This window comes from Condylostylus longicornis, unplaced genomic scaffold (assembly GCF_029603195.1).
Source record: "Condylostylus longicornis isolate FDR11 unplaced genomic scaffold, ASM2960319v2 ptg000075l, whole genome shotgun sequence".
In the NCBI taxonomy this organism is placed as follows: Eukaryota; Metazoa; Arthropoda; class Insecta; order Diptera; family Dolichopodidae; genus Condylostylus; species Condylostylus longicornis.
Window position 1 is genome coordinate 3,405,721 of NW_026578043.1, and position 288,358 is coordinate 3,694,078.

Below are 288,358 nucleotides of genomic sequence, written 5' to 3' on the forward strand. Positions count from 1 at the left end.
GCACATAAAAAAACGCAAAAAAACTTAAAAAATTAATAATCCCTTGCATTAGCAATCAGAGCTGCAATTCATGATACTAGCGTGAAACAGTACTGAGATTCAAGACATTAATCTAGTGTTTCCAAGTGTTTTTTCTTTTTTTTTAGCGACACCCAAATATTATAAAATGAGGTTTTATCCATTACACCTTATTCTTTGTTTTTATTAAATTTTAAATAAAATATGTAAAGAATCTTGACGTAGAACTACAGTCTGATATAAATATTTTTTCTTCAGTGTTCTAAGGAACTAAAACGCACCATATCTTCAAAACTTCTTTCTTTTCTAAAACAAACATTCACAATTGAATGTAAGAATAAATTTTTATTTAAATAAAATTAAATATTAAGTATAAAATTTTTTAATGCATTGGTAATTTATATGCAATAATATAAAAAACATAACAAAAACTTAAAATTATTTTAAATTTTATTTTATATAAAATTTATTGCAAATTATGCCACGCAACAATAGGTTTATTTGGTTTTATAAGAATTTCATCACTTAAATTGTATACCATACTTGCTAATATAATTTTTCTACCAACTTTTCCTTTAGTTGCTATCTGAGATTTGATTCGCATTCGATTTAAACAGCTAATGTTTGGAAATGGCACTTCTAATCTAGTAAATTTTGGATCCCAACGTGATGATAATGATGGTGCAAAATGATTACTTTTCCATGAGCATAATGGTATATCACCATCATAAACAATAGTTTTAATATAAATTTGTTGACCAGCTGATTCAAATTCATCTTTTACTTTAATCGAACAACGAAATTTCGTTGTAGTTACTTTAAGAATGTAACCTTTTATTGTTGGTTTTGATTTTCGAACTGAAAGTTTTCTCTTTATATCCGATATCCATGGTTTTTTAGATAAACTGACAGTTGAATCAGTGGTCGTCTCCAATTCCGAGGAATTTCTTTTATCTTTGGTTTTTGAATTTTCAACTGGTGATGGTGGTGGTATTTCAGTACTTTCTAAATCGCAATATTCTATAGTGATTTCCAACTGGCCTTTTCCTGCATTCATACTTAACTACAAAAGTAATTTATGGAAAGAATTAAATACATAAATAATTAAGCTACCGTGTCATTAGAAATTTTAGTCATTTAGAATTTTACTAATTTAATTACCGTTGGTTTAGGTTGTGCAGCTGGAATCTGTGATACTGTTAAATCTTTAATGGCATACCAAAATTCATCGGTCAAATACTGATTATTATTTCTAGAGTTTTTTTTAAAAATTTTTGATTCTAAATAGCATGTTACGGTTCCTATATTTCTTTTTGCTTCACTTTTTGCCATTTTAGACTCTTCCTTTTCATTATCTTTTTCTTTATTTTTTGAATCATTTTGCTCTTTCACATTTGTTTCTTTTGTCTTAGGATTTTTAGCGGAAGAATTCGAATTTTGTTCAGCAATTCTTTGAACAATTGAAGCACTTCGCTCCTTGAGAGATCTATAGGTTTTATTTAATCGGTTGAAATTCTAAAATCAATAAATATCTCGATATAAACCATATTTTAATTTGTTTTTGTAATTTTAAAATTTATTACAGCAGGCGGTAGTTCCAATAGTGCATAAACTGTTAATACAACAAATTGTCCATGGAAAAATTTATCAATTTCATTGCTAGAACTGTCGGAAGTGGATTTTATTGGACTGTTTTTAAAAGAAGACCTAAAATATGAATACAAATTGTTAACATCTTATATTTAAAAGCATATACATATGTATGTATGTGTTTAACATAGATTTTATTGTATTGTTCTTTTCAAATAAAAAGTGTGAAATATTAAAAGTACATACATACATATGTATTTATTTAAAAATAGTTTACTTTCTATCAGGTTCCAGGGAAAATTTAAAGTTTTCATTAAATTTTGGCCACGAATTCGTTTGAATACAACTGTCATACTTAGTAGTCCCTGGAAATAATTTTACCTAAACAAAAAAAATTTACTGAAAACAACCCACTTTTATAATTTAATATAAATATATGTATGTAATTTTAAATATGATGAAAAAAAAATTTCAAAACCTTCATTAGCTTAAATTTGAAGTTTAAGGTAATTATGTTTTTTTATATCTAGGGTTTTCTGTCAGAACATAATATCTACATTTTTGACACAAAAAAGTTCTGGTTGCAGTATTATTTAAATATTTAAGTACTTTCTATTGCAAGAAAAAAACTTTTTCTAATAGTTTTAAAAAATTCCTTGTAAAACATTATAACTAACCAATTGTTCCGAAATATTTTCTTACAAAATTAGATATCAACAGTTATTCACTTCTCGAGATCATAAAATTTTCTAAGAACGCGTTAAAATATAGATAATGAAAATGTATTCTAGTTTTTTTAATGTTTCGTTTCAAGTTTAAAATGAAACATCTACACATATTAATTTCTACATTTCATATTTAAATGTTCATGTCGTTTATTATGATATAAATGAAACGCGCGTTTAAAAACATTTAAAACTAGATATATGAACTTATTCAGTTCTGACTGATACTAATTGCAATTGGGAAGTGTATATCTTATTTGATATAGAAGAATAATTTAAAACTTTAATATTATGTAACATTTGTATAGTTCATGTGTTAGTAAAACAAAAATAACACGAAAAAAATTTCAATGGTGTTTTACTCGAAATGATGAAAATGCAGATATCATGATCTGACAGAAAAGCCTAGATATTTTCTAAACAGTATAAATGCAATACATAATACAAAAATATAATGTCATTATTATAAATCAAAAAAATCAAGAGCCTTTGCTAAATTTTACCTTCACAACATAACCTTGCACAGATTTAAGTCCAAAAAGTGTTGGTAGATGTCGCGCACCTATTAAATTAACATTCAACTGTGGCTGAATTTTTCGCTGACTTTGGGCTTGGTTTGTGCCATCGCTATTTGGTGATAAATCAATTAATAATTGAAATCCAAGCTCTGGTTCTAAATTCGCTGAATTACGATTTAATACTAAATTTGCGCTTGCATTCGGAAAAAACGATCGAATTTTATTCATATTTATATTTGAATTTGCTTTTTCCAATTCAGCTACAAAAACTAAAAAGAAAGAAAAAAAGAGCTTAATATTATTTTTTGAATACCGAAAAATTTTTTTCAATTTACAATACCGTTAAAAATTTGTTTATTACCGTTTCTATGAATGTGTAAGTGATATTTTAATTAACTTTATTTTGAATATATACAGCGAACGCTTTAGTGATGTTCATTTGTTCTCATATGAGCAAATGTGTGTACATATTATGTGTGTATATAATTTCAACTTTTGTTTTTAAAAACAACTTTTCGGAATTGCAATGAAACCAACAGAATAGTATTGATTGATTAATGATGATTATATAACCTCATCTCATCTTACTTAAGTTTTTTAGCAATCTTGTTTTGTTTCTTCTCCATCCACTTATTGATATTTTGATATTAAATCATCGTTTCGATTTTCTGTAAAGAAAGGAAAGAATCGTGAGTAATATTAATTTAATACAAAATAAAATGTTAATTTATGAATGTCAGAATGTCGTCAATACTTTAATTATAATAATTATCAAACGAAACTGTGACTTCCACGGTTATTGAAATTTTTATTATGACTGAATTACACAAAAATGAAATGTATATCAAATGTGGTTTATCGCGAAGTTAAAGAAGGAAAATAGAAGAGCGAATGATCTTAAATAAGAGCATAAAAACAAGTTGTTATGATTTTGCGCGCATTGCACAGTGTTATCATGAGGGTATTTTACATTGCAACCTTAAATTTATAGAATTGAATATGAATATTGCAGTACTATTGCATACTATCAATTCAATTTTATTGAATATCGTATATTAATAAATTTACGCGAGTCACTCATTTACGCATACATAATTATAAATAAAATTAAAAAATATCTAATCAAACAATTTTTCAATCAAGATACATATATTTCCCATCCATACATAATTATGTAAAATTCTAAATATGTATGTATGTATTTAAAATTACATTAAAAAACATAGAAAAGAAAATTTAATAAAAATCATTGATTTAAAACAATAAATCCTAAAGCAAGAAAAATTTTTATTTAACTATAATGACATTCAGTACAACAAAATTCGCATAAAAATGACGCACGTTAGTACGCGGCTGTCAAACTTTGTATAACTAGCACCAGCCTGTTTAAGTAATATCGACTTCCTTCTAAACTTTACATTTTCAATCAAGTGAGCTTTGAACATCAAACTCAGGTTTACTTGCCATTATTTTCTTATATGTAGATACATATGTACATTATATGTCTGAAGTAAAACAAAATTTTAATGTTTCGCACGTGAATTGATTTCTTTAATATATGTTACACTTGTCAATAATATTGTATAAATGAGCTTACTCAATAACTATATTCTCGTCTCAGGGTATAAAATTTACTCTCCTTGAATTTAAAAAAAAAACCAATTTGCATATTTTTCAAGAATACAATTTTCAAACTTTATTTAAGCTAGACATAAATTCTTAAATTTATTCAAACGTGCGCTATTAATAATAGAGATAGAGTGTTAACTATTAAATACACTATTATTCGGGCCCAACCCTCGTGAATTTAGCTTTAAAATCTTGTATTATTAAAAAAATATAAAAATTCGTATTCAGAAATTTTTTTTCAATATTTTCAAATCGTACTGACAAATTGTATTTTTGACGACAAAAAAATTTGGGAAAGTTTGAATGCAAACTTCTGAGATTCAAACTTCTAAAAACCATCGTACTCCATTATGGAAAATTTTATATAAGTATGCACTATTTGATCAAACTTTAGCGTATGTTTTATAATAGCACTACTGTTATGTTTCGATTTACCATGTTTTTCCATAATTTAGTATATAAGTACTACATTATAATACAGTCAAGCACAGGCTAAATAAAATTTTATTATATTATACCCAATTCGTATATTTCCGTAAAGTACTAAACTATATTATACGAAGCTAAAAACACTCGAACTAAAAGTTAAAGTTTCATACTTAATTATTTAAATTAATTTCGTAATTATTATAATTCCAGCGCATTTTAGTCTAAAATCCGTGCGCTACCCGCAAATTCAAAAAAAAAAAAAACAAAATATTTTGTACTTAATATGGAACAATGAAACATTTTTTCATTCTTTTGTTATAATTTTCAATTAGGGCTTGCAATAATAATAATTTCAATATAAGTAATAAAATAATTTATTCAATTTTGATGTGAACGTTTTTATGAAAATAAAATTTTCTTTTATAATACGAACGAATAAACGATCTTTAAACTAATTTTATTGAATGAATTGAAAACAATGACTAATCATACAAAAAATAAAGATATTGTGGATTTTCGCCTTTACTAAAAACAGGTAGGGATTTTTCAACTGATACGAGTATTTGCGAGTACTCGTATTTAAATTAATACATAAAAAAACGAAATAAACTTTCAATTATACAATCAATCAGTTAGAAAGAAAGTTATTGCAAAACGAAAACTAAAGAAACACTTTACTCAAAAAAATTTTCATAAATTATAATTTTTCTAATTTCTTAGCACTACTTTTACGGTATTCTATTTGTAAATATTGAAAATTTCTTTTAATTGTTGAATTTTTGGTACATTTCCAAAAAAATATTGGAAAAAATTTATCATTGTTTCACGCTATCCCTTCATCTGTCCGTCCGTTACAATACTTGAAAGAGAGAATAAACTTACAAAGAGAAAATAATGAAATTTTGTACACAAATATCTTAACGAGGGTACGATACATTTAAAAAGTTGTAAAAAATACATATTTTTGACAACGAAGTGTATAAACCAAGTTTAAGCTCTGTAAACGCAGACAGGATTGGAGTTAATTTTTGTATCTTTAAAATAACCGTTACCTAAAACAAAGTTCCTCCAATTCCCGATGAAATTTTTCTCTTACGCAACCATTTAAATTCGTCGGTAAATTATTTTGTAGCTTCTCAAATTTGCGAATTTCATTCCCCTCAAAATTTATTTACGTCTAATTCTAACATATGATTTATACAATTATTTATTATATTTACAGGGGAATTATTATAAAAAATTGTTTTTATTTTTTAAAACTAAACTTAAACCAATAATGTAGATACTGCAAACTAGACAGACTCAAATTGTTCAAGAGAAATGTGCTAATTTATGAACCATTTATCGACTACATAAATTTCAAATAGCCGATAGAAAATTTTGAATTTTTGTAATTGCAGTGACTCATAAAAATACCTCAATTTTAACACCAAATATGATACCACACCCACTGTAAAGGTAACAAAATAAAAAATATTATATTATTTTTGAATTTGAATAAAATTTTATATTTTGAAGTAATATAATATTTATATGTGTTTTTACTTTATTTAGTTTTTGTTACTATTTCTCATTAAATTAAATTATTAATTAAAATACGGAAACCTCAAAACTTGTGTTTCTTTTTTGACGGAAATTCATCATGTATACCTTAAATAAATAAAGCCTAAAATATCAATGAAATGAACTATATTTACCGCTTGTCATCTATTTAAATGCTAATTAGAAATGATCAGAACAATTTCTATAAATAGGAAATTCTATAAACGTCTCAAAAATTAAGAAAATTAAAAGTATAGATCGTATCCTTTCATTTTTGATTTTTTTATTATACTTTTAAAAGAAACCTTCTAGTGAACAATTTTTTATTAATTAAAGATATTCACTCATTGATGTAGTGGTTAAGAAACATTGTCAATTAAAATTCAATAACATATTTTGAAAAAAAAATGCTTATTAGTTTCCGTCCGTCCATCCGTGGACATTTTTACAAAACTTCTGCCTTCAAACCCTTGAAAATTTATTTCTAAAAACTTATTTCCGTTAAAGAAAATTTTTACCTATCTCCCCCCTCTAAAAATGCCATTTTTTGACTATTCATTGTAAGAAAACAATAAACATTTTTCAAATTTTACAAATCACATTTTTAGCATATTTGAATATTATCTAAAATCCGTTTTTTCCATTCCAAATTTTCGATATTGTTCTTCTTCTACACCTCAGGTTGTAGATATCTAAAATTTTATCAGCTTTTAATGCCATGCCATTAAAAAATATAATAATTATTTCTCTTAATTACGCAATTGACCCTTAAATTCGAACATTATCTTAAAGCCTCTTTAAATTTTTCTTTTGCTTTATTTCAAAGATTGCATACATTGCCTGTCCTAAATTGCACACATTGGCTATCCTAAACGTGTACAATCTTTAAAATTTATTCGTATATGAATAAAAGTGCTACATTGCAAACCACTACTTCGACCCAACTTCATTAAAATTTTGTTCAAAAAAATAATATTATACTCGTACACTATGTTACGTTCATGTGGAGCAAATTTGTTTAATGAAGTTTTGATCTCATATTAAATGCATCGATACGCTACTTTTACAATAAAAAAAACACAAATTTTTCATCAGAAGGCTAAGTACTTCAAATACACTTAAAAGTATTCTAAATTCTCAAAAATATGCTAATACGTTATTTGTAATAAATAATAAAATGAAGTCACAATTTTATTTGTTCAAAATTTATTCAATAAACATTATAAATTTTGCAAAAATTATAATGCAAACGATTTTTATTTAGATATTATGGGTTGTTACAGGTACGATTTCCTTCGTTTTCCTTTAACCAAATTTTCAGTTCAAATTTTACTTTTTAGGAATTTCCTTATTAGGGTTGGAGAAAGTTTTAAAATAAATTTGAATATTAAAATTAAAATGAAACCTATTCTGACTCTTTATTTCTTTAAGGTCAATTTCTAAGACACAATATAATTAAATGATCACGATTTAATTAGTATGTCATCCATTATATTCGTTATTTATAACAAAAACTTGTTAAAATGCTAATTCTTACCCTTTATATTGAAAAATATTTAAGAATTCAAACTTGAAATTAAAATTTATTTAACCTACATATATACATATATCACAATTACGCTATGCATATTGATGCTAACAAACTGAAAATAAAAGCGAATCTAAAGTGCTCATAAACCATTTTGAAAATCATATTTCGACTTTGCAAATAAAATATTTGACCACTCGTAATATTTTTTCCCAAAGTAGAAGCAATTTTTACCATTATATAACAAACATATTTCAATATTTCTTAAATTAAAACGCACTAAGATTAGTTAAATTAGCAATTTCATTTATAATCCAATTCTGATATGTGATTGTTGTAACAAAAGTACATATATAAATACTTCTTTCGGCAATAGCCCTTTTGTGTTTTTTAGAATAAAATGTAGTTGAATAAAAAAATGTTTGATGGACACAAGTTTATCGGTGTTCAAATTATTATAGCCCATTCAGAAATTTCTTTTGTTCCAAACAAAAAATTTATTTTCATAAACGACTACAAAGGAAAACTAATTTGAAAACAGTATATTTATAAAATTGTTTTGAATTATATTCGAAATAAAAATAAAGAGGTATGAATTAAATTTTTGTGAAAATTAGCTAAAAAGTACGGCTGCCGAGATTTCGGACATAGTTGGTTTCTGTTTTCTTTAAAATAGATAGAATTTTTCCCAGTGAGTACAGTAGAACTTTTATGAGGCGAATCCCTCTAAAGAATCACAAGAACAAGTTCGAATTATAGTTAAAAGAAATATACTTAATCACAATATGTTTGACAGCCTTAAGTCAATAAAGTTGAGTTAAATTTAAAGAAAAATTCAAGTTACAAATTAGGTTTAGTAATTTAAATTAGACATTTTTAATCAAAAAATATATGTACGTATATACATTATGAGAGCATAATTATGCTTAAAATTTATGCGAATGGAAAATTTCTAAATTTAATTAAAAATGGCAATTAAAATTAAATTTTCAAACAAAATCTTCACATTTTTAATCTTTTGTCCTAAAACTAAAACTATTAAATTTAATATTAACTGAATAACTTTATATATTAACTGAAAAAAGCATAATTTCAATAAATTAAAATAGCAAATTGAAGACTGCATACTATTTGGGAATTGATTAGGTTTTTTCAATAGAATTAATTAGCATTTTATAAAACTTTTTAATTAGCAACTTAGAAAATTTTTTAAACCCTACGTAATCAACTTAATATAAAAAACAAAAGCAAAATAAGAAATAAATCTTTAATAAATTGCTTCTCAGTTGCATAACCATTATTTATCTTTATTGTAATCTAAATCTATTTCTGCGTGGGATAATCAATATATATACCACATTTTAAATATTCCATTGTAGAAATATTGATAATGTGTGGACGGAAATCTATTGATTTAGTTCCAGTTTTCAAATAAGTTCTTATTCGTTATTATAATAAATATATGTGTATATAGGTATGTGAATTTGAAATATGTTAAAACATTTATTATAGTAATTATTTACATAAGTATATGTATTTTTTATGATAAAAATTGTAAAAATCGGATCTCTTTCAATTATTATTTTTGCCACTGTCTCTTATAGGAGCTTCGTAATTATTTATACCTATATGTTTTCATTACTTAATTTTTATTATTACTCGTATATACTTATCCCAATTCGATTTTCATAAAAAAATTTCCATCTTTTTCAATCACATATTATTAAAAGCTTTTATATTTACTACATTAATATTATAGTTATATAAAATGGAAAAAAAAATTAATCATTAAATATTTTTTGAATCACGCTTAAATATTTTTATTATGACACTTTACGAGCATCAATAATGAAGTTTTTTTGATTAGTTTGAATTAAAAAAAAATAACTTTGTGAATAAATGGTAAAAAAGAAATTAAAAGTTGGAATTGATAATGTCAAACGCCGGTCGATAACAATTGCACTAACGGTAACAAAACTGCAATCAACAATTTATGCCAAAAAGAACTTTTGTATATAACTTTTGCATGCAACAGGTTAACAATTGCTTTAACAACAAATTATTTTTGCTAGTTTGAATTTGACATTTTACTTATTTTCGATATTAAATTTTTTTTTTTTTAATTTGACTATGTACAGTTTAAAAGTTGATATTACTCAATTTAAAATTTGTCAAGGAAATTTCTATAACTAAATTATCATCTTCAAAATTAGCAATTTGAAGAACAAAAAGCAAAATCAGCAATCGAAATTTTTTTATTACAAAAATGCCAAAATGACTGGCAATTGACATTATTAATTACGTGACATTTCTTTTTTGCATTATCGGTTACACTATATACAAATGTAGACATCTTTTGACAATATTGTAAGTTACAATGCTTTTGCTAACTGCAATAGAGATTAAGATGCACGTGAATTATAACCGTTTATTTTACATAATCGATTTACACCTAAAGACTTAAATATTTTTAATTTCTTTTAATATTATATAATTTTTATTTAATGCTTTTATTTTTCAATTTTTTTTTATTCAACTATTTACAATCTTCTGACATCATATTGCTATTATAGTAATTTGAAAAAATAAAAAATCACTGTTCCATTTTAAAATAAAAAATATTTAACTAAATTAAATGTTAATTATTATTATTTAGCATAATTTTTTTGTTTTGTTTTTCAATTAACTCCACTTGTTATATACAACATTGTATATACATATATGTATACAAAGGTCAATAAATTCTAATTATATATGGTACATGTGGATTTTACAAATAAACTTTATATTATTTGTGTACATCGCACATATGTCTTTATACATAAATACTTAGGTTTAGACACATGTTTAAATTAAATCTCAATTTCAATTTGTTATCATTTAAGTTTGTTATGTATGTATGTGCTTGTAAAATTCCGTAAGCATGCATTATATTTGTATTATTTTATTAACGTTATACATAGGTTTATAAAGTATGTATATTTATGAAATTATTCAAAATTATTATTGTACATAATATTAATTACCCAAAATAACTATTACACACCACGTTCTTAACTCAAATATTAAATTTATATGTATAAAGTGTCTCCAATATGGAATTGATCAGAATTTTCTTCCTAGTATGTAAGTAAGTTCGATCCTAAAATCCTAAAATTTTGATTAATTGAGGTATTACACACTTCCAATAAGTCAGAATAAGGTATATAGGTGAGCTCTCATGTACACACACACTTATACATATTTTAAATAGTATGTTATATCAATTGACGGTAAAACTACAAATTAGAAAAATATGTTTGCGAATTTATTACCCCATTTGGATTCCTATAGTCAAATATTTTTTTAGGTTATACTTAACCTATACAGTCTGAATATTTCGTACCAATAAATAGCACATTTTAGTTATACATATATGTATGTGTATATATATTTAATAAGAAATTATTTTTAAAATAAATAAAACAATAATAGTCTTATTACTCAGTCACCTTATCAATAAAGAAAAAATGAAAAAAAACTTATCAGTATAATAAAGATTAAGTGTACTCGTAGATGTCCCCAAGCAAATTTTAGTTTTGCCGACACAACTGAACTTGGAATTAATTTTATGATTTTTAACACGTACACTTTAATTATTTTTTATTAACTTTATGATTTTATAAGTTTATTATAATTTAAATAATATAAAGAACTTTTTTAAATTCATTTACTCGTTTAAGATTGAACCACTAACTATCATTAGAAATGGATGTGGAATAAGTATGTTTTTAGATTTTTTATGAATGAATATGCATACATATATACATACATAATTCTTTACACAATAATATTTGCCTATACTATACATATAAAGGAATAATATTCAGTTTGTAACTAATGAATGTTAATTACAATATGACATACTTTATCGCTTCTAAATTTCACAATGATTATTGTAAACGCACATAATATGCACGTACATACGTGCAAATTTTTCTATTTTAAGTATAAAATTTTTATAATAAAAATAAGGTATAGAATGAAATTATTATTATAATAATTATAATAATTTTTATATACATATATGTATTTTGTTCTTTTGATTCACTTTACGTTTTTCTCTACACAACCAATAACAACGACTCGCTACAGCTTAACGTCAAAAATAATTTAAATGCGCGCGCTACAATAATAAAAATGATATTGTTGATTGTTAAGCTTTAGTTTTGAGACTAACTTGAAATACAAATTCTTACATATGTATTAATTTTAAACAGTTGTATTAACTTTTTTTTTGTCCAGAAAAAGCTAAGAGCTTTTTAAATTTTTTTCAGTTTGCAAAAAAAAAATTATTTATTTTTGGTATTTTTGTTTTGAAGTATTAAGTTTTGAGCACTACAGCAATTCTTTATTAAATATTCGCTATATACATACACTTGCTTTATTATTATTACATTTATATATTATATATATGTATATACAAATATTTTATATTAAATTGGTATAATTCTAATTTCTAATTAAAATCATTAACAATAATAATTTATAAACTTAATTTTTTTATTCTTCAATTACGTAAACACTTAAGCATGTGCTGCTTGAATTCGCTTCAATTTAAGACTGAACACATTTGTGAGACAAAAAATGAGCAAGTATAAATTTATATATATTATAATTTTCTGTGGTTTGAGGAAAAAACTGCCTAAGCGAAAAAAAATTAGCTTTGAGTAGGTATAAGTTAGTGGTTCACCTGATTTTGTATTTATACCTTCACTGGGTGAAAAGAAAGTGAAAATTTAAAGAAAATTAAAACAATTTCCAAGAATTTGCTTGGAACAACAAAATACGTAAGGTAAATTATCGAAATATTGAAACATTATATCTAAACTTTTAAAACTTGATAAGTGAACTTATTCAGTTCTGATTGATACTAATTGCAGTTGGGAAAAGGGTAATCTTATTTAATATAGAAAAATTTGTTTAAATTTCAATACTATGTAATATGTAGTAGCAACATTTCAAAATGCTAGCTTTTAAACCATCTTTACTAAATTTTCATAAGTTATTGTTTTTTAAAACAAAAATAACACAAAAAAAAATTTAATGGTGTTTTACTCGAAATGAAAAAAATGTACATTTCATGTTCTGAGAGAAAACCCTAGATATACACATTTTCTTTGAACCACTATTATTAAAATAAAGTAATTAATTTAAATGCAAACTTTGGTATTTGTTCTTTATGATACCACAGAATTAATATCTCTGTAGATAAGTCGAATGTGAGTACATATAGAGAAAATATGAAAAATAAATTTTTTTGTGCAGCTTTTAAGTTTACTGATGATTCTTACATTTATTTACCTACGATTTAAAAACAAATGCAAAAGACAAAAAAAAAAACATCTAATTTATGTTTTCTATGGGGCAATCCCAATATTTGTGTATAGGCGTGAAATGTATATAAATATGTAAATTTAAAAAGAAAAAATGATAAGATAACGTTGGTTATACATAACGTTGCTTTAAAGAAGAATATAACGATTACTCTTTTGTAAAAGTGACGATGATCTAGAATAGTGAATTAAAGAACTTGAAGCTATTAAAAATTTGAACTTTAAATTTTAGCTTAAAAATTCGTAAACATTGTTTGATTTAAATTCGAAGCTTCTTGGTTTTGATATTGAAACCCAATTTTTTTACTAAATAAACATCCTCTTTCGAGATCCTCATTCCCTTAAAAAAGTTCTGTTTTAATTTTTTTTATAAAAAATACAAAATTTTCTAAATGTTAGTTATTTTTCAATATACTCGTACACATGTACTTAACAGAAATTGAAATTTCTCTTTGAGCAAATCTATTAATATTTTCTTCGAGTTTGTCAAATCAAGGCAACTGTAACTCTTTGATAGAATCCTCAAATCGAAAATTACCACAAATCTTAATTTTAGCGTATTCGATTAATTTGTACTTGAGATACAGAAGTCACAGACCGACAAACATTTAATTAAAAAAAGCTATGTAGCAGTGCTTTACAACGGTAAAGTACATTTCCGAAAAGAAATCCATAATCGGATAATTTGATCGTGTCAAGCTTTAAATCCCGATACATAAATGGCCTACCATATGATTTCGTATTCGCTTGAAATTATTTCATAAGAATGAAATAATTTGTATAAAATATAAAAATTTGTAATTTAACAAATATGTACATTAAAAATATTTTACTTCACTTTTGAAACTTTTCAAGAAAATATTCAAAGACCTTTAAATTAAAATGCTGGTTAAACCGGGTTAATTTACATAATTGGAGGATTCTTTATTTTTAACCATGTGAAGAGATCTAACTTCTTGCATTTTATTAAATTACATATAGACTTTGGAACTGTTTCATAATCTATGCATTTATTTTTTTTTAATTTGTACTTACTATCGTTTTACTTGAATCGCAGTCACTGAAAGAATACTTTACATAGCCACACACATACATATAATACGTACAAATATGATATAAACAAGTACACAAAAACAAATATAACAAATTTTTATTACTTTATATTTTCGATTAAGAACCCTTACATTACAAATTTTCAATGAATGTAATAATATTTATATTTCTAAAATTCTAATGAAATGATAAGGCAGAATATCAAAGATACAATTATAGGTAATAAATGTAAAGTAACATTTAAAGCTCCATGATATATAAAGCCATTATGAGATAGCTATACTATTATATCGGATAGATACGTCTACATACATATAGATAAGATAATTAACAATGTCAACTGGTTTCAGTATATGCTTTTGCAAATTTATCTCATAATTGTATAAAAATAATATTTTTAATAATCGTATATCGTTGGTTAACTTCCATAACGCGCTAATTTAAAAAAAAAATTAATTTTGAATAAAAACACATTTAAAATTTTGAAGTTAAAAAAATTCGAAATTTTCTTTAAGATCTAAACCTACTATAAAAATAAAAATTTGAGTTTTTATGTATACGTTCAAAACTTTACGTTTTTAAATAAATAGGCTAAAAAATAAGCATAGTTGTTTACTACATTAAAAAACTAGTTCAGAACTTTTGACTTTTTTTGAATTAATATGCCTTTTAATTTAATTTTTTTTTAATTCAAAATTAACTTTTCTTAATATTTCTGTATTGAATTCCAAGACCTTCCGCTTTGAACACGATCAAGAATGTGAAACCTAACATTAAAAATATAAATTTCAAAAATAGATTTCTTTTAAATATTAAAATCAAGCGAATCTTCCTAATATTTCATTATGTGCTAGATGTATTTTAGGATAGTACATTTTAAGGTAGCAATGATGAGATTTAGATCTATTCACAGGACTACGAAAAACAGCAGACCAGCATACTGAAATTTTTCAATTCCATTCTTAATAGTATTGACTTTGCAGTGTAAATTATTGCAACATTTATTTTGGCATATAAAATGATCTTAAAAATATTTAAACGTAAAATATTTTACAAAGTTGTAATTAAATTCGACGCCATTTCTCTCTTTATTTGTTTCTTTAATATCCGTTATAAATTAATAATTTTAAGTTTATATATGTATGTAAATATATATATATATATATATATATATATATATGCAAAACATAAATATAAATATGCGTATAATAATATGAAATAATTCTAATAATTTATAATCTTTCAGAACTTATATCACTATTTTGACTGCCCCTTCTATCTTCAATTTCAATTCGTTCTACTAATTCATTAAATTTAACCACTGATTTTCTTCTTTCACCACCGATATCACCATTTGGTATCGTTCCTTCTTCATCACATTCAAAATTTTCATTACCAGAATTATTTTCATAATTATCATCATTTTCTTTGTGATTTCGATCATTTAATAATTCTAACATTCTTGTTTGATAATCAGATGTTTCTTGTGTTGTCGTTCCAGCAATTTTCATTGTATCTCGTTTTACATTATTCGAACTTTGTGTAGATGAATCTTTCTCAGGTTCAGTTGAATTAGTTTCTAAACTAGCTGCAAAAGACGAAACTTCTGAACGACTAGTTGAAGATGTTTTCTCATATAAAGCTTTTCGGAAATACACAACCCATGAGATAAAACCTTAAAAATAGAAAAGAATTAAGTTTTTTATGTTTAACAGTCAGTAAGTTTTAAACTGTACTTATACATATGTATTTCATATTACATATAAATTTCAAAAAGGATTCTAATATAAATGTTAAGTTTAATTATAAGAATATGCAAAAACTATCAAGTTTATCAAAGTCACACAAATTTATAATCTTGTATAAATAGTCTAAGCTAATACTATACTTCATTACTCTAATCAAAATAGTATTAGTTTAGTAATACTTTGTTATTGGATATGTGGATAAAGTTTTGTAAATAGCCCTATAATTATAAATTCATTATAAATAAATAAATAAAAATTTATTTTGTGATCTTCAATTCATTAAGACATTTGAAACTTAACTATTTGGTTATAATTCAATAAAATAGTTGTTAAAATATCGCGGGCAATCTTCGTATAAGCGTCGAAGCTTCAAGGTGCTTTGAATAAGACTTCATCAAGCATTTTGAATTTTCCATTTGCTTTGGAATGAGATTCATTATATTTACGAGTACAAAAAGTACATTTTCCAGAATGCTAAAGTGCAATCTATGAGTTTATAAAAAGAGTTTTTAAAAATAATTTTGTGTATAAAAATAAATAACTAGTACTATATGTTGGAAATAACCTTTAAACATATTAAATTACACAACCACCCATTTAATTATTCGAAAGTTACTCACCTAAGCATCCTATACAAATTACTGATAAAATTACAATTCCAACTATAAAAGCAGTTACATCACGACTCGCGTCAGCATATTTTACTGTATCTTCATAAGATGCAGCTATAACATCAGAACTTCCAGAAAGCTTCCTATTTAATAGAAAACAAAAGTATTAATAACTACTTTAATTTAAAATTTAAATTAAAGTCTAAATAATGTATGTCACAACAATTAAAAACATATGTACATGCATATGAAAATATTTACTCTATAATCTTATCACTTTTCACGAAATCAGCATTTTCATTAATGGCATATGTCCAAACTTTTAATGTTGTTTTTTGACTATAAGCTGGTCCGAAAATCCTATGTATTCTGGCTATCATTTGATGTAATAGAGATTGTTTATTTGTAGCTGTTAAATTAGGGACAGTGGCCCATTTCAACGGTATTAAATCAAATCCCTTATTTTTACTCATTTCATTTAATAATTCGTCAACATTTTCCATTTGATTTCCTTGAAATTCTAATAGAATCAATTGATATGAATGAATTTTTTTTACAATAATTTTCACAGAACTATTTAAGCTTCCTTCCATTTCTCCATTACGATCCACAGCATACACAGTTAAGCTGATTTCATTTGAATTTTCCATAGCACCTGAATATGGATATATAATGCCGGTCTCTTCATCGATTCCAAAATCTGGATTATCTAATTTATAACGTATCAAAGCATTTAAACCGATATCTAAATCGGTTGCATTAACTTTTATTAAATATTGCGGAAGGATATTATTCGATACTTCTACATCAGGATAACCAATAACAAATTTTGTATCAGGTGGTGGATATTCAAATATTGGTTTATTATCATTAATGTCTTCGATTATAACTGTTAAAACGGTTTCAACCAACGAACTTTTTATATTTTCGGTTAAAACATAAGATTTTCCATCGTTAAATTGTCCTACTTGTCTAAATTGAGGACGCCCCAAAAGACTGTTGGAGAAGCTTTTGTAATAACTTTGTGTTCTAAATTTTATATTATCTGGTTTGCTATCCATTTGTGTAACCGATTCAAAAGTAAACTGATTATTGTCAGCGGAACTTATAAATATATCTGTAGTGGTTTCGTCAATAAATTCAGTATTTTCAATATTTACTTCTGTACTTGTTTGTGAAATATTTTCACTACTGTTTGATTGCTCAGATGTTGATTTTGTTACCTGCTCGGAAGTTAATTCCATCTTTTCTGTAGTATTTAATACCACTTGTTGTTGATGGGTTGATTCAAAATTTTCAGTTGCATTTAATTTTATAGGATCTGTACTAATGATCGTTGAAGTACTTATGGGTATTGTAGTTGTTGCTTCAGAAAATTTTGAAGTATATTTTATATTTTTAGTAGTTTCAATAATTAATTTAGTTATATCTTCAATTTTTTCAATTTCCGTAGTTGTATCAAAAGTTGGAATTATATTTTCAGTGATAGATTCAGAACTGTTTATTTCTGTATCTGATTCAGTTGTTAAACTTTCTTTTATTGGTATTGAACTATCAAATAATATTAATTTTACTTGAATTTGTGCTATTAACATATCTGAAAATATTGGATCTTCCCTATCAACTGATATTAAATCCAAATCGTTATCATTTATTTTAAAGTATTCTAAAATATAAAATTTTAAAATTAATATCATTATTATGAGTTCTTTGTTATTTAGCTTTAAATGTTGCTCACCTTTGTCATTTGGACTAATACTCATTATTTTATAATGGCAATTTCCTATTACAGCTTTTATTATGCCTTTGTGAGCTCTTTCTTCTTCTAAACGTTTAATTAAGAGCGCATTTTCTACTTTTGCTCCTTCATCACCACAAACTTTTATCGGTGATATATCAAGTATAACAAATGTATTTACATATTTTCGATTGCCGATAACATTTGCCCTTACTTCAAAAACATAAGTTCCTGGAGGTGTTGTGGAACTTACTCCTAAACGACCATCATCATACAAAAGCAATCTAGTTTTAAGTTCATCTAAAATAAATTAAAATCAAATATTTTTGTTCTCTTATCAGAAATAAAATTGTGCTTCGACACATTTGCTTTTGATCGCATCAGTTTATAGTTTTATGTTAGGTAACAGGTTGAGACCTTATAAAACTTCATCCACTTTTTCCTGAAAATCAATAGAGATAACTTCCTCCCTTCAATAAGACAGAGGGGGAAAGTTTGTAATTAAGGGTATTAGGGATTAACTTTTAGAATGGCAACATATCAAAAGTCGTTTAACTAAGATATAACGTAGTTGACTAATTTCTAAATATTTTTTCTGTTTGGTTTAATACTCAAATACTAACCGTCTACATTAGCTGTTGAATATTCAATTATTGTTGAAGATTCCTCTTCAAGTAATGCTTTGACCGATCCAAAAATTCCAACAAAATCTGCTTTTATTGAAAACCTATATGTACTTTTCTCGAACTTTGGTACGTTTTCAGGTTCCGGATTTTCTGTAGTAGTAGTAGTAGCAGCAGTAGAACCGTCAGTTGTTGATGTGGTTGTTGGTTTTGAAGTTGATGTTTCGGGTGGTAATTTTAAAGGTGGTGTTGATAAAATAATAGTTGTTGAACTTTTACCACCATCGATCTCATCAAAAATTGCTGTTAAAGTTAATGCAATGTAATTTAATTGTAAATCCTCATCACTTAGTTCACCAGCTAACATAATTTTAATAATACCATCACGTTGATCAATTGTAAAACTATTATGACCAGATAAACCAAATCTTGATCCTAAATTATGTACAGGAATTTCTAGTTCCTCAATTTCTTTTTTTGATATGATTTTTCCTTTATATAATATCTCAGGAAATTGTGGCAATTGTAATTTATTTGGTAAATTTACCAAAATGCCACAGTAAATTGCATCATAACTGTGCTTACGTGCTTCAATTTGAAATGATAAAAATTTTTTTTTAGACCATTCTGCTGGTAATTCAGATTCTTTTAATTTCAGTTCAGCAAAATTTTCAAAAATTTCTATTGTAAAATATTTTGAATTTTCGCCTAATATTTGAAAAAAAATTTCATTTAAATTCTCATTGTCGACAAATTTAATTTGAAGTTTTTCCAATTGATTTGTTTGATTTATTTGACCTTCAAATAATGGTTTCTCGAATCTGAAATCTTAAAAGAAAATATTTATGGAATATTTATATGGAACTATAATATAACTTTTAGTGCTCCAATAATATTGCCATTATCACTTTAAATTAGCATAAATATCACATTTGTTGTATCGCTTTAATTGAGTACAAAACTTTAAGTTACCAGCATATAGAAAAGTGAAAGAATAACAAAAAAACAATAAAGTTAGTTAAAGCAAGTTTAACTTCAAAACTTGCAACTTGCAATTCAAAGGAACAATATTGAAGAAGCATTAATAGAGTGAAAAAGTTTTTAAACCAACCTTTTTTATTAACTGGCACATCAATTATAACATTTGTGGATGATTTTACAATTTCATTCATTTTGGCTAATATACTGATATGGAGGTAATATTTACCATCCCAATTTGCATCATCTTTTAAAATTAACTTTAATTCATTCATAATCACCAATTTATATTCAAACAATTTCATATCATCACCCTGTATTTCAAAACTATATTGAATATTTTCAGTATTTGCTTCATCTATTAATTTTATAAATTCAATTTCTAATTCATTGTCTGCATTAATTTCTCCTCTGTAAAGATCTTTTTCAAAATATATTTTTTTTATATCTTCCGCATTTTTTGGTATTCCAACAACAATGGCTGTTTGTCCTGGAATTTGTAATTTGGGATTGTGTGCGTTAAGTATGAAAGATAAATATGATCTTTCTTTAACATATTCATCATCGACTTTATTATCTTTTAATCGAATATTTATTTTGTTAGACTCTCTATTAATAGTAAAAAGCTCAGAGTCACGATCAGTAACATTAAATACAATTGCTTCATCATATGTAGTTAAATCTAATTCAGCATTAATTTGTAATTCTTCTGGTTTCGTTAGATTTGCTTCATAAATTGCATTCGTAAAACGTGGTTGCATTGGTAAACTTTTTTGTTTGTCAGCAATTAATTTTAATTTAGTTTTTGATGACAACGGGGGATTGCCATTATCCTACAATTATAAAAAGAAAAAACCACGTAAATAAACGAAAACAAAAACTTAATTAATCATATGGGTATCGATTTGGCTTTTTGAACAATTTAATATTTTTCATTCACTTATTTTTAAAAACCTTCCTGACATATCCGGGTGCTATACAACATCGCAGAACCAATTTTCAAAAATAACCAAAACGCTTTTTTTAAGTTTTTCATTAGTAACATCTATTAGCACTAGGGACAAAGTTAGTAACATCTATTAGCACTAGGGACAAAGGGACAAAGGCCTTTGCACCCCGTTTTAAGCTAAAGGAAAAAACAATTTTGCCAGATTTGATGTTATAAATATTATTTTAATTATGGATACATATATTGAGAACTTTATATATGTAAGTCGCTGCTAACTAAGGGCAAAATTTGTTAACAATGTTTGTTTAACAGTTAACAATGCAGCCAAGTGTATATGGGGTCAATTATAGTGCAATTACAATAGAAAATATTAACGTGGACTCACAAGCTTCAAAAATTACAAACTTACCTTTGCTTCAATTTCTATGACAAATGTTTCATTAATTTCTGTAATAGCTTTTTTTATACTGATTGCAGCAAAATATGTATGACCATTATCAGCCGTTTCCACTTCTGTGCCTACTTCCAAATATTCATTATCTGACGAGAACGTGATTTTATTATATTTAATATCATGATCAGTTGCTTTTACAACCTAAAACAGAAATAAGTATACATGCATTCTTTCAATAATACGAGTATTAAATAGCAGTAATAAACACGAAATATGTATTTGATGTTTGTGCGCATATTCCATTCATACCTTCGAAAAAATGCAACCAAAACCTTTGATTAATGGTAAAGAAATTTGTTTTTCATATTCCTCTTGTGAAAATTGCGGCGGAAAAAGATTTGTTTGGCTAATTTTTACATTGAACGTCTACAAAGATTTAATAAAAATGTTAATTGATATTAATTTTCATTTAAAATTCTGTATTTTTACATATATTGACTCAAATGCAATTCCATTCCCGTCACACATAAAATAAGCTTTTAATGAAAAATCTGTTTGTGTTTCAGTCAGCGTATAGTTCTTATAAGCATCTGTTGTAAACAATTTGAATTCCTTTTTATCGTCATCATACAATCCATTTACATACAACTTGTTGTTATTATTTAAGCCTATTGTGAGAATCTTTTTCAAACTCATAAAGTTATTCATTTTAAATGCTATTATGTCGCCATCCTTATCGAGTGGGACTTCATCTGGTAGCTGACAAAATTTGACTTTCTGTGAAATATCACATTCTAACCCTTCTCTTGGACAAATTTCTAAAAAGACAAAATTTTTCAAACTATTAATAGCAATCTGTGGTGTAAATAACAATCTGGAGTTTGGAGTGTAAAAAACAAACCGATTTTAGTTTGTAATTTTAATTTTTTATAATAATAAATTGAATCTATATATTATTATAAGCTTTTTTTTTAAAACCTATTTGCTTGCGAAAATCGGAATACAAATTATTTTTCTAGTCCCAACTAAAGGGCATATACAAAAACTCTTATTATACTTCAAAGCAGAACAAAGTTCATAGAAAGCAATGTTTCAAATTCAAAAGAGTGCAAAATTCAAATAACCCTTGTAAGTTTTGTGATGATTCAAGAATAGATCAGAACTTTAGAACCACATTTTAAGGCACAATTTTTAAAATGTTCAACATTTCAAACAATTAGTTTTTTAAATAAACGAAATACTGAACAGGCTAAAATTTAGAAAGAGTGCAAATTTGTATGTATAAGTACAGAGGAAGTTTTTCATCTCCATCTCTGGTGAATATTTTTCATACTCATAGGCATGTTCTCATACTCATACTAAATCTTTGTGTACTATGTATTATTTTTGTATATAATTTAGCTGAAATACGTAATGCGACAAATTTAAGACAATAATAGGTAATTGTTAAAAATTACGATCTATTATTAGATTTGACGTAATAAAAGAGTAGCTGTTTTAGATAACAATTAATTTTTGTTCTCATATCGAAGTTTTCTTTTAAATTTCTTATCTTTCAATATATCTTATCGGTCACATATACGAACACATACATACATATACAAACTCACGTATATTTAATCACAAAAGATATACTTCACTAATTGCATAAATTTTGCAAAAAGGAGCGGCAATTAAATTTTTTTTTATTTTTTTCTTCCAATTATTTATTACAATTAAACCTAATGACAGCCTACCTTGCAATTTTTTTATCACTTTTCATGGTGTGTTGGCTAGACATTCAGTGACATCCCCCAAGGAAATATTCTTTTTATTTTAGGTTAGATGGACTTGTTATCACATCAAGAGACCTAGCTCTTTTCAGCCCCTTACGTGTCGCCTCAGGATTGTCGAGAAGTTGCAGCATTTCTTTCAACATTTTCATGATCTTCAATTCTGTATCTATGTTTCTGTATCTATGTACATAGTCAGATCTGGGCGATATAGACACACTGGTTTTATAATCTGCAGTAACATGTTTAATTCCTGTTTTTTCTTCTTAACATGTACCTTCCACCTAAGTTTAGCAGCCAGATACATGTCTTAATACTTGGCTTCATTAGCATATCGTGCTTGTTGATTATTTAAATAAATATTATTGGACGCACTTATTTTTTTATGCGTGAAATCCACTTGGACAGATTTTGCCTCATTCAGTTTGATCCTCCATCTATTTGTCCAGCTGTTAATCAAGTCTATTGATCTTTGTAGTTTCTCATTACATTCTACTACGCTATGTCCTTCAGATAAAATGGCAGTATCATCTGAAAAGGTTGCCATGGTTGTTCCACCATTTACGGGTATGCCACTTGTATATAGCAATTCCTTTAGTTCTGAGTATTCACTTTAATTTTGACTCGAAAAAATCTGCCAGTCAGGTAGGAGCTTAACAGCTTATCGAACGTGTTTGGTATGTATATATCTTTTGATTTTATAAATTAGGCCTTCGTGCCAAACTTTATCAAACATACATGCAATACATGTATTGATACATCTAAAAACACCGCTGAAAATATTTGTTTTTCCTTCAAAGATTTCTCAATAACGTTGGTTATTCTATAAACTTGATCTGTAGTAGAATTTCTGCATCTGAAACCGAACTGATGATTTGGGATCATTTTTTTCTCTTCAAATATTGGTTCTAGTTTATGTAACAGCAATCTTGTATAAAGTTTTGACATTATTGTCAAAAAATTTGCAAAGAAATGGGCTGATTTTTCGAGTTTTTCTCTTATCCTTTATCAGGTTTCTGATTTCAATTAGATAAATCAAGTAGTAATCTTGCTTATTTGTTGTTTTCCCTTTTGCACTGGCCCAGACAGTTTCTTGTATATTCTCAATATAGGTCTGGACCTGGTGCTACAGCTCGTACGGAGACCTTAAAGACGTGCGCAGATCTATTGAGTTTGTCAAGAGTCTTTTGAACCATTTCCAGTTCATATTGTTGCCAACTAATCTAGGTGAAGTTTGTTTCCGTATGTTATGATGATGTCACGACTCACTAAATATCATGATGACCGGGGAGTGTTCGAAATTAAAATCAAAACCTTCGCTCATATGTATATAATTATCAGAAACTCATTTTGTAATGAAAAAATCCAATAAATCAAGAGCTCTGTTAGAATCTAAAGGCCTGTAGGTTGGTTTTCACGTTTAATGAAACGAGTTCAGTTGCAGCTTTATAAAGAGCCTTACCTTTAGAAGACGTGATTCTTGAACCCCAAAACATACTTTTTAGCACTTTTCCAAAAAATTTTTGAAAAAAAGTGCCTATTAGTTTCACTCTGTCCGTCCGTCCGTCCGTCTGTCCGTGTGCCTGTTTACAAAACTTCTACACCCTTGAAGATAGAAAACTGAAATTTCATACATACATAGATCGTTCCTAGAAACTTATTTCCGTAGAACATAATTTTTACCTATCTCCCCCCCTCTAGAAGTTATACCCCCCCAAAACTCTAAAAATGCCATACCTATTTAGTGCAGTGAAACCATAAGCACTTTCAAATTTTGCAAAAGCAGAAAGGCAGTGGCTTGCTTCCCCTAGCGCGGTATACTATAGTTAAACTTTAGAAAAACAAAATGGCCGTTTAAATTTACCGTTATATAAAATCCGTTTTTTCCAAATTTTTGATGTAATTTTTCTTCTAGACCCCAGGTTTTAGGACCGTGAAATTTCAGCAGCTTTTAGACACTAATAAATACTTTATTTCGTTAGAAGAAAATTTTTTTCCATCTCCACCCCCTCTCAAGTTATCGCCTGTTGAAATTTATAAAATTTGAATTTTTGACGCGTTATATTTCCGAAACCGCAAGCTTTTTCACATTTTTATAAACGCAAAAAGCTAACGGTAAATTCCATGACATTAAAAAATATAATTTTTTTTTTCTTAACTCACACAATTAACCCTTAAAATCGAGCATTATGTTAACCCCTCTTTATATTAATTTTTGCTTTATTTCAAAGACTGCATAAATCGTTCATCCTAAATATATGCAATCCTAGAAATAGTTTCATATATGAATGAAAATAATTTTAATAGTGTGGTGGACATACATAGACTGTTTTTAAAAGCAGTATTTTCACTTGTTGAAAGGAAAAGTGCTACAATACAAACCATTGGTTTGACCCAACTTTATAGGTTTAAAGTCTCCACCCATAATAAAGTTGTTTCCAGTTTCTTTTAGTAACCTACTATATTCTTCACATTAGATTTGAAGATTCGGTGAGCAATAGATTGCAAAAATTCTGAATTCTTTGCTTTACATTTTAATTTTCATTGTGACAACTTGCAGGCGTTTTCCCTCAATATTTTTCTCTTTTTGATAGTCTATGATTAATTTGATAATCTAAAGTAGATCCACCCTTCGAGTTGTTTTCCAGGCGATTTGCTTTATCACATCTGTATCCCTGAATTTTAAAAAACTAAGTCCTGTTGAAATGTGTTTCTGTATTTAAACAGATGTCAATTTTAACAGGCTTTAAAAGGCTTTATTTTATTAAATTAGTGATGTTCATGATAAAAATTAAGAATATAATCAATCAGATCTTAAATTTTGATAATGCTTAACTCTTGTTTAAAAAAATTAATTTAACTTAACTAATTATAATGAACGTCCTTCATTTAAATATAACAAAGGACATAATCACAAACACTAATTTATTTTTTTCTTTCTATTTTCTATTATTTTAAATAAAATAATTTAGAGATACAGAATCGTGTTTGTAGTAAAATCAAATATTTATCAATATTTAAACAGATATGGGATATTTAAGTTTCCATGTAGGAGAAAAGTTACTCCGAAAATTATAGAAATAATGGTTAGTTTGAAGTTTCAATTCAATAGTTTGACATTTCTTTGTATTTTTTTTTGCGTTTACTTAATTTATAAATTAACCTTGGCTTAAACATAATAGTTTGCCAAAAACTTACAAAACTTTTGTTTCTATTTTAAATGGTATAAATCAGAGGTTCCCAAACTTTCCCCCCTCGTAGACCCCTTGTCATGTTTTTGAATTTTTCTCAATTTTTTTTCCCAAAAAAAATTTAGCTTCTATCAATGTCTTTTTCTATTATTATTAAGAATTACATCGGAACCTCATTTCCGGAGTATTTTTTTCAAAAATAAGGGAAATTTTCTAACTGGTGCACTCTGTCCTTTTTGAGACAATAAAATCAATCAATTATGCGCACGAATTCTTAAACTTTGCGAATTTCAATAATGACACATTTTGGAAATTATTAAAATTATAAGTTGTTTAAGTAAGATTAACGATAGAAATCGAAATTAGATATAAAAAAAAAATTAATAAATAACTAAAAAATTGGTTGAAAAATTTGAAATGAAAATTAAAAATGTGAACATGTGCTTTGTTCAAATTAAATATAAATGATTTGATTCGAGTTTTTATTTAGGGGCTAAAAAAGTTTGACTTGAGGTCTGTTATTTTAAAAATTGACGTAAAGTTAAATCGATTTTCACGCTTCATGTAAGGCTGAACAACTCTTTAATTTAATAGTAACAACTATAACCTAAAAACTAAATATCAAGGAATTGTCATTTAATTTCCACATAAAAAATATAAAGCCATCTATCTTCTAACAAATGTGTATGATTGCTTATGAACTTGAAATGTCCCTAAAAAGGACCGCAAACATTACGCACTTACATAGCCAATTCAAAGTAAAAAAATTTACAAATTTAAAACGCAATTTCTTTATTTATTATTTTCTCTTAATTTGCAGAAACGTATAATAAATACCTTGAGGTGTCACATTTTTAATCCTTATTAATAAAATTTGTAGCAATAGAAGTACTATAAGTTTTAAGATTTGCGTTGATTTCATGAATATTTTCTTTCGTAACTAAAGATCTTCTTCAAAAAATTTTTAATCAAATAATGCTCCAACAAAGAAATTTAAAGTACAACCCGATAACGAATTCGTTACTTTATGTGTAATATTTCGGATAAAAGTAAAAATAATGAATAATTATACGTTAATAATAGTTCGATATCGCGTTAATTACTAAAGAAATTCAAAAAATAAAAAATTGATTTCTTAAAAATTCGATAAAAAATTTTAAACAATTGAAAGAAAAAACAATAAAAAGTATTTTTACCGACCAAATTACTTAAAATAAGGACGGCATTGTTTTCATATCGAATTTCACTGTTTCGAAAATTACTCTGTGGGTTATATCAGTTTGTTCGTTGTTCTTCGATCACTCCAATCCTGTTTTTCAGATTAAAGACAAAAGTGACGTTTAACTGACGCAGTGATATTTTAATTTTGTTGGATAATAAAATAAATTAACAAAATCGATGAGAGCACATCTATTTGACAAAAAACAAACAATTTTCACGAATAAATCTAGAAATCAACCCGCAAGGTTTAAAATGGCTAAAACACCTCAGAAGTATCTCGTGGAGAACTAAAACAACAGAGTTACCAACGCTAAACTTGATTTAAAAAAGAAACAAAAATAACGTACATATAGAACGTAACGAAATCCAAATTTTCTGGCGTTTTCTACAATAAAGTCGAAATGTATGCTATTCTGTTCGGTTCTAATTTTTAATTTTATCAAAGTAGTTTTATCAAACATTTTTCCACTTCAATATCAAAATTACAAGATATTTTATTTTTTCCGATAATTATCTACATATTATATATACATACATATTCATGCAATCATACGAACTTATACACATATATTTATATATATATGTATGCAGCACATACTCGTATGTGTGCATGTAGATACATTTAGTAATTTTTATTACTTTCTTATAATATTCTCTTGCATTCTTTTTGCAATTGATTTTAAAACTTGTAATTAAGTGCATAACTTTTTTGAAATTTCTTAAATTATGTTAAATTTCATTAATGTTTGTCGCTGTTTGAAATATGTAGGTAATGTAGAATTTTAATAAACAAATGACTTCTATCTCTTCTCCTAGACATTTTTGTAAGACAAAAAATTCATACATATTTGCAATACATAAAATTATCCACTTTTGTTGTTTGTAGAATTAGAAATATAAACGTTAACTGTACATTTCATTCTGCTCTACGAATTGAAGGAAACACAGAACTACATTTTTATAGTATGTATATAGAATAAGAAAATTAAGTCGAAGAATTTCGTATTCAAATTTTTTATGAAATTTTCATATTTCTATAGTAACATGACTGTACTTATAAAAAGATATTATACAGGATGATTCAGAAAGGTATACAACAATATAAACCATTGGTTGGAAGGTCGAATATGGGCAAAACTTTTACAGGGATTTCAACAAATTTTCAAGAAATTTCTGCTGGTCCAAGTTTTTTTACTTGCAAAAAACCCTGTGTTTGAAAAAATTAGAATTTTTAAAGGAAATTGATTAAAATTTCTAAAATAAGGACTAACTTTATTATCGTATATTATTATATTCTTTAGAATTAATTATTCTGTTAAAGTACTAAAATAAAATTATTCATGCAACAGAAATTAATTATACAATTAAAATTTTCTTTCAAACTATGAAAAAAAGAAATTAAGCAGGGTAAACTTGTAAGTAATTGGTGACTTTGTGAAAAATTTGTTTTTTTTTACCAAATGACACACTGTTTTAAATAATGTACTAATTTTCGGCTTTCGATTGCAAACCAATTGTTTTAAATTGGTTAATAATTATGGAAGTTAGCCATTTAAGTCAACACAACTTTTTCTTTTGCACTTTGAATATTCATTTGTGGCCCCTCCTCCTCACCGGAAGCAATTTTTTTTATGAAATTGTCCCAACTTTCTGGCCCCGAGATATTTTACTACTAAGATGTCACCCTGTAGAGGTACACATTGTGAAATTAATTTCCAAATGCTTACTTTACATATATGGCAGATCCGACGCTGTATATATGAACTTTAAATATTTTCATAATTGAATATTTAAATTCAATTATGCAGATATCAATTACATGATAGTAGCAAAACATTATATTTTTTAAGTTTAATCAACTATTTTTAAGTAGGTTTCGATTCTCTAAATAAAATTCGATAAGTTACTGCAGCATACCAGGTATACAAAGTACACCAGCAAAAGTTCCTGAAAGAAAATATTCGCTTCAAAACTGTTGTTTCCTTTCTTTTCTTACAGATAGAAAATTGAATATAAAAAAGCTTTCGCCCGCTATTATTTTGTTTGCCATTGAAATTCAGTACAGCACTTTTTTCATATCTCATATTGTCCTATCGATCAAATCAATTTATACGTCATAAATTTTAGTATACATCCGGACCAATTAATTTATACGTTACCAGTAATTGCCAATCCTCTTATTTTTTATTATTGTCAAATAAAAAACTTATCTTGCAAATTTTTGTGTTAAAAAAAGATTTTTTTACTTTATCATCATATTTTTATAATTCAAGTTCAATGAAAGGAAAGTAAAAATTTAAAGTGCATTAATTATATGGTTATTGTTTGAGAAATACTTGTAGACCACTAGATGACAACTGAAAAAAGTGGTTATTAGTTTCACTTCGCTCGTCCGCCGACCGTCCATCCGTGGACATGTTTACAAAACTTCTACACCCCTAATTTAAAGTTCAAATTTCATATGTATACTGACCTTTACTAGAAACTTATTCCAAAATCCTGAAAAATGCCATATTTTGACCATTTATTTCAAAGAAACCATAAATTTTTCAAGCGCAAAAAATTGTTGGCTGGTTTCTTCCACCGCAGCACAATATGTATAATTGAATTTTAAAAAGACAAATTTTTTATATCGTTTTTCTTCCACACAATAAATTAAAGGAATCTGGAATTTACCAGCTTTTACATATTAATAAAAAACTTAGTTCGTAAGAAGAAAATTTTTTTCCATTTCCATCCCATCTCAAGTTATCCCCTCTCGAAATCAGCAAAATTTCAATTCTTGGCACCCTATATTTCCAAAACTGCAAGTTTTTCCAAATTCCAACAAATGCAGAAAGCTAACCGGAAAGCATGACATAAAAAACAAAATTTTCTTAACTCACACTATTACTCTTTCAATTCGGGCTTTATGTTAACACTTTTTCAATTATTATTTTTTGAATCAACCTAAATATATGCATTCTTTAAAATTTTTCGATGTATGAATGGAAGTAATTTCAATAATGTAGGATGTTGTTTTTAAAAGCAATTTTTTTACTTGTTCAAGGCAAAATTGCTACTTTACAAACAATTGATTTGACCTAGCTTTATTTAAGAGAAACTAGATCATTCAGCAAATGAAAAAGAAATTAAAATTATAAAGTACCTATGTTATGCTTTTGCAGAAATTAAGCAATTGCGTTCCATATTTTTTTGTTTGCCAATGACACGGTCTTTTTCGGTATAAGTGTACCATAACTTTAATTTTTTTGTCATTACCACTTCTAAATCTTATAAATTTTTGTTTTTTTGTTGCTTGTCAATATAATAAAAAGAAGTGTATATCAAATATTAATTCAATATACAAATTATATAAATATTAATTCAATGTCAAAATAACTCCGAACGCACACGATCCAAATTTTGTTGTAAATTAAAAATACTATTTTCATCTGTCTGAATAAAATAACGTAACTGCATTGATCATCTACGACTCTACGAGTCTGTGCGAGGTGTAGTCGTGCTCAATTTTTGCTACTGAGTAGCTTGAACAGGGTAGATAAAACGCAGAAATAGTAAAGCATTTAAATGAAAAGTGAAATATATGAGTATATGACGATTTTTTTTTTAAAACATTTATTCCCACACAACAACATGTTGACCAACTTTTCCTTTTTGCATGAAAAGAAAATATTGCTATATAATTGGGAGGTTGATTTCACTTGACATTAATGTATCAAAACATCAACACTTAATTTACTTAATAATATTTTTTAGCTGAACGTATACAAGGACGATTCTTTATGTATAAGGGTACTCCAGCACCAGAAGTCATCAATATTATTTTAGTACCTTCACCATCTCCAGCGCCAAGTCCGCCAGCTACAACATCACCAACTGGAACACCACCGTCACCAACAACGACAGCTACGACGTCACCTACATCACCACCACCACCCACAGTGTGACCACCAGTTCGGCCTCTGGTACCACCACCAGTTCCGCCACCAGCTCCTCCTCCATCTCCACCCCCACCTCCACCTCCTCCTCCACCACCACCGCCACCTACACTTAATTACTATTGAAAGTATCAAAACATCAACACTTAATTTACAAGAAAATTTTTTAAAAAATTGTATTTAAAAAGTTTTATACTAATGCTTTTTAATAAAGTGGTATTTGGTAACCCTAACGTTAGTAAATATGTGATATTTGAAAAATTGAATAAAAATCATGTGCGTTATGTACGTAAAAAAATATTTTTTATGTTTTTAGAGAAAACTGAGCTTAAAATTTCTTTTAGTTAAACCTTTAAACTAAACCCAAAATTATCTAAAAGATCTTACATCTGCGATTAAAGTGTAACGTTAAAACATTACGTGTAAACATTTTTGAATTGAATGCTTCAATATTTACCAGATGAATATGCCGAATGATTCATAGCAACAAATACTCGTAGGAATGTACAAAATACATTTCATCATTACAACTGCCTATTTTTCGGATTATTGTATACTTTGTCTATATTTACAAAATTTATGACCAATTCCCCAAAGATTTCAAATGTATTATGGGTTTCTCAAACAAATACCTACTTTTACCAATGGTATTTGGTTAAAGAATTGCGAAGAAGCTAAACTAAATTAATTTTTGCTAAATTAGTTTCAGTTTCGAAAAGTTTGAAGAATAAGAAATTTAACAATAAAAATTCCTAATACTCGTAAATTAAATAGCTATTGGTTAACTTTGACTACATTATTATAAAACTAACATAATTTTTTCAATAAATTAATCCATATATACGTTAGTTCTAAAGCAATTTTTTTACAATTGCAATTTTCTGTGTTAATGCGCTAATCAATTAAACTTTTTCAAGCACCTACACTCCATGCTTTATTTTGCAGTATAATTTTTTTTCTCTTTATTGCAACAGGTTTAATTTTATTATTTTGTTTTTTTTATAAAATTTGTACGATGCGAATATTTCAATTAAATCTGGTCAATGAATGTACCTACATATAAAACAATAAAAGAGTTTTACCCTCTTGACTCTCGTTTTCATTTATAAAATAAAGATCAAGGTCGCATTCCCTTTTCGTAATCCAATTTTTTAATAAGAGAAAAATAAACCGACAAGTGCACGCTATTCAAATTCAATCAGATCTTTCAAATATTATAACAAAATGTAGAACAACATAATATACATATATGAGTATTATTTAAAAAGAGAAGAGAAGAGATAACCAAGTTCATGAGTTCATTCTGGGTTACCTAGAACTCAATTTTAATAATACATCATGAGTATACGCACACCTTACGTACAAATAACAAGAGTTTTGCTACTTCTCATAGAATTTAAGCTTGGTTGGCGCAAAATGTTATGTGAAATATAACAATGTTTTAAAAATCTATTTAGTAACCAACTGAGTTTTAATAAGGATGTATCATAGCAATTGCAACCAAAGCTTTTATAAGGCAGAAAAAAGACACGTACAATAAATCTAGTATATGCAATAATAATAATTTTTTAATTTCATTCTATAATTTTAAAATTTGTTTTAGTTGAATTTTTATATTGAAACATAAAACAACTAATAAATAAAATAATAAAATTTTCAATTTTTACTTTAAAAATAATAAGGAGAAAAAATATGCAAATATGTTTAAAATAATTTTAATAACTACCCTTTTACATATTTTTGTCAATAAATCTTTGATTAATTGTGAAGATATTGATTTATATAAGAAAAAACATCCACTACCACGAATATTGGCTGATACGGAAAATTGTCCAATAAATGCATGTGAAGCTATTAAAGTTATGTCACAATATTTTTTATTGACAAAATCTGGACAAAAATTACGTCCACAAGACTCAACACCGAGTCCAACACCAACAACAAGTTATTTAGGAAAAATTGATCCATTTACATTAGAATTTGAATTACAAAAGAAAGTTCGCCAAATTGAAAGTCGTTTAAGAGCAGTTGAACAACCTGTTTGGAAATTAACAACTGGCAGTCAAGAAGAATGGAATCATTGTACAGCTGGTGTATGCCGTTGTAATCCAGATACAAAAACATTCACTTGTTGGAATTTAAATTTAATTTCAGTACCAATAACACAAGTAATACCAATGAATATGGTTTATATGTAAGTTCAATTTATACTTAAAAAAAACAGATTATTTCTTAAATTAGAAAATAATTAATGTAGTTAAAATTCAATGAAAATGCTACTAAAAATCTTAACTATATTAAAAATTAAAATTTATAATAATTTATAGTGATTTATCAAGGAATTTATTATCAACATTACATAAGGACACATTCCGTGGCTTAACTTTGCTTTTAGAGTTACATTTATCTAATAATAATTTGGATTTTTTACCATTTGATTTATTCAGAGACTTGGACAGTCTTGTTCAATTGTAAGTAAAAACTAAAATATCATTTTGATAAAACAAATTTCATTAATTGTTTGATATTGCTCTATTTCTAAAAATGTTTTTATATCCAATATAATTTACTGAATTAAATTCAAATTCTATTTTACGCTTACGTTTAGTCGTTAATAACACATAAACCTTTTGCTCCTAATTCCTTATTGAACTTGTTTTCCATACAAAATCTAAATATACAATTAAAATTTAAAATATTGTTCTTTTGGGGAAGATTAAATTTATTCTTCCAATCCCCTACATAAAAATTTCTCATATTAAATTTGATTAAGAATTAATTCAAATATAGTTATCAAGGATAATTCCATTTTGCATAGTTCCATTCAGATAACGTTTAATTGTAATTAAAGTAACTAGAAAATTCAATGTTTTTTTGCTCGTTTAATTTGTTTAAAAATTTTATATGCAATTTTAACATGTGTTTTAAATTTAAATATTTTAATTGAATATATTTTAACTAAATTTTTGTAATTTTCGACATTTTCATATATAATATTGCTATTAATTTTCCAAAAACTTAATTTGTTTTAATAAGCTTAGCTAGCAAATATAAGTCAACGCACAAAGTTAATCAACTCAAAAATGTAAAACTATTTTTCTTACGAAAGAATTTAAACTCCTTTTCTCACGAAAATTTTTATCAGCCAAAGTTTGTATTAGTTGAAAACCGTAAAAACCGTAAGGGCTTAGTTTTAGACCTTAATTTTTTTCAAATTTGACGAATTTCTATTCTATCTTTTGTTTATTTTTTATGTAAAATTATTTGGAGTAAGCTTTCCTTGAGGGTCAAGTCAAAATCTACTTCCGAAATAATTTATTGTACATATGAAATTTGTTTGAATTCTAGTTTTGTATGAAATTTACCGCATGAATACGAAGGGAAAGTTAAGAAATAACGATATCATTCTTAATAATTTAACTTCTTTGCGGCAACAATAATTCTGCACAATAAGGACAAAATCGAGGTGTTATAATAGTTTATAAATTTTATGAACTATAGGTTACAATTATAGCAATTTCATTTTTTCCAAAAATTACATTAAATCTTCTACCTAAATTTAAGCGAAATTACTAAGTACCACCAATTTTATACTAAACTAGATAGCTTTTGGCACATTTTAATTAAAGCTGTCTTTTGAATTCCAAATAATATTACGATCACAATACGAGTACAACTAACAGTCATTAATATTGTTATATGTGGCGTATTTTATTATCTTTTCTAGAACTATATGTTAATTAGAAATAGCTAATACGATGTAAATAAATTTTTCACATTTTTTATATTTTTTATAAACTATATTTAGAACGTTTTTGAATTTCTAATGCACTCACAATATTATAATCAGTTTTATAATATCAACTGTTTAATTTAATCTATAAATTTTTGAAATACACAACTTACACGTAAATTTTGGAAATCCTTACATCAATATTAAAATGTACTTGAAAGTTAAAAATGTTATAGAAAACTATCAAAAAAATTAAATACATGAAACTTAAGCTAGAGTATAGAATTCTGTTTTTCACGTTCAACAAAAAAGTAATATGATATGAACTTAAATGTTAACTTTATTTAGCGTCTACTCATCTAAAATAAATTACATGGATTATAAGTGCAAAAAAATAATTTCTACAAAAACTATTTATGAAATTTTCACTAAAACTACAATTAAAAACAAAGTGGACTATTTAAATTTTGTATTTTTTCTCAATACAAATCCTGGTGTATTGTCTTCACTATCATCATCACCAATTATAATCACATCATTTTCATTCGCTGAATCATATTTGGTATTATTCTCTGATTCATTTTTATTTTCATCATTGTTGGATATAGTTCCAATACTATTCGATATAATTAATTCTGATTCATCAGCATTAGATTCTTGTAATGATGTTGTAGGTGCTTCATCTCCTATTATAATGTCATCTTCTGCCACTGATATAGGATTTGGTTTAGCAGTCGAAGTTATAATGTTGTTCGTTGATGGCATTGTTACTGCTGTTGTCGGTTGTATAGGTTTAGCACTTAAAGCATTAACTAGAGCATTTCCAGGTCGACTATTATCTGGAAATCTATAAACTGAAAAATATGATTGTACACGTTGTAAAACAATTTCTAAAAATGGTGGAAATTTTAATTCTGTTCCTGGCCCATAAATTTTTACTGGATATTGTATTGGATTTTGATTTAAATTATTGAATTTTATTAAATTTTGTGGTGAATTAATTAAATTTTGTGAAAATTGTTGTGATCTATTTATTAAACTAAACATTGGAATTTCTTTTGCTATTACCGTTGGTAAATGTACTGTTTTTGTCGTTGGTAAATTTCTTTCATTACGTGTTAACTCTAATCCCATTGGATACAGGATACAAATAACAAATTTGCAAATTGATGGTAATTCTAACATATTTAAATTATTAAATTAATTAATATCAAATTAATTATAATCAAAATTATAATTAAAATTATTATTATCAAATTAATTATAAATTTTCTCTTATGTCCTTGTTTCAGAATATTCGAACGTTTCTCTTACTTTCTAACAAATTAAAAAATGAGTTGTTTATACACGAACGGTTGCTTTTGAACTAAGGTTAACACAATAGATTTGACGCGTGTTTAAATCGTGTATGTGAATATACATAATATATAAGTGTGAATATTTGTGAAAGAAACAGTTGAGTGAAATTTTTTATTCGAACATTACATTTCTTTGTTTTTGCCTTTATTATTATTATTATTGACATTTCTTACTGGTTTATCATAACAAACTTACAGGTGAATATATGTAGACAAAATGAAAGTACATTATGTGCTTCATGGTAATAAAATGAAAAAAAAAACACGCAAACCAAAGGAAAAGAACTGAATGACGCACTTAACTTTAATTGATGCTTTAAAGACGAACAATTTATAAATTGCTTATAAACATTACACTGAATAAATATGGTTAATAACCGGACCACATCTTTATGAATTTTTTTTGTTTGATGCTTTAAGAGTGTCTTATGATGTCCATTCATATAAATTTAGTACAATCGTTTATAAATAATTATGCTATGCAACAATAAGGTGATGCAGTGAAAATATTCTAAAACGAAAAATTTGCACCTGCCTTAATATGTTATTCCAAATAACAATTTTTTTTTCATCATGAAAAATATAAATAACTGCTTAATCCCTTACAACTTACAAGTGGAACTTTTGCGCAATGAATTTCATGTTTCACTCAAAATTACTAATTCCATAATCTGCCATAATTCATTCATCATCCGCTCAAGTTCTGTATCAGTTTTTAAGTGATTTATAGAATATCATTTTGAGTTTTTGAGTAATTTTTGAAGTTTTTTTAACATTCTGAAGATCCAGCTACCAGTGTTTTAAATGTTCTGTCTTTTCTAATAAATTACCACCAATTTTGCTTTAATTAACAGGCGATATAATAAACTTATGCCACAATTGGATTTGCTGGAAGATTGACTGTGGCAAAATAGCACTAAAATAAGAAAACGATTTAATTGTATCTTAAATAATTCTCAGTAACATTTAATTAGATTAATTGGTTTGCAAATGAATGTGCTATGAAGAATTCAATGCAATTATTTGGCACAATCTATACACGAACATTTCTATACGAGAACAATAAAATCTAAAAATTCTTTAATAACTAAAGTTTTTATTATGGAATAAAATTTGTTATAAATAGTTAATCAAATTCATAACGCCATGCCTAAGAGCATACATGTAATTTTTATTGACCAATCGAATGTAATTATAAGTGTTTGCACTTAAATATACACAGGTACCTTTATTATTTACATACCTACATACAAGTACTTTGAACATATGCTTGAATCAAAGCAAATTAAATTTTATTATTTTTTTATTATTATTCGGGTTCAACTTGAAGTGAAAAACATGAATAGAATTTCTTTTAAAGTAAAATAAATGAAAACTACATTTTTTGACTTTTTTTTACTTTGCATAACTTTTTTTAACTTCTGTTTTGCATCTTAAATTTTTGGTAAACTACTTACATAACTAAATAAATAGAAATAGTAGTGTCCAAAAATAATTTGTTTAAAAAACAATTGAAATTTCTTCTTTAGAAATTGCTATAATTTTAAAATAAATGGTTTTTATTATAAGTAACAGAACTCACGCTTTGTAATGCAAGTTATAGAGGGTGGTCCTAAATTGATGTTAAAGCTCTCGTGGGTTGATTCTTTTTTAGGAAAAAAATTATTCGTGTAGGGGGGTGTTTCGGTTAATTCGAAACTCTAGTGGTAGTTTTGAAGGTTTAAGAAAATCAGATTAAAAAAATTCTGAATGCCACATATCCTTAACAACGTCTAAGTTTTTGATTAAGACTTCGTTCTCAAGTAAGTTGCTTAAACATGAAATTTTGAAAAATAAAAAACTGAAAATTTTTCAAAAAAAACGTTAAATATTTCAAGTGTTCGCAATTTTTTTTGTTTAATTTTTCACTTTGCACTTCAGCATCTTCTACAACCTTGTTCATACATCGTTTTCATGTCACATATATCGTCTGTCTGATATTTTTTCCTAAAACATGGAATCACCCCCGACATCTTTATCTTGCAGTTGCAGACCACTCTATATAAGTAAATATAGTAATTTTCATCTAATAAAACATATTATATTGTTTTAAACTAGAGAATAATTAAGAAGTAGTTTTAAAAAATATAGAGAGGTACTGATGAAATCGATGTTATAATTTTTTTTTATTGTATTTGAATATCTCCGACAAAGGTTTTCAGAGATATTCATATACAATATGACTCAACATTAGATAGCACTTTTTTGAAAAAAATAACTTTTTGTTTGTTTTACATGTTTCTTAGTTTCGGTCCGTTAGTGCACTATTGAGTTTCTTTACTAAACTCATAAACCATTTAGAATAGAATACTTTACATACAAACAGATCTTTGAAATTAAACATATTTCACTGGAAGAAAATTTCTTTTTACATCTTAACCCTCTTAAATTTATCCAAACCCATTACAAATTAAAATAATACTTATACCATACAAGCATTTTTCAAATTTCACAAACGCATAAAAAAATAGGGACTTACTTGTTCAAATGAAAAATTGGGTAGACAGATGACTCCGTCTGTCTTAAAATTTTTAACAGCATTTAGCAGAATATCAGTTTATTCAGTAAACCTTTTTTTTTGAAACTATGCTATTATTATTATCTTAGATCTAACTTTATTGTGCTATAATCAAAATATATATGAAATAAGACATATTACAATAATATCCTTTAAATTTAAGAAGGAAGGACATACTTACTTAGAATATTTGAAGGGAAGGTTGGTTCTTTTATTTAAAATTTCTTAAGCAGGTAGATAACTTACCTGCACACATCAAGATACCAACGTAAAAATACCGCGGCTTGTAGTAGAGTTACAGCTAAATGTCCTGTTTTATTTTACTCGTTTTATTTAACTTTATCTGTAGTTTCTTCTTTTTTTTTGTTACTTTTTAGACGATTACAAAGCAACCATTTGGAAGATATTGATCCTAGAACTTTTTGGAAATTAAGAAATCTTAACCTGTTAGATTTGAGCAAAAATATTTTGAGAGAACTACCAGAACAGGTTTTTAATAATATGCAAAGACTACGTGTTATTAATTTGTCAGACAATCGAATCAAAAGATTTCCAATTGGATTGTTAAATGATCAGAAACAATTAGAAGAATTGGATTTGTCACGTAATGAAATTCAGTTTCTAGAAAGTGGAAGTTTCTACCATCAACAAGAGTTAAAAGTTTTAGATTTTGCTGAAAATCAAATCTGTAAGTGAAAACAAGAAAATGTTTGGTAGTAGCATATAAAAAAGAAATATTGTAAATTAATTTTGAAGCAATTTGATTTCATTAAAAACAACCAAGGTTATTAGGCAGAAATACATATAATTAGACTTACTCTAAACCCTTTGCTCATGCAATGTTGTATATTAAAACAAATTAAAATTATTCTAGAGAACGAAATAGACGTATTGGAAAATTTTATTTAAGTATAAATAAGGCAGCTTTTTTTGCTTTTACATATAGTACATAATACAGATACTCACAGTCCCTTCCAGAAAAAGCAAAAGGGAGTTTCGACCAATTTTGTAAAAACAAATATGGTAAAATTACCATTATTTTCCGTAACTTATGTTAACTGCATAGTATCAAAATGCAACTCCACAAAGTATATTACTGGGACTATAACCTGAGCAAGTTGCTTAGCTCCTTGTGGTAGATGTCAAACAACTTCAAAAGATATTTGGTCAAATATTATAAAAACTATTGAAAATTCAGTGCTAAAATTCTGTAAATAGCAATACACATATGAAAACACGTAAGAAACAAGTTTGCAATTATCGCCACGCAATATACACCGTCAACGTTACCTATATTTCCGTTTTTTATTCATATTGTTAAGTTAAAAATATTGTATGTGCATAATGTCTTACTGTCAAACAACCTTATTCCACCTACTACTATTATTATTACTATACTATTATACTGATAAGTCTAATTATTTGCAGACAATATTAAAGACGATGTATTCTCAAATTTGATATCATTAAGATCATTAACGCTTCATAATAACCGTTTAACTGTAATAACAAAAGAATTATTTGAATATATGGAAAATTTACTTTCTCTGGATTTAACATTGAATAGAATAACGAGGGTAGTCTAAATAATAATAATATTTAATTAAAATGAAATTATTTTTTAAAACATTTTTACATTTTAGATTCATGGTGAAGCATTTTCTCATCTAAAGCAACTTAGAGAGCTTTATTTGGGTCAAAATACAATATCGACTATTTCAGAAGGACTTTTTCTCAATTTAGAAAATTTATCACGTTTAATGCTATTCTCAAATAATTTAACATCGTTATATAGTAATAATTTCTTGGGTTTAAGGTCGCTAAGAAACCTGATGCTTAATAATAACATCCTTAAAAAATTTGATTTTGATACATTTCAGCCTTTAATTAAATTGGAAAAACTGTGCGTTAAAAAAATTCTCAAATATTAAAAATTTTCTTTTTATATTATTTAAAATTTTGTTAATTTTATTTTTCATAAATTTTCATTTTAGCCGTATTGATTCTAATAAGTTACAATATCTTCCACAAGGAACTTTAGATAATTTACCAAGTTTGTTAGCTGTAAAATTGGACAAAAATCCATGGCATTGTGATTGCCGTGCATTATATTTAGCAAGATGGATACGAGAACATGTTACAAAACTATGGGATTGTCAGCCAATGTGCCGTGGTCCTGGTGATTTAGGCGGAAATGAAGTTGGTCTATTACGTTACGATGATCTATGTGATGGACAATGGGCAAGTATGTTATCATTATCGCCGAGACTACCAGTACGAAAACATCAAATACTAAATCCAAAAAATTTTTCCGATTATGTTCAAATGTACAATTTAAAATATTATTCAACATTAAATCCTCAAGATGTTGAATCAACAACTCCTCGGTGGTTAGATGAATCGTAAAAGTCAATAAAATAATTAATCTTTTTAAATTGTTGTATGTAATCATAATTTTAAAAAAAATATGTAAGTTTGATTTGTACGAATTTGTATTTTACACTCCAATATCATTTATTTTTTATATTTATTTCTAAAGTTGTAATAACATAATAAATGTTAGAACTTTCAATGTACGTACTTATGTTATCATAAAATTTTTTATCAAGTTTCTAATTATGTAGGCACTTCTGCACAACAACTTCGACAACCACTTTAATCAATTGTTTACGACTACACTGTTATTTATTCAATATCATTAAGGAAAAATGCTGCATCAAACTATACCGGCAAGTATTTCAAGACAACATTCAAATTGCTAACACCATAATAGAATATAACACTTTATTGTAAACTTTTATAGATGTTGGGCTTGCTGAAAAGCAAGTCGGACTAAATTATTTCTTATGATTAAGTAAAAACACTCTTTAACACTCTTTGAAAAATATATATGAAGAAATTGCATTCAATTTATTTGTGTTTCAATAAAAAATTTACAGCTACGTTTGCTTGTGTTCACCCTAGCAGTGGAGTCAGACACAGACAGTTCGTTATAGCAGTTTATGAGTCAGAGCACAAATATACGTACATACATATATGTATGTATGTGTGGGAGATAAAATCTTAAATTAAAGATTTCAAAATTTAATAATAAAACCATATTTACTATTTTTTAGAAAAATATATTTTGCGTCTAAATTATACATACATATGTAAGTATATGTAATAAGTCTTTCCTTAATATAATTTGGTTTTGGGATTTTTTTTTAAATTAGCCAAATTTTTGAGGGAGACATACATACATACATACATATTTCAATTGATTGAAAAGGAAATGTATATTAAGCAAAATACACAACTATATGTTATATTGTATTCGTGTATTCTACTGTTTAAAGATTTATTGTTCAATTGAACTGCTTTTAAAAATTTATTATGCTCTAGTCTACTCGAAACTTCAATATGGCATAACGAGCTGGGGAGGTACCTATTATAATACGCTGGAGCCAGTTTTTTTGGCGCAAAAAAGTATACTGAAGATCATTCATGGAAAATCAAGACTTTTTCATTGCTGGCCTTTATTTCAAGCGCAAGCAATATTACCCTTAAGACATCTTTTTGCGTATAAGTGCTTAATTAAATTTTATAAAAGTAAAAATCGCTTACCTTCGCGCTTTTGTAATTCTTATAGACTAAGGATAAATAGTCAAAACTTAGTTCGTGTTCCTTTAAGCAGAGTAACCCACTTTCAAAAATCTTATGATTTTCTAGCTCCGAAATATTACAATAATTTACCGCAGGAAATTAAGGAAGCTAGCACATTAAATAAATTTTCAAAATTGTGTAGAAACTGGTTATTGACATTTGATTATAAAGATTTAGAAATTTCATTGCATTAATGAAAAAAAAAAAAAAATTTTGCCTCACTGGTCTCCTTTCATTGGAAAGAAGTGCTAAGCGAGGATTTGCTCCAAAATTCTTAAAACTCGTAAATGTTCTTTTCTGCTCTTACTCGTTTGTTAAAGCAATCGATAATAAGTGCGGAAAAGGAAGACATTTGCAAAATTTTTATTTTTTTTTAGTTAAAATGAATAATTAAACGTATTTTTTTTTTTTAACTTTTAGAATTGAATGTCTTGGAGAATTTTAACAAATATTCCCCAAATTGTTCTGGTGATGTTACTGTGGTTTACGATAAGAATTACATAAAGTCAATATATATTCATGGTAGGTCTGTAATAAATGTACGCCCTGACATGGATCCCGAAAAAATACTAGTTTTTTGTACCTCTCTCTTCCGTATAAAATCGTGCTGCGAATTGCTAAATCTACTTATCAATGCAGATGATTTACAATTAACTATGCTAAAATATGTAGATGTTCCTTCACAGTGTTTCGTGAATAAAAGCTATAATACAGTTTTTTTTAACTATAAAGAAGAATTTACTATAAATGAAATAAATGACTTTAAATGGGTAATTTGGTCGGACATTTATAATAAGATAAATCCCTCTATGTTACAAATACGAGTACCAAAGTTCGTTATTGATATGCATATTTCAAGAATTGATAATAAAGAAGGTATCGAAATTTTCAAAGATTACATAACAAAAAAATATTTCAATTGTAGTTATAAAGAGTTTTATAAAAATAAGGTGTCTAAAATAATACTAGATTATTTATGTTGCTCGGTTTACCCTTTTTGTACTTGCACAATTAGAAAACTTTAAAATAGTAAATTAATTAAATTCAAATAAAAAAAAAAAAAAAAATAAAATATAGAATATCGTCAAAATAAAATATCAATATATATAATAAAAACAATTAATATTTATTTTAAGTAAATAAATGTAAATGTAATTTTAAAAAACAAGTAATATACCCCACCCCACAAAATTTGTATTAATAATAAGTAATATGTGGTAGTATCGGTGCATAATACTATACATCACTAGTGTTTATTTACACTACTGTATAGTTTATCATCAATTTGCATACATAGTTATAAAATAAATAGTTGTATTGCATTAATCTTAAGATTTTATATGTATATTTGTGAATTGATACTAAAATAAATAAATAAATTGTAATAAAAAAAAAAAAAAAAAAAAAAAAAAAAAAAAAAAATATTAATGCAAAAATCTTATCAAATTTAATTTAAAGAAATTTGGAAATACGAATTAGGTGCTACTTAAAAATTCATTTCTTATGTTATGATTTTAATTACCTAGACACAAATTTATGTGTTTAGCGTTGCCCCGATAATTTGTTGCAATTATTATGTTAGAAATAAACATGTAGCTGACACTAATTTAATACATTTAATTTAAGTATCTTAAAGTTTTATATACACTTATTTCTAAATAATTGAAGTTACACAATAAATGTTGTATAGCTTACATATTATGACATATGTACATATGTATATGCAATTTCTTTCTTTATTAACTCAGTAACAAGGAAAAAAATTCCGTAAAATTTGTTTTGTTATTGGAACGTATTTTATAATTATTATACTTCTATTTAAACTTAAAACAAAAAAGATTAATAAACAATAATAATGCATATGTATGTATCTAAAGTAACCAAATACAACATACATCATTTTTAACAGTCTAGACTCTAGTTATTCAAATGTTGAGCTTTGCATGTTCATTCAAACTACAATGCAACTGCCATAATTATAGTGGGCTGTATAATTGTAAATTGTAATTAGTAAATTTTGATCAAATGAATATTTTTTTTGTTATCAATCATGAACTCTCAGATCATAAGCTTTAAATTATAATCTCAAAAGCTTAAAGCTCTTATTGCTATAAAAACAAATTAAATTAAAAAACTTACACCTCAGTCTGATCTATAAATTGCAGAGAAAATTTACTTGCGTTCTTTCAAATTTTTCATTTTTGAATTAAACTAATTTTAATAAATTTTTTATTTATTTGTTTGATTAAAAAAAATTTACATCTTATTGGTTTTATATGTATTTTTTTAAATAAAAATGGTAAAGGCATGGTATATGGATGATTCTACGGAAGACCAAAGATTGGAACACTACGCAAATCCTGATAAACCAGAATTTATAAATCTTGAAGAACTATATAAAAAAACTGGTGTAGAACATTTTATTGTAAGTATAGCAATGAAAAAAAAAACCAAACTCTAATTAGAAATTTAAGAACTAAAAAATTACAAATGAAATTTGTAATTATTTTACATTTACGACAATAAAAATAAAGATTTCAACATTTTCCGTGAATGTCAAAAATGCATTTTTATATTCTGTCATTTGATAGCAAATTATGAGCGCAATCTTGTGAGCGTTTTAAGAAATTGATCAGAACATTTTTCAAAAATTTCGTATTTCAGTTAGATGCTAAAAAATACAAGGAAGATGGAAAATTGGACAAAATACGGAAGGAACGTGGGTACTCTTACGAAGATGAAGTAATTATTCCGAAAATTTCATATTACATATGTATAATTATCCTTTGTATTGTATATTTTTAGTTGACATGCTCTAAAGAATGCTTACCTGATTATGAAAATAAACTGAAACATTTTTTTACCGAACATTTGCATACTGATGAGGAAATCCGTTTTGTATTAGAAGGCTCTGGTTATTTTGATGTCAGAGAGTAAAAAATATATTGTTTTGTTGTGCGTATTACAATATTAATTTTTGTTTTTCTAGTCAAGATGATAAATGGATTAGAATTTTTGTTACCCCAGGCGACTTGATTGTTATTCCAGCAGGGATTTATCATCGTTTTACTCTTGATACAAATGTAATATGTTTGTTGATACATATGACATAATTATGTATATGAATACCTGAATGAAATATTTTTATGTTTTAGAATTTCATTAAAGCAAAGAGATATTTTGTTGGAGAACCGGTTTGGTTGCCTTATAACAGACCAGCAGATAATATGAGTTGCAGGCAGGCTTATTTAGAAAACATGAAAAAAATTCAAAACAACATCTAATGTAGTTTCGATTGTGATAAAATACATATATTATGTACATATAAAGAGTTAAATCTAAAATAATGGATGTTTAAAAATATATTATAATACTAACGAAAAAAAAATGAATAATAACAATTTTACTCAAATCGGAGAATATAAATTGGCTTGGTTTATTTATATTATGAATGTAAAACTTCAGTTAAGGGATAACTTTGAAAATTGATAAAGAAATTACATTAATTAAAACATTTAACTTAATTTGTTTAATTATACTTAACCGAGGAACATTACAAATTAACAGTAATGTAGTGACCACAGCTACACATTTTGTTCTGTAAAGGACAAATCAACAAATCCAGTAATAAATTAAATGAAGTCAAAAAAAAATTAAACAGTAGGTTCATTATTCAGAAAGAAATAAATTTAAATTCAGTTATTTTATTAAAAAATAAGCTACGTCTAATGAACCTGTTTTAACAAAAATTATTTAATTTTTTGACAAGTCGTATGGATAACATGTACTTTGATGTCAAAAACTAACTCCAATTAATCCTTTTAATCCAATTATTTTAAAATAAGCCCCTGGGTTTATCACTTTTTAATAAATGGTTTATTTGACATTCGTTCTTTTGTTTCTTTTGGATGAAAATGTAGCAAATCATGGGATATTGCAATTCTTTTTGTATACAAAATGAAGCATCCACAGCTTTAAAAAGAACGAAATGGAAACTCGGCTGACTGTCAGGAATTAGAATCTAAAAAAATAATTTTTTGGACGTAGTTTATGAATTGAATTATTAAAACATGCCAATCAATTGCACTGAAGGAAATTACAATTACAAATCGTCAATATGAATTCTCATAATATTAATTTTCTATGTAAATCATGTGAATGACAACGAAAACAGAAAAAGCTTAGTTGTCATTGATTTGTCAAAAAATATATGACTTTGACATATACTTTACAAACCATCTTTATTTCTCATCCCATTTTGTTTTTCTATTGATTTCAATTAAATTAAAACATTTAAATTTTCTACATTAAAATCGTAAAATATAATATAAAACAATTTTACTAAAATGGCTAAAATGGCTTTTCAACACAAGGCTGGTACAGCAATGGAATGTTTAAGCGTAAGAAAATCAATTCAAAGGCGGTGCCATGTTAATGTTTTTTTTGGAAATTTTTAGATTCCTATAACACTGCACAAGGAGAAAGATGTTGATGAAGAAGGTCGAGAAGTACTGAAGTGTGGATTTAAGATTGGTGGAGGTAGCTAAATTTCCAAAAATAAATTATTTTATTTATTAAAATGTATTTCATACAGGAATTGATCAAGATTATAAAAAATCGCCTCAGGGTTATACTGACTACGTAAGCATGTTCAAAATTAAATATTTTCATCATCAATTCTGAAATATTTGAAAGGTAATAAAGTTACTATTTTCAGGGTATATATGTCACTGAAGTGCACGAAGACAGTCCAGCAGCCAGATCTGGTTTAAGAATTCATGATAAAATATTGCAATGCAATGGTTACGATTTTACAATGGTAACCCATAAAAAAGCAGTAAGTTACATACGAAAAAATCCCGTACTAAACTTGCTTGTTGCTAGAAAAGGTGTAACGTCTACATAAAATAATACTGATTTTCTTATAAAATCAGTAAAAATTTCTTAAAATTAAATTCCTATATAATTGAAAAAAAACAAAAGTATAAACTCGTCAGTATCATAATATTAAGATAGTAATAATAGTAGGACAGCTTATTTTACGTAAATTGTAGAAGAACTTTACTATTATAGTTTATTTTGATCCTTGAATTTTCTTTTTTTTTCTTTTTTTTTAGAGGTTTGGTTGTTATGTTGGGGTTTAGTTAAAATTTGTATAATATTCATTCAATTTTAAGTAACGGTTATGCATATTTCTGTAAATATTAGAACAATATTTATTAAATAAAATATCAATATTTTTAATATATTATTTACAAAATTTTGTATTGAATTTGAAAGTTGGAAAAAAGAAACTACAATTTACGTTTTATTACTTAAAAATCCCTTAAAATATGCGATACTCATTGTATAAAGTTAAAAGTTAGCCGCTTTAAATGTAAGTTTAAAAATTTATGAACATTATACATAATATGAAATAAGAAAAAGAAAAGATTAATAATTAACACATATTTATAATAAATACATATTTAAGTTGCGAAGAGTATGCTTTTTATAGACGTAATAATTGTAAAAAGTAGAAATGAACAACTGCCAAAAAAAGCATTTTTTATAAAAGTTTACATCTTTATATCAAAACAGTTATATTAAAATTTATTAAGATGAAATGAAAATTTTTTAAAATTTTATTAAAATATAAATAGCATGCATTTGTAATAGCAATATCATTCCAAATATATTTCATAGATTTTTATTATGTGATAAGAGGATATCAATTTTTTGTTAATTTTACATGACAACTTTTTTTTAAATATGTAAATGTTTTCATTAATAAAAACGAAAAAAAAAAGAAATTTCTTTTACTTATGTGACCAACTTTTAACATTTTTACAAAGTTTAAAGGCCGACAGGCCCACTTTTATAGATAAGATCTAATATATACATATAGATTGCCCACTTTTATAGATAAGATCTAATATATATACGTTGGAAACCTTAAAAATTAAACACATTTACTAGCTATAGTCCAATTAAATTTTACATTTATTGCTACGTAATTTGAATAACTTCAAAATACCGGAAATGAGGAATCTCAGTACAAGTATGTTGCACTTCATACCGAAAAATAAAATAAATATTTCTTCGCCTTAACATATTTACTCACTAAAATGCAATTTTTTAGTTGTTCCTTAACCTCGATTACCAGATCGATGACAGTACAAAATTTTAAAAATTAAATGTGTAAACTAAAATATTACATAAATGGCTACTTACCATAATTTGCTTTATAAAATAATTAAAAGTGGCTGAAGTGTTTGTTTTGAACTTTTGTAGAATATAAATACTTTTCGTATTTAAAATTGAATCTTATCAACATTCAAATGGAGGAATTTTTTTAAAAATTCAGAACCGTTAGGTTATTTCAGTTATTTGTTTTCAAACTTCAAAACTATTGCGATTGCATATTTTTATAGAACAAACAGTTCAAGGCATAGATTATATAATATACAACTGGTTCAGAGGTTGTAACAAAAAATAATTTTTTTTTTAAATTAATATGAAATATATGTACATACATATATTCTGACTTTGTTACATGTAGATGGAGTTACTGCGTACGTAATAAAAAATTACGATACATACATACTTATAATTGATGGAAAAAATTTTAATGCTAAACAATGATTAAAGAATTAAAATTTTAAAAAAATTAAAAATTTTTTAAAAGTTTTACAATTTCATGTTTTCAAAGAAATACATAAAATTGTAAAAGTGAAAATAAGTGTCAGAAGTTAGTAAAATTTGCAACAAATATTTCGTAAAAATGTTGAATGTTATAAAATGCTTACTCCTTTGTTAAATTTATTAATATTAATGCTCCAACCTTTGTCAAAAAAATATTTTGTATAAAAACAACTAAAAATATTTTATATATACAACCTGTTTTTCCTTTTTTTCAACTTTCAAACAAATATTTAATTACATACGCATAAATATTTTGAATAATGGTCCTGTCAAAATATTTAAAACAAACAATATCATAATATTTTCAATCACGCAGAAAATAATGGTGTCATGTATATTTGAGTATATTTGATGCCAATTGTACTGCTCAGCTCAAACCCTTTGATTTTCTACAAAATACTTACAGCCAAGTACAGGTATCCCTCGTATAACACGGTTAATTGGTTCCGTGTTATATCGAAACCGTGGTATACGAGGTTTTTAAAAAGATAACAAATTATGTACATAATATTGTTAGGTACAATAAATAACGTAATTACATCAATTCAAGAAAATTTTTTTGTCCGTGTAATATCGAGACCGTGTTATATAAAAACCGTGTTGTATCGAAACCGTGTTAAACGAGACTGTAAAACTAATGTATTTTCCGTGTAATATCGAAAACATGCTCCGTGTTATATCGAGAGGTAAATTTTAGAAAATCTGAAATTTCATAAAAAAATTAATGAAAAACTTATTAACTTTATTTTTTTAATATAAATAAATAATAAATTCAATCATAAGTAATAACGAACAAAAATAAAAATATAAATTCATAATGTATAAATCGTAATGAAACAATTTCATTAGATTAATTTGAATCATCGCTGTCATCAAAAATGACCCGTGACTTAGTATTAATTTTTTTCATATTTGCTTGAAAATCCTCGTCACTAGTTATTTCTTCATCAGATGAAGCAGCTACAAAATCAGATTGCAACTGGGCCAAAACTTCTCTATAAGGACCCAAGCAACTTCTGAGATCTCTTTTAAATTACGACATTTATATCTCGCTTTCTGCTCACACGTTTTGCACCTTGCGAGCAACCAGCGGCCACATTTTGTCTGATTTGACTTTCATTTTTTAAAATAGTTCTAATAGTAGATTCGTTCAAATTTAAGGATTTCGCAATTGTTGCGTTTTTTTCTCCAGACTGTTTACGATTCAAAATTTCTATTTTCGTATCGAGGGAAATAAATTTTCGTTTAAATATTTGTTTCTTGATTTTGCCAGACATTATCTAAATTTAAGGTTAAATAAAATATAGATTAAGTGCGAATTGTGACATTTAAGCTTGAATAATATTACCTTGAATTGAAATTATTATAAATTGTTTTATACAAAGACAAGCACTCTAGAGAAAGTTATTTTATTATTCACTTTGTATGTATACTTTAACAAAACATAAAGAATTAACGTTATTCTATTTATTTAATTTTTTATAAATACCACTTTTAATTATGTAGATAAGAATTAATTAAAATATTTGACATTAATATTTTCCTTTAGTTAGTTGAAACTTGAACGATCTTTCTTTATCAAAGTGAAAAACACAAGTGGCTTGACAGAGAATATAAATTATTCAAGTACATATTACGAAATGTATTTTGTATGTTTAAGTATTTGTTATTATTTTTAGGGGAAATCCCATTTTTGTTGTGTTGAATATCAAAATTTAAAAAAAAATTTCCGTGTAATATCGAAAATCGTGTTAAAAAAGTCGCAAATTTTATACCGTGTAATATCGAAAACGTGTTATACAAGTGCCGTGTTATACGAGGGATACCTGTACATGATCGGAGGGTACATGCCACAACATTCTTCTTTTCTTAAAATGTGAATACACTTTTCTAATTTTGACATAATAAATGTTTATAAACATTTTGTACAAAAAACTGCGTTATTCAAATTGATTTGAAATGACAGACATTGTCTACAGTCATTTAGAGATACATGACAAGAAAGCTTGTGCTATTTCCTATTCAAAAAATAACTAAATTTCAATATATTTTAATCAAAATAAATAAAAATAAATTGTAAATAAACAATATATAATATATAATAAATAAAAGAACATTAAATTTAAGTGATTTAGATAAATATTATATGAAATATTTGTGATTTAAAAGTGACTTACTAAAACCAATCATAAAACAAAAAAAAGAAAAAAAAATGAAAATTTGTACGACAATAGAGCTGAGTCTGTTCCATTAATGAAACCATGCGATGCGATAATCGATTGCGACGTTTTGTCGGTTTGCGTTGAAGTTATAACCGTGCCGCCGTGTAGTTTATATTACAGAATATTATGTGGATAATCTATAGGAAAAAATAAATGTGAAAACAAATAGGATAGAGAGATATATCTTTCTCTACATAAATATATATAAAATTTTAAAACAACAACAATAATATTGTGTCGCGTTTTCATTTAAACCACAAACATACACACTTATACGATACCTAACACAGATTTCTTTCTGACAGCCCAATGATAATTTTTGCGATTATAGGTTGGAGGCGCGATAGCATAAACATTTTATGATCCACAAATATAATTATACAAATAGAGTAATTTACGTGTTTGGATACATATATACATATGTCTATAAAAAAAATCTATAGAAGAAAAAAAAATAATTTGACAAGTTTTTTTTTTATATTTCGGAAATAAAATCTCGTGTTTCTAAATTTTTATAAACAAAACAATTTTTTTGTGTGTTTCTACATGTGATATAAAAAAATATGTATAATGAATACATTTTTATAATGAATATATATACATATTTATATACATATGTGAACATATAAGTATGTCTAATTAAATTTGAGTTTTGTTTTTATTTTCACTTTGTTTCATTTTATTAGAAGAAAAAAATTAATAAAAAATTCATTGATTTAATTTATTCAGACTTTCCTAAAATATAAATAATTATTTTAAATTTCCATTGTATCCTAAACGAATACTAGTGCTTATACTAATTGTATGTATGTATATGGAACGCGTATATTAAATTGGAATAAATTTGTTAAGTGCAATTTGAACAAAAAATTTTAATAATACGTAAAAAAAAACAAAGCTCAGTAGGCTAATATAAATAAAAAAAATTTATTTGAAATTTTCAAAATTTTCACATAATTTAAAGTTTAGTATTCAATTGAAAATTTAAAGAAAATAAAAGTTGGTACAATTTCCAAAATATCAGAAAATAAAAATTAATAAAATTTCTATGTACCTATCTACATGTATGTAGATAATATAATACAGTGTGTTTTTCATATACAACACATACGATGTGTATATAATATAATATAGTATATATGTATTAATAAATATATAAGATGGTATTCATCTAATATTAAATGCGAATGCCTCTTCTAAGTTTTTAAAACAAAAAAGTGCGAAAGAGCTAGCAAGTGTTTTAAAAAAATTTTCTTTTTGTATATTTTCTTTGTGTTTTCTTTTTACTTCGTGTTTTTTTTATGTTTCTTGTTTAAAAAAATATTATTTTAAATTTTTGTTTTTTTTTCTTCAAATCAACAAAAGTTGTTTCCAATTGTGGATTCCAATTTTCAATATCTACACAAATATAGATGATCAAGATAATGATTTAAGGTAAAGTGCACAACATTTATACTAACTAATATTATTAAATTACATTATTTTTAAAAAGATTGCATAATATAAATAAAAAGTATTTTATTTTCTTAAATTGCTTATGGTATTATTTACCTAAGTACTTTAAAATTTTATAATAAAAGATTTTCAATTTGAATTATGAAATGAAATTTAGTATAAATTTCTATTACTTATAGTATTTGATTATAATTTATTTGCTATGAATTTTACAAAGAAGATAAGAAGCGTGTTTAGTTATAACAAAATCAATAAATAATATAGACAATATTCATACTTACTTATACATATGCGTGGATATTGACATAATAAGTTAATTCGTGAAGTATTTTTTTACTCTTAAAATTTATATTTTGTATTGTAATAATAATAATTATATTATGAATAAATTTTCTAATATAATATAACTACCTAACATACATACATAATTATTAAAGAACATAATAAAGTAGTTACAAACTATTGGCTTAAGTATATTAAAATTCCACTTTAATTTACCTTCACCAATAAAAAACTTGCGGAATGTAAATAAGTATCTTAATTATTTTCTTAACTAATAGCTAGAGTATAATTATGTAGATAGAGGGTAAATATGCATATTGGAACATTCTTATGAACATTCGTAATAAAGAGTAAATCTAAATTTTTGAATAAACCTAAAATTTTAAAATATTTTTGCTCCAAAGTCCTACTACATTTAAAAATATATAAAAGTATGTTAAAATGGTTTCTATAACAACAATTTAGTCAAAATTGTTTCTTTAACATATTAAAATATAAAAGTAAAGCTGGTAAAATATTATACATTGATAGATTGTAGGTTGGGATTTAAAATTAATACTCGTATTCACTATGAATGACGTATAAGTATTTATTGTTTTTTTTAAGCTATAATTAGTTCCTTTCAATTATAAAATTTCCAAAATGCATTAACAACATTATTTGTTTTATAAGTTTATATTAGATTATAAGTTCATTTAGATACAATAAAATTGACTAGCAAAATTTATAGGAATTCATACTTACTTAATAAAAAAGCAGAATAATTTGAGTCAACTGTTGAATACTTCTATTTTAAAACAATTAAAACAAGTTTATCCAATGTAATAAATTAGGTTTATTTTATTTTAATATTATGATCTGTTAATATTTAATTCTGTTTAAAGTTCATAATAATCCAAATTTCTATTCCATATAAAGAAACTTTATATTGACCTTTAAAATTTATCTCATTTGTATTCACAATATAATACATATTAATAATATAGTCTAATAGTTTAAAAACTATAGCTTATACTCTTAATGAACGATAACGTTAATACGAATGGGATAACTTGCATATTGTACTCTATTTCGTTTTAAGTTTAAGTATGTATTTGTTTTTCATAATGAAAATTAGCATACTAAAGAAATTTTTATTTTTAAAACTAGAAAAACTTTATTTCGAATTTTTAAGGTTTTTGCTTAGAAATTAATAGTCGATCTACTTAATATTGTAATTTCTTATTAAAATCATCAGTAGGTTTTTAAAATACATATTTTTATTTCCAAGTTCATTTTAAAAAGATGAATTTCAGTTAAAATGTACATACATATATGAATTTCGAAGTGTGTGATTAAATTAAAGAAGTAATTTTAATTTTTTAATGCATGCTTTAATAAAATGTTAATGTTATATAAAACATAAGCAAATACATACAATGAAACAGTTTCCAACGACATTCATATGATTTCTACATTAAAAAACATACATTCCGACGTATGTGTGTACATATCAAATGATTATGAATATATTTTGTTGTAACCACTAACTTTATAGGTACGTATGTACGTACGTATCTATGAATAGTTACAGATATAATTTTACTACTGTAACTATAATGAAATTCTTATACATAATAACATGTGTAGTCGGAATTTTTTTTAAATTTATTTTACCGGCTTCACTTTATTACTTATTGTTTTAATGTCTGTAAGTAATAATATGATAATTTTACCTTTACAAATATTTTCAAGGGTTCTGATTTCCTTACTGTGTCGAAAAATGTTTTATTTCATCTGACAAATAAATATATAGAGAGTGTAATACTATTTGAAGTTTAAATGGGTCAGAGCAAGAAAGTCTGCATGCAGAATTAATATGTTGTTATATATTGTATTTAGTTGCAGCTAAAACATTAAATTTTAAACTTAAATTTTTGAAGTTGTTAAATTAATAGATTTAAACTACATGCAGCATATGTATATATACATATAAATATATTGAAATTTGGCAATCACACCTGAAAAAAGATTTTTTCCAAATTTTCTATCCTATGATATATAGTTATTGTTCTATACCTTTCTTAATTACCTTGTACATTTATATATGTACACTCAATTGCTATTACTGCGCTAAGAAAATTATGCATATACTAAATTTTTGAACGAGAAATATTTAACAACATAAGTGCATACATACATATCCGTGTGTATGTCCCATAATAATTTATGAAAAGTGTAAAGTTTTAGAAAATACTTAGAAAATGGGGTTTTCGTCAACCTGTTGACTCTGTCAATTAAAATTAAAATTTTCCAACATTCTGTTTTACTAAACTAAATTTATGACATCTTAATTTATTATGAGTAGTTTTTTTATAGTTTTACAAGATTCTACTGTATTTTTTTAATCTATTGGAATACGAAATAAAGTATGTATGATTGTGTCCATACTAAAGTGTTCACATGAACGCAATTAATACATTAAAACAGGAAAAATGTATGTATGTACGTGTGTATGAATCTATTACACTATTATGAATTATATATTATTGTTATAATATACATTTATATTCATAATTTTATATCTGCATACATACATATGTATATATATATATATATATATATAAATATATATATATATATATATATATAAATATATATATGTATATATGATACGTTTTTATTACGAAATGCAAAACTAATTTTTTCATTCATTTTATATGAACTCTTTTTTTGTATAAGTACATACATACATATATTCAATATACATAAGTACATATGTATGTACATACGCCCATATGTAGATACATAATATTTATTAAAGTATTTTACAAAGAGTTCCACACTTCAATAAAAAACAAATAATTATTACGGTAAAAATTACCTAAATAAAAAAAAAACAATTAATTAAAAAATAAATAGTTATACTTAGATTGTTAAATATATATGTACATATGTATGTAGTTATATTGTATATAATATGTAAATATATATAATATGTAAATAATATGTAAATATATATATATATATATATATTTACATATATATATATATATATATATATATAATTTTTTTATGTTAATCATATCTTATATACAAATATTTATTATTTCTAATTTCGTACACAAAATTACTTTATTTGTACATACATACATATGTACATATGTAACTATTTGTTTATACATGTACTTATGCATAAATTATTAAAAATAAAATATTTTATATTTTACAATAATTTGTGAAATAAAAAATCGAAAAAAAAATATAACAACAGCAATAAATGATAAAATAGGAAAAAAAATTAAGAAAACGACGTCACAACCAACAATAAAAATAATAAAACAAAGCAACAAACAAAAACAATAGCTGCATAAATAACGCTACTAAACAACATCCACAATACAACAAAAAAAGTAATAAAGAAATATATGAACATATCCATAAATATACATACACATATCAAAAACTACAAAGTATTAAACAACAAAAACAGCAACACTACCACCCAACAACAACAAAACTGTACAATAAAAACTAAAAAAGAAAATAAAGCACAATCAAGATTCAATATCCAGAAACAGCAACAATACAATCAGTGTTGTCGTCACAAAAGAAAAAAAATTTGGTGATATCGAAAATTCTCTAAATTCGTATAATTTTAAAAGCAGAAAATTTCCTAAAATCCATTACAAATCCTAGATTTATATATGTATTTCATTTTAAAAAAGAACACAATATTGAATTCATAATATTGGTTGATATATTAGAAATAAAATTATTCAAATATAAAGAAATTACATACATAATATGTAATATGTATGCAAACATAAATTGCTTTTTGAAAGCAAAGAACGAAAAATCCATAAGTATTAACATCAAAGTATGATATTAATTTTTATTGTTTTTATTATGTTATAGTATTTGTATGACATTGCATTTCCTATAATACAACAAAAAAGAACGCAACAAAAAGAAGGAACGATAATGAATAAAAAATAAAATTTGTCAAAAAAGTCAAAAATAGCTCAATTATTCATTCTTCTTTTTTTATCTTAAATTATTATTAAGAAGAAATGTCGCTGCAAATCATTATTTTCTTTTATTCAATTTCCTATTATTTTTTGTTGTTTAAGTGTTATTAAAATTCCTATAGCTAAAGTGGTAAAATCAGTGAAACGGCATCACTGATTAATTAAAAACGTCTAATCTTCTATGTGTATAAATACACATAAACCCATATATTTAGTACGTAACATCATAACCATAAATGTATTTTAATGAAAATATTTGATAATGTGAACATACATATACAGGGTGAATCAGAAAAGTAAAGAAGATCGAAAATAGGTAGAAGTTTTGTTCCGGACTGGGTGCCAAATCTCAAGGGCTTCCGAGTTCCAGGAATTTTAACGAATTTTCACGAAACTTTTACTTATTCGAGTTTTTTTTTTATTATAACTTATATTCTGAAAGGAACTTTGAACAAACAGTGTAGTAAAGGGCTAATTTATTTGTATTTTATGTATTTATACCAAGCATTCGAACTTTAAGGAAAATCAAATTTTTCCCTTGTTTTTTTTTTTGCTCAGTTTTTTTAACTTTTCATTTTAAATTTTAATTTCGTTTTAAATTTTTTAAAATCTTGAATTTTTTTTTATAGAATTTTTCCCAGCTGCTTAAGTTTTAATTTTAGCCCTCAAACATTAATTTTTTTTTATGGTACAAAAGATATAGCACAAGAACCAAAAATATTGCAACAAATTCAATTAAAATCAAATAAGATGTTAATAAAACTAAAATTAAATTCAATTTAATTTTCCTTTTTCAAAAAATTTGGAAAGATAAGAATTACTTATTCAAAAAATTTACAAATTTCTTAAAACAAACACTAAATTCTCCCAGGAAATTTACCTAATTCGTCAAAAATTTATGATTTGCTTCTTTCAAATCTATTTGATCTAATTCTATTCAATCGCATATTTTAAATTAATTGCTTTACTAGAATTCCTCTAATTACCAATATTAGTTTTTAAAAAATTTGTTGAAAATTTACTAATTACTTAAAATTATTTATTAATTATTTTTTAGTAATTATTTATTAGTAATAATGTAAATACCATATCATTTACAAACTCCAGTTTTTGCAAAAAAAAATTTTTCTATTAAAATAAAGGTCAAAATTTATATGGCATGTCTTCAAAAATTCACTCCAGATGGATAATTTTAATAACTTCAGATGCCAAATGGTGTCTAGATTTCGAAAGTATCTTTTTAAATTTTTAAATTGCACCCAATGTGAGAAAAATGCATTTAAAAATTTCAAACCATATAGGTACCATTTCTTGTAAAAACTGGCAAAAATTAAAAACCTATCAATTTTCTTTACCAAGAAAAGTTTCGAAAAAAATTTTTTGATTACTAGATTGCTTTTTTTGTTCTTCCTAATACAAAATTCTAGTTTTTCTTTTTAAAAATTTCAAACTTTGTAAAATCATTTTTTGTTTCGTTCTAATTTTATTATTACTTGTTACATTTCAATAAAAACATTAAAATTCAGATTTTTTATCAAAATAACGGCTCTTCAAAATGTAAAATGTTCCGAGTGACTCTGTTCATCCAAAATTAATGATAGTTGATAATTACAGCGCTTAAAATGACTAAAACTTGGATAAGTAAAAATTTCAGTTCGAAACAAAAGTTTTACCCATTCTCGATCCTCTAACCAACGGTATAAGTTGTTGTATACCTTTCTGATTCACCCTGTATACAAAAATGTTCACATACATTGATATCTATTTATTCAACATTGTATGAATGTATGTATGTATGTATATAAATGTATTTATATCCAAATTATAAAAAAATTATAAAATATATTATAGCATATATTTGTAGATATATGTATGTATGTATGTATATATGAAGATAAACTTCAAAAAATAATAATTATATAAAAATGAATGAGCATGAGTACATACATACACACTTATATCTACATACATATATCCATATGTACGAGCAACATTTATTCGCGTTTTGTTTGGGGGAAATCTTGGAAATTATTGACCCCACGTCAGGTACAAACCGCCACACAGCACAACACACACATTTTACTTTTGCTTGATATTTTCATATTATAATTTTTATAATGTAGAAAAATTTTGTTTGCATTATATTTGTACTTATGGATGTATGAATATATACGTGTTGTATGTACACATGTAAATATGTAAATATGTATGGTCAAATGCTTTACCGAATCAAAATAAAATTGAATTGTAGCAAAAATACTGTATGGAAGTAAATTTCTATATCCATAGTGTAAATACATGTGTATTATACATATACATATATCTATATGTATAAAACAACATAATAGTTATAAATACATACATATATATAAAATATTGTGTCGCTATCGTATATATGTACATATGTATAAATGTGTGCAATATTTATTCTACTATAAACAAAAGTATTTAATATCAATATATGTAAGAATGTATATCAACATTGGTGTATAATTTAAATAAATTAATATTTAAGTAGGAAGGTATACACGACATTTCTGATTTTGGTGTTTTTTTCTGTTGTGCTGTTGCTTCTCGTTTCATTTTATACATTTTTTGTTATCTTTTGTCTTTTTCTTTCTTTTATTAGTGGAATGTGTTGTTTTTGTGTTTTTTTTGACTATCAATTAAAAAGCTAATAAGTTTTTATATTTTTTTGTGCTTTTATTTATTTATTTATTTATTAGTTTAAGTAAAAATTTTATAATACATATGTGTTTTGTTTTTGTTGTTGTTATTTTATTACAGAAAAAAATATGTTTTCCTATGTTCATACAAAAGTGGAGATAGGCATATTACAGTTTCATCGCGTACTTTCCAATGCAGACTAAAAGTTTCGCATATATTAATGTGATAATTTCTTTTCTTTTAAATATTGTTCTGTCATTCGTCCTCATTTTTACAATTTAAAAACTTTGATATTATTGTTTTCAGGTTCAGTTTTTAAATTTAGTTTCTCTTAACTTCTCTTACACAATAATAGCATTGTATATGTAGGTACGCTTTTCAAAAATTACCTACATAGGTACGATTTTATAATCCAAACGAGATCCAAATTTCGATTTCGAAAGTATTCATCAGCAATTGAATAAGTCTGCATTTCATTAGTAAGTAAATGGATTAATTTGAAAAAACTTTCAATATTTTGGTCCTTTTTTGCAAATGCGAAATTATGGTAACTCAGCATTTTATTATTTTTTATAGTTTTGGAAATTTTAATCTTTTTATGGTCAAATTAAAGATTTACGTTCTTTTTAAGTTCAAATTAAAACAAGTCAAATTTATACTACATTATTAACTGCATACGTATATACATACATGTATGTATATGAATGCATAAGTATATACTTTTTATTTTATTTTGCTATTAAATATGTAGACATACAAGGTTATGAAATAGCGCATAACTATAATTTTCAGAAAGGTATATAAAATCAAAAGATCTGCTCGAATCAATCAATGAAAGAGATAAGGTGCTATTTTTGAGTTTGTAATTGTTTGTTTATTTCAGATTTTAATATTTTTTTGTTAATAAATTGTTTAACTTGACGAGATTATAGAAAATAATTTCAATTATCAAAATGAAAATGTACTTTCTTTTTTTTTTGTTTTTTGGATGAACCTTTGATTGGCCACATTACTTGTATAAGAACTGTTTTATACACACAAATAATGGTTCTTTATTATTTTAGATTCAAAGCTTAAGTGATAAACTTTTTCGCAATATTTTTTGTTCATTTTTAATTGACCGATAATATAATATCATAAACTACTAACAAGTTAATGGCTGTTTTTCAGAGCAATCGATATAAACAAAAGATCTCCGTATATTAATGAAAATAATCTTGACACATGTAAATGTATCTTCGTGTCAATTAAAAATTTAAAATTAATTAAATATAATTGAGGGGCGAAGTGCTTTTTGTGCTTCAATCCCTTAATTGTGAAAAAAAACACCCTAAATTAAGTTGACTAATCTTTGAAAAATGTAACGAATTACAAGAAAAATGCCCAAAATGGCTACTCGAAAAATTGAGCAACAACAAAATCACTCTTTAATTTGTAAAGCAGTGACAATAAATTCATACTATCTTTATTAGTTTTGTTTTTTACTTTTTAACAATACATAACTTAATTACTAGGTAATATTATATTATTATTGAATGGTAAAAGTAGATTTGTAAATTTATCTACATATATATATTTTATAATATTCTGTATACCGCTGACTACATACAGAAGTGTTTGTTACATTTTTATGATGAAAGCCAATGTAAATTAAGGGTTATCAAGTTTAATACAAGTACATACACACATACACATGCAATTATAAATGATCAAATTTTAAATGATCGTATATAAAATATGACACTTCTTAATTTTATTGTCAACTCAATATATTTAAGTATATAACTGAAGGTCGAGGAATATTAGACGGGCGACTCAAATTATGTTTTGTCTACACATATACATACATACATAGCTAGTTTTACATATCAATGGATATAAAATTTTGTATGTCAATTAGTCGATTAAAATTAAAAACTCTTCAACGATTAAGTTAAGTTTTATCTCTAAAATTTAAAAATGTTAAATTAATTCGTTATAGGTATTATCTTTGTTCCCATTTAGTTAAATGATACCTTCTTTTTCCAACAAATGCTTATCAAAAATAAATATGAAAATTATATTGAAATCTTTAGGATACACTTTAGAAATTGATTTGAAGTAACAACCTCAAAAGTATGTTTTTGTCATTATTTAAAATTATCATTAGTACATACCTAAAACTTATTTTTTTCTTTTTATTTCTACAGCACCCCAAATATTTAAATTTCATATTTTTACAAACATGTACAATTACTTTAAACTAATGTTTGTATACCCATGCATTTGAAAATTATAGAAAGAAATAAAAAACCACCCAATCTAAAAAAAAAACAAAAACAGAAACATTTCAACCCATTGATGCCATTAAATTTTGTGGCGGTTGTAAGATGCTGAGATACAGAAATTCGGAAACGACGCGGCGGCTGCTTCTACTTCTATTGATATTTTACTACTGCTATTTGATTGTATTGCTGTTTATTTTTTTTAGTACTAAAATTAATGTTGTTTTGTTGGCTGATTTAAAAAAAAAATTTTTTTAATACTTAAATTTTTCTCAAATTCTCACAGTTAGTCGCTATGTTAGCCATTTTGTTTTTTTTTTTGTTCTGTTTTTTTCATTTTATTTTTTATAAGTATATAAATGAACGTTTGTCGTGTTGTATTTTTTATACACATTTTCTTTTTTTATTTCACATTGCCTTTTGTTTTTCTGTTGTTTTTTTTTATTATTCTTGCTTTTTTTTTAAATCACATTAAAAAATCTTTTCTTTCTTAAAAAGGTAGGAAAAAAAAGTTAATTGAGATTAGAATGTGACCAGATGCTTAGAATTTTCACTACTTCAAACAGTTTCTTTTTGCCTATATTCAAAGAATATGCGATACATAGTCCTTATTTGTAAACTTATAAATTAAGAAAAAAAAAATTAATTACAGAATTGAATTACTTTAATAGGGGTTTCTAGCGCACCAATTTTGTTAAAATGTGATTGAAACTGAACTAGTTGGAAGCATTCGATGGAAAAATGTAGTTGACCACACTTTCAATTGTTCTGCTTTCCAAATCATTCAAAAAGCAAAAACAATTTTCATATGTCAACTTCAGTTGTTAGCAATAGAATCCAAGTTTTAAAGTTAACTAATTCCTTCTGATTCAGCTTTTTTGGTTTTAAATGGTAAGTAAGGAGTTCCTTCCAAAAATTTGATAAGGGTTTTAACAAATTTGAATGAAAATTTAAAAGAATACTGATAGTGCAAATTATTTTAATTGAAAACAGAAATTAAAATATAGTAATACGTATGTATGTATGTATCCCAGTTATGTGCCCCAAATATTATACCTTGCCAACTTGAAATGTTATACATACTTATGTACATATTAGAAGTTGCGTCAGGAAGAATAACTCTGGCATTTTTTATATAAAATGATGGTCATTCCACAAAAATTGAAAATTCGGTAACATCTCATTGCCTATTAAAAACAAGTGAAATAATTGTCATACGATTTAAATGACACGACAAAATTGTCAAAATCTTTTGATGTTTTCAAAAAATACTTGTATTAAAAATTAAAGAGAAGTTTTTATGTAAAATTATGTACACATTCTCAAACTCAATATCTGATAATTCTATTTACAGCCCATAACTTTAGAACATAAGTAAACTGGTAACTCTGACCAAAATATCTTACGATGTATTTAAATGCCTATTGAAAAGATATCACAAAATTTTATTTTTGATTGTTTTAAATTAATAAAATTTTTAAAGATTAAATTAATACTTATATAATTAACTTAATAATATTTTATATTAAACATACATATCTACACTTATACCTTCAGATTTAAAATACATACATACATTCATTTATATGTGCATATGTATGTATGTATAAAACTCAAATTTTCTATTTCAATTTCAGAAAAGAAATCTTAATTTTTCAATGTTATCTACAATACATTCTGATAAAATTATTTAGTTTTATTGACCTATGAACTTACACATATACCAAAGTATTATGTTATGTGAATGTGAAGCAATGATTATTGTTTTGTTATGAAAATTATTATAATGACTTTTAGAATAAATAGATACTTGAATCTAGACATTAAGCTACATTTAAAAAAAAAAATTTTTAAGTGTTTTTCTGCAAAGGTAGTTTTCTTACTCGTTGTAAATAACAATTGGAAAAATTAAAAGCTGAAATTTCATAAGTACATAGATCTTTAATAAGAACTTATTTCCGTTGAAAAATTTTTATCTATCTCTCCCCCTCTAAATGTTATAGCTCCCCAAAGACCTAAAAATGCCATTTTTCGACAAATTATTTTATGGAAACTATAAACATTTTTCCAATTTTGTAAACACAGGAAAGTAGTGCAGGGCTTTTTCTGCCTCGGAATAGTAAAATTAAATATTGAAAAAATAAATATGCTACTAAAATTAACCGTTATCCTAAGCCCGGCGTTTCGAATTTTTAATATTGTTTTTTTTCTGAACCGTACGTTGTTCAGAAAGCTTTTAAATATTGACAAATAGTTTATTTCATTAGAAGAAATTTTTTTTACACCTCCAACCTCCTCAAGTTATCCGCCTTCTGAAATTTGGAAAATTTGAATTTTTGGAACCTTATATTTCCGAAACTGTAAGCTTTTTCAAATTTCTATAAATACAGAAATCTAACGGTAAAAGCCTTGCCATCAAAAAATATAATTATTTTTCTTAGTTCACGTAATTAAATTCGAGAATTATGTTAACGTCTTTTTCAATTTTTTTTTTGTTTTATTTCAAAGATTACATTGCTGATGCTAAAGTAATTTTAATAATTTAGTACCTAGATAGATTGTTTTTAAAAGCAGTATTTTCAATTGTTGAAGGGAGAAGTGCTACAATACAAACCATTGATTTGATTCAACTTTGTTTCATAAATAGAGAATGAAAATTTGTCTCTTTTCAACAATTCCATTTTATTTTAAATAATTTTTGCTATTATTTTAGTTCAAGTACAAGTAAAATAAGTTATTTTTCACCTTGACCCATGAAATTTTTTTTTTAACCAATTAGTTGAAATATGGGATCACTTCGTACATCTTTTTCTGCTCAATGTATGAATAATTTTAAAATGCAATGAAAAAAAAATATCACTTGCATATACTTAAACACTTACGTTTATATATTGTAATTAACTTTAAGATTGCACTGCCGTCCATTCGAGAATGAAATTTGTTGTAAGTAATAAAATTGTTATCCCAATTCATTTGCGTTCTTCATTTTGAATTATAACTTATTTCAAAACAAAATTTTGTTGCCGTATGAGGTTCTCCGTCCATTCGAGAATGAAATTTGTTGTAAGTAATAAAATTGTTATCCCAATTCATTTGCGTTCTTCATTTTGAATTATAACTTATTTCAAAACAAAATTTTGTTGCCGTATGAGGTTCTTTTATATGAATATATTCTTTGGCATATATAAAAAAATTGAAGGCTTCTTAAACTTTAATTGTAACAAATTGAAAAGGGTCGATATTTAGGTTTTGTACTTAAATATAGAAACAGATAGACAGACAAAGTGAAGAAATATAGCTCATGTTATTATAAACTAATATTGAAAATTTATTAAAAATATCAAAGAATAAAAATTCTGTAAAAAATTAGGTATTTTAACAATATAAAGAATTCTATCTACAGTTTAGCTAGACTAAGGAATAACATGTTTTAAATATTTTAAAAATAAATATTTTAATTAAGAAGTGTCTGAATTTATAAATAGTAAAATTGTATATATGAAAATAAAAAATCACAAAAAACTTAGAAGGAAATTGTTGTGTTCATGTTATTAAACTTAATAATTATGTCCATTATAAAAAATTCAAAGATTTTTAATAAAAATACACATTTACAAGCATAAGAAAGGATTTTGTAATTATAAGTTTGCATAATATAGGATAAATCTTCATAAATTTACCGAAAAAAATTAATCTTCCCCCTTTAATATTGATCAAAACTAATCGATTGTTTTTGTATCTTCTCAAAAATGTGTAACTATCCGATTTTAATCTTTTTTTCAAAAATTTTTCTCTACATTAAAATTTCTACATTAATTCATCAGTTTCTCAAGGTAGAAAGTTTATAAACAAAAACTTTTTGCTTACTTATTTTATCATTTTATTTTACTTTCCCTATAATATGTATTTGACTTTCATTTGTTAGATGTTCAATAAAAAAAAAAAAAACACTTTTAAAACTTTCTCGTATCCATTTAATAATTCCTCGTTTATAATTTGCACTTCATTCACTCTGGATGTGATGGCCTGACATTATTTATTAAAATTTAAATTTGATGAAACTGCCTTGAAATTAAATCAATTTATTGTAATTTAAATATTCCGTGGGTATTTTTGTGTTTCTAAGCTACATTTATTCTAACACACATTTAAAAACCCAATTAGAAGTTATTAATTAAACACCTAGATATTAATCAGTGCAATTTAGCATCAAATTTTTACCCATAACTTTTGTTAAATAAAGCAGCTACTTCTAAGTCATAAATAAATAAGTACTTCAGCTTAGTAACCAGCTAACCAGTATAAATATAGATTCATCATTATGAAAGTAAAGTCCTTATCAAAGATCTTTCTGAATGTTTAATTCAATTGTTGTACAATAGTTTTGAAATGAAAGTAAACTCTAAAAATAAAATATTTGTCATGATTAAGGACTGATAAGATAAGAATATTATTATATTAATTACATATATAAATTTATTAAAAAAAATAATCATATTTTATTCTAGTAATGAATTACTCATCTGCCAAATACTTTTATAATTTACAATTTAATTATTTTATACTTTTATAGTTGCATTTTTGAGATTTAAGAATTTTTCTCAATTTTGATTAACAATAATATTAAAAATTAATTAACTAAAAATCTACCAAATTAACCAAATTTATCAAAATAGACTCTGGCGGGTAGCTTGTGTAGAAAATAAATATAAAATCCCAGAAGTTTAATTTCATAGGTTAAGTATAGCATTTACTGTGTTCAAAGGAACGAAATTAGAAGTAAAAGTTCGTTCTTGACAAACAAAAACCACATGAAGTAAATAAAAAAAATCTGATGTGGTCAGCACATAACCGACCGCATTGTATATTGTCTAGGTAAGTGAAAGAGTTACAGAATATTATAAAAATGTCTTTTAAATATTTCTTTCCAATTTTTAGGACATTAGTAAGCTTATAGTTAACATACCTAGAAAAATGTAAATTTGGCTCTTAGTAGAGTTTCGCTTTGTGCTACCCGAATTCCCAGAAATGCTCGCCAGTTGACCAGAACTCAAATATTAAATTTCAAGAAATTGCATCAATTCGTTCCGTAAATATGGTGAAAAATATAAAATCGGCCCGCAAATCAGTTTTCGAGCCCTGATCTTTCCAAAAAATTTATATGTTCATTGCTTTAATACGAGGAATTCATATATTAAATTTTAATGAAATCGGTCAATTATTTCTCTTTATATACACAAAAATGTATATTTGGCCCGTAGTAAACGTCCAGTTGCTGATGCCTGATTCCTTCCAAAAGCTAGGAATTCTTGCGGACGGTCGAGAAAAGCTTATATATGAAATTTCAAGTTAAATCGGTTGAATACTTTCTTAAAAATGTTCAAAAATGTAAAACAGGCCCGCAAAAAAGTGCAGTTCCCGAGGCCTGATATATCCGAAAAGTTGATCAATCCGTGCCATGGTGGAAATAAACTTACATATAAAATTTCATCAAAATCGGTTCAGCAGAACTTGAGATACATGCGTGCACACACAGACCGACAGACCGACAGACCGACGGACCGACAGGTTGCTAGAAATAGTTTACTTACACTTCCCTACTATGGAGAAGTGCATTCCCACCGAAAACTCGATATGCAAAATGTGTTGCCATCACATAACCTACCTATTGTTTACACAATACGGTCGGTAAAAATTGCTTAATGTTGGCAATGTTGACGTTCAAACTTTAATACATGTCGGTCGCAGCTTTCTTTTGAATTTTTTAATTTTTGTTCCATTATTAAATTTTTAGATATTTGATTGATAATCAGCTGTTACAAAGTTAGCTGATTTTATTCCGAAGTAAAATCATTTTATTAATTGTTAAAGAAAATGCCTGAATCTTAAATATTTTAAAAAATATATTGAAAAATAATTTATTACTCATTACCATTGTAAGTTTTCCTTTCGTAAATTCAAACAGAAGACAACATATGTTTTATATGGATTTCTGACAATTTTTATGTTTTTTGGCATTTGTTTTTATTTTGACATAGCATTAAGCTTTAGATTTTTCTCTTGCATAAGAGTACTGCACAAGATTGTTCAGAGTGCTCGAAGTTCAAAGTTTTTTATAAATGTTACAATGAAAGCATCCATTAACTGTCAACTAAATCGATTCATTGATGTTAAATAAAATATCTCGTAAATCAGTGTTTATGCACACACATACATTATACATAATATTATCTAAATACCCTAAAGTTGCAATGATCTAAACTTTGAACAGCCTTTTACGTAATATTATTATGACTTACACTTCCCTTTACATATTTTTGCTTATTTTAATTTTATTGAAAGTTTTAAAATATTTTTTTTTTATTTGAAACAAAAAAAGTTTTATTTTTTTTCTTCTCTGTTTTATTTGTGCTTAATACCTTAACATAATTTATATAGAAATCATAGACTTATAGAAAAAGAAAGAAATATTCTTCATTTCACTTTTATAGTTCTAATTTTGTTGTAACACATAAGGAAATCAGATGTAATTTTATGCATACGTTGTACGTACGTATGTACGTATGTATACACAAAAATGTATGAGAAAAGAAATATGTATTGAAATATTTTTATACATTTTGTTTTGTATATATGAATACATGAAAGAATATCGGGAATATTGAACACACATGAGCGTATGCAAGTTTATTATGTTTGAGGGAAAAAAACCTATCAATAGGTTTTATATACATATTTTATATTAAATTGCACAATCTAAACTTGTCGCCCTTCTTATTTTTATTGAAAATTGTTTTGACGCAACAAATTTTTTTTGTTTATAACAAAAGAAAAATGAAATATTTTTTATTTTTAGATTCTTTTTTTTTAATTTGCTTGATTGTTTTTCTTATTCAAATAAATTAATCGAAAATTACAATTTTATTTAAATTAGAAACTAGCTATTAGTAAGTTAGACTATAAATATTACAACTGTTAATGCATTGATATTAAGATATAGTAAAATAACTACATTTATTGTTTTTTGAAAAATCGATTTTTTCATAATCGTGTCGTTTGGATGTAGTAATGTCATGCCAAACAATTGTTAAATGGTAGACAAAACATTTTGGTATACATAAATGAATGTCTTATTTCTAATTTTCTTTAAACTGCTAAATAACAGTAAAAATTCATAAGAGACGTTTTCCTATATAAGGTAAAGCTTCCTAATAGTGACATTGACGGTAAAACTGACATATATGAGATTTTTAATTCAAATTGTCGCAATGCTTTCTTTTGTTCAGTTTTAGAATAAGATATATTATTTATATTCATCGTTTAAATTTTAATTTTATCCATTTTCCAATTTTTTTTTCAAACAGGACGAAATACTCGTATCCGTAGAAATTTAAATTAGCATGTCATTTTATTATCATATCAATTTAACAATTTTTCATTAATCAATCATAAAATCATTATCATTTTAACAATTTTTAATCATTTATATAGTACATGGAATTACAGTATTTATTAGGAACACAAACTTTCAGTAATAGACGCAAACATTTACACATAGCCCAATAACATATACATTTTTTTATTTAATCTAAAAATCATGAATTAAAATGTATTTTGATTTTGATTAAGTAAAAGCCTTATTGCTAAATATTTAAATTATTTAAAAAATCCGGAACACGAATACTTGTTGTGCCACACAAATAAAATATCTAATGACAGAGTTGGATTCGTTACGAAATATGTCAGTATTAGGGATATTTCCCTTAATTGACATTATTAACATTAAGTATCGTAGAATATAAAGTGGCCGTATCCTTCCGAATAAAATTAACAAAAAAAAACAATTGTAATATTCTTGCATAAAATGATTGACAAAAGAGGAAATTTAAGGTAATCATGCCAAATTTAATTGTAAGAGTTTAAGGTTAAATTGATATTATTTCTTACTTTAAACAATAGGAAATTTATGTAACTGTGCATTATTTAACAAAATTTCGTATTTAAATACTAAAATGTCAAATGCCAAAAATCACAACTAAAATAACTTTCAAGTTGTATTCAAAGGTAGCTAGATATTTTTAAGTATCTAATTGAAATTCCACAAATTATTTTAAATTTCAATTCCACTTTACGAAAAAATAAATTTGTTGTAAATTACGTCGTGCGAAAACCGTAAGATCTTTTTTTTTATCTTTATTTTAATCATGAAAAAAATGACAGTCTTTAAACAGCATTCTTTCTCTTTTTCACAATATTATTTTATGTGTTCTCTTTTTAGTTTACTTTAAAATTGAACAACCAAACCTGAAATAAAAAGAAAATGTGAGATAAAACAGTGAGAAAATGAAACAGAAAAAAATTAAAGAAAGAAAAATCTCTAAAAAGAAAAACAAAAACCGTGCGGTCTCATGTAGAAAAAAAAAGTTCTTATTAAGGGGGAAAATAATTTTCTTTTTCACGTTTTTTTCTTGTTCTTGTTGTCATTGTTTTATTTTTTTAATATTTAATTTGAAATTAATTTAGTTGAGAAGAAATCGTTATGGAAAATTGAAAAAATAGAAACTAGTTCAATGTACCCAAGGTCTTGTTATTTTCTATTTTATAATAAGAATTGAACGTTGGTTTAGTTTTTCGGTTTTGCATGAAAATGAAAAATTAAAAAATTTAATTCATATTTAAATCAAAAGAAAACGAAAAAAAATTACTTAAACGTTGTTAAATTGAGAAACCTTTAATTTTTTAACAATTTAAATTAGAAATAATTTTCGAAAACATTTTGAATCACCAAAATTATTACATTTACAGAAAAATAATATTTAGTTAAGCAAACTATACAGTGCATTTTGGATCTCTATCATTTATTGATATTTCGATAGTAAATGCAAAAATTTCTTAACACATAAACCTAAAAATTATTAAGTTAAAAGAAATTATTAAAAAATTATTATGTATAAGCAATTTTGGTAATTAAAATCTTTTTGCTTATATTTGTTAGCATAGTTAAGTCTATTTTTAGTCTTTTCTGAAATTTATGGTTTTTTCGTGAAGCTCTACGGAATCCCATTGCTTGACCATATTTAAATAACTTTATAGAATCAACAAATTATATATTTTATTGAATTTTACCAAGAAACTGTGTCTTACAAAATGATTTTTTTTATAATTCTTTTTTCAATTTTTTTAATGTTATTTTTTTTCCATATGAGTTTTGTTAGTAATTGAATGAACCTTAAAAAGTCTTCTCATTACTAAAAATATAATATCAAGAGTTAAACAAAAAAAAGTTTCTAGTGAGCAGTTTTTTTGACACTCACTGTATGTATATAAGTCATTTGACTAATTTGCAATTAAGTATTTGGCTGATTTCAATTATATAGGAAGATACTAATATAAAGGGCATACAGTCATGTTAATAGTGAAGCAACTGATACAAGAACTTTTTTTCAAGTAGCATCTAATTTGACATTTCGTTAAAAAGGTATCGATGAATTAAGTATATAGCAAAAGTCATAAAAACACAAAGAAATCTAAAATAATTAATTTTCCGGCCTAACGGATGAAAACTAATTTTCCTCTTAGGCGTGTCAACAAATTCAAACCTATATTCAAACCTTTTTGGTAATAGTAAAATGAGAATAAAAATGCTTAATTGCTTACAAATTTTAAGTAAATAATTTGAATTTTAAAAAACTTAATTTTAACCAATTTTTCAAGAAATACAATGCATAAAGTATTCGAGCATGCATTTCTAAATTTTAATCAAAAAAAGGTTTTGCTTTGGTAAAGAAATTTTAGACAACATGTACGTATAATATGTGGGGTTATATGATTCATACATTATTAATTAAATTTAATATAAATTACATTTTAATATTTAGTTACGTATACCTATTTTGATTTGTTTATAACTATTTAAAACATTTTATTATATAATATCTAATTATTATTATAATTATTAAATTCACATATGTATATATACTTAATAATAGATAATGTGCAACATACAGAATTATATAATTATATTTATACATAAAAACATATAATATACTTGTATAGTTATAATTATACCGTTATATTTATGTACATGTATACTTACACAATAGTGCGTATATGCATAATGCATCTCTTGTCCATGAAATAATTGTGTGCGTTGTACATCCATATGTATATAAACTTATAAGTTGTTATACATATTATTATACATACATATATACATATATTTATTATAATGGTACTTATTCAAGTTATGAATATTTTAATTTACTCTCTAAAATTTCTATTATTACCAATTCAATTTATATATTGTACTCGTATTTTATAGTTTAGGTATAAAAGAAACAACACAAAAAAAACCTTATTTGAACTCTGACTAAAAGATTAAAATTATAATAAAAATAAATAATAGCAAGGAATTTTCTGTATAGTACGAGATATGAGTACAATAATAAAATATAAACGGATAACAAACTATACTTGCATAAAAAAGTAGAAAACTATCCCACTATACAGTTTCATCTATGCTGCACATAAGCATTCATATAAGTTTATAATACACATGCATATGTATACATATGCAATACGTATATCAGTTAGTATAAATTATATTTAAATGCATTTTCCAGGATTTTCTAACTAATATTTTAGCAATGATAAAAAATAATGAGAAAAAGAAAAAATATAAATAAAAATGTTTAGAGGAATATGAAAATTTTAATGCGTACGCAAAAAAAAAAAAATAATTTGCATTCGGGAATTTAATGTTATCAAATACATAACTAAATATATTATGTATAAATAAATAAATATATATAAGTATATATACATATATTTCTTCTTCTAATTTTATCTTAATATTATTTGACTGGACTCTTTACATTCTATATATTTTTAGGAATGTAACTAAGTACATAATATATACTTATTCGCATATACTTACGTATATAAACTTCAATTATAAGAATTATAATTAAAAGCAATATAAGAATAAATTTATATAGGTAGATATTGCATGTATAAAAGTATAAAAGTTTAAATTTATAAAGATGTATATATATACATATTTATATTCGTTTATGCGTAACTAAGTAACAGCAGTTACATATTTAATTACATACATATATTTATATAAAATTTACATTCATATATTTAATCTAATTTTATATATTCAAAATAAATGATAAGAGATATTTGTACATATAATAAATTCACATATTTATTTAAGTATGTATAAGTGTTAATATTAAAATAGATAAATTTTCATTTAAATCTTTGTCAACGAAATATTATTGACTCACGATATTAATTAAAAATTAATAATTTATATTACGATAATATTTAACATATAATGTATGTGTGTACTTTTTAATTGTAATTATTTTGTTTTATCACAAAAATAAAAGTCAGAGAAATTAGAAAAAATGTTTTCTTTTTTTTGACAAAAATATACAAAATATTTATTGATTAAATATTTTAAATATAAGTATTCTAAATACTCATATTAGTTCTTTGATAAGTCGAAGATTAGCTACACACTTCTAATAAATATTAAAATGTTAAATAAATAAACTTACACTTATATGTCTAGGAGAAAACCAAATGGATCGGTAAAACTTAATTAATATATAGGTATATTTGATCCACATTCTCTTAGGCGCACTACTTGAAATAATAAAATATCACAATAAAATCAGTTCCAAAATTTCAAATTCTATATAATGAAAACCTCAATGCTTTTGAATAAGTAATTTTGATAACTTAATGAATCTAAAAAAATTTGATTAGAGCATTATTTGTGGATCATAGTTATTCTTTTAAAATCATAAAAAAATTATTATCTGTGACTTAAAATCGGCAATTTGTACTTTACTTAATGAATTTTATTCGAGAATTTATAAAAATATAATTTGAATACTAAATAATTAAAATATTATAGGCTTATATCAACGGCTTCAATAACTAAAAATTTTAGTCGTCTTTTGCCAATAAGTTTCATCTAATGCTAATAAATTACCAAATTTCGAATTGTGAAATAGAATCTATGTATACACGTATTGGCCTTTAGAAATATTCAAAATTAATTTTCAATTAGGAAGAAAATAATTTTTTCCTTAAGTATTGCAATTTTTTATTTTAAGTTCAAAGTATTTTGAATTATTTAATTAAGTAAAAAGGACACATTCGAAATTATTGACTTAAGTTAAAAGATTTGTGACAATTAACAGATACTTATGGGAATTTAAACTATAAATTCTGAAATTAAATCAAAAATTTGATGATTCAATGAAAAGCAAAAAATTTGTCGTACGTTTCAAATGGTTTACTTTAAAAATATCGGTTAATTGAAAATAAAATTTTGTAGAGAAATCAAATATCAGATAATTCTAAATCACATTTAACTTAATGGAAACTTCATGCAACTGCAGAACAGATGGATGACGTAATCAAAGGAACGAGTTAAAGGCAGAAAAATTAATTAAAAAATTTTTCTCCTCGAACTGGACTTGAACCAGTGACATACCGCTTTCTAGGCGAAAGCTCTACCAACTGAGCTATAGAGGCATGAAGAAATTGCCGACGAAATGTTCTCTAGATTGCTTTATACTGTAATCCACATGATTACTAAGTATTTGTTTACATTGACTGCTACATACAACCTACTATTGAAACACACAGTAACAAGAACATATATATTTATAGCTATTGTGCCTATTACACTAATTATATTATGAATTTTTACTAATACAACATCATAATTGTGAAATTAATAAGTAATGTTCTTATTAAATCACATATTTTTTTTTTAAACACTTAAGTTTAGTGAAAAGAGAGTGGTTTCAAGTATCAAAGTTAATTATATAAATATAGCAACGAAATTCAGTTAGTTTTTACGTGACGTTATTACATAGTCATTATTTTGTTTTAAAATGTTACAATTTTATTTAAATATTTTCAAATTTTCATTTGTATATGAAAAATCTAATCTGAAAATTTAATTCTGAAGAAAAATTTGAGAGGTATTTGACAATAAATTCAAGTTCTTGTTAACGTTTTAATTTGAATTTTGGCGACATATTTTAATGATCCAAAAATTATTAAAAAATAATTTCTAAAAAATTAACAATTGCAACAAAAATAATTGCAAATCGTTTATAATAAATATTATGTAATTTTATAATTAATATTATTGATTGTAATAGCATTTATGTTAGACTTATTATCAAGGATTATAGTCGTAATATCATGATAATAATAATAACCATATTTGGAAACCACATATTATAAGGATTTATGTGTGTGTACCAAATATATAAATATTTTACACTGCATATTATAATATAAAAATTATTTACAAATTTTATATACTTATATTATACATAATAATTAAAATAAATTTTAATTTATAAATTATATACTTAAAATATATTATATACATACATGCACATAATCTATATAATTATCCCTAGATAACATTTATAAATAAGTATAAATGTTGTTTTACTTATAAATTTATATATGTGCAAGTATAAATGTAGAAAGATTTTCATTCGCATCTCTCTATTTTGTGTTTTTTGCTACTTTTCATTATGATTATGTCTGACATTTTCAATCAATACATCCAACATACATACATATGAATATAAAAAACATAAAATAATAAAATAACGGGAGAAATGAAAATCCTTTTCATCCTTCTTTTTTCATTTTATTTTACTCGGTTTGTTTTTTTGTTGATATCTTTTTTGCCTATATATTTTTGTTGCCATTTTATAAATTTTTTGTTTTTATTATTTATTGTTTTTTTTTCCGGATAATAAGCAAAGCAGCAGCAAGTTTGCTTAAATTTTTCTCTTCCTTTGCATTCATATTATTATATGCAGGTGGCTTTCATACTAAATTTTAGTATTATACAGTTATAATTCAGTTTATGCACCTACATATATAGTAAATGTATGTATATATGTATATAATGAAATCGAAATATGCTGTAAACAGCATATGAAATATTCTCTTAAACAGGTTAAACAACTTTATGGCTATAAGCACATATTTCATTACATATGCATATAAACCAACTTGTTTCTAAATATATACAAGCCTTTATAAATAATTTCTATAGATATGTATAAATTTATTTACATACATATATGACATAAAACTAGAAATGTACTAAAGTGCGAATAGTTTTTGAATTTTTGATTAAAATAAACAATATAACAGCAAAACATTTGTATATACATACATATACACCTACATTCTTAGATACACAATTATATATGCGTATACTTTTGCATATGTAGTTAGGAATTTTCACATATAACACGAAAAAGAAAATAACACGAAAAAAAACAAAAGAAAAAGAGAAAAACTAATAGAAAAGAACAAGAAAATAAAATAAAAAAAAAGGATAATGCAAAAATTTACGCACTTTTCTTTATGTGTGTGTATGTGTGCGTTTGTGTTGGAACATAAAAAACATAAAAGAGGCATGATAAAATTTTAAGTTTCTAAAAGCTAATTAAAGTTAGGAATTTAATTTAGATAAAATTTTTAGCTAGAAAAAAAAACTAACACCGCCTTGTTTATAAAATAAAAAAATAAAAAAAAAAATCAAAGTCTGCGACAACTAACAATGCAATAAAGTTAAGAGAAAAATTATTAAATAAATAAATTTTTCTTTTCTTCAATTATCCTACTATTCAATTTTGGTTATTAGTTTAATTTAATTAAAAATGAACTTTAGTTAGACAAGAAAAATAAATATGGCACTTGGCATATACCTAAAAATATTAAAAATTTATCAAAAAAGTTGCATTTAAGGCTGTTTAGATAAATTGCATATTTATAGGTTTCGTCCTTTCTTTTGTCTACAAAATCAAGCACACTGGAAACTTTTATTTCCTTATCTGACATTTTTAAAATGTGTTCATCAATTTTATTGCTCGGTTACCACATTTCCAACAAAATTTATTTAATTAACTTCACAATATTCGTTCGCGACTGTTAGATTTTTGTTATAAAAATCTGAACGTCGAAATTACCCGTTCTTTTAAATCAGTGTTTGATTCAATTTATAATATAAGTCTTGTCGCAGACGAGAAGTTTCAAAAGCCTGAAATTGAAAACTTTTCATTTAATTAATTCAAAATTTAATTTATCTTCTTTTTTCCTTTTGCATAACCTTTGGGAGGAGAAAGCTGCAAAAATTCAGGTAGCTCCTATAAGCTCCTCTTAAAACAAAAGAAGATAAGCAAATGTCTCTCTATAAAGGAAATAAAATTATTTTAATTTAAATAATCTAATAAGTCGTTTCGTCAACTCTTTGATTCCAGCATTTATTACTTCTTATGTTTATTTTTTCCTAGAATTATGCAATTTTAAAATATATTAATCTATGGTTGCAAATAAAATATTAAAAGAATGGTTGCAAAAAAAACTTTGTTGAAACACAGAAGTTTTAAAACTTAAATTATTTTTAGAAATTTGATTTTTTAGTAACAATTGGTTTGGTCCGAGCTTATAGTTCCCAAGTTTCGTACAAATATCAAGCTGAAATGAATTGTTCATCTGTACTTATTTGCTTATATATGCTAAGAAATAATGGTCTGAGATATGAACAAGAGTGTATGTTTTTGATCAGCGTTGAATTCTGGGTTGATTTCACCATGTCTGTCGGTCCGAAAGCGATAACTGAAAAATAATTAAGTCAAACTCACCAAATTTTCACAAATGATTTGTAATAGATTTGTATGATCGAGGTACTGTTTCGGGTAGCTGCAATACTACTTCAAAATTTATTTGGCTATATCTAAGAAATTATAGAAGCTGTAGTATTGAAATTTCGCAAAAGCGAATATATTATTAGGGCTATTGCGTTTAAAAAAATAAGTAAAATTTTTCGACTGCTTGTCGTAGCTGCAATACAACTTCATAAGCTGTTTACTCATAGCCCAGAAACTATTAAGGCTTCAAAGCTGAAATGCTGAAAAAAGGAATTTGGTTGGGTGGCCATCATTTTCAGTAAAACTCTTTTAGATTGTATGGGTTTATATGGCAATTACCTATAGAACACTAGACATATAAAAAGCAAGAGGTAGTACGCAAGTGTATGCCAATTATCTCCGATATTTAAAATCATTTATTCGGATGGGTATCACAGAGTTGACATGGTCAACTATATCAATTCTCTTTTTATTTGAAAATTTCTCATGAAAATATAAAATGAAAACTCCTTGACACAGCTGCAGAACATATTTATGACAATTTTTTCGTACCTTTGCAGCTCCGTTGATAGTTCAAGAGAAATATTTTTAATTTTTCTACCTTGGTTCATTGCTGTGGTTACGTAATTAATCTGTTCTGCAATCTACTTTCTGCAATTAGATTTTATTGAAAATTTCAATGACCAGATCATATATTCAATAGTTTTAATGTTTGCCTTCCCCATATTTCTATTTGCATTGAGCAATTACATATTTTGCTTTTATAATTAATATTTCCGATTGATTTAATTATTATTAATTTAATAAATTGTCATAATTCGAAAGGAATTGATGCATACAATGTACTTACTTATTTTTCATTAATTGAAGTTGAAAATAAGAATCAAAAATGTTATTGAACTATTTATAAAAATTTTATGGGTTTCAGAAGTAAAACTTTTTGTTTATTGTAAAAGAAAAAAATTTTGTACATAGTTTTTTTTAAATATAAATTTCCTCCATTAAAAATTTTGTAATATGATATTGAGATTTCTTAAAATCTTTCATATAAATTTATTTTAAATTTTAATTATTATAATAATTGTTATATTGTGAAATATTTTTTAAGAATAAAATGAATTTAAATGTATAGAATGAATATATTTTGGTACTTTAATTTCAGTTATATTATTAAATATATTCTATGTTTTATAACAAATTTATATTTTATAACAAATATTGTACAAAAATACTTTCCTACATATTAGCTTATGCATTATTAAGAATAAAACAACAAATTTTTTTTTTACACCATTTTGATGGACTTACGCATTTTATAATAACTGTTATATTGTACGAGTATATCATATAAGATATGTTGGTATTTATAAAATATGCATATATGTCGATATTAATTATTTATCACTATTTTTACTTACATATTGTATGCGTTTATATACATACAATATATGTGTAAGTATGTACATCTTTTCGGATGAAAACTACGATAAAATATGGGAATTTTTTGGTTACATATTGGATGTTGTACATAATATTTTTAGGCTTTTCTCATTTTTCGTTTTCCTTTGTTGTTTTTGTTTTTTTTTGTCCCTACATAAGATTTTAATCAACATAAAAAATAAATTTTGTATTTTGTTGTGTTCTTATTTTTGTGATTATTATTTTATATTTATTTTAAAACTTATATCATTGAGAGTATAAACATAATGTGCGTATATATATCTTTGTATGTACATACATGCATATATGTACTTATGTAGGAGCATATTATAGTAAAACAACACCCTCACCTATACTTATTATTATTTTTATATTTATGTATATCATGTATTTAATATTATATAATTCTACTTAAGTATTTATATATATACATATATATACATATATTTATATTTTTTATGTATATATGTGTATATAATCATTCTATATATATATATATATATATATAAATGTATATGAAATAATGTTTTGTTAACAGCTTTTTGCGCAATAATCATGAAAATTCCTTCCTTGCATCTGCCTTTTGTGTTTGTTGCCTTTTTATAATATTCCCTAATGAATATCATATAACATAATATGAATAAGTATATATATTTATGTGTATATGAATGTATTTCATATGCAAAAGTTCAATACTTACATATCTCTATACTATATTTGATATTATAATATGTACTTATTTATATTATCATGTACAATATTATGTACATGTATATGTACAAGTATATTGTAAATATATTTTAGATAACATAACGTACATTCATTCATATTATAAGACCGCATAATATTTTCAGTATACCTACCATATTCTCAAAATTGTTACCTAAATGGATACATATAACTGCATATACACATATACTTGCATACATAAACTTATTCTACAGTACCTACAATACATATATCTTATATAGGTATTTATATACATATAAGTATGTACGTATGTATATAAGAATGATAAATATTTTGCATCTATAATGTTGCCCCCTAGAAATTTTAAACCAGAAAAAAAAGTGTATAGAAATGAATAAGTAAAACAAAAAATAAAAAAAAAATAATAATAAAAACATAATATTAAAAAAAAAATAACAAAATAAGACCAAAAAAAATCTTTTTTAGTTTTTTATCTAGAGGCATGAAAAATATTTTCCTAATAAATGATGATCACGATGTGGTGGCTGGTGCCAATGTTATGTTGCTTTTCTCTTGTGTATGAGAAAAAGGAAATAAGTTCAATATATGCAGGCGTACTACATACATTTATAACAACGTGTAATTTATGTGGTTAATAGAGTCCCCCAAAAAAACCAAAAAAAAGATGGTTGATTGTGTCGATGGAAGGGGAAAAAAGGGGGGAAAAGAGATGACAGGAAGATTACCGTGAGCCTAAACAATATTAATAACTGGCGATAGAGTTGACGATAAAGTTTAGTTTATTTTATATGAAAATTATTGCTTTTTTTTTTTTTTTTTGAAAGAAGAAAACTATTTTTGATTATTTGTTTTTCCTAATAACATGCACTTAATTTTTATAGTATGAATGTATGTTCAATAATTAATATTATATAATGGCACATATATACATATGTACATATCAAGTTTCATTCATTAAAAAATTCTATAGGATTGCTTTACAGTTACATGAAAAAAATGAGACTAATATTTGTGTACAACTACCAACTAACTATGAATAAATAATTATTTCGGCAGAAAATGCATTTAATTTCTATAAAATCAAATATGCATTGTTTTTTATACTGTGTAGGCATATTTATATTCACGCATGCATATACATGTATACTAATGTGTACATGTAATTGTTGTACACAATATTTATAGCAGGTGCAAGCAAAGTGCTTTATGCAGTGCATTCTCTATTTCATTGTATATTTTTAGGCGCTTCGTTTTTTTTTTATTTTCTATTTTACTTCCTTTTCCATTAATTTTTTTTATGTTTCCTTTTCTGTTTTTGCTTTTTATTTTTTGCATTAAACTATTTACTCCTTTTCAATTCTCCAAAATATTTTTGTTAAAAAGAAAATATCTAGGCTGAATTTTCATATTGAATTTAATGTTCTTTTATGCTCAAATAATATGACCAAATATTAAAAAATTGTTTATATTATTTTTTTATTATTTTTTTTTCTTTATGTTCCTGTATAGAAATTTCAACCATTTCAGCCTATATAAATGTATTAATGCATGTTATCTGCATATGCATGCGAGCATGTATAGCTTTAGGGAGTAATATAAGAAAAATATTAATGTTATAATGTATGTATGCAAAGTTTTATAATATTCATTCAAATATACTTATATATGTATGTATGGATATAAAATGTATAATATGTAATTTGCCAAAATTTTGCAAATATAGGCATTCTAAGTAATATATTGTAGGTATATTTTAATTTTGTTGTTCTTATTCGCCTACCAGTATACGTAGTTTTCTGCTTAAATATTTTTGTATGCATATACACACGTATGTACATATGTTCATTTACATAATATGCAATGTATGTATATTTTAGGATTCAAGTTTCTATATATAATATATATAAGTATATAGTATACGTGCACTTATTAGAAAATCACAAAAAAAAAAAAAAAAAATTATTTTGAAATAATTTTAGTCTCTGTACTTTAATATTATGCCAAACCTTTTAATTAATTTGTTCAGAAAGAAAGCAAAAAAAAATAGTAATACCAAAAAAAAAGGAAACTGAGACAAATTTCATACAATAATAATGGAACCTAGCTGTTAGTAAGTATAAGTACTTGTATTTTAATGTAAAATATGTATAAGTATGTAATGTTGATATTTTAATATTTTCATATTGAATTCTTTGTTTTAATTTAACAATATATGTATATGTACATTTGTATGTACCTAGAACCAACCAAATTATATATTATAAAACAATTGTTTAACGAGTCTTTTTTTATATACACACATGTGCATACACATTATTGTAAGTATATATACAAAATTATTGTATTTTGTATTACACATGTATAGTAGCTATCTTTATAGTTCCAATGAGCTAATGAGCCTGTCTGTTATACAAAATAGAATTTTCTTTTAAAGAAAAAAAATCATTAAATCTTTTTTTTTTTAAATTAACTAAAAAATTACAAATTTTATAATAAATATTAACAGTTTTCAGTTATTAAAAATGTTTGACTCGATTTTACAAATTGGCAGTAAATCATGCTTATTTTACTTAAATCAAATACTAAAAGTCTATTAATGTACTTATATATAATTTTTAAGAAATCTTTAAGATCCAAATTTAGTGGGGCTTCATGTTATTGCCGAATATTGAAATATTTAAAAGAAATTCAATTTTATTCTCCGAATATGAAGCAAACAAAACAAAACGCAAATAAAAAAGAGTTTAATAGTGCTCAATTCAATGATAAAAATTTTCAAGAAATTTTTTAAAAGGGATTGCCCAGGGTTGAAGGAAAGTTTAAAAGACACGAAAAAAGTGTTCAAATACACTCATGCAGCGTATTTTTTTTGACATATTCAAAAAACTGTGCTGAGTCCCAATTCACGAAAAATTAATACGAGTATTGACAATAATATTCATTTTCGAAAGTTTATATTTTGTTAGCTTTGTTCTTGTTAAAGAGTAACAGATTAAAACTCGATCATTTTATTGCAAATAAATAAATTAAAAAGTTCAGGATAAGAAAGGATATAATATAACAGTAAGAATTACAAAATTCTGTAAATTTTATTTTATTATTTGAATCCAAGAATATGTTAAAGTTTTTTTGTTAATTCACCATTTTCGTCATCAAAAAATGTTCTTACTTACACTTGTTCATTTCATTATATTCGGCCTTATTGCATGTTTCTTTGTAAAACATTTGTGAACTTTAAAACATAACTTTTTTTAATCACAAGATTTCTTGAAATTCTAATGTTGTTAAAATCAATTTACCTTTTCTTTTATACGGCATTTTTCTTTTGATTCGAGGCTTCTTTGATTCTGCTTGACAGTCATATTTTTCCAAAATTAGGTCAGAATTATTAATTTATTACTTTGTAGCCTTCAAATTGTTTTATTGATCGTTTATTACTTAAAATTTAATTTATAATTCAGTTGATTGTTAAATACTTTCCTACAATAGCAATGAGTAACGCTTCTGTTTAAGAGTGCTTGAGTCTTAAAAAAATGGACCCTTTGTGTCGTCACAATCAGGAAATGAATATCTATTATTGCATTTATGGCGCGAATAAAACACAAAATTTCATGTAATTTCTAAACTCTCATGCGTCTGTTAAATTATTGATAACTTGTAAGGGCAACTGAAGATCAAATGAAAAAGGAAAAATTTGGTTTTTCGTGTGAATTATTTGCGATTAATTTGAAATTTGCAATAAAAAAGTATTGTAATACATTTCAGCTTACAAGTTGTAATTGATAAATTTTTTCAAAATACTACTAGTATGGCGTACTAATACTAAAGTATAAACTGAAATTTTTAACTTTTCTAAACAATCCCCGTTTGATATTATGTAGAAGCTTAGCGTTTAACTAAAAACACAACATTAAAATTTGATTATTTACTAGGAGTTGTTAATTGCAGTCATCTAAATAATGCTAATTTGCCGTAACTTGATGAAATTTCAAAACCGAAACATTCTAATTTTTTTTTCTCAGGTAAGTAAGTTATAAAAACATTTATTGCGAATTTCTTCAAATATTCAAGAACAAAATAATAAATTAGAAAATTAATTGTTTTTTAAATTATGAGCACTATAAAACATTCTTTTTTTAATTGATAATGAAAAATCTATAACTTTTTCCAATAAAATATGAAATTTCTCTTATCTTATCAGTTTTCTCTATCAAACTTACATTACAATTATTTCTAATTGAGGCCAGTAGTCATTAAATATAAAAAGTTTTTTGTATTTATACTAAGTTAATAATATGAAAAAAATGGGGTTAAACACTAGTTATAAATTTGTGTGTGTATGTACATTCAATGGGTAACAAATACATCCGGAATTTGATATTATGACGCAATTTATTGTAAAAAAAATGTTCTTATCTTATCTAATTGTGTTGCCATTTAAAACAAATATGTTAATAATTCAGAAGAAAAATATGTAACCTTTGAAATGCCTGATTTCCAAAACAGCACATTTTCTTTTAATAATCCGGTACGGGTAAGATGTATAAAAAGAAATGTTGTTCTTATGATATAGAATATTTATCGACCTCTTCAAACTGAATAAATTTCTTCAACTCTTTGTTGAAGAAATGAACTCCAAGTTGTTGAAAAACAACTGAATTGAAGAAAATTTAAATAATGTTCAATTTCAAAGTGTTAATTCAACATTCTGACCTTCGCCTAGTTTTTTTTATGGCAGAAAAAACATTTCTGCAATTACCGAAATTACCAGAGTAATTCTTCTTGAAATTACTAAAGTTTGCAGCAATATTTTATGAAGAAAATTTTTGTCTCTTTTAAAAATTGAATTTTCTAAACGGACGGATAGACAAGGTAAAGTTAATAATCATGTCCAAAAAGAAAACAAAGAAAATATAGGAAAAAATAGAAGGCATAACTTTTTAAACCCTTGACAAATTTCTTAGAAATGAAAAAGAGCACACAAACATAAAAAAGCAAATAAATTTGAAAATATATTAAAAATTTATTTATTATTTACATATCTATAAATTTGAATAAAACAAAGTGTCTCTGTATAAGTACTTGCAACGAGTTTTCAAAAAACCGTGAAAAAATTAATGAATCAAACCGGTGCTCTCTCTTATTTTTTTATCCCACTAGATCCTGTACACATTTCAGCCTAAAAGTTCGTAACTTTTCGTAAACTTGAAACAGGGTTTGAACATTAATGTCCAGCGTAATTAAGTCATGTACTATTGACCCGATTTGATTGCAGAACAATTTAGCAGCTCGTATGTACTTAGTACTCTAGAGTACATTGGCTATTATTAAAAAATTCTTCCAAGAAAAAAATGTCGAAAAGTTTCCGGAAGTATGCACGAACTACAAGTTGAATTTTCATACTTGACGATTCCTTATTGTCGAGTTACTTGCAACAGCGCTGTTAATAACACTAAAATTATTTTATTAGCTAAAAAAGAGGAGGTTGTAACAAATTAAAAATTTTATTATTGCTTATAGAATTGAGTACTTAAGTGCTTATTTTATCAAGATTGGCTTTACCAAAACTTATCTTCGAACTTGCGAGACAGACTCCAAATATATTCTTAAAATTTTTCTGCGTTGCATAAAATAACTATTGTAGGTTGCAAATACCTGATATACATACCCAATCGATAAGTATGTATACTAGGTACTTACTCATATTTGTATAGATGCTATTATAGAAATTTTTGAATATTAGCTATTTAGATTTGTTGGAACCATATATTCGCCTGACTCCAACGAGTCACACATATCGCATACATGTTGAAATATCCAGCATCTAAATAATTAATTTCTATATCAAAAATTTATTTAACACGTTTCTTTCAAAAATTAATTATTTAACTTTGATTACTTTATCTGTAGGCAAAAGTAATCAGCTATCAATTTCAAATGCGTTTAATTCGGAATTAAAAATTTCACAGCGGTAGGCACCTATAGTCTTCCATTATGAAGTGCATCGGTTTCACAACTTCAAAATCAAAGATATTAGCCAACAATAAAAGTAACCGATGAAAATTTTTGAAAGAAAAAACGAGTGAAAATAAAGGCTTAGTTTATATGAAGGTGTTGACAACAAAGGACTAAGTGTTGTAATTTTCTTACCTGCTTATACATCATTAAGTTAATAAATTTGTTTTTTTAATCATTAAATATTCTTCTTTTAACTTAAAAATTAATTGTACTTGAAATTTCAATCGATTAGTTAGATTTTCTTTTTATTTAACTTTTCAACGCCAATGCGTTTTTAATATAGTTACGTAACGTTTTGTCCTTTTTATAACAATTTTCTATATAAACAAGACACATGAAGTTTCATAGGAGAACTTAAAATCCATCAAAGACTTAAATTAGTATATATGTGCATACAAATGTACATAACTGTTTAATATATAAGTTATAGAAATAAACAAAATATTTGATTAAATTTTTGTTATACTTAATTAATTAAATTTTAAATACAATTTAGTACTTATTTAATATTAAATTAAATTTATACACGTAAAGAATATACTTGTATTTTTTATATGTAGATATGTATTTATTGATTTATATTTTTTGTATTTAATTTAATATATAAATGTATATTTGTGTACCTAAGAATGTACCTATTATTCTAAAAAGTAAAATAAAATTTTAATACTTAATCAATGAAAATATCAAAGAAAATTTTAATGTTATATAACAAAATAATCTATATATTTTCAATATATAATGCTTATATATCTTAGATAAGATGTATATATACTTATATATATATTATATATATATATATATCCCCAGAAATCTTATACTTTAAGTAGTATATAAATTCTTTATATATTACGCATACACAAAACCGCACAAACAATATGATAAGTTTGTGTATAAATTTATATTATATACATACCTACTGATATGTATACATATTTAAGTATATATGATATTTATATAAAAGCATGTATTATATAATATTATAAGGAAGTCACGTATATTTTGTTTTTATTTATTTATGATTTCTTACATTTTGTTTTTTACATTATATATACGTGTATATATATATATATATCATTGTATATTTAAATATCTATAAGTATTATGGAGTAGATATTAAAATTTATATATGTACTTACATCTTACTTGTTTATAAATTATATATCTATACACATATATATATATATATATATATATATATATATATATATATATATATATATATATATATTTATATATAAATATATTCAGTTATAATGCAATTTCATAAAATATAAAGGTGAAATCCTAGAAATGCATTTTATTCTTATAAGGTATTAATTTTGTTAGTTTGATATTTTTCTGCTATTGTTCTTAAATACATATGTATATATACAATATATTGAAGTATGTATATATGTGTATATATATAGTTATTGGTGTATTATATTCTTAGAAAGGAATAGTTAATATTTTTTAAGGGACTTATGGTTACACATATAGTTAAAAATATAATTAAAATTAAATTTTTTGATCTCTTGCAAATTAGGTATGTATTAAAGTACATACATATGTACATATGCATATAGAGGGTGTGCGTGTTTCCAAGGATATGACTAAGAAAATACGTGCTCCTACACATACAATATTCATGTACATAATATGTAAATATATATGTAAGTTTGTGCAGTTCTGTAATTTAAAACTTTTTTTGATTTTTTGTGTTTTTATTATTATTTGTTTTTTTATTTGTTTCAAGAAATTTAATTTTAAACTTTAAAATATTAAATAATCTTATTTAAATTTTGTAGTTCTACAGCCAAACAATAGGTATATGTACATATATATGTACATTAACATTTAAATACATATTACATAATTGATATGTATATATATATGTATGTATATAATGGAATAATGTCCTCCCATTTTAACCAGTATTTTTTGGGTTTGTGTTTTTTTATTTTGAATTTTTTTTATTCATTTTGTATAGAAAATTCAAATTTGCCCAATAATTTTCCCCCTTTCCTTTGTCCCGTTTCACTTTGTGTTGTCATATTGAAAATTTCTACTAAAAGAATTTTTTTTTTAGTTCTTGTAAAGTATATATTTATAAATATGTTTGTATATAAGTTTTTATATGTCTGTATATATGTATATATTTAAAGGTATTTGTACACATTCAGTACAGTTCCTTTAATATTTTAGTTTTACTTTTTTTTCTCTCCTTTTTTTCTCTTTTCTGTGTTTTTTTGTTGTTGTTTTTTGTTTTCTTGTAGATAAGTTGTATAGAAATATGTATGTATATATATATATGCAACCCAAAAAAAGGAAACAAGCAAAATAAGTGTACCAAATTAGAATGATGCTAAATGTACAAATAAAATTAGTCTTAAATCTTAAATAGTGTGGTGTGTACAAAAAAAACATTCTTTGTTTCTAAATGTATACTGCAATTGTAACAGAATAGTAATAATTTGTATTACAATTTTGAAAACATAAAAACTAAATTACTAAAATATGAATCAAAAATTACCGCTGTTAACAATAAAAATAACACCTAGAGTTTGATATTATTTCAAAAAAGAAATTCTGATACCGCTTTCAAAATGTATCCGGAACCTTAATTAACACACAACTTTAAAAACGCTCTGCGAATTAATTTCGTGAAGAGGACACAAAATTTTTCTATTGCAATGTTTGCGTTTCTACTTTATATGAAAAATTGTATTTTTACAATTTGGTTAAAAAACTTTTAGTTATAAAATGAACTTGAGATCTTGAAACGTGAAAACGTGTTATGCAGTATTTGATCTAACAGTAAGGTACTACCTGTATAAGCTGGGAAAATCGAACTCCTCCTATTGCAGATTTTGTGGTTGCGGTTACCACAGTGCACCTTCTTTGCGACTGTCCGGCGTCGCAATTTGCTTGAATAGGGTTTCCTGAGCTCCAATTTTATACTTGGAACAGGGATATTATAGGAGGGAACGTGGAGAGACTACAATAAGTCGCGAATGGCTGCGGTGACTCAGGGAATCTACCAATCTGTCAATCTACAATTCTCACTGAACAGAAGGGCATCTTGATAGATTTAGTTTTTTGAGTAAGAGAAATTTAAGAATTCACGTTTTAACTAAATTTTATGCAATTGGGAATTTCATTTTGAATCAGGCTAATTTCTTTATATTATTTCAGTATATACAAGAATATATAATAATTATGTATCCTTGTACGTACATGTTTGGTAGAAAAATCTCTTATCGCGCATTTAATATCAGGGAAAAAAAGGGGGCAAAAATAACACAGTTGAAAATAAAAACATAAAAAAAAAAAACAAAAATTGAATTGATATGGAGGAATGAGTTTGAATACGGTGAGGTGAGGACTGAACACTGAAGAAATTATTATGTACATACATACAAACATACATACATAAATAAACTCCTTTTTTTCTTTTTTTAATTTTTTGGTTGATTTTATTTTGTTTTTTTTTATTTTTTTCTTTTATTTTTCATTTTTACTTTTGCTATGTTTTAGCTGCCTTCTTGCACTTTCCAAAAGGCTGTTGCTGGCGGATATCTTTAACTATAGTTTTTATTTATGAATATTTACAGGGTCATATATAGTTTCGTTTTGTTCAATCAAATTACTTTTGTTTAACATTTTACAACTGAGTTATTGTTCTTAATTTATTTTAATTCACTGAATATAGAAGTTTAGATTAATATTTTTGAAAAAATACAAATGCATTTTCTAGTTTCGAAGTTACTGCTTAATTATAAACTCATTGCATTCACATATAAGCAATTACTTGTATAAATATAATTCGATTATGTCAACTAAAAGTTCTGGTTGTTACTTAGTTAGTAAGAAAATTAATTAAAGTGCGAGTGCTTTCTTATAAACTATTAGAGAACAAATAATTAATCCAACAATTTCAATACTAATGGTTATATACAATATTATGTTCCAGGCCTTCTGTTATATTTAAAGAAGTTTATTTTGTTTAAAGAAAATCTATTTAACATCTAGAATAATATACATACATAACTAGTTTATATTACTTCAACAACCTTGTTTATTTCATTTAGATTTTCTTGTTTTCATTGACTCTAAGATATATTGAAAAATGATTTCAACAGTTTATGTACATAATATAGTATCTGCGAGATGCCATTCATATCTACATTATACTCTTAATAAAATTCAAATTCGAGAGAAGGATTTTTTCAAATACTTAAATCAGAATAGCAACAGAGCCGAATTGGAATTTTATTCAAATTCGAAATACTGTAAAATAAATTTAAGTTGAGGCAATTAGGAAAGGAAAGTGTGAAGTCAGTCTTTGAGTGAACAAGAGTTAACCAATTTTCATCATAAAAAGCAAAAAAAAAATTTTCATTAGTTTCAAGGCCAAATTTCTAATAACATGGGATGCGAATTTGGTTTTATTTTTAATAAACATCCTGTAACCACTTAAAATATGTACTTGGGTTCATTTTATATATTTATATACATAGGTATACATACGTCGATGCACGTATTTACATACAAATGTACTTATATATTTTATGTTTAGCTGAATTCTTTCCATTTATTTTTTTTTTGGCCTTTTTGTTAGAAAACATAAAAAAGGAAGACCACGATAAAAAGTCTACAAACATTCGCGTTCTATCCTTGCTTTTCATCTATTTAGAAAACAAAACAAAAAAATAATAAAGAAAACGTACAAAATGTAAGCATCAGGCACTCACTAACAGTACAGCCAGTCAACCAAACTGGCCGTCTTTTTTTTCTTCTGTTTTTTTTGTTCCCTCCGTTTCTCCCCCCTTCTCTTTGTTCCTTTGTTTTTTCTCTCGTCCTCTGTATATTTCACACAGTGTATAATGGTAATGATGAGTCTTAGAGATGTAACCGGTCTCCTCTTCTCACATTTTTTTTAATGTTTCTTCCTCGTTGAATTTATTACAACAACCGAAAATTTCTATCCCAAAAAATACAAAAAAAAAAAAACATAAAACGAGAATAATTTTGTTTTTTCTGTTCCTTAATTTTTTTATTGATGGAACGAATAAAAAAAAATTCTTTCTAAGTTTCAATGTGGGCGCGTTTAATAAATTTTCATGGACAACGAATTTTTTGACAAAAACCATTTTTAAATCATTAAAATGTAAATTTTCTATTTAAGTTGAAACAAAAACGAAAAATAAAAAAAATCAAATTTAATTTAAAGAGAAAATAAAAACGAAATTCTTATATTTTTATTTTTTATCAATTGATGCTTTAAGTAAAAAAAAAAATTAAAATATCTAAACTGCTTTATTTTTTATTTAAGATCTTCTTTATCAGTTCCCCAACTTTTTTATGTGCTCAAACATTTTAATGTTAATTTATTGATCAATTTCCTAAGATTAAGATCTGTCCACATCTTTATCTTTACAATTACAACCTTTTTTTCCAGTCTGCCCCTATTATTTCCTAGCTATAGGGAAAAAAATTTCAGTAATTCATAAAATCTCAAACACTGCATACAATTATTAAAAAAAATGATTTATTTTGTTTATTTTTTTTCAAATTTTAATGTTAAATACATAAATGAAGAGAGAGTAAATCGTGTAATCCAGCTGATTAATTTTCAAACAAAACGATAACGAAACCCCCGACATTTTATTTAATTTCAACGTGTACTTTGTGATAAGAATGCTTGTAAAGAATATTCACAAAATCTACTGTATTCAAGTTGAGAAACTTTTAACCACTTATTTAAACTTAGCTGAAAGAAAATGTCCTATTGACATTCGTGTATGTGGTATCCACAAAATCTTTCTTAATATTCTTTAAAATGTTCTTTTTAAATTAAATTAATTATATTACTTCTTTAGAAAAATGTTAAGATTAAAAATAAAATTAAATTAAGATTAAAAGTCAGATTTTTGGTTAGTAACTTTCGGTATGAATAGAGCACACTTCAGATCGTAGAATGTATTCTCACCTTCACCATCAGTGTAATACACCATGTAAAAATCAATAATTTGCAGAAAAACAACCATTACTTTCTTTCAATACTTATTCATTCTCTCCTTTATTAAATAAACTATTTTCGATTTAAAAATTAGGAAAGAGGCAGGTGTACAAGAGAAATTCATAACAGAAGTAGAATTACTATATTATTATTGCCTTGAAACGTAAACGAAAGACTAAAACATATGAAAAAATTTAATTGTTCAAAAATTTACAGCATTATACAATAGATTGTCATAAAAAATAAAAAACTGGTTTCTAATATACTCAAAGAATATATTAACGCATTTATAAATTAAATTCAGATATGAATCACCGAAATTGAGACTAAGATACATAGTTGAACAAATGGCCCGACATCTCGTTTTAGATAGTTTTGTGGAGCGAATGTGTATAGAGCTAACTTTAAAAGCTTGAGTTCTAAATGAGATCTGATTTGACAATGGGAGTCATACGGTCCCGTTTTGGCAACATTTTACACGAAATTTTTTTTTGGGTGAAATAACTTGTTATCGCAACAATTGTTATAACACTTGCCTTAAAGTATTTAATAGAACACAAATAACGAGCTTCTTTATATTTAAGGCAACATGCATATGAATTTGTTAAAATTGCTTATCTGTCCGTACTAAATATTCAACTAAATTAAGTAAACATTTTAAATTTAGAAAATTAAGCTTGATAACAAAATTCTTATATTATAACGGTGCAATAATCTAAATAATGAAAACTGGTAAATGGACAGTAAAAGAAAAGGACATGCAATAAATTTCAACTTAAAAATTAAACAAAGTTTTCTTAATATAATCATTCGTAAAACAACAAAAACATTAAGCACAACAACAATACCAACACAATAATAATGCAAACAAGAACACGAACATCTCACAAATGAAAAGCTTTTGAAAGGACATTTGTTTTTCTTTTAACTTTATTGTTGTTATTATAAAATAAGACCACCATTTCATATTATTTGTACCTACCTTTTTTATGTATTATAAATATTATACATACACATAATATTATATGTGTATATACAAACACACAACGTACATACAATGTGTTAATATGCAGAGTGTCTGATTAAAATTATTTTAATGGATTGTAAAGAAAAATTAAAATTTTACATGGTGAATTCAATATAAATTAAGAAATTGAAAAAAATTCCAATAAATACATGCAATCAAATAACAGATTTTGAAATTAAATGATTTTAATAAATTAAAACTTCAACTTCTAATTTACAAAATGAACAATAATATTTAATAACAAATAAGTACAATTACTTTTTATTTAAGTAGAATAAATTTAATAGTACTATTAAATTTTAACTTGCTTGTTTTGCACTAACAAAAATTAAACACGCTAAGTATTCACTAAATGGGTCGGAATTGGCCCCTTGAATGTTGTGAGGTGGTTGTGGTGCTTAATTCAAATTTTTAATGCAAAATATAACCTTTATAGAACTTATGTAAAGCTAATAAATAAATTTTCATTCATAAATATTTATAGTCATCCTATTTTAGTAATTCAAGCTGCAAGCATTAATCTGTTAGGAAAAGATTCAAACTCTTATTATTCTAGTGATTAAGATTTGATGCAAGGGTTAGAATTAAAAGATTAGAGGATTTTTTGTTGAGGAAATAAATAGAACGGCATTCAATTGAACAATATTATTGCAATTATATTCACTGATATTTTTTCTTAGACGAAATAACACTCGACCCAAACCCTAGCGCAAAATTTAAATATTTGTTCGTTCATATATCTTTTTTAATTTTGACAATTTTTTTAACACTTTTTTGAAATACTAGCAAAAAAAAATTTTTTTCGAGGAACTACGAAACATTTATTTAAACCAGTTATTGAAAACATCTGTAATTTTTTATTTTGCATTTTAAATTTTGTACTAGTTCGTTCAAGTAAGACAATTTTTTTTTGTATTTTATTTTAATGCATAATATATTAATTAAAGCCACACTTAAATTTTAGATATAGTAGTCCGTCTACATACATATGTACGTCGTTTCCAATTTTTGCAAAATCGCAACAAAGACAAAAACAACATATATGAAAAATTTTGGTTCAAAGAAAAACTTTATTCAAAAAAAAAATCTTAAAACACCAAACCTTATATATAGTCGATGTATCTTGAGGGGCAGTTATATACTTAAATCAAAGGTAATTTTTTGGTATACTAACATAATAAGATTCTAATTGAAAAATTACAAATTTAATATTGAAAATTCACAGATACGCACTAAGCACTTGTATAACGGAAGCACCCCATACTGGCTGTCTCATACTTCACACTATTACAAGATTTAAATATAAACATGATCGAAGTTGAAAAACTTTTTATATTCTTATTAGTTTAAGCCAGGATTTGCTAATCGTTTTGTACGAAGCAATCTGTATTTAACATTTTTTATGATCATTTAATACTTATGTATTTATCCTTTTCGTGCTTTGAATATTATTGCCGTATACATATGTGCGTACTAATATGTTAGTATACATAGAAGTATTATATTATAATAAGAATATAAGCATATACAAATATCATAAGTTATATTTTCCTATATAATAGGTGAATTTAGTTAGGAGAATTGAAACAAGAAAATAATTGCGTATAAAGTACGTGTTTTATTTTACATACACCTACATACTTACATATGTATAAGCGTAATGCGAATGTACAGACTTTTTATTTGTGCACATCCCTATATGTAAGCATGCATTATAAACATGTGTGTTTAGATTTAAAATTTTCGATATTATAATAATATATATATACATTTTTATGGGTATATATGTTTGTATGTACCTATGTATACACTTACATATTATATATGTATACACTTACATATTATGCCATGAGTATACAAAAGCTTTTTGCATCATTATTATTCAAATAATTTATTTTTTCTTTGTCCTTTTATTTTTGTCATACTTATTTTTTATTATAAATTTTTACTTATCTGTATCCCATAATATATACAAATATGTTTGTATATACATATATATTATATACTTATACGTATAAAAATTATTAAACAGTGTGTTGAATTAATTTTTGGAAATAAGTATTTTAAAATAATAAAGAATTTAAAAAAAGTTATCAATAACTGAGATTTTCAAATGGAGCAGTCTAAACAGTACAGTTTCACAGCATACTTACATTTAAAAAAAAAATTAGAAGATTTCGATAAACACGCCCAATGCATTATTAACAATAAAACCCTTTCAGTCGTCATTTAAAAGGTTTTATTTTTTAATATTGTAAATTGTTTTTTTAAAGCATGATTTTTAAATTTTAACTTTTAACCCATGTAGGATATAAGATTTTTCTCGTAGTTGTTTTATTTAAGTTGAATTGTTTAAAAAAAAATTTTATAAAAAAAAGTTTAAAAGTTAAGTTTTTAAAAACATTAATTTAGGACGCTTCTGAATAATTGCATAACCACAATTTCTACCGCAAAAGCATTGAAAACCGGAAACGTAATTTGATTTTGTTGGTTGAACGCGCTTTTAAAGTTTTAAGGAAGAAATAGATAACAAAAACAAAACCAAAGTTATTATTTGCATAGAATTAAGAATTTCTATTACAACTGTCCACTTTTATCTTCGGTAAATAAAACTACATTTTTGAAACAAGCAGTACATTTATTTAGTTTTATGGTAAAAAATATGTAAAAGCAAAAATTGTGCTCAATATTATAATTTTTTTTTTGGTTAAATGCTCTTAACCAAGATGAATGTTTAAATCTACTTTAGATTTAATGTACGGGTATTCAGCCACAATAAACAATAGAGTCAAATTAAGATATCAAAGACATGTCTATATAGAAATGAAGTTACCCTTAATTAGGCGTGATTTTAAAACTGCCCTTCTATATTATGCCGACTATTTAATAAGGTTAAACCTTATTGAAAATAATAAAAAGTCTCAAAATATTTTTTTATCAGCAGTGCAATTTCAAATAATACTCGTAATTCCATTTTGAACTGCAGAAATTAAAAATTTTTTTTAAAATTTATTATTGACAATTCCAACATAGTATAATCAACATCAACCGCAATTGTAGGCTAATAATAAAATTGAATTGACTTATTTACTACATTTCCTACCTGTAATACATATAAAATAAAATTGAATTCACTTCATTTATTGACATTGAAGCTAACGTAAATCATTCCCGATATGAGTTTCAAAGAAAATTACCGAAATTTTGTCATTAATTTTGAACGTAACAAATGCTATCTTAATATTATTGGTGTGTTTTAATTTATTTGGTAATACGAGTATTTTAAAAAATTAATAACATTTTTAAAAAACATTGGCTTTATGACTGACTTCGCCAATGTAAAGTTCAAGTACAGTAGAACATTAAAATACAATGATTGACATTTTGTTGCATTTGATCAGATAACTCTGCTTGAAAACATTTGATTTAAATCAAATAAAGCTTAAGCTAACTCATTTTTAAGCAAGTATATTTTTATTAAATACACAAATTCTAATAATCGAGCAGGTTTTGGTTCCACATTGCATTACTTAATATGCTGTTTAAGCTCAAAATTTAGAAATTTATGATAAAACTGCTGGAAGATACAGGAATTTAAAAATTATTTTTTGAATTTTCTCTTAAGTATTGAAAAATAAAATAAATGAATTTGATTTTATAAAAAATCACACACACCCTGTACAAAAGACATTGCTTGTCCTATTCATTTCCATACTTATTTGCGTAGATATGTTTAAGAAACAAAAAGGTACCGATTAAAGGCAAATGAACGTTTGAATCAAGCTTCAAGTTTTATAATAATTTATATTAAAAGCATACACAAACAAACAAGCATTAGGGACATTTAACTATTTATACGTGCCTTGAAAATACTCATGTAGCTATGTTTGTATTTTTACATAATATTCACACATACCCATAGAAACGTATTGCAATATTATTTTGATTTTTGTTCTACGTTTTTGTTCCTCAATTTCATATTGTCCTTATTGCTGGGTTGTAGTTGTTTTTGCAGATTTTTCTTGTTCTTTTTCCTTTATTATCCTCTCTTATTGTTAAAATTATTTTTTTTGTTTCACAATGAATGAATATAAAAGGAATCAAGCAGACAGAATGTGATGAGATTCTATGATTCAAAAAATAAATATAAAAAAATAAGGAAGAATTTTTATTAAAGTACAGAAAAGTTTCAGTTATTTTATTTGTAGTTTAAAGATTCTTATTTGCTTGTTTTTGAAAAAAGAAAAATTATAAACTGTAGCAAATAATAACCAACTGAACTTACCTATCTTTCCTTAATCATGTAAGATTACCAGAACCTACATAGGAACTTCAAATCCTCCTAAAAATAAAATTTTTAAATTTAAGAAATGTTAAGAGATTTGAATTAGTTTAATATTTAATTTTCTCTCACGTCTTTTTTTATTAAAATAAGAGGTTTAGGATTTTTCAAAACTAAATTTGTAGTGAAGTCGTTTTAGAGACTTTGCGCTATATTTAGAGGGATTTTTACAGTTCCAACTGCAAAAAATGAGAAACAAGTCGCTTGACAAAGATTTAGCAATTTCTACCGACTTTTCTTTCTAGTGGATTATTAAAAAAAGCAATAACTTTTCGACTTTTTTGAATTAACAAATTCAAAATCAACACAGTTATCTTTATCGTAAAAAGATAACTTTATTCTTATGTGTATTCTTGCATAATGCAAGTTGCATTAGGAGATGGATCGTACAAATCGTATTGTACAAATCTCATTTTAAATTTATTAATTTTTTAAATTCATAATATTTGTCTTTGTTTTCGAATTATTTATGAATTCTATTTTATTTTTTTTAATTTTTTTGTTTTTTGTTTGCCCAAATAACATTATGAATTCAAAATATGTGTTGTTTTTTACAATCATATAGTGTGGAAATTTTTTGGCGGATTTAGTCGACTTCTTGTTCGAAAATTTAATTAAATGAATATAGTGAATTTTCAGAAATGGTCCAAGGTTTTTTTTTTTGTGGCGGCAACACTGTCTAGTTTGCAGTTTATTAATTTATTAAGCCAAAACGTCTAACTTGCATATCTTACTATCTTAATACTGAATTACTGAAACCTAAATTATAACTGCAAGTAATTTTTAGTTCGTCGAAGATTGTATCGTAAATAAATTGGATAATAGATGCGCTATCTACATATATGTCCAATTTATCTACAATATTTTTTTTGAATTTCCGCAATATGCAGATTTGCCACTCTTAAATAATTTAAAAATTTTTAATCCTGATAAAAAGAACTTTTTTTTCAATCGACTATACATTAAGGATATAAAGAGAAATTAAACTAAAGATTGAACAAAATTGGACATAAATAAAAAGCATCAAATTAAATAATAGTTTAGTATTTTTTAAAAAGCTTTAAATTTGGGTGTAGAATGTCGCAGTTTTTGTTTTTTAAAATGTTAATTGAATTTTCTCTATTTAAAAAAAAAATAATAAAATTAATCAAAGGTTTACAATTTGAATACTATAGAGAAAAATAAGAGAGATTTTTTTTCTATGGAGAGAAAATCAAAAATCTAATTAAAAAAGCTTTGACTTCCAATTGAATATTTACTCTGGTTCGTTGAGTAAAATAGTATAATATCTAAGAGATTCGATATATTTAGAATTTAAAGTAACTACAATTCTTTTTCAATATTCAGTTTTGAACTATTACCATGAAAAAAACCCTTTTTTATTTTACTTAAACAACATTCAAGGACATTCATTTATTGTCCCTTTGAACGAAAAATTACTTCCTAAAAATTTATTTGTATTTTTCTTTTGCTATAAATTCAGTTATTCAATCACATAAAAAATATATTTATAAATAAAATCAAATTTCCGTAAAAAGAAATTTTTATTCTTATATGAAATTCGAATTGAAATAAAAAATATTTTTAATGACCTCATTATTTGGTATTTTATCACAAGAAAACTAAACAAAATTTCTATGAGAAACGAACAGTTCTATAGTTCCAAGTTGAAGAAAGTAGAAATTACGGAAATGGAAAAGTACTCATCACTTTATAAATTACTTTTTAATCACAAATAATCACCATTTTTGTTTTTAATTTTTTGATTTGTGAAAAAGTGTTGATTATTTTTTTAATTTTATTAAAATTATTAATGAGTTATGTAAACTGCTGCATAAATGAAATCTTATATTAAAAGAGATAAAATTTTAAAATTAAATTAGATTCCTGGATACACACTTGACTCCTGAACTATTACAAAATAAATGATACTTTCCTTTGTGATCGGGGAGATTTTGCACTTTTTGTGAAATTTTATTTAAAAATTGAGTTTTAATCGAATTGTTTCTTATAGGTTTGATTTTTATGTTGTAGATTACTGAAGAGAGATATGGTCAAAGGAAAGGAAGCCATGACTTATAATATCCCTATCATATTACCTCCCAAGTATGATATCCGGATATAGTTAGATGTCCTCTCAAACACTGTGTTTCTGAAAAATTATTTTAAATCCGATATTTTTTAGTTTTTCATAATTACAATTTTTCGAAATACGAAAAATAAAATAAATTTTTGAATTTATATTATTCGATATTTCTTAGATAACTTTCTTCCAATATCATCTATATCTATATGAAATAAGTAAGCATTTAAATACCAGAACACTCGACAGAAACTAATGCCAGAAATCAAAAATATTACCGCCCTAATAAAAAGGTCAACAAATTTAAATAAAGTACACAAATTTGTAAGAACATTGCAAATATTCTTGTATTAAAAGTAAAAATCGGTTTCGAATTTTTTATATTATGTTTTACGTTGTTATAAATACACGCTTACAATTGGAGAGGAGATTTGGCATACTCGTACTTTCATATGTTCAAATAACCTAAAAAAATGAAGTTATTTAGAAATTCGGAGAAAATGATTAAAGTCTTGTTTTTTAAATAATTTTGCAGTTAAATCTTGTAGATCTGATAAATTTTTATAGGAGGTACGGTAATATTCGTTAAATATTACCGTAATAATTAATTGTATATTTACAATTTTCAAAATTAAATATTATTCAATCATTATCACATTATAAGTCAGATATAATTAACATACACATATTATCTTTACATATAATATAAATATTTGCTAATTATCTAGAGCTAACAAACAGATTTTATAGTAAAAAAAAGTATGAATATTTGTGGAATATTTATGTACTAATCACACTTAAATGTGTGTTATGCATATCAAAAGGAATGATTGTAACAAGTGTAAACATCACATAGTTAAATCTCTAAATTTAACAAGTATTTAAATATACAAACAATAACAAATCAATATGGTTGATACACAGTCTTGAAAAGAGCGTTAATTATGGAGGCTGGAAAGCATAATAAGTATGTAGCCAAAAACACATATGCACCTTCTTTTTACCTAAGTACTTGGTTGAAATTCCTCTAAAATGTTGCAAATTTTAAATAAATACGCAATTTCGTTTTCGTATTATTACGAATTGTAATAATAAACTACTTCCGGTGATTGAACTATAAGCTTAAAATGAATATTTTATTTAAAATTTAGATTAATTAAGTTTTTGTAAGTTGATGTGGTAAGACTAAGGTTTACCTAAATTTATCAGTTCATTTAGAACATCAAATAATGAAGTTCAAAATTGTAAAAATTAGGTTTCATACAAATGTATTCAAGTAGATTCATGGAGTTGTATATGAATTATTTTGTTCATATAACTCCCGAAATCATTCATTCATGCGCTAATCATAAAATCAAATTAAGTTAATCGTTTTCTAATTTTTCAACAACCCTGACATTAATCGCAATAATACTGTACTTTAAAAAGTCAGCGGTTACCGTTTGTGAGCTACATTTTTAGTAACACAGCTACACTGACATCCGAATTGCATTACAAAAGCATTTTTTCTAAAGTGAAGTCCAGGTTTGGGTATTATTTTCCGAGAATTGGATATATTGGGTTGGTTTTTAACCTGTCCCCTAATAGTGTAGGGGACAGGTTAATAAATTTTATCATTTTCATATAGAAGCTCTAAATATATTTATTTTTTCGGGGTTTTTTTTTTTAACCCCAACTTATGCTAATTTAAGACGGTACAATATCTCCAATTTAACTGATTCTCAGATTTGCCTATTATTGTTGTTTTATTGACATTCATGAGCTACACAATATTATATGTACTTTTTAATTACAAAAAAAGTTTGAACTGAATCATCATTTAAGAAATATTTAGAGTACTTAATAAAAAGTCTATAATCACAAGAATAAGTGGTGTACATGTGTTCCTTTATGAAAATATAAGGATGAAAGTTGATATAGCTGTGATTCATCATTTCCTTGTAATTTTTAAATGACATTTTATGACACTTGGGTCAAAAAGAGTTTATGGATAAGATTGATAAATTGTTTTTTATGTGCTTGGTTGCTCTCATTATTATACATTTCGCATGATACATTATAGTGCACAGTTTATTCTTATTCAGATTTGTTTATTTTTGGAATGAAAATTGAGTAGGAAATTTAGAAATTTAGTTACTTGATTTCGAGCAATGTAATAGATTTTGCGAGCAATGAAGTTCCAAATTAAATTAAATAATTAATTCTATTTTTCTATTTTAAACTGTTAAAATAGAACTTTTAAATAACATAAATTTGTATTGGAATAAATGACTTGACATTTTTGATTAAGAATCGCAGATTTAAGAGCTAAAATTCAAATTTTATAAGCTTATTTTCTGTTTATTTGCTTTTAATAAGTACCTTAAATAAAAATGCCAATAAAAAATCATGACAGCTTTCGAGATCTATCTGTATCAACGGTAATGTTAATGTATTATAAGCAATGGATAATTTCAACTATGCTTTTCCGTTCAGAATTATCTCGTTTTGTTTCAATACCTTATCACACGATCTTAAAATTTCAAGTCGTGAGAGTAGTAGCTTCTTGAGTACGATTTCTACTTCAGCTTAAGTAATTAGTTTAATTAACCTATTTCATATTTTTCTGATGAAAATTTTTTAATTATTCCAAAACTTCACCAAAACATAATTCTTATTCACCAAAATAAATCTTAAAAGTCATCAAATTTCTTAAAATCACTTCGTCAGTTCTCCAAAATTTAAAAAATTTAAAGCCAAAATTCGTAAATTTTTTAAAAGAAAGCGCAAGGTCATCTTAAGCATTTGTTTTTGTAAAGTACTACAGAAAAAATACTTAAATTAAAGATTCTGCTAATTTGCTTATCTGTATAAATGAAGATATTGGTAACTATTTTTATGACCATATAGTCAATTTTTGTGTTTTCATACGCACAACCGTACATGTACAACTTTGTGTGGCTACTCAATGCTTACGTATCTTGTTATCTAATTTTCCATTCTTTTATTGTAGTTTTTACCTAGTCTCATACCTTTGTCTTGCCTTGTTTTTTGAAAAGAATATTAACAACTCTCATATTTATACTTAAATTTGTGGGATATATGTGTATAGTTTTTTCTACTTATAAAATTTTGGTTCTTTACCATATACTGAAGTCGATAAGTATGATGCGATACGAATGCGAATGCGATGGATGAAAAATATTTATTATGTGGTGGCTAGAATAAAAGCAATTTCAACCCCCGCCGACTCCTTCTACTTATTTTTTATACAAACATACAAGAACATACATATATATTTACATACTTATACGTTTAAGCTTATGGAGTGTCGGTGTGGTGGGAATATTTGAGGGTTGTTTAAATCCTTCCTGAAAATGGAAAGGAAGATTTTGTTCTCTTTTCTTGCTGTTATTATTTCTGTTTTTCTTGTTGTGGAGAGAAAAATGGAGCAGTATAGTTTTCTTTTTTTGCTATTGCTTTTGTAGTTGTTGTTTTTCCATTATTTATTTTTTTTCCTGTTTGTTTAAAGATTTTATTTTGGTTTTTGTTTCTTTTATTTAATAAGGGAGTGAGAATGTGAGGGTACATTTGGTACTGCTGCTGCTTTGATAAAAATTATTCTCATTGCTCTTATATGCTTATTTTTTTTGTTTTTGGAGTCGTTATATATACATTCTGTATATGTATACATGCACATATATAACAAACTTATAGAAGTGCATTTATACGGACGTATAAAAAATAATAAATACGATTGTAGAGTTTTGTATATACCTACTTATTTCCTTCGTGGAATTACGAACAAGTTTGACGTCGTTCTACATCTCTTGAATATGTACATACATACATATGCATGTACTCGTATAGGTATATTGTACATGCTTATGTAAATATGTGCTTATGCATGATAAAGTATTAAAAATTTGTGTGGGTGATTCTTTCCTTTCTTTCGTTTTCCTTGTGATTATTGTAAATTTTCTGTACTTATGGTTTGATTTACATACAAATATATATTATATAAGTAGTTATGTGTACAAACTTAAATATTTTTATAAATATATAATATATTTTTTGTATACTTAGCATATATACTAATATTTTATTTTATATGTACGTGCGCTTGCATGTGCACAAGGAACAACATTTATACTTATTAAAATTTCAAAACTAAGAAATTGATAGTTTAATATTTAAATAATAATGAAATGTTTTATATGCTAGTTATCTTCTTATACATAAGAGATCGAAATTGTAGAATTTTTGAAAAATTGTTAAATTTTATAAACTAGCTACGCGCGTTACGGAAATTTTTTATTACTCGTATGCGAAATTTCTTTGATATCAAAATGATTTTTTGATTTTTAGTAAACATGTATCTCTTCTTAGTAAGTCTGTATTTGCAAAATTATTTTTAATTGTGAATCATAATCAAGAAAAAAACGTTATATTATAATAAAACACGCTAAATCATAATTTCGAAAACAGGTGAACAACAGGTATAAAATTCAAGAGCACAAAAACTTATTTTAATTATTATTTTTTATTTTTGTGTTTTTTTATTGTTCTTTTCCATTGTTCACAATTAGTAAAACTATTTAATTTTAAATAGAAAATTTTAAACTTTACCAATACATTTTTACGGCAAAAAGGTAAGGTTGTCAGCTAGATTAAATTATAGTCTCAATTCTCAATGCAATTATGATAGCCTGACGAAAGCTCAATAGATGTTTAAAATTAAATGTGAATCAAAATCGAACAGTAAATCTAAAACAATAGAAACTCTTCAAAATTATAGAAATTCTATTGTTAAAAGTCGATTTTGTATAAAAATTGTATTGTTAATTAATATTAAGCAAATACTTTTTTGATTATCGAAAATTTTTAATAAAAAAACGATTTAAGATTTAAATTTTAACTAATAACTAATTCTTTTTTTGTCTAATTACAGGTAAGAATATGAAAAATGAAATCCATGAAAAGCTATTGAACAAAAATAACTCACAATCATTTTTAGGTAAAATGCTTAATTTTTATAACAAAAATTGCAATTTCAGTGAAATGTTCATACAAAATAAATGAGACAAAATGGTGGAAGAAATTAATTTTATAAAATCTGATTATGAATACAATTTTTCTACGATTTCGAGAGGAAGGTTTTAAAACGCTTTTTGATACATGTAGTATTCAATTAAATATATTAATATGTTTTGATAATTCAATTTATGATAATATTTATTATTTTTGTTGATACTAATTTTATAATTATGAATTGCGATTCTCCCAGAAATAATCAAGCACACAACGATAGAGCAGTCAAGTATTTTTCTTTTTAAATAAAATAAAAAAAGGAAACAGGAAGTAACGATGACATGTAACTCAATAATATAATATATGCAGGTTGGCAAATAATGTCAATTATCGAAAACGTAATACAATTAACATGGAAATATAATTGAATTTTGTCAGATTAACATCCACTCAACTTAATTCAACTAAGCATAACTGCAGTTATCAAACAGTTCTCTCTTATGTTTGCTTTGCACTCTCCTTTAAATTCTTCCAACTTGCAAAATCAATATAAAGTTGAAGTTCTTCCAAAGTTGAACAACTCAAGTTAATAAGGTGCTAAATGATGAGCAGTTTTTAATAATATGTCTTGAGAGAAAATGTGTAATATTCCAGGTTGAGTCAAAAATATTTCCAATTCACCAAAACCTATTTTAATTTTTTCTCATTTTTTTTCTACTTATAATATTTTTTCATCTTTAAATTATGATGGTATGATTGGTAACCCTTATAATTACGGGTATATCTACCTATATAATATAAGATTGTATCTGTGTGTATATTTTATGAGTATTTTACCAAACAAAATACGAAAAAAAACAAACAAAATATTAAAACAAGAAAGAAAGAATAAAACGAAAAGGGAGTAAAAACTTTCCTGATTCTGATATACTGACATTTTAAATTAGTCGGTTCTCGGTTGTCTTCTCTTTCTCTCTTATTCCTTTATTTCTTTCTTTTTTTCATTTTGGTTTCGTTTACTCTTTCAGTACTTTAATAAAAATATCTTTAATAGAAAATCTAATATGAATTTTGCTTAAAGGATTTTTTATACTTATTTGTTTTTGAAAGGATGTTTAAAAATTATTTTGGAACAAAACGAAAAAAGAAAAAACAAAAATTATTATATTTTTTAAGGATACTTACTTTTTTTTTTTATTCTGCTTTTGCTTTTGTTTTTGTTCATTTCATTTTATTTTTTTTCGTGTTCCCTGATTCCAAATTATTTCAGATGAGTTTTTCGTGTTGGAAAAATTTAATGTGAAATAATTGCAACATATAGAAAAGTAAGGAATTAAAAGTCATTTATGGTGTTTATTAAATTTAACTTTTTTCTTAAATTAGAATAAAAGCAGCAATAAAATAAAAAATTTAGCAGCGAATAATTAATTAATTAATATGTTTAAAATAATTAAAATTATATTCTAAAATATGAAAAATATTTTGAATTTAACTTCTTATTAAAAAAATATATGAAAATAGGAATCTTAACTCAAATGGAAAAAGAGTAAGGTTTTCTTTTGTTGGGCCTATCATTGGGGCTATTTAAATTAAGTGAGTTGATATATTACACTGATTAATACCAATTATTATGTAATATCGATTAAAATTGTCGTATCCTTTGAGAAGACATGTTTAAATAATTGATTAACCCTTCACATAAAACAAATATTTGATATTAATCTTAATATTTAAAAATTATAGATTTAAACAAAATTCTACTTGATCCTTGATTTCAATCAATTATAATAATTCTAAAAACTACAGTTACGGTTGCAATATAACTTACCTATTATTAAATTTAAGTAACTTTTATAAAATTAGCAAAATTTTTACCTTAATAACCATTAACGTACCATACATTATGAGTATGTAAATCTTTATTTACACTATTGCTTCTGCTGAAAATATTTTATCTGTTAAATTAAATTAGGTTCTTGAATTTAATAATTGCTTTTCTTGGTCTCCATTTATTGAAGGAAAAATTCAATAAACTTTTTGAAAAAACAGAGCAGTAAGAATAGAACTTCTACGAAGGTAGATTATATTTTGAAGGTCTTCAAAATATTAAAATTTTCTTAAAGAAAATATGAAATAATTTCATTCTTGAGCTCCCTTGATTAACTAGTAGATTTATTAGAACCCATAAATATTATTTGAAAAATATAATATTTCATATGCTATAATATTTTTAACCCAACTTCATATTAACGTACAGTGAATAAAAGTAATCGAAGAATTTAAATGAACTTTTTGAAATGACAACAACAATTTCAAACTCCGATGCAGGCGATATCTACCTAATATAATTGAATAGTCTTCCAAAATGATATCATCAACGTTCTGCTGTTTTTAATTAATTGCTAAAATTATGCCAAAATATATTCAATAACAAAAGTTTGCACCAATGAACTATAAAAATTAATATTTCACATTTTTACGTTTATACAAATTTATGTACTTATATTTTCAATATAAATAGATAAAAATAAAATTCTAAATGTATATTTTTTCAATTTTGCACCTAAAAAATTGACCTCGAAAACCTAGAAACAAAGAAATAAAGAAATAAACCAGATATGCTTGGTCGTGTACGTCAAATATACAATCTGTGTAAATATTTATTATCAAAAATTATGAAAAAATGAACCAAGTCAAAAAATTAACCAAGTTGAGGAAAGAAAAAACAAAATAATTTTTTAATAAAAAAATATTCGAAATTTTTAAATATAAAAAAAAAAACTTTTAAACTTATTACATAGACACAAAAAATATACAGAAAAAACTCAACATTTATTTCCCTTCATTTTTGTAATGCAAATTCACCACTTTTGTTTATTAATAATTAAAACTTTCCTTCAACATATTTTTATATAAGTTGTACACAATAAAGAGATGTTGTCTATATGTATATGTATGTGTATGTATAATATTTTATGACGAAATATAAGTATGTAATTGATAGTATACATAACCCCGTATATAAATACATACTTACAAATACCATAATAGCGGATAAATTTAAGTAGATACACGTATATTTAGGTACATCAGGCATTGTCAACTTTAATAATATATCGGGCCATATAATCTATTCCCTAATGGAACATATGGACCGTTTAATTTTTCAATATTACTAAAACTAATATAATTTAATTAATAAAGGAGTTTATTGAAGTGACGAAAATGAAATTTGCTTTCTTCCAAGAAAACATTAGTTTATATTTTGATTCATGTTAATAATCCTTTAAATTTGTACATACACTCAGCTTTATATATGACCGACGGTACAAAAATCTGGTTTTAGAAAAATGATACTCAATTCTTTCATTTATAAGCCCCTTACATTATAAATAATAACTTTTACAATATAAACTTATGTAATCCTTACTCATTATTCTTCAATTTAAATATTGAATTTCGGAAACGATAGAAGTAACTCTGTGCAAATTTACCAAAACTCGATACTCGTGTAAAGAATTTCGCATTTATGGCACTATTTTAATAAATTAAGCACTATTTTAATTGATTATAACAATATAGAAATAATCAAGCAAGTCTTAGCGGATTCATTAGACAAAAAAAAATGTACAGTTTGCAATTAATTTCGATTATTAGTTAAAATTGATCAAAAATATGATGTCACTTGGTGACATGTTTTTTGCTAAATTCTGTACGACTACTTGCGTTAATTGATTTCAGTTCACATCAATATAACCTAATTTAATTCAAACAAAAAATCCAATTAAGTAACAACGAACCACCGATGTCTTTGTACTGTGGAGAACCACCATTATATGTTCGACATTTCTGATGTATACAAATATACATATTTTGGTACTTCCTTGAAAAAAAGAAAAAAGAGATAAACATTAGGACTTAAAAAGAAAAACTTGCATCTATCCTTATCTATTCAACACAATACAAAAGATGAAAAAAAAAAAATAAACGAAAAAAAAACATATTAAAAAAAGAAACTTTTCCAATTTTACAGCACAAAGAAGAAAATTGGAATTTCTTTTAACTAGCAATAAGTACATTTTTATCTTGCATACACATCTGTATCTACATACATATATACTTAATTTAAACATACATATACATAAAACAAACATTTATTTAGCTGTGGGTATAGAAACAATACAGAAAACATTAGATTTTGTGTATTGTGTGATCCGCGACTATTGAAACTTAAGTAAATTGTAAAATTTAGAGAAAATTAAAAAAAAAATGCATATAATTTCGATTAAGTATAAAAAACGACATTTTGTTTTTAAAAACTGAAAATTTTATTTAAAATAATTAAACAAACATACCTGAATGTTTTCAGAAACAAAACAAGACAGAAAATGCACCATACCTTATCCTTATAAGCTTTAATGATATTGAAAGGACGCCTTCGCAGATTGTTTAAATAATTTGATATTTAGCAGATTTTAACTTTTACATTTGACGTATTTTGATTTTTCGTACAGTAAACTCAGCCACCTTATACATACATTCACAAATATTTTTTTTTGTTTCATAAATTAATCTAAATCTAATCTAAAGCAATATGATTTATAAACAAGTTGAATATTTCTTATTCATCAGTTGAAAACCTTTAAGAAATTTAGACATTTGCAAAAATTTCCTTTTTTTCATTGTTTCAAATTTCTCTCTACACGTAACTACTGCAATCCTGCAAAATAATGTGAAAATATTTTTATATCAAAATTATTTTGCGGCCAATTAATAATACAAGAACATACCAAAAATAATTGTCGTATGTTCTTCTATTATAAATTGGGCACAATATCACATTTTTGCATTACAATATTATTCTAAGTCCAGTCAACCATGCTAATCTATCTTGATAAATTCCGTACATAATTATGGTCGAATATTTTTATAGGATGTGTCAATAAAATTCAATATTTATGTGAATATTAAGAATATTTTGGGAATTGTAATTGAATAATTCTGAAAAATTAACAATTTAAATCAGTCATCTATCGGCTATATTGCTTTTCAAATTAGTTTTATATTATAAATTCGAGATTTAATTTTTGGAATTTCAATATTTTATATACATTTTTAAAAGGTAGCTTTGTAATATAATAAATAAACAATTACCGAATCTAATTCTATTGTTAAAATATCATTAGGGTCCCCTATATGATAAGCTCTTATCCATTATACACTAACCTTTTTTTTTGTTGTTGCCGTACCAATTTACCATAATACACCCTGTTTAAGATTATAGCTGCACTTATATTATATATTTTTACTTATATACATATATATCTGTATTTCTACATATAACATTAGCTTTGCAAAAACAAAACGTGAAAAAAATGAATACTTATATAAAATAAAATGAAAAGGATTTTGGGAAAATAAAAATTGTTAGATACTTACGCGTCGCGAAATTTTTGCATCGTGAAAACGACCCGATTTGTATCTTTTTTTTATATATACATACATACATACCCATTTACTTTTATAATGTTCTGTGGAAGTTGTTTTTCTCAATTTCATATTAAGGAAAAAGTCAATTTTTTTTTATTTGAACCAGTATTTTTATGTATCTAGATATTATAATTATACATGTTTGCAAATACATAAGTAAATAAGCTTCAATAAATGCTGATTTAATGTGATACTTGACAAAAAATGTAAAATTCCGAATAATATGTATTTAAAATGCAGGATTATAGATAATTAACTAATAATTAAAACTATTCAGTCTGAAGTGAAAACAAAGAAGAGTAGTAATAAAGAGTTATTGAAGTTTTGAATTTCAAAAAATTTTTAAGAATGTTTTAAAAAAAATCTTCAAATATACATATGTGCCTTATACTGGTTTATCATAAATCTATTGCAGGAATTTAACAAAAAGAAAATTTATTCGGATATTTAAAAAAAAATTGAATTTTCAGCAACATGCATACTTTGATTTCCATTAAAGAATAATACAGATTTGAAGACTGAATTCAGAAATACATGCCAAAGTTCAATTGAACTCGAAAACCATATTGTATTACTTATGCTAATAAATTTCAATAAATTAAAACCATATCACACAAGATAATTTAAATGCATTTAGATCTAAACCCGTATACAGAAACATAATTTGTAAAAGAATTCAACTAAAAATGAGAATATTTTACAAAAGTTAAACTTATTCAACTATTACCACAAATGTAGCCTTTAAAATTGTAAATGGCATTAATGAAATTATTCTGATTAAAAATAACACTTTGGTTTAAATAAATAGTAAAAATTAGCACAAATACTCGTACAAGTAAAAGTGTATGTAAAAATTAAAAATCAAATATCAATAGAACTTTAAAATGTTCTTATTACGTTACTTAAGTTCTCTTGCGCGTGATACTATGACTCTAATTAAATAAAGCTACAAATGGAAATAAAATATGTTTTTGAATATATTTTTTACAATTAAGTTAATATTCCAATTCATTCTTATAAATATTTAAACTTCATTATTATAATTATTATTATAAACATGAATAATCTTTAATATTGGTTCGCGTCTATAATAATTTTCAATAAATTTACATAAATTATTTACGAACCGAATTATGTAGATAAACTGATAAGACCGAAATAGGAATACGTCATTTTATAACAGTGCGAATCAAATCCTTAAAATCAATAATCTTAACTGAAAATTTGTTTAAATCGAAACCAAAGTAGTAATAAAGGAAAAAGGTCACACTTTTGAAATATATATTGGGTTTGGATTTATTTTTTACATGTCTAGCACAAAATTGTGTATTTCATTCTAAATATTCATATGTATTTTATGCCAGAATTGTAAAAATAGGTGTAAAATATAGCCGTTTTATATTTACATATAAAAATTTAATATTACATAATAGTTAATTTTAAAATTGGAAAAATTTAATGTTTAAAATATTTTTATTCTTAAACGCAACAAATTAAGAATAAGTTTGAATATAATTGCAGGTACCTAAGATGATTTTAAATCAGATGTCTGATCATGTTTCATTTAGATAATGAGAAAATTTTTGATATAAAAAATATTTCTAATTTGAAATTTCATTTAACGCTACGCTTGCTATAAACCAAAATCATAAACATCATTTCCAAATATTATAAAACATATGTTTATCCCTTATATCTACTGATCGATTTATCTTATTTGGAGCAAGAAGTTTTTAATAAAATTGAGTTTTTTTTGTAGTAAAAATACAAAATAAATAAAATTGTATAGTTATGCATTTCTCCTATACGAGTAATGCTCTTATTATACATACTACATACATAATAATAATTTTCCTTCATTCTTAATGTTGCTACACATGCAGGTCTACATATATTTCTAGAGATGTTTATTTAAGCTAGATGTATAGTAAATGTATCCATATCTATTCGCGTGTGAGTGCATATAAGTATACATATATAAGTATATCAAATTCTGGTTGAAAAACCAAATACAAAAAAAAAAGAAACATTTTTTTCTCGTAATCCTCAACATTTTTTTTTCATAAAGTTTTGGATAATGCTCGTATAACATTCAAAGAAAGACAGAAAGAAAAAAAGACAGGAAAAAGTTTTTTCTCTATCTTTTTTTTTGTTTTTTGTTCTGAAGGTCTTCCGCTTTAAGAATCTCATCAAAACAAGGAAACTAAATAAATTTTATGAGAGTAAATTTTATTTTTTTTTATTTTTTTTGCTTCTTAATATACAAACATTTATTTAAAAAAAAAATAAAATATAAAATCGGTTGTTAAATTTGAAAACTCTTCCATTACTTAGATAAAATTTTGATAAAAAATTAATAATTCTATTTTTCTTATTAAATACTTTAGTAAGATTAAAGACATAAGGGGCATTTATTCTGTTCAATTTTTCTTTCTTATTTACATTTTTTAACTTTCCTCATGATTTATAGAAAAAAATTGCAAACTGTCAGCTAAGCTTGTAAAATTTAAAAAACTCTGACTGAATGTTGCATATATGATCATCTTTTCAGAAAGCAAGATTCCATAATAACAGGAAGAACATCCCTTCCTGTCTCCCACTTGAACTCGATTATATTGTTGTTCGCTCTGTACATTTAGATTGTACTAGCGCACTTTCTTTTCTGCGGATGATATTTGTCCAAACGATTCAGAATGAGATTCATAAGTAAGGGACAAATTAAAAATAATTTTTTGTTTAAATTATCAAACCTTACAAAATATTTTATTAATTAGTAAATTGTCAAAACCTTAGGTTTGATGTTTTAAATAATAAAAATTCACCATTCAAAGTCATTTTTACATTGAAATTAAAAATACATTTAAATCATAAAACATTTAGTAAAAAAACTTGATATTACTATACCTTCAAATTCTTTCTAATTTGAATTCGAACAAATTTTGATTAATTGATTTGTATATTTCCATATCGATTTATCGAACATTTAGTAAATATGCTTGAGAGAAAAGTCGGTAAAATTAATAAAAATTTTAAAATTGATTTATACATTACCTTTGTACAAATATGTATGTAATTATGTCTAATGATTTCTCAACTTCCTCAATATAATTTGTACATGTGTTTGTAAATATAGTTGGTTTTCATAAGTTTATTGTAGCAAAATATGTAAGTATTTTTGACTATGGGAAATATTTTGTTTTTTCAATACTAAAAAGGTACTACTCTAATTCTACAATACTAAAAGGTAAACCTCAAGTAAAATTTGATTAAAATTAAAAGAAAACCTCTAAATTAAACGTGATATTCAGTAGTAGAAAATTATACAATAAAAGGCAATTATTTTTTTCCTTTTCATTATTTCGTACTTTTTTCGATTTATTTAACATAAATTTCTTGCTTTTATATTATATAACAAAAAAACATATAAATGTAAGTTGTACATACAATCATATTGATATTATTGTTTTTATATTTTGTATAACTCCCACTCCTACTTTTAAACCACAAAAAAAAATTATTTTGAAAATAAAAAAACTGTCCTCTGCTTCTATTTTATTTGTGGCCAGAATTTGACCACAATTGGACGTGCATAAAAATATAATAAAACTATTGAACCCGCTTTCAAACTGTTTTGTGTTTGTTAAAAATTTTTCATAAGCAGCTTGTTTTTGTAATATTAGGTAATTAGCATTAAATAAATCCATTTTGCATGACTTCTTTCCAGCTATATTTTTTAAAAAACTTGTCACATCTAATTATAATACTCACACTGATTGCACACTTCAGCAATCAGTATCATTTTGTATTTAATTCTATGATTTTATGGAAATAATTACACAGTGAAAGAAAACTGGTTTTCAAGTAAATTACATTAAAATTTGAATTAAAAAAAAAAACAGAAGGTTTTCATATTTTCCTTTATAATTTCTGAAATGAGCAGATTAACCTGATCTAAAAATTCAATTTGAAATCTAAAAATTCTTCAACTGGTCTAAGTGTCTTTTAGCTTTGTCATATTAAATATAGCTTGTAAGGTGATGGTTGTCGAATCTTGATAAATTTCACCTACGTTCATTTTAATGGATTATAAATTATAAGATTGCTAAACTCATCAAAACGAATCCTTTTTGAAAAAAAATTTAAATATTTCATAAATTATAAAAGCAATCAGTTGATATTTTCAATTTTTGCAATTTTTTCTATTAATAAAATGCAATTTCACATACACACTTCATACTTATTGTAATTAATGAGATTATTATAATAAATTTTTTTCCTGATTACGTCATCTTCATTTTTCAATGAAATTATTTCCAAGTTGTCCGTGATGATTCCAATTGTATATTCCATAAAATAAAATCAAGATTTTATAGTAGGTACATATGTATTTAAATTTACATATACTTATAACTTGTGTACATATATCTATATACGTATTTATATACAGTGTGTCACAAAATTAATAAGGCCTGAATAATATTTCATATAGTTTTGAAATTACAAATTTATACTTTAAGTATATTTCTAAGAAAATTAATTGATATATATTAAATTGCATTATATACGTTATATATACATATTATGTAAATAGTACATATGTATGCTGTTTTACTTTTCTTCAATCAATAATTAAATAGTCAATTTTCTTTTATTTCCAAAAATTATTCTTTTGCTTGTTGTTAACAACATTTTCTTAAAACAAAGTTTTGCAGATGATTTCCCGATAAATAAATCTCCTATGTTAAAATTAAATAACAATTTTCCAACAAATTTTACATTCACTTTGAAATAATATTCCATTCAATAAATTAAAAAATTTGTCATTCACTTTGGCAATAGAAGAAAATCCTGTGTTCAAAATGTAAAATGTGCAAACTAAGGGACACTTGGTTGGAAATATAATGTGTATACATACATATTATATATGTAAATACACAATAATTAGGGGAAAAAATTATAATTAAACTGCAAAAATTTACTTAAAATGTTGCCAAAAACATTTTTTTTTTCAAAACTTTATCAAAATATAAATTTTATTATCGGAAGGTAACTGAAAAAAAACAAAAAAGCAAAAATGTTTGTATATACATATGTAAAAAGAACCAAGATATTATGGGTATCGGGTGTTTTTTTAGTTGTATAATTTAAGAATGAAAAAAAATATGTCAGCAAACTGGATTTTCTTTGTATAATTTTGTAGTGTTCAACTTGAGCGATTCAAATATTAAGAATAAATAAGTCACAACTGAAATCGATAATCACAACTGAAATCATCGTTTATTATTGTCTTTCAAATCCCAAATGGGATCTTGTTCGCTAACCCGAACTTGTTGGGAACGTAACTGGAACAATTGGACTATAACTTGCTTCAAAAATTGGACTATAACTGGAACATAATCGTTTAAATATAAATCTGCTTGTCTGTTTAGTTTTCTAAAACCAAAACTCTAAATAAAGCCACCCTTTAAATATTTGCAAACATGGATAATTAATATAATATATAATATGTGTGTTTACATAAATGTAAAATACGTATACATAAGATATGTACGTGTATACATAATATTATTTAAAAGAAAAAAATTCTTTTGTTATAAAACTTAGAGAAAATATTTGACATCGTAATATCAATTGCCTATAAAATTAGAATTATATATTTCAAGAAGTTCAAAATAAAATTTATTTTATGTGTTGAATTTAAATGGGAATTTATCTAAAAAATTATTTGTTGATATTCGCCATACTGATATAAATATGTTTTGATTCGTAGTTTCTAAATATGTAAAGCCAAAAATCATTTAAAGTTTACATTAGGAATATTAAATATTTCGCTGCGCGTTTTGAGATTTTGAACTCACTGTGGAAAAAAATTTTGTCATACCATCGTTTATTGCAAATAATCATTTTGTGGATGTATTATTATAAAATTATATGCAAAAATACTAACGATACGTGTAAAGGGTTAAATGTCCCTGATGTTAGTACTTGAAAATAACCAACACAATATCGAACTTTAAGTGGGACGTAAATGACATATAATTGAAGTCACCTGTCAATGTGATTTTTTGTGTCAATTTGACAAATAGAAATTTTGTAATAACATTTTTTGGATTGAATTGAAAGACAATCAAACTGCTGCTGAAATGGTGAAATGGAGAATTTGATAATTTTATTCACTTTATAATATTTTTTTTTTGGTTTTTGTTTTACCCCGATCGGATGAATTTTTTTATACACGTATATAAATGATATTTGTATGTTTGTATGTGAAACAACCATTTTCATTTCAAGTACAGTAATCTTTATTCTTCGGATACTTTTTTATTTACTTGTTTTCATTTTTGATATTTTTTTTCTTGTAAATTTTTTGATTTTTTCTTTTTTTAGTTTTGTGATCATTTAAATTAGGAACATATTCTGAGACTTATTTTGAGTAATATTATAAGTTAACATGTGTATAAAATATATATATGTACCTATATATGCACATATTTAAATGCCTTATAAATAATTTACACGTTAATATTTAACATTTTTGTGTACATATATTGTATATACATACATATATGATGTGCATAATTTATATATAGGTAAAATTGTATATAAGTATATGCTACCTAATGAATAGCGATAATATATATTTGTATTCATATACGGGGACGTTAATGTATTGTTTGTCATTGATGATAAGTCAAAGTCTACACAAGTCAATAAAATATGACTGTAATATATAATATACATACACATATAATATGTACATATTATATATGTATATATGAGCAAATCCATAATATATTTTTGTATTTTACGTACTAATAATATAATCTTGATCTGTTGTTAGGTTATTGGATAAAAAGAAAAATAATCAATTTAAAATATTAAAGCTAATTTTTATTTTTTTTTAATTTTTTGATATGTTGATGATGATGATATTAATTGATATTAACGCGATATTGATATTTCGATGATGATAATGATGTTGATGTTAAAAGATAGTTTTGTTGATGTTTTTAATGATGCTGCTGGTGTTGTATTTTGCGCGCAGCATTTATTTTTCGACGCCATTCCTAAATCATTTGTTAATTTTTGTTTGACCTTAAATTAGCCTATTAATTTGATATTTTTATTTAAAAACAATCGTATTGTGCAGGTGCATGTATAGCTATGTTGTATATAGAAATATTTAAAAATGTGTGAATAACTATTCGTCTTAATAATATACCTAAGTACATACATATGTATGTGAGAGTAATGTAAAACTAATTATGTATGTAACTATTATGTATAAAATTTAATCACAAAATGAAATTCAATTTTAAATTAATTGAACAGAAAAATTACTTAACATTATTATTAATTTATTTCGTAATTAATTAAATTTGTAATTATAAGCAAATTAACGTGATTTCGTATACAATTACACACACTTGCATACGGTGTAGTATACGGAGGCGAATGTGTGTGCATTAATTGTATAAGTGTAGGTATAATATTAGCAAATAAAATTAATATGCGCGAGCTTTTGTGTGACGTGGTAAGTGTTCGAATTGTGTATACATATGTGCAAACAATAAGTAAATAATATACATACATATATGATGTACATATAAAATATAAAAAAAAATAAAAAAATGGCACAAGATCATTTTTTAAATTTATTTAATGGAAGGAAGTTCGATGACCTAATTTTTTTCCAAATTAGTTTTCAATTTCTAAATTCAATGAGAAAGAAAATGCGCATTTTAATTTTATTTACATGAATGTGTGAATGTAAAATAATTTTGGATATTGACATGCACATTTTAATACAATCCCAAGTATTTCATTGGTAAAGAAACGAATCTTAAAGCAGTAACTAAAAGAAATTATCTCGTCTTGCATTCGAAAAAATTTTCCGCTTTCTAATCTTTGAAAAAATTGTCAGTAATTAGTTCTTTATGTTACTTTTTACAGTAATTTTTTATGTATGTATGTACTACTGTTATGTAAATAGGTGTTATTACCTTGTTCTGAGTTGCGTTCTTTGATCATCACTAAACACAAGTGCGAATTTGTATTATGGATTGGTTTTTACCTTTCTTTTGTCGTAAATCAAGGAAAAGAAGTTCTAGAAAAATAGAAAAAAATTTTCAAGGAAAGAAGTTCCAGAAAAATAGTTAAGTATGATTTTGATAATATTTTAATGAAAAAGCTATTAATAGGCGAAAAAACCTTAAATCGACATTTTATTGAAAATGCACAGGAATCCAGTAAAACTATAAGTATTGGGCTACAAAAATTTTTATATGAATTCGAAATTAAGTATTGTAGTTCACATAATTTGATCCATTTGGTAATAATCTATTGTACTTGTTTGGTTTTTAGAACACAAGTTTCAGAAATACAGTATGCATGAACACTGACGATATTTAAATTGAACCAAAATAAATAAATAGACTGCCATATACCTGACTGCCGGTTGCCATATATATATATATATATATATATATATATATACGTATGTAGAAATAACTATTTATTTATTTTTTATTTAAAATATTTTATTTTCTTATTTAAAACGCTATGGATAAGTAATAACTTACATATGTGTTTTATTTTTAATTGTACCTCAAAATTATTCAGTTTTTGCACATTACATATATACAAGCCTTCATATATAAATATAGTAATTTTACTTACACATGTACGTATGAATGTGTTGTGCATTATAAACACCTATTTCCTTTATATATTATGCAATCATATAGTGACCTAATCATTTTATTTGTTTTTTTTTCCTAATATTTAGTTGATAAGAGGAAATATTTCATTAGTACTACTTATTTGTTATACTTACGGTATAGTCAGATTATTAGCATTTAATATACTTACGAAAAGAATGAATAAACAAATAAATAAACTGATTTTGATCGAAATTGTAGAAGAAAGAGTAAACACTACCTATTTTTAAATAATGAAATTTATAAAAAAAATTTAAAATTGAGGTTAATTAAGAAATTCACATACATGTAGATGTATCTATGTATGTAGGTATGTATTTATGTATGCACATCAGTTGATTATTATATTTTATTTTATTGATATAAGTTTTTATAAGCGTGTTAATTATAATTTTATTATTTAATTTAAAAAAAAAATCATTTTTTTAACCTGAAAGCTTATTTTAAGAAAGATATAAAGCAAGTGTTATTTTAAAGAAAAAATATATTTTTATTAAATTTGGCAACATTACACAAAATATTTTTTCAAATTAATTAGATGAATTAAGTATTTTATGCACCCGGATTTGAAAACATACATATGAATAAATAATTAAGTGTTTTGTGTAAAATGTAAACTTATATTAAAGTTTTCAATGTTATCAAATTGCAGGGCTTAACTAATTTCTTGTTTAATTTTGAGAGAAAAGTATAACACCTTCTTAGTTTTTTTTAAAGCTTTATATTATTAAGTATTCCAAAGAAATCTGAATATACAGGTAATAAAGCTGGAAAATGACTTGGTACCTAAGTAGTAGTATGCATGTAGTAACAATAACAAGCTGTGCAAAAACACACTTGTACCGATGTTTTTTTATGAAAAAAAATGTGAAAATAATTTATGTACTCGTATGTATTTAAATTAATAATATTACGAATAATAAAAATGCATAGTGGTTCCTAAGAATTGAATGGAATGGAAATCATATATTTTTTTAAAAACTAGATCCCTTAGAATTAAAAGTTAAAATAATTTTATAAATTTTGATATTTTTGGCTTTTAATTAATCATTTAATCGAGATTATTATGTACACATGTATGTAATGTACTTAACTGAAAAATTAAAGTTAAGTTAATTTTACATATGCATCTTTAACCTATAAAATTAATTTTGACATTCTGAATTCAAATTTGAAATAAATATTGTGTTATCACAGTCTCTCTTACATGTTAAAAACATCTTATTATTTGAAAATCAATTAAGATTCTATTATTCGTTTAGAAGATTCAGTTGCAAATTGTTATACAGACTTATATATAAATATTTCACCTAATATAAAAAAAACCTTCAAAAATTTTCAAATTAAAATAATTAAAATTGCTATTAACTAAATGCATTCTAGATTTATTAAATATACATATAAAAAAGTCATATAAAAATTATTTTAAACTATTTGTTAAATTTTTGTTGTCGTACTTAGTGAAATAATAATAGTGGATCGCGTAGCTTTTACATTTTGTTATTGAAATGAAATTAAAGAATTTAAAAAAATTACTTTAACTAACTTGAATTAACTGTATTTATTCTTATTACTTTTGAAATGTTGTTTAAATATCAAATAATAGATATCAAATTGATATTGTTGAATTTTTAACTGTTGTTATTTGTTGCTAACGCAATAATACTTGTCAATCTCACGATAACACCTATGAATATATTTGGAAATAAAAAAATTCCCCATTCCAAATTTACTGTAGCATTATTACCGACTGCATTGCTTACCGTATGGAAGGTATTGTGAACAATATTCATATGTCAAATTTTATTTTTTAGACTTAACAAAGCTTATTTTATACAACATTTATAATATGATATGAATTTGTTTTACAATTTCTAATTTAATGATTATTTCGTAAATGCTGAATTCAGACTAATGACATAACTTGTTTAACACTGTTTTTTTTTATCATTTTGATTAAAATAATTAAAAGGAGTTTTCGATACAGTACCATTAAAAAAGACTTCCGAGGATACAGTAAAAATGTTTCCAATTGCAACGAAAAAGTATGTAATCTATAAATATGTAGAATGGTTGAATTTCCACGTTAGAAACTATTTTAACGTTCTTTATGTATGGCTGAGAAATATACTCATGAACTTTTTGAACTAGTTGACCTGTTTCTTAAATTAGGTCCTGTAAATTAAATATGTATATCTAGAGTCCAAAATTTCTATATTTAATCATATTGTATGAAATAAATATCAATATTAATTTTATATTTCAGCTATGTTTGCCAAAAAAGCGAACTAAGATATTTTTTAGGAAAAATGAATCTTTATTTGATTTGGGTGGTAATTTAAGGCAACAATTAACTACATTCCTCGAAATTTTGTGCTTGAGCTCTTTTTTTCAAAAAGAAGTTGTAATCCGAAATGATAATACATGTTTAGGTTATTATTATATATAACCAGTTAATTAGGTTAATATTATTAGAATTAATTAATATATGGAATTTCCTATATTACTAAGAGATTTACGAATTACTTGAAATTTGTAATAAATGCATTGTACAGAAATATGGCTGCATAATGTTTTTTTTTGTGCAAATGAGTCTTTTCCAATGTTTTGTTCTTAACTTTTTAAACTATAAAAAATTTAGAGTATTATTTTACAGGAGAATGTCATGGACAGATCTACCTAATATTTTTATCATTTTGTGTAATTTGTTTCGTTAACTATTAAAACTATTTGAAAGAATACTTGTCAATACCATTTAGAGCATTTCACATTGGAGCGGTCGACCATGTGCTGGCCACATCATATTTTTATTTTTAATTTAAAATTTTTAATTTTTTTTATATTTTATGAAAACATTAAAAAACAAAGCGTTAAAACGTTGTCCCCAGAATTTTATCATCATTCATTATTCATTAAAAAACACACAGAGAGAAAAAAAAAGTAAAATTTATTTTTTATTTTATAAAATTTTGTTTGTTGAACTTGTTGATGTTGATAGTAATGATTATGGTGATGATCTTGATGTTGATGAGAATATAATTTGTTTTTATTTAATGTTTTATAGCATTTTATTTTATCTAGTTTTCAGAAAAACTTTCAGAATTGAGAACACGTGAATATTTTTTTTTTCATTTTCTCTTTTTTTTTACTTTTAATAGGTATGTATATGTATATGTAGATGAATAGTTCGAAATATAAAAAAAAACTGGGAAATTGCGTAAAGGTGTGTCAATTCTATGATTAAATTTACATTTTTAGATACATATGATATTCATGTATGTACTATGTAGGTACATATGTATATGCATACATTTTTTTCATTTCTAATTTTTTTAAGTATACATAAATATATAAGCATACTTTTATTAGTTTTTTTTTCTCCCTGATTTATTTTTATTTTATTATTATGGAATGTTTTTGTATATTTTAATTTGTGGTAAATAATTAGGTGAATTGTCCATCGGCCCACAGTAAATACCTATTACAAAGTAGAAAAAAAAATGAAACAAATTTTTATTTAATTTTATAGTTATTTAAATAATTTGACTTCATTAAATCTGTAACGTTTAGTGGACGCAATTGAAAAATTTGATATTTTTAATAAAAAAGTTCGAATAAAAGAATGTATAGATCGATTGTTAAGACAGACTTAAAGAGAATTAGAAATTTCGATTATAATATTTGGTCCTACAATTTTGTGACGGAGCAAAAAAACGTTTTTTTCCTATCCTACTATTGGTATCCCACTTTGCGAAAACTATGTGTCTACCTTAATTGTTGCTGTAGAAAATAAATCAATTGAAAAAATTATATTTTGAAATTATCTTTCATTTTCTTTTCTAAAAATTAATGTTACCATTTCAGCTTATATAACATACGAGTATTAAAAAAAAATTAAAATATATTTACTTACGGTTTCGATCTTTCGACGTCATTCAATATTTAGTATATTCTTACGATCTTGTTTTGTTTAAATATTTCTCGTGCTTTAAAGATACATTTTAGACAAATTTTATTCGTACTTAAAGATACTGGTTTTTTTCAGTTAAAATTAAAATTATTGCTTTAGGTAAAACTGTTTGGTATGCAAAATAGTTCCAGTTTTTAAAACAAAAATCTATTCTTTTATAAGAAGTCAATATATAAAAACTCATACAAAAACTGATTTCAAGAATTGTCACTTACTTAATTTAGCTTGAACTATTTGTAGAATGTCTTGGACTTGGAGTACATATGGATAATATGGACCTTCATGCAATAATGGAGATAAGCATAAATTGTACAAGTTCGATCTTTGTATAAAATTATGTTTTTCAGTTACATATGTACGTACGTAATTAAAATTTTTTTATGTCGCTTGACACTAGAGTTCAATTCTATTGAAAAAAAAAATAAATATTTTTATACATACACACTTACGTATTTATTCACTTACTGTAATACGTACATACATTTGTGGATTGTAGATTATAGTAGTAAAAAATACTGACTATGTACATACATACAAACATAGGTGCACATTTTAAGCAATTTCAATAAAATAAAAATTAATTTTAAAATTTTTCCAACTAAATAAAAGCAACAATTTTTCTTTGCTAGCCAGTCATTTTTTCTTTATTTTTGTTAAATATTCTTTTGAAATTCACATTTACGGTTTATTAAAATAAAAAAACTCCAAAGGAGAATCGACTTAAAGGAACAACAACAAATTAAAATAAAAAAAAAAGACGATAATTTTTCCTGGTTTTTCTGTGCTATTTTTTATTCCTTTATTTCCCGTCTTTATAGTTGTTGTTTATGTTGTTGTTGTTATTGCACTTACGAACAAGTTTTTAATTCTTTTTTTATTTGTCATTCAAAAGAAAAAATGCATAAAACATATTGAATTTTTTTTTATTTTTATTATGATTTTTTTTATTGTGATGTGCTATGCAATGTGCACCAACCATGTCTTGGACTAGCAACTAGCTAGATCCGTTTTTTCCTTTTTCCTCTGACGTTTCGTTTTACACTGTCATTATACACATATATATATATATATATGTATGTATATACAAATGCTTACACACCTATTTATAGCATACAAAGTAAAAGATTATTCCAAAAAATTGGATATCACAATGGAGAATGACACTTGAAATGTCAGAAATTCCTTGAAATATTTGGGCCAGATTTAGTTCGTAAATTTTTTGGTAATGTATAGGAAAACAAATTTATATAGTATGCAATTATACATTTGAAAAATATTTGTTGTAATTTATCCGATTTTGCTACAAAGTGTTGCTTTTTAATATAATTCTAAGACACATTACTAACATGGGTATTTAAAAATTCAAATAAATTTCCGTAAATCCAAATAACACCTATGATGCACAACATTTAAGAATTCTCGAAATTGAGCTCATTTAATTTAAAACTCAAAGCACTCCTTTTTATGTACATACACATAAAACTCAATTCTAAACTAATTTGTTTATAAATTTTACAATAATACATACATACTTATATACATAGTTGTGAATTTAAAATTGTAAAATAACCTATTTAAATAATATCATGTGGATTTACGAATGACATTTAAACGAAACTGTAAATTGCGCCTTTACTTTGAATAATAAAATTCCTTTATTCTACAAAACTCTATGGGCCTGATCGTCTATCTTACTATTTTACTTGGCCAAGGAGAAGAATTCACTTTGATTAAAATTACTCATTTTTTAATTGGATTTTTGCATTTTTTCTCAAATTATCGGCCGAACGTCTAACTTTGATAAACAAAGTGAATAAATTTTGTATGTATTTAGAAAAAAAACGAGACACGCAATACAAAATAATTCTTCTCACTAGAAAGTTACGTTATACAAGTATATGATAGAATAGATACTCACTTTCTTTTCACTTTCCGAGTAAAATAGCGAGATAGTCGATCAGGCCCTATGTTTTCCAATATGGGGGCTTTATCCTTAAGCAAATCAAAGCGTTATTTTAACATAAAAGTAGCTTTCCGATAATTGTGAATCGAATTTAAAAATTTCATAAAACAAATTTTTGATAAGTGACAAACAATGTTATTCTATAGGTGCATTATTAAACTATGTTCGACGTAAATATGGAAAACGTCCTATTAAACTGAAAACTTTTGCTGCATTAAAATACATATCATATATATACACATATGTATATATATATGTTTATATATATATTTTACATATATATGTATATATATACATAATATATATACAAAATATTTGTATATATAGTATAATACTGGTTTCTAAATGTGTGCATATGCGGTGTGTCTGCGATAGTCAATGAATTGTCTATAGCCCGTTTGTATATCCATACGTGCGTATGTTTATGTATATACATTTATGTGCGGAGTTCATTTATGTATATATCCATGAAAAGAATATAGTACATACATAACCATAAATTACTTCGGTTGAAAGCGAACAATGGAATGAAAAAAGAAAAACAAAGCGAAGAAATACACACGATATAAACTTGAACATAAGAAGAAAATGGACAAAAAACAGTAGAAATCGATATAAATGACCAATTAGTATATGGAAGTCTCAAAAGTGAGACAAAAGAAAAAGTTATAGAAATAAACAAAAAATAGGTTATGATGAAACGAAAAGAAATAAAAAAGAAAAAATGATTAGAAACAAAAAGAGACAAAATGCTTTTTTGTAATTGTTTGTAAAAAATCATTGCAAAATTACAATAAGTACTGCAAAAATGCAAAATCGAAAACACACAAGAAGATTTATTTGCACAGCACATTAAAATTGTATTTTAATCCATTGCACTTATGTATGTACATACATACGTAAATTGTGTGAGTTGCTTAGTGGTATCGAAATTCTGCAGTTTCTTTTTTGATTTTGATTTTTCCTGCTTAAAAGAGCTAGAAACTGGGGAACTTCAAAATGTTATTTAAATAGTACAAATTTACATTTTCTGCGTGATTAATTGTTATGATTTTACGTCTAATTTTTTTTTTAAATATATATGCCACAAAAAATGTGGTTGCTTTCTCCAAAAAACGAACCTGCAAAAAACTTTCTGTATATAGTCTATCTATGAAAATGAATTTTGTTCCAAATAAATTTTTCTTATGAAAGAAGCACTTAAAAATACAAGGTACATATTAAGAATTTTACATTTTAGTTTTATTCACTGCAAAACAGTTTACTTCATTTTCAATCTATTTGAAAACATGCACACACATAATATCAACTTGCATTATCAATATTCCGATATGTTTACTTCTTAAAATTCTTGTAAAGGTCATTATAAATTATTTGTACTGTGTAATGAACCTGATCGCGAAATTTTTATTATAAAACAAACACCACATGTACATGCTTATGATTTGCTTTTTTTTTGGATTATTTTAGTTTTTTTTTGTGTGCGGCGTTCGTTCGTGTTATATTTCTTCTTACATTCTCATATGTGTACATATGTATGTATGTAATGCACCTTATTTATTCAAATATATTATAATATTGTATATTTTTTAAATATGTACTCAATATGTTGTAATAAAAAGTATCTCACCATAATAGCGGAGTATTTATGCATGCCCATATCTACACAAAATAATTATTTACATACATACATAGACACGTACAAACATCGTACATACTTTTGTACTTTAACAATATTTTTATAAATTTGTGTGTAGGTTTCAGCTTACAATTTACAAGTTTGCACAAGCTTCTGGTTTGTATAACATTCTTTATTTTATGGCTTTTGATATAAAAAAGTGTGACGTCAAATAAGTACACCATAAAAAATATATGTACAAAAATTTTTTGTTTTTCAATTAATAAATTGTTAAGTTATTTTTTTATTATTAATCTTATCAAATTTATAATTAACATGTTAACAAGATACAAATATAGGTATGTACATACATAAAAATTAAGTTTATATGAAATTACTTTGTGGATTAGTTAAATAGGAAACCCCGACAAAAGAATAATACCAAGAGATAATTTATGATTAACTCTTAAATTCGTACTGTAACTAAATGGCAACAATGACATTTAGCTAATTTTTATACTTATACTTTGGCTACATAATAATGATAATAAAAACAAATTCTTTTGTTGTTTTTCCTACATATTGACAAATACCATAAAAATATCAGTTGTCATACTTATAGGCCTTAGGATATCATGAAAAATATGAAATAATAGCAAATTTGTTTTTAATAATTTTAGAGATTTTCTTGAGATAATTGTCCGAAAATATTATTTTGCAGCTAAAAATTCATTTTACAATTACTTTGAAATATTATTAATTTAATATTTTAATGATTTCTGATGTTTTTCAAATTATTAAATCTTTATTTGACTAAATAATTTTGTGTATTGTGTAAGCACCACATATTTCATCCCTAAATACGTTGTAACATATCAAAATCACATTTAATATAATAAATTTTTGAGAGATACTCAAAAAAAAGAAGAATATGTGAAATGAAATTTTTCTACAGTAAGTGTTAAGAAAAGCTGCCCAATAAAATTTTAGAAAAATTTGTAATTTTAATAATATTTCATATCCAATTAAAAAAAAGTTAATTATGTTAATATGTAACTAGCACTATTCAAGTACTTGTCGAGTTTTTAAATTAAAATCAAATGCATCTAAAATACAATATAAGGTAGAAATGAAAAATATATTCATAATTTGATAAAAGTAAAATTTTAACAGACATCCGTTCCAAACATTTTATATTTTCATTATTAATTTCAATTTTAGACTCTTAAGTATTTATTTTGTAATAAAAACTTCAAATTATTCGCTTTTTCATATTGCAGTGTCTTTAGACGAGACTAATGAAAATGTAAGCATTTGAATTATCTTAAAAGTGAGTTGTAAATAAGAGAACATTAGACTCATATTTTTACTAACCAACATCTAAACACAAAACAAGCGTCTAAATTCATTCACACATATATACACATATGTACATAAATGTACAAGGTTTAGTATAAATCTAGTTTTTTTCAAAAACTCAGTGACCGTTTAGTCACTTGATTTTGGAAGATTAAGTGGATTTAAAATTTTAGCCGATATGTACAATACATATCAGGAAAAATTTGTAAAACCAATTGAATTTTATTGGTGAAATTACATATGTATGTATATGTACATCATTATGGAATATAACTGTTTAACATTACAAAAAGAAGGTGGCAGCAATTCCAATTCGAAAATTACAAAAGTAAATGGCTCAAAAAGTGAGATGCAGACTGAGGCAATTAATTCCTTTAGAAAGAGGAAGTACAAATATGTTTGTAAATATGTACCTACGAGTATATCTAAAGATCTTTGTAAATATAATTAATGCATAATAAGGAAATTAAAATTCAAAAATGCTTTGTTGTTAGAATTTTTGTTTAGAAGTCAAATTTATTTTTGCTATTGATACGTTTGGATGTTTTGCAAGTGGCATATAAACTCTTTAGGAAAATTCAAAATAGTACATGTATGTACACATACACATACATACATATTTACACAAATAATTTCTTAAAAATTAAAGAAAAATTGATTAAAAACATCATTGTCGAAGTCAAGGCCTTGATTTTTGTTACATTAATTGATACATATGTATATAGTAGTTAAAATAATTCGCGTGAGAGTGTCGATTAAATTATTAATTTATGGATTGGATCTATTATTCTTAAATGGTTTTATGATCCAAATATAAGAAAATACATAACATGTATGTAAGTATATTTTACGCAAATAATTATAACCAACATTATTTAAGTACAATAAAACGTGAAAAAATAAACAAATATGTACATACATACATATGTACACATGAATGTTTATACATATCTTAAACTAATTTTTTGATCATATTTTGTTTTTCTTATTTTTTCTTTTTAAAATGTTCCATTTTTATATTAAGATCGGTGTAATCTATAAAAATTTTTACATATTTTTCTACTTAAGTTGTTTGTTTGTTACTTTACTTATGTGCTTATGTAAATATGTAAATAGATGATGCCTGTGTAAAAACATACGCTTTCTTGTACATATGATATACATTTTATATGTAGATATATTTACATATGTGTCTGTGTATTAAGCATGTCAATTGTATAAACATGCATATGTACATGAATATATTAATATTTTCCGTTTTTATTGTTTTGTTACATGTCTCTTTCTGGTTCAAAGAATCACTACTCATCGGATGTTTTTTTTTTATATATACCTATTGTAAGTAGATACATGAATACGTATCTTAATATGTATATTTAGTTACCAAAGAAAAAAGAAAATTAAGAGAAAGAAAAAACAAAATTGATCTGACCTACTCTTGGTTACAAATTCAACCTTAAAAAACATACTAGATAACAGTAATCAAAGAATTTGTAGTACATATTTATGTTTTGCAACTGCAAAAACGGAAATATGAAAATGTCCCGATTATTGTAACATTGTTCAAGTTAATATTAACTTCCAAAGTTTATTGAAGTTTTCTTTGAAATAAAGTAAATTAAATGGGCAATAACGCATATTTATTCGACTAATGCTTTCTATTACTCCCAAGTACTCATTTAATTTAGACCACTTTGATTGATTAAAATTTGAGATCAAGAACGTTATACTGAAACATAATTAAAATAAAGGTGCTCAATATTATGGCGAATCGCAGTGTTTATATACGAGTATGTTTTGGTAAATGATGTTAATGTCCATCGTTAGTCTCATATGATGACATTCCAATCGGAAAAATTTTATTATTATATGCTTCTTAAATTTTACTGCTGGCAAACCATATCCACACACACACAATTAACAAAACAAAAAAAAAATAAAAACCAAAATAAAATTTTTATTTCATTTATTTTTGTTCTTGAAACGATTAAAGTGAAAAGTAGCGCATAAAAACGGTAATATGGCGGGGCATTTCAATTTTTTTATTGTTTTAAATGATCAAGTTTAATTTTTCTATAATTTGAAAAAAAAATACAAGATAAAGGGAAAAGATATTTGTGTGAATATACCATACATATGTATGTACATACAAGTGCATATGGATGTTTGTGCATATTATTATAATATTATAAACTGATGATGTGTATTTGGTATAAGTGCTTGTATTGCATGTATGTATGTACATACCTATCTATATACATATATACTTATATTTGTGAACGTATTTATTTATTTATTTTTATTGGATTAGAAAAGATATTGAATTTAAAATCGAAATTTTTCTTATTGTATTTCTTAAAAGTTATTTTGGCATCTTTCTAAATATGTATAAATATGTATGTACTCGTACATAGATACATATTACTTAGGCACAGATCCATAAATAAATACATAAATTAAAATCCGTTTCAGTTTTTGCTACTAAGTATAAGGCAGATTCCTTTACAAAAGAATGTTTCATTTATAAACTTTGTTCCGGAGTGTTATATTTTCCGGAGTTAAAGAATTCTATTCCTTTACAAGAAACTTAAGAATTACATTTAAAAATTTAAATTCAAAATTTGAGACATTTTAAGATTTTTCTAGGTAGCTACCACTAAAAAATCAAACAGAAATAAAAAAAATCCTCACAAATAAGAAACATTCACACCTATTTCATAATTTTCAAATTTAAGGCTGTTTCATGGGAATTTAAAAAGTTTTACAATATTTTTATGATGAAATGTGCATACTTATAAAGTACTGTATATCAAATTCTTTTCAATATAATTATTAGATCAAATACATATGTATAAATTATAATCTTTTCGAACTCTTTATAGTGTACAACGCAATATTAATTAGTTAACTTAGACTAATCAATTGTTACAATCGTGTACTTTGTACTTTAAGCAGCTACATACATACATATGTAGTTATTTAATAGTAGGTACTTAAACTTTCGTTACAAGCGAATGTAAATATGAAATATGTTTTTAATTTTATAAGCGAAAAAACTAAAAAATTGGAACACATCACCTTCACCTCCATTGTAAGCAAATGCCAGCAGTCAGACAAATACTTACATTTTCCCATATTTTCTGAATGCTTGATAATTATTTCTAAATACATACATATGTACAAACATACAAACGTACAAGAATGCGCTTTTTATTCTTTTGAATATGTTCCAATTGTATTTTACTACACAATTTTTCTGTATTAATCCAAATTTTTTAAAATCGGAAATTTGCTCTTTTAAACTCAGCGTGAAAACTTGTATGTATACTTATTAACTATAATATGTATACTTATTTTAAAAACTTTGATTGTTAGGCTATTTAAATGGAAACATGGAAGTACCAACAATAAGTAATTATTTTATTATCCAAAACAGTACTTATGTATATAAGTAGCAAATTTTTATTATTTTAACGTAAGTAAATACAAAATTCATATTTTGTTTAAAAAAGTTAAAGGCATACTGCAAATGCAATTTATAATCTTAGGCGTGGTAACTAATGATGCGTGCTTAACCTTAATGGAGAATGGAAATAATGGGACACTTTGCTCCGTAACGGCGAAGGTACTTAGGAAGGAAGATCTTAAGCGGATGCTGTACGGGGTGGGGGCATGCGCCACACTAAGGGGGGGGGGCACAATAAATCCTTATTCGCGGTGACAATACACTGTTCGGGGTAACAGTGTAGAAATTTACAAATCTTCAAATGTACTAGATAGTTAATTTGGATATTTTACAATTATAATATTTATTTACATATGTATATACTTACATTGTACATTAAAACTATTTGTATAAAAGTTCACGTTAGTGTGAATCACAGCGCAATAAAATGTTTTTCTTCTTATTATTTAGTTAATGCCATACTTACATAAACGTACATACCCACATATTATGTTTATAAATTAAATCTCAAATATGCAATATATAAAATTGTGTACATTATATGAACACATCTGTATATACATACATATATACATACTTTTATTAAAAAAATCAGTACAATTAATAGACACAATACAAGCACAATTTATTTCATGTGCATGCGTGTGTACATATAGTTTTTTTTTCTTTAATAAATAAAACTTCCGGTTAGTTTTGTATAAAATTCAATAAAAATTTTTTAGAGATAATTGTGCAGTCTATTTACGTCTTAAAAACATAATATATTGTTTTGTATAACTATTGCTAGACCAATTAGAAAATATTTTAATATTTTGGTCGGTTAATGCACATAAGTATATGTTATGCACATCTTTTTATATTTATGAATGTACATACGTACATATATATAAAATAAACATTCTTGTGTATATAATTATGATTTACCGCATTTTTTGTTATTTTTCTTACTGTAACATTACAATAATCAAACGAACCGTATTTTCTAAATTTTTGTTTATGAATAAAGTGCTAGAAAACATTTTTATTAACATTAAATAAATTCTAAAGTTATTCTATTATATGTACATACATACATATAGTATTAATTGATATTCTTTTTTTAATTTATCCAACATTTATCGTTATCCAAACATCTTTTCTGATATTATAATAATTTTGTAGCCGGGTCCCTACTTTTGTAAGTTACTCGTATAACATCCAAAAACTCATTACATAAATGGTTATATAGACGTGCTCCGATTAATAGGAGATGTTAAGTTTCGACAATACATTTGTCATTTCGAATTTTATCAATAATCTGCCCATTTAAAAATTTTTCATATTTAAATATTCATGAGTACAAAACTCGCCACATGTTATGTAGTTACATATTAAGATCATAATATCATAAGAACCAAATTTTATTTCTTCTTCAGATTTGATCCCTTATTAGAATGTCCACGATAGAAATAAAATTAAAAATTAATTTTATTTGAGAAATTAATTGTTAACAGATAATTTATTTCGAAAATATATTAAAATACTTACTTGGTTAATTCTTTTTAAAGTACAAATTTAAACTATGCTATTAATTAAGAATATTAAGAATTAGTTCAATGAAAGGGTAAAATTTTGTATCGTGTTATACATAGGAAGAAAGTTATTATATACGTCAGTACCTGCGTACATGTATGTATGTATACTTGTATGTTAAGCCTTATAGTTAAAAGAATTAAGGCAACGACAGAATATGTATTTAAAAAATTTCACTGGAAAATTATTTATTTAATATATTGACGTACATACATACATATTTAAAAAATATGCAGTTCGATATTTCTTAAGACGGTAAGGTTAAAAAAACTTAAAAAAAAATTAATTATATACAGCAATCCCTCCTATAACGTAACCTCTTACTATATAATTTCGATATATGTAAATTTTATTTTTCCTACCTATTTTCACTTAATGTAATTTTTACCTCGTTTTACGTAATTTTAAAATAATTTAATATGCAATAATCTATTTTTTTTTCATTTAAATTTCTTTCTTTACCAACAGACAACTTACTAGTTTAGGCAAATATCAAGTACATACATACATATGTATGTACATACATACATATTAGTCATATTAGTTTAGTTGGACCTCCTATAATGTAATTTCACTTAACGTAAAAATTTTTCGGTCCCAAAAATTACGTTATAGGAGGGATTGCTGTACGTAGTTATGCAAAAATTTTGATTGCTTTCGAAAAAAGGAGATTTTTGATTGCCTTCCTCGCTTGTCTGATTTTTTCATACTTAGCTAAATTTGAATAAAAATTGATTTAAACAAATAGTTTACACGTTGCATACGTTACATACATAAATCCATACTTGTTTTAAAAAAAATGAAAACATAAAAATCCTATACATGAAATATTTGTATTTGGGTGACAAAAAACTGTTTGCTGTCGTGCTCGACGGTGCGTGAATCTTGTTGAAACTGAATTCTGCTTTTGCTTTAAGGAACGGAAAGGTCAAGAACAACGGATCTTTAAAAGGCTTTAGTAATATTACGTCTGTTTTATTTTCTACTAACTCCATAATTATTATCGGCTACAAGAAAAATTCACGAAAATATCTGGTCGCTCTTCTTTCGTTCTTCTAAGTCTTACATTTTACGACAACTTATTATTACTACTAGGACTATTAAATTTTGTAACTGTATGTAACTGTAGCATTCTTGTTAGAGTTAGAAAATAAAATGATTGAAAAAAACACCTGTATTAATAAATTTGTTGCATGTAATAAATTTGTAAAATGTATTAATAAATAACTGATGATCAAAAGTTAAGGTGCATTGAACAATTATAAATTTAATAGTAATATTTAATTTTCTACTTGCAACCATTAAACCTCTTGCAATACCATTTATGAAATCAGCTAATATTGTATTACCTATTTTTCCAGTGTACCAACCAATATTGTCACCAATTTTAATGTTACATCGAACAAAATTGTTTCAAACGAAATTAAGTCATACAATTTAAAAATTTATTCCAATCATTAACATCTTTGCCCAAAAATGTGAATAATTAGTTTTTCGAAACGTCAAAATATTTATTCCATTTTATAAAAGGTTTTTAATCTTATTTCGGGACTCACTGCGCCTGTTTAACTAGTGCAATTATATTTTTCAATCATGTACCGAATAAATTTTAATATTTTTTCTAAACCATTATTCAGAAGTTACATAAAAAATTTTTATGACTCCTGTAAATTAATTTTGCCTCGAGGAAAGTTTTTTTGCATTTTTATTAGTTACTCCAGCAATTTTCTTGATTACAAGTGTACAACTTAAGCTGTATATGTGTAGGCTCAAGTGTACCACTTGAGCACATACATATATATAAGTAATGCACATACATATATATAAATATACGAATTGCATTCTTGTATTGTAATCATTTAATATATGCACACCAAAAATACATAATATATAAAAAATTTATATATTATAAAAAAAAAACAAAATGAAAAAAAATCTAAAAACCAAAATTCTGGTTAAAAGCCAATTATTTTTTTCTTTTTTTTGATTTACCAGAAATATCTACGTTTTTGACAAATCTAAGTTAAACCAAACAGAAAATATTGTAATATTTTTTTAATTTATTAAATTTATAATTAAATGTTCAAAAAAAAGCTACGTTCGTTAAATTTTATAGAACTTTGACCAAATTTCATTTTCAAACTAAAACTTGAAAACCAAAAATAATAAAGGGAACAAATCAAGTTTTTTGTTTCCTGGAAGTTTGTTTCCCTGCAACCCTAGAGATGAAAATTCATATAAAATCTTCGAGAAATACAATAAAAGATTTAAAATATTTCTTATTAGGCAAGATTTACTAATTGAAAATTAATTACAACCAAAATTATTAATATATATCTAGATATATGCATACATATGTATAATATATTTCCATATGTAATCATCATTCACTTTCGTGTTGGCTAAACTTAGCAAAAAACTGAAATAACTTGCTTTTTTCCAAAAAAAAAAATATTAATTTATTTAAAACTATATACTTAAGCATTTTTATTATAAGATTATAAATTCAATTGAATTAAGCCTTATTTGAAAACCTTAAATTGAGGGAAGCTTACAAACCAATAATCGTATAAATTAGATATTTGCAGCTAATCACACAGTTAAAACGAATAATAGGTTATGTTCTGAAACCTATAGCATTATTGTTAAGCTCAAGTTGTATAAAATTATGCTCATCAAATTTTTAACCTTTAATTAAACAAAAATTCTTGTAATTAAACCCAACTATCAAAAATAAAGGAACATAGAAGTAGGGGCTTTTGAGCTAAATTCATTGTTAATTTCAATATTATAAAAATAAGTTTGCAGCAAAAAAATCATGGTAAATAATTTAAGAAAATTTATGTGTATGTTTATCCGCACATATGCCTACTTACATAGGTACATCTTACATGCCAATTTATTCTATTATGTATTTATAGTAATTTCCTGGCGAGTTTCGATTTGACATGTTGTTCCCGTTTTATGGTTAAATTTTATTTGCTATAAAGTTATCACTTTCTTGGTGAATATTTAAGTAGGCTAATAAAACTTAATGAAAAATCAAGTTAAGAGCTTTTTAACAATTTTAATTACGTACATATTATGTATGTACATAAATACATTATGTATTTAAATTTTAAATGAATGTTGTTAAGTTAATTTTTTTAGTTTATTTTATTTCTTGTTATTCATTCGTCTACCTGAAATTTTTCTTCTTTTTTAAGTATTACAAAATTTTGTATATGTAAATATGAATGTATGTATGTAGTTGACACGTATTTGTATCTGTTTTTTTTTCACCAAATTCCCAACATTATCAAAAATATTTTTATTTTATTTTATTAACCGCTCTACTAGTTGGTTTTTTTTTATAATCTTTAAAATTATTGATGATCTCATCATTAAATCTTCAAAAATTAATTGCAATATACACATTGAGTTACATAAATTTTTATGTTTCTTATGTACATACATACATAATGCTTTTTCGTAAATCTCAACGCGGATATAAAATATGTTTACTGGAGCATATTGGTTATAACTATAAGTATATTTTCAACAAGGAATATTTTGAGGTACTTACATGCGTCTAGATATACATATTTATGTATAAATACTTATGAAATATACATATATATGTTATATGGGAGGTGTACGTATAACGATATATATTTTTATATTTTTATAGAATAAATGTTTGTGCAAATTTAATTATATGTAATCGATCTTATTGTTTTTAAAAGAGAGATTGGAAAAGAAAACCTAAAAGAAAATTCAAAAGAAAAGAAAAAATAAATGAAAATTTCATTTTGAACTTGATTTTACTTTAATTATAGACTAAAAATGTGTATTGGTTGTTAAAAAATAATAACTACAGTGGTGGACAGATGTACATACATACCTATTTAAATCAGGGGCTAAACGAAATTTTTTAATCAGAGTGTATTTTTTCTATTTAATCAGAAAGTAGAATTTCTATTGGTTATATTGGATATACAGTAAAACCCGCTTAAGTGAAAGAATCCAATTTTTGTAAACACTTATCCGAGTAGAGCTCTTAACCGAGCCCGTTTATCTGCGCAAATAAAAGCAACTAAGCGCACTTTCAATAACGTTTAACACATTATTCAAAATATTGACTTAAATATGTAATTATATTGTTTTTTTTTTTTATTTTTTATTTCATTAATTTTTTGAATTGAATTAAACATTAAATGTATAAAACAAAAACTAAATTTTATGTTTTTAAAACCTTTGGTCTGAGGCAGCAAACCTATTCATTTTAAAACAAATTAAGAAAAAAATTAATGCACTTTAAGATTTAACATTTATTTGAAGTCAGAATCGGTCAAAGGCTTGGTTTGTTCATGTATAAAATTCAATTAAAAATATATAAAATTCTGAAAAGTCTTGGAAAAAAGCATAAAACAGCATACTAAATCAATATCATTTGTTTACAATTTTTTTCAATTAAGTAAATACATATATCAAAATATTTGTTGAAGTTACTATTGTAAGGATAATTTTCCTTAAGGTTTCCTATAGCTTAACTTTCTATAAAATTTTAATTTTCTTCTTAAATGAAAAAGAGAGAATAAAGAGAATAAACTGTACATAAGTACAATTTTTGAGTAAATTGCAGTGTCCACCACTGTATGAATTTTATTTTAAAAATTTTTATAACAAAAATATAAGATTAGATCTTTGATATTTCATTTTTCGTTTTCTTCAATTAATAAAATGTAAATGTTGAATATGAAATTTAGTAAAAGTTGACTTTCTAAAGCAAAACAAAAAAAAATTATATACATATTGGAATCCGTTGTTAGTGCTGTAATTTACGTAAAATTAATAATATGGTTGTATGACCATGGATACTAGTTTGAAAAATTTGATATCCGTATAATGATAAGTGTGTTTGTATTTACATTTTTTTGGGTACCTGTGTTCAAAATAGTGTTATATTATATATTTAAACTATATTTTTATTGAAAACTTAAAATAAAGTAACATGGAAAATGTTAAAATATTGTTGAGCAGTACGCTATAAAATTTTTTGGTCTTCAAAAAAATCAGGAGCAAAATTTATTTTTCATAAAACAGTCTAGGGAAAAATGTACTTAAATATGTAATATGAGCTAGTTATACCAAAAATTCCTATACATCTTTATGATAAAACCTTCAAAAATTATTTTTTCCAATTAATAAAGTAATGAGTATGACGATAAAGTAAACTTCAAGTTAACTGTAAAATAAGAGTCAATTGAATCGGGCTTCAATTAAATTTTAATTCCTCTATATCCACTTATTACTTACTTGTATTAAAGTCGTGATTTACAATAATTATACTTCAACATATATTGAAGATTAATGAAAACAATTATTTTGAATTTTTTGTGAAACTTACAGAGTACTCTTATTTCGATGTACATACATATGTAGGTATTTGTATATATTTGAGGATTCTGATTTTCTATACTATTTGATTTAAGTAGATTAGAATCAATCTAATTTGAAATATTTAAAAATAAATACTTATGGTAAGGGATGATTACTGCCTAATCTACGGTGAAACTGCCATACAGTGTCTGTCCAATAAAATTTTCAATTTTAAAAGTAATTTTTTTTATTAGTCGATTAAATTGCCGACACTTATCAAAACTACGAGTATCATTATCTAAATAAAATACAAAGGGCGGTAAAAGTTTGTTTTACAGGTATTGTATGCTTGGTCCGAGGGTTGACTTTCTACGATAAGAAAAAGGTTTGGCAATATTTTTCCGATTCTAGGTGTAAGATTTAGGAGTGCATACTTTGGTTTTTCTAGAGAAAGATTATCTATAATTATCTACTTATATAACTATAAGTTCGTTTTTAATGGCGCTATAATCTTTAATGTACCAACAATTTGCTCTTGAATTTTAGGACCAGAAAATTAATAATTATGAAGTTAATATCCTTTTGTACCAGTTTGTATATATGTATATATTACTGTGTGAAATTTACGTTGATATGTCAATTAAATCACGTTACTTATAATGAGAATGTTTGTAAGCCTTACTTGAAATTAAGTTACATATTCATATTTTCATTTATAAAAATCCACATGTATAGAAACATATACATACATATATATTATATACATGAATGAACTTATGAGCATTTATATATGAATGCTTTTATGCCATTTCTGGGACACTCAACGTGTTTGCCAATGTCAGCGGTACATCAGTGGCGGAACAGTAACATATTTTGTTTATAAGCATAATATTGCTTTTTTGTAATCATATAATTTATAAAACATATTAAAATCTTTCATATACATTATTATATGTACACGAATATATTTAGTATGTAAATTTAAGAATAACATCGATAATGAAAGTTGCATTTTTAAAATATTTTTAAAAAAGAAATAAAAATAGCAATCTGCACCATATGGGATCACAAAAGCGCATTTTTTGCATCATCTTGTGAACGCGTAGATGTAGGTTAACATTCATGCATTTCTATGTTATTATGCGTATACATACATATGTCATAAATATTTTAATACATATATATACATTTATATTAAAACTAAAGCACAACACATACTTACGTACATAGTACACGTCTACCGTGGTTCTGTACCAAATACATAATATTTAAACAAAAAAAAGAAGTAGATTAGGTCTGCTGTCTTCTCGAATCTCAGATTTTAGTTATTGAAAAGAAAAAGAAGAAGAAGAGAATAAAAATTTGCCAGTTATAAAACCAAAACGAAAAAATACAAAACTGGTTTAGCTTAACGTTTTTTTCTTTTTAATTTTTTTTTTGTTATTTTGTGATTATATCAGATATTAATTTTAATATATTGGGGGATACAGGTTAATGTCTGCATAAAATCGCTATTAGCTCAGTTTTTTTCTTTGCTTCGTTTTATTTAAAAAAATAAATAAAAAAGAAAATACACAATATAATTTACAATTTATCGTTATCGTTGATCATCATAATGACGACGATGCTGATGGTAGAAATTTTATGACGAATATTATGGTATTTAGTATCTACATATGTAATATATAAATATACACATGTACATACATACATAATGTTAGAAGTCCTACAAATCCTTTAAATGGTACTTATTTGTCAAAATTAGTTCCGGATTTGTTACCGTAAAAAATATTCAAATATTTATAACTGAAACTCGAATGTTAGGCTAAATTTGCTGTTAATTTTTACAAGTTCCAAATAAAAATTAATTATTTTCACATCACCAAATTAGGTTTTATTAGTTATACAAAATATGTATTTGCATATAAAATGGTCCATAAAATATAGACATGATTATCTTACATTAAATTATTGCAAAAATTGTATATACATACATATATTTATGTTCATATGTATGTACATAAAATTATTCCTAAAAAAGAAAGAAAATAATTTTTCAAGACAGGTGAAAAATATCACAATATTTGTGCTTTTTATTGACATTTCATAATTTCTACCTTATTTTATCTTAATAAAATTAATTTTGTAACATTGAGATTAAGATAAGATAAAGTCATTACTGACATTATTTTTTGATTATGTAAATGCATACATATGCTAAGTGTTGTACATAAATAGTTTATGTAATTAATGTGCATACGTATGGTACATATACATATGTATGGAACTGCTAAAAATTATACAGAAATAAGTATATGAATAAACTAAATAATCTTCTGTTTATGCATTACATTACAAACACTTCTAATTTACATTCCATTTGTATTAAAACTTTTTTCAAATCAGCCTTGGATAATTTTTTTAAACCTTGAATTTAAGTTTTAAATGTTGAACAAATTATTTGAAATGAAGAAAAAATTAATTAAAGTTTTATATTGTTCTAGTACATTTATAACAAATTCTTGAGCCCATAATAATTATGAAATAAATTAATTAAAAATGTTAACAAATATTTTTTAAGTATTTGTTTGAAATTCGGTGCCATCACATTATCTCCCTAATTGTATGCAATGCGTTTGCTCATTAAAAGGTCAGTTATAAAAAAATGGTTATTTTTTTTTATTATTTGTGCCTTTGTTACCATCAAGTTTGATTTAATGGTTCAATTATTAGGTGATCAAATACTTATGTGTTATTAACTAGTTTAAATATGTAAAAAATTATAATTATATAAAGGCATACATACATACATATCTGTTGCATTCGGCCGTAATTTCTAATATTTCGTATGCAACATCCGTAAGTTAGAAGAAAAAATATTTCTTATAAGGTAAGTGTCTCTAATACTGACAGTGGCTGTAATACTGACATATACGAGGTTTTTTTTAATTATTAAGAGATTTTCTCTATACAACATATATATATTTTTTTATTTCTAGATTAATTCAAATTATCGCAATACTTTCTTTTATTCAGTTTTTAAATAACTGCAAAAAATTAAACATATATCAGTTTTGTTTTTATAGACATAGCAAAAGTGGGTTACATTGAAGAATTTCTTGTACTTTTTGCTTAATTTTTCCGATTTTGTTTTAATTGTTTTCTGATTTATGTGAGGGTTAAAAATATATGTATTTATATTAAATTAAATATTTTGATTATATTTTTGCTTATTTTATAAGTTATTCGGAGTAAAAACGTTAAATAAATAAGAATTTTTAAAAATTATTTCTCCCAGTATTAGGAACATCTTAAATTCGACCCTGCTTTTATTACTAACATATGTGTCAATATGCTTTTTCTTTTTGTTTGAATTATAATTTGATCCATTTTTAAATTTTTTTTTAAACAAGATGAAATATCTGTAGAAATCTAAATTTTTATTCTATTTTTATTGAATATTATCATTTTAACCCTTTTGAACCATTATTCATATATAGAATGTAGATTACAATTTTTTGCGCATAGATCAATATTAGGAATATTTTTCCTTTTCATCTTTAATCGAAAAATCATGAATTAGAATATATTTTTATTAAATAATTTTGTAAAAAACATTATTCTCAATTTTCTAAATTATTTAAAAAATCAGGAACAGAATCGCTTATTGTGCCCAAAATATCTCACATCAAAGTTGAATTTGTTGCGAAATATGTCAGTATTAGGGACACTTACCTTAAATATATTTAAATTTTCTTAAATACTTATGTATGTATATAAAGTTTTTCCTTTATGATACCTTTGTTTATGTATTTTCAAGTACTTATGTATTTTAAATTTTAAAGTAATACTTAAAAAATTGACGCGAAGTAATATGAATTTACATACAAAATATTAAGTATTCTAAAATTAGGTATAAATTAAATTAAGTAACGAATTCTTGTTTCTTTTGTTTGGTTTTTTTTCGTCATTTTAAGAATCCGTTAAATTTTTTAAAGTAAATAATTGAATATGTGCACCAAGATATTATTATTTGCCACTATTATGTGTTGTCCACACTGTATAGCTCCATATTCTTAAACTAAGTATTAAAAGTTCTCGTAACATAATATTTAATGTCTTTTTCTAAACTAACTTAAAAATTTTTAAAAGTTGTGTTAATTTTTAGAAATATTATGCATTAACAAACACAATGTAGTTAAATATATGTATATATGTAGGCTACTTATACCGACTATAACTTTCGATAGTTCAGACATTCACTTAAAACTCGAATCAAGTATCTATAAATCAAACTTTAATTGTCAATCAGCCCATTTCAACTAGGACTCAATAGAAATAAGATTTGTTTGATTGACCAGAAATTTAAGTTAATCACTACATAATTTAAAAATTTAAATTTTCGTTAGTTTAGTTATCGACATATGCACAAACTATTTTAAAACTTAGCAAAATTGAACAAAAATATATGTATGTATATCCGTACCATCAACCCGTGCAATTAAAAAATCAAATTTTTTTCAAAACCGAAATGTTTACAAATAAACAAAAATTATTAAAAAAACCGAAAAGCCTTGGGATTTTTTGTTTTTACTGATATAAAAACATAACGGTATAAAGTTTACCAATATCTCTGATCTTGATATATTGAACTATACTTTCTGTACTGTTAAGATCGTCATATTGATGTGTTACCTCTCAAATCTCAATATGAATCCTAATCGATTTTTACTTTTCGTTATTGGAGTAACATCACAAATTTATGTTAAACGTAGAGGAACAAGGGGAATCCGGAATTATAACACTATTATATAGTACGGTTTTTTCAATAAATTTTCATTATTCATGTACACACAGCATATACGAGCGTCACAATACATAATAGTGCTTGCGCATAAGTAAATAGTTCAATTTGCAAATCTTTTTTTTTTAAGTTTATTTTATGTTACCTTAATTATTTTATGTATCCATTGTTTATTACTAACTAATTATAATTTTATTACGGATATTTTATAACTTTCCATTCACTTTTCAATAGAAAAATAATTTTTAGGTTTATAAAATGGTTTAAATTTTATTTTTTTTTTTTTACTAATATTAAATTTAAAAATATATTATAATTATTATAAGTATTTATATAATAATTTAAAGGTGAAAAATTCTCATTTTTGATTTGTTACGAATTCTTATTGCCAAAATTTCAAAGGTTGAAAATCTCAAAATAACTTATTAATAAAAATTCAATGAAATTTTATACGAAAATTACAAATTTGTTAATAATTTAAGCATAAAATGTTAATTATTTATAAAATAGTATTAAATGTGGATTTTTAGATTTTGTAACAAAAAGTAGACAGTGCAATTCGACCCATTGTTAAAAAATCTACATTAAATATTATGCCTTCAACTGAGTGCATAAATGACGTCTACAGTAATCTCCGAGGCCAATCTTTTCAGTAAATTTGCACATTTCATAAGAAGGTGCATCGAAGTCTTTCCTTTTTTCCACAGAATCTACAGACACCATCGTCCTCTGAACCTTTCTAATTTGGCATTTTGGTATTTATTCATGACTTTTCTGTAACATTTCTGGTCATAGTGCTTCCTTGTAGCATTACAGATCTGCGCGATTCTCGATTTATTTTCTGAGCTCCTTCAACCTAAAAAGGAGTTACCACGCTTCACTAGCACTTAGCCCGTTTATTACCTTCTATTCCAACGTGTCGTGATATGTAGTACAGAGCTACCGAGTTGTGCTCGTATTCATTTTGTCTTTAAAGATAGACCAACACTCGAGCAGTTTTTCTCGAAGCTATACTTTCTAAACAATTTGTCCTTGGGCATATAAGCGAGTGGAATGTCAATAGAAAATTTCTCATGATCCCTAAAAAATCCTCGACTCCTGCCGCCGTGAATTATTCAAGGTTAAAAATTCTGAATGCCCAATTTATACTTTGGTCAGTACATATAAAAGCTACTCTGTTCCAATGCTCATGATTTGGCACTCTGTAATCTTGCAAATCCCAACATGCTGTCAGAAGAATGAGTTTCCTCAAAGATGTCGAGATCATCAATTTGGACTTTTGTAGTCTCGCAGTCGCGCCCGTCTTTTACTTTCGAGCAAAAGTCCTAAAGCTTCCTACTCCCAACTAGGTTTCTCTTTTCAACACTTTTTCTCTTATAATTAAAGTGTTCTTATACTAAAATTTCCAACAAGAACTCACCTTGCAGTTGAGTAGGGATACAAACAATAAAGGTGAGCTCCGTCGGTGAGGCAGCTGTCCGTTACCTGCAAAGTATGTTAATGCCACAACTACTTCCGTACTTTTTCTTCCAGTGTTGATGCGGATCTTGACAGCGGCTATTCCTCTTAGCGTAAATACCAAAAGTAAAACAAAAATAATACATTTTCTTATAAGAATGCAAGTTGTGCATAGGTCGTGCCCACAATCCCACACTACCTCTACATGTTTTGACGTGGTGGATGTTCACCTTGATTCGTCAGAATTTTCCTCTGGTCCAGAAAGCGCAGGTCCCTCTAGAAACTTGATTCTAACTAGTCAGCTCACCACGTTGCCTGAAACCTCGTTCGGTATTAAATGTTAATTTCATCTTTAATTGAAAAAAAAAAATAACAAAGATTTGGCATATTCGCTAATTCAAAGGTGAATTTGGGTGAACCACTACTATCTTTAGGCAAAAATTTATGAAAAAAAAATCAATATACTTATTTTATTTTTTTCATAGAGGAATATAAGTACATTAAACTTTATACCCCTTACATATTTTTTTTCAAAACTAAAGTAGCTATTCATTGAAGTTTTTTATTTTTTCTTTTTTTCTTTTTAGAGATTTTAATCAATAAGTTTCTTCACAAACTTTAAGAAATATATCTAAATGGCAAAAATGGATGTCGACGATGTTGTAGATTTAAGTATTGCATCCGGACAAGAACCTTTAACTACCCCTTCAACTGTTCAAGGGCTAAGAGCCATAGAAGAAAATTCAAATTTTACGTTAACTCCACTACAAATAGATAGCGAACAGCTTTCCAACAGTGAAATTGGTGTTAGTAACAGCAATAATGATAAAAATAAAAACGTTGATGATGATAACCATGGTGATGATGTTAAAACAAAAGAAGATGATAACAACATAAATAATAATAACAATAATAATAATAATAATAATAATAATAATAATAATAATAATAAAAATAATATTAATAATAATAATAATAATAATAATGATAATGATGATAATGATGGTAATGATAAAAATGATAATGAGGATAATAATAAAAGTAATAATAATAGTAATAATACAAATATCGATAACACTAATAAAAACAGTGATAACAATAATAATACCAATTCTAAAGGAATAGATCCAGATATTGATAAAAACTATAGTGACTGCAAATATAATAGTAATAATGATAATAACGACAGTAATAATAAAACTGAAGCCAACAATGGAAAAAATAATAATGACGATGGCGAACATAATGATAATAATAAGAGTAATAATAATAATGGAAATAATAATAACAAGAATAATAATGACAACAATAATAGTAATAATAATGGTAATAAATATAATATTAATAATAATAATAGCAATAATAATCTCAATAACGATCGTAACAACGATGTTGTTATTTGCGGAAAGAGCAAAGATAACACAAACAACAATATAAATAAAAGCAGTAGTAGCGATAATAATAACAAAGATAACAATAGTAATAAAAATGATGACAACAAAAATAACAAAAGTAATGATAATGATGGAAATAGCAACATTGATACAATTTATGATTACAGCAAGGTTAGCAGCGGGAGTAAGGATGGTAAAAATAAAAATTTTGAAATCGAACCTGGTAATAGTTTTAATAAAAAGCTAAATGAAAGTGAGAAAAATAGAGGTAACAAAATCAATAATGAAGATCGTGAAAGTAAAGTTAGTAAAAGTAACGATAACGATATAAATAATAGAAATGATAATGATAACAAGGACCTTGATGAAAGCACAAGTCATCAAAATAATGAAAATGTTAACAATAAAAATAATAACAAAGTTGATGAAAACAGTAATAATAAGAAAAATAAAGAAATCAATAATGATAATAATAATGAACCAGAAGCTGACAAAAATAAAAACAAAATTGTTGATAATCAAAATGATAATAGCTCTATTGCTAATTCGAGCAAAAGTAGTAAAAATTATTCTGGTAATAGTAAAACCAAGAATGATGATAATAGTCATGTTAATGACAACAACAAAAGTAATAACAGTAAGAATAAGAATGATATAAATACTAATAGCAATAACGGCAATAATATTATTAATGTTGACAATGATAATAGTAGTTATGGTAACAATGATAGTGAAAATAAAACCAATAGCAAACACGCAAGTAACAAAGAAAGCAGCTGTCAAAATAAAACCAACGATAATGCGGGCCAACACGATAAAAATATCAATATCAATAAAAATGAAAACCGTAGTTTCAATAGCAACAGCAACGCAATTAATACAAGTAACCATAGTAGTGCTACCAATATGAGAATTGATAATATTAGAAATAACGAAAATAACACGGGTAGCAAAAATTGTATTGATAACAGTAATAATAACAGTAACAATAATAATAATAATAATAATAACAGTAATAATAATAACAAAAACAATAACAACAATAACAACTTTAACAATAACGTAAATGATAATGATGATGATAACAACAATAATAATGATAATATTACTAATAACAATAATAATAATAATAACAATAATAATAATTATAATAACAATAATAATAATAATAATAATAATAATAGTAACAATAGTAATAATAATATTACTATTAGTAGTAATTTGAATATCATAAACAATTCAAGTAGTGAAGATAAACCAATGAGACGAGTTCTACGTCCCAGAACTGAACCAAAATCTTATGCTGAGGCGCCCGATATTGTCCTTTTGCCAGCTTCCAGAGTTAATGGTAGGCAAAGTAATCATCATCGTCAACAAAATGGAAATATTGATTCTGAATCAGATTATGATAGCGATGAAGAATTACCATTGCCTCCGCTTCCACCAATGAAAGAACTCACATCTGAAGAAATCAAAAGGCGTGATATTGAATTAAGGAAATTAAGAGAAGATTTAAGAAATGAGGAGACCAAATTAGTTTTATTAAAAAAATTAAAGCAATCCCAAATAGTGCTAAAAGAGAACTTCATTGTAACACCGGCTACAATTTCGCCAACTTCAAATCCATTAACTGCTATACCACAAGCATTAACCAAAGGCAGTTTAAGTGTAACCCCAACGACAGCGGTGCCACTACCGGCTCATGCTAAAAATACTAGAAGTAACGTTACAGCATTAAAGTAAGCTCTTTAAAAAAATGTAATACATAAAGTTCTTTTTAAATATTTCTTTTTTAGTAACAGTAACCGGAACCAACAAATCACAATTGGAAGGACGAATTCAGTACTTCCCCCTCCCAGGTCTTCCCTGCCAGGTGGAGCAACTCTCACCGCTAGTAGTCCATTAAGAAACAACACAATATTGCCAAGAACAGGATCGAATCTCACAATTACGCCATCAGTGACAATAACACCAACATCTGCCCCTCCAGCTGGAGTAAAACCACGCAATGTGAGTCGCAGTAATGTATACAACCAGTTTATAATCAAAATGAAAATTCAATTTATTCTCCTCTGCCACTGCAACAATTTTATTCAGATAATAATAATGCTTATTTATTCCAATTTTAACTTCCTTCTATTCAGAAATTATCACTCTTAAAAAGAAATCATTATTATATATGCCTATATATGCATATATACAAACTCTGTTTCAAATCTGTCCATGTTACAATTCTGCTAGAATATTTAGGACAGTTTTTTATGAGTATTTTTCTAATTAAATTGATTGATTGTAAATTAGATTAAAATAAATTTTTCCTACATACACGTAGTAACTAACAAATCTCTTTATTACGTCTGTGATCAGTATTTAAATATTTTTAATTGACCTAAAATAACATAAACATAATATAAATTATAATGCAAGCAGCTTACTGTTACGGATAATCCCAAACAGGTACCTGGAACAATCAGTAATTCAGTTTCCATAACACCGGCCCCACCAATTAAACAGCAGCAGCAAAACGAAAATTTAAAATCCAAGGTATTATTTGATACATCTCCTGTCAAAGCTGGTATTAATTTAAATTCTTTTGTGCAGAATGAACGTATTGCATCGAGAGAGGATGTTCAAACTCCAGCTCAAAGACAGGCGGCAGCTAAATTAGCTCTTAGAAAGCAATTGGAAAAAACATTGCTCCAAGTAATTGATAATTTTTATTTTATGAGAACAAAAATTTACAAATATTTACGATTACAACAGATTCCTCCACCAAAACCCCCGCCACCCGAAATGCATTTTATACCAAATCCAAGTAATACAGAATTCGTATACTTGCTGGGTTTGGAAACGGTTGTGGACTATTTAACTACCAAAGATCAAAAATCTACAGTTTTACCTCCATTTAGATGCGCTCAATGTAAAATTGATTTTACGCCGGTTTGGAAATGGGAAAAACAAGGTAGTTGTATTTAAGGATATATACTTTTTCATTAATTTAGACAAAACGGTTAACAATTTCTAAATTTTATGAAACTAATTCGCTTTATATTTTTTAGGAAGCAAAGATCCAAAAGTTATATGTGAACAATGTGTCACAACTAATGTTAAGAAGGCACTGAAGGCGGAACATACTAACCGACTGAAGACTGCTTTCGTAAAAGCATTACAACAAGTATAACTTTATAAAAATATTTTGAAAACTGAAGAAATATATATATTGTTGGTCATTTTAGGAACAAGAAATTGAACAACGATTAGCTTCGCAAAACAGTCCTTCACCTGTGGACTCTCATTCTTCAACACCCATTACTGTAATTCCACATCAGCAACCACCTCAACCGATAGTATCTGTTCAACCAATACCAATGAAATCACAAACTCCTACGCCATCCCAGACTCCAACGCCCCGTCCAACCCCACCTCCTCCACTACCACCTGCACAAGTTACTATAACTCCACAACCTTCACAACATCATCATCATCAGTCGCATCAGTCACACCAATCACATCAACATCAGCACCATCAAGCTCATCAATCACTTCAATCACATCAGTCGCATCAATCACATCAATCTCATCAATCCCATCAGTCACACCAGTCGCATCAGTCTCACTCCTCACATCAATCTCATCAATCCCATCAATCCCATCAAGCTCATCAAGTTCATCAATCTCATCAATCCCATCAAGCTCATCAATCACATCAGTCACATCAGTCACATCAATCGCATCCATCACTTCAAGCTCATCAGTCACATCAATCACATCAATCGCATCAATCTCATCAATCACTTCAGCATCAATCACACCAAGCTCATCAGTCACATCAGTCACATCAATCTCATCAGTCACACCAAGCCCATCAAGCACATCAATCTCATCAGTCACATCAGTCGCATCAACCACAATCACAAACCCGTCAGCACCAATCACAACAGCAACATCAATCACAACAATCAATTCACCATCATCAATCACATCATTCACACATGCAGCAAGCTGGACAACATCCTAAAAGTCAACCGACACCTCCCCCGCCGTCCCGAACACCCAGGCATGAGCAAAATGCCACACCGACACCATCTTCTGCTTCATCATCAGCTTATGACAAATATTCAAATGCTGCTGCTGCTGCTGCTGCAGCTCAATTAACTGCATTAGGAAGTTTAGCCGGTTTACCAATGAATTTGGGAGCATTAGGAAATTTAGGAAATTTAGGCAATCTTGGTAACCTTGGTAATCTAGGAAATCTCGGTAATCTTGGAAGTCTTGGGAATCTTGGTAATCTCGGCAATATCGGTAATTTAGGTAACTTAGGAAATGCATCACCTGCTGCTACAACTGCTGCTATGCAAGCTTTTCAGCAACAGCTATTTAGGGGTAAGTTAAAAGATTATTATTTTTTTTCTGTAGTCATCAATGAAAGAAAATTGTAGGCTTACAGCAAGGTTTAGCATCTGGAAATCCTCAACAACATCATATGTTTACACCTCTATTATATTCATACCATTTGGCATTAGCACAAGCAGCTGTTGGTACGTAATTTTTTTATTAAACTTAAAACTTGTATTTTTAACTTATAATTGCTTTAATTTATATATATTTTATGTTTTATGTTTTCATATTTAGCTGGAAAAAATCCACCAAGTCTAGCAGATATTCAAAGAGCAGCAGAAATACAAAGGCAATATTTACTTGAAATGATACCACCTCAAGCACCTGGACCTAGTAATAGCCGTCAGAATAACTGGAAAACTTAAAATTAATTTTAAACTATATATCAGAACTTAAAATAATTTTTAATGAACTACTTTTAAATTTAGACTTAAGACATTTAAAAAATCTAAAACTTTAAAGAAAAGAAACGAAAAATAAGATTCCAAATTATTATCTAAATTTCTTAGACACATGTTATGTATATATTTCTATATTCATATGTATATATATTTATGCATATGTACATATATATATAATACATAAATTTTAACTAAGAAATTATAAAAACATAATAATAATATGAGTATCCCTTATAAAATTATTAGATACGTATGTTATAGATACATAATTGTATAAAATAAATTCTAATATTCTTTTAAGTCATAGCTAAAATATTTATTGTAATGAATAAATTATTCAATAAGCCGTTGCATGCTCGCATTTTATTTCCATTAAAAATTATAATAGCATTTAAATACTAAATGAATGGAAAAAGCGGAAAGATTATGTTTTTGAAATTTAGTCAATTCCCTCCTCTACAAATACATATTTTAACATTATTCGTCAACACTTTCATCTATCGAACAGAAAATCAAAAATGCTTCAAATTATACAAAACAATAAGTGCTAAAATAACTTATAAATTCTAAAACTATACTTTTTATTTTTTTTTTTAAGTTTAAGAATATAGCTTCGAAAAACAAAATGAAACTGCAAAAGATTCTCACTTTAAGTTTAATATTCAATATTGGGATGGGAGTATGCATCGTGGCTAATTGCGTATTTATTCAGTATAATGTTTGTTTTAACTGAAAACTTTTGTATGTTTATTATTTTCGTAGTAGTTATTCATTACTACTTTTTTAATCTCTAAGTATTTTATAATTTTATTAAAAAAATTAAATTTTTTCTGTTAGAATATTCTTATCACTGCTTAGAATAAAAATATATTATTATATTTCAATTATAAAAATTGATATAAAAAATTAAAATAAATACAAATTACAAAATTTAAAAATTCTTTATATAAATAATTAATTAACATTTATTTAAGCTAGATAGTTTTTTACAAAAACAAAAAAGAAAGGAAAATTCAAAAAAAAAGGCAAAAAGTAAACAAAATTGATAGGCTTTAAAACAATTAAAAAAAAAAAACAATTTTTGGTCTATAATAATTAATATTTATCTAATTATAACGATTCTTAGATTTTAGATTTTTATTGAAGCTAATATTATTATAAAAAAAAATATTTCAAAACAATAAAAAAATTACAAAAAAAAAAGATCTTACTTATAAGTATAGCTCAAAATAGTTCAGAATTAAATAACATTTTAAATATAAGATTTGTTTCGTAAAAGCGTGCATGAAAGAAAACATGTGGAAAGTTTTAAGTTTTGGTTAAATTTTTCTAATCTGTCTATTTCAGTAGTTTTTAAAATTTAAAAAAAAGACCCATTGAAAAATGAATCTCCCTAATTTTTTTTCTTGTTTTCCCTTCAGCAAATATTTATTTAAATAATTTGGAATTATATAAATAAAAATATTGTATGTAATTGAAAATTGTTTACATACTTTATCGCTGATTCCTTCTTAAGACTCATAAAAATAACTACCTAGTATGTATTTTGATTACATTTTTCTCAATATACAAAAAATTAACTTGAATATCTAACTTTGAAACCAGATCCAGGGTTCGCTTAGCTTAAACTAAAATTGTATAATTTTAAAATAATCAAAATATTTTTGAAGAAGAAAAGGCAAAAGTAAAATTAAAAACAATTTTTATAATGTAAGTTTAACATGTTTTATAATACGTTGATAAAATAGAAGTAATTAAAAATAAAATACCCATAAGTTTTTATAATTATCATTTCATAAAAAGCAAAATAGTTAAGAAAACTACTGATTTAGAAACGAAAAACTAAAAAAAAAATTGTAAAAGAAGATGCTCGAAAGCATAAGTATGAGTCCTCTTTTTATTTGTTTATTTTAATTCAATTTTTATTTGAATTAACAATTATAATAATTATATAAATTTTTTATTTATTTAAAAAGCAAATTAAATAAAGATAGCTTTTCGTTTTGATATTATAATTTGTTTTGTATAGTTTTATATTGCGCGTACAAATTAATCGTAAAAAAAATAAAAACAATTTAAATTAAATATAGTATATAACATATTAATAATTTATAATTATAATAACAATATTAAGGATAAAAATAATGAAAATATTGATAATAATAAAATTGACGAAAGGGTCATACATATTTATATATGTATTTAAATACATATGTATTTAAATATTAATTACTAATTACATGATTTCTGAACAGATAAATTTTATTTTACAGAAACACAATGTTATGTACTAAATCAATATTATTTAATATGTGCTTTTTTATTTTAAAGTCAAAACTTTGAACATTAATATAATAGTACGAAAGGGTAAAATCAACACTGAATTTAAGTAAATTAAATTATAAATTACTTGAATTTGATTTTTATAATTTTTGTTGAAATTCGTGATAAAACCTATAAAAGGAATATAAACAATATTTTATTTAATAAAAAATCAGAAAATATTTTATTTCTTAGAAGAAAATTTCAAAATCAAATTTTATTTCTCGTGAAAATACAATAAAGATACATATAACACTTTACATCGTCAATTCTATAAAGCTATGTAATTAAAAATTGGTTTAAAATTCATAAATTTGTTTAAGTAAAAATGAAGTTATGATTTAGTTTTAATATTAAAAAAGGATTTTACTACAATATTAGGGCTGAGTTAATAAAAAGTTATTGGTTTTTATATTATTTCTATGCCCACAAAGTTAAGGATAAAATATATTGTTGATATGATCTCAACAGTTATAGCTTAATTTTGCATTTTTTATTTAAAACTTAAGGATTTTTTCTATCTTCAACATTTAAATAATCAAAGAAAAAATCCAATATTTGCTGTTGAAATCTCAATTATATTGCCAAATATAGTTAGATATTCAATTATTATTGAATGCATATTATAGATGATGATTAAAAAATCCAAAATATACCAATTGGAAATTATAATTGTAAAACCTTCATTTATTTTCAGTCTTATGATACACATAAATTTTGTAAGACCTTAATACATTTTTATTAATTAAACTTTAATTATGCGATATTTTGGAGAATATTCATATTCATAAAATTCATATAGTTTAGGTCTTTTCAAATTAGTTATTAAGATTCTTTTATTTTTATTAAGGTAATAATTATGTTTTTAAATAGAGAAAAGTAAATTAAAATCGTTGGTTATTATTTCACAATGCCTTATCTTTAAAAAATTATTTTATATTTAGTTGATTTTAAACTTGGTTTTAATCCTTTGCTACAATAAATAAAATAAATATTAAATATAAAAATATTTTATTAAAAAATAAATAATTTAACGCTTATTACGTTTTGATTTTATTTTTTACTTTAACTGTAATTAAAATCGCATATTTAAAAATATGTAAATAAAGAAAGTGTTTAAATATAACGAAAAAGAAAAATATAAACTAGAAAATATTGTTTTTTAATTTTATTTTATATTTAATTTACCATAAATGAAAATCAGAGTTCTGTAAATATACCTGTTCAAATAATTTATTTCTTAAAAATTATTATTCAAATTTACTAATTTGTTAGTAAAAAATGCCTTGTAATTAAAATACTTTAATTCTTATATTTATTTAATTAAAAAATGTAAGAGGAATTGTTTTAAAAAATCAAAGATATTGTTAAGAGATTTTGGATCACTGAAAGTATAAATTCATGATGTACCAAAATTTTATTTCTAAATGAATTTCCAAAATTTGAGGAAAAAATCCTTTTCTTTCAAAAAATTCGGATAAAAATTTTTTTTTATCAAATGTGAATTTTGGTTCTCAAAATAAAGCACAGATATTTATCATAAAGCATTTTTTTTGCTTTTAGCATTTCATTTGTATAAAATCCTATATTATCAAGTTTACTTTCGAAATGTTAAATAATACACGCTTCAGGTGTGGTATACATGTATTACAAATTACATTTTAAACATTTCCCTATACGTAAATCATATTTTGTGGCAAGTTGCATATTTAGATCTTATTGAATAAGCAACTAGCATATTATAATTAATTCAAATATTTTAATTTTGCAAAAGGAACAAAAGCGTTGGCCTATAAAAGTGGGCAAAACTTCATTTCTCGAAATTTTTTATAAATTTTATAACACCTTTTTATGGTTATTTTTTTCAAAAAATGAATGGAATTTCGTTTTACTATGTATAACAGATACAAATGATTGTGTTAATGTTTTACATTAACAAAATATTCCTTAATAAAAAAAATATTCATTTTTATTTCAAATTTAGTTGCTGCAAGGAAAGAGTGAGAAGAATTTTCATAAAAATATGTGTATGTATAAATTTAATAAATATTCCATAATTATAAAAAACACTAATAATAAATGCATAAAAAAATTTTATTGTTTCTTAGTAATTCTGTTTCTATATCAAACGCATAACATTGAAAAAAAAACGAATTATAAATAAATCAAGATATGTACATTTAAACAAATACGTAACTATTAATAGTTTCAAAATATAAAAGTTATTAAAAATTAAATAATTCGTTAAAAAGAATATGTATGATTAGTTTATTTAAAAAATTTGTTAATAATATTCTTCTACGGTAAAGTAAATGTTTTTTTTTTGGATGATCTTCGTGTGCTATTTTTAAATAAAAAAATTGTAGATGATAATTAAGATTAATAAATACATATTTTAAATTTCGAAATGTTTATTTTATTTAAATAATTTTAATTAACAGTTTAAAACAATTTGAAAAAATGTACATACATACATATATGAATATAATACCTCCACCATTACAATGTGGATTTTAATTTCATATCACGTACCACAATGCAAATGCATATTGTAAGTATTTTTCAAATGCATATTGAAGTATGTATAAACAAGACTATAATGTTCTCAAACTTAATCACTTTGTTTTTGAAAATGAGACGTTATATCGATATACATACATACATACATAAGAAAAAACAAAAAAATGAAAAACTAAATGAAAAAAATTACAGTTTTGAATTGAAAATTATTAGCAAGGGTGGTTGGTTGGTTGGTTAGAGTGGCCGGTGCGACCCGACTGGCCAACACCCCAATTAGCACCGACGTGCCGTTTTGCTACCACCGCCTCGTGAAACCCGGTTGTCAAAGTACGTTGGTCCAGGGCCAGCGATCAGAGCCACCCCGTTCTTTTAAGGAACTTATTTACGTCCCCGATACTTTTATTAGAAATGTTCCCCAATTCCATTATGTCCGTTTCCCCAAATGACAACAACCTGGCCCTTTGAAGAGCCGGACACTCGCAGAGATAGTGAAAAAGCGTCTCTTTTTTGTCTATCTCCCGACAACTGCGGCATGACGTATTAAAGGGAATTCCCAGCCTAGCTGCATGATCCCCCACAGGCCAATGCCCCGTGTACACAGCCACCAACTTAGCTATGTCCGGTCGAGGCATCGCCAGGAGGCTCATTGATTTCTTATGGTCGTATTTCGGCCACGTCTTCCTAGCCGTTGCACATGTGCTCAGGCCCTTCCACCTGCGGTCCGCACATGCCACTTGGAAGCGGTATATATCAGTTTTGATGGTGTTTATAGGGACAAGAACTCGCTCGGCCCTGGAGCCGTCCAATGCCGACCCACATCTGGCCAGCTCGTCAGCCCGCTCGTTTCCTGGTATGTTCCTATGTCCCGGAACCCAGAGTAAGGTGATACTATGATGACTGCACAATCTCGTCAGCTCATCGTAGCAAAGCCCTACCAACTTTGAGAATATCTTTGGCGAATTTAGAGCCAGAATCGCAGCCTGACTATCCGTCACAATTGCGACCTCCCGGGCCACAACCAAATCCCTTCCCAGGATTTCGCATGCCTTCCATATGGCGAATACTTCCGCCTGGAACACGCTCGATCCGTTGGGAAGGCGATATGACTCCGATATGTTCTGAGTCTCCGAAAATACTCCAGCACCGACCCCATTCCTATCCTTGGAACCGTCAGTGAAGAGAGCAACATCAAAGCCTTGCAGTGGAAGATTTCTTTTCCACTGCCCGCGAGACGGAAGCTCAACCCGAAACTTCTTGTCAAGCTCAAGTCTAGGGATGCAATAGTCTGTAGCATCCGCAACCACTCCGTCCGGTAGTGACTGAAGGACATTGCCGTGGCCATACGGCCTTTCGTGCCAGCACTCAGCTTCTCTGAGTCTAACGGCGCTTGCCGCGGCCAGATTCTTAATATGGATGTCTGGTGGAAGCAAATGGAGGAGTACATCCATAGCGTCCGTGGGCGTCGATCTCAATGCCCCCGTAATGCTTATGCATGCAGCCCTCTGTACCCTACCGATCTTGGTACAGTTGTAAGCTTTCCCCAACGCCGGCCACCACACGAGTGAACCGTAAGTTAATATAGGTCGTACAATGGCCGTGTATAACCATAAAACCATTCTAGGTTTCAGCCCCCACCTCCTGCCGACCATCTTTTTGCAGGTGTAAAGTGCCGTACAGGCCTTGTTCACCCTCTCTTGCACGTTAAGCTTCCAGTTAAGTTTAGAGTCGAGTATGACTCCCAAATACTTAACTGCCGGACTCAAACTGAGCCGCAAACCACCCAATCGGGGCAGTCCAAAGCTCGGGATTTTTGTCTTACTCGTAAAAAGTACAAGTTCCGTCTTGGCTGGGTTCACTCCAAGGCCACATCTTTTAGCCCAAGAGCTCACCACATTTAGAGATCCTTCCAAAACCCCACTGATTGTTGGAAGGTCAAAGCCGGAAACCAGGATTACTAGGTCGTCAGCGTATGCCACTGCCTTCACTCGCCTTTCTTCAAGTTGCAGTAGAACCTCGTTCATAACAACAAGCCACAAAAGTGGCGAAATCACCCCACCTTGGGGCGTTCCCCTACTAATGTACCTTGCGACACTACTATTACCAAGATCCGAATACAGGATCCTGGTCCGCAGCATGGATAATATCCAGCGTACCAAAGCATCTTCCAACCCCAACTGAGTCAGAGAATTTTCTATGGCCCACGAACTAATATTGTTGAAAGCCCCTTCCACGTCTAGAAAGGCCGCCAACGTGTATTGCTTATAATGGATAGATTGTTCGATAGTCCTCACTACCTCGTGTAGTGCGGTGTCTGTGGACCTTCCCCCGCAATATGCATGCTGGGAAGGCGAAAGTCGAACTTCCTTCATTCTGTTCCTGAGCCCTAGCTCCAGAACGCGCTCCAGCGCTTTTAGAACGAAGGAAGTCAAACTAATTGGTCGAAAATCTTTGGCGCTATGATAGCTTCAACCATTTCACTCGACACAGGCTGCCCCGGAAGGGAATCCAACTGGATAGCCTCCCGAGCCGACCCGGTATTACCCGGGAAATGCGTGTCCACTAGTAAATTGAGAGTTTCCATAGATGTTTTTGTCCATGTCCCACCCTCATCCTTCAGAAAAGAAGGACCGGTATGGTCCTTGGAAAGCACTCTGCTCAATCTGGCAGAATCTCTGGTACATTCTACAGTTCCGCAAAAATCCCTCCAACCCTGGCTTTTTGCGGAACGGATAGCCCTTTTATACTCTCTCAGGCACTCCTTATAAGGTTGCCAGAACCCATTCTTGTAGCAGATATTGAAGACATCCCTGGTAATCTTCCGGAGATTACTCAAATCTTCGTTCCACCACGGGGGATACTTTTTTTTTGAATATTTCAAAGGACAGGATGCTCTGAAAGCCACGCCCATGACTTTCTCAAATCTACTGATTTGCGCATCAAGTTCTTCGACTTCCTTAATATAGTTGTTAATATCGGGCATGACCATGAGCTTGGCCCGCACGATGGCTCTGAATTTAACCCAATCTGTTCTTTTAGGGTTCCTAAAAGGTTTGGGATTCCCAACTTCGAATCCCACCGTGAAGACTATCCAGGCATGGTCAGAATACGACCTTTTGCTAGATACCCTCCAGTCCTCGATTATACAGTTGTTAGTTTTGAGTGTTATATCTATCACATCTTCCCAGCCAGCAAACCTGTCTGTGCTAGGAAAAGTGAAGGTAGGGGTGTTGCCTCTATTTGCTATCTCTAGATTACTATCTAAGACAAAATTAAATAAAGACTCACCTCGTTCGTTGATCTCTGTGCTGCCCCAGAGGGTATGTCTGGCATTGGCGTCGCAACCCATAAGCAGACTTGCTCCTTCGGCTGCGCCAACCTCTGCTAGGTTTTGAACTTCCGGAGGTGGAGCAGGCCTATCATGAGCCATGTAGACTGAGCTCATTAATAGGTTCCCGCCGTTTCCTTCAATCCTCACCACCGTCATGTCTGCGGTACTGAAATTAGAGCAAAGAAAGGCTTTTATATGTTTTTTAGTTAAGACACAAGTTCTGATCTTACCTTCAGCTGGATCTACAATCCTGTAGAATAGGTTGTATTTCTGGGTGCCCAGTCCCTTTATCCTGTTACCGTTCACCCAAGGCTCCTGAATTAGAGCGATGTCGATGTCTTCCTCTTCTAGGAAGATCAATAGGTTATCCGAGGCTAATCTCGAATGCTTGAGATTAACCTGGATTACCCTCATCCCTCTTGCTCTTATCAGCCACCTCCATCTGTTCAAGGAGCTGGCTCGCTTCTTCTATGGCGTCCCCTTCTGGGTCCGCATTTCGAAATATTTTGAGCTTGGCATGCCGTATGCCAAACCGCAGTCTGTTGTCCCTCCTGTCCAACGGCTGTAGACTCTCCTCATTAATGAGAAGTAGGAAGGACTCACTGTTTTTCTGAGGTTCCTCCTTCTTGATAATTTGCCAATCATCCATCGGCACCTCAGGATTGGCAATCTTTAGGACCTTTAGCAACTTGTCCCCCGCAATATTCATCTTAGGGATCCAAATACGAGCCCGGGGTCTCCTAGGAATTTCCTTAGCTGGGATGAGCTCAATCTTGGACCCATCCCATGTATCGCTAATCTTAGCAACACACGAACTAAGAAAATCCCCGGAAAGCCGGTCCTCGCATTTGATCACCCTGTAGCCCCTGACTACCTCAGATGAATCGAAGCTCAGGACTTCGTTGCCATCGGTCGTTAGGAGATGTTCAACTACCATCTCCGATAATTTTGCTTCGACCTTGCACCATAATTCGGAGGACAACTTCAGGTTGGTAGACTTTCTGTCCACCACCCCAAACTGGAGATGATCACGGACCACCTCGCTCATTGTTCTCCCCTGTGCATGATTACCACTTGATGTTGAAGGTCTGGTTGTCCCTGGCTTGACGACCTTCGACCTTTTGCTCTCTTGAGCATTTCTTTCTTCATCTTGAGACCTTACTCTTTTTGTGGTCTCCTGAGGCTTCGTGCTCTTATACGCATTGTACTCGTCAATTACCTTCTGGTATTTGACTTTGTCCTCCGCGTCTTTTTCAGAAGTTTTACCTTCTGCTTCATTTTGGGCAATCTTGCCTAAAATGAAGATGGCCTTCGAATATCTCTTCTTGAGTACGAAGGCGGGTCCTTTTGATTTTCTGCTTTTGGAACTATGGCTGGTTCCTTTAGCTTTTTGTGTAGATTGTTTTGGTGGTTTTGCTACCTTACTGGTTTCATCACCACCAATCGATACACCTGCTTCCTGACTGGAAGCTAGTATCTCGTCTTCTGACGAGGTGCCAATTGGCTCTTGTTTTTTTAAAATTTTTTTAGTCGAATCTTCCATTTTGATCCCACGAGTGTGTCCGGAAAAACAGTCCATCCTGCCAGAGCCGACTTACCAGGATAAGGTCATCGTTACTCTCTGAGGCGACCCGGTATCAGAGAGACTCCGTTCGCGGTAGCCAGTATACCCCCCGGCTACCAACTAGTCCACTAGGCACGGGTCGTATAACACCATTGGATTGGGGGGGGGGGGGTGGGACTTGTTGAAGATTAGCTTACGCTGTTACTTCATGCCCGTGGGACTTGCTGAAGATTGGCTTGCGCCGTTACTTCAAGCCCGTGAGATTCTCTTGGTTTTTCTGGTCTCACTTTCGACCTTATCGGCATGGTTGCACCTTCCAGATACCACAGAATTGTAGTACCCGCCGACATCGCTCTCAAGATCATTGACCCTACTTAAGCTCCTTCACCACGGCAAGGTGGAATCCCATCGAAAGAGTTAGCAAGGGTGACTAAAATATAATTAAAAAAAAATAAATACCTAATCAGGTAGTTCGATTTTAACTTAATCATGCAATGCAAGTGGATAAGGTGTGTCCGTATTAGGATTTTTATTTTAAGAGAATCTAGACATACATAATGGTATAATGCCCGACTTTTATAAGTATGGTTAGAGAAGTCACAATCTAGATATCATAATATGGAGGAATACAAGGTCAAATGGATTATGGAATACAAGGTGTCATGTACAGAGGAAAGGGATGCCCATATCTAACATCCAAATTATTCAAATTCGTGTCCTTCATCATATTTTTAATCATTTGATTTTTCAAATATGTACTTATGTTCATAAATATGTCATTATGCTGCTGTTAGGTTAAAGTTACAGACACATCAGACTAAACTTACGACTTAACCTAATATTAAATCTGATGGACATTTTGATTTGCACATTAGATTCTATTTATACTTTTACGTCAAACTTTTGACGGCTATGTTTATTAATATTTGCAATATATGTATAAATGGCAATAGAAATTAAAAAAAAAAAGCATAAATCAGCTGAATGTGACAAAACCTTCTTGAAAAATTATTTTCCGCCGTGTTATTTTTAAAAATCTGATCATTTCTGAAATCTGAAACACATTACTGATTATTTTTAAAATTTTTTCATAACATGTATTAATTTTTTAAAATTTAGCTGTGCTTTTTTGTCTCACATGCTACCCAAAAGAAAATCCTTTTTGACACAGCTGTTCAGAAAACTTTTTCAGAAAAGCTTTTCAGAATCGGACAAATTTTTGTCTCGTGTTGTGAATATAATTAATAGTTTGAAATGTTTCATATCATTTTATAATGAAATATTTTACATAATACATAATAAATTACATAATAAACTATTTTACTGATTTCATTAACACTTAAAAAAAAAAAACTATTTGAAAACATTGAACTGACAATTTCAATTTTACAATTCTTCGATTTGAGAAAGTGATTTACCTGAAATACTGCCCGTCCATTAATTTAATAATTCTATATATCTAGGCCCCTTCACGAGACAAAAATGAATAAGTCAGTTCTCATAAGTATAAAAGACTGTCATATAAAAAGTTTTTACAATTTAATACAAATGAAATAAACGAATGGATATCACATAATTTATTTATTAAAAATGATAAGCCTTGAGACTAGTTTTTAAATAAATTGCTTTACAGACTTATTTTTTTGGGAGCGTCATACTATATGCTAATTATTTTAACAAGTCTTATTTGGTGCCTGATCGTCTATCTCGCTACTTTGCTCGGAAAGTGAAAAGAAAGTAAGTAACTATACTTACTTTCTTTTCACTTTCCACTTTATAGTAAATATACTTGTATAATGTAATTTTCAAGTTAGAGGAATTATTTGGTATTACGTATCTCGTTTTTTTCTAAAATGCATACAAAATTTATTCACCTTGTTTTTGAAAAAGAGCCGTTTAGTCGATAATTTGAGAAAAAATGCAAAACCCCAACTAAAAAAAATGATCTTATTGGAAAAGTGAAGCGTCCATTAGCAATTATTGAGAATTTTAATTTAAAAATGAATAAAAAGTGAGTAAATAAGTGAGATCAGGCTGTTGATATTTTGTGCGATTTGTCAAAATACTAAACAATAATTTTTGCTAAAAAAGGCGTTTTATGTTAACAAAGTTTATTGTTTTTAAGCTAACTGAGATAAAATTCAAAACGGTCTCTTGAATCGGACCCATGTTTTATATAGCATTGCAGTTTTTAAAAATGAAAGCTAGGTGGATTGTCAAAACTCCATATTTTCTATGTTTGTATGTCACTCAAAATTCAGGAGCTGTTTAACTTTCATAGACAGTCATTGTACGTACAATTTTCAATTTAATTAACAGATTTTAAAAATAATTACATATTTGACAAATTCAATATTTGAAATTATAATATTTGATTAGAAAGCTAGTTGAACCGCAATATTCAACGAATGATTTTGATTTAAACGAGATGAATAAATTAGAAAATGGAAAATCAGATGTGAAGAAAGATTTGAAAAAACAAAATATAAAAAAGAGGTCTGGGAAACCAATTGAAGCATATGGGAACCAGCAAAAGAATCATATTTATGTAAACAGTAAAACTAATTTAAAAGCTAACATCAAACAGTGCGAAAACTTGATAAACTCCGGTTGTAGTGAAGTATTTCTTCATGCGCTTGGGAAAGCTATACCAAAACTTGCAAATTTAGCTTTACGACTTGTAAATAATTCGAATGGAGCACTGACATATGAAGCTAATACTTCAACAGTAACATTAATTGATGAGCATCATCCATTACACGATGATGATGAACTAACTCTTGCAAAACGATTGAATTCATGCCTTCACATAAAAATATCAACAAATGTTGACATAAATATTGATAACAATATATAGAAGGGATTAAAAAAGGAGCTGAATTAAATTTTGTAGAAAACTATATTCAACATGTTTAAATTATCAGAATTGGTAAAATGGTTAGGACTAACAGAATTTGAAATACTGACAAACTTGACTGGTTTATTAGTCTTTACTGTTTTGTTGTCTTTAAAAATTGAAGCTGAGCAAAAATTTTCATTAGATTGGTTAAGTGTTTTTAGCCCGTTATTTTGTAGTGACATATGTAATTCATATTTTTGTATTATAGTAGGAATAAGAATGTATGCAGATAATGAAAACAGAAGAAAGTCACTGCATCGTCTAATGTGGAGCACGTATTTTTTAGTTTTAACTGGAATTTTCAAATATTTACTATGTTTAAAGTTATCTGGCCAAACTGCTTTAGAATATAGCGAGGTTTTCTCACCAATATTTGTATTATTGCAATTAATAGCCGTTCGAGCTTGTCAGCTTCCTAACACAAATTAGAGAATTAAATAAAGTTAGAATAAGTTTGGAAAATTTTTTTTATTTCTAATTAGCTAATTTTAAGTATTCCAAAAACAAAGAGCTTGAATAAAAATTTGAGTACGATAGTTAATTTTCTTCAGAAAAGCATTTCATATTTTCACCACACTCATATCTTTGATAATCAATTATTTCTACATTATTTTCCTTCAAGAAATCATTTACTAAGTAATTTGGGTCCAAAAGATATTCTTGAAATATTAAACATGTTTCATTGTCTTTGTTTTCTAATGGTTTATCTTTATCTATATTCCCAATTTTGACTGGGCTCATACCAACAATATGTTGACAAATATTTTTTTGCAATTCTTTGTCATCCTTTTCCGTTCTAAAAGCAACTAAAGTCCCATATTTACCAAAACTTACATCTGATTGTTCATTAATATTAGAAGGTGGATGTGTGTAAGCGTACAATTTCAAATCATTATTAGTTTTAAAGCAAATTGCTCTTTTGAGTGTGGCATTTTCCCCAACAGTTCCTATTAAAAGAGCCAAATGATCAGATAAAGTTTTTCCGTCGTTTGCTTTCAGATGTTTTAGAGCATCTGTTTCAAAACCAAGTTTCCAAAGGTCTCCATCGAAATCAGTCTTGCTTGTGTATTGAGCGCATAATTTGGTTGCAAATTCAACAAATTTTCTAAATTGTTCATTTCTTGCAACAAAATCAGTTTCACAATTAATTTCAACCATAGCTCCAATATTATTTTTGACTAATACTCCAACTAATCCTTGTGTTGTACTTCTGTTTTCTAATTTTGTGGCTTTAGACCACCCCATGGATTGAGCTTGTTTATTCAACCATTCTTCCGCTTTGCTAACATCGTTGCCGTTCAACTCCAATGCCTTTTTACAATTTGCAAATGTGTAACCAGTTCTCTTTCGAAGTTCGGCTAAACCACTTTTGTTTGCATTATAGAAAACTAATGAATTGTGGAAATATCGTGAGGATTGTTTAAAAAATATCATCATCAAAATGTTACTAGGGTTTTGGATATATTGTATAAATTTTGGAACGTCAAAATAGTGCAGGAATCCAAACAAAACAAAAAAGCAAGAAAAATTATATATGCCTACTTTATTTGTCAGTGTCAAGTGTTCAACTAAGAATTTGTTTCATTAAAATGCAACGACAACACTTGCATGCAAAATTTTGATAATGAAACAAAATTGCACCATTTTTGTTTCGTTGATGTTGGTGTGACTGACAACAAAGAAAGAAGGCGAAAGAATAAACTACATTGTCTATAAAATTAACATTATTTTTTTTTAATTAATAATTTTCACGGATTTAAAAGTGTTATTTTTGTATTTTATTACTTATTAAAAAATAGCTACACAAAAATGGCACCAAAAAAGCGTGAAAAAGAGCCGGAGAGTTCTACTTCAAGAATGGTACTATTCGATAACGAGTTGTTTTTGCAAGCTTTTGAAAGTGAGTAGTTAGAATTAAAAATTAGAAAAAAAGGAATAAATAAATTTAGTATATACTTAACTATACTAAAAATTAATACAATCTATGGGAAAATTTCAATAATACGTAAAGAGTAATTTAAAAATAGTTTTTTTAGGAATAGTACATAACCTATATTGTTTTTTCTTTTGTCGGGGAGAAGCTTTCATTTCTGCAATCTGCAAAGAAATATCTGATTTTGATGTTTCAATTAAGGCGATAATAGCAGCCAATACTATCTTACAATACGCGGTTGTTTTGATTTGTTGCTTTTTTTAATGAAATGATGTTAAAAAAAAGGCGCGAGTTTCAAAAATAATAAAAATAAACAAATAATATTTTGACAACAATATTTGAGTAATGGTGATAAATGAAATTGGATTGTATTCGGGTTAAAGATCAATTTAAACTTAAAATACTTATATAAAATCGCATAGCCGTGTATCCAATTTTATATTTATTTTTGAAACAGTAATTTTTGAATAAATTTTCAATTTTATTTTTTCAGAACCCACACAAATTTATCGATATATTGCAAATAGACATGCTATAAATGTAAGTAGAATGCTACTGAGTTCACAAATCAATATGCACATAAACTGTTTTATTTTAGCCCTTATATTTAAATCGTAACCTAACTTACATGAAACACCGAATGTCGAGGACAAATCAGAGAAGATCAACTTTTAAAATAGAGTCTCTTCTTGACCTAAAATTAAATAAAATGAGAATGGAAAAAGCGAATGTTTTTGGAGATTCTATTACCTTGAAGTTCTTAGGATTTTATGACAATGAGGAAGAGTGGAAGAAAAATGATATTGTTCGAGTAGAAATTTTCCTTTTAAAAATATCTAGAAAAAAGCGTAAAGATTTTTCGTCTGATATTGATCAAATTCCGGTAAGTTATAAATTTTCTCGAAAAGGAGTATTATAATAAAAGATTATTTTAACTGTTCAAAAAATTTTTGACAAAAATTCAATGTTATTTTACATATAAGATGGGTATGGTTGATGTTTGCGTTAATCCTAATGAAGATGAAAGTTTGACAGAAAATCGAAATTTAGAAATAAATATTCCAACAGAAAGTTTCATGCCTCTTAATAACAATAATCAAAACGTTTCATACGGCATATTTTTTAAAGTAGAAACTCTAAAATTAGCAACTGAATTGGATGAAAATCAAGATGGTAATATAAAAATTTAGTTTTACTGTTTGTTTTTTTAATATATGTATATACATAAAATTTCATGTATATTTAAAATTTTTGTATAAAATAGATAGAAACACAAAGCGACTCAAACCCAACACAAAATTTTTTGGTGCTGATTTATCCATATTTGATAAGCAAAATCGCTGTATTTTAGCAAGTGGTAAATATGATTTAGCACTTCATGAGATAAGATATGCCTCAAAAAGTTCTCCAAAAAAATACATTAATTGGGAAACTATACCATCTGAATTTAGTATATTAAGCGATCCTTCATTTGATATTTTTAAACAGCCAACTTTACAATTTTATATGAGTTGGTCGAGTAATCATGAACAAAAGGTTGAAAAGTCACACATAAATGGATATTGTGATCATGATGAAAGTCAGATAATTCGGAACCATAATAATAATTCTATAGCTACAGTACAAAATGCAAATACTCTAGCTGGAGGGATCGTAGAAACGTCAGATAGTGTTACTAGCCCAGCAGCCGGATTAAATGGAGAATTAAAGGAAAGTAATTCTGGAGAAAGTGTTCAAATATACTACAATTTCATGTATAATAATAATTCAAGACAACAAAGTGATTATGCTTCAACTGCTGATTGCCCTTGGTGCAGAATCAAATGCAGAAAATTATACGCTTTGTTGAAACATTTAAAGTTATGTCATCCTCGATTTAATTTCACATACGTGCCTATAAATAATACGGCTAGAATTGATGTTACAATTAACGATATGTACGATGGTTCGAATGCTGGTTCTCCTTATAATGTTCCTGGTCCATCAGAAAACTCATACCAAACAAATACAAGACGTCGCACAGTAGTAACAAATTTATTGGTGTGTAGACCCCGAAGACAGAAAGCAAATTTAAGCGAATTCTTAGAACTAGACGAAAATGAAATTAATAATCAAAGATCTTATATAACTGGTCATAATAGGTATTTATAAAAAAAAAACGTTATTTAATTTCATTAATATTTTTGTAACTTTAATTAGACTGTACCATCATGCCGAAACGTGTTTACCTATACAACCCCAAGAACTAGAATATGATTCCGAAGGAGAATCAGATCCATTATGGCTTCGCCAAAAAACAATGCAAATGATCGATGAATTTAGCGATGTCAATGAAGGTGAAAAGGAACTTATGAAGATGTGGAACTTACATGTGATGCGTCATGGTTATGTTGGTGATTGTCAGCTTTCAATAGCCTGTGATATGTTTTTGGAATCAAAAGGAAAAGAAATAATTCGAAAAAATTTGTTTCGCAATTTTTTATTACATTTGACGTCATTATTTGACTATGGATTAATTTCACCAGAATGTGTCCATAAATGTATTCAAAAATTACAGGTATAAAATGTATTTATAAAAATATATACCTATATACATATATAAGTGTTTTATGCTTATGAGTATATAAGTATGTATTTATCTTTATGAGTATATGTATGCTAAAATACAGTATTTAATATTATAAAAAAAAAAATTAAATTTTTTAGAGTATGTTAAGTACAGATAAAGAAGGACGACAAATTTTATCAGAATCCCACGAGCGACAGCTTGATTATTGGTTGAAGGAGGGATGCTTCAAAGAACAAAAGGAAAAGAGAAGTTCGATTAAGTTAGAATCTAAAGGTTTAAGTAGTTTAACAAATATTACAACAAAAACAACTCCAAAAAGTGAAAGTAGTAAGAAATTTGCTATAAATAAAAGCGGAATCGATCCTTCGGAATTTAATCCAGATGATAATTTGGAATCAGAAAAGCAAACTGTCAAAAAATTTTCAAGTCCAAAGAAAAATACACCTAACCTATCACTCCAACCAAATAATTTATTTAATAAGACAGGAAGTAAAAGGAGATTTTCAACAAAAGGTATTAACAAATTTTTTTTTGATTAAAAATTTATGCTTGAAATGCAAATGATTTTAAACTAGAAGTAGAGTAAAAATCTATTTTAATTTAAAAATATCTATTGTAATTTAAGATATTGTATTGAACATTACCATTAGAAATATCATTAAAGGATAGTACAAATGATAAAAAGAAAAAATTTTTAAATATTTATGGATAATCTACCGTATTTGTTAAAAAGAATTGGTTTATATGAAAATGTTAAAAATGTATACTAGAAAATAATGTATAAAATGAAAATTTGAAAAAATCGTATATTTGTATAAAATCAGAAAAATTATTTTATGAACAAATTAAAATTAGCATTATTATAACCTTCTACAATTGTACAAACATACAGTATTTTTGTACAATTAACACTAATTCGTAAAAAAATCATCATAAAAACCTATTTATTTAATTTCCTTCTTTTTAAGTTTTTAAATCATTTCTCCAAATTTAGTTTAAAAATTTAACTTTTTTAAACTTAATATAATTTCTTTAATATTTAAGTACTTTTATATTTTTTTTCTGCTATCTTTTATACTTTAATTTTATATTTTATATGTTAATATTTTTTGGAATTAATTATCAGTATTAATGCGTATATAACACTTTTTAACTCATATTAAACATAATTAAATTTAAAGAAATTTAAAATTTTGTAAAAAGCTGACAAAAAACAAATAATAACAACTTAAGACATTTTCATCATCTCATACTATTTTAAATGTTTAAGATTATTTTTTTTAATTTAATGTTTATTTTTCTAATAATTTTTGATATTATTTTCTGTTTTTAAAATATTTTTTTTACCATTACTTTTCATTACAAAATCATATTTACATTTTACAGATTGTATATCACCACAAAGACGACGTAGTGCTGCGGAAATTTCTGTAACAAATGCTAAAAAAATTAACACTAGAAGGCAATCAATTGCTGTTTTAAACATCACGAAAAACAGTCCCAGTAAAATCAAAATGAGAAAACGTTTATAAGACATAAAATTGTTTTTTCTTTTTTTTGTTTGTTTTTTTTTAATATAGAAAAGAAAATAAAAATTCTAAGAAGTAATTTTTTTTATAAATAATTTTTGAATATAAATAAAATACAAAATTGTTGATATAGTCTAGAAATACATACGTTCAATATATTATATACAAAATGTTTTCGCTAATTTTCATCCAAAATTTAGCTTTTATTTTTAAGTATTTTTTTTCACCTAGTATATTAATTATCCTAATCAATTAGTTTAATTTTGACGACTTTTAATTTTAATAAATCGTTGTATTTAATATTATTTTCCATTCGTTTATTGTGGTGTCACTCACATAAAATAAAAAATAAATTCAAGTGATTAAAAATTTGTTTGTTTGTTTAGATATTAATTTAGTAATGAAATATGCAAAAGAAAAAATAAAAAGCTTGAATTAAATTTATTTTTCGGCACAAATTCTCTTAAAATTTCTAGCCTGTTTTTGTGTAAAAAAAAAATTATTCCGAAAAGTATGAAAAGTTTATTTTTAGGTAATTTGAAAATTTCAATTTAAATAAATATTTTTAAAAATTCGTTAATTGAATATAGTGATAATTTGACGTGACCGACAAATTTTCAAATAAAGCAAAATCTTTAAAAATACAATTGTTTTTTGTACATGAAATTTTTAATTTTAATACATGAATTGAACTTATAATAAAAAATAAAATTTAAAATAATTTATTGAATTTGTTGAACTTTTTTTTAAATGTTTAAAAGAAAAGAAAAAATAAATTTATCTTTAATTTTTTTTATTACAAACAAAAATGAGTTGTGTTATTTTTTTTTACTTTTTGTTTTTAAATTCAATTATTTGAATTCTGTATTTTGAATATTTTAGAAAATTTTATGAAAACAAGTTATAATAATAAAATAATTCTGAAGGACTTCAATATAAATTACAATTAATTACTTTCAATTTAATTTATAAATTTATTACATGAAAAGATAAGAACATTAAGTAAATATGTGTAAGGATTATAAATTTTGTAATTTCTATTTTAACTTAAGATTAAAGTAATTGATAATAAATTGTATTCAACTTGAAAATGTTGGTACTTGAAAATAATGAAAATTATATAATAACTTAAAGCTATTGGTTATACATATGTTTGAATATGTACATAAACTATTAATTATTATTAATTTAATGAAAGTTTAAATATTGATGAAAGAATTTTTTTGCATTTAGTCTTATTGAATATTCATTTAAGAAAAATAGAAAAAATCTTTTAAAAAAATTATAATAAAATGTAATAATTTCGAAATAATATAGTGATAATTCTTTTATGTACTTTCGCACATTTGTTAATTAATAATTTGAATATTATATAGAACAATGAACAATGATTAATGAAAGTTTTAAGAGAAATATTCTGTAAAACAATTATTTTAAGAAATTTCATCGTTTTTATCATCGAAAAAAAATATTGATAATAAATTTAACATCTAATTTTGAAAGACCAATAATTTTATTCAAACCATTTATTTTCTAGTTTTAAAATTTAGTTTGAAATTAATAAAATACTGGTTATTTGATACCTTTTCTAGGTATTTAAAATGATCCGCTTGATCTTCTACAAGTTTTTTTAAAAAATATATTTTTAAAAATAGAACGAAAATTCAAAACTAATTAAGATAAGTACATAACTAATTAAAAATAATTTGGAATACTAAATTTGACAAAAAAAAAATTAACAAAGTTCAAATTCAAAAAAAATTTTCTTTTTAAAATGCTTCCTCCATTTGCTATCAAAATAAAAAATCACTGCCCTAGAAGAAAGAAAATTGAAAAATTTATTATTATTGTATAAGGGTTGAAGCAATTTATTATAAAAAAGAAATTGAATATAATAAATATTTTATAATATAAAATTTGTAATAATATAACTACAAATAATTAAAAAAATCCATATACATGAAAATATATATATATGAAAGAATATATATGTACAGATATACATTTATTTATACATGCATATTTAGATACATTAGATTAAGATATCAAAGAAAAAAAAAGTAGAATGAATTATTTTTGTTTATGTAAATTACCGACTAATAAATTTAAAATTTTAATAATAAAATACAATAATATTCGAAATTAATATTTTTTGTTTGTGAAAATGGTTTAAGAGGTTTCTTTTTATTTTAGAATTAATTTATTCATTTTTTCATTTGAAAATAATATTGTCCAAAGGTGAATTCTCATTTGAAAATATTTGTTCAAGTAAAGAAAAGACGATTAAAGATTTTTTGAATTCATACTGATTACTTTGAAAGTGTAAGAATGTATTCGATTCTTTGATGTAAAAACAACAAGCTTAACACAAACATTTTTTCTATGAGATCAAAGATTTGTTACGTATGTCAAGGAACTATTTTCTTAAAAAAATAATAATCTAGTCTAAACTTTCAGAATAAATTAAAAATTCGAGGTAATTTTTAATTTGGTCCATTTGCAATACCATAGATTTTTATTTCTGACTTGTGATATTATCAAATTATAGTGCACTATAGTGAACACCCATAATTGAGCAGGTTTTTTTGAAAGTGGTATAGATAAGTCCATTTTTTCATATATTGAGATATTTAAGGTTTTGCATTTGAATCAATTTAAAAATGTTGACCATAGTAACATATTTGTTTTGTTTTATGTTTAAGCAGAACTATTGAAATTGTGATTATAACTTTGGAGATAAGGTGTCATATCAAAATCTCTATTAACTTAGTCTTTTTAAAAAGTGGACTTATACCACTTTCAAAAAAAATCAGCTCAATTATTTGTTTTAACTTTAAAGAAATGACAGAGTTAAAGATACATATATGTGCATACGGTTACATATTTACATTTAATAAGAGTAACAGCATATTGTAAATTTTAGTCAAGCTCATATTTTAATAAGCTTCCATGTTTATCAAACGGAATTTCTAAAATTTCAAATACATACATAAAGTAGGTAGGTAGGTAGCTACATTTTTTAGTAAAAATTAGTGGTTATTCTAATTCTGTATATTATATTTCCAAATTTTCTTCGAAATTTGTATGAATTTACAAATTCTTTTAAAATTTTACATTCAATTATATCATACATATCATAATTTTTCTAAATGAAATATGTAAAATTAATTTAAGACACAAAATATTTTACAATTCGTCATTTACATATACTTACACTACATTACATAGATTGGTAAGTACTATTCTACATACTGTAATGTGGTATTATTATTGTTAATACTAAGTATGTAAAATTTACTTACATATATACATACGTACATACATATGTATCTTATTTTAACACACACTGATCAAAAAATTTCAATTTTTACTAAAAAAACATTTATATATAAAAAATGGAATTAAATAAATAAAAGGATAATAAAATATTTCCTTCCCTCTTAAGCATTCTTCGGATTTTTCAATTTTTTGTTGTTTTATGTCAGAATCAAATGAAATACTTTTATTTTTCAAAAAATATTGTCTATATTTTACATTGGCTGCATCAAACATCCTTTTAGCTGCAATGGTATGAGGCTTTTCTGCATCTTTATCAGAAATATATATAATTTCTTTAATACCACCTTGTATAATTAACTTAGCACATTCATTACACGGAAAAAGTGAAACGTACAATCTAGATCCATTCGTATCAGCTGTATTTTTGTTTAATATTGCGTTTACTTCTGCATGAACTACATACATATATTTTTGTTCTAAAAGATCACCTGTTTTTTTCCATGGGAATATATCGTCGCTGCAATTTTTTGGAAAACCATTGTATCCAACACCTATAATCCGATTTTGATTATCTACTATGCATGCTCCTACTTGAGTATTTGGGTCTTTTGAACGTTGTCCTGTTAGTAAAGCTGTTAACATAAAGTATTCTTCCCATTCTAAGTAATTCTTCCTTTTATAAGACATCTAGTTTTTTATGGTTTGGCAAACAAATTTTCTTCGTTCAAAACTAGTCAAATTGACTTGATTTAAAAAAAAAAGCGCCAGAACAAGTCTGTTGACATGTGCTTGTATGCAACGTACATATATAAAAATTATCCCTCCAAACAAATTTTATCATTAAATTAATAAACGAAATAAGAATTCATAGTTGTTCAGATAATCAAATTTTTTTAAATGCAAAGTTATTCATATAATGTCAAAGAAAGCTTGCAAAGCTGTCAAGTTTTTGTATTTTATGAAGCATAAAAAAATTTCTGGTCGGCATAATATTGAGCAATTCTTCAATATAAACACAGCTCTTTGCGTACCTTAATACACACTAAATTGTGGTTGCCTTTTTTTAAGAGATCTTTTTTGTTTATCACCCATGAAATTTGTTACTCGTATCACCTCTAGCTAAATGTCCATTTAACGTACAGAAAATTTTGGTTCAAATGATTTGAAAGTTTATAATGGATAAGATTTTTCAATTAAGAGTGTGGTAAGTACATAAACTAATTTCGCTACTTTATCCAGTTTTAGATTTTAGTAAATCCAGACACGTGCCTATTTTTAATGGGAATAATAAAATTTCTCTTATTTCTATACGTATCTTTGCTAAAAAGTGTAGCTATAAGTTCCTCTTATTGCTATAGATATTCTTGCGCCTTGAACGTAGTTTCAAAATACCATCATTTTTATCAAAATTAAATGACTTTTTAATTAAGTTATTTTAATTTTCTGATAACGTTTAATGTTCAAATTCAATATGTTCTCATGAAGAAGCCTAGCATCTTCTTTAAAACTTATGGATAAGTATAATATAAGTTCTTAAAAAGGCAAAATTTTGGGTAGGCAACTTTTAGTAATATATTAAATCGCAACCAGATGGCGTTTGATAGCTTTCTTTGGTCACTGTGTAAATTGTTTGTTTCACGGCTGACAGTTATATTTGTTGATATTTTTGTTAAGTCAAAGTTTGTTTACAAAATTTTTTTTTCAAATTGACATTTCTTTAATCAAAATATTTACAAATTACATTTTACCTTTTACCAATTACTGACAATTAAAACAATTTAAGATGCATTGTACTGATAATAAAATATTCTTTATTAATTTTTTTTAATAAATATTGATTTTCCTTAAGAATATAATGCATCAATGATTGATAGAAATTTTTAAAATATGTAATATGAAATAAATATACATGAGATTGTTTGAAAGATCAACAATAATGTGCAATAAATAGAAATGGATTCCGGAAGAAAAAAAAAGTATAAATTTTCAAAAATGAAGGCGTTTGATTTGTAATATCGTTAAAAGAAAATAAATCATTATTTTTTTGGATGAAAAACGCATTTCATCTAAATGTAAAGAAGAGAAACAGATGCATTTGATAATGCTGCAGAAAAGTTTTTCGATATCAGCTCATAAATTTGATTCTAAAAAAATTCTAAGGCAACGGACTTAAGTGTTTGTTTGGATTTTTTTAAACAAGCTATATAAATGTATTAAAATTGATTGTTTACCTATATAAATATTGGAAGCATGCTTAAACAAAAGGAAGAAACGAATATGAAATATTTTAATGATAACATTTATTTAGAAAATCATGGAAAAAAATATTTTAAATACTTTAAAATAATAAATGTGTAGGTATGTACTTTGAAATAACAACAAGCAATGAAATTTTTTTAAAGAAAATATTAGAAGTCTAAACAAGATTTAAAAATAAAAAATTGCTACTAAAAAAGTAAAGAAAAAAAAACTACAAAGATATTTTTGTTATCAACTTAATATGATAAAATTCCTAAAATTTTTAAAAATTTAGTGTCAACTATGTGGCAATTAGTGCGATAACATATACACATAGGTTAACGCATATATTTTACATTTAAAACTACACCTCCCTTCACTTTAGAAGAAAGCATTAGTGAAACATGTTAGATTAGAGCATTCAGGTTATTTCAACCTTAAATTATAGCTATGCGTATATGTAATGAAAGTACTATTGGTATCGTGTTATTATCAAAAAGAATGCATAATAGTAGCATCTAAGGAAGAAGATAAAAGTTTTGTAATTTTTGCGTTCAAATTAATGTAAGAAACTCCAAAACATAGGCAAACAAAAAAAATCACTTTCTTTAAGAAAAATTTTAATGTAAAATGTCATAAATTTAAATCTGATGAACCAAATAGTTATCAAGATAACCATATAAATAAGCAAATACATAGAAAACTACTTATGTTTTAAGGTGTGGCAAAAAATAACATCAGTACAATTAAAATTTGTAAAACTTCAGATATCTTATCCATGTGAATTAGAATTTTGATTCCATAATGTTTGGAAACACTTTAATATATTTATTTCCTATGGCGAGAGTTACTATCACTCAATATTTTCGCATTTCTCGAGTTATAGGGGCAGATATCAAAAACATAAATTAAAAGTTTTGAAATATAATTAAATGTATATTATTTCTTTTTTATGTTTACATAGTTATATATATATATATTATATAATGATTATTATATATTATATTATACTAAAATCAAAAGTATAAAAGTATAACTTGAAAAACTTTATTTTTTCATTTTTTTTCAATTTTTTTTTTTTTTGATAAAATAATAAAAATATTAGCTAAGTAGGTCAATTTTAGATATTGCTAATCAAGTACTTAACCATCAAAAATAATAACCTAATGTATATTTTATAATATTAATCCAATATATTAAAGGGACATTTTGGATTTGATAATTGTGACAGGCACTATAGGAGTTTTCACGTTTGCATATAAATTGCTTATCTTACTTTAATTAAGTGATTGAAAAATTTAAACTAATAAGTGAGCTCCTTTTTTCTTATCATCTTATGTTTTGATTTCTAATTTTCTTCTTAAAATATGTAGATATTTTTTATGAAATTAAAAATAGCCTGTCCTCGAAAATGTTGCTGCATATCCTTATTTTTAAATAAAATTTTAACTGCCTTCATTATAACTGCCTTTGTTGGTTTCTTTAAATCATATTCATACCTATAATATTAGCAATCTGACTTTCCTGTTGTTGACGACCAGTCGTCCATCCCCATGGAAGCAGCCTCATTTAACATTTGCATGTTTTGATTACGTGGCAAAAGTTGTGCTTTCCATTCGCGTAATTCATGTTGCAATCTTTCATCAATTTGACGTAATTTTGCAGTTTCATGATCAACAAGTGCTTTACGCTTTTCATTTTGTAACTGTTCCAATTCTCTAATCGTACTATCTCTGGTTGCTCTTAATTCTTCTAATTGTTTTTGATGTTTGATTTCAATACGCTTTTCTTCTTGCAAGTAACGACGTTTTTCTTGCTCTTGGAATTTTTTTAATTTTTCTCTTTCAGCTTCTGGATCAATGTTTGTTGATATTCTTAATGATTCTCTAAACATCATATCACGGGCTTTCCTTTCTGCTCGTATACGTTTCGGTAAAGCTCTTCTTTCAAGCATTTGTCTCTTTAATAATTCTTCTTCCTTGCGTTGAAGCATTCGTTTTACCTGATCTAATTCTTTTTCATGTCTTGTGATCATTTGATGTCTTTGCATAAAGCACATATCTTTAACATGCCGTTTTGATAACTGATGTCGCTCATGCAAATGCTTTTCCTCCAATTCCCATAGGGTTGCTTCTCTTGTTCGCATAGCTGTTTGCTTTTGTTGTTGGAAATTACGCTCAATTGTACCCAATCTGTCTTGATATTTTTCACCTATACGTCTTAAAAGTAATTCATGCCTTTCTTTTAATGAATCCAAAAATAATCTTTCTTTTTCTTCGTGATCTAATTCCATAGCTGCACGTCTTTTTTTGAATTCATCCTTTCTCTCATCCTTGGGTAATAAATCAATTTCTTGTTTAAGTAGCCGAATTTCTTGTTTTAAATTGTCTCGGAAAAGTTTTAACTCTTGTTCTTGCTCTGCTCTGATACGTTTTGATGAAGCTGTCAGTTCAACCTTCTGTTGTTGTTCTGTTTTCTCTACAAAAGATTTCTGTTGTCTCGTGAGACTTTCCATATCGGTTTCAAAAGTTTTTTCCAATGTCATTCGTTCTTGTTCAAAACGCCGTTCTTGTTGTTCCCTAGCTATTTGTTCTTTTAAAGCTAAATCATTTTGTTGCTTCTTCTCTTGTTTTTGTAACATTTTTATCTCCCTTAGTTCTTGTTTGCGGAATAAATGATCGTCATACAATTTACCATTTTCATCGTCACCATAGATTACTTTACTAGTAGTTGTTGTCATTTGGACACCATCTATTTCGAATTTTCTGGTCCGTTTTCTAGTTTTCTTTCGCAAGTTACGTAGCTGTACCTCTTCTTTTGTTCTTTGTTGTTCTACTACTGTTGGTACTGGAGCTTGTGATTTTGAACGAAGTTCAACGGGTGATTCTTCATAAATTAAATCACGACTATCATGACTTGCTGTCGTTGCCACACTTTCTGCATCACTACGATCAATTTTTATTATACCAGATGATGTAGGTGTATAATGTGATAACACAGAACCACATTCTGAATGAGTTCTGGAATCAAGTGAACCAACTGAACGTTCTGATCGTTCTGGCGAAATTCTTAACTGTTGATCAAATTTGGTAGGAATTTTCCTGTCAATTATTATACCAATTTCAGTGTTGGTTGTTTCAATTGTAGGTCCTTTCAATTCAGATGTTTCAAATTTATTTTCTATTAAGATATGATCATCACTATAAATGCCACTAGTCGAAGATAAGTCGCTATAAGATTCTGTGGATTTAGCATTTGAACTATCTTTGACTCTAATTTCTTGACCTACTGTTACTACAGAAACGTGACTAGTGTCAATTACATCTGGATTACCAATCATGTTGTGATCTCCTGTAATAATAGAAGTGTTCTCATCATCTGCAAAATTATGGCTTACAATCAAAACTTCACTTTCATCTAATTTTTGAGCATGTGGATAATTGATATGTTGATTTGAATCGGGTTTTCTAGTTTCTTCCTCACTAATGACTATCATGCTGGATGTCTTTTTGCCAGTATATTTCGGCGAACTTTCTAAACTATCAATGGACGGATAGTCGTCATCAGTTGAAGATTCATTAATGTAAGTTTTGTTCATTTCATTGGATACAATAATTACTTCATTTCCGGTGCTGATATGTGGTTTTTGCTCTATATCTATTATACGTCTCGAAATTTCATCTTGTAAGACTGGATGATGTGTTGTAACAACAGCTACTTGACTGATATTGGATGATGCATTATTTGGTAAAACTGTGTTTTCTTTATTATCGTCGCTGATTGTAATCATAGCAGTATGTTCAGAAGATTTTGTCGGCGTTGATGACGCTATTGTTAATTTTGTAGTTCCACCAGCAATGGATGTAGGTGTTTCATATGAAATTACACTACCAATTATTTTCAAATCATTTTCAGATGGTGAAGAAACTTTTACGTCATCTAACGACTCAGATTCTAAAAAAGACGGATCGATATTGAAACTCTTTTTACTAGAGTTACTTGGCGATTCAGAAGCATTGACAATCTTAGAATCTGGCGGTTCTGTTGGAGTTTGTGGAGTTGGAATTTTGACTTCTTTTTCAATTTTAACAGGTGAAGTTTTAGGGGACGGTATCAATTCAGTTTGATTTTCATTAGCAGCGACGACGGGCGTAACGGAAGTACCGATTTGTTTTTTGTGGGCTGGAGCTTGGGCTGGTGGGGCCGGAGCTTTTCCCTTTTCTTTTTTTAATACCTTCTTTTCTTGAGAAGATTTTTCTCCTTCCCTTTTCTTGTCGTTTCTGGCGGATGGATTAATATCTGTAACAATCTCAGTATTAATTGCTTCTTCAGTTACCTGACTTATAGGCGTTGGCGGAGCTAACGATTTTGGAAGTTTTTCAACACCAGATGGGGATGCTGCTTGAGGTGATGGTAATTTAACAGATGCATTTTCTTGAGACGGGTGCTCATCGATTTTGTTAATTGAAAGCGGTGCTGGCATTTTTACGTTGTTTGGTAATTTAGGCAATGATTTTGGCACATCTGCATTTTTATCAATATCTTGACTCTTTAGAGAAGATGAATCATCATCTATATCAACTGCAAATGTTGATTCACGAGATTCCTCATTTTCTTCATCAACTACTTCTTCTTCTACAACTTCTGCCTTGTATTCTAATAATAAATCTTTAACTGGCTTTGGATTTAAATATCCACTTATAAATGGGTGATTTAACAAAATATCTGAAGTAGGTCGTTTTTGTGGTTCTTTTATTAGGGCTTGTGCTAGGAAATCATTAAATTCTTTTGTATATTTTGATGGATGATCTAATTTGGGCGGGTCCGATTTTTGAATTTTTAATAGTACTCGCATTGGTGACATTTCGCTGTTTGGTGGCTCCATTTGAGCTAATTCAATTAATGTTATTCCTAGTGACCAAATATCAACTTTAAAATCATATGGATTGTCTCTAAATGTCTCGCAAAGCACTAATTCTGGAGCCATCCAATACGGTGTACCAATAAATGTGTCGTGTTTTTGCAATGTGTGTTTATTTTTTGCAGATACACCAAAATCAGCTAATTTTACTCCACCTTCCATCGTTAATAGTACATTACCAGCCTTTAGATCTCTGTGTATAACTTTATTTTTGTGTAAAAAACTTAAACCTTCGCACATGTATTTACAAACGTATGCAATTTGCGATTCAATTAATGGCTTTTCTAATTCAACCATAATACTGTCTAAGGCACCACCATCACAATATTCTATCAATATCCACAATTTGTCATCAATTGAAAATGCTTCGTACAATTCCACAATATTTGCGTGTTTAATTTCTGATAAGATGTCAATTTCGACCATATGATCGCTCAAATTTTCTTCGTCTTCCAATGTGCACATTTTAGCTGCAGCTAATCTTCTAGTTTCTTTATGCTGTGCTTTATAAACTTTTCCAAAAGCGCCATCACCCAATTCACCAACTAAATCCCAATATTCTTTAGGATCAGTGTCCATTCGAATGTTATCGTATATACGTTTCTTTTTAGCTTCTCCTCCACCAAAATGAAGGAGTTTCTTCATATTATTTAAAAATGACATTTTCCAATCGTTTTCACTCCTTTATTTTTATTAAATATAATATTACTCAAGGAATTCGAACAGATAATTTTATACATTTGACATTTCTCAAGAAAAAAAATTTATAATCTAATTACTTTTGGATACCTATGAACGTCATACACAATTGTCAAACGATGATAATGTCATAATTAAATTGAGTCTCTTACGTAATGAGTATCTATTTTAATAAGAGTCTCGAATTAAAATAAGCATGCGTTGAGTAGAGCGAAACCTGGTAGAAAAAATTTAAAAACAAGTTTTCCCTTCAAATTAAAAATCCAAAAAATAACGGAAAAAATTTTTACTAGAATAAAAATATTACAAATATTTAATGTAAGTATGTATATACATAAAGCTTCCTTTTTTGTTATCTAAAATTCATGTCCAATAGCAGATACAGAATTTTCTGTAATACATTCTAAAATAACATGCACTTTCAATTTAAAAAAGAAAAGCAATCGTATCATGGGATTGCTAGTCGTTTTTGTATTTGTATGTATTTTTCCTTATTTTATTATTATATATACACTTGTAGAGGAATACTGAAATTTATTACTTCACTAATTTAATTCAAAAACTCCATTGACGAGACAAAATAATATTAGTCATCTTATTAAGAAACAATAAACAAAGCTCGCCAATACAATTGTCAATTAATACACTTACTTTTTTTGACAAATTGTAATAATTTCAACAATATCTATACATATATTTTGAATTTGTAACTCAGTTATTTTTTAATCAACTTATTCTAAAATTTTATGGCATTTGGTTTTGTATTTTTTTATACTAAGTGTAGCGTTTTCGGCTTAATGAAAGAACGGAATGAAAAATCAGCTGATTGTCAATAATTAAAATTGAACTTAGTTTTTAATTTTTAGCTTGTGAAGATACCTGTAAATTATAAAAATGAACGTTGACGGACAACGCACAAAAATACCGGGTTATGGTGGTTAACAGTCACTTTCTACAAAAACACTATTCAGCCCACTAAAATCAAATTGTTGAATGGAATTTTTGTGGTAAGTGACCGTCAATCTTCCAAGTAAATTTATATAAACAAAATTTTACATATGTAACTTTTTCAAAATAATTACATACAATTATCATGACAACAAAATTTGGTTACCATGACATCGGAATTGTAATAATAGATTTACTGTACTTACCACAAAAATACCATTCAGCAATTTGATTTAAGTAGATTGAATGGTGTTTCTGTGGGAAGTGACTGTCAAGTACTTGGAGACGTTGACAAGCACTTCCCATACAAACGTCATTTAGCCATTTGATTTTATTTGGCTGGATGGTGCTCTTGTAAAAAAAGTCAATCGCCATAATGCTTTCACACTTTATATACACTCACAGAAATAAAAAAAATATTATATTCTAAACTTTAATTTGACCTTTGGTTGACTTTGATAATTTCATTGGTTTAAGTGATTGACTGCTACTTCTTGCAGAAACCCCATTTAGCCAAATAAAATCAAATGGCTAAATGGCGTCTTCCTATGGGAAGTGACACAATCATTATGTGGAATAGCCTAACCGTTATAAAAGCCATTTAAACTCCCCAAAAGGAATGCTGCTTGTGCTCAGGTTTACATACATACATATGTATACTTAGATTTTTATATTTATGCATACTTACATAGATACGATTGATTGGTATTTGCAGTTAATAGTATAAAAAGAAAAAGTGAACTCAAGCTTTTTAAATTTTTGATCTGCAACTTCTAAGTTAGCAGATGCAGCAAAAATTTTTTCGTTGAATTTTAATTTTGTCCTTCTAGGCACATTTTAATTCTACTTTTAAAGGATATATTACATAGTAATTTTTTTTTAAAGTTAATTTTCAGTATCATATTATTACAAAACCAACTTATATGAGGAAAATTTTATATTCGTTATGCGTTAAAATATATTGACTGATAGGTATTAATCGCGTGCCTCAAAACAACCTGAAACGAAATTAAAGAACCATTGAATAATTATAGAGAACTTTTTAATTTTCTATGTACTACCTACATGGGTATTTCGGTAAAATATTGTTAACTTGAATTATTAAAACGAATATTTTGAAAAAATTTAAAATTTTGATAATTTTCATTCTCTGCCAGTATGTAATTATGTACAAAAAACAAAAAAAGGATTAGATGACAAAGTTGATTGCATTCACCTGCATTTTAATATTTGTCTGCGATTAGTATAGTTTTTGAGTGATTTGTTTAAGAGTTAATAAATTATTATTCTTTTAAATGTTTTCTAATTGACCCTCAGGTGAATCATTTAACATAATGTAATGTCTGACTCAATAAAAGGTACATATGTAAGAAAGTATATGTTGGTATGGCCCAGCCGTATGATGAGCATCTATTTTTGGTTTATGGGTTTGTATATACGTTATACATACATTTGTATATATGTACATAACAATTATGTACATAGTTGATTTTGTAGGCGGAATTTTTTAGAATATTTAGAATATAAAGTTGGATACAAAATAACGAGTCATTATTTTTGACAAACGCTATATCATATGAAGATTCAGATGGGAAAAAAATTCAATCATTTGCAGTTTTTATAACTTGATTTACATAAATCAAATAAAGAGTTAAGGATGTACATAAAATAAATATTTTTGAAATTCCATTCCTATATTCTGGAGGTTTTAATAAAGGTGAAGATGTAATATTGAGATCAATTAACCAAATACAATTCAATTGTAATTGTTGTCTGTACTTGTCTGAAATTGCATAGCTTCAAAATCTAATTTTATATATGTAAGTATGTATGTACATATTTTAGCAAAGAATAAATGTCTTTTAAAACTAAATTGTTATATACATACATAAATACCAATTACTACATTGTCATCTTTGTATTGAAAATTATGATAATATTGCCTGTAAATACTGTCATAAACACACAGAAGTGTATTAGATTTTGGTTTGGCATTATGTAATATGTTTTCATATTATACAAGGTGTTTCACTTAAATCAAGCATTTTAATTTGAAACAATTTTTTAATCAACCAAAACTTCGTTCAGAAATTTTTTTTTGAGTGCAACATGTTTGATCATAAGAACTAATTTCTCTTGTTCATATTTAATGTTTTATATGTAAAGAAAATTTATTGTAATTAAATCACGTTCAGTTAATAATTGTTTTTTGTTGTAATTATTAAGGCTTCTAGATTATTGAGGAATTCGTCTAGAAGACGTAAGAGTAAAAACCATAGATAACATTCAATTTTGAAATTTTTTGCACAAAATTATTTTTAAAAATCTTACTAAGTAAAAAAGTATTCATTTTCCGGTTTAAATTACATACTTTCTTTCATTTACTGTATTTGGTTGGAAATCTAACTTGGTTAATTTTGTAGAAGAAAATTTAGAGATTTGAGGAAGAAAATTTAAGGATTTTATATTAATATGTATATAGTATACATATGTACATCGTTTTAAATTCGACTGTTAAAAATTCAAAAAAGAAAAAAGATTTAATATAATCTTATAGAAAACCATTTTAATAAACTCATTGACATTGAGATGCTCCTTTCAATGTAATTTTATTTTTGAATTTTATTTTGCAGACTAATAATATACAAAGGTAAAATGAATCCCGCACTTTTAAATGAAAATTAAAAACTAATTTGTATTAAATAAAAATATTCCATATCTTAGTTTTATAATTTTATGAAAAGTAATTACGTCATATGGATTAATTTAAATTAAAGGTGTATATATGGAGGTATATCTCTATGTTTATATGAATTTGTAAATAAACTACCTAAAGAAACATACTTCTTTTTGTAAACTCCGTGTCCACGTACTATGTAGAACAGAATAAATGAAATTATATTTTTATGTTAAAGTCCTCAAAGTCATCATAATTTTTTAAGGGCACGCAACAATTATTCATATTTTTGTTATTTAATATGTTTTTTCCTTTACAATGTCAGTTGAAAAATATTTATTGTACAAAACATGCCATCAAGATTGAATTGATGTCAACTAGATTTCGTTGAATCGAAATAGAGAAATTCACGCATGGTTTTAATTTTTTTTATATGATTTGCAGTTATAAAATTTAAATAATATATATGTACGTATGTATAAATATATAGTTCATAATATAATTAAAATATATTCGTATTTGTAATCGTTTTATAGAATTTATTCTATGATTCTCAAATTCCTTAGAATGTGGTGGTGAACTTATATAATCTTAAATTTGGGGTAATTACAATTATATATGTACATATGTATATATGCTTGCTCTTCGTTTATTCAGTCATGTCCGTTAGTCCGACAGCACGATAACTCAAACCAAATGAAACAAACACCATCAAACTTTCATAATTTTTTTTATTTTTCAATGACGGTTTCTATTGTGATTGGACCAACTGGAACGACGGGTTCGGCTATCAGCTACACAACTTAAAAAGATTATTTTAAATATTTCAAAAACTAGTTTTTACAATCAGATTGCCGGGGTATAGGTTATAATTCAGATCGATTAAGAGCAACTGAAACGTTTTACACGTTAACACATAATTTTTAGTACCAATTTAAAAAAAAATCATTTAAATAAGCGCAAATTTATTATATTTATTAAATTTAACAATATAGTTCAATATTTGTAGACTAAAGAGAATTAAAGAAACACTATATACAGATAGATACACATATACACATTTTTTTTTATTTTTCGCTGTATACTCGTATTTAAAAAAAAAATTTTTTTTTATCTATTTTCATATATTGCAACTGAGTCAATTAAACCTATCTAGAAATTTATTTTACACGTATAGAGTTGGGAGAGCGTCTAACGACGGTTATCCCGGACTTTATAATTATATTATGACTGCAAGATCTAAAGGTCTTTTTCTTGTTAAGGGACGTATTGCACTATTGTCTTCATCTTCAATTATTTTCCTCATTTCTATGTTTTCGTGTTGGGTTATTTTTTCGCCATGTTTAATTGCATATTTCCTGATTTCTTGTTTAACTGTGTCTCTGTAAATAGTGGAGTTTCTGACATACCAAAGGGCATCTATAATACTTTGAAGCACTTCATTCTGGATTGTCTATATATTTTGGTTTAGCTTTTCTAAGTACATCCACAAAGTTTGAAAGGAATAGCATTTTCTTAACAGCGACAGACAGTTGGTATAGTTCTTTTAATATTTTTACGGTGATAAAATCATACCCTGGAGTTTTCTTATTATTGCTTTTCTTGATCTCGTTACGTTTTTCAAATAAAGTTATGTTTCTAATGATGATGTGATTAGGATTAGCAATTTTGTTTGCGTTTTCCAAGAAAGTTTGCCTGGGAAGAGGTTTGAAAATATCTTCTAGGTACTCAGCAAAACAGCTAACTTTGTCCATATCGGTTATAATCCATGTGTTATCAGATTTCCTTATCGGTGGACCTTGACTTATTGGTTTGTTTGTACTCTTGGCTGTTTTCCAGGGAGAGTAATCGTTCTTATTATCTACAGGTAGTTTACTTAATGTATTTACTACTGTTTAATTTTTTATTTGTTTCAAAAGCTTTTTCAATTTATTGCACATGCGATTGAAATTAGTTTTATTAACTGGAGCTCTAGTAATCTGTCATATTTTTCTAACTTTCCTTTTTTCTTTTATTTGTTTCCTTCCTTGTAGCGGATACATGAAATTATTATTGTAATTGATTAAACAACTTGTTGGCTTCAATTTTGTTGAGAATCAGGACTAGAATGTTTTCAATGTTAAATGTATCATATCTTTGGTATGTGCTCGCAGCCTGAGAATAAGTTCGCTTATCTTTTAGATCAGTATTAATGACTTGATTAATCTTGTTAACATTGAATTACTAATACAACGTGTAGTTGCTTTAATTAATAAGTATAGTGCCTATAACACTAATACTATTAACTTTTTGATTATGAAGAAATTTCACACAACTGCAGAACAAATGGATGGCGTAATCAAAGGAACGAATTAAAGGCAGAAAAATTAAAAAATTTTTCTCCTCGAACTGGTCTTGAACCAGTGGCCTAACGCTTTCTGTTCTGTTCTGTTCTACATCATTATTTATATTAGAGTTTTTATTAGAATTACTGGTATGTGCTTGTGGAAGACTATTTGCACTTAGAAGACTCCTTCTTGGTAGATCTTTAGCTATTTTACAACCCCTACAGTTTGCTGGGTGACTGCTTCCACAGTTGACACATGACGCAGGAACATCTCTTTTGCGTGGGCAGTTGTTAGAGAGGTGCCTGTTGCTACATTTGACGCATTTTGGATCCTTTTTGCAGAAATTACTCGAATGATTGAATCCCTGGAATCGGTTACACTGAACTATAGCCCTGCTTGTTTTCTTAACAGGTTCAATTTTAGCTATAAAGTTTAGTATTGACCTTATTTCGGAAATTTTTGTTATATATTCACTGCTATCAAAAGTCAGCATGAACAGAGGCAACTTCTTTTTTTGTAGAATAAGTTCTCCTCTTTCATCGAAAACTCTTTCATTTTTAGCACTTTTCCAAAAATTTTTTGAAAAAAAGTGCTTATTATTAAAAGGTCAAAAGTCCTTTTTTTCCAAATTTTTGATTTCGTTTTTCTTTTAGACCCCAGCCTGTAGAAGCTTGAAATTTTAGGAGCTTTTAGACATTAACAAATATGTAGTTCATTTTGTTAGAAGAAAATTTTTTTCCATCTCCACCTCCTCTCAAGTTATCGCCTCTTCAAATTTGTAAAATTTGAATTTTTGGCACCTTATATTTCCGAAACCGCAAGCTTTTTCAAATTTCTATAAACGCAAAAAACTAACGGTAAATTCAATGACATTAAAAAATATAATTATTTTTCTTAACTAAGGCAATTAACCCTTAAAATCGAGCATTATGTTAACCCCACTTTATACTAATTTTTGCTTTATTTCAAAGACTGCATAAATCGTTCATCCTAAATATATGCAATCCTAGAAAGAGTATCGTATATGAATAAAATATTTTTAATAGTGTGTTAGATATACATAGACTGCATTTAAAAGCAGAATTTTCAGTTGTTGAAGGGAAAAGTGCTACAATACAAACCATTGGTTTGACCCAACTTTATTAATTATATTTGCAGCATCTACAATTTTAAGACCTTGACTGGTAATATCGTCAATGACTTCATTTCTATCACAACTCCAATGGAGACCCCCGGCCATATCTCTAAACGGTCTCTCATTTTTGTAAAACACTCGATTTTTTCACTTGCAAGTTTTTTGACCAGTAGCCTATAGGATTCAGAGATGTCTGGGTTAACTTTCCACACAATTTGGTTTAGTGAAGTAAATTTATAGTTTTTTTTATTCGAATCTAGCAACATTATAATCTTCGATCCCAACAATGTTTATGGGAGGTGGCTTCCTTTCAATAATTTTCTTGAGATCATTTCCTTCAGTGCCAATAATACTAAATACTAAGAAAATCAGCTTTCATAAAGTGCGTATGTAGCGCACGAAATATATTAGCAAAAATAAAAAAAAGTATTTTATTCCGAATAAAGGGAAGTTTTCTTTCATACCAATAACAAAAAAAAATTATATTTCGGAAAAATTATCAACCATTGAAGAATTTTTTGACTAAATACCTTTTTTGACATTAATAGTTTGGACTTCATTAGCATTACCCCCATGATTTTTATCATTCCCATTTCTACTAGTACTACAATTTCTTGAAACAATTATAGGACTTTCCTTAACATTGGTTGGTATACCTTCGTTGAGTTCTGGAGGAGCTTTGGCTTTCCTTTTTTTAGCTTCTGTTGTGTTCATGATACATTGAATTCTGTCTGTTTCAAATCCTGTTAGATCACTACTTGAATCCGACGAATCATTCCTTGCACGGTGAGTATTGTTTTTTGCAACTTGGGCTGATTTTAAAGCCATGTTTTCTCCTTTTTTAACTCTTTGCCTCTCTCCTCATTTTTCCATTCGGCTTCAATTTCCAATTTCGAGAACTTAAAGTAAAAAATAAATAAAATTAATAAATGAGTTGGAAAAAAAAAGAAAAAAAATTTTCAGGAACTAATAGAGAATATTTTAAGTCTTTATCTTTCTTGGAATTATCTAAATTATTATTCCTGAAATTTGATTTTTGTCTTTTATTGTTTTCAATCATTGGATTATAAATAACGTTTCTGCTAAAGCAAAAATTGAACACTTTTCGAAATAAATTTGTTAATTTCTACATTTAAAGTCACTAATAATAATAATGTATACTTGGGAATCACTGGAAAATTTTAACATATAGGGAATAACAAACATATAGGAAAAAAAGGATTAAGTTTTACATTACAAATGCGAACTAGTGATCAATCATATTTTATAATTAATCAACTTTTTAGAAAAAGTTTTAATGAACTACCTATACTATACGTAAAAAATATGTATTTAAAATAGAGTACCTACATATAAATTATACATAATAGAATATACATATGTAAATATTTGTACACATATATATGTATGTATGTACGTATATATTTTATATTTTAGTTTTTTGTAATTTTAGTTGTTTGTCAAGGCGAGTAAACCCATCGAGTTATTAGTTCTGAAATATTATCTGTTCCGAACACTTTATTCCAAGAATTAACGGAGGCAGATCATAATAACAGTAAAGATCCTCTTCTACTCAGACAGGAGCTAAATCAAAAGTTAGCACAAAATTGTTGTATGTTAAGTTACCGTCGATTCATGCTGACACTAAATGGTTGTCAAACTTCATTCGAAAACATTTTGAGCCAAACAAAGTCAAATGCAGAAAAGGAAACTGTCATTCCTAAATTTTAAAATATCGACAGACCCAGAATTTATTAGGTATCTAATTCTTGGTATATTTTAAATTTTCTTCAATGGTTGACACATTACGAGGAATTATTTTTGTTCCCAATAGATTGCGGTGGTGAGCTATACAGAAAATTTCGTCAATTTTGAACCACCAATCGAAGCAATTGAATTTGGTTTTTACTTCTGCAAAATCCATTGGTTACCGTTAACTCTTTTCATCCTCTGATTTCTTTTTCATATTTTATTAACGGTCAAGTCATGTACAGACGCGACTCCTGCCTACGGGTTTGATTTTAAAAGGGGAAATTTCACAATGCTAAATGATTTCTTTTCAGCTTAAAATTTTTCTTCAGAGTTTAATATTACTGATATCGAATCGATGACGAATAAGTTTTATGAAATCATATTTAAAGCGTTTAAATTATTTATTCCAACTATAAGGAATAGGAATTTCGATTCTGGTCCTCCATGGTTTCCCGACTTTTTTGTAGTTTAAGGGTTCTTCAAGTAATAATGCTAATGTGATTTTTGAACTTTTTCGTGACTATTTCGCCGAATCGTGCTCTCTTAACATGTGAGATGTGGTAAACTATGGTCCTATTGCTAAACTTTCGGCCATTCCAAAGTTTTTGAACTAATGATATAAGATGACGTTTACTACCATTGCATTCTATTTATAAGTAGCTGCCAGCACGGTTTTTTTGAAAAAGAAATCAGCGGTGACTAATTGGTGAAAGCTGTCTCTTTTTTTTTAAATAATATGGAAGATGGGTATCAAACGGATGTGATTTACACTGACTAGCCTTTGACGTTTTACCCCACGACGTAATTCTTTTAAAGTTGTTTTATAGGTTATTAAGATTTCCCAGTAATTTTGTAAGTTGGGTTGGTTCTTATGTTTCTGGAAGAAAATTCAGGGTCGTTGTTCGTTCCTCGGTGTTATCCCCGCTTGTAGCTAGTTCTCGAGTTGGCCAGGGCAGCCACCTGTGTCCATTGCTCTTCATCATCACTGTTGAGTATTTTGAATTACAGTGAAGTGTTAATTTATGCTGATGATATGCAAATTTTCAAGAGGATTCGATCTGTAAATGGCCCAGTTTCTCTACAGAGTGATTTTGATAACTTTTGCAGGTGATACATTAGTAAAAACTTGAAAATTAACGTCAATAAATGCGCGTTAATGTGTTATTCCAGGCATAGACAACCAATAATATCAGATTATACATTAAATGGTCAAGTTCTTAGTAGGATTGATCCAATTATGGACCTGGGTTTGCTTTGATAATAAGCTATCATACGCCAATCACTACAATTATATGATTGGCAAGGTAAACTCTGTGTCGGGATTCGTTAAACGCTAGCCAAGGGAGTTTAATGACCCCTATACTTTGAAGTCCCTATATTTGTCTCTACAGTATTCATATTATACGATTTTACAGTATTCATATTAATACGATTGAATCGATTCAGAAGAATTTTTTTGCGATTTGCGCTTCGTCAACTTACTTGGGAGGATCCTATTTTCTTCCTCTTTATGAGGACAGGCTCAAATTGATTGATTTACCCACTTTAAATAAAAGATGTGATGTGGCGGACGAAATATTAATTTTTCAACTTATGAAATCTGATTTAATCTCTCCCGGTTTTTTTAATAAGATCGTCTTCAATTCTAATGTTAGGTCTCGTTCTCCTGATTCCTTTGTAGTTCTGGTTCATAGAACTAATTATGGGAAACACGAACCTGTCAGTAGAACTTGTGTAACTAATTTAAGAACATACTTGATTTCACATTAAAAAAAAAATCTTATTTTCTTATAGATAATTCATCGTTTTTCCAAACGATTCTAATTAAATTAATAATAATATCTACATGTATTGTAATTTTAATATCTGTAATCTTTTGTATTGTTTTTTTTTCTCTTTTGGATTTAATATAGATTTTGGTTTTCTGTAAGTCAAAATATGTAAATTTATATGTATATTGTTGTAATATGTTTGAGCTAAGCATGTAAAATAAAATAAAAATAAAATAATCATTTCAAATGACCAAATTTTGCTGATATTTACAAAATTATTAATATTTTTTTTTAAATACAATACATGTAAAATAATGCGAATAACAGTACCTACATAATCAGGTATGTACTCTATTACTTATATTAGTTATAACTTATTTGTCCGATTTTTAATTTTAGTGAAAAATTTTTATTTGAAAGTATTGTGCTTTCGATAGAGAAGTTTGAATAATTCGATATTAAAGCAAAAGTTACTTTTCAAAACTATGTAGTTTCGTATCTATAGTGGGCACAATTAAAATTTATTATTATAACATTTTGTCAATTTTTGTGTGAAAATTCTGTGTAATTAGAAAAAATATTCTTTCAACTTTATTTTTTTATACTTTAAAAATGTAACAATAATTTTGCATAAATAGTTTTGTGTCATATGTTGCAGCTAAATATGAAAGAAATTACTTAATTTTAATATTTTTTAGATTATTTCTTAAAACTAAATAAAAACTTACAGGCAGTTTGAATCTAAATCGAATGTAAATGCTCTACTTGAATTAAAAGGTAGGGTACTTGGATTCGATGTAGAAATGCTCGTCCTTACATGAAATATTATTCCAAATACATCTATATAAAAATATTCACAATGATATATAAATATCATAATTTTTTGTTCTTGAAAATTGAAGAGGAAGATTATTTAATTCTTGTAATAAACCTAAAACTAAATTATTTAATTTAGTAATAAAACTAAATGTAACAACTAATTATTAGTAAATAATGCTTATTAAAGGTAAGTAATGGTTGAAAAACACAATAATTCAATATATTTTTATGTCGTAGTGAAATATTTTTAATTGCAATGTTTGCCAATTAAAAAATATTAATGAACTCAGCCATTGATTTTTCTTCTACAAATATGTAAATTGTGTTTGTTTCATATTCGATAATGTGAAACATACATATATCTCCACATTTACTTTTACAAGTACATTTAGATGTCACATTAATGTGCATATACATGCACATGTACTTATATCAGAAATATTCAACTTTTATAATATTTGTGCACTACATAAACCAAAACGCTAGTATCATAATTCGTGAACTAATAAAATAACGTATATTATAAATTTACTACTATAATGTAAAATTTATGATATGTACTAGACCAAAATTATATATAATTATATATTTTAAAAAAATGAAAAAATTCAATGATTTATTATTAAAAGGAAAACATATTTCAAAATAATTGTATTTTACACACAAATTAGGTTTAGTATTGCATACATAAGTCTGCCATGTTTACTCTTGTGCTTGTTTATACAAAATCTATGTATAGATTTTCTATTTATGCAAATTGCTTGGTAATATTGAAACTCTAATATTAAAATACAATGATTATTATTCCTTATAAGAACAGGATATTTATGTAAATATAAATTATGAATATGATTATAGTTATATACATTTATTTGTATGTATATATAAACATAAATGCATGGTGTATTAGAAAAATGTTGACATTCCTAATTTTGATGAATGCGTATAGGATACCTACCTTATATAATTTGAATGTATGTATTAATGTTATATAACTAAACTTATAAAATACAAAATATGGATGGGTGAACATGAGCAGTTATTATAAAGTTTTTTGTAAAAGAAATTATTATAAGTTAATTTGAATAATTCATGAAAAATATTTTTATATGCCTAATACATAATCATTCTGTAACCACCCATATTACATACAAGTTACAAACATGTCGGTATAATATTGTTTGCATACATAATGTATGATGCATTGTTTAATGTTTGATAAATTTAATCAATATATAAAGTATGCTATATATTATATATATAAATATATATATATATATATATATATATTATATGAATTTAATTAACAGTCGACTAGAATATTAGGGATAGCGCATTTTTTCTACATATTATTTTTAGTGCTGGGTTTTATTATCCGTAAAAGAGGTTTCAGTCTAGGGTCACACTTATACTAAGAATGGCCTGTATGTGAAAATTTGTTTTTTTCAAAATACGTTTAAAATATAAGTAGTTTGTTGCTAGATACGCAAAAATCGGCAATATTATGAGGCCTTTGAATTAAACAACTCTATCTCTCCTTAAAATCGGTATAGAGAGAAATAAGTCTGTATAAATCTTATGAAAAAAGAAATATTTGAAAATTACATTATAGAGCGAATTTAAAAAACAAGTAATTTAGTATTATTATACTGTTGCTTATTTTATAAAATATCAAAGAAATAAGAGGAAAAATGAGCTTCAGTCGACTGGCTAGTCGGCATAAATCGCAAGTTATAATTGTGCCAACTTATTAGGGATGAGAATAAGGCTGACACATTTTTATTTATTTCAGAAATCCTTTCATTCATATTAGAAAATGTTCTTATCATCAACCTTTAATGTTCTTATCATCAAATTCAAAATTTCTTATAACACGCATAAAATATTTTGTTATTGCAGTTCTATTAATGCAGTATTACTGCAATTCCGTCACAGTATACCTGTATGCCTCAAAATTTGTTCATAAGCTGCATATTCAGTAAGAACGATTGTCATATCCCCATTTTTGTAAGAATTAATCTAGACGACCATTACTCTAATTTCAAGTGAAAAAAAGTTAAAAAAATATTTAATTGTAACAATGTCAAAAAATGAAAAAACAAAAAACCAACAAAAATATGGTAACAAGGGAAATTTTTAATGTCAAATATTGTATAATTTGATAGAAAATGAAGGGTAATTTTGACCATGTTTTAAAGAACTTTAGAGGATTCCCTTCCATAAATTCTGTTTTTAATTTACATATGAAAATATTCAAGTAAAATAGGGCCCACATCCACATTAGTATGCAAATAATATTGTATGAATCGATAAACAAATAAACATACGTATACACATTTGTATGAAAGTAATTACTTTCCTCCATTGTTACTTCTGGGAATATTACCATATGTATATAATATGTCCTGCGTTTTTCTTTTTAATTTATTCATGTGTATACACGTGTATGTAATTTTATATAGTTTAAAAATGTTTCAATGGCGTGGCTACAGTTAACTATGATCGCACGAGCATTTACAAGTTGATTTAGTTTCAGGGTTATTTTCTTTTTCCTCCCTTTTTTTTTGTTTTTATTGTTCAATTTTACTTAAAATATTCACAAAAAATTTTATTCCATAGATATAGAAAATGTATGTGTATAATTTTTACAGTATGTAAACATACATAATATTATATATGAAAAATAAATAGAAAATATTAAAAGAACAAAATATGTTAAGGACATTTTTGTCAAAAGAACAAGTCAAAATTTTTTAAATAATAAATATGGAGGAAAAATATAGGTGTGCATTAGTCACAAAACAAATCAGTCATGTTACCATGAAATTGAAAATTATCAATTGGATATTAATTTTAATAAGTATATACATGTAAGTGTACTTTCTATACATCTACATGTATATATATATATTCAAATATAAATAGGATTAAAAATAATGAAAGTATTTGATAACATGTCAAACTTTGATGTACTTGCGGTTTATTAAATTAAAAAAACAGTGAACAGTGTTTATAAGGCACTTTAGAAATGTTGTTTTCCTAGAATTTTCTCTTTAAGAAAAAATATTCATTTTGCAATATCCAGATATTTCTTTCAAAATGAGCGCCTTTTTCGCTGGACTGCGTTAGCGTTCAAGACAGCTATGTTCTCCTTTATTGAATAACTTAGCAGCCAGCAAGAACTAATTGTTGCTGAAAATAATAATTTCTTATCTTTTTGGTCAGATGAAATTTTAATGATGACGGAATACAAGGTTATAATTAACTGATTTTAAAGCAAGTCTTATGTGATTTGAATAAGTAATGGGTTGCATTTTGTAAATCTGATAAAACTTGAAGAATTTACATAAAATACAAGTGGAAAGAGTTTGATTATATTTTTATTAAAAAATGTATGTACATTAGACTGAATAAGAAATTCATATTTAATAGAAAGATAAGAAATGTGATATATGCATAGAGTTTTACTGTTAGTTTCGTTACGTGTACGAAATTAAATTATCTACACATGCACCCACTTCTTAATAAAAATACGTATGAATATTGAATGAGATTTTGAAATGAAAAAGGGAACATATCTAATAATTTCTAATTTTTATCTAACTATCAATTATAAATTTTACCAGTTTTCAATGTGTAAATTAAAGGGAAAAATATATGTAATTACGTTAGTAATGGGTTAAGCATATGCGAGTATATCGAGAAGGTATAGTTTATATAATTATAAATGAAAATTTTAAAGGGACGCCACTCAAAGCTTTCTGAGTGTATAACGCATTAAGCATAAATTGAATAAATAATTTCCAGCGAAATTTTTTTTAAAAATTTCTAAGAAAAAGGTCCTATAATACTGTTGGGTTGGGTTTATACGAAGTATTACTAAAAACAGTGGCTTTTGATTGTATTGTATTTCGTAGCAGCGAAAATGAACAACATTAGGGGCATTTTAATAAAATAACAAAAGCAGCATTTGAACCATGATTTCATTGTAGTAATATTAAAATATATAAAATTGCTGCATACTTTTGGGGGGAGTGGGGGGGAAGAATTATAAAGAATGTTTGACATTGTAAAATTTTTACCAGAAACGAGCAAATATATGTTTTCCATTTTTTAAAGCGACATAAGACTGTTGAGCTAGTGTGACGTACATGTTATGATGTTTGTTTACATATAACTATAAAAAAAATTTTTACAACTCCAGATTGTAAGAAAAAGAAAAAAAACGTATACCTGCATTTAATATAAAGAATGTATATAGTTTCTGCTAAAAAGAAATTTATAGATAGAAATAATCAAAAATAGATGTAGGTATACATATGTATGTTTCATATGTTGGTTTTGCATAAGTGGTGATTTTCATTTATGATATAATATTTAAATTATTTACAAGATTTTACGCCTTCGCTATGTACACTGTAAAAAAATCTTGTAAAATTACTACAATAATACTAGGAATCTGAATTCCTAGTATAATTGTAGTGAAAATACTCGACGATAGTAAAATAGTACACCGTCGAGTAATTCACAAATTTTACTTTTTTGTAGAGTAAATTTTTTACTAGATTATAGAGGAAATTTACTTTACAAAATAGTACAAAAATTACTCTTCGATGAGTAATAATAATCTGAACTACTAATTTTAATTTTCGATATAGTATTTTGCATTCAGGTATAGTGATCTATTCCTGCTGTCAAAGGAGTAATTTACTTTACTAGAGTAGAATTCATACTATTTGTTCGAGTGATATTGCATCATTTTTATTTTTCTGTATTTATAGTGGAATTTTAAAGTGTCTTACTGAAATTCTTACAAATATTATGTATCCTAATATATATGTAAAATTTTCGGCACCTGAATATACGAGTAATAAATAATTAATTTATATAAAATGTAACAATACAAAAATGTTTTAAATGGCAGCAAGAAATGTTAGGGATTCAGTATATTGACTTGAGTTGAAATATTTAAAACATTATCTTTTTCATTCTCTTTACACATTTTGCAATTTGTTAAAAAAAAATTAAATAATTTTAATATTTTCAGGAATATTTTTATTTGAATAAAATACATATTATATAACTATTTAAAAACTATTTAATATTACTTATAACTAAAACATTTAGCAAAAATGAAAAAAATGCAAAACAAAACAATAGAATAAAATTTATATATACTTAACTTATATATTTTAGTTTTAAAATTGTAACTTATAAATTTACATGTTACTTCAAACACAACCTTAATCTGATATCTCTCAATTTTAATTGAGAAAAAATTCAAAAATGATGGCTTATTGTCAAAAGTTACTCTACAAAATAGTAATATGTTAAAAAATACTTCGTAAAAATGAAAAATCACTTCCACAAAGTAAATTTTACTCTACTTTAAAGTAATGTTCAACGTGATATATTATTATTACTCTCTTTTAAAGTAAAATCACTATACAGCATTAATTTTGCTCGATTTTGTCGTCAATTTACTCGTTAATAAAGTAAACTGCAAAATTACTCTCCAATCGAGTAAAAATAAACTCTTTTAAAGTAAAATCACTATACAGCATTAATTTTGCTCGATTTTGTCGTCAATTTACTCGTTAATAAAGTAAACTGCAAAATTACTCTCCAATCGAGTAAAATTTAATATGCTTTAGCGTATATACTGCAATAATTATAGTAAGAATTACTATATTTTTTAGCAATTTCGCATACATATTTGACAGTGTACGTACATATATGTGTATGTAAATAAATTTAATAAATTTTTAGAAAACTTTGTTTTTGCTTCGAAAACTCAAATAAGACACATATATTATTGTAATTAGTAAATAATTAAAATTTTATATTTAATGCCTCAATGCAAATATAAAACACTAAAATAATAAATAAGGAAAATGTTTAGTTTTTATTCGTACAAATATTTCGTATAAGTATATGGGATGCAAATATTGTATGTATACATTTAAATTAAAATTCATAATTCTTATATTCTTTTCTTTTGTCTCTTTTCATGTCGTATTCCACAATGTAGTTAAATAAAAATCAGTTAAATTCGGCCAACGAATTAAAAAATAAATTTCATTTGTGAAAATCATTTTGCACCATAGATGCTTTAACTACCTATATTAGAAACCTTCGTATGATAAAGGCTTTGAATCAAGTTTGTTTTTAGATGCAGAAGCTTCTACGAGTTCAGAAGTTGCCAAGAGCTGTACAAGTATTAAAACTTATAAGCCAAAAAAAGAAAAATTCAACTCGAGGACAATTCGTGCCAAAATCTCTTGAGGAAACTTTAGATATTTCTGATCATGACGATTGTATCTGCTAAATTAATCTGGAAACAATAATAATAATGTACTTGTATCAGAAGAAAATGTGGAAAACAATGATTTATGTCAACAATGTATATGTTGAACATAAAATATATATAAAACTATGAAAAAACACTAAAAGTAAAATTTCAAAAAAAAATCAAACCAAAATAAGAATCAGAACACTATATCGATAATAGGTAATTTAAAAACTCCAAGTCGGATGATAATGAACGAGATTTTTGTTTGCGCATTTTTCTGAAATCTCTGTCGTATTTTAGATTTTTTGAATGAAAATTTCAGAAAATTTCAGTTACCAGTCGGCTGCAATTATAATTAAAGCCATTGTATGCGATCAAGGGTCAAATAACAGTTATATATTCAGACATTTTAACGTAAATAGGAACAATTCATATTATTTGAACAACAAAAATTATTGCTTTTGCTGCCTGTGCCACTAAATTAAATTAAGAAATATTCGTATGGATAGCAAGTTGAAAACCTCATCTGGGATAACAAGCTGGTCTGTGATAGAGAATTCATATAAAATAGATCGTGGAGAACAAGATACAAGTGTAACTAGATTGTTACCTAAACTTACATATTAACCATATTCAACCGAACACGTTTGCCATGCGCAAACTGTATGTCAGTATGTGATGTCAGTATTTTTAAAAGTTTCGTGAACAGAAATCATAATAATGAACAAAAAAAGATTTATAAAAAATACAGCATCATATGAAGAAATAGCTAGAAATTTTAGAGGAGGTTCCAAAACTGTATACATATTCAATGGTATATTTTGAATTATACGGCATACTTCAATTAACAAATGAAATATTTCATGATTATACAAATGTGGAATATTTTGAAGTTTAATTTGAAAGTTATTTTGAAATTTAATCTTGTATCTTAATCACCGCGTAATTAATTATGTCTTACAAATAAAAGATGGATAATAGAAATTATTAAAAGTATTATTCGTTAAAAAATATCTTAAGAGCAATTGTTTCCAAAATACTTAACACATTGTTACAAACTCAAGGAAAAAAGTAAAGCTATGTTTGAACAAATCAGCAAATATTATTTCTTATATGAAAATTTTTTAATCTGGTTTATTTAATAAATCATTGAAACATGTACAAATAAATCTTCAGTCTTAATTTGTCTATCGATTGACTTTCATGTAGCTTAACAGATTTACAGGTGTTAAAAAAGATTTTACAAAATTTTCTTTTTTTTTTTCCTTTGGAGTGCTTATTAAAAACATTGTTAAAACAAATAGTGTTTGTTACCATAAGTGTCGTTATGATTTTAATGTCTGTATGTAGAATTTTAATTACAAATACCGGGACATAAACCTTTCAAAAGGAAAGTCTAATTTAAAATATCAATCCTTTTATTGTAGTCAATCAAATATACAGAGTTCCACACATGTGCACATCCTTATAAGTATACAACTGGCGACTTGTAATTAATTGTGAAACACAACCAAGAATTTCACCAAGAATTTCTTTTCCTTTGTAATTTTCTATTTTTTTTTGGTTTTTTTTGAACGAAAATTAAAGACCAATTCTCCAAAAAGATTTCACCATTATTAAAACCACATTTTCTTTTTAATTTGTGTAGGAAAAAACTGTAAGGCATTTTTGGAATGCATTTTTGATGAATGAATAAATTTAAATAGAAAGGTGCAACGAATCCATCAAAATTTTTATGTAAATAAAAAAAATTCAACTCTTTCACCTGCACTCATACAATTTTAAATATAACCAGGATATTTTAATTTCAGTATTTAAAAGTAGAACATATAAAAAAGACGAAAAAAAGAAATTGGAACAAAATTTTAAAGAAATCATTGACTTTATTTGAATTAAGTTGGTGTCTTCTCAATCTACTATCAATCAAGGTACTCAAATTAAGTTCAATTGTGTTTTGGAATGATTAAATCCTTCTTTTGATGAAAACAGTAATTTTTAATATCAATACGTAGCAATAATTTTATTATATCATAGATATTTCTGTATATACATCGTTAATCAATGCTATTTACCTACCATATACTCGGTTCGATAGTACTCGGATCAAATGTAAGAGGGTTATATACAAACTAAGACAAAATGAACATATATTTAATTGGGATTTACATGTTTGGTAGGTTAATGAGACTAGGCGAGATTAAATTAACACTGTTAACATATATTATTACTGTAAAATAAAAGTAAAAATTTATTGTCCAGATTTACAAGAGAAAATTTTTCATCCAATTTACAAGTACAGTTAAGTACAATGAATCATCACAGTCACAGAAAAATGTTGGTTGGGTCAAGATAAATGATCCAGGTAGCTCTATTAGAAGGTTTTTGCACGATCGCATGCATAGTTGTAGCCCATCTAGTTAAAATTATTTAAAGTATTCCTCTAAAAGCGAATCTGACACTATCAAATTTATTTCAAAATAACCCTTCAAAAACATAAAACCTAAAATGTAAAAACTTATAACAAAGTGACTTATCTATCCTGTATGTCCATACTGTACGTGTAAGTTCAATTCAAAAGATAAGAATTCAAAATCGCCGCAGAAGTTTAAAGTTATTAAATTGTGGAAAATTGAAAAGAAATAAATGTCTTAAAAGCTTTTGTTATCAGGTCGGCATTTTCATGAATCATCAAAAATAAAATATATCAATGAACAACAGAATACAGAATCTCTTTCTTTTTAAAATCAATATGCTTCGAGATTTTAACTCAAATTTTAAATTCTAAATATAGCTACCTTGACTTGATGTGAACTAATCTATAGGACAAATACATATTTTATAATAAACAGAATTAGTGAAACGTCACAGCAATTAAATTCTTTAAGAAAAATTTTGAAACTTTTGCAAATTAATATTCAAGGTTCGAAAAATTAATGTAATTAAAAATTTTGCGTATTTAATACTCACAACAATTTGTCGAGTAAAATTTCAAATTTCTTGATTGTAAGTGAAATTATTTTATACTTTTAAATGCAATTTTTCTTAATTAACAATTTAAATAATTATTCATTACAGTTAATCATTTTAAGATTTATTATTCATTAATATTTTATGAAAATATAAGAAAGAAATTAATTTTAATTTTTAAAAATTAACATAATTTTGTAAATTGAAAAGATTATCAATAGCATATCTTTAAAGTGTAATAGTGTTAGTATATACACATAACGTCTAAGTATAAATAAATGGTGACAATAACCATGACGAATCCTTTTGATCCATGCGATCATTTTAAAGCTACTGTGTACCTAAACAAAATACCGATTAATTGGTCTTTAATTAAACATTTTATGCTTGTATATATTATGTATGTTTCTACGTGTGTACATTTATATTTAAGATTGAAACAAAAGGTAACCATACTTACCTTAAAAATTTTTTATTGCACCCTTCCCTGAAGTAAAGCGTTGTTAAGTCTTGAAGTATATTTCATAATATGTTAATGAAGATACAAAAGGGTCATATGTTGAACATGACATTGCACAGCTGTGATAACTATTTCAAAAGAGGAAAAAGAAAATTGTATAAGGATACATGAAATATTTTATCCCCATTATTCTACAATATTTAAATTTTTATTAAGAAAAGGGATGAACCCTTTCACATACACCGATGGAACTTGTAATCTTCATCTTATTTTTTTTTTTGTAAAAGAAATTTTATATTGTGTAGTTTTGGACTTTTGTCTTTGTTTTTCTTTTTTGAAAAGGACTAACAAGAAAATTATAAAATTATTTTAATTATCGTTCCACATTACCCGTTGAATATACATATTATATATATATGTATATATATGTATGTAAGGATTTGAATTTTTACGTGTCTTTAAAAAGAAATGGTAAATTTAATTAATATATTTGCGCGAGTTTATCTTTTTTATCGTTCAATGAATGTTTTTGTGACATAGTAAGAAAAATTGAAAACGTTTTCGCTTATCTACTCCTACAAATTTATTTGTGGTTAAATAATGAGTTCAGGATCGTGTTATTTGATATAGTTGTCATTCCTTTATAGTAATAAATTATATTCAAAGGAAAGACGAAGCAGCATTCGTAGGATGTTATTACTTTATTGAAGGTGCATTTTCGTATTTTTTGAAAGGTTCTATAATTTTAGCTATTATAATGTTTTTAGATCGGTTTTAAATATTTACTTTGTTTTAGCTTTTGAAAAATATAACAATTGCATACTTTCTCCTCTATCAGCTTACTTTAATAAAGTGTGTACTTTTATAGAGCCGTTTATAGCAGTCATCAAAAAAATTTCTATTTCATTGCGTTTTTTAATCCGGCCCATCTCGAGCCGGTTGGCTCTTTTTATTTTGGACCGATGTGGCTCAAGATGAGTTGGTCTTCTTTTGTATACATAAACAACGGTTTCTGTTGTTATTTGGTGCAGTTGCGGTAAAGATACTTTTTCAATGATCATTTTGTGGTTGACATAATTTAAAATTTATGGAATAAATTAATTTTAAAAAATAATGTTTCACATACCAAGGTTGACTGAAAATTCATTTTTTTTTGTCATTAAACTTTGGATAGTTATTTCAAAATTTACACGCCAACAAAATTTATATGCCAACTTTAAATATTTTTGGAGCTTCATAAAGTCAAACAGTTAAATTCTTTTGTAGTATGTATTTTTTTTTTTAACGAAATTGAAAATATTTTTGTTCTAGTTGTTAAATAGTTAATTAATTTTTGGAATGCGATCCAACAAAAAAGAATTTAGAAATGAATTGAGTATGGGAATGATGATAAGATGGTAAATAATTATCTTGTAAAAACTTGAAAATAAAGAAACTAAATTTAGTCGTTGCAGCTACTTTCAAACGTGTTACTTTACAAATTCACTCTCAGGAGAAAATACGCTGGGAAAATAATGGTAGATAAAAACAAATATTTCTCAAGCAAGCTGTAAGTTTCGCCAAGTAACATTCAAATGATCAAACCATATTCAACTCCCTCTTCCTTCGGGAGCAAAGCTTCTTGTCAGCAAAATCCGTTTTTCTAAAGCAGTCAGACTTATTTTAATTACAGCAACCCTGAAAATATTTTTTGTAGGAAAATGAATTAAAAATTTTTAGTACAAAATTGACAACTGTAGCTCTTTAATTTGATAAAGAGCAAAAATAGTGCCGATGGTTTGAGTTTTTACATTTTATTAAAGCTTTCAAATTTTTTAAATTCAATTGGTGACTTCGTCATATCTTCTGTACTATATAAAATTTTTTTTACTTTTGATGACCTAATATGGCAATTTAATATTATGTTTAAAAAACGTTTTATTGTCGACTTCGATCCAAAAGGCTCCACTACATCCCGATGATCACTTTGACGTTACGATCATTTCATTTCATGCGCCAGCTTTCGCATGGCTAAACTACTTGATATCTATACACCTTTGAAATTAGATGCCTTCTTGAGTTATCATGTGCGACAAAAATTACTTAAAAGGTACTTAAAAGGTACAAGTTAAATTAAGATTTATGTAAAAGCAAAGGCTTTTAACAGACTGAAAGTAAGAAGCACGATTTGCCAAAAATATTTGAAAGTGTTCTAGAAAGAAAAAAATTTTATTTTAAATTTAAAAGAAGTACCTTTTGATTAGTGAGTATTAAAATTATCAAATTACTGTAATAAAAATTATGAACTTACCGAATTTCGAATGGCATATGTAAAGTCAGTTCGAGTAAAAATTTTTGAGTAATAGAATATACATAGTTCATATGCTCTCAAATTTATTTTTTGCTTAGATTAGAAATAATCTATTTATTAATTAGTGTTAGAAATTTGTTAAACATGTAGCTGAATAATTCAGTTCTCCATTTGAATAAAAGTTTTATTGCTTTTTATCTTTTAATGACTTAAGCAATAATTGTTATTTTTTAAATATATAATTTTGATATTATTGGAAATTCACAACTTTCTCATTCGTGAAAATTAGATGTTAATGGCGTTAAGAGTAATTATTTAAAGATCTTCTTCAGTCTTAACTGTGAATTTAAAAAGAATGCTTTTGTAATTTATGGAATAATTTTCTATTCAAATAATTCAAAATATATGAACATATGTTAAAAATGACTCTTGCAATGTGTAAAATAAATCGACACGACTAATTTTACATACCTAAGTTTACATAATGATATTTTGGCTCAGGACACAAAGTATGCTTCATAACTCAAAGTAATATGAGCAAAATTATTCTGTGATGAGTTGCAATTTTACCGCAATGTCATAAAACTCTTATATATTGCCTAATTTTATATAGCAACATCAAAATGAATCGAAATTTCATTAATGCTTCGTTCGGTTGTTCTTTGAGCCAGCCATTTCTATTTTATATATATAATAAAGTGATACTAATTTAACAGAAAATATTTGTATACAATAGCTGAATGTGCATTGTAATGAGTACGAAGTTGAAGTGAATTTCAAATGACCTTTCAAAATGAAAGAAAATTGCAATATATGTAGTATATATTGTTTAGCAATGATCCAATAATAGAAGAGAAAGAGACCAAACACATGGGAATTTGCACATTATATTTTAAAAGTAAGTAATGCCAATTTTAGTAATTTATATTTCCTCTGTGGTTTTATAGTTGAAAATGTTTTTTTAGGGCGTTAATATTTGTAACTAAATTATAAATGTATCCTGTAACCTGTTAAATTTCCAGCCTTAATTTTATATGTATTATGCAATTTATATTCTTATGTAGTATACATACGTTTGTGTGTTTATATTATTTTTAATTTACGAAATGAAAACAGCGAACAACTATTTTGTTCTGGTTAGATTCATTAAGAAATTATTGCATTTTCCTTAAGTGTGTAATTGAAACCATCATAAATTTTTGCTTAAGCTCTGAAATTTTACAAGAAAAATGCTCACATTTTGTATTATACGAGTAGACTCAAGAGTGAAAAATCAACAGAATGATTTTTTTAATTCTACTTCTTCCTTATTAATTGTATTGTTTATTTGTATATTGAATTATAACGGATATTAACGTACTACATACTTATATTACAAAACTATGTATAAACATAGGGAAGAAAATAATATAGAAGGAAAAGAAAAAAAACAAATAAAAATTACGAAAAGTAGCAATTTTAGTTCATCCCATCAATTTCCAACTAATTTGTGGTGCTTTTTTTGTTTAGCCGTACCATAACATTCTCCATAATTTAAAGGGGAAAAAAATTATTGAAATGATAACCATCTTCAAATGAAAGAGTTGAAAATTTTGGAACATCTAAGTGTAAAAACTAAAAAGAAAAGGAAATGAAAAAAAAAATTTTTTTAGAGGAATGAAAAGGTTGATGAATTTGTTTTTGGCTTTTTAAAAGTCAAAAAATATTGGCAACAATTGGTCATAAGAGAGCCGATCGAAGCGTGACTACCATCTGGAAAATGATCGGTTATTAATAAAATTATTACTTACACAATTCCCAAAAAAGTTTTATTTAGATCTTTGCTTTTGGCGTTTAAAACAAAACAAAAAAAAAATGCTTTTAAAGAAAATCATTAAAAAGTTTCTGTTCGTCTGTTCAATTGTTGTTTTTTCGTTTTTATTTTGAAGGACTTCATTGCGTTGTAATCCGCAAGATATTATTTTTCAAGTACTTTTAATAATACATATACCATCTTTTAAAAGATGAATAGAACCTTTTATAGTAACGTATTTCATTTTTAAAAAACTTGAAAGTTTATTTTATCTTCAATTGTTATTTTAGGTCGTTTGATCTGTAATTGTTATTCCTAAAATTTTTCCTAAATTTGTTTGTGTTAAAATGAAGATTCGAATATCAGGTTCCAATTTCACTTTATATTTGAAAAACCATTTATATTAAATGTTATTTACCTGTAACATTTAAAGAGAAGTTTGTTTTTTAATTTTGACTTTGTATTTGAATATTTTAGGAACTATAGAAGCTGTTGAAACCGATGATACAGCGTAAGATGAAGAGTTTTATGAGCTTAAAAGTGAGTACACATAGTTGATTTTGTCTGTCATATTTTCCAATTTATAGCACAAATGTAAAAATCGACAAATTTCAGGAAGATATAACAACTGAAAGAGGGCGAATAAAAGAAAATGTTTTATAATAGTTTTTTCTCTTAATCCTTACCTGAATTTCCGTATGCCATTGATAGATTCTTCACTCAACTTCATAGGCTACAAGAGGTCATTGGATTATAAAAGCAATTACCATGTGGATGAATGAAATTTCTGCAAAACTTAAATTTTAAAAATTTTGTTATTTTATTATTTTTATATCGGTTCGTTGATCCACCGTGCCCTAATTAGCACATATGTGCCGTTTTGCCACCACTACCCCGTGATCACGAGGCCGTCATTGAGCGTACGAAAACAGGCAGCCCTTCTAAGCCAATCGTTTCTGTTGACGAATCATCTAATTCCCAGATGCGAATTTTCGACACAATACATGCTCTTTCCCACGTGATCAGTCTGGCCCCGCCCAGGGCTGGACACTTGCAGAGATAGCTGCAAGACACGTTATGTTGAAGGGCACTCCCAGCCTAGTCTCATGCTCCTCCAACGGGCAGTGTCCCACGTAGAATGCCGTTAGTCGAGCAAAGTCATTCCGAGACATCGTTAGGAGCCCGTCCGATTGGTTAAGGTTGTATTTTGGCTGCATCGTTCTTCGCGTCCCGCATCTGGACAGGGGTTTTTACCTAAGGTCGGCGAACGATAAATAATGTCTATACAAATATATTTCTTTTGACTGCGATGATGGGAACAAAAACCCGTTCCGCTATAGGAATATTCATGGCTAAACTACACCTAGCCAAATCACCCGCCCGTTCACTTTGCGCTATGTTATGGCGGCCCGAGACCCAAAGGAGTATAATATTAAGAAGAGCGCGCACGCACGCTTACTCACGATATCATTGGCCAACCAGCTTCAAGAATACCCTGGGCGCCTCTAGAGGTAGAATCGCCGTCCGACTGTCTCTCACTACTGCGACATTACTTAGCACCACAGCGAGACCTGCATATCTGGGTTTCGCATGTTTTCAATATGATGAACACTTTCGCTTGAAAGATACTAGACTTGTCAGTAAGCCGATGTGATTCAGGCACCTCATGTGTCAGAGAGAAAACTCCAGCACCGATACTGTTCCTATTCTTATAGCTTTCGGTGAATAAAGCCACCTCAAAATTCCACAGGAGTCAGCCTCCTCCATTGGCTCCAACTTTAATTTAATTCTTTTAAGTGAAATGTGGCCTTAACAAATGAAGATTATTCTTCAAACTTGTTTTTAGATCAGCAAGAAGATTAAAAAATTAAACGTATCAGAAAAAATTTATTTTGGGAAATGAATTTATAATAATAATTACGGGGCAATTACCACTGTGTAGCCCCATACTTAATACATTATTAAACGCAACAATCGTAGTTTTTTACTCTTTCATATTTTCTGCTTAACTAAAAATTAAATAGGCACACATTTTTTTCAGTTGACCAATAAAAATATTTTGTATTTTGGCGCATCAAATAATTTGTTCTTGGAAAGAAATCAATGAATCAATTTTCAATTTCTAACAAAATTATTTTGCATATTGATATGGCTGAATGTGATACTAAAGGGAACTGCTAAAAATGAATAGTTTTGATGTACTGATGTTATTATTTGTACCACGAAAAAAAAATATTTTAAAATTTTTAAAATGTTTTTTTTATATTCATATGAATTGTTGGTGGCCAATTGAAATTTAAATACTAGCAAAAAATTTCAATAATTTGCATGAAGTAGGTGATTTCAAAGAAAATTTTATAAATTTACTACGAGTAATAAAGCAATTTTAATTTGATATAAATTTTTTTTGCTCTATTAATTATAGTTAATTACTGTAGGTTTTGGTGATTCACAATAAACAAGCAGGCTGAAAGAAATAGAGAAATAGCTGGCAGAATAAAAAAACACAAAAATAAACATATTAAAAATTCACAAAAACCGCGGGTCCTAATAAATGTCCATATGTGTAGAATACTCAAGTTTGAGTATCTTCTCAATATAAATATTAGGAGAGCACTATACGAAATGATGGACAGATATGCAAAGATATTGAGATATAGAAATTTTGAATACACTTTTTATTTCACTACCTGAGTAATCAATGATGTGCGAAACCTTTGTTGTAACTAAAAGATCTTTAAATTATTATGATATTCGATTTCATTTTTCCTTTTAAATACTCGTATTAATTTATTAAAATCGTATGATAGATGACCATATCCACTTATAATAAGGTGGAAAAAATTTGTAGTTGCCCTCAACTTTTTTTTAATGGTATTAAGGTTAGATTTAAGCTTTGATTGAATTTTTATTGTGTACCTGGTAATATTTTTTCGGTTTCTAAATAGTTTGGATTATTAGTTTTGCACAAGTAAAATTCAATTTTTGGATACCAAGAGTGAAGTTCCTCTAGTTCTTACAAGGCTTTTAAAATATATGAAAAGTTAGTTGTTATTTAAAAATTTACTACGTAAAGATGTACGTATATAAAACGTAATTATGTAAATTTGGCGCTAAAGAACGATCTCAGAATTAGAATAAAAGGTAACATTTTAACCATTTAAAATTAAAAGCTTTAGATCGTAAAAAATATTTTTATTATAATTTAATAGAGCCAGTTTCTGCTCATTACCGAAGAAGAGCTTTACGAGTATGCCAAAGATAATGTAGCTTCATGGCTAGATTTGTTCTTCCAGTATTTCAGTTTAATTTATTTTTAGTAAGTTATTAAAATTTCGATTATAATTTAAGGGAGTAGCAAATTTTAGAAACTTGTATCGTATTCTTGTTGAAGGTGTACTTTTTATGTATTCATTTTCAGTACCAATTATTAGTTGTTATTAATCATATGTATTTATATTGAATTATTTGATTATCTCAATAGCTGTGAGGGATTAACAGTAATAAAAAACTTTTTCTTTTTAATTATTCACAATTTTTTCTGTGCTGTTTTTCGCTTGTCATATACATATGTACAGATGCTATATAAAGTAATTTCTGTGACGGTGACAAGGCGGTGGTTTTTCTTTGATTTTTATTTTTGTAAAGGATTTCTTGAAGCAACAATGTAATTTGAGGACAACCTTGAATATTTTATGTGTGTGTATAAACAGTGAATGTAAATTAAAAAAAAAAACTTTAACTTTTTGATTGAGCTCTTTGTTTCTTATATTTTTGGGATTCTTGATTCATTTTATAATATTTATTAATTTTTGCAACAATGTAAGCCCTATCAATTCTTTATAAATATACTTATGTAACAGTATGCATACCATATAAGTATGCGTATAGTTTAGATTTTAATTTAATTAAATTATACTTCAGTAAATAATTGGTAGTGTTAATAAATTATTTCAATAAGTTTTTAGTTTTTTTTTTCAAAAGATTTTCATATAGCCATAATCTTTAAAAATTCCAACATATAAGGATCATAGAAACATAAGTTTTAAATTTATAGTAAGACAAATAAATTTTTGTTTGAAATTCAACCTTAAATAATCGGTAATTTAATTTATGTTTAAAATTAATTCGTTACCTTCTTGTATAAATTTGAATACAAGATTTTATTTTTCTTATCGTTATTCTTTATAATTTTCTTCTTTCGTTTTCATCATTCTCACCTGTTTAGGTATAACAATTTAAACCACTTTTCTTGTAATATAAATCTTTATCTATTCAACCTATAGAAAAATTATGTCTTCATTCACAAATTATTTAAAAATAGATGTATCAGTCTTAGATAATTTAACTGGCCCGCAAATTAATGCGATTAAAGCACATTGGAAAAGCAGAATATGAGGATGGATTTATAAAATCTAGGTATATTTCAAGCATTTGTAGTTGAGAGTCTGCATTTGTAGTTGAATTTAACTACGTTATTATAAAAATTAATGTCTTAAAATATAGATACAAATTAAAATGAAAATAATGTTCTAAGATTATCCCTCATATATTTAACTCAGCAACTTACAGCTTAAAGAGATATTGACAAATAAAATTTGATTCATAATTTTTTATACAATTTTCATCACTTGCAAAGTTGATTTTAAACTTGTGAACATAAATTTTTTTGAATTTGCTGCAACTTCTGCGAAAATTAATTTAGAAATTTCAGAAAATTAGTTAGACGGTTAGTTCTCAGAAATTCGCCTTAGGAATCTATCTAAATCCCCCATGTCTAATAGATTGGGTGATTGATTATTTAAAAATGTTTGCTTTAGTAAGAGCTGTATTAATAACGAACTAGTTCCTGTTTTCGTACTGAAATGAATTAGTTGATAGCAACAAATTAATTTAGTTTTGATTTTAAGAAACTGATATACTTAAGTTTGTTAGTATGTGTTAACGGCTTGATACTATTTTGCGCTCGTTGTTCAATATTTGTGCGAATATGTGGATACATACATACTTATATGTGGCATAATTCATAATTCCCAAAAACTTAAAATTAGAACGATGCTTTTTAATTGTATTAAAATCTAAGTCAAATGTAAATTAAATTTTACGTTTGCTAATAACTTGTTTATTTTTGACTTGACAATACTAAAATCAAAAGAAAAAATTCGAAAAAAAAATATTGCTCAACCCTGATCTAGACCTATAAATTTATAGATTCTAATCAAGACATCAATTTAATTTTAGTTTTTCCTTCTTTTAAATATTTATTATTAAATTATTCTGAACAACTTGTACAAATATTTTCCCATTAATTTAAACCATAAAGAACGAGCGAGATTTAAGCGTTAATTTTATTTTATTCGAAATAAAAAACGACACTTTTTTTGTCTGTTTTTATAATTGAATTATAGTTCGAGAGGTCAACGTTTAAAATAATATAGTTGATGTTTTTAATTTAAGTAGATTGGCTTTGTAATTTACTATTATTAAAAAATTTATTCTAAAATTACTTGAAAAAAATACTTTCTGTTTTAAGTTAAATTTTAATAACTTATCATTTCTGACTGGTTTATGTCGGTGTATACTTACATATTTTTTACTTCACTTATATCGTTTCGCGTATCGTTTGTTTTTATTGTTACCTTGGCGTTGGAGAGTTCGTCTTTAAATCTATTATAATCTTTGTAATTTGCCTAAAGTTTCATTTAAATTAAAAGTTTGTCAATTAGAAAATGAATAGAAACATGATTCAAATAACGTGTACGATTTGTTACTGCCTCAATACTAATATGAATTTGTTTTTTTGTAGAAATATTCTGAATATTTGCTATCGAGTAAGTTGCAGAAACATTCAGAATATTTGCTATTTGAGTAAATATTGCCAAAATTATAATTTTGGTTTTTTTTTTTGTAATCAAGATCTACAATAATTGGACAGCTATACTACATTCAAATTGTTCAAATTAATATTCCAAATTTTTTAACAAACTTTCCAAATCCATATTTAACTTTTGTCATAATAATTTAGACTATGTAAATGCCATATTTATTTTAAAGTTTTTGCAAATGTTTTACACAATCCTCTCGTTTTTTATGAAACAACATCTTTTAGTTCTTTAATAAGCTTAAAAGCTAATGTGCCATTATAGGTATGATTTTTCTGTTTAACATATTCCAGTAGTCTGCATGTACAATGTTGATGTAATGTGACAATAACTTTGATGTTTTAGTAAATCATTAAATACACTTTGAATTCTAAACTCTTATACTACGATTGAAAACAAAAGAAAACAACTTAATTTGATTAAAATATAATTTGAATTTATTATCACTTTAAAGGTTTCTTTTTTTGTCTCTCTCTTTTTTTTTTTATTTTTATTTTATTTGGCTGTTGTCTGTTACAGTATGTTTTTTATCTCAAAAACTGCTTCTTTGGGTTCTTATCGTCCATTTAAAAACCAACAAAAATAAAAAAACCTTAGGTGTATAGAGTTATAATGTGAGTTCACTTGATGACCTGAAACCAAATTTGATATTAAATATTTTTCTATATGGAGAGTGAGAATTAAAGAAATGATAGCAATTGAAAAAAAATACAGAAAAAAAATAAAGCAAATTAATCTATTCTATAGAATCATCAACATTATCAATACCACCAATAACAAACAACAGCATCTAATAGGTACCAAATTCCGTAACCATAAATGAAATCTAAAGTAAAGTAATTCACGTTGTCGTCTTCGTCGCTCGTGTAAAGGTAATAATATTGTCATTATGGAATGGGCTTTAAATGGGGTATCAATAAAAAAAAAATTAAACCTTTGGAATAAATGCGTGGTAAAGAAATATCAGTAGATACATAAATATATATAGAAAATTATCTTATAGGTATATGTGTGTTTGTAAATTGAACTGTTTGTATTATTCAAATATGTACATATGAAAATACAAAATGTAAGCATTAGTAATCATCATCAGGTAAATCATTGGGTGTATTATGAATATGTACATACATACATGCATATGTAATTATGTGAGGAAAAAAATAAAAGGTTGCATATTAAAGCTAATGATCTAAAGAGAAGGATGATGAAAAATAAAATAACAAATGTTTCTTTTGGTTTATTTCAACTTTTTTTGATTATTTATTTTTGATTATTCATTTTCCTTGCATTTTTCAATTCTGTATACATTTTTACAATATATAAAATTAAAAATGTGTTTAAAGTGAGGACAAGTTTGTCGTTGTCGCGTTTAATTCTCACTTTATTTTAATTACATATACTCATTTATTATATTATATACTTATATAAATCTCGACGCATAATTATGTACCTTTTATGATACTTATATCTACGTATGTAGGTATATATTATGTACCTATAATTAAATTGTTACTTTACTTTATGAGATTGAAGACGTAATATGTAAAATGGTAAGAATTTAGAAATTTGTTTTTTATTGAATGAAAATATTTTAGGCACCATTTGGAAGATTTTAGTTTCAATTTTCATAACATACGTAATGTGGAAATCATATGGAATTGGTTTTGTAATGTTGTAAATTATAGTTGACAGCCGAGTAGTATTATTCAGAGAAATTATTTAATTATTACAATATTGCATTATTATAATTATAAAGCAAATTCAATTAATGCATATGACATACATAAGCTTACATATACAATGCGTCTAATAAATGAATATGCCGCGAGATGGGCTCTGTGAGACGCGGGGAGAAAACTGAAGCCAATTTGGGGAAGAGGCTTCTTGGGCCTTGTTTCTTGCTTACATTTGTTAAAAGCGAAAAATTGGAAAAAGCAATTTTTAAGGTTTTTGTAATTAAACTCCTAAAATAAATCTCGACTCGATACTATACAACTACCGAAATTTTTAAATAGAATATTCAATAATTAAACATAATAATTATAATTAATGTATATACTCGTAGGTAATTGTAATGCTGGCTTTAAGCGGATTTGCTCCCTTTTTCAATTTTAGATGATTAAGTTGATTATTTTAATATAACAGCCAATTGAATGCTTCTTGACGAAATCTACTCTAATTTGATCCCTTCTACAAACAAAATAGATTTTTGTTTTTTTTTTCCTTTTTAAATATTAAGCACTTAATCAGAAACGCAGTTATCACCACATTTTGTCCCCTTTGTTCGTTGTTAATGCGATTTTTTATTTTCGACAAAGAAAATAAAAAGAAGAACAATTTTGTTTCACTAAAAAAAACAAAAGAAAGATACAAGAAGATTATAAAACCAAACGCGTCTTATATACCGTACGGTGTTGAACACCGTAAAAAACAAGGAGTAAAAAAATATTGTTTTCTTTTTTTGTTCGTTTCTTCACTTAAAGGTGATTTTAATGGAACCTTAAAAGTTTGTTTTTGATTTTCTGTTATTATTCTCGTTTCTCCATATATGCACATATTCGAAATTCAATTTGATTGTTCTACTGGGGCCAATTTGATTAAAATTTAATGATTTTATTTTCCGATTTATATTTTCGTATACCTACACACTTTCTTACACACTTCAATAAATTTAAGAATTAAATCATAAAAATCAAAATGTGAAAAGCCGAAAATGATCAGAGAATTCCAATAAAATGAATTATGTAAATATTTTATCCATAAAATAATAATTATTAAATTATATCTCACTTCAAAGTGTTTTAAAAAAACAAGGGCATAGGATATAAAAAAATTCAGCAGGAAAACATGCAGAATTATTCTTAAAATTTTATTGAAAAGTTTTCATTAAATTACATTTAATTTTTTGAAGTTAATTTTTCTAGAAATTTTTTTTGAATAATGTGAAAAATTGTAATTTTTGAGTAATTGTTTTAAAATTCAAATTCGGTATTCGAATTATGAAACTTCGCATTCATGTTTCTAATTATAGGTCAAATATCTTTCTGAAGTTTTGTTGGAATGGCCTTACAAATTCAGGCAGTTGCCATGTAATTCAAAAGCAAATTTTAAATATTTAGAAAAATAATAAAATTAGATTCATGAAACTTGGCGGAACTTCAGGTATGATAGTATAGAATAGACTTCAGGTCAGATAGTATTTGACACATTCTGTTATTTCCCTAGAACTCCAAATTTAATTTAAAATATTTGAAAAAAATAAAATCAGATTCTTGGGGCTTGACAGTCGTATATCCAATTACTGGTCCGATATATCCGTGAAGTTTCTATAAAGTGAACAATGAAAGCTAGTTCTAGATATTTCAAAAACATTTTTATATTCAGAATGTCAAGATGCAGGGCATAATTCGGTTTTTATAATCATTTAACATGTATCACATTTGCGAAATAGCGACATGCTTTTTCAACCTGCGATGCTGGTCATGTACCGAAATTGAACAAAATTAAAAAAAAAATTGTTAATATTAAAATATAACTTTTTCAGCTTATACAACACCGGCTGGACATGATATAGTGAAATTTGAATACTTTTATAAAATGAAATTTGTTAAAATTTTATGTATTAAAGAACATTCATGTTTTATTTTCGGACTAAGGAAGTTCTTTTAAACGACGATTTATTTGTACATAAACAAATTTTTGTGAGTTGCTTTCAATAATCAGCTGTAATTTTTAAAAATAAAAAATTCAGTCAAATTAAAAATGCATTAAATTAATAAAACAATAAGAATTACAGAAAAAAAATCAAATAATTTGCGAAAACAAAATCTGAAAAATTATTTACGCTTTCCCTTAAACCTCAACAATTATTTGTGCATATAAGAAAAAATCCAATGAAAACGAAATAAAGAAAAAATAATTTTAATATTATAAGTATAACTAAAGTCGGAATAGAATTGCAACGTTTCCTGAAGCCACTTTTGAAACGATTTTCAATAAGTTTTCCAAAATTTTAGTTTCTAATGACGCCCATGTATTTAAAGCGGACTTACACATTTCTTGAGCTGATCTACCTAGAATTTGAATTTTATAAATAATTTCTTTTTGTTGAAAATTCTCGCATTATGTACAACATTATTTAATTGCTAATTAACATATATAAATATTTTTAATAATGTCCTACTTTCTTTATTGCATTTTTGCACAACGAAATTTGCATTAAAACATTATTTTGTTTGCATGCAAAAATTTTGCTATGTAATATTGGATTTTTGGATTTACGAATTAGTCTTTGATTAAGTTATAAAATTTAATATTAAATTCTATTTTCAAAATACATTTGTGTACGCATTTGAATTGAAAATCTATTTTCAAATATAATTTTTGTTTTACATATTTAATTTATAGCATTTTTTATTTCATCTTAAAAATTTTTATTTTACCACTATTTTATATTCTATGTGCCATACAAGCTGGAAGCTCATAATTAAAAAGACATCTCGTCCCAATAATCATTTTATCAAATTACAACAATCAACAGAGAAACCATGAAACGATGACTTTATTAAATTTAAAAGAATATTTTGTTTTTGTTTTATTTTTTAATATTTGGAACTCTGTGTAGTTGTTGTCTCGCTAGTAAAATAAAATAAGAAAATTAAGACAAAATCTTTGTTAGTATCACGATTTTTTTTTTAAATCATCATTATGTTTTTAGATATTTTTTAACTAAAAAATATTTTTAAATAAAAACAAAATAAATTTCTAAAAACAGAAAACCAAAAATGACGACGGCAGTAAAGTAAAACTTAATGGTTTCAAAAAAAAAAAAACCTAAAAATTTGTAAAAGACCGAGAGATTAAATTTCCTACTGATGATATTGATGCTGCTAATGTTTTGTTGACTCCTATATAATATAAACTTAGCCGATATAGCGCTGATCATCATCAAAATTGGTTGTAATTTAGAGGTTTTAAATTTATCTTTGATTTAGATTTATTACTTTTGATTTTTATTCGATTTTTAGGTAAATAAAATAGTTTGAAAAATTCATGAATTTCATGGTTTCATGATTTTTTCATGCGCGTTCATAAAATCTTCTATATTGTTTTTTTTTTTCATTAATTTTTATTTTCAAATTTAGTTAAAAAAATTGAGAAAATTGAAAAAGAAAAACAAAGTTTTAATTGATTTAAAAACTTTAATAATGTTTGATGTTTTTTATGGTATAAGAATTAAAGGTATGTGTATACACACGAAAGAACATAAAGCAGTTAAAATGTTAATGATTGCCTATATTATGATTTGCCGATCCTTAACAAAATAAAAAAAAATTATAAAGACATTTTTTAAGTTATAATTTTGTTGTTTATTATGTTTTTTATCTAATATAAATTAAGTTTGTATGCATGCCTAAGAAAATTTCAACGAGGAAAGAATGGAAATAAGGAAAGAATGGAACTTGTTTACTGTTATTATTGATTTCCATTTAATTAGAAAGAAAACATAAATTAAAATGTGATTGGAATGCTTAAATGCCTAAAATGGATCAAATTACAGAAAACAATCAAATAAAATAAGAAATAAAATTAATAATGGTATATATAGAAAAAAAAACATATAAATATAAAAAATCATTAGTTTAAATTTTTATGTTTTAATTAATTATTCAAAATAGCTATAGTTATACATAAAATGTCTGAAAAACAAAATGAGGCTAAGGATCAGTTCAAACTAATGTGGGTCGTATAGATTTTTTTTCTTAATATTTATAAAATTTATGCTGTTTTAACCTCAATAAAAAACTTAAATTGTGGATAAATTTTAAATATTGATGGCAAAAAATTAATATGATTCATTGATTGGCTATGTGTGTAAAGAATTGGAATAAAATGGACTTTTTGGTAGCAAAGAACATTTGAGGATGTCCTTTAGAAGAATTGTTAATTTAGTGTAAGTGATATTTCGTCGTGTCACACGGAATAACGTATGAATTATCAATATTACTGTAATGTAATTTTACTAATTCCGTAAACAGCATAAAACGATAATGAAAAAGGCCATACCTTATTTAAAAAGTTTTAAGTGAAGATTATTCGAATTGCTTGTTATGCGATATTCCATAATTTGTCATAAAAATTCAAAATTAATGTTACAAACATAAAATGTTTAAATTTTTTATAACAAAAATGTCTGTGTTAGCTAAGTGATACGCTTATCAGAATAATCACCTTAATTAAAAGATTTTGTTTGATCATATAATGAAATGAAATAAAATTAAAAGCGTGTTTAAAATGTCAAGGCATTTGAAATAAAATTTCTTATGAAACTTCGAATTATGGAAGTTTTAATAAAAGCTATATAAGTGGTATAAAATAGATTAATGGAAAATTTAAATTTCATGGATTTTAGTTTCAGTGAAATAGTTTGATACTCGTTTATTTACAATCAAACAAATTCTGATGAAATATTATGCATCAAACACAAATACGTATGTAAGTAAACGGATGTTCAATTATACATAATAATATTAACCCCTGTGGGTAAAATCGAATACTAAGTTTTTATTTAATTTTTTTTTTTTTTTCCTTCTTCACTCCTAGGAGGAGTATAGGGCTAGTGCATGATATCTATCATGCCCTAGTTTCTATAGTCATAGAGAGTTAGCTAGGTAGGTGACTAGCCCACCGTAGTTATTTTTTTTATTTATATTAAATATTTCAGTTTATTAATATTTACTGTTTATTTTTCTTAGTTTGAAAATTACTTGTATAATATTTATTAGTATTGCATATTAAGTTATATAATATTGAATATAATTTTTATAGTGACCTGACCGGGGTTTGAACCCGAGATCCTTCGGTTAAAGGGCCGGTGCCATAACCACTGCACCAATGGTTTTATTTAATTAGATGTTTATAATAAGATGTTTGCAGAATGAGTTACATTTGATTTACATAATTATTAGTACTCATCTCTCATTAAAATATTGTTAATATATGATTATGATATAGGTCGTAGCTTTCAAATGGGGATTAAAATGCCAAGAAAATATTTTTTAATGAAAAGAAAAATTTACTGAGATAAAAATTTTATTTTTAAATTTATTTCGAAAAATGGAATTAATGAAGTTTGATTCATGTATATTTATCAACCCCATACTGATTTTAAATTTATTGAAATTATTTAGTAAGTTTTTAAGAATTATTACGCTTGCTAAATAATATACGTATACTGTTATTGGCCGAAATTCATAACTGTAATGACATATTTATTAAAGTTAGTTTTTAAGTTTTGATGATTTTAACTACAACAAAATATTCTTAAACTTTGTTCTTATTCCAATATGTGTTAACCTTTTTCTCATTTATAAAATCTTTTATTCAGACTTGGTAGCAAATTCTTAATGAATGTAATTCCTCACTTTATTGCTCACCTTATTTTATTTCTTTTACAAAATTTCATTGATTATTCAGTAGATCACCAGTAAAGAAAAAAAAAATCATATTTACTTAAAGATTCACTTATTTTAAGAGGTTACCACATATACCTACCGCAGAACGCGTGTCAACACTTAAATTTTAAATTAAAGTTAATAATATTTTTTGTTCAAAGGTGAATGTGTCAAACTGCAAACCAAAAACTCCTTCACATTATATCATTTTAATGTATCATAAGTTTATTTAAATAGCTGATTGCTTAAGATTTCATATTTGAAGAGATCCTTGAAAACCTACACTTTTAAAGTATGATACAACAATTTTTCATCTTTAAATATTGTTATTTTTGTTCCACCTTTTTTCATAAATTTTGATTTGTAATAATAACTAAATAAATTCAAAAATAAATACTTACACATATGATTTTTTTTATGAAGAAAGAGAAAAAAGTATCAATCAGAAGCAAACATGATGAAAAAACCGTCTCATTCTAAAATCATTGGAATGTATATAGCAAAATCTTAAAATTAATGTTAGACTGGGAGTAGATTGCAAAATTCCTTAATTTTATGCTATAATATTTTGACGATTTAAATACAAAGTGGTTTTGTAAAGAATAAAAAATTTTGTATGATCGTTTTGACAAAAAAATGGGTAAAACTTGTTGCCAAGTATATTATTGTCAATTTTTAGAAAATTACACAAAATTTCTACTTCTGGACAATATTAGACGCCTTTAAGATTCGCCCTGACAGAAATATAATTTCAATTTAATGTAGTTTCAATTTTGCTAGACTTATTATGTATAGCGAATAAGATTTTCTTTTTAGGCGATAAAATTTTTTGGAGCAAATTTAGTTATGATAATTTTGTTATCGTTCTTTCTTAATTTGCATCAGCATCTGCAACTATTCACCACACAAAGGGAAATTAAATTTTAATGTTTATCCTCAAGTAACATAGGGATCTAGGTTTATTTATTTAAACACTTTGCTTCTCTGGGCGAATTTAAATAAAGATTAAAACAAAATATTTTGATATTTAAAAATAAACTGTTTCTAATTTGTAGCCGTTTAAAAATAAATTAAATTTTGTTAATGTGTATACGCGTGTTTGAGATCTGAATTCATTATTTTTAATTTCATGTAAGTTCATATAGATGCAATAATAATCATTTACGTGTATCGGAAATAGAACTTCAACTTTAAGTGTTCTCACCTCTTCAACAATCACTCAAAATTTAAAAAAATTTGTATGTTAATCATGGATCGATTTAATGCTTCATATATGAATTTTTAATTTCTACTAGTCATACAATTTTCTTTTGTATTTTTCATCTTGTATTTTGTATTTCAAAAATTTGTTTTTGATTAGATTGGTGGCACACTTCTAATATGATAAAGTTAGGACCTCAAGAAAAATTAAGCTTCTTTTTTATACCCGTAAGAACCTACGTTCGAAGGGTATACTAAATTTGCCTTATCGTTTGTAACGCTAAGAAATAATGGTCTTAGATATAGACTGAAGTGTATGTTTTTGATCAGCGTCTTTCCGCCCGTCCGTCCGTTCGTCGCAACAATAACTCAATAAGCTAATTGAGCTAAGTTCACCAAATTTTCGCAAATGATTTATTATAGTAAATGCCAGAACTCTATTTAAATTGAATATGATAGGGGTACTGGTTCGGGTAGGTGCCATACAATTTCAAAATTTATTTGACTATATTTCAGAACCTATAAAAGCTGGGATATTGAAATTTCACACAAGCGAATATATTAGTAGGGCCAATATGTCTAATAAAAGTCGTTGAAATTGCTGGTAACTGCCATACAACTTCAATAGTAGTTTGGTCATATCTTTTGATCTTCTTTGGTCATAACACAGTATCTACTGAAATTTTGCATAAATTAATATGGTAAACTAAAGTTATAATCTGTCCCAAAGTCAGTTATGGCATATTTATTCCCATATATGGGATAGCAAATTCGTACGGGTACCACAGAGTTGACACGGTCGACTCTATTTTTTCTCGGCACTTTTTAAATTTGAGTTTTTTAGAAGTTTTCAAATGCAATATTGTGTAAAAAAAATTGGCAAAATTTTTTTTTTTTAGTTGTGGAAAGAAGACTTAGAAGACAGTATACGAGTAATAAATTGGATTGATGGCGACATTTAAATAAAGGATTTTTTAATTTTAATAATAATATTGGAATTCCATACTATGAGTGTGGAAATATTTAAGGTGATAGAGCGCTTGTTAATTGTCAGTTCATATTAAATGAGTTTTGCAATTTCGTCATGGAAAGGTATACATATATTTCTAAATAACATCTACAAATTGTTAAAGTGAGCATTTGATGTGTTTTTTTACACTGTCGAATTATCAATCCTTTTTTGTTTCATTGATTTTTTCGAAAAAAGAAAAGGAAAAATCATTAACATCAACATGATTAATTGTAAATAAATTCCAGCAAAAACAGTAACTTAATATTGCTTTCGCTGAGGAGCAAGTCAAACCCAAGAGACCACCCGAATTAAATTTTCATGGTGCAAATATTTACAATGTCAAAAATCATTTGACAATATTTGAAAATTAAATTGTTTTTATTAAAATTTTAAATTGGCGAGCTCTGAATCAATGAATAGTTGAAAAATTGATCTTAGAACTTATAACAGAAAACTATGATCAAAAGTTATTCTTCACGCAATTTCATTTTTTTAAATTATTGATCTTCAGTTGATCTTAACTGATATTAATTTTTAGTTGGACGAAGTGAATTTATTTCTTCCTGAGGAACTTTTTACCTTTTTGTTCTTCCACTTCCACCTAATCCAAGAAAAGTATCCATACGTATGCCCTCTGAGAAATTTATGAAATAAAACCTTTCTATTGCCTCTATTTCAATTTATTTATCGCGACTCCTTTTACAACCGATTTATAAAACTTACGCAGGTGCTTCAATTTTATTTATTTACAGTATATTTGAATTAAAATTTTTCCTTAATACGTGACAAAATGTTGGAACATTAAAGAGGTCTTTGACGTTGCCGCGAGAATCGCGCCGTCTGCTTCCAATTTTTTCCCTGATGGGTTTTGGAAAATCAAAATATTAATTTGTTCACACAGTGTTCTTTTCAAAATGAATTATTTAAGTATATTATTTGGTTCTTGGTTTCATAGAAAATTAAAAATTCAAAAATTTCTGTTCTTTTATCTTTTATTGCCACTATAGAGACAAAAGAGGAATTGACTATTCTATTAACTTCTAATGATTTTTAAACTGTTATCTCCTAAAAACTTAAATTTCAAAAAATATTTAATTATAAAGCTTTTTCAAATAGTTATTCAATCTTCAAAGTTTAAGCATTTATTTTAGAGCAATTATAGAGTTGCGTGCTTTAAAAAGGCGCAGCTGTGTTTCTTGAAAAATTCTCATATGTCATATATGATAACTCAAAATAGACAAGGTAAAAAACAAGAAGTTTATTTAAAAAACATGTCAAAATTATTTTTTAACTTCTCTATAATTAAATATTTCTATTGAGCCTAACTCAAAAACGTTTTTCGTTTATAGAAACTTCAAATTGAAATTTAAAACTTTTAAAATTTGTGGTATTTATCTAAACAGAATTATCTTGACTATATTTCAAATTAGTGTCCCATTTGTGTAAAATGTCCACATTATAACATTCATAACGGAGGCTATTATTATCATCACAATCATATTTATTATTATAATAGTACAAGTATAACTTAAATATTTAATAATTGAATTTTTACATATTAGTATTTTATTAATTGTGCTCAAGGGTTTATTTCTATAGGTACTTCTTTTTTTTTAATACACTCCCATACAATTCAAATTTAAAAATTTTGGAAACAAAAAAATAAATTTACAGTAGAACTCTGTTAAAGATTATTTTAAATTTCCGGACATTCAAAAATAAATTATTAAAAAAGTTTTTCAAAATATTTTTCTATATGTTTTCTGTTGTTTTTTCCTGCAACTTCATAATTATAAAAGATACTATTGCGAGAAGAAATTGGTATTTGAAACAAATCCGTTATTTTGACTTCTTTACGATTACAAAAAGAAATATTACAGAGATCGTGTTTAATCTTTTAATCTAGCTTGTAATTTGATGCAGAAAAAAATTCAAAAATATTTCTACTGGATGAAAAGGAAATTTCCTAACTTCAAAAGCTTTTTATTTAAAATATACTTAATGTTATGAAAGCTTTCTTGCACATTTTTCAAACTGCTTAATAATTACTGTAGCTTATAATAAAACACGTCACTCATGTACCACGAAATTAACTTAAAAGGTTACATAGACTAGCACACTCTAGCTTAGATTCCTCTTATATCAACAATAGGAATATTATGTGTTTCTTAAGTATGACTGACAAATTTCTGAAGTTCAAAAGAGATTCAAACTTTTAGAGAAGCTTTTAATGACGTTCTTTGAACAACGTTCATTTTTTTTGGATTTTACTGTATAAAAACTTATTCTTGTTTTTTTATCATTTTGTGGTTTTGAGTTATTTTTTATACTCTCATCTCAGGTATAAAAAAGAAGTATTTTTAACTGATATTGAGGTCATTTCACTAAACATACATATATATATATATATATATTTGTAGATTCATACAAAACCTTATATTATATAAAAAAAATTAAGACAAAAAGAGAAAAAACAGGAACAAAAGGTCAACACAATGATTTTTTTTCATTTATTTCATGGGTACATTTTATACTTTTTGTTTCTTTTTCTTAAATTTGAAAAACGATCAGAATGAATGAATTTTAAAAAGTTACACATTTCAAAACACAATCATTGAAATCGTTTAATAAAAGGTAACAAAAGTTACGTGACTCGAACAGATCTGCACACCATCTGGTTATTTACATTAAATTGAATTGTATGTAGAACGTTATAAGTATGAAATATGTTAAGAGTATGGATTGAAAATATTTCTAAAATTATTGACTATTTTACTTAAATTTTATTATTTTTGTCTTTTCTTATTTATTTCAAAACCAATTATTAACTTTAATAATACTTGTAAGGGAATTTTTTTTGATATTTTTGATTGTTATTAAATTTTTTAACATACCCACATAATTTTGAAATTTCAACGATTTAATCTTAATTTTATAAAAACTAAAAAGTTTGTTTGCTTATTTCAAAAAGATTTGGTTTTGCTTTTATATTTTTGTATTTGTTACGTTTAGTTTGTTAATTGAATAAAGGAACAGGAATTTATTTAAAAATATACAAAATTTTCTTGATTTTTCTGAGCTGATTTTGAAGATATTGAATTTATTTATTTCTTAATGTTATCGTTTTAACAAGTAAATAATGAAATTAATCTTCAATTAATACTTTGTAGACTAGCGTTAGGCCCGACATATAAGTGATAAAACTGTTATGTAGGGTATCGAAAGGTTGATGGTTAGAAATAGGATGACTGGTTGTTTTAGAGGCAAAGCTATTAGTTTATAAGCACAGGTTGGTTTTTGCAATGCTATGGAGATAAAAAGGAGCAATAATGCTTATTTAAGTATAAGAATGATTTGATCAACCAACTAAAGATTAGAATTACATACAGGGAGATTAAGAAAGATATATACAACCCGACATATAAATGATTAGAAGGTCGAAAATGAATAAAGCTTTTGTTACAGATTAGGAGCAAAATCTCAAGGATTTTCACGAAATTTTTCCTTTTTGAAGTTTTTTTGATTATAACTTCCGTTCTAAAAAGATAGCGGTTTCTAACGAACAGTTGCTAAAAGGTCTAAAAAAAGAATTAAAATCAATTACTTGACCTCAAACTTTAAGTAAAATCAAATTTTTGCACTTTTTTATTTTTTTAGTTTTGTCTGAGCCGGTAATTTCATATGAAATTTTTTGAAACTTTGATGTTTTTTTAACATAATTTTTCCCAACTGTCCTCAAACGTTAAAAAATCTTTTATGGCACTGGAGATATCGCAAAAAAAGCAATTGATATTTTTAAGAACCGTTACTTTGATAAAAAACTAAATAGTCGTAGTGCTGCTTGTATTTACATTGTGCGTTAAAATGTGTGTCAACCTATTAAGATCTTTTTAAGAAATGAAATACTTGAGTGATTGAACAGATTTATAGAACTGCGCTTAGCATTTGAACATAAATAACTCCTATTGCATTCAACGTAGGAAAGCTAGGAAATTGTATAATTACTCTAAAAAGCTTTGTCTACCTTAGTGAATTGTCAAAAACGAGTTCATTATAATTAAATAATTGTATACCAGATATGTATTTCCTAAAAAGTGTTGCGGATATTATTTACTTAGTTAATGCGATTTTATTATTTCACTTGATATATGCCCTTGAAAGTACTAAAGTATATACGAAATTTTTCTTCATCATTGGCGGTTATGTGATCAAAGTGAAAAATTACAACATTCGCTTTGGTTGTTCTATAAAAAGAAATTGTTTCTAAGATTATGAAAAAAGAACTCATTTTAAATTTTCTATTTTTTCAATAGTGTCACTTTCAAGTACAAAAGTATCACAGCTGTTTACTATGTTCCTTGGTTTTTTGTTTTGATTAGCTTTACCAACCAAATATCGACATGATCGATATCAATAAAAAAACGAAAACTTCCTGAAATCATAATTTGCAATCTCGTGTTCCTCTGAATATAATCTTTCCGTTACCGAATTGTAAAACTTTCAGGTGAGTTATAAAAACCACACAATTAATTTTCTGTAATGAAAATTCAATTCTGCGGTTTTTTCCTTTTTTTGCAAAGGATCTTTTAAAATATCATAATTTCGCATAAGACAAGGATGAATTCAATTAAGTACGAAATTATGTCAGATAATTCACTTTACATTTATGCAAGTTTTTTAAAGTGTTAACATTTATTTTTATTACTATCATAAAATATACTGTCTTGTATGGTGTTAATGTTCATCATAAAAATTTTATTGTTTTTTATTTTGTTTTCATTTTTAATCATTATGTCCTTTCAAAGGATAAATAAAGCATATCTTATAAAGAATTATATTTGTAATTTTACACCACTTTTTAATAAACACCATTATTAATTTAATATTTATTACACGGATGGATTCTACATGTATACATAGATTTGGTAAAGTAATTTATTTCATTCATAAAAATATGTTTGGTCAATTGATAAAACTTTAAAACACCCGAATGTGAAGAACATTTCGCATTATTGTTATTAACTGTGTTTAAAATCATGTTATTACATATCCTTATTTTTTTTTACAATTTTGTAGGGGGCAGGTGTTTTAGTATGTTTTAGCTCGCTAATTTAATTCATTTTTCTTTTTTTAATAACAACAAAGTAACAAAAAAAACGTAAAATTACATGACAATAAGATCGAGTCGATCAAATCATCATGACGGAAAAAATACGGGGACTATGATGAATGTTGATGATGACAACGGCAATGACAATAACGATAATAACAATAATAATGATAATAATTTTAATGATGATGATGAAAATGATTATAATGTTGATTTAATCATAATGAGATGGCTAAAGAAATCGCAATATAATACGACTTCAATGTGAAATTATAACTGTATATTTATTTAGTTATAATGTTTGCGTGAGTTTTGAGTGTTATTTATGTGACAAAATTTCACAAATAATTGGAACATTTAAAGATTACAATCGACGTTCATGTCATCGCAATTTAACAATTTAAAATTCTTGTCTTTTGTTAAGGTTTGGTTGTAATCAAAATAACATTGGCTGTAGTGTTCTTTTCATATTTTCAGCTTTTTTTTATTCTGCTAATTTAAGTTACCTTTTATCTTGAGATGAAAAAACGAAAAATTAAAACGGAAATAGGGGAAATTTAATTTATGCGAAAAAAATTAAGAATTTTCTTATCAAATATAAAAAAGGGGAATAGGGAATGCAATAATGAAACTTATTTTGCTGTTATAAACGAAAATTTTTTTATATTTATCTTTGAGCAAAAAGAAAACTTATTTAAAAAACATTTAATTTAATTAGGAATTTTTCGTAATTGCTAAATACATTTTTATAACGTATAATTAAAGGGTAATTATACGACTTTAAAATTGAACTTAATATAGATGGAATTGATTGGGTGATTCTCAAACTAGAGTAGCAATTAAATGTATAAACTGAAATTCAGTTTTAATAATTTACAGTACTATAATTTTAATTAAATATATATACAATAACAATTTATTTTACGATAAATTTATATCATCAATCATTTATAGTGTGTTTTATGTACACTGAATGAGGAATATTTACCATTATATTATTCAAATGCAATTATCACTTATAAACTCCTTTTTTTCCGTGAAATTTTCTGAGATAATTTATTTAATTATATTCATATATTACCGAAGGATCTCGGGTACAAAACTCGATAAAGGAACTATAAAAATACTATAACTTCATATACAATACTTATATATATTATAGATTCAATACTAATAACCAAGAGAAATAAACAGTAAATATTAATAAACTTAAATATTTAGTATACTAGATATTTACCTATCTAGGTAAAACTCTATGACGCTATGAAATTGGGGCATTATCTCATGCACTAGCCTTATGATCCTCCTAGGAGTGAACAAAGAAAAAAAAATATTCATAAATTAAAAAGAACAGTATTTAAAACAAATTTGTTTCTTTCGGTTCTTCTTAAGAAAAGTTATAAATTAAGAATCTGAAAATCAAATGTTATACAGTTTAATTTCTTAAGATTCAATTTTGAAAAAAAAAGTATTTTAATAGCTATGATATTACAAGGATTTGAGATGTCATTTGAAATTTATCATTTAAGTACAAAAGTTCACTAACAATACAACAACTTTAATTTTGTCATTAAAAATAATAAGACTCCGGTTCTGTCAAGCCATAAAGGTGTATAAATTTTGCGAGTGTGTAATTTAACTTAAACAGCATTGATGAATGCATGCAAAAAGGTAATATTACGTATATTATATACAGGGTGATTCAGCAAGGTATACGACAACACATACTATTGGTTAGAGAATCGAAAATTGGTACAACATTTACTCTGGACTGGATGCCAAATCTCAAGGGTTCCAGGAATTTTAACGAATTTTCACGAAATTTTTACTTATCCAAGTATTTTTGATTATAACTTCCCTTCTGAAAAAGATGGGGGCTTAAAACAAATAATTTCTGAAAGGCATAGCAAATGGCTTAAAATAAACATGTTGCTTGATTCTGTATTTTATGTATCTTTGGAATACAAATCATTTGAACTTTCAAATCTATTTCTATTCAATTGTATATTTTAAATTAATTGCTTTACTGGGATACCTGTGTAGCAATTACTTATGTAACCGTATGCCAATTTAATTTTTGTAAAAATATGTATGAATTAATTTTAATTCCATTAAATTATTTATTAATTATATTTATTAGCTTAATACTGTTAATGGAATATCATTTACAAACTCCATTTTGTGTAAAAAATTAAATTTTCCTGTAAAAAAAAATTTTTTCTAATAAAATAAATGTCAAAATTTATATGGCATGCCTTTAAAAATTCGCTGCAGCTGATTAATTTTAATAACTTCAGACGCCAAGTGGTGTCTAGATTTCGAAAATATTTTTTTCAAATTTTTAAATTGCACCCAGTCTGAGAAAAATGCATTTAAAAATTTGAAACCATATAGGTACGATACCATTTCTTATAAAAATTGGCAAAAATAAAAAACCAATCAATTTTTTTTACCAAGAAAAGTTTCGAAAAATAATTTTTTGGTTACTAGATTTTTTTTGTTTTTCCAAAATGAAAATTTTAATATTTCTTTTCAAAAATTTCAAATTTTTTAAAATCAATTTTTGCTTTTCAAATTAAAAGTTTGTATAAAATTTCGTTTCAATTTTGTTATTACTTGTTACATTTCAATAAAAACATTAAAGTTCAGATTTTTTATCAAAATAACAGCTCTTCAAAATGTCGTGTGACTATAGTCACCAAAAATTAATGATAGTTGACAATTGCAACGCTTAAAATTCTTGCCTTTAAGGGTCTTTAAAATCTTGACATAGAAATGGTTTTTGTGCTACATCTTCTGTAACATTAAAAATTTTTTAATGTTTGAGAACTTAAATTAAAGCTTAAACAACTGGGCGAAATTCTATAAAAAAAATTTGAAGGCTTTAAAAAATATTTTACGAAATTATCTAGTTAGAAAAAACTGGAAAAATAAAACAAAGGAAAAATTTGATTTTGCCTAAAGTTCGAAAGCTCTGTATTCCGAAGATACATACATAAAATACAGAATCAAGCAGCATTTCTATTTTAAGTCTTTTACTAGGCCTGTTAGAAAGTGTTTGTTTGAAGTCCCCATCTTTTTCAGAACGGAAGTTATATTCAAAAAAAGATGAATAAGTAATCATTTCGCGAAAATTCGTCAAAATCCCTGCAACTCGCAAACCCTTGAGTTTTGGCACCCAGTTTCTGGAACAAACGTTTTACCCATTTTCGATTCTCTAACCCATGGTATATGTTGTTGTATACCATTCTGAATCACCATGTATGCATATACTAAAATTTATTAAAATCTAAAAATGTATTGCATTATATTTCATGCATTTTTTCCTGGAATACCCAATTTCATAAATTTTTTTATTCGATAAAGAATTTATGAATATATTTTGCGTAGGGTTATGCTACAACTGAATTACGCTACCGTAATAATCATTAATTCTGAATACAATTTGGGTGTGTGATCAAAACATTAGTTTTTGTTTATGATTCCTAGACCTTAATAAAATATTGGAGCATTATGAAAATATAATTTTAACTTTATTGTATCAATATTTTTTAAATAAAATATTGTTACAATAGTTTATGAAATTTTACGCTTAATACAAGTTGGTGGGGAAATGTCATATCACTGCAGTGACGCATATACTGAAAAATGTTTACTTAACTCTAAAAAGGTCTATAAGAACATAATTTTCAAATTTATTAAGGTAAAATCTAAGGTTTTGTTGATTGAATAGATTAAAAATTTACATTAGGGCACCATAAAGATTTATTGCAGTTTCATATACATTTTTGATAATATTTTTGCAAATTCCTTTTAGAAATTTATGTACAATATATTGCAAGCAGAGCTCTGATAAAAAAATGGATGTAAAAATTTTTAAAATTCCTTTTTCTTTTTTTTTTATTAATCTATAAATTATTGTTTTAAATCTTTAGGTTTTCAATTAGATGCAATGTTAAGGCAAATATTATGTAATATATTGAAATACTATGTAATATTGTTGCATATTACAGTGATTTGCTAACATAAAAAATGGCTAATGATATTATTGTATGTAATTTATTTGAAGCTGGTTAGCTATTATAGGTAATTGATTACACATTTTAAAGCATTAGTACCGCAGAGCCATGCAAGTAATAAAATGCTACAGTTGAAAACATTTTTTTTTTTAAATAATGCAGAAAGTATGTAGACATATTTTATAGGAATTTTTTGAGTTACATATAATTTAATTGTGTGCATAGGGTTTGTCACCTTAATTGTGTGCATAGGTTGAGAATACTTGAAGTTACTTTGAGTGTATTCAAGAATTTTTTTAACATTTATGTGTATATGTTAATCTAATTATATCTAATTTATATATTTGTATCTTTGTTATTATAAACATGTTACTTAAATCTGTAAAATCAATACTTATAAATCGTGAAGCTATAATGCTACAACTAGATACGAGTAACTCGCAATTATTGGTTTAGGGATATTGAATTTTAAAAATAAAAAATTTAGCAATAATTTATAACGAAGATATCTAATTTTTTTATTACCATTTTCAGATATTTTAAAACACTCTTAATGTTAGATATTGATCGCAGATGAAAGAGTATTCGATTTTATGACGCCTAGGTTAACTGCCTAAAAATATAAAATTTTCGAGTTATCTAGTTGTGGTATTGACCTCACGAAATTTACTATTATATATTTTACTTAACATTTTAAAGAAAGTATTTATTATCAACATCTGACCATTGGTGCAGTGGTTATGGCACCAGTCCTTTAACCGAAGGGTCTCGGGTTCAAACCCCGGTCAGGTCACTATAAAAATTATATTCAATATTATTATAACTTAATATACAATACTAATAAAAAAATATTATAGGTACAAGTAATTTTCAAATATTCCTAATATTCGATATTAAAAAAAAACTAAGAAAAATAAATAGTAAATATTAATAACCTCAAATAATTAATATATAAATAAAAAACTACGGCAGGCTAGTCACCTACCTAGTTAAACCCTATGACGCTATGAAACTAGTGCATGAGAAATCATGCACTAGTCCTATGCTCCTTCTAGGAGTGAACAAAGGAAAAAAAAAAAAAAAATTTATTATCAACGAAATATAATAAAGTCAAACCGAAAATTTTACAAAAAATATTAAATAATCTTAATTCTTAAACGCACATATTTATTCTGTAAAATATATGAAATGTATTAGGAGAAATGATAACTTCTTCATGATAACTATTTTAATAAACACATAGTTTTTTTTAATTGAATAATTTCTATAAGTTATTTAATTTGGTAAAATAGTCTTAAGTGAGTATGTCATTGCAGAAAGTTTTCTGTACTTGACTGAATCAGAAAATAGATATAATTTGCGACTTGACTAGTAATTACTAAAAAATTTGTCGACTGGGCAGGCTACAATTTAAATAAAACTGGTAGATTTTTTCAATAAGTGAAAATACTGCTTTTAAAAATAATCTAGCTATGCACTACATCATTAAAATAACTTTCATTCATATACGAATATATTTCAAAGAATGCATACTTTTAGGATGAGTAATGAATTCAATCTTTGAAATAGAACGAAAAAAAATGTAAAGAGGCGTTGACATAATATTTGAATTTGTAAATATATTTTCTTAAAAATAATTATAATTTTAATGAAGTGGCACTTACCGTTAGCTTTCTGCATTTATATAAATTTGGAAAAGCTTGCGTTTTCAGAGACATAAGGTGCAAAAATTCAAATTTTAAGAGGCTATAACTTGTGACGGAGTGAAGATAGAAAAAAATTAACCATTTATTAGTGTCTAAAAGTTACTAAACTTTACAGACTCCTACAGCTAGTGGTCTAGAAGAAAAGCGATATCAAAAATTTGGTAAAAACGGATTTTAGATGATAGGTAAATTTTGACGGCCTTTTTTTTTTTTTGTAATATCATATTTAGAAAAAACAGTTAAGAATAAATAAGAAGATTTTTAAATTAAAGCCTTATTTTTGTTAACTTTGTGGCTTAATAAAAAAATAAAAAATTTGACAGAGATTGCACTAGAAATTCGGAGTCTTTTTCTAAAGTTAATAAATTTTGCAGATCGATAAATTGTTTTATAAAATTAACTCGACTAGCTCAAAAGTAAAGAAGAAAACCTGTATTTCGTGTTAGAATTACCTCATTTCAGTTGTGTTTTCAAAGCTCTCATAATTAGTTTGCAATATTTAATGCTTAAAATATTGAAGTTGGTTTCACGTTTTGGTTTTTTACGTGGTATTTGTGATTTGAAAATTTTTTTCTTTTAACTAAAAATGTTTTTTATATATTTTTACCGACCGTATTGTGTAAACAATAGGTAGGTTATGTGATGGCAACAAATTTTGCATATCGAGTTTTCGGTGGGAACGTACTTCTCCATAGTAGGGAAGTGTAAGTAGACTATTTTTAGCAACCTGCCGGTCTGTCGGTCTGTCGGTCTGTCCGTCTGTCGGTCTGTGTGTGCACGGGTGTATCTCAAAATCGGCTGAACCGATTTTGATGTAAGTTTATTTCTACCATGGGACGGATCGATCAACTTTTGGTATATATCAGGCCTCGGAAACTGCACTTTTTAGCGGGCCTGTTTTACATTTTTGAGCATATTGAAGAACATATTCAACCGATTTACTTGAAATTTCATATATAAGTTTTGCTCTACCGGCGATGAAACCTCCTAACTTTTGGAAGAAATCAGGCGTCAGCAACTGGACGTTTACTACGGGCCAAATATACATTTTTGTGTATATAAAGAGAAATAATCAACCGATTTCATTGAAATTTAATATATAAATTCCTCGTATGAAAACTATAAACATATAAATTTTTTGGAAAGATCAGGGCTCGAGAACTGAACGAATTGATGGAGTTTCTTGAAATTTGATATTTGAGTTCTGGTTGTTACCGAAACTAACTGGCGAGCATTTCAGGGAATTCGGGTAGCACAAAGCGAAACTCTACTAAGAGCCAAATTTACATTTTTCTAGGTATGTTAACTATAAGCTTACTAATGTCCTAAAAATTGGAAAGAAGTATTTAACGGACATTTTTATAATATTCTGTAACACTTTCACTTAACTAGACAATACACATTGCGGTCGGTTATGTGCTGACCACATCAGATTTTTTTATTTTATTACAAACTTTAAAGTTTTTATTAAAAATTTCGGCAACTTTTTTTCACTCAAAATTGAAAGTTTTTGCAACAAATTGTTTTTTTTTTTTTAATTAACTTTATTGCTAATTTTTTATAATTTTGTTTATAATTTTCTTGAAATTTTAACTCTCTATAAGAAACTACAAAATCAAAATCGCAAAAAAAAAAGGCTGCCATTGATAAAAAAAAAATAATATTTACCAATTAACAATTTTACGTCAAATTTTTTTTTTAAATTCTGCATGACTCTCAGCACGCTAAAGCAATTTACTTTAAATGTGCACACAGTAGCGAGTTCTCTCGATCAAATTAAATGGAATCGAACAGCTCTTTCTCTCCAAAAAAAAAAACCGAACAAAAATATAAAACGATAATTAAATAAATTCTCCTTCGAAGTTTCGAGTTAATTTTTTGTTTTTCGCACTCAGAGCATTTTATTTTGTTGCATGAAGAATAGCGTGTGTAAATTTTATTTTAATTTTATAACATATTAAAAAATAACAAAATAGATAATAAAAATATAAAAATATTCTTATATTATTTTTTATTTTATTCAAATGTACTTACATACACACATATTTTTTAATATTCATGCATACATACATACGTAACGTATATCTTCCATATCAATGTGTATGATTTGATTTCATTGGTTGAATTGAAACTGATTTTCATCACGAAAATTCATATTAAATACAAACGTACCAAACCGTCAAAAGTCTACGAATTGCTGGCTGCTTTTTTTCAAATTGCTACAATTTTTAAACGTTTTTCAGTTTAAATAGTTAAAAAAAAATATTTATTCCGTCACTAGCCATATATTCTAAATATATTTTTTTATATCAATACATAATGCCGCACGATTTTGATAAATTTCATTATAAACTTATTTACTTATGTAATAAGATGTGTACATGTGTACTACTTGCAAAATATATACTTATATGTATCTGTGTTTTATGCATAGTATTTTCGCGTGTATATTTTTTTGACAGCGAGAAATCACTGTAATTATCTTATATTATGATCGTATGTATATTTTATGAATTATATGTGTACATATTATGTGTGTATATTTGTTATTTCTTTTTTCAACTATTTATAATAGCAATAATTATCCTTCTGAAATTATCATGAAAGAGAAGGCTTTTCATAACCTACTCAACCCGATCTTTTAATAATTTGTTTATACATAATATTACACACAATTTTGAAAATTGATTGTATTTCTTAAGATGAACTAAAATTTTATTTTACTTTTGTCCGTCTACCTACCTGAAGAGATTAATTTATTTTAATGGAAGTTTCCATTTAGAAAACTTTTGTGTTTCTCATATTTTGTAGAAATGCAATTAATAACAAGTTTTTTCCTTTCAAAACTTTATATTATTTATTATAATAAATTTTCTTTTCTTTATTTTAGTTCATGTTTACTTACCCATAATGCAAGAATTTAAATTTATTTTGGAGATGTTTCTTCAGGGAACAACAGTATTTCAATTCAAAATCTTCAAAATTTAACTAACGACACTATTTAACTTTATACTGTACTTAAATTCGGAAACAAATTCATTAAGTTTAATAGTACAAATTAGAGCTATATCTTAATTTTTGCTCTATGAGCAAAATTGGCTTTTCGAGTCTTCCTATGAACTTAATTCAGGTATGACAAAAATTTTAGAAATCACTTATAAGTGAATAACTCAAATAAAATTAATAAATTTTTCTGAATATAAATTGTATATTATCACGAATTTTTGATCAAAATTGCATAAATTTAGGATTATTTTTGTATTTTTATGTTTAGCACGATAGTTTTATTAAGTATAAGTATAGCAGGGAGTATATGAAGCGAGGAAATAAAAGAAGTATAACAATATTTATATTCAATTAAATTTTCAGTAAATTTAGAGATTAGCTACTCATTAAATATATTTGAAATCTCTATATGAGAAATGAATATAGAGGTTATCATGAATTTTGATATTTATATTTAAACATAATAGTGACACTGCATCAAAGAGTTCGTGTTCTATAACTTTATTCTTGTTCTATGTGCTTTAAGTGATTTATTATTTTTGTATGTGTGATTACTCTATATTTTCTAATGGAATATAACCGAGTTTGTTATTATATTGAGTTAAGGCTTTATAGTGTTATTATTTTAAAAAATTATTGTATATTCCCAAAGCGTTGTTATTTTAAACACATTAATGCTAAATTTTTTAAATTAGTTCGTAAGCAAAAATATTGCATGTCTAGTCCAATTTTCAATTGTTTATCCATTTCATATATATGGATTCGATGAAAAAGCACACCAGCTTATGACTTGAAAAATTTGAGTTGCAGTTAAATTTTGATTTGAAAACATGAAAAGAAAAGGAATAATTTTCTTTTTTTTTTATTCTTTTGTTTTAAAATTGATTGCTGCTGCAGGCAAATTATACATAATATTATATTTGCTATACTACACTATTACTTCTACTACAAATAAAATAATAATAATCCTTAATTTTTTATAATTTTAATTTTTAGTTTTATTCTTTTTTTTGTATTATGAATTCTGTTAATCTTAATGCGGTTTTGAATCGGGTCATGATACAATTTTCATTATTAATTGCGCTTATAATATGTGGACTATATGTATGTTACATTTTAATTTATTTATCTATATATGTGTGTAGATAGTATACCTACATTTAACTTAAAAGAGGAAAATGTACTAATATAAAAATTGAGAATATGCATGTAAAAATCGACATGCTTGCATGATAAGTTTTATATATTAAATTTGTTTTTGTTTTATGTATGGCAACAATTCCCACGATACGGTTTTTTGTCCAGAGGACAAAATAATTTTCAACCAGTTTCTTTTTCTTTTTTTTCAAAACATCATACTTGAAACATTTAACACGTAGCAAATATTTATATTTTTTATTCTTTATTGAATACTGAAATGATAAATAAAGTTGAGCGCTGGTTTTTTATATGAAAACCAATATCAAGTGAAATTTCATTTTAATTGCTATTTAACGATGCAGTGATTAAGTCATAAATTGAATCACAAATTAAACGCGGTTTGCGCTATACCTTTCCGAAAAATTAATTTTTATGAGAATTAGTTAAATTGAAATTATTAAAAACAAAAGAAGAGTTTATGAAAATCAGCTTTTAATTATTTTTAAAGAAATAGTCTTAAATTTTAATTTTTATTTAATTCTGGTGTTTAATAAAAAAAACAATAAAGTAACTTACAATTTCGTATTCTAAAATCAGTAACAGAATGTGTCACTTTTTGCAAATAAAGAGATGAAGTCTGAATTTTAGATTGATTAAAGTATGATATAGAATTTCGGCACTTAGTTTATGTTATTAGAAATACTTTTTCCTTTTCTACCGTGTAAAATTTCTTTGAAAACTGTGTAGCATCACTCTTTAATGTCAAATTCTTACTGTTATATTCTATACGGTTGTATAAAAATAAGCAATAAGTTCTGCCAATTACTAGTCATTTGAAATCACATGAAATTCACATGAGTTTTTTGTCTTTATTTTGTCGAATGTTTTTGCTGTCTATTAGTTTTTGCTCATACAAACAAAGTTTAGTGTTAAACGTATAAAATTGAAATTTTTTTTTTAAATGTCTTTTATTTAAAATTTTATTGAATAGTAGTGAAAAGTAAAAAATAAAATGCAATACTGGGTTTTACAATTATATATTGTGTAAATTTTGTATATCCCGTATGTTATGAGTGAATTTTGCGAATGCCATTAACTTGAGCGATTATTGTAATTTGCTCGTCAATAGACAAGATAAATGCTTCATATAGCTACTGTAAATTATCGTTGTCAATTCTATTTTCATGTTTTATTTTAAAAAAAATTTACTTGATTTTAGAAAGCTTGATCTGGATATAATTAAATCAAATTCTTGCATAAAATCAGTTTTAAAATTGTTACACAATTATTAAAATAAAAAAATAACTAAAAAAAAATGTGGAAATTGCACAAATTGCTCTTTAAAAATTTTATATGAAAAAGACTGTGACACTGTTATTTTGTATGAAATTCATTGATTTTCATGTAAAATTGTCTTCGTACATATTGGGAGGAACGATATTAATAATTGCTTTAGAAAGTTAACGAGTACGATATTCTTTTTTTGATGTCAAATTACTTCTTTGTATAGTAAAATATAAGTTGACCTTGAAAATTGTGAATAACCAAATGGTAAAGAATTATGTAGAATATTATATGAGATAATGGGACTAATGTTATATGAAATGTGGGTTGTATCCATTTTCTTACTTTTTGTTATATAAATTTGTTAATATGTTGCATTTTATTGTGATATTTCAGGTATATATGCATTAAAAAACTTTGGCTCTTTGATTACGGAACAGAAAGGCTTACATAATTGTTAATAGTAAAAACTTTTAAATATTAAAATAAAAATAAATAGTTTTAGCTGCAAGAGCTTTTTAAGGTAAAAATACTAAAGCTTATAGGTAAATTTAAACTGTATTTCGTTTTTTAATTTATATACATATATTTTTGCAAGTTTTGCGTGCATAAATGATTATTGCTGAGATTTTATATAATTGTTTCTTTTTGTTTTCTGTTGTATATTTACTATATTTACTATTTCCTATATTGTTTACTCTAATCCAGAGATTCACAAACTTGTCGTGTTTTTCAATTTTTGATGGACCCCCTGCTACTTTCTTTGACAGATTTAAATTTCTAACAGTCGCAAAATACACCTATGATGTGAGACAGTTAAAAATAAAATTTTCAAGCATACATACACAGTTGAAGTGGGAGTTTAAACGAAAGAAGAAAAATATTTGGTATAATAGCATATTGTCTTTCTAAAAGGGAATTTTTCATTAAAAAGATCTCCCATTTTCATTTCGTAGACTCCTATTTCCATTTGATAGACCCCCACTTTTGTTTTTGCACCCTCGTAGCATGTCTTCATGGACCCGTTGGGAATATAAAGACCACTTTGGCAATCACTGCTCTAATTGGTTGTCTACTCTTATCGGTTTTAATCTCATCGGTCGTATGAAACCGAAGAATATGGATCTTAATTCTGGTCTTAAAGAAAGGTGTTTAACAGAATTTATTTACATGGAAATAAATAGAAAATAAAAATTTACCACAAAATATTGTGCTAATATGTCAAAAACGTTTTCAAGCAGATAGTAGCGATGCGGGATTTTTGAAATCCTTTTTTTTTGCAGCTTTTTTTTTTTTATAAAAAAAAGTTCTAATACAGAAACCTATTTGTATGCTTTAATTATTTGTGATTTTGGAATATTTCTTTGCAAATTTTCGCTGCAATATTTATTTTGAACACATACACACTCAAGCTTAAATGTTTTTGAAATCGAATTAAAAATCTCACATAGTTGTTAATTGAAAATACACCCTTACAAGAAACACTTATAAAAAAGTATAGTTTTAATGTTTAAATGAACAAAAATAAAATACATTTCTCACCTTAATTATATAACGTTCTCATACCTTTTAAATTTTGCACAAATGTTCGTAAATAGGCACATCTTAATCGTCTTAGATTTCGTCTTAACTTCATTTTGTAAAATCACTAGAAACCATTCAACAACAAAATACTTTCATACATATTAAACTATGCTATAAGTGCATTTAAAAATTTAAAATTTTAATTTTATAAAAATACATATCTTTAATTTTTTATATAGAACATTTTGAATTTAACACCGTCAGGCGCGGTCCTGCTGTATTCGTCGCCCTAAGCGGTTCCTAAAAAGTGCGCCCCCCCCCCCCCCTTCAACCGTTTCACCTATTTTATTACTGTGAACAAAATTTAATGGGCATTGCACATTGTGCATCATAAAGCACTTTCTTGTAACCTTATTGTGCTGAATTATAGAATTAAAGTCTGGAACTAAACTTTCAATTTTTTGTTTTATAAATTCAAAAACAATGTAATTTATTTAACTGTACGTTTTTTTATGAAGTTATGATCAGATTTATATCAATCATTTAAACTTGATTTTTTGATTTTAACAACCAAAAAATTTACTTTTTGACGTACAAGTGAAACTTATTGTAAAAGGTTCTATGAAAATTATATCAAATGAACTTTTTCAAAGCTTATTTGAATATGAAAAAAAGTAAAAATTTATTTTTATTTTTATTCGTAATTTTAAATTTACGAATAAAATTTAGCTTTTTATTTCACAAATCACTTGAGAAATGAAGCAGCGTATAAAAAAAGTTTCGACTTGCATTCAAAAATTTAAGGAAAATCAAAGTTTCGTTCTAAAATTTATGACTTGAAAACTAAGCTTTTTATGAACATTGGTACAAGCTTTTATACTGTTCGTTAAATTTTTTAGACTTTATTAAAATAAATGCATTTACTGGTATTTATAGGCTTGTTTTTTTGAAATTTCAGAATGTCGTTTTGCTTAACTGTTTTAATTTTGGAGATAAATGTGTGAAGCAAATTATGCGCCATTTCATTTTATCAATTAAAATTTAATTCTGTGATTGATAACAGTTTTTTCAAAAACGAAAGCAGAACATAGTAGTAGAAATTCATAACGATCATGTAATTTTAAAATTCATTCAAAAGTTTTTGTTGTTAAACAAAAACAAAATATTGGTATACACAATCTCAATATCAAGCTATGCTTTCCATCATTTAAGAATATTGCTCTCATTCTCTTTTTTAATTTCTTTCTATTCTCATTCTTAATTTGTGTTTTTTTTTGTTTTGTTCTTGTTGTTTACTAATGCAATAGTATACAGAAAAGTAATACATTATAATAATGTGTTTGTTTGTTTGGTGAGTGGGCGACAACTAAGCAAAAATAAAATTTTGCATGTATGAAACAATTTAAATATAATGTGTACGAACGAGTGTAGCCACTAAGCATAATAAAAACCTTGCTTTGTGATATAATTATATGTGTACGAGCGAGTGTTGATAGGGAGCAATCTCAGCAAAATAAAAATTTTGCTTTATGAGATAATTATATGTGTACGCATGAGTGTTGATCTTATTCATATTAGACAATATAAATTATGTGTACATGTGTATTTTTGAATATTTTTATTTTTTGCGTACATTGCTTCTATATATGTATGTATATTATATGAGATGATTTCACTTATATATATGAACGATTGAATGTATACAGCTGTGTGAAATAATATTCTGTGTTTATAGGCATATACAATACATAAAAAATAAGAATGAAAGAGTAGTGTAGAGTAAAGAAATGTATGAGTAATTTTAATTCTATGAACATTTTTTGTTATATGGTGCAAATAGAAAATATGTGTAGGAACAAAATACATATTATGTTTGCATGTAGGTAGATTTTATTAAGTTAATTTCGCTATAAATTGATGTATAAAAAAAAACTTGAAATCCTTTTTTTGGGTGAAAATTTTTTTTTTTAAATTTAGGGGTTTTTTAAGTTTTCAATGGCGCCCCTATTTTTTATCGCCCATTGCAAATGCATACTTTGCATGTATGATAAATCCGGGGCTGAACACCGTCATATACAAAAGATTATAATCAGTATTAACTTTAATAAAAGTGCCGCCAATGAAATCGTTTGAAAGCAATTATATGTGCAATATACAATAAAAAAAAAGAAAAACCAAAAATAAATTTAAAATACTTTACAAAACGTGATTATTTTTGATGCCTGAAAATGCATTTTTATAAATTACATACACGCTAACAATTCGCTGAAAAAAAAAAAAGAAATATTAAATAAAATTTAAACAATAACAACAACGTCAGTAAAACCAATTACTACAGGAACAATTATAATAATAGAAGCTGCTAGAAACTATTAGCCAAAGACCGAGGCAGTAGTCACCCATGTATAAAACTAAATTTAATATATATGTATATATAACATAATTAAAGCCATTTTAAAACTAGAAAGTACAATAAATACAAAAGAAAAGAAAAAATTACTATAATAGAAAAATATAAAACAAAGCTAAGCGCGATAAATATAAAAGAAGGAAGCCATTTTTTAATTATGCAAAAATAAATTTTATGATAATTACCGTTATATGATGTTTACGTTGTTTCATTCAAATATGTACATATATTTTACATCTATAATATACACAAATGCTACTTAGTGTAGTTTTGTGCATGAGTTATAAAGTGCACTATTTTGCTTCTGTGTAACTTTATGCAATTTTTTTTTCTATATTTTGGGGCGATTCAATCAATGCAAAGGTGTTGTGTAGTGTCTTAATTATTGAATGATTGAAGCTTTCTAAGTAATAAACAAAATGTGTACATATTTAAGTTTAACGTTCACATGTAATTTGTGCAACAAAAGTAATGTGAATATGCGCGAAATGCTGTTTGTGAATTAAGTTTGATGCTGTTTGCAACAAATCCAGTTGTTGTAAATAGTCTCAAAACTGATCTTAAAAAACTCTCGTTTTGCAACTATTGTGAGTTGTTTTTGTTTAAAAAATTGTTTCCAAACAATTCAAAATATTCAAAATCCAAAAATGTGGATTGTCCTAGAAATTCAAACCTTACATTTATTTTATAATCTAGATATGGATTTAAAAATTTTCACGTGTATATAGTTAGACCGATTCAATGGGAATGTATTCGATCTATTCTTATTGTCTTTAATTTTTTTTCATGTTTCCTTGTAGTTATTTTTCTCCTCTGTTTCACGATAATTATTTTAATAACCGCTTTATTTTGATTTGAGTTGTTAATTTTTTATGCAATTTGTGTATATTTTTTTTTTGCTCATTTTGTTTTTTACTATATATTTTTGCTTCGTTAGTGATTGTAGTTATTTTTATGATTGCAATAATAAAAATAGAAAAAAAATTAAAATAATTTTTCGTTTGTTTTTTTCTCTTGTTTTTAAAATGAATACAAAATTATAGGTTGTTTTAATTGTTAGAGTGATAATTTATAGATATAAGCGAAATAGTAGAAAAAGAAAATGCATTTGTCACCCAAAAAGGTAACAATATTTAGTAGAAAAATTTAAAATATTTAATGAATTTAATTGATTTCGGTTGGTAAAAGTCGGTTGTTTTTTTAGTAAGGAAATAATTTTATTTAGAATTAAAGGGAAGGAAAATTTAAATATTTTTTTAGCACAATTAAGTATTGCAATTTTTTAGGAAAATTAAACATTGAAATTGCATGTTGGAAGAGTTCTTAAGACTTTGCATTCAATGACGTGTAAAGATGTATATTATTTAAGTTAATTTCGGTCTTTGTAAATTGCTATTTTGTTCCTTTAACATTTTTAAGTTAACTGCAAATATATTGTTCTCAGGCAAAAGTTACTCTTTGTGTATGATAACATGGTTTTTAATTTAAACTATAAAGCGATATTTTTCGAAATAAAAATTGCAGAAAAAATCTAAAAGCAGTGTTAGAATAAAGACTAGTAAAGTAATAACTAAATAAAGCTTGAAAATTTTGAATCATCATCTCGCGCTTTACAAGTTAAACTAAAAATTTTCAAAAGAACGCCATATGATCATTTTCCAAATGCTATAGCATTCCAGGGTGTACCAAATAATTTTCCACTATTCTAAGACGTACCAAATAATTTTTGACCGGGTTTTTTTATAATTTCTTGAAAAATGTAACCTTGACAAATAGTTAAAAATTCCAAATGATTTTTATTTTAAATTTCATATTATGTCTTGGTATATTGGAACAACGACCGTCAATTTTTTGCCGTATGGAATCCACTTAAAAATATTATTAGATTGACCAATTTGTGTTAATTTAAAAAAATATATGTGTATATGTATGTATATTCGAATATCCTTTACTCTTTGGCTAACTAATAAATTAAAGAAGACTAAATTGACTTTAAAATTTTTTTTAAAAAACTTTATATAGATAAACTGCTTCCCATGTTGTCATTATATTTCATATAGTGTCTATTTATTTATTTATTTTAAATGAGAAGCTTGTATATTATAATTTTGTTAAAGTTATTCAATAACTTCTAAGTCCTTCTCGGTTGTCTGCTTTATATCGCGACAAAATTGAAATTAAAACTCCTCGAATACTCAACATAAGATTTGTACACAAATGAAAGAATTTTCAACGTAATCGCAATGCCTCAGTTTATAATTTCACCCTTCTTTACAAAAATCTTCAACACAATCACAATTTCAAAACACACACATTTTCTTTAGCATATGTTCAATGATTTCAAAATATAAGTATAAAAATTAAAAACATTTCATGTATTTCATAACTTTTCATAATTTATTTGTGGTCTACTTTACTATTCGTATTTAGGCTTTACAACGATTTAATCCACTTATATGCAAGTTGTAAGGTGTTTTTTTTGGAATCAGGAAAAAAACTTTTTTATAATCCAATTTTTTTAAATGTTTTGTGTAAGTGTGTATGAATAATCCAATTAAAAAAAAATTATTTTATTTTTTTTTCGTTTCACATTAAGTTTTAATTTTAGCGCAACACGTAAACATTATTAAAAAAAACGGAGAAAAGAGAGTTTCTTAAGAATTTTACGTAAAAATTCGAGGCAAAAATAAGAAAATTACCAAAAAATTTTTGATTTATTTTATTGTATTGCAGTTCCGCATATAATAAACGCCATTATTCTTATCCTCACCAATTATTTATTTCTTGAGGATTTTCAAGGAAAAATTATCTGTTTTACTTTCTTGTTTTTCTCTGTGTATTTATTGAAAATTTATTATATTAATTTTTTAGAAATTCATAATTTTAAGGTTTATATTCGGTTAAAATAATATTTGTTCAATAAATTATAGGAGTTCTTTGTGAGATTGCATGTTAGTTAGCAGGTTCTTTGTGTTCTTTTCTCGTAAGTGTGTTATTGTTTGCACCATAATAAATAGTGTTGATTGTTGATATTTCCTTTTCATATCCGCATATACCGTATTATTTACTTAATGTAGTTGTTATGAGATTTATGCCTATTAATAATTATAGAATGGACAGTTTTTATTTATTTTTTGCAGCATGTAAGTTTCATTGACTTAATTTCAATACATCTTCATTTTTCAATAAGATATTGAAAGCTGTTCAAAATTGTAGGTTATAATAATCGCGTTCAGGTGCAAAATTATAATGAAAAATGTAAAAAAAAACCAACGACGGTTGCATTTTTTAATAGTTTCAGTTATTTATGGTTAAAATTAAGCGATATGACTTATTAAAACTTCTGAAATTGATTTTTTTTCATTCTAAACAAGAAACTGATGGTTTTGTACAGGATAAATGCTGTATTTGAAATTTATACTTTTGCAAAATACATGCATTTAATGATAGAGATATTTTTTTTTAGTATTGAAAGTCAGTCTTGAAATACTTTTTGTAAAAAGGTATATTGAATTTTTTCCTTTTTCTTCTCCTTCCAGACATTTGAATAGTTGTGGTAATTACATATTATATGTGCAGGTAACTAGTACAAAAGAAAACTTTCCAATAATTTTTTGGCAGCTACACAGCGCATAGTTAATAGACTTTGGTTAGAAGAAGAGTAGTCATTGATGTGAGTGTTTCGGGAAAGTTTTTTTAGTCTTAATTATTCTATTTTATTTGTAAATAATTTATTTAAAATACACAAATTTTCGTCTCCTTTTCTGATTTTCGAATTTTTTCATGAAGTTCATTGAAAATATTTATACTTTAATAAGGACTTTAATTTTCTTTTAAATATCCTAACTGTGCCTTGATTAGATGTTATAGATTGTTATAAAACTTATAAAAACAAGGTAATGAGGCCAATGCAAATTTCACTTACGAATTAAGCAAAATCCAATTATGAATTATAATTAATCAAAAACCAAATATGTGAATAGCTTTTGGCATATTTAGAACATTAGAACTCTTACAATTTATTTATTTGAAAAATTCTGTTACAGTTATTCGACCAAATCTTTGATCGCTCCTAAACCACTAGGTTGCCTTTCGTTATTTTGAAAAGCGGCCTCTACTATCCAGCGGCCAGATCCATAGCAATGGACAGTCGAATATCTTACGGTGTAGGTTATGATTTGCAAATTAGATATGTATATTTATTTCTCAACATAAATTTCGAATTTGGAAAATAAATTGTGTTTTTTTTTGTTGTTTGCCTTTTCTGCCGCTTTTTGGCGCAGAAGATTCGTCACAAAATGTGTAAGTTTATCATTCAATATATTCATTTTTATTGGTTAATCTTTTGTAAAACCGCAAGGATTTTCGAAATGTAGTGGAAAATAGTGGAAATAATTTATTTCGATATGAAAAATTCAGCTTTTGAGTCAATACAAATATTTTATTAAAATTTTATTAAATGGTACGTAAAAATCAAGAAATATTAATAAAAATACAATCATATAATTTTCACGTTTTTGTGCTAGTAGTTAGAATAAGTTATCTTGCAAAATTATCGCTCAAAATTTAACATGATGTAATTTTAAAGTCTATTAATAATTTTGTTTTTTTTTAGAAATGATTTTCTGATCTAATCACATAATCTAACATTATAAAAGTATAATTTTCCTCCCGTTTTTTAATAATGTTTAAAAACAGAAAAGAAATTCTCACTGTAATAGAAGCGGTGATTTTGTCTTAAAAAGAAGGTATAAAACACGATACAATTGATTAATAACCCCATATAAATCAAATTGAGTTTTCTATACTGCCTACTTATTTATACTTTATATAGATTTTTATAATAAACCATAAACCATCAAATTAAAAATAAAATCGCATCCTCAATTTAAAAGCAAAAATAAAATCCTTGAATGTATATAACATCTATATAAAGATTGATTCATTGATAAATTGTGATTTTTTTCTTGAAATTTTTCCCTTAAGTTTTAAAATTTTTTTGTTTTATAAAATTTTATCCATATATACATATTTAAAGAACAGAAGGAAGTAATAAGATTTATATGAGAGTGTTTAAGATTAAAAAAATTATATATTCATGTTTGTGATTTTTTGACATAATGAAGAACACAATTTTGAAATATTTTATTCTTATTTCATATAAGTATCGAACGAGAATTACACCTTGGATCTATAAATAAAAGTAAAATTTTATGGCAAATCTCATGATACATATTAAAATAAATGATAAGTAGAAACTACTATTCAACATGGTTAAATTTGTTTTTTAATTTGTGGAACAAATTTTCATAAACAGAATTCTAAAATTAGCCTGGATGCCAAGGTAAATTACGATGTTGGTAAGAAATAGTTTCATGCATTTTATTTTTAATAGTTTAAGAAATGAGAAAATAATTTTTTATAGGTTCACAAATATTTCTAAGATGTCAAATGATTTCAATATTCAGAAATGTGTACAAAATTCGAAATTTGAGGAAAATTGAAAAGGGAAACATGAGTATTTATAAGACATACACAATTAAGTATAAACTTATAAAACAAATTTGGCCTAAAATTTAAATAGAGCTTAAATAGCATAGCAGGTGAATGTCATTCTGTTATTCACAAAGTCACTGACTTTGATAAAAACAAAGTTTTAGTTTTTAAAATCACTAATCGGTTAGAGGAGCTTTGTGACTAAATTCTAGTTTGAAAAGACATATTATTCTGTGTTAGAACTAGAGAGATAATTGTCGCTAGATTATATTAATGGAATGCCCATTAGATAAATTTTTAATATTGTTTATAGCATATGAGACGGTGGCAAATAAAGTGTTTTTTTTTTCGATATGAGCACGTAAAGTTAAAATTACTCATGTATGTTTTATGGATTTTTACTTAAAGATAATCTAAGATTTTAATATTCACATATACATTATGATCCAAAAATAACTATGTGCTTTACTCCTCTGAAAATTTGTTTATTACATAATTATGTAATTTTGCTAATATTCAAATATAAGTTATCTGTAAAATTTTTTTAAATTATATATAATTTATAAATATGATTTATGAGCAGTAAATCCTGTAAAGAAGTGTGTATTTTTAGATTTGTTATATTGTATTGTATAAATTTCGTATACCTATAGAAGTTTTTGGAATGGGTAATTGCTTGAATTTTGTTACTTGATGTTTTCCGGTATACCGTAGTTTATACATTTTACAAGTAAAAATTGTAAGTTTATACATACGGTTTCAAATATAATTATTTTATATCTGGTTTTAAATTCATGACTCCTATTCAAACAATTAAATGACACATTGGTTCAGTGTCAATAAAAATTTTTGTAAGTATTTTCAAAAATTTATGCTTTCCCTGTACTCTCATTGTATTATATACTACTCTACATCAGGAACAGGGAGAGCAAAAATTGTTTGAAACTTATTTGCAGGTTATTTATCAACATAAATTGTGTATGTATTTTTTCGGCTTTAATAATAATGAAAGGATTAATAAAAATGTTTAAGATGCAAGTTGTTTTATTCAACAATTGTAATGTACAAATTTTATCTACCCTAAAAAGTGTACTTTGATTCTTCAATAATTTTCTTAGAAATCTTTAATTCATTTAAAAATTCATCTTTAGCACATACATACATAGCTAAGCTTCAAGTTATAATGCTTGATTTTTGCTTTTTCATTAATTTGATTAAATTGTTCTCCTTCTAGTTTCTACCATTTTAAAACAATTTAATTACTCCTTTCTTTTGTGAATAATTGAATATGTAATAGGAGAGAAAATTTGTTATTGTGGTGAATCTTTATTTCAAAACTAATAAAAAACAAAAATTGCTTATTCCCTTGCAAAAAAACAATACAAAAGTCAAGCAACAGTAACAGCAACAACAACAACTGTGCAAATGGTATAAGAAACAGCAATAAAACGTTATTCAAAATTGCTTCCATTATCGAATTTTTTTTCCTTTTTCATTTGTACATTCTCTCATTATTTTTAATCACCCATTTGAAGCTCATTATTTTCTCCGGTTTACGGTTTATTTCTCAGGCGTTTTCTCTTCACTTTGCGGTTGTTTTTTTTAAACGTTTATGTTTTTTTTTGTTATTTGCGTTGGTGTGCGATTAATTCATGCATAAAGAAATTAGTAAAATTAAATATGGACGGCAAGTAGGGCGTGACTTGTATTATATTATTTTATTTGTAGCAAGTAAATTTTTTTTTAATTAAAATTAACCTAAATATCGACAATATGATTATCTAAAATAAAATTAAATAATGTAATTATACAACAGAATTTTTATTTAGAAAATCATTCTACTTTAAAAATTCTATATTAGCTGAATGTATGTACATAATGTGCATTATGTAAATGTAAGAAGTTAAATATGTGTCTATTAGATGAAACTATAAATTATTTATTCTCTTCATTTGTAAAATTAGAGCAAATTTCGATGCTTTTTCCGTACGTTCAATTTTTGTTATTTATGTAGGTCAAAAATACTGTTATTGGTCAAAAATGGTTATTGTTATTATTTTCATTATTCTTTGCTATTTACTAATATTTAGATATTCATTATTTTTTGAATGATACATACAAACATAAGTATATACATATTTCTATTTGAAATTCAAGCTTTCAATATTTTAATTTTAAAGAAACCTATTGTTAAGTTTCCCTGATATTGATGGTTTTAATAGAAATGCAAAAAGTATATGATTTTTATTTACATGCAAGCGGTTTATGCCTTTCTGACCAATTGCAATCAGTAAATATTAAAAATAAATTGAAATATATAAGTTGAATTTAACCTTACAAAAACAAGATTTTAATTTCCTTCAACATGGATCTTTTGAGAAGACTGCTCACAATTCTTCGCACCATTATTGAATTAGGAAAAATACCGCTAGAAGATGGTGTACTATTGTTTTAATGTAAATTATTTTAATCTTAAAGTTAGTCCCAAAAGTAAAAGATTTCTTCAATTGTATCTATTTTTTCATGATAATTCTCATAATTCAATTATGATTCCAATGAATGAATAGTAAAATATTTTCTTGGAATATAATAATAAAATTTAATTATTAATTTGTAGTAAAGTTTTTAATAAGCATCAATTCAAGTAGATCAAATAATGTACTAAACATAATATCAGATCTCAAAAAATATCTAAGGTTGTTAGTATATATGACAACTTGTTTGTTTTGCATTTTGAAAAGAGTCGGTCTTATTGTTTTCGGTATTTTGTACAAACTAAAGTATCTAAATAATGATTAATAATTTTATTGCATCAAATTACTCGTTATTATCGTTTTAAAGGTTGTTACGAATTATGTCTTTGAATAGTAATGTGGCGATTATGAATTATTACTTTTAAATAATAAGCTTCATAAAGCATTCCGAAAGCAAATTAAACATATTTTTTTTTTAATTTGTAATGATTATGACATTTAAGTATTGAGAGTCAATTATAAATAAATATGATAGCGTTTTTATACCCGTACGAACGTATGTTCGAACGCTAAGAAATAACTGTCTTAGATATAGACTCAAGTGTATGCTTTTGATCAGCGTCAAATTCGGCGTTGATTTAGCTTTGTCTGTCCGTCCCAACGATAACTCGAAAACTAATTGAGCTAAGTTCACCAAATTACAAATAATTTATTGTAGTAAGTGCCAGAACCCTAATTAAATTGGACATGATCGGGGTACCGGTTCGGGTAGCTGCCATACAACTTCAAAATTTATTTGGCTATATCTCAGAAACTTCTTCTTCTTCTTCTTCTTTATTTAGAGCCTTGCTCTGTTAATTTATAAAAGCGTTGGACATAATATGTAACATTAATACAGAATATAAATACATGTATACTGCATACATTATATATATACATAAATTTATTTGATACAATATAATATATTTGTTTCTTTGTTTTTTTTTTTTTTTTTTGTTAATGATGATCTGACATTGAGCCGGAAGTCCAGCATTCCTGCCATCTCTTCGGTGGTCTTCCTGGAAGTCTACACGAACTGGGTTTCCCCATGAATGCTCTTTTAACCACCCTGTCTGGCGACATCCTTTGTACATGCTGATTCCATTCTTTTCTTCTTCTTCTACTCCATTTGACAATATCCTGAATTTCGCAAATTTCTCTTACTTCATCGTTGCGTTTATGATCGTATCTGGTGTAACCTGTTATGGATCTTAATGTAGCCATTTCCGCTGCGCTCATAATATTTTCGGTTTTTTTTGTGTCTGCCCTGCTTTCTATTGCATAAGTGATTATAGGCCTTATGCATGTCTTATATATGCGGGTTTTGCTTCTAATATTCATGTGCTTATTTTTCCAGATAACATCTTTTAAATAACCTGAAATCGATGATGCTTTAGTTGCTTGTGTTTTAACTTCTTTGGTTAGATCACGTGATGATGTTATAAGTGCTCCTAAGTATTTAAATTCCATCACTTGTTCGATGCTTTTTTCGTATACTGCAAGCTTACATCGCAGAGGGTTTTTGGATATTACCATGCTTTTAGTTTTTTCTACTGATATCTCCATATTAAATTCCTCCGCGGCTTTCTCAAATGCATAAACCAATCTTTGCAGGTTATCCTCGTTATCTGATGTCAGAACGGCATCATCAGCAAAGCATACACATTTTATTTCATTGTCCCCTATTTTGTATCCGCGGCCAGCACATTTCACCTTTTTTATTATTTCGTCCATTATAACATTAAACAAAATAGGACTAGGGCTGTCTCCTTGTCGAATACCCGTATTTATTGGAACCTCAGCGGAAGTGCCGTTGTTCGTTTTTATGAACGTGCTGTTATTAGTATTAAGATCTTTTATTAGTGCTATGATGTTTTTATTGACGTTTCTTTTATTAAGCAGCACCAGTACATCCTTAAGGCAGACTCTATCAAATGCTTTTTTAAGATCTACAAAACAAAAAAAGGCTGGGGAGTTGTATTCTATAGCTTTTTCTGTTATTTGTCTTAAAATAAATATCGCGTCTGTTGTAGATCTGTTGGTTCTAAAGCCTTGCTGTTCTTCACTTATACCTGTATTTGCTATTTCAACTGCAACAATTTTTGTAAGAAGTTTCGACATGGCACTTAGCAACGAAATTCCTCTGTAGTTTTCTGGTACTTTCTTACTGCCTTTTTTGAATATAGGAATGGTAATACTTTTTTTCCACTCGACTGGTACCTTCATGTCTGAAACAATTTTTGCAAATAGATGGGTTATTTCGTCCCAGAGTTTTTGACCACCATACTTCAGCATTTCGTTGGTTATCTCATCAATACCTGCTGCCTTTCGATTTTTCAATTTTTTTATATTCGCTTCAACCGTAGCAGACGATATAAAATAAACTGATTCGTTTTGATTGGATTCATAATCATTTCTATCACTGCTTATATTGTTTCGTGTAGGTTGATTGCCAAGCAAGTCTCGAAAGTATTTTTCCCACTCTAATGCTGAGATTTTTTCCATCGTCAAATATTCGTTAATTGGCTTCTTCCTATTCCTCAACATATTCCACACTTTTTTCTGTGCACCATATAAATCATGTTCCATATCTGTTGAGAACCTTTGCCAATAATCCTTTTTGATGTTTGATATTGCCATGTTCACCCTGTTGCGAACTAACTTATACTCATTATATGTAGATTGATTACATTTATACTTTAAATATGATTTCCGTTTCTCCATTGCTAAGTTTTTCACGTCTCCACAGAACCATGGCTTCACGCTCCCTTTTTTGTGTGGCAAATTTATGTTGCGCTTGCCAATTGACTCTAAGGCTGCTTCAGTGATATTAGTTCTAATTTTCTGCCAAGCAATGTCTACGCTATCATCTTGATTTATCATGTTTTCTTCGATTTTCGCATTCAATCTGCTTTTATACAAATATTGAGTTGAGGAGTTAGTGAAAGATTCGATGTTGTACTTGGTTATTGTTTGTGAAGTTGTATTTATTGCTGTTTTGAGTTTGTCACGAAATTTCAACAGGAGAAGGTTGTGATCAGTTCCTACATTTGCTGAAGATAAGACCCTCACATCTACTATTTTGGTTGGGTGTATATTTTTATTTGTGACAATGAAGTCTATTGTAGATTTATGGCCCCTGGAGTTCATGAACGTGTATTTATGCTGTGGCTTGTGGTCAAAGAACGTATTATTAATTCGAAGCTCATTTTGAGCGCAAAAGTGGGTTAACTGTTCTCCACTATCATTGATCACATGCTCATTAAATTTATTTTTGACTCTATTGACCACTACATTTCCAATGCGTGCATTGAAATCACCAGCTATGAATATTTCGTTGTTTTTTGGAATGCTGTCTATGGCTTTTTGCAATTCGTGATAAAATTCGTCTTTTTCGGTTTGTGGTCTTGTAATATCGGGCGCATAAACGCTTATTATGTGGGTTGCTGTATTGGGTTTAAATTTCATTACAACTTGTAGTAACCTATCATTTATATATTTTATTTCCTCGATGTTTTGTTCGAATTTTTCGTGGATCAAGAAACCGACACCGGATGCCGCATGTTTATCTTTGTCTTTACCACTGTATATGAAGATGTAATTATTATATTTCATGTTTCCTTTACCCTTCTTCTTGGTTTCAGATAACGCGCAGATGTCTATTTTGTGCTTTTCCATTTCAATCAAAATTTCCTGATCTCTTTTCGAAAAAGATGAAATATTCCAACATCCGATCCTCATTATTTTATTTTTCTCTTTATTTAATCGTTTGTGTTTACTCTTTGTCCTTTGTCGTGCTGTTTCATTACCATTGGGTTCATCACTTGTTCTATCCGAGGCTTTTGTTTTTCTTTGAGCAATTCGTTTTACTCCCAAGTAGGTTGCTAATCTTGCTTGGCAGGATTATTTATCGACCTTTTCTGGTCTAGCCCTTGCTATTTTTGCTTAAACCAATAAACGGATGTTTATTATTTAATTTCCAGGAGCCACCGCGAGGAGGTATAGCAAGCACTTGGCCAGGAATTAAACAGTTGCAACACTGGATCAGCGATCGGTCAGTGCCTACCCTGTTTATCCTTACCCTGACTCCCTCAGAAACTATAAAAGCAAATATATTAGTAGGGCCAATGTGCTTGATAAAATTCGTTAAAATTTCTTGGCTCTTTCTGGTAGGTGCCATACAACTTCGACAGTAGTTTGGCACACACAGTATTTTGAAAAACACAGTACTGAAATTTTGCATAAATTAATATGGTAATACGGCAACTTAAAGTCATAGTCTGTCCCAAAGTCAGTTATGGCATATTTGTTCGCACATAGGATAACAAATTCGTGCGGGTATCACAGAATTGACAAGGTCAACTCTATTTTTTCTCGTTTTTTTTTAATTTTTGGAATACAATTATAATTTAGTAAGATATAAATTTTGATTATTCTTGCAACTATTTTAGGATATTGTTATATATTGGATTAATCGGCCCTTTGGTTTTAGGTAATGAAATTTCTAGTATTTTTTGTTGATGACAATTTAAGAGTAATGATGAATGCACGACATTTTCAAAAGAGCGTGTATCCGACCGCACCATAAATAGTTAATACACAAAGCTGCGAATCCTTTAGATTTGAAGGAAATTAAATAAAGTTAATTTCTTAACACTTTTTTTACTGCAATTTTCTATTGACAAGCAAATTTTATTTTAACTGAGGTCAATATGCTTTAGAAAATTTAATAATTTATCGTCTCCACAAAAATAAGTGATTTTGTTTCATACAAATTTGTTCGCTCTTACTAAAATGAATTAGTGTACAGAGGTACGGGCAGATTGGCATGATTAACAAACAAATAGACAGACATCTCACTAAAAATGTTTTTCTGCGTTCCTTCAAGAAAGACGAGGTGGTGTTCTGTTCGAAGTTCGACTGCTTTTTTGAAAAATAATACCTGTTTTATTGTATAGGGTGTAGAGAATGCGGTGAGTAAAAAATCCGCTTAACTAAATCAGCTTACGTGGCATTAAAGATTTACATAATTTTATGAAAAAAAAATCGTTTTACTTTACTTTCGAAATATAAAATCACTAGTTAATTATTATAAATCGTTTTGGTTATATGGACTATATGTCGCGGCAATTGCATGTTTTTGTTATTAAAATTAATATTTGTATCACATGGCAAGATTATTTTAACATGTAAAACATGTGTGTGCATAAAATATAAATATCTGTATGAATAGTTATAATTTACTAACTTGCAATGCATTACTTGTACATTAAAAATCACAAAATTTAGTAAAGATTATATTTATACAATATTACTTTGCAAGAATTGTAGACCATTCATGAAAATTAAATAAAAATTCCATTTTTTTTTTATAATTTTAATTTTCTTTGCATGACACAAAAATGGTGAAAATGCTAATTAAAAACAAAATCCTAGTTAATTATTCCATGTATAAGGGTGTATGAGTGTATGATCCTCATGGTGGCCGTGTATACATTGTATGTGGCGCTCTATTGGTGTGTCGTGTTAAACATAGAAAAAAATTTCCGTTCATGAATTGAAAATCCTTTGAAGTATTAAAATTTGCATTTAATTTTTTTTTTTTTGTAGATTTTTCTACCACACAAAGTCCAATTATAAAGGTACTGATTATAAATATGCACAACAAAGCCAAAGATAAAGAAATGTATACATACATATATGTATTAAAGGCTTATAGGCTTAAAGCGTACGTATGGGAGCCAATGTATTATAAAAAAAACCAATTAAAATTCAAAACGGTACATTTTACTCGACAAAAATGTAACGAGGCTATACTTTCATGGTAATTTCTTTAAACATTTTTTTATTTTTATCAAATTATAATGGAAAAATTCATAATTTAGAATCAAAATGCAAAATGGAAAATACTAAGAAATTTTTAATTTTACTTACAAATATGTATGAGTCTGTGTTAGTTAGGTATACATATGAATATAATTTTGAAAAGTAAATCATTTTACATTGGAGGACATTTTAGAGAGCGTGTTAATTAAGTTTTATTTGCTAGTTTTCAAATGTTTTTAAGATTATTTTTTTAAATAAAACTATTTTTTTTAATAAAAATTTAATTGAAGAAAATTTTATCATAGCATTGCAATAATTTATTTAAAACTTGTATACTTTCGTTATCTTTTATTCAAATTCGAAGATAATTATTGCTAATTAAAACAATAATTTACATGAATTTCTTGAGATTTATAAACAATATGCCCTTAAAACACACTCTTTTAAAATTACTTTAATTTTTTGGTTTTACTTTTAATTAAATATTTTATTACATTCTCAAATATCATTGAAATTGTGGCTTTCGATATGAAAAATCTTTAAAAATTTCATTATTATACGAGTAGAGCATAGAATAGGTCATAAGAGTAGAGCATAAGTAGAAACCGATTAACCTATACCGATCAATATAAACGTAAGAGACTAATTGTATGTAAATAGAATCCATATTTCTTTTAGTTGCGACACATGAGCCGAAAATCAGAAATTGTCGAATCGTGGCAAATATTAAACAACGTAAAGTTTAAGCAAATCAAAATTTTCCAGAATATTAAAGTTTTTAAATTATTTCAACGCTCCACTTTCATATGTTCATTAAAATTTTCAATTATGTATTTAATTATGTTTTCTGTGTGTATTTGAAAACTCTCTATTTTGAATTTATTTTTGATACTTCGAGTGATGTTATAAAATATTTTTATAATTTTGTTAATAAAAATCAGTGATTTTGTTAGTGATTCGATCTCAGATTTTTTTTTCTTACTCATATTATTCCTGAGGTTATAAGGTCATTGACATTAACGATACGTCACTGGAAAAGAATTTAATTTAAAATGAGTTCATCAATTCTATTGCACCTACCTCTTTGTTGTATTGTTCGAGTTCTACAAGGAAGACTGACAAAGAAGGTAGAAACTGAATTATTATTATTAAATAATTGATTAATATAAGATTTACTTTGATCTGGCAATTTAAATTTAGACTTAATTTAATTTGTATTTGGTTAAAGCTAGTAATTGTACTGAAAACTTTTAAGCAAGGTTCAAAGAGTTTTCAAAGCAGCTCTTTCAGCATTCTTAAGAAATATTTACTACATTTTTCCTCCCACTATACAACATATAAAATCAATTTAACTCAACTGAAATGACACCGGGATGAAGATTTTTAAGTTTTTTCAATTTTCTTATGCTTGTATTAATAATTTTCATTGCAAATGTTCATGTTTAAATGCAATAAACACAAAAGAATTTTATATGTACTTTTTTTATAAAGAAATAAAATTGTCAACATTTAAATTACATATGTAATAAGAAGACGTATAGAGAATTTAAAGACCGTAAAATATAAATTGAAATTAACTTGACCGCGTAATAAAATGATCTCATTATAATTTACAAATCTATAACCATCTGACATTTATGCATATCCAAGTATGAATGAATGCAATATAAAGAAATGAAAACCCCCTTCGTACTTACAGACAATAGACATTCGAATGTGGCTATAATATGCAAAGAATATGAAAAAATAATTGAACAGGAAAAAATTCAAAACTGAAGCATGGTTGAATCGCGCACTCATGTCATAAACTTTGATAAGTTTATCAACAAAAAGTTACAAAAAATGCAAAAAATGAGACAGACAGAGTGTACTGACTCGCAATATAAGATTGTAATCTTAAAGAGTTTCCAATTATTTGCAAATTTTTGTCACATAAATAACTCATGACTTCTGTATTTTTTTTTATAAGTATGTGGGTACGCGAGAATGCATAGAGATATCACTTTTTGGTTTTAACCCTTCACGATGACGACGATTCCTTAGATATGTATCCGTGTATAACAGAATTTTTTATTTATTGTTTTTTATGTTTAACCTATTTTAAAGCACCCAATACTTTACTCATTGAAGATTATTGACTATAGTCGTCTATATTGTGATGATAATGATGATTATGATGACCGGTAGTCTTGCATAACATTTCAACACCTGCTTTATGCTTCTCATTATTGTAAGTACATGTGTATACATAATTTTATATGCATACATAGGTATGTACACTTTTTTGCACGTTTCTGCTATTTTGTTTCTTTCAAAACTGTAAATATTGTGACAAAAAATTGACATTTTTATTTTTCCCTAATGACAAGTTATTTTCTTGTAAAGTTTATTGTTCTGGTACAAATTTAGAGGAAAATTTTTTTTTTTGTTTTTGTCATTATTATGTCTTACTTGTAGCTCAGTATTAAAGAAGAGGAAAGTAGCATTGACCTTAGCACTTGGTACTCGTATTGTTTACTTACAGATTTTTTTTATGGATTTTATATGAAAGTTTATAGTGTAAATTAGATATAGAGTACATAGTTCTTTAAGCTAAAATATTTTTTGTTTAATAGATATATTATTAGCTTATGCTTTTCGAAATGAAACAGTAGTCATTTTACTGTAATTACGTGTTAGACTGATCGCTAAAGACTTAAGTAAATGGTGCTTGTACCGCGTTTTCTGGAAGTTTTGAATTATTTTTGACTCAAAATGCTGTAATCCAAAACCTGCTTATGAAGTATTTTTTGATTTCTGGAAATAAGTCAGGAAAAACCATTTTAATAAAGCAGAAACCATTTTATTTATGAAGTTATTTCATAGTAATCACAGCCTTACCGAATTTACTACTAAATTTTTTATGTTTGATATTTTTCATTTCATATGGAAATGTTTTTTACGTGTGAAATTCTCTGAAATTGGTCCTACGAGATTTTTGAAAAAGTCTTAAGATAATTATGTTTTAAGCAACTAAAATAGAACGTAGAAAAGTTTGTCATTTTTCCCAAATATTTGAAATTTTTGAGAAAAAGTGAAGTCTGCCCCAAGCAATATTCATTGTAGGAACAAATGATTTTTGCAAAAAATAAGAAAAAACTGTAAATATTTGGAAAATTTTTAAAAGATATCCTGTACTTGATCTGAAATATTAATGTGAATAAAGGAAATCTTGTATACTGTATATTAATGTTCCAGATCAAATCCCTACAGTTTTAACCACTTGTTACTTACAAGAAAAATTACTTTTGCTTTTAGTTTTTAAATTAGTAAAAAATGAATAAGTTTAGTGGCGTTTTGAGTCTTGGAGCAACAGAAATTTTGGAAATTTTTTTATTAATTGAAAAAAAAAGGGAAAAATTGTTGGTGAAATAGAGTCTAGATTAAATAAAATGTAAAAATATAAATATAAGGTGATAACCAATCTTTACTAAAGCAAATTGATTTCGGGAGAAAAAAATGAAAACATTTTCTATAAAAGTATTTTAAATAGAGAGCACCAAAGTCTGCTCTTAGATTTTATTATATAAAAATTAAAATTAAGGAAAACATTTGAGAAAAATTAGATTAAAAAATTTTAATTGTATAGCTTGATAACACCACTGGTCGTTTACTATTTTGTGAGAGCAGGTGATTTTAATATAAGGTTTAACCACATTTAAAAAAAAAAAACTTGAATCCTTTTTGAAAGTTAATACACATTTGTATAGTAAAATAGCGGTTAACTTTTTTATATACACAATATGCATCGGAATGATTTGAAGTCATCCTTACCTCTTTTCTGCTAGGACTAATAATTATATGGGAAACGCAATGTCATGTCATGGCGTTCAATGTACGTAATTCGAAAAAAATAAAAACATAAGTTTACAAAAAACTCTAAACTGATGATCGATTAAACCAAAAATAAGCACAAAAAAATAGAAGGGTCTTTTGTCTTAACAATTCAATCACAAAAAATGCATTTTAATGTCCTGCTTCCTTGTTTTTCTTATATAATTTCATTTGTCCTCGTTTCAGCGTTTTTTTTCACATATACTAACTGAATTAATTCGAAATATAGGAAAAAAATAAATAGTCGCACCTGCCGAACATTTTTATAAGGTGCGTATACACTTTAGGGTTAGAATTGTTATAATTCCATCAATCATTTGTTCAATTAATTGACACTGTAAGAAAAGACTTTACGGTGTAAGAAAAACTTGGTATCATGTACATACAAAACTGTTAAGAACTTCAAATTAAAAATATTTTATTAATTTTTTGTTCGATTTTATTTATTTTTAATTTTAACAAAAATATTTAGTAGGGTTCCTAGATAAATTTAAGCCTTACCGCGTTTTGTATTTGTTAAAATGTTGATTAAGAATTCACAAAGCATTTAGAATATTCTCTAAAACAATTGAAATTTAAAGAGTTGCTGAGAATACAGGATGTCTCCTATCAAAGTACACTGCCATATACCATTGTATAGGCCCTCATGAGGTCTCCCTGGAATATTCTCTGGGTATCAATTTTTGTAAATGTGAGGGAAACACGGTCGTTAAGCTGAACAATTGCATAATAGAACAGAGAGGTCAGTGTAGAAAAAAATATGGTATAAAATAAGATTGGCAGTATTCTATTTTTCTCAATAACTCCTAAACTAGAACTGGTACGAAGATGACCCATATTATGTGGCTGTATCACTTTTATTTGTGTATAGGATTGAGTTTCAAGCCGGAAATAAACTCTCACTGGAATTATAGTATCAAATACTTTTTCTATATAAAGCAAAAATATCATGCGGCGCAACACTTTTTCTAGCATCAAAAACACTAAATAAATTCAAGTAGTTTAAATAGTTTATTTCAAATATCGTTCAGAATTCTCATTTCAAATCTATATACGACTCTGTAAGGCCTATATAATCGTTCACAATTCATAAAAATTCAATGAGAACTGAAAATCCGCTCTTAAAGCAAAATATTATTTCAAATTTCCAATTAAAAAGTCATATTATTCATATCGGTCCATTCTTTAGATATTCATCTTTAAATGCAGTACGAGTACATAAAGGTGAATGTAAATAATTGTCTTTAAATTAAAAATACCATCACCGGACATAAGTATACCTTTGGGCACATTATTCCAAAACATAACGATAACATCATTCAAAAAATTGTACAATAAGAGCGAAAAACATTAAAACTCTTTTCTTCATATCGCAAATATCAATTTCTAAATATCTGCATGTAAGCTCAATCTGATCTAATATAGTAGAGAATTATTTTCTTTAAAAAATATAAAAAATTGTGTAGATCTTAAGGTTTTTATAATATGAATGTTATTTTTCTTTTAAATTGTTTTCGCGCTTCTCATATAGAATTCGCGTATATCATATGGGAAATGTAGATTGAAATAGTATTTTAATGTAACGCAACAGATAAAAACGATATTTTACGCAATGTTTTAATAAAATTGACACTCAAAGCGCCTTTAAGGAGTCATAGTCGTTATTTAAGTGAAATTAATAAATCTTTGGCTTTTATCTTCCAGATATATTGGTTATACGTACCAATGAAAAATTTTTTACCTTTTGAACTTTTTTTTTATTTTCAAAGAATATTGAGAAAAGAGAAGTCTAATAAAATAAAGAAATAAACATTCAAAAAAGAATTGATCCTAGTATAATTGAATGAAATGCTATAAAGAGTAAAATTTAAATCGTATCGAGAATTGCCTTTCCGATAATGTTGGATTAGGCTGGAAAATTACTTTTATGTATGGAAAATTAATTGCTGCGATTTTCAACTGATGTAAGGTAGAGTTTAGTTCATAAGGTGGAGTTTAGTTTGTAAACTCACAAGGTTTGTTTTAAAGTATTTGTTACTACCATTTCAAGAATAGTCTTTTATAAAATTTTTTGATCAGTAAAACGATTTGAATAAATTATTTCATAAATAATTATTCAAATTATATAGACAGGTCCTTATTCAAGTCCATAATATTCTGAAAAATCTGTAATTTTTAGATATGGTGTCTTAAGAGTAACTCTGTTATTTTTAATTTCAATTTCTTTAACTAATTTGTTCCAGCATTTTAATTTCAAAACTCTTATGTTCATAACTTTGTAACAATTTTAAATTTTTCAAATTTCAATAAGGAAACATCCTTATCTCAAAAAATCATATTTTGAGGTAAAGCGGTTTTCTTATTTAAAAATGCGAATTAATTTAAGAAAAATTGTGGAAAAATTAAGAACTACTGTGGAAATAACTCAAATATTTAATAAATATAAGAAATTGCAACATTGGGCTAAACAATTAATAAATTCATACAAAAATATGTTAAAAAAATTTTACTAGCAAGAAAATCAGATAAACGTTAATGGCTATAGCTCAAAATTGAAATTATCTCTTGTTTTTTGGTTAAACAATGCTAAAATAAAGTGATTTAATATAGGCTCGGAACGATTACATATTTTTTGAGTGACTTTACAGTAGTCATAGAGTAGATTACTAAAGTTATTAATATTCGATCTATACTAATTAATTATCAAATTATTCCTATACTTACTAACTGAATATGTATTATTCTTAATTATTTGAAATTGGTCAGTGAACTCCTCGTCTATAATATATTCATTGATATAGAGCAAAGTACTTGTAAAGTAATGATTTGATACAAGTAAAAAATGGGATTGAAAAATATTTTCAATTTCAATTTTTAAAACATAAATTTCTCGAAATTATTGAAAACCAAGCTTTCAGTTCTGTCCACGATTACTGTCAGTCAAATGTTTATTTGTTTTTTCAAGTTTGAATTTTGATTTTTTGATAATAGTTGAATTTTAAGGACATTTTTCTTATTAAATTTTTAAATTTTGTAATATAATTGCTTGCAATGTTAAGCTGACTTGAGATATAACTATACAAGTTTAAACCTCAAATGCTTCTTCTTATAATTTAGATTTAAGAATCGTTGATTCCCTTTAGATAATTCCCTTTAGATATATACATATATCTACAACAGATATGTACACGTTTTGGCAAACGTGTATACCTGGTAGATATATATATATATATTTATATAATATTAGATTTGTGTACTCTTCATGCATCTTGTACTCACAATAGTATTCAATGCACTTATGTATTAAAAAAAATTTTGTGTATAACATGTCAGTTAGACACAACAATTACTGATCATTGACCACATATTTTATGCTTCAGAGTCAAAATTACACATTGTCTTTTTTCTATTTCAATATATATTATTTATTAAATAATATTTTACTTAAATATAGTTTTAACTCTTTAATCTATTACTAAAATCCAAAACAAAAAAAAAAACAAGCCAAAATCAAAAGGAGGAAGCCGAATCTCTAGAGTTTATTATATGAAATTTTTTTCACATTAAAGACAGCAGAGAGCGCAGTAGTTCTTATTATTGTATTATAAAATTGCTTTTACATACATATAGATACATCTGCAATATGGGCATATATACTTATACAAAAAAAAAATAATTCAAAATAAGGCGACGCTATTGAAGTGTTAGGCGATTTGTATTGATGGAACCCATTGATAACGACAGAAGAATAAGAGCATTTATTAAATGAAAACAAGTAAAAACGTTTCAGTCGGTATAAACCGATTGAATTATACCCTGCACCTTTCGTTATTGTGTAGCAATTACTTGAACCTCTAAAATCATTCTATAGAAACTTCACGGACATGTCTGACCTATAATTGGACATCCGACTGCCAAGTTTCATGAATCTGACCTTATAATTTTTCCAAATATTTAAAATTAGCTTTTGGAGTTGTATGGTAAGTACCTGAACCTGCTAAGCAATTCCACCAAAACTTCACAAATATATCTGATCTATAATCGGACATACAACTGCAAAGTTTCATGAATCTAACTTTATTATTTTGCCAAATATTAAGAATAAGCTTTTAGACTTGTATGGGATCTACTCGAACCTGATAAGCAATTCCACCAAAACTTTAGAAATATGTCGGACCTATAATTGGACACACGACTGCCAAGTCTCATGAATTTGACTTTATTATTTTTCCAAATATTTAAAATAAGCTTTTAGACTTGTATGGGAGCTACTCGAACCTGTCGAGCAATTCCACCAAAACTTCAGAAATATATTTGACCTATAATTGGACACATGACTGCCAAGTTTCATGAATCTGACTTTATTATTTTTCCAAATATTACGAATAAGCTTTTAGACTTGCATGGGAGCTACTCGAACCTGTCAAGCAATCGTACCAAAACTTTAGAAATATGTCGGACCTATAAGTGGACACATGATTGCCAAGTTTCATCAATCTGACTTTATTATTTTTCCAAATATTTAAAATTAGCTTCTGGAGTTGTATGGCAGGTACCCTAACCTGTCAAGCGATTCCTCTAAAACTTCAGAAATATATTTGACCTATAATTGGACACATGACTGCCAAGTTTCATGAATCTGACTTTATTATTTTTCCAAATATTAAGAATAAGCTTTTAGACTTGCATGGGAGCTACTCGAACCTGTCAAGCAATCGCACCAAAACTTTAGAAATATGTCTGACCCATAATTGGACACACGACTGCCAAGTTTCATGAATCTGACTTTATTATTTTTCCAAATATTACGAATAAGCTTTTAGACTTGCATGGGAGCTACTCGAACCTGTCAAGCAATCGTACCAACACTTTAGAAATATGTCGGACCTATAATTGGACACATGACTGCCAAGTTTCATCAATCTGAATTTATTATTTTTCCAAATATTTAAAATTAGCTTCTGGAGTTGTATGGCAGGTACCCGAACCTGTCAAGCGATTCCTCTAAAACTTCAGAAATATATTTGACCTATAATTGGACACATGACTGCCAAGTTTCATGAATCTGGCTTTATTATTTTGCCGAATATAAAAAATTTGCTGTTGAAGTTGTATGGCAGCCACCCGAACCGGTGCAGCTATCCCATTAAAATTTTTAGAGCATGTGTAGAATATAATTGGACACATGTATACAAAATTTTATATTTATACGTTTATTAGTTTTTGAAATATTTAAAATAAACTCTTTGAGTTGTATGGCAGCTACCCGAACCCGTTGTCCGAATTAGTCCAATAACAATAGGGCTCGTCCTTGGCACAAAAGAAAAAACTTGTGAAAGTTTGGTGTCGATTGCATTATTCGTTTTTGAGTTATCGTGCGATCGGACGGACGGACGGACGGACGGACGGACGGACGGACGGACGGACGGACGGACGGACGGACGGACGGACGGACAGACGGACATGTCTAAATCGACTCAGAATTTTACGCTGAGCAAGAATATATATATATGTCCATACCGCAGATGACTCCTTCAAGTAGTTACAAACTCCATACCAAAGTTAATATACCCTTCACGAAGTGCAGGGTATAAAAAAGGAGAAATAAAGAAGAAAACAACAAAAAACAGTAAACAAAAAAATGATAGACGATTGTATCCTTTATTTCTTTACTGTCATGTTACAGCAGTGCATTTGTTCTGATTTTTATTTTTTGCTGCTGAAGATGAAACCTGTGTGCTTCACGTTATTGAAGGCTATACCAAAATAAGATATTGAAAGCGACACTATGTTTTGTATCCTAAATTCAATGATGTTGTTAATATTTACGGTGGTTTATTATGTCAGGAGTTTTTGTTTTTAACCTTTTCAAATCGATTTGAACTTGAGTTCACAATATTCGTTTTTCTTTTTTTTTGTTTGTTTATTTGAAGTCTCAATGAAAGTGTCGTTTTTGTTATTTGGTGAGCTATAAGATTTTTTAAATTTATGTTTAAAATTTTTATTGTAACTTTTGAAGGATTTTGAGTTAGAATTTTGATTTGTAATGTTGAAGAATGAATTTCTTCGAAAAGTGTATAGGCTACAATAATCTTTATCTATTGTAGTGCATCACCTCCACCACTTACCGAAGTTTTTAATTGTCAGTTGTTCACCATCAATCTCACATACTGCATCGGTTTTAAATGTGGACTTTGCCTTAAAGTTGCAATCGCGACTTAATTTTTGTATAAATTTGACGTCATACTATTAAAGTTTTGGAATTTAGTAGCTTGGAAGTAGCATAGCGGAATGGTACACATATATTTTAAAACGAGACTTATTTAAATTATTTTGAATTTTCTAGTGATGATGAACTATACAAAAATATTATTGAAAGCACAACGAACTAACAATATCTTCAATAATTACAAGAGGAAAAAATTATTGAATTAGAAATTATCAGGAAGAAGTTGTTCTTTTATACGGTGATTTTCAATACGGAAAATTTCAATATTTTGTTTCGAAAATTTGAAATTTATAAGCTGTTAATAAAATGTAATTTTAAACTTAATCGGTGAAATTAGAATAATATTGAAACTATTTTGATGCGAATAATTTATTATTTTACATTTGGCGTTATAAATGTTATACAAGACAATTATAGTTTGCAACTCTCCTTAGAAGTTTAAGGTTACTTGTAAGATCTGGAAAAGATTATTGTATATGTATAGGTAGAAAAAGACATAGTAGACAAAAAATATAACCGAAAGGAAACAAGTAGAAAAACTGAATATTATCCGGATACCATTGAGTCTTTTCGTATACAAAAAATTTTGCCGTAATACGTTAGTTGTGCTTTTAATTGCATAATATAGTATATGGTTGACGGGAATCTCTCCTGAGCTTAAAAGAAATTTATTGTAAAATCAAGTTGATTTAGGAAAAAATGCTTTTTTTAATTATAGTATTGCAAACTTAAAGAAAAATTCGCGATTTTATTTTACTGCTTCCCATATTGTGTATAATTCCCAATCCGGCATCTTAAATATAGAAGAGGTGAAAATAAATGAAAGGAAAAGTTAATTAAATGAAGATCACAAAAATTACTTTTGCATCCTCTTATATTATTTTTTTAGTAAAATGCACAACTCTATAATAAACTGTTAAAACTCTGTTATAATTTGATTAACGTTAACGCTTTTAATTTTCATAATATTTACGTAATCTGATAATGTTAAACTTTTTACAAAATTATGATTTTAAAACAATAACAAATTATAAATACAAAATTTTTTTTACGTAACACTGCAATGAAAAAATTTACGAAACTGCGGAACCAAACGAATATCCAAGCCTTATGTTTTGGCAACGCCATTGTATTTGCTTTGTAATATTATTGATGCATTTTAATATTTGAATGTATTCCGAATATAAAATTTTATAAGGTGTTTAGTCTAGAATTGTTTCAGTAAATTCCAAGTAAATCATGCGAGAAATTTTGTTCATCATCAGACGAAATTTATACATGTAACGAATTTTTGTCACAGCAAGAGTGAAAAAGGTGTTGATTTCTGTACAAGTAAGAGTGTTATATTAAAAATATCACTAAGTGAATAAAGTTTTCAATATAACTGTGTAAAAGTCTAATAATATAATTGTAATCTTATTCATAATATATATTTTATAAAATTTGATATCCGGTTTTTGTAGATAAATTTCGAGTATTTAAAAAATTGAACGATTCGAGTGTTTGATTCAATTTAATACTATTGAATTGTAACTATAAATTTCATGACTGAAAAATTTGTGCTTTGAACGAGTATTATGAACCCTCATTTTTTAACTGAATGTAGTTGTATAAGGAACGATCCCGTAATATAAATGTCAATTCCAAGCCGCTTTTTTTGCATTTGGGAGCTAGTTCTACTTTATTGATGTTACAAGTAAAATATAAAAATCTTTGAATAAGGTGATGTAGGTGAAATTAAGGTGATGTAGAAGAAGGGGTACTTTAAAAAAGTGAATTTTTAAAATATATTAATTTTTTTTTATAAATTTTAACATTGAATAAAAAAATCTAGGATGTTTTTGAAAATAGATTTATTTACCGTAAGTCTTGATAACGAAACTTCCTCTAAGGATTTTTTAGTGTATAATTTTGATTAGTTCGTCCTTTGTATTTGAGGATGATAGGCTTATTAATATTTTTTTATATTATTTTATAAAAGAATTGTTTAGAAAAATACAAATTTCAAAATTTTGAACAATTTTGATTACATTTTTTAAAAAACTTTAACAGGGGTTCTAGAATAGATTCTAGCATATATAAAAGCATTTTAATTCTACAAATATTTTAAAGTTTACTTGGAATTCCAAATTATGAATATAACAATGTATAGTCACAAAACTCTATTGAATGTCTCTAACTAGTAATATGAAATTTTCTCAGGCTTACCTTTTATCAGTATACGTTTTCTTTTCTAACCTTAAATAAATTTGACATGTTGTTTTTAAACTGCATTGATCCCATTTCAAATCTAAATATATTTTGTAAAATATTAAATTAAGTGAATAAGAAAATCACAATAATATTTTTAACCTGTCTGCATTATATACACAGAAAAAAAAACGCGAATCCCCTGATGGCATCTCATTTTGTCACAATTTTTACAATTCATTGAATAAATAGAACTCCAATTGTGCTCTATTGTTATATATGTATATTTCAGTTATACATACTTGATATACTTATTATATAAAATTATATAGTAATGTATGTTTGTTTATAATTACTTATTAAGACCTTTTTAAAGTTCTTGTTCAAAAAAACATTCATTGATCGCTATTTTCTGTTTTATTTTACACTTATTTGAAAATGAAATGATTATTTTTTTTTCGTTTTATTTTCTGGTCAAGTCAATTCTGGTGATTAGGCAAACCCCCTAGTGAGAGTTTCATTTGATATTTTGTTTTATTTCTTAAAAAATATGTCATAAAATTTATTAGAAGTGAATTAACAAAAAAATGGATAAATTGAGAAAAAAATTAAGTTTTACAAGTATAAATTTTTTTTCAACATAAAACAGTTTTGTATTCTAACTTGGGCCATACAAGCTTCTATCACAAATAAGATGATTTACTTTTGTTTATATAAACTGAAAAAGATATTATAAAAGATCAAATGTTGAATAAAACCATTTGGGGTCATTTTGGAGTTAAAATTGAATATTTTGCACTTCAATTTCAAATGAATTTTTAATATGAGAAGAAATAGATCAAATATTTTCGGAATTTACCTTTAATACTTTAATAGATAAATATTATATAATACGATTAGATAGTGTGCAGCAGATATTAAATGCTTTTCAAAACCAAGACTGTGAAATATTAAAACGCAAAGAAAATATTTGTTTTCTTTTTGCAACTACAAGGCTTAAAGAAATTTTAATCAAAATGTTACATAAAACTGATATTGAGCATTTTCTAAAGTTTATACGAATTATTCAAAAATAAATTCAAAACTAAAGTAATATATTGTGAATTTATTGCACAATTAAAGTAATAAACATGTATCAAGTCAAAAACAAGCTTTTCCCTAATACGAGTAGGTATCATATACTGTGGAAAATGTATTAAAATTTTTATAAACTTGTAATATGTTCTGGAAGCTACGTTTTGTTAGGTTAATTTCAAAAGTATTAACCCAATATCCGAAATTAAATATCGGGAAGGAAGCATTATTTGCATTCTGCTAATAGGCTAAATGGAAAAATTCAAGATTTTTTTGCTCTATATACAAAATTAGAAATGGTGAAAATAAAAAATGAGAATTAAAATTTGCGCTTCAAAACAAAGTACCCAACTTTCTGTTAGATTTACAATGTAAATCGTCACTTGAATTCTCTTATGATTAAATCTTTAACAAAATAATAATAAAATAATTATTATTCGCTTAATTAATTTTAAAAAATTTTTTCTGTAAAGTTACACTCTAGCTAGCTTACAATAATCATAAAAAAATTGCGAAGTCTTATTCGTTATCAAAAAATTTATTTGCAAAATGTTTCTGCAAAAGTGTTATTGTTTGTTGCCAAGGTAAAAAAGTTTGACTGTGTATTATTATTATAGTTTTTAAATAACTATCGAGATTAGTTACCTTTCATCAATTTACAAAATAATTTTTTTGTAGAAGAAGGAGCACATTTAAATTCACGAAGATTGGTAGTTCAAAATTGATGTATAGATTTTCATGTAGCTTACAGAACTGTTCCGTTACTAGCCTTTAATAGTTATTTATTTTCTTCTTAATTGTTGAGAAACTATTATAAAATTTTTGTTTGGCAAACATAAAAATTCGGAACTGATAAAAATTACCGGCGTCTTTTTTCCAACTACGTACTCTCTAGGATGTTAGAATGTGGAATGTTTCATGGGTTATTGTTGATTAAAATGCCATATTGATGATTGCCATAATCAATAGTGTATTGAACATGAATATTAAAAAATTTTATAATATGACTAAAACCATATTAAGAAAAGTGAATGCACACCTAAAAGGTGCTAAATGCCTTTAAGACGTCTCTAACACAAAATCTCATTTTAATCACACTATGGTCAAAATATATTTGAGAACTAATTCACGACATATTTTTGTCATCTTTTTAAATCTAAAATGCATTATAAGGCAGTGCATAAAAGCTATTTGTATACAAAGTAGACAATGTAAAAGCATTAACAAATTCTTCGGACATTGTATCGGTTCTGATTTGTTTTTAGGCATTTTAATAGAAATATCTCAAAGAGCAACAATTTTAAATGATTATTTCTAGAATATTTCCGCGAGCACATCTACTTAATGTATTTTTATAAAACCAAAAAATTTTTTTATTAATAAATTTTAATATAAAAAACTTTTAAAACCATTATTTCATTTTTTAGTTCATTTTTTAAGTATGCAAAATAATGGAAATAGAAGCCTACGTTCAAATATGCTTGAATTTAGAGATGTCAAAATGAATTTCTATTAAGCATAAAATGTAGGTAGCGGTATGTTAAATTTTAAAACAGTGGTTTTTCATTTAAGTGTTCACTATAAATATGTAGGAAAATTAAAATATTCAATATGAAAAAATTTTATATTGAAAAAGTTATAAAATTTCAAACTTTTTTTATTTTTTAACTATTTTTAGATTTTTATTATTTGGCTTAATACTGTTGAATTTTATATCGCATAAAGAAATGTTTTTATAGAAAATAAAAATTCTAATATTCACAAAAACTATCTGCGGTTAAATCGATGATCAACAAAACAACGTTCCTTGTAGGCTTTTATAGAGGTTTTTATTTTATTTTTTATATTTTTTCTATACTTTTATTTCTTGTTAAATTACACTTTTGTTTTTTCCTTGTGGAAAATTTTCAAATATTGACCCTGTATATGAGTATGTAATTTCATTTTCAAAAACACACAACGACTATAATTTGAATTATAAAATGCAACAACTATATACATAGAAAATATAGAAAGAAAGTGCACAGTACTTACGTGTATAAGGATTATAATGTACGGCAGTCGGAAAATTTATAATCTGGACAAAAACCATTTTTCTATTTTCATTGTACATACTTCCTTTTGTTACACCCATTGTTGTTTTTACTTAACAGTAATGAATGAATGAATGTTGTATATATACAATTATTTATACACACTTATAATTCATATAAATGTAAATTATTACAATATTGCATATAAATAGAAAATATATTTCATGAAAAAAGGGTTAGGTAATACTTCGTACGAATGTGTCTATATACAATCTATGGCGAATAATACCGTACTATAAGAGAATACGATTTCAAAAAGTACATAATTTGAAGGAAAATCAAATTAAACACATAAATTATTCAAAATAAATTGTAAAAAAAAAATAATAGAAAATTTTCATATTTAACAAAAACCAGACTAATACTCGTAAAGAACCAGAAGACTAGGAATGCATTAGATTTGTTGATCGGAAAAATCAATGAAATAGTGTAATTTTTGAATTCTTACTACAATTTTTCTATAAATTTGTACGAGAAAAATTGTATATTTAAAATTGAGTATTGTGTATTTGGACAAAGTATTACAAAGAAGTTCTCAACTTGTTACATTACTGAGATAATTTCATACACTAGGTAAAATTGTTTAAGGGTTCGGTAAATTTGATTAAATTTGAGTAAATTTTTATAATTTCTCTTATAATAAGAGAAAATAATAATAATTTAATTTTAGCTTAGCAAAACTTCCCTATCTCATTAAACCTGTCTTAACCATAAAAAAGTATTGGTCTCTTGCGATTCCGCCTTAGACAGATTTTATTATGTACATATATTCCTTAAAACCTTATTTTTGAAAAGGCATACAAAGTTTAGGTTTAACTTTTTGTATAAAAGCCCATAATTTATAAAAGAGACATAAAAATGCCGGCATGCAATGTAAGGTCTTTTCCCTTTTTAAAATCAAAATTTATGTCTTTTATTTTTGAATAGTTTAAGGGTTAAGTGCTTGTTGTGTTGGTGTGTTTAGGCATATATTGTGTACAATTTTGTATGTTAAACGATCGATAATATAATTATGTATATGTATACTTGTATATCTACACATGTGAATTGATAGGGCTATTTATGAATTTTATTAATTTAATAATATAAGTGGTGTGTTTTTTAGTTATTTTTTTTTTTGCAAGTTCACTGCAAAATTCTATATTTGTATTGCAAATATTTACTAATGGCAGAATTATATTATTATGAAATTGTATATTAATAGTATTTTGCATGTTAATAATATAATTTCAATAATACAAAGATATATATATATATAAAAATTGGGTTGCAAATGGGGTAGTACCGCGCAATATAGAGAGCGGTTTCCAGCTAGCTCTCCCAGCTTATGCTACTCAACTCCAATTTCTCAGCCTGCACGGGGCGCAACCTGCTAAGTTGAGCAACTCTTACGAAAGATCGGGTATCCAACCCCGGTGGTGTAGTATGGGTCAACGAGCAAATGAGAATGGGGGCTTTGATGGGGCTACTTCGACATATTTGATTTAAAGGCTCATCAAAGTTTACAAAGCCAGGTAGGGTTTTGTAATAGAAAATGGCGTCGGTGGCAGCGGCGGCTTTTCACAGCTCTTTGGAGTTACTACCTTGGCGTCAGGTGGCAACCGGCCGTAAAAGAATCAGCCAAAAGAAAATATAAACTCCATGATGAAAAAAAATGAGGACAAAAAGTAAAAGAGATAAAGTTAGGGCGTTCCCCATAAGCGACGAACCAAGAAAAATGAAAAACTCAAGAACAAGTAAAGCAAACAGTAAAATGAAAGTTAGAATCGGAACCTGGAACATAGGAAGTCTCACTGGACGAAGCAAGGAACTTGCCGAAGTTTTGAAAAGAAGAAACATAGATATATGTTGCATTCAGGAAGTGAAGTGGAAAGGAGCAAATGCACGTCAAATTGGTGAAGGTTATACAGTGGTGTACAATGGGTACGGCACTAAAAATGGTGTAGAAATAGCGGTGAACGAAAAAATGTGCAATAACATAATTCAAATAAAACGCATAAACGATAGACTTATGTATACGTCAAGATTATTATAGAAGAAAATATATTTAACATTATAAGCGCTTACGCCCCTCAAACAGGATGTGATAGTCAAACTAAGTTGATATTTTTTGAATGTTTGGAGGAAACATTGCAATCGTTACCATTAAATGAAAGTACAATCTTATGTGGTGACCTAAATGGGCATATAGGAAAGATAAATGTCACTAACAACCCAAGTCATGGCGGATTTGGCTATGGACAAATTAACGAGCAGGGAGAATGGATCCTCGATATATTCAGCGCTTATGATATGAAAATTATAAACAGCTGCTTTCAGAAGAAGGATGAACATCTCATTTCCTACAGTAGTGGTGGTACATGCTCTCAAATAGATTATATTATTTGCAACACATCAAACGCACGTCAGTTTCTGGATTGCAAAATCATACCAGGAGAAGCCCTTACGACCCAGCACAGACTCTTACTCGCAACATTTGAAGTAACAACATCCAAGCTAAACAATGTTAACTATTACCCCAGGAAAACTAAGTGGAACAACATCTACAAAAGCGAGGGTAATACATTTATTGAGCGGGTTAACCAAAATTGCGAAGAACTTTGCATATTAAACAGTTCAAATGAAAGAGAAAACCATGCACTGGAACATTGCTGGCAAGAATTTCACAAGGGGGTCAACCGCTTGGCAAATCAGCATCTTGGTATTACAAAAGGTAAATCGTATGGTAAGAAAGAGACGTGGTGGTGGAACGTTGAAGTGCAAGAGGCGCTTAAACAAAAAAAGAGGGCATTTAAAAGTTGGCAAAAATTACCAACAGTAGAAAACCATGCCATCTACAAACAAGAATGTAAAGCCGCAAAGGAAGCTGTTGCTGCTGCTAAAAATAACGCCTACCAAGAGTTTTATGATAATTTAGAAACGTCAGACGGGCAAAATCAAATTTATAAAATAGCCAAAATCAGAGACCTTGCCAAAAAAGATCCCATATCAACTAAATTTATTTGTAGCAAAAATCTAGAGCTATTAACGACCAACGAAGCTGCTAATAAAAGATGGGAGGAGTACTACAGCGAGCTGATGAATGAGGAATTCGAACATGATGCTTTCGAAAATTTACCAGTTGTGCATGGTCCATTAAACATGATATCCATAGAAGAAATAAAAGTAGCGCTACGAAGTATGAAAAATAATAAGTCCGTTGGTCCCGACAACATCCCAGCTGATCTTTGGAAGAAACTGGACTCTCAGGGAGAAATGATACTGCAATCGATCTTCAACAAATTGATACAAGGTGATGTGATACCCGCAGATTGGAGAAATAGCTTTCTCGTCCCTTTGTATAAACACAAGGGCAACGTACAACATTGCGAAAACTACAGGGGTATTAAACTGACGTCGCATACGTTAAAAATCTAGGAAAGAGTAGTTGGAAATAAACTGAGGCAATTAATACATATCAGAAATAATCAGTTTGGTTTTGTTAAAGATAGTTCAACTACTGACGCAATACAAGCAATTAGAATCTTGCTAGAAAAATACAAATTAAAAAAAGAAGATTTACATATTGCGTTCTTAGACTTAGAAAAAGCCTTCGATCGTTTGCCCAGAGAAATCATTTGGCAAGCTCTTCGATATCAAAAGGTCCCAGAAAAATATATTGACGTTATAAGAGACATGTATACAAATACAACAACGCAAGTAAAAAGCAGGAGTGGTCTTTCAAACAAATTTAAAGTTGACGTTGGCGTACACCAGGGATCGGCTCTGAGTCCACTTCTTTTCATCACTGCTTTGGATTATATCAGCAAAAATATCGACGATCCAGTTCCTTGGACAATTTTATACGCCGACGATATTGTAATTCTCGCCGAATCTTTAGAGAAGTTGCAAACCAAAGTAGATCAGTGGGTCAACGCTCTTGAAAATAATGGTTTAAAAATAAGTCGAACGAAGACCGAATACATGTATGTACCATTCAAAAACGAATTGTGTATAGGTCCTATAAATACAATTAAAATAAAAAGCGAAGCAATACCGATAACGAATGCTTTCAAATATCTTGGTTCAATTATATCATCAAGTGGGAAAATCGATGGGGACGTTACTAGCCGTGTCAATGCTGGCTGGATGAAGTGGAGATCGGTAACAGGTGTCATGTGTGACAAAAAGTTCCCGATTAAACTAAAAGGCAAAATCTACAAAACGGCGGTCAGGCCGGCTCTTATGTATGGGACAGAGTGCTGGGCGGCAAACAAAACCCATGAACAAAGACTACATGTCGCCGAAATGAGGATGTTAAGGTGGTCCGCAGGAGTGACAAAATTGGACAAGGTACGAAACGAGCACCTCCGGGGTAGCTTTAAGGTTGCCGACATCAAAGAAAAATTAACTGAAAAACGTCTGAGGTGGTACGGTCACGTCATGCGTCGAGATGAAGAGCACGTCGTCAGAAAAGCCCTTGACATACCAGTGCCTAAGAGAGGACCAGGTAGACCATCAGCAACATGGCTAGGAACAGTCAACAGAGATATGAGAAAAGCAGGATTGAACGCAGCGACAACCCAAGACAGGTGTTCTTGGCGCCTCAGATCACGGAGGGCCGACCCCAAATAAGGGACAAGGTCATGAAGAAGAAGAGAAGAAGAATATATATATATAAAAATTAATATGTTAAAAGTATTGTGCTAACATAAACAGGCTCTTCTAAACAAAGGTTCCTGTCAAACCAACGGTTTAGAATGCAGCAAATTTTTATTAAAAAATTGAAACAGTTTTTTAAAAAAACAGAAAATATTTTACAACATTATTCATTTCTTCTATTGAATACTTTTAGTATGAGTGCCCAAATAAAGAATAACAGGTATATTCTAAGAATAAAATTATACAGAAAACTAAGTCAGTAAAGTTCAGGTTTTTTTATTGGATGAATGAATTCTAATTAGATTTAATTAGAATTCATAGAAATTCAGAAAATTTTGAAAAGTTTCGAAGATATAAGTTGCCGAAAATTGAAATTTTCAGAGCGAAAAATTTTGTTCAAGAAAAAGGGTTTTGGAAAAAAATATTTGTATGTAAAGTTGAATGTAGGCGCTTTGGCTGCAGGTGTAAGGAAGGGGACGAATAAAATGTAAATTAATGAACACATTGTCATTTCAAATTTTTGTAATAAAAATTTCAAAACTTTCAAAATCAGAATAAAATTCCAAAATGCAAAAATTACAGTTTTAGTTTTTAGTTTAGTTTATGGTTTCTAAAGATAATAAAAGAAAATTTTCAACATTGTGTAATTATTAATATGTTTAGACCTTATTTCCGATATTCTTCCGAAATGCCAGAAAATAAAGTTTGTAAAATGCTCAATATGAAAAAAGAGAACTCTACAAAAATATGCGAGTTAGATCAAAAAAAAAACTGGACAATATTCTTGGCGTTTTCCAGTTTTTAGTATAATTGCCTTCAATTAAAAGATTTGGTAATTCCCTGTTTTCAAGTAACCTTTTCAAAGTGCATTTCGGAAGCCAGCAAATTGATATTTTTTATATTAAAGGATATCAGTGAATTTGGAAACCAATAATTTGACTAACCAGTTTTTTATATTTTTTCAAGTTGAATAAGACAAAAATGTTACTTAAGTAATATCAAGTTGAATAAGACCATCAGCAGGAAAACAAAAAGAACTTATTATTTAAAACGTTAAGTTTGTTCATTTGGATGACTATAATACCTGTAATCTTCTTAACTACTCATTTCCACCACAATTGCTATGCTACAGAACGATATTTTCTAAAAGAATATTTTGAGGCTTCTCAAGCTTTTTCATTATAAAAATTAAGAAAATTTTCTCTTAAATTCTATTCCGGAATCATTCATCTAGCTTCTTATTTTATAGATTACGCACATTCATAAATTTAAAGATTAAAGATAACAATTGCTGTTATTTATAATTATTTAAAACCTATTATTGATTTATAATTAAAATATATGCATACCTACATATGTGTATAGTAATAACGATATTATATGTATGTGTGGATATTTTTAATTTGATTTTTAATGTGATTTTAATGAAATTTATTTTATTGCTATGTTGTCATAAGTTTTGCCAGTGCACATACATACAAATCTGTATTGCGCATTGAAATATCAACTTGTATTTTTTGATGCCTCTTTACGAATTAATTTTTCATTAATCAAAGGTTTTGTTTTTTGTATAATATAATAAAAATGTTCAAAATTATATTTATTTTATTTGAATTTTTTGTATTTTTTTTTTTAATTGGCAATAAAATTAATCAATAGTATAAAATTTCATTGTTAAAAAAAATTTCACATTCCTTACTGAATGAAAATGTTATGCCAATGATCAAATGGTTTATATGACAAAAGAAACTCCTTGGGTGTAAATTAGATGTAATTTTAATAACAATTGAATAACTTTCCCAGATTGAAAAACAGTTAAAAAAAATAATTAACATATCTATTTATATACATATGTATATGCATAACAATATATTGCATATATTAATATTATAAAAGAGGTGTTTCAAAAAACAAAAGTGGGTAAATATTGAGTTCATCGAATATCACACGATTCCAAAAATTTTTAACAACTTGAAAAAAAAACCGATTTGAAAGAGAAAAAAAAATTGACGAATTAATTTTTCGACACTTACCTATACAAAGAGATATGATTACACACATACATGCTTATATATACACATTATGTACATTTTAATGAAAATATTTATGTAAATATACTTTATCGAAATATATATAACGCGATTTATTCAACTCAAATGCTAATTTAATGATTTGTTTCGATAATCTAAAATCATTTTCTAGATTTTTTCTTTGTTACTTAAAGAAAAAAGTATATTTTAAATTTGACACAATCAAAAGTATGTAAGCATATACGAATGCACGTATGTATGTAAAATTGAAAAGAAATATACACGGGCCAGAAAAAAAAAACGAGATTCGATTGTTTCGTTGATTATTAATACGATTTGGTTTACAATAAAAATTATTAATCGATTTTTTTTCTTGTTCTCTTTTCTCGAACGATTATTTTTATAACTATATTTTCGTTCTTTGGACTTCGATTGAGATGGTAACATAATAATAATAGTGATTAACCAGGGCTGATTCCTCTAATAAATATTGTATCATGTCTGTAGATTCTTTAATAAAAGAATTTGTAGAATCGAAAAATTTCATTTAAGTTTTGTGCTAAATTTTATGGAATAAAAATTTTATGGAGTAAAAATACATCAATTCTCAAATACTAGGGAAAATAATTACATTTTAGAGCACCTAGACAATTAGATAAAGTAAAAGGAACAGAAAAATGATTTTAATAAAACTTATAAGAAAACAAAAAATATAGAACCATTAAGAAAAATAGGCAACCTTGGTTGACAGAATAAAGATTAGCACGTTAAACTTCATTGTGAAAAGCTGCAGGTTTTATCACGTAATTTATCCGAAATTATCGGAAAGGCAAGCTTCCGGTTTGCCATTTCTTTTAAATATGTTTAAGTTTTTCAGTTTTTCGCTAATTTTTCCTTTCATTTGTGAACAAACATTTTCTTTCAAAATTCAGCAATTCTGAATTTGAAATATTTTCAAATGCACCCCACATAGAGCACCTTCACTGTGCATGACCAATTTCAAGCTAAAATCCCACAACATTTGGGGAAAGCTTTCGAAATGCCAACAGCTGGTATTTTCAGCCAAATATTATGTAATTTGTTTAGTTTTTTTTTTCATTTTCTAGCACACGCTATGTGATTAAATTTTATGTGATTCTAAGTTTATTTGCCACTTGAATTGAAACTCTTTGCCACTTGAACTGAAGCGACGACTCTGATAAAAATGATAATTTTAAAAATTACTGTTTACGCACGACGATGGGCTAAAAATTAAAATATTGTAAAAATAGATTTGTGTATTCCATATACATTATAGTAAGTTTCAACTAATACTGATCCGAAAAGCACCTAATATATGTACATAACTGGTATAGCGGAACATGAGAACAAAAAAAGTAACAATCGAATACCAAATAAGCGAGTCAATTCAATCTTTTTTTAAAGATTCCGTTTGCTTTGTCTTGTTTTTCCTAGTTGCTGTTATATTTTTTTTTTTGTGGTTGCATTGTTTTGTTGAACATATTTCATAGGTCATAAATATTCAATTAGATTTTGATAAGACCCGAAATAACATAATTGATCGTGGGCATCTCAATTTATTTTTTTTTATAGTGGATTTTAGGTCGTTTCGATTAAGGAAAGAATAATATAAAAAAAAACCATACAATGGTCATTATCACTTCATTTGATATTTCGATGTTTTTCACTTCTTCTCATATATCGTTTTGTTTCTATTTTTAAAAAATCATTTAGTTGTAGAGATTACAGCTTAACTTATCAATGGATATTTAAAAGGTCGATTTTAGTTACAATTGCGATTCAGCTATGTTTGCGTCATATATGTATGTCTATCTGTGAAATAATTCAAAAACACTCTGAGGAACTAGATAGCTTACCGAAATTTCAGTACGCTAGTTATTTCATTTGAACATGATTGAAGCAGATTTTCAAGTACCTGCCGTACAATTCCAAAATAAATTTACCAATATCTGAAAAATTACAAAGACTTCCATAAAATATGGTTGTAAACTTATGTTTTCTCAAAAGGTCATATGCAATCTCAAAAATAAAATTTTTATATTCCAAAACTTATTCGAACTACAATGGTTAAACGTATAAAATGAACATGCTTGGCAACAAAGATATTACTTTAAAACAATTTCTTTGGGCTCCATCTTTTTGAAAATATTCGCATGACGAAATTGTCTTTACTCCTGAAAATTTTTTAAATTTTTTAAACGGAAATGCAATACATTATATTTTTTCAAGAAAATTAATTAATAACAGGTTAATTACTTGCTTTTGTTTTACTACTTTCCTTTATTTCAATTACAAATGAAATTGAAGATAGAATAAAACAGATTAACAATTGCAAAATTATTAAATTAGCTTTTTTTAAATTAGGTTTAAGAAATGTTGTTAACTCAATTCTGCTTGACGATCCTTGCATTAAACTTCTGGACTACAACATAATACTTACGTATACATATGATTAAAATATTGATTATTCAAATTGATTTTTTTTCTTGTTTTCTTAAATCACTTCTTTTTGTTAACTTTTAATATAAATGTGTTAATATATTATTTAATAATAATAATAACAATAATAATAATAATAATCAATATAACTGGTATGTATTCGATCTACACAACATTATTAAAATACTGTGTATTATATTACCTGCGTATGTGAAAATCTACCAACAATTTTGGAAGAAATTAATATATTTTTTGTTCGTGTTAATTCCATTTTTATTCAAAATTATTCAAAAATTAAAAAAAAAAGAATTTATATTTTGGGGGCTGATTTAATGCTCATTTCAAAAGCAACCATTAGGCGACCAAAATACCAAAAATTAATGGAGCCACAAATTAAAATTATAAGTAAAAAATAAAAAAAAAATGGAAAATAAGAGGAAAAGATAACCACAAAAGTGATATTTATTTATCCGTGTTTTATTGTGATTTAAACAGGTGAATTTCTACTGATAATTTATGCTAGATTGGTATATTAGGTATTCGAATGCGGCGAATTTTCAAATCGTATAATACCGAATCAATTTATTTCAATTTGAATGATGATATCGCGATAGAATTTTTACGTTTCATATATTGTTTACATTTCAATTTTGTTTTTTTGAGGCTATTTTAACCATACTAGTTACAATAATTTACTGAAATCCTTTATAGGATATCATTCATTTCCTATAATTAATAATTATAAACTTCAATTATTTGCTGAATCAGATCAAGTTTGTATTATTTCTAACATAAAAATGTTAATCAGCACATTTGTAATTATGACTTCATACAATACCTTTAATGTAAATATTATTGCTTCAAGTATTGTTAATATATTTTAAGAATGTGCCGAAATTTAAATGCCTGGAATTTTTAAGAACCTTTAAAATGAGGAGAAATACGTACTTAATTATTTCTTTATGAAGTAAAGACTGAACAATTTGTCAGTATATAGGAAAATGTATATAGACATGAATAATTTGGTATTTGTACACTAATAATTCACCTGTCGAGTTCTATATATAGTTTCAATTCAATGAAAAATGTTTCGATTAGGATGCAATTATAAACGAAAAGTCAATCGTTGAAATTACTCACCTTAATTTTAAAAAGCGTTGTATGTAGTAAAAGCTTCTGGAGAAGATAAAAAAGAATGACAAACACTAAATTTTAATTTAAATAAAATACATGGTGTATTATGAGCTCTGAGAGTATTTCTTGACTTTTTTTGTGTTCTTTATGGAATTTTAAATTGATTTTTTTTTTGTCATTTTTTTTTTCTTTTGGTGTGTCTTTTTTATTTGTTAGTTTATTAAATTTTATTATTATTTAAATAATTTATTTGTTATTTTCATTAACAGTTACACATCAGTTATCGAAACAACTTTATTTATAATCGTGTTCAAAAATTATAAGCTAGTAAAAATTTCGAATTGTAATGTACAAGCATATGTTCGTGTATTTGTATACGAAATATATTTATAGTTGGTATAGATTTGGGTGAATCTTTATTATAGTGATATTTTAGTCGAATTGATTATTTGAATTCAGATTTTACTAAAGATAATGAAATGACAAAAGAATTAATGAGCAACTACGTACCTATATGAAAGTGTTTTAAGAAAGTGTTAAGAAATTGTTTTAACTTGGACATACACACAAACCTGTTCAATAAATTCTTTTTTTAATATTTTTAAGTTTTTTAATAAATTAAACAAAAACCCTGAACATTTTTAAAACATCAGTTGAAAATTTTTTAAATATTGTAATGTGAAATATTTTACAAAAAAGACTTCATCTGATTGAGTGATGGTTTTCAAGGTATAATTAACTTTTTATGGACAATTTTGCATAAAGGGAATTCTTACTTTCTTCCAATTTCAAATATACCATAGGAATACGGCGAAACTATATTTAATCTTTTAACATAGCTTAACTTATACCTTATAAAATGGTGCTTAAACTATTATTGCAGTATGTGTTCATTGTAATTCTGAATTGTTTATATAAAAGTAATATTACAAAGTGATTAAACGAAAAAAATAATTGCAGCAGCTTTATTGGGCGCTTGCTGTTATGTGCCCTGAGTTATTAAGCAAAATGTCAAATTGTCATTTGACATATTTAAGGAAGCTTAATAATAATTTGAAAAAAAAAACGAAAATTGATATAGTTGACCGTGTCAACTCGGAGATTCCCGTACAAATAAATGATTTTAAATGTCGGAGATAATTGACATGCAGTTTCATACGATCTCTCGCTTATTATGTACATTGCTGATATGGTATATACAACAAACATAACATATGGTACATACCATACAAACCCGTATACAATCTAAGAGAGTTTATTGAAAATGATGGCCACATCACGTATGTTTGTATAAGGAAATTTCATTGGTTTTTATCAAACATAACAGCCCTAACAACATATTTGCTTGTGCAAATTTTGAAAAATATGCTCTGAATAATTTCTGAGTCAAATACTTTTTCAAATTGTATGGCACCTACCCAAAGCTGTGCCTCGATCATATTCAATCATAAATTTCATTCAAATAGGGTTCTGGCAGTTACTATAATAACAATTTGCGCAATTAAATAAAAACTAGCTTTTGAGTTATTGTTGGAACGGACGGACGGATGGTCAGACAGACAGCTATGGTTAAATCGACTCCGAATTCGAAGTTGATCAAAAACCTATGCGTGAGCCTATATCTCAGACCATTAATTCTTAGTGCTGCCAACAGTAAGGCAAATTTAGTACAGCTGTAAAAATAGTTAAAAAAGAAAATGTCGCCTTTTATCTTATGTTTAATTTGGGTTCATTATATCTTCTTATTTTAATAATGTTACCGAATATCTGCTGCAGATCTTTTTATGTTATAAATATACATTTACAGTCGGACCGATAGCAAAGTAAAGTTGGTTTCTTTGTTAGCAAAATGAAATTGGTTTTATAAAACTCAATCCTGACATTACAATTACCATAAATTATAAGCTCAAACAAACTTACTTTAAATTTCATTTTTCCACATCTTCGAAATTTTTTCCCAGACCACGGTTAGAAGACTCTCTTAGAAGCAAAATCTGTGCTAATAACAGAATTCCTTTATAAGAAAAATTGAATTTAAGCAACATAAATTGATGGAATTTTCAGTGTGCTTATAAGTTGACTCAACTGCTTTATTATCTTACCAACCTCATATTTAATTCTTTGTTAAATGTTATTAAAAAACTTAAATTTTAACTTTCATTTACAATATTCATTGGATAAAATGTGTAACAGTACTACTTTACCGATTATAAAACTTTTTCTCATTATTGCCCCCGATTAAAAGCAAATAAACATTGCATATTCATGTAATTCAACCGTAATTAAAATTTATCTAAGTTTTCTTAACAAATTTTCTCAATAAAATTTCATTTGTGATCTAAATATTCTGAATATTGATTCCTTATCATCACAGTAATCTTAAAAACGAATTAACTTAGTTTATTTAATTATATTTTAATTATTGCAAAAAGGTGTTAATAGCACGCAATATTCACATATTTTTCAATGTAGATAGCAAACCTACTTAAAATTATCAATGTTATCTTTAATAAAACTAATATAAAATTTTAATATCCTATTTAAATTTTGACAAATTAGAATAAAATATTCGAAATAGTTTCAAAAATTTGTCATCTCTTTTAAATTGCACTTAAAGAAGGGAAACTTTTAATTAAAAAATTCGTTATCTCTATATTTCAAATTTTTTTTATCTTGTTTTTCAACTATTTTTCATTACCTTCTTTAAATTTTGTTTTTTAATTTTCAGTTTCGAATCACCTCCAGTGTAATCAGTTTAAAAAATCTTAAAATAATGATCATCATCAAATAATTATTTTTTGGCTTTTTTTTCAAATTTATTTGAAACCTACAGATAAAGTTTATATGCTTTGGTTGGTTAGTTAAGAAAACAATAACAATGAAGATTTTCTAATATAGCAAATGGTAAATAACAGAAAATTAAATCTACTTAACTCCGAACTCAACAAATTACCCATTACAATCTCTTTAAAAAACATCAACATTAGGCGTAGCACTATCAATCCTGTCATCAATATAACCATTATCAATTTATAGAACAACAACAACAATAGTAAAGTATGAACTTATTCAACATTAATGGTTAAAAATTTAAGAAAAAAAATTAAGATAGTGTTGACTGCATTACGGTACAGTAAAATTGAAAAAACAAAACAAGAAAAGAAAAATAAATCATTAATTTCGATTACCTTAAAACTCTGTGATTATCACCTTTCTCTTTGTTGGCTGTAATTTTGGGTTGTGTATCTCCCCAATTTTTGGTAATAATTAACTATCGGGCTCATGTCCTCAAAATCATAAAAAGATTAAAGATTTTCTTTTTTTGTTATTGTGTTGTGTATTTTGTTTGAGAAGATCCCGATTGTATTAGTTTAAGTAATTCCCTAGTATACAAAAATTTTTGGGTAACTTTAATAATGGAGAAAACTATGGAAATTTTTCTTATTTAAATAATTTACCTAGCAATATAAATATGCGTCCATACATAAGCACATTAGTACATTTATTTATATACAATATTGATTTTTTTTTGTCATACGAAATGTTGGCTTATCTAATGTATAATTATGATCAGTAGCGGCACTAGTTTACTTGTGCTTCGTTTTACGGGTGTGGTCGTCTTTAGTTATGGAAAAACGAAAAATATTAAAGAAAAGAAATTTTTGGTAAAGTTGAGCATTGCTTTTAAATAATCTTAATTGTTTTGAAATAAGGGGAGAAAATTGTTATTTTTTTTGTTTTTGGGAAATATTATTTGAAAATTTTACAGAGTATTTGCTAAAAATTTTAATTTTGCGGAAATGTAAAAATAATATAAGATGATGGGTTCATACCGACATTAGTTTTTGATATTTTTCAAATAAAAAGAAGATTTTCGTAGTTTTTTGGCAGAAGAGGTTCTTGCAAAATTTGGGTAGTCTTGATGATTTTGATATGATCACAATATTCTTACAGTAGCATAATAAAGATTAATTCAGACTAAAATTAGGGGTTTTGGTTCCATGGAAAAATTTGAGAGGGAAAAACTCGGAAGGAGAGGCAAGTGAAAAAGCATTCCTTCTTGTAAAATAAAATTTTTCCTCGCATCTATAAACTAATAAAATTTGAAATTCATCCAAGCTGAATTTCGACACTCATGAGGAAACCAAGTATATGTTTACGTCTTAGGCCAGTTTTTCATATCGCTATAGTTCTTACTTATATTTAGTGTAAAGTATTTAAAATGGTTAGTAATATACTAGAATTTTGTTTTAGTAAATTTAGCTAACATGTGGATTTTATTGTATATTTAATTTTATTCATTATTATTGCGCCTGACAAAAATTATTATGTACAGAACCTATTTAAATTTTAAAAATTACTTAACGTGGCGAATTTTTCCATTATACACCTAAATTCCTGTAATTGAAAGCCTTTTCTCTATCTTGTTTTAACTTTAGGTTTTCAGATGATGTATCTATTAAAACCGAATTAGCCGGACCTGAAACTAAAACATACTTGTATACAAATAATTGAGTATTAATAAACCTGAGTGTTATGGTCTTCAAAAATGTACACACGTTCAAACACTTATAGGAGATTCTGTTTTTTTTTTCTTGTGCAACAAAAAGTAACTTCAAAGGTAACCAACGGTGATAATTTCCATATAACTCCAACCAATTTCAATTTAACTAATATTACAAAAGTATATAAGCAAAGATTAAAAAAAAAAATAAGAATTATGTGTTTTTTTTTAATTTAAACTTTGAATATTTTGTTTTTTCTTCTTAATGTTAAATAAAAATAAATCTTTTTAAGTATCTTTTTTCATACATAGATTTAAAATTAAGACATTAGCGGGCTAACATAATTTAATATTGAGGCTAAATTCAGAACCGAAAAAATTTAAAATAAAAGAAAAGACAATAAAAAAACAAAATAGATTATCATAATTTCTTACAAAAAAAAAAAAAAACAAAATCAAAATAAAATTGATGCTCGCTTAGCTGCTGAGGTTGTGTCTCTTAATGCTCTTTCAATAGATAACAAAAACTATTAAGAGGTACAACTTAATTTAAAATTTTTCTTAAAATAGACTCATGTTAAGAAAGTGTCTGTTTAATGAATTTTTTTTGCCTTATTTGTAATATGAATTCGATGAAAAGGTGAGCTGTCAAATCAAAAGTATTACCGAAATTAAAATATCTCCCCTTGTTTGAAAAGTTTCTTATATACTTGAATTATTACAGCAGCGGTAATCTGGAATGGGGTCAATGATAATTTGACATTAACACTTAACACTATTTGACTTATAATCTATTTTAATAACTTGAACTTATTACAAGAGTAAGAAACTTCCGGCTATAACTAATTATTGGGGAAAATAATGATGAATAATAAAATAATAATGATGAAAGTTTAAAATAAGTAAACTATGCAGCCATAAACTTTACAGCGTGTGAACTGGATAGATACTAAACTAAAATGGTGACTACCGAATTTGGTTTTATGAAAGAATTTTCTTTCATTAAATTTGAGGAATAATTGCATTGAAGGTGAATCTATTTAATGTTCTGTTCAATTATACTTTAAATCCCTGCGTATAAAAAAATCCCTATTCTTATATGAAAAAGAACGCTATTTAAATTTACTTTAGGATTTTTTCACATTTAAATTAACTGAATTGGTTTGTTGTCGCCTATTATGCCCGTGGTAAATTAAAATATTAACCGAATGTGCGCGTGCGTTAATGGAGAAACAATTCCAAATTGATGTCTCCTCATAATTTTATCATTTGTGTGCTGGTTTTATTTTCATATAATTTTTTGTCCACTAGGTATTTTCGTTTGTTTTTTCTGTACTTTTATTGCATTGTGTTAATTTTTCATTATCTTCTTATACAGACAACTTGAGATTGAAAATTTGTTATTAAAATTTGAAATTTTGTTAAAAAACTTGTAGGAATAAAATAAAGAAGTGGAAGTAAAACATATTAATGAATTTTAACCTAAAGGGCATATATTATTGAAATTTCGGCTGCGAGATGAGAATGCCATTAAAATAATTTTCTTTTGTTTTTCTTTGTATTTCAATTTAAATTTTTTTTTATAGATTTTGAGAAAACTTTGAGGAAATTTCATTATAATGAACTGAAATGTTTAGTTGTCATAAATATGCATATTTAAATAGAGTATACATAAACACACCCATACATACAAATAGAGAGAATATATTATGTTAGATAAAGCTCAAACCTATTTACCTATTTATTTTGGATCAAATAAAAAATGGAGCGTTTCTTATGCTTATTTTTATAATTAAATGTTATTATTATTTTTTTAATATTCAAAATTTCCATGTAACGGGGCTCATTTAGTATTATTAAAAACGAGATCTACATTTATATGAACATTAAGTTATCTATAAAGGTACACACATTCATATACACATGAAAAGAATATGTAAGAATAATAAAAAAGTTAAGGAGTTATTAAGATTTTATTGCTTCTGGCTGTTATGCGATTGATACAACAATATTAAAAATGTTAATGCAATCAAGGCTGGAGTCAGCAGTTTATACAATAATATTAAAAATTTATTATATAAAAGCGAGTAAATTATAATAAAAGATTTTTTTATGAAATTTTATTTTTATTTGACACCCTGTTAATATTTCAATTGTCGCTTCTATAACAAAGTTCATTTATCATGAGTTCAGCTTTAGGCGATGTGACAACGCCATTTGTCTTTTATTTCTTTTCGCTTTTTTTTGATTTAACGCAAGACGTCATTTAAAAATCGTTAAAAATTATAACATTGTAGTAAGTTGGGTAAATTTTAATGTTAATATTAATTTAATTAAAATAAGAAGTAGAAAACAAATTTGAGGATTTTTGGAGCATACAAATTTCAGAATTTTCATCTCAATTCCATTTAATATTACAATTTTGTCTAAAATACTCTAATTTAATTTAACACTACTAGTACACCAAAGTTTAAGTAAAATAAGAATTTTAAATTCTTAACAAAATTGAAACAATCAAGTAAAACTTAATCAGATTTAATTTTTATATTATACAAAAATACTTACATAAATCGTTACACAAAACCGCAATAAAATGAAAAAAAAATAAATTTTTTTAATGTGAAACTTTAACCATTTTTATGAATTTTTTGAATATTACAAAATTTTCATCTCAATTTCCAAAAAACGAAAAAAAAAATCAAATACTTAAAAAAGTACATGATTTGCTCTATTGAATA

The 288,358-nt window shown here is 26.2% G+C and overlaps 14 protein-coding genes across 28 annotated transcripts; 7 read left to right on the plus strand and 7 right to left on the minus strand.

Annotated features, from left to right (window-relative positions):
• Positions 1-336: 336 nt before the first annotated feature.
• LOC129612588 (uncharacterized) lies at positions 337-12,540 on the minus strand. Of its 8 annotated transcripts, none has more exons than XM_055526270.1 (7): positions 12,396-12,540; positions 3,213-3,519; positions 2,837-3,120; positions 1,886-1,989; positions 1,602-1,725; positions 1,180-1,533; positions 337-1,081 (listed from the first exon to the last, which is right to left on the minus strand). In XM_055526270.1, the coding sequence occupies exons 3-7, from the start codon at positions 3,077-3,079 to the stop codon at positions 485-487; spliced, it is 1,422 nt and encodes a 473-aa protein (XP_055382245.1). In that variant the 5' UTR covers positions 3,080-3,120; positions 3,213-3,519; positions 12,396-12,540; the 3' UTR covers positions 337-484. The 8 variants fall into 8 exon arrangements, with proteins under 8 accessions (XP_055382245.1, XP_055382243.1, XP_055382242.1 ...); XM_055526268.1 differs by lacking the exon at positions 12,396-12,540 and adding an exon at positions 12,218-12,331; XM_055526267.1 differs by lacking the exon at positions 12,396-12,540 and adding an exon at positions 11,886-12,164.
• Positions 12,541-15,066: 2,526 nt separating this feature from the next.
• LOC129612597 (uncharacterized) lies at positions 15,067-27,488 on the minus strand. Its single transcript, XM_055526287.1, has 10 exons — positions 27,249-27,488; positions 21,938-22,266; positions 21,758-21,874; positions 21,464-21,649; positions 20,239-20,938; positions 19,128-19,955; positions 18,505-18,804; positions 17,028-18,432; positions 16,776-16,909; positions 15,067-16,082 (listed from the first exon to the last, which is right to left on the minus strand). The coding sequence occupies exons 1-10, from the start codon at positions 27,331-27,333 to the stop codon at positions 15,640-15,642; spliced, it is 4,527 nt and encodes a 1,508-aa protein (XP_055382262.1). The 5' UTR covers positions 27,334-27,488; the 3' UTR covers positions 15,067-15,639.
• Positions 27,489-33,230: 5,742 nt separating this feature from the next.
• LOC129612627 (carboxypeptidase N subunit 2-like) lies at positions 33,231-42,130 on the plus strand. Of its 4 annotated transcripts, none has more exons than XM_055526327.1 (8): positions 33,231-33,767; positions 33,901-34,044; positions 39,599-39,909; positions 40,650-40,798; positions 40,865-41,124; positions 41,216-41,466; positions 41,587-41,690; positions 41,831-42,130. In XM_055526327.1, exons 1-7 carry the CDS (start codon positions 33,274-33,276, stop codon positions 41,625-41,627), a joined length of 1,650 nt encoding a protein of 549 aa, XP_055382302.1. In that variant the 5' UTR covers positions 33,231-33,273; the 3' UTR covers positions 41,628-41,690; positions 41,831-42,130. The 4 variants fall into 4 exon arrangements, with proteins under 4 accessions (XP_055382302.1, XP_055382301.1, XP_055382300.1 ...); XM_055526326.1 differs by having other exon boundaries at positions 41,846-42,130; XM_055526325.1 differs by having other exon boundaries at positions 41,216-41,690.
• A 2,894-nt stretch (positions 42,131-45,024) lies between these two features.
• LOC129612646 (acireductone dioxygenase-like) lies at positions 45,025-46,331 on the plus strand. The gene is made up of 5 exons (XM_055526352.1): positions 45,025-45,291; positions 45,531-45,608; positions 45,672-45,799; positions 45,856-45,949; positions 46,022-46,331. Exons 1-5 carry the CDS (start codon positions 45,163-45,165, stop codon positions 46,148-46,150), a joined length of 558 nt encoding a protein of 185 aa, XP_055382327.1. The 5' UTR covers positions 45,025-45,162; the 3' UTR covers positions 46,151-46,331.
• Positions 46,332-47,137: 806 nt separating this feature from the next.
• On the plus strand, positions 47,138-47,772 carry LOC129612654 (tax1-binding protein 3 homolog). The gene is made up of 4 exons (XM_055526358.1): positions 47,138-47,266; positions 47,324-47,405; positions 47,461-47,507; positions 47,584-47,772. Exons 1-4 carry the CDS (start codon positions 47,213-47,215, stop codon positions 47,770-47,772), a joined length of 372 nt encoding a protein of 123 aa, XP_055382333.1. The 5' UTR covers positions 47,138-47,212.
• A 5,171-nt stretch (positions 47,773-52,943) lies between these two features.
• Positions 52,944-153,320, plus strand: LOC129612554 (probable serine/threonine-protein kinase DDB_G0282963). 4 transcript variants are annotated; one of them, XM_055526217.1, is made up of 10 exons: positions 52,944-53,206; positions 145,173-147,718; positions 147,776-147,989; positions 148,410-148,523; positions 148,581-148,682; positions 148,743-148,941; positions 149,039-149,154; positions 149,216-150,362; positions 150,419-150,517; positions 150,612-153,320. In XM_055526217.1, the coding sequence occupies exons 2-10, from the start codon at positions 145,221-145,223 to the stop codon at positions 150,740-150,742; spliced, it is 4,620 nt and encodes a 1,539-aa protein (XP_055382192.1). In that variant the 5' UTR covers positions 52,944-53,206; positions 145,173-145,220; the 3' UTR covers positions 150,743-153,320. The 4 variants fall into 4 exon arrangements, with proteins under 4 accessions (XP_055382192.1, XP_055382195.1, XP_055382191.1 ...); XM_055526220.1 differs by having other exon boundaries at positions 52,945-53,206; positions 148,437-148,523; XM_055526216.1 differs by having other exon boundaries at positions 52,946-53,206; positions 148,743-148,944; positions 150,612-153,319.
• Positions 153,321-158,045: 4,725 nt separating this feature from the next.
• Positions 158,046-159,291, minus strand: LOC129612578 (uncharacterized). The gene is made up of 2 exons (XM_055526247.1): positions 159,179-159,291; positions 158,046-159,114 (listed from the first exon to the last, which is right to left on the minus strand). Exon 2 carries the CDS (start codon positions 159,102-159,104, stop codon positions 158,046-158,048), a length of 1,059 nt encoding a protein of 352 aa, XP_055382222.1. The 5' UTR covers positions 159,105-159,114; positions 159,179-159,291.
• Positions 159,292-159,342: 51 nt separating this feature from the next.
• LOC129612579 (uncharacterized) lies at positions 159,343-160,491 on the minus strand. Its single transcript, XM_055526248.1, has one exon. The coding sequence runs from the start codon at positions 160,489-160,491 to the stop codon at positions 159,343-159,345; it is 1,149 nt and encodes a 382-aa protein (XP_055382223.1).
• Positions 160,492-162,784: 2,293 nt separating this feature from the next.
• LOC129612607 (ribonuclease P protein subunit p20-like) lies at positions 162,785-163,409 on the plus strand. Its single transcript, XM_055526297.1, has one exon. The coding sequence runs from the start codon at positions 162,941-162,943 to the stop codon at positions 163,367-163,369; it is 429 nt and encodes a 142-aa protein (XP_055382272.1). The 5' UTR covers positions 162,785-162,940; the 3' UTR covers positions 163,370-163,409.
• An 11-nt stretch (positions 163,410-163,420) lies between these two features.
• LOC129612608 (transmembrane protein 203-like) lies at positions 163,421-163,863 on the plus strand. The gene has a single exon (XM_055526298.1). The coding sequence runs from the start codon at positions 163,421-163,423 to the stop codon at positions 163,838-163,840; it is 420 nt and encodes a 139-aa protein (XP_055382273.1). The 3' UTR covers positions 163,841-163,863.
• On the minus strand, positions 163,861-164,979 carry LOC129612606 (elongation factor Ts, mitochondrial-like). Its single transcript, XM_055526296.1, has one exon. The coding sequence runs from the start codon at positions 164,846-164,848 to the stop codon at positions 163,949-163,951; it is 900 nt and encodes a 299-aa protein (XP_055382271.1). The 5' UTR covers positions 164,849-164,979; the 3' UTR covers positions 163,861-163,948.
• Positions 164,980-165,069: 90 nt separating this feature from the next.
• LOC129612605 (polycomb protein Su(z)12-like) lies at positions 165,070-169,763 on the plus strand. Its single transcript, XM_055526295.1, has 8 exons — positions 165,070-165,311; positions 165,838-165,884; positions 165,943-166,227; positions 166,328-166,517; positions 166,609-167,485; positions 167,544-167,901; positions 168,051-168,426; positions 169,300-169,763. The coding sequence occupies exons 1-8, from the start codon at positions 165,221-165,223 to the stop codon at positions 169,443-169,445; spliced, it is 2,370 nt and encodes a 789-aa protein (XP_055382270.1). The 5' UTR covers positions 165,070-165,220; the 3' UTR covers positions 169,446-169,763.
• A 2,113-nt stretch (positions 169,764-171,876) lies between these two features.
• LOC129612581 (deoxycytidylate deaminase-like) lies at positions 171,877-173,530 on the minus strand. 2 transcript variants are annotated; one of them, XM_055526252.1, is made up of 2 exons: positions 173,210-173,530; positions 171,877-173,137 (listed from the first exon to the last, which is right to left on the minus strand). In XM_055526252.1, the coding sequence occupies exons 1-2, from the start codon at positions 173,406-173,408 to the stop codon at positions 172,803-172,805; spliced, it is 534 nt and encodes a 177-aa protein (XP_055382227.1). In that variant the 5' UTR covers positions 173,409-173,530; the 3' UTR covers positions 171,877-172,802. The 2 variants fall into 2 exon arrangements, with proteins under 2 accessions (XP_055382227.1, XP_055382226.1); XM_055526251.1 differs by having other exon boundaries at positions 171,884-173,530.
• A 2,460-nt stretch (positions 173,531-175,990) lies between these two features.
• Positions 175,991-180,615, minus strand: LOC129612580 (serine/threonine-protein kinase 10-like). Its single transcript, XM_055526250.1, has one exon. It carries the CDS (start codon positions 180,541-180,543, stop codon positions 176,467-176,469), a length of 4,077 nt encoding a protein of 1,358 aa, XP_055382225.1. The 5' UTR covers positions 180,544-180,615; the 3' UTR covers positions 175,991-176,466.
• Positions 180,616-288,358: the final 107,743 nt, after the last annotated feature.

Excerpts from the sequence above, each read along its gene's own strand:
- LOC129612608 (XM_055526298.1), top strand. The coding sequence starts at position 163,421 with ATGTTTAAATTATCAGAATTGGTAAAATGGTTAGGACTAACAGAATTT.
- LOC129612554 (XM_055526216.1), top strand. The coding sequence starts at position 145,221 with ATGGCAAAAATGGATGTCGACGATGTTGTAGATTTAAGTATTGCATCC. Across the intron at positions 149,155-149,215 it reads TCGTAAAAGCATTACAACAA|GAACAAGAAATTGAACAACG; the intron begins GTATAACTTTAT and ends TGGTCATTTTAG. Across the intron at positions 150,363-150,418 it reads TCAGCAACAGCTATTTAGGG|GCTTACAGCAAGGTTTAGCA; the intron begins GTAAGTTAAAAG and ends AGAAAATTGTAG.
- LOC129612606 (XM_055526296.1), bottom strand. The coding sequence starts at position 164,848 with ATGATGATATTTTTTAAACAATCCTCACGATATTTCCACAATTCATTA.
- LOC129612579 (XM_055526248.1), bottom strand. The coding sequence starts at position 160,491 with ATGGAAGATTCGACTAAAAAAATTTTAAAAAAACAAGAGCCAATTGGC.
- LOC129612654 (XM_055526358.1), top strand. The coding sequence starts at position 47,213 with ATGGCTAAAATGGCTTTTCAACACAAGGCTGGTACAGCAATGGAATGT. Across the intron at positions 47,267-47,323 it reads CAGCAATGGAATGTTTAAGC|ATTCCTATAACACTGCACAA; the intron begins GTAAGAAAATCA and ends GGAAATTTTTAG. Across the intron at positions 47,406-47,460 it reads TGGATTTAAGATTGGTGGAG|GAATTGATCAAGATTATAAA; the intron begins GTAGCTAAATTT and ends TATTTCATACAG.
- LOC129612597 (XM_055526287.1), bottom strand. The coding sequence starts at position 27,333 with ATGAAATCAACGCAAATCTTAAAACTTATAGTACTTCTATTGCTACAA. Across the intron at positions 20,939-21,463 it reads TCATAGAAATTGAAGCAAAG|GATAATGGCAATCCCCCGTT; the intron begins GTAAGTTTGTAA and ends TTATAATTGTAG. Across the intron at positions 19,956-20,238 it reads TGTGCCAGTTAATAAAAAAG|ATTTCAGATTCGAGAAACCA; the intron begins GTTGGTTTAAAA and ends TTTTCTTTTAAG.
- LOC129612607 (XM_055526297.1), top strand. The coding sequence starts at position 162,941 with ATGAATAAATTAGAAAATGGAAAATCAGATGTGAAGAAAGATTTGAAA.
- LOC129612605 (XM_055526295.1), top strand. The coding sequence starts at position 165,221 with ATGGCACCAAAAAAGCGTGAAAAAGAGCCGGAGAGTTCTACTTCAAGA. Across the intron at positions 167,486-167,543 it reads TATATAACTGGTCATAATAG|ACTGTACCATCATGCCGAAA; the intron begins GTATTTATAAAA and ends AACTTTAATTAG. Across the intron at positions 168,427-169,299 it reads AAGGAGATTTTCAACAAAAG|ATTGTATATCACCACAAAGA; the intron begins GTATTAACAAAT and ends TACATTTTACAG.
- LOC129612580 (XM_055526250.1), bottom strand. The coding sequence starts at position 180,543 with ATGTCATTTTTAAATAATATGAAGAAACTCCTTCATTTTGGTGGAGGA.
- LOC129612578 (XM_055526247.1), bottom strand. The coding sequence starts at position 159,104 with ATGACGGTGGTGAGGATTGAAGGAAACGGCGGGAACCTATTAATGAGC.
- LOC129612581 (XM_055526251.1), bottom strand. The coding sequence starts at position 173,408 with ATGTCTTATAAAAGGAAGAATTACTTAGAATGGGAAGAATACTTTATG.
- LOC129612646 (XM_055526352.1), top strand. The coding sequence starts at position 45,163 with ATGGTAAAGGCATGGTATATGGATGATTCTACGGAAGACCAAAGATTG. Across the intron at positions 45,609-45,671 it reads GGTACTCTTACGAAGATGAA|TTGACATGCTCTAAAGAATG; the intron begins GTAATTATTCCG and ends GTATATTTTTAG. Across the intron at positions 45,950-46,021 it reads GTTTTACTCTTGATACAAAT|AATTTCATTAAAGCAAAGAG; the intron begins GTAATATGTTTG and ends TTTATGTTTTAG.
- LOC129612627 (XM_055526325.1), top strand. The coding sequence starts at position 33,274 with ATGTTTAAAATAATTTTAATAACTACCCTTTTACATATTTTTGTCAAT. Across the intron at positions 34,045-39,598 it reads TTGGACAGTCTTGTTCAATT|ACGATTACAAAGCAACCATT; the intron begins GTAAGTAAAAAC and ends GTTACTTTTTAG. Across the intron at positions 40,799-40,864 it reads CATTGAATAGAATAACGAGG|ATTCATGGTGAAGCATTTTC; the intron begins GTAGTCTAAATA and ends TTTACATTTTAG.
- LOC129612588 (XM_055526270.1), bottom strand. The coding sequence starts at position 3,079 with ATGAATAAAATTCGATCGTTTTTTCCGAATGCAAGCGCAAATTTAGTA. Across the intron at positions 1,990-2,836 it reads TGCAAGGTTATGTTGTGAAG|GTAAAATTATTTCCAGGGAC; the intron begins GTAAAATTTAGC and ends TTTTTTGTTTAG. Across the intron at positions 1,534-1,601 it reads TATTGGAACTACCGCCTGCT|AATTTCAACCGATTAAATAA; the intron begins GTAATAAATTTT and ends TATTGATTTTAG.